This window comes from Falco biarmicus, chromosome 2 (assembly GCF_023638135.1).
Source record: "Falco biarmicus isolate bFalBia1 chromosome 2, bFalBia1.pri, whole genome shotgun sequence".
NCBI lineage: Eukaryota > Metazoa > Chordata > Aves > Falconiformes > Falconidae > Falco > Falco biarmicus.
Window position 1 is genome coordinate 63,830,169 of NC_079289.1, and position 288,358 is coordinate 64,118,526.

At 40.7% G+C, this 288,358-nt stretch overlaps 1 protein-coding gene across 6 annotated transcripts; it reads left to right on the forward strand.

The window, feature by feature from the left end:
- Nucleotides 1-26,782: 26,782 nt before the first annotated feature.
- Nucleotides 26,783-152,739, forward strand: ARHGEF7 (Rho guanine nucleotide exchange factor 7). Of its 6 annotated transcripts, none has more exons than XM_056327736.1 (22): nt 26,783-27,059; nt 41,619-41,705; nt 76,836-76,920; nt 81,246-81,376; nt 83,881-84,082; nt 93,111-93,199; nt 99,849-99,943; nt 100,227-100,322; nt 108,369-108,491; nt 118,690-118,828; nt 119,742-119,801; nt 121,005-121,151; nt 123,027-123,113; nt 126,513-126,591; nt 127,872-128,011; nt 128,668-128,892; nt 130,857-130,950; nt 133,829-133,918; nt 137,114-137,290; nt 146,258-146,357; nt 146,989-147,043; nt 148,889-149,603. In XM_056327736.1, exons 1-22 carry the CDS (start codon nt 26,895-26,897, stop codon nt 149,012-149,014), a joined length of 2,592 nt encoding a protein of 863 aa, XP_056183711.1. In that variant the 5' UTR covers nt 26,783-26,894; the 3' UTR covers nt 149,015-149,603. The 6 variants fall into 6 exon arrangements, with proteins under 6 accessions (XP_056183711.1, XP_056183712.1, XP_056183713.1 ...); XM_056327737.1 differs by lacking the exon at nt 148,889-149,603 and adding an exon at nt 149,610-152,739 and having other exon boundaries at nt 26,786-27,059; XM_056327740.1 differs by lacking the exon at nt 26,783-27,059 and adding an exon at nt 41,386-41,537.
- The last annotated feature ends 135,619 nt before the right edge of the window (nt 152,740-288,358 follow it).

A 288,358-nucleotide genomic window follows, 5' to 3' on the forward strand; every position in this document is an offset into this window, starting at 1 on the left:
CAGAATATAAAGACTAGGAGAGCTGCTGGGACTCCATCATTCCCCAGGCTTTGTGAGGCTAAGTATAATTTATGTGAAGTGCTCAGCTACTGCAAAAGCCAGAGGCGTAGAAATACACAAGCAAAAGCTTACAAGTTTCTCTAATATATCAACCATGAAAAGTCTTTGATACTGGTACTCTAATATATTCATATCATAAGGCATATTACCACAAAAAAAGAACAAAGTACAAGCGATAAATCTGTTGTATGTTTGGGAAATGTTTTGCTTTTTTTCTCAATGAAATGCTAGGAAAATAAAGACCCGTGTGTGGATAAGAGCCATTTGGCTCAAATAACCCCAAAATTTGGTGCTATAAACAAATTGGTATTGAAAGAATTACAGGCAGCTGTGATATATGCAGTTATACAAAACAATAGTTGTTTGATTTCCACAAGTGCAACATTACATGGAATTTATTAATGTGTTTTCGTAACTTAATATAATGTATGATTTGTATTCAAGTTTCATAAATCATAACCTAAACAATTATTTGTTCACCTGTATTTCAGAATAAAGCAGGAATATTTTTCAGTTTAAAAAATCATGTGTCTGGATAATTTTTTTTAAATGTGTGACCTGGAAGTAGTGGCTTCCTGCTCTCTCACCAGGTGATAGCTATTTTCCAAAGGAAAAACAGTATGCTGCATTTTCTCCTCTTCTAAAAGTATTTCTGCGGCCTTTTTAAAGGAACAATGTAGGTGACTAATTACTGGCACTCACCTCACAGGAGCTCAGATTAAGGCCCATCAATGTCAGACGTACGTATGGTGTAAAATGTATGTGACGCTTTTTCCCCCGGCATCACTACTGGCTAGTTCAGGCAGTCCAAATTCAGCTTACTGTCTGTTTTGAATTCCAATGTAAACAGATTTATACTGTGGCACTCTTCCAGTCTATATCCAGGTTGCTCTTGTCCAGCTGCCACTACCATGGATCAAGTGGATCCATATCCACTCTTGAGTGAGGGCAAGGAGAAAATCTGCTGTTTGAAACTGCTCGCTCTGACTTGGGTTTCCACTCCAAGCTGCAGTGTATAGGAGCCAAGGCACCTATTTGTTTTAAAAACATCCGAGCTTCTATGTTGTAGTCCTCCCTCTAATTCAGTTTGTAGAACTAGTGTCTAAGGTTTTTGATGGTACCAGACTGAGGAATCAAGTTCATCCCTTGTATAACAGAAATGGCAGAAAGCAGCTGGACCACAGTGTTGAGAATCACTGCCCTGCTAGTCTGTCTCAGCCTGGACCAAAGACTAAAATCTTCACAGTTCATTGCCAATGTCTGTTCAACCTTCAGCTTTCACTGAAAATGCTAGAAAGAAAAAAGGATGCATGCTGCTCTTGATGTTTTTAAAGATTCTTGACTAAATGTGTTAAGGTGTGTGACCTCAGAAGTTATGCACATACCATGTGTATCTGGAACCTTACCAGGGAATCTGCTTACTTTCCAAAGTGTATAGGGCTTGGGATGTGAAGAGAATATATTTAAACTTTTCAGTTTCGGGAAAAAGCTTAACTAAAATAGGAAAATGAATTAAAAAATTCACTGGAGAATTGTAAGGATAATTAGGGATCAGGCCTATAGTGAATGTAGGAGAAGAGCTTCTGAAGGGAGCTGCGGCTTGCAGACGGTTTGGGAATGGGCACAGTGCTAGAGTCTCAAATGAATGGGATGTCCCCTGGAAATGAGAATCAGGAAGGAAAATGCTAATGCTTATTTGAGCCTAGCTTTATGTTTCTCACCTCTAGCCACCTGTTTGGACTGTTCTGACCAAATACTAAAGAGCTCTGCCAGGGCAGGCCTTGTGTAGTAAGTTCGATTTTTTGAGTTTAATTTAACAGTCTAGATTTGGGACATACATAGCTGTTTCTGAGAAGTGTTTTTTAAAAGAAGTTTTAAAAGAAGTTTTATTCAGGATTTCCATGGTTTTACTGCCAGGCACTTTAACTGAGAGTAACTCAGTTTTCCCCTGTGTCTTATATTATGAGAAAGAACCCATAACTGCCAGGAGTTTGTAAAATGCTTTATGATTTTTATTTTTGTGCAATACTGATGTAATTCTTGCACAATATATGTGTTAGAGTGTTACCTAGACTTTAGAGTTGCTGTTCTACAGATGAGGTACTGCTGGAAATGTAAGTGGGAAACCCTATCACTCAGAACTATGTATTTATAAGAGCAGTATGTCAAGAATAGGAGCAGTGAGGGTGCTGACTCACAAGTGGTAATGCTCACCTAGTGATGGCTGTGACACTTTCTGCTCCCAGCTGTCCTTTCCATCCCATGACATGCAGTTTCCCACCCTCAGTGCAGAGGTAGTTCATCTGCTCATGTAACAGCTGCTGAACTTCTATGATTTGCTGCCAAGCATATTAAAGTAACCCCAAATAATTTTTGGCTTACCTTAAAACATTGTTCTTCCAGCTGTAGTACTTCAGCAGTGGTGCTCTGACCAAGACATGGTTGCAACAGGATCAAAAATCTCTGGGGGAGGAGAAACAGGACTTTTATCAATGACCCAAAAGAGTCACGGTGTTGGATGGGAAAAGTTATATTGTATTCTGGGCTGAGAAGCTCAGGAGCATTTCCAGGCTCTTTGGTGTGAGTACATGTCCTAGCCTTAACCCAGCTACAGATTCGGATGAAACATACATCCAGGACAAGTCACCTCTGATCATGAATCGGAACTCTTAGAGTGGGAGTCAGCTCCAGATTCAGAGCTAGGTTTTAGATGTCTATAGTGTAGATATTTCTACATGCAAGATATGTGCTTAATGTGCAAAAGATTGAGTAAATACAGTCAATGGTGCTTTGAGACCAATTTTGTACCTTGTTGGGTTATATTCTCTCCTTTCATTGACCGTTCTGGGAATAACAGTCAATGAATCATACTCATCTCTTTATTTCTGTAAGTACTAATGAGTACGCGGTGATCTCTGCCTCTTTTCTTCCTTTGTCGTTGTTTCTCTTTCCCATTTGTGGGTAATACTTCTCAGGTCTGTTTGGGACATAACTGTCAGAGACTTCATGTTCTCTTGCAGGAACCTCATGAATGTGAATGGATTGAATAGTTTTTGCTTTACATTATGGATTCAACTTCTAGATGTGCTGGTTTGGCTCAACGTGCTAAGGCTATGAGCAGAAGAAGACAGGCAGCCGGCATCACTTGGTATCCCTCCTCCCACACACAAACTATCAAGTGTCTCACTGAATCAGTAACATTTTTCTAAGAGTACATAATGGCTTGCTCTATTTTCTATCTTTCATCCACGTGAAAAGGCATTATTAATCATTCAGTTGTGCCTTTCCCTCCAGTGTTCTCTTTAAGAGCACAGCTGTTGTCTTGGGCTAAGTTATAGTGAGTCCTTTGTGGTTCGTTTTATCCCTCAGTGACTTCATCTGCCATGAAGTTGCCTGCATAGCCAGAGCACCTACAATTTTCTTCCAATATTCCCATCATTTTATTACTGAAAGGATTCTCCATAGGTCTGTGAAATGTACCCTTATGCTGACCATTGTAACATTTCCCTTCCCTTCCAATACTTCCCAGGGTTTTTCATTAGTTTGTCTTTCAAACACTTCTTAACAAGTGTGGCTGAGATTAAACAGAAACATTGTTCAGAGAGAAAAGGGCTTCTGGTGAAACAGATGTCACTTGCAGGACCATATATCCCCTTCCTTTGGCAACTGACACAGATTCTGGCTAACTTATCAGTGGGCATCCTGCCCTCCCAACAGATGTTCAGAAGTGTGGAGAGCCAAAAGCCCATCTATGGATGCGGAATATGTTGAAAAGTGTATGTCTAGACACAAATGTTGAATGAGCTTTTTAGGCTGAACTTCTGTGCCTGCAGTCAATCTAGAGGAAAGGACAGCTTTTTAATAAAGGAACATTCTGCATCAACATATGGCTGCTTTGGTGTTCAGATAGTTATGAGAGGTTTGAGGAGGGAGAGATCACAAAGTAATCAGCATATTAGAAGAATCACTCCATTTATTTTTTTTTTTTTTTCTATTGGGAATATCTAGTAAGAGACTAAAACACAGTTCTTCTGGTTCAGCTGGGTTTCACAAAATTAATTCAGGAAGTTGGAGAAATCTGCAATGCAGTTGCTCAGATAAACCTATATAATCTTAGACCAGAATTTCATATGTATTTTAGTAGAAAATTGAACTTGTTTTCTTAAGGCTTTGACATATTTGCCAACAACTGTAAGAATCATAGGTGTTTTTATTGTCACAAATGCATCTTACGGAATACAGAAGTCATCACATGGATGAGTGAGAACAGTTTGTATGGCTTCTTATAGTCATGTTTAGGAACCTGACTAGTTCTTACTAGCTTTTTAGGGGAAAGGCAGTGGCCTAGGCTACTATAGCTGGCAAGGAAATGTGTACTGCAACAAGGAGAGAGAAATATGTATAATTAGACCAAGACTTTTGTCCTGCATTTTTCTACAGCTAGAAATGCTTGCTAATATACAGTCTGTACTTTACACATCATCTGCCTTTGCATGTATCTGTTGAACTCTTATCCATCTGAACTTAAAAATCAAGCAGGTTTAAATCAGTTGCTTAGTGTGTTAGATAAGGGCATAGCAAACTGTGATAAACACAAGAAATCTACTGGATAATATTAAGAAATTGAGAAATGGAGATTTTTATGAGTTAAGGCAACTCATCTGCAGAATTTGTATGGTTCTTGCATGAGAGTAAAGGAGGAGTTTGGCTTTGAAGGAAAAGAGAGGCAGGAATTAATGAACTGAGAGAGGGATGGAGTATTTTTGTGTGAGATGAGAAACTGAAGGAACTGGCTTGTTAGTTGCCATGTCCTGAGAAGAATGTTACAGGTGCTTGCATGCCCTCAGCATGAGCCAGTACAAAACAGAGGCAACAGTCAGTCTTCACTCTGCATCATCAGCACATTCAGACAGCTTCTGAAGATTGCCTTTTCTGTGGCAAACGGGAAAGTTCATCTTTAGGTAGTTGATGCTCTGGCAGCAACGATACCAAATGTTACAAGAACGTGGTAGTGTATGCACCTTCCCGTGGAGGCTTGGCTAGACACTGCTGGGGTGGTTCGCTTACAAGTCGTAATAAACAGCTGTCAGGTAATCATTATTTTCACTCACTACCAAGACTGTTTTGGTGACTGATGACTGAAAAGTCATCTCTCTCATTGTCATTCACTTACACCTTTTGGATCCAGTTCCATCTTGCTTTCACATCAATTCCCCCTTAACCTTTTCACTATAATTCCTGAGTATTTAAAATTCTGTCATTTTTTAGAGTGGCCAAAATTGTATGCCCTGGGTTTTTTTTAAAATTTGATTCTTTATGGATGCGTTATTTGACTGCATACACGTGTTTCTACAGTTGATGATTATAAGGTCAATCACGAAGTGAGCTCACTAGCAGTGTGCGTTCAGTAGCACTCCTCATTAGCTGGTTCATAAAAGCATAGGTTTTTAGTTCTTTGTATATTGTACTGGTGTGAAGTGCCCTGTGAACTCGGTACCAGCTTTCTGGTATTTACCAGCCTGTTTTCTATTCTCTTTCAGCTCAGCTAAAAATTACCTTGACTAAATACTAGCTGGTGCATAGTCTCATGAGCAACGTGAGAATTGCTTATTAATAGTATTTTATTTAAATAATGAAATTCACAATGGTGTTGAATTATGGTGCTCGCTTCAGAAGTGTTTTCAAGCTCTTTGTCTTTTTAATATTTAAAGCACATGCCGTGGGTATAAGGAAGAGGAGGACATAGCCTAACTCGCTGGGTAGAAAAGTACGTCTTTGTGTTAGCACTGTGAAAAATGCCTAATCAGGGACATAATCAAGACACTGCAGAAGCTAAAGGCTCTCTGAGATCGACAGGCCTGGTATGGGGCTATTGTGTACTGTTTTAGAGCTGAGGCATTGTGTTTGCTATTCTGATGGAGCCCTGCACAGGGTATGAATGGGAAAATGGGAACCAATGCCAGTTCCTGTTAATTTTTTTCTGTGTGAGAGTCTGTTAGCCATTTGCCATGTACTCTGAAGTCCTACCGTCACGTGGGCTTGTTTCCTGACCACGTCTCTGCCATGATATTTTCATCATCCTTTGTTTGTCATTCTCTCCCAGCCCCTCTGCCACACCTGTGCTTTTGAACTGCTTCATGCATCTGGAACAGTTTGTCAGACTCTGGGCAATAGATTTTCTCCCTTGGGAAATCCATGTTTCCATATCGTATGAAGAAATCTGGCTGTGTTCCAGCCTGCTTGAAAGCATGGCTTTGCACGGTAAAGTGTATCTACACAAATACCAAACTGAGCACTTAAGTAAATCCCCAGAACAAATCTATGGGAGTGTTACCCAGGTGAGGGCTCAGTGACTTAAATCTTATGACCAGGGAGTTGTATTTCAGAATTCAACAATCACCTGCTAACAGATATGAATCTATCTAGTTTTTAAGGGGGTGTTGAATTTTTATTTTTTCATGTTATGCAAGAAAGGAGGAGTTTTCATCCTCATTTACTGACCTAAGTTAAATCCTACTTTCATTAATAGAGAAATCAGCAGGTTTAAGTTAGGGAAAAATCAATCTATTCAATTCTATTGATATATATATAATATTGTATAAAATACTATATCCAGGTCGTTAGAAGGAATCTCACTACATTGATTTTTGGTAGTAACAGCACACACATCACAAGGTGCAGGTGCACGTGCACAATGAGAAGTCAGATGTCCATCTACTGCCTATAGGAATGGGCTTTAGGCCAAATTCAGGGCAAAAGTATTCATCATTCTTGTTGAAGCTTAGCCACTGTGTGACATGGGAAGCTTGAGGAGAATCTGAAACACTATATCTTCAACTTGGGGACAGCAGGAAAAATGGGGACAGCAGGAAAAATGGCCATTTTTATAATGTGTGCATTCAGATTTGCATGAATTCTGCATAGGGAATAAAGTGACCATCTCTAAGTCTGAATATGTAAGAGCAGTGCTCACAGGACCCTGCCTGTTTTCCCCACTCAGAAGCTCCTAGCCTATTAAGTTATCATATAGTCATCCAGTTAGCAAATGTGTCATGTCAGTGAACAAATACTAAATTGAATATACTTACGCATGTTACCGTGGCTAATTCTACATACTTATCACAGAGCTACTGGGAAAATGAAAAGATTATTGGCATGGTTAATTTGTATTCCACATGTTATGCATAATAGAGAATTTTGCTTCCTTATTTGTAAACAGAACTGTTGGGATTCAGGGCAAACTTGAGAGCCAACAGGCACTGTCGTCTCATGTCAGTTTGGTCTCGAGTTAATGCTGAGGTCAGAAAATGCAGGGTTGCTAACTTCCATGATTCTATTGCAGCATTTGGGAATTTCCTTAAAACGTCAGCCTCTTGTTGGACTTCAGCAAAGCATTCAGCACAGTTTCCCTCAGCCTTCTCCTGCACAGAGTGGTGAGATACAGATTGAATGGGTGGTCTGCCAGATGGGTAGGAAATTGGCTAACAGATTGCACTCAGAGGGTGGTGATCAATGGTTTCTGCTCAAGCTGGAAGCCTGTCACAAGTGGGATCCCCCAGGGATTGATACTGGTCCCCGTGCTGTTCAACATCTTTATAAATGATCTGGATGATGGGATTGAAAGCACCCTTACCAAATTTGCTGATGATACCAAACTGAGTGGTGAGGTGGGCACGTGAGAAGGGAGAGCCATCCTACAGAGAGACCTGGACAGGCTGGGAGAGTGGGAAAGCAAGAACAGTTATGAAGTTTTACAAAGTGTGGCTGGGGAGCAGCTTTGCTGAAAGGGACCTGTGGGTGCTGGTGGACAACAAGCTGAACGTGAGTCAGCAGTGTGCCACTGCAGCAGCAAAGGCAAGTCAGATCCTGGGCTGCATCTGTGGGAGCATTACTAACAGAGGGAGAGAGAGACTCGATCATCTCGCTCTACTCAGCGCTTGTCTGACCACACCTGGATCACTGTGTCCAGTTCTGGTCCCCACAATTCAAGAAGGATATGGACAGACTCTGAAGGAGGGCCAGCAAGATGACCAAAGGGCTGGAGAACCTGCCCTATGAGGAAAGGCTGAAGGAGTTTGGTCTGTTCTCTCTGGAGAAGAGAAGGCTCAGGATACCCCATCACAGTATTCCAGCTGCCACTTACAGGGCAGCTACAAAGAGGACAGAGGCTGTCTCTTCGCAAGGAGCCATGTAAAGAGGACAAGGGGCAATGGGTACAAGTTGCACAAGTTGAATAGGAGAGGTTTCATCTTGATATAAGAAAGGATTTTTTCACAGTGAGAGCAACTATTCGCTGAAACAACCTCTCCAGATTTGGGGTAGAGTCCCCATCACCAGAGGTTTTCAAGATGTGACTGGGACAAGCTGCCGGATAATCTCATCAAGTCTCCCTTTCTCCATGAAAGGTTGGGCCAGGTGATTTTCAAGGTCATTTCCAATTTAGGCTGTTCTGTGATTATATGATTGTTTACAAACTTGTTTTCTTTTAAATAATAGTAAAGTTTTTAGCCCTAGGTGTTGGAGGCAAGTGCCTGGAAATATTAAAAATTATGTGAGAAGAGCTTTTGAGGGCAAATAAAAGGAGCTGAGAATGCATTATTGGAAAGTGAATCTGAAACTTTTTGCAAGCCAGCTCTCTTCATGTCTGAGGAATCAGCTCAGAACTTGTAAAGGTGTAGAGTGTTCAGTATTGTAAAAAGTCTCTTTTTGCTGCAGTTGGTTGTTATTAATATTTACTGAGAGGATAACTGAACTGGTACACCAAGTGGCCTGCTAAGTTACCTCTTAAAAATATAATAAAATTTATAAATAAAAATTTATTTGGAGTTTGTGTTCCTTGCAACCACAAGAAATTTTTCTTAATCTTTTCAGAAATGTTTATGTGTTTCTGGGCCCTTTGCTGTCAGTTTGGTTATTTTCTCCTCTATTACATTTCTAATATTTTACTGTATTGCTAATCATGTTGTTTTAGGAGTTTTAAAAAGCTTCACGTTTCTCTGATGGCCTCAACTTCTGAATCAATTACCTTTATGAGTGCATCTCAGCTTTCATTGGAAATAAAGTATCTACACATTTCATTTTCTACGGAAATAGTTGAAAATATGACTGGAGCACACTCTAGAGGCTCAAAATTTCAATGGCAGATAAAAGAACTGAATTTATTTATATTTCAAATCTCATGATTTTGAAGCAAATCTCATGTTTTTTTAAGCTTCTTTCATTTCTGGTGAGGATTTGAAGCAAGATTCGTGAATGCTATGGATTTCCTTATCTGCCATTCCTCCAGAGAACTATCTTTTATTCCTCTTAATCTGCTGACAGGGAGCTGGGTGTTTTATGTTGTGCAGAATCTCACATCTAAGTCAAAGATGGATGAAAATCTGCCAGTTCATAGATATGCTGATATTATTTCTGGAGTGTTTTGCGAACTAGCAAAATGTATCTTGGCAGGTTTTATAAAAGGGTTGTGTCCTGAAAAGGACCAATGCTGCACTGCACTTCATAAATTTATTTGGAGGGCCAAGACGTAAGTATACATAAATTTAAAAATTCTAAACAGGTTGGTGGATGTCATAAGATTCTATAAAATTTACTATGCCACTTTAAAAGCTTCACTACCCTATACAGGGGGCTATGTGTTCTCTGCTATTTTGCAACATGTCACATGAGTGGGAAACTTGCATGAAGAAGAGGAAGAGCAAGCCTGATAAAAATCCTGGTTTATCTGTTGCTTCAAATCACCTGGGTTTCACCACGTGTCTGTCCACCTCCACTTTGCAAATATTTTTTTATCTGTATATTTCCAATAAAATTTGAAGCTTTTAAAGTGTAGCAAAAGGATTAGTGCATTTTTTGGACTGCTGACACTTTAGGATCATGTTTAGCAATGGGTTCACATTACTCTCTTGAAGGATGGTGCAGATAGAGCTAAAAATGTCCAGTTGAGTGACCTGGACAGCTGAATGTTGTCACTGTATCTGAGCAGCAGTTTGTAAACTCATTCATTCTTCTCCTAAGCTGCCAAATAGGCAGCTATCAATACTGTCAAATTTTTGTTATTATTTTCAGCTAGTTATTAAACATGCACATTGCCCACTTGGACTCTGCTGATCATATATTATTTTATGCTGACACTCTAGAGCCTCAAAGATGAATCAAACTCGGGCGTCCCTGTCTGAGTGTTGAGCCCACATCCAGCAATCACAAGACCTTTCTTTTTTTAAACTGCAGTTGCTGTCTCTGATTCCACTTCTCTGGCTGGTCATCGCTTGATTACACAGAAAATCTGCCCTCCGGTCCTCCATCCTCCGTTGGCTGTGCTGCCTGTGTGAGGACTTCGGGGCAGAATTGGGCACAGCCGGTAGCAGCCCCCTGGGGGGGTAGCAGCCCCTGGGGGGGTAGCAGCCCCCTGGGGACAGGCTCCAGGGGTGTGCAGCCTGCCTGAACAGGGGCTGGCCTGGCACGAAGCTGCTTGGCACCCTCTCGTCACCAGGACCCTGGCAGGTGCTCAGGACCTGGAGATGTGGGTGAAGCAGCTGAGGGATGTGCTGATTCCATTTGTCCGTGCTGGGGCAGGGATTTCCAAACCATAACCTGTGAGTGAACGTTTACATTTGGAACAGGTGGGGCTTTTTTTCTTCTTTAGCTGGTAGAGAGCCTTTACATTTTGGAAATTGTTTGAATGACTGTTTAGGCCCACGACGGGATGTGATTGTAGTTACCAGTCCCAGGCAGAAACCACACAGCTGGCAGTCAGGGATAAAAGGATAGAAAAAAAAATCAAGGACAAAAAATACTGAACTGGAGCAAAACCAGAGGCATTTACTCCCCTTGCATGAGGTACAGCTGAGGACACGTCTGAGCCACTATATCAAAATAAAACCTCTGTTAATTACTAAGGGGAGGGAAGGCCATGGCAACACAAGGCAGTGGGAACAAAGAGCCTGAGTTTCTTTTTCAAAGAAATGTCCCACGTGTCTAAGGTAAACCGGACAACGCATCTGAGCAGATTTGTTTTCCCTAAAAGGTATGATCCGCTGCATAAAAGTAAACCTTTTGATTGAAAAGTGCCTTTGGAGTCTGGTTTAAAAGTCGAGAAAGCCAAAATAGTCTCATTTTAAAAGATCGAGGAAAATTTAAAAAACTTTTAGTATTTTTTGTAAAAAACAAAATTCACAAGAAATTTGTACTTGGCCAGTGTCACACTTTCCTATCAGAAGATAGCTTTACCAGTCTTACTAATTAGTTTTCAAAAGCAGATGAAATACCAAGTTTTTCTCCCAATCAAAACATCTAATTTCTAGCAAACATCTTCTAAAAAAGTGGCTGAGGTATTAATTGGCATTTGATCCTTGCTGGCATTCTCTACCGCTTAAAATCCTGAGCTCAGGCAAACTCTGGTTACAAAAACGGGTTTGGCAGTACTACCTACTGATTTCTGTGTGCATGTTGTGAAATCCCGCTGGGAAGAAAACTTAAATTTTAGCAGTAACTACCAGTAGCAATAAAAGAAAAAGAGCAAAAACCCCACAAGGGATAAGTAAAATAAATATGAAGGAGGAGTATCAAGCAAGAGAGAAGGAAATAATGTGCCATGTGACTGGAGTCAGAGAGGGCAAGATCATACTCTGTGTTTGATCCTGAACCTTGGGTTTTGATCCTGAGCCTTCTCTTCATTTACTGATTCTGGTGCCTAGCGCTGATGCTGGATAAGACACCTAAAGATAGTTTATATATACCACATTAACTTCCAACTACATAAAAGTAATAGCTATACATAAGACAGGATATTCTTAGCGAAGGCATCATTCATATTTGCTTCTTGCAGTGGGTTTGGTACAACTCTATGGCTTTTATATTTTCAAAAATTGTTCCTGATTGTGCAAATGCAAATAAAGGCATGGAGTAACTTCTGCTTGCCCTATAGCCTTTATGTGTGCAAACAGTACTGCCATATATATAGCTAAAGGCTAGGGAAAAGTTAACATGAAATGGGCTTGTTTCTTACCTGGAATTTTTTAAATAATATATGTTCAAATGCCACTGACTGTAAGTCTTGAGAAATATTATTCTTTTTATTAAACTCAATTTAATGATTACAGAATTAACAGATGCATTTATTTAACTGTTAGTTATGTTTGGATATTTTTAAGGCATTTTTGATTTCTTGCTATTTATTTACTCCAGGTTAGCCTTCAAATACACTTATTTTTAACTGCTTGCACAGATGCCATTGTCCGTTGCTAAAATTCAGAAGGACAATTACACTGCAACAGAATTAAGAAGATCATGCAGTGGCTATATCGCTTTGAGCTACTGTTACACACGTATATATGTAAATTCAGCCTATGTGGCCTGATAAAAATCACACTGCCTGAGTAAAAGTTGAATGTACACAGTGGTCTGAACTCTGCAGTTAAAGTTGGAGAGAACCTTTCACCACCAGGAACATGACAGGAAGGAGAAGCTGCTTCTGGCGAAGACACATAATGAAGTTAACTCCCATTCATCGAACTCGTCTTACTTATAAGGGGAGGCATTGTAAAAGTAATTATTAAGAGACAGAGCTAAGAACATCAGTGAGCTCAGCATACTATGCTTTTGAGCTTTTGTGATCTTATTAGATACATGGATGAGGTCACCTCCTGAAATAGCCCAGAGGAAGAGAAAGAAGAAAAGAAAAGATGCTGGTTGCCTAACATCGTGCTGCTGCTCAAGAAATCACAGAGCCTCTTGCCAACACTCGGAGGTTCATTTTGGGCTGCTGTTTTCTTTATCTTGAAGGACATGCCAACAAATTAGGATTGTTCTGTTTTGTTTTGTTTCCCTGAAAATTCTTGAAGAGTAAATCAGAGCTATTCTTGTGAATGCAACTTCTCATCCCAGAAAATCATAAGCAATCACTGATATTGTTTCAGTCTTTCTGGTCTTGGGTGACCAAAGAGAAATCCTGGTTTGTGTCTGCATTTTAAAACCAGAAGTGAGAGCGATGATTATTTAGTCTGACATTCTCCATAACACAGGTCACGTCTTAAGTCGTAGTCATGGAGGCTCCATTAGATAACTGGCTGCTGTCTCATCTGCTTATTCAGTACTGAGTGATAAAATGCCTTGAGCTTATTCCTATGTAGTTTTTTTTTAATGTCAAAGTGATTACTATGAATTTCCATTAGCAAATACCATCACAATAAAAGATTAGCTATTTTTCTTTAAAGCTCATTGATTACTGATTTTTAATTTATAGCTGTAATTCTAGTTCAGATTGTATTTTAGACTGTAATTTAGCCTTAGTGATATTTTTGTATTCCTATGCTTGATATATAGAAGCTTCTGCACAAATTCATTGGACTTGAAAGAACATCAAAGTTCATCTAGTGCATCTTCCTGTTGCCAGGCAGGAACACGTGTAGATATATCCCTTCTGACAGATATTTGTCTCATGTTTTCTTAGAGGTTGCTAACAATGCTAAAGTTACAACATGTCCCCAGAAAAGCTGTGAAGACTTTTCTGTCTTCACAGTGTCCAATCTGAATTTGCCTTGCTGCAGTTTAAAACTGTTCTTTCTCATTTCATGCACCACAGACATGGAAAAGACTATTTCCAGATGGTTTGCAATAGCCTTTCTACATATTTGAAGATTTGCTCCATCTTTTCACATAGGTCATGTATTTTGTGTACTGTGCTGTTGTTCTGCCTTGCATTTTCACTTTCCCCTTGCTATTGTTGGTAGCTTCATTAGCACATGTGTCTGTTGTTATTCTTATCATTCTTTGATTTTTGCCTCAAGTACTTAAAGTTAGAATCTTCACAGTGAGTAACTTCTTGATAGTGAATCATCAAAACTTGCTTTTATATTTTAGCTGGATTAGTTTATTCACACTGGAAAGACAAGTTTTCTAAAGTCAGTACATCAAGGATTTTTGCTAAGTCATTGGCATTTAAATACTTTATTTCACTATTTTTTTAAATACTGATTTCCATTTTCAGGTCTCCAGTATAAAAATGCTCTCCAGCTGAAAAGCAGGTAGGTGTCCCTTGCATTTACCTCTGGTTTTGGGATGTCAGACTGGACAATTCTTGGCAGGTGCCATTCCTTCCAGGGAAACAACTTTAGGTAGCAGGGCTATATATCTTGTCCCTCAGAAAGATTTAGCTTCAAATTAGCTAGATGGCTGGTGCTACTAGCTGGCCAAGAGTTTGACTAGTTTGCCCCTAGATGGTAGCTCGTGTCATGCAAGGGTGCTCTCCTCCCATGGCCAGCTTCCAACGGTGGAACGTCTGCGCTCCCTGCAAGGCGAACATCTATCATTTCACCTCACATAATCCCAGAGCAGAATGGTGGAATAATTTGTGTCAGAAGGGACCTCTGGAGGTTTCTAGCCCAGCCTCCAGCTCAAAGCAAGGCTTATGCAGTATTTTCTCTAGTTGGGTTTTGAATAACTACAAGCGCCTGGTCTGGTCTCCTCTACACGAGGTATGCAGAGCAAGCCCAGCATGCTCAGCCTCTCCTTTTGTGCGCCGTGCATCAGCCTCTGGACTATATTCGTGGCCCTCTGGCTCCAGATTGTCAGCAAGTCTCCAGTACCGGGGTGCCCAGGACAGGATGTACTCCTCCAGATGTAGCACCTCAAATGGGAATAACATCCTCACAACAGAGGAAAAATCCCTTCCCTTGGCTGGCTGGCTGGCTACACTCTTTAACACTGCGTGCTCGAGGCAACAGGGGGTTAACGTAGCTGAGAGGAAGTTTCTGTATGGATTTAAAACTTATTTTATTCCCTTTTGCTTCACGTTGGTTATATGAGCTTTCTTCAGAAGAAGTAATGATTTTGCTTAGTTCCCATGTGTGTAACTTTTATTTAGAGTTCAGCATCAATCTGAACGCCTCTCTCAAACAGGCTTTTCCACTCCTTTGTGCTACCAGTGCCACAAGCTTCCCAAGTCTTAAAACAGGTCATGGTAACTAATGACCATGATGGACACCAGTCCATTTCACAGAATCATAGAATCATGTAGGTTGAGATCATCAAGTCCAACTGTTAACCCAGGACTGCCAAGTCCATCACTAAACCATGTCGCTAAGCACTGCAACTATATGTTTTTTAAACACCTCCAGGGGTGGTGATTCCACCACATCCCTGGGCAGCTGGTTCCAATGCTTGACCACCCTTTCAGAGAAGAATTTTTTCCGGTGAAGAAAATTTGCAGGGTTGCATCATCTAAAGCCTTTAAAAGAATAGCTGTCTGCAGATCTCATTTTCTTCTTGAATATGTTTCAATACTTTTAACTGATTATTCAAACTGTGAGTGTATTATTCCTGCTGTGACCGTATTAATACCTCTTTGCCTCAGTAGAAAGCTGAGGCTTAGTTGTGCTGTGGTCAGCAAACTCATCTATATTTTGGGAGCTCAACTGGCTGTTACGGAGAGGCAGTTTCCGTTCCATCTGAGCACATCCTGTGCTAGTGAAATACCTCAATCATGAACATATGTTGCAGGAAATACAGTTGTAGCACTTAGGGTTTTTTTTTAATTTATTCTTAGACTTATGACTAAAGGACAGTGTCAAAGTTCACAATCTAAAATTGAGTATTTCTTGACAGTCATCTTATTTTTAGGTCCTTTAACTTGAAACAAAACTTTTCTTGGCTTGAAACAGTGATCAAAATATATACAGCTGTATTTTACCATAAACAATTAAATGCCTTTGTTGAAGCTAAATTTGCTTATGTGAGATTCTAGTGTTTACAAACCTAGTAAAAGAACAATATTTGACAATAATAAGTGGAATTCTTTCAAAGTTTGTTTGCTTAGTTTTTCTGAGTTTTTCTTTTCGTTTTGGAAGAGGAAGCTAAATTGTATCAGCTTTGCAGTCCTGCAGGCATGATGTGCCGTCATTTCTTTCTCATTAGGTTATTTTGCTGTAAATTATATATGTGTATATTTCAAATAGACCTATACCATTTAATAAATACAACCCTAAAATGTATTTTGAAATAAAGCCAATAATCTGTCTGGTGCATTGCAAATTCAAAGGTACAAACAGAGTCTTAAATAAATGTGTCTTGGGCTCAGATTTGGATCTCCTTATTGTATGGAATAGTAGCAGCTCCTCAAACAATCCTGCTGTGTCTTTTTGAGGAGAAAAGTCGTCTTCCATGTCAATAAGTCTATCCAACTTTGTCACCCAATATTTAATTATGTTTCATTACTACTGCAGAAGGTCTGCTCTTACAGTTATTTAGGCGAAGATCTCAGTGTATTTATCAGGGACTGAATAAAAATTGTGGGATCACTTTATAGCTGCTGTTTAAGTCAGATGCATTACAGACTGTTTTCATGTAATGCTTAAACAAGTATTATGGTGTTGAACTAGCTAATTCATACATTCAAGACTTAAGCCCTTGAAGCAACTTGGATACTAGCTGAAAGAGCATAGATAAAGACCTCAAGTAATTGCAGAATTAATTACTTAAATTTTTTTCACTTCTTATGTGTTATGTATGCAAAATTTTTAGCTCAGGTCCAAACACAGTATCGCATTTATTAAATTAATAATTTGTTGCAACTTCTGTGTAAAAACGAATCTTTATTTACATCTTTAGTCAAAATCTGTAGAAGTTCAGAACAATTTTCCCTGGACATGAATTATTTCTTCATGATTAAAATCAAGAGGAGAGAGTGAGGAAGGAAAATCCCTATGAAGTTCCCCTTGGAGTTCTCCCCATTGACTTTTAATTTGGGAAAAATGAAACTTGGTTTTCAACATAATGAGGTAAGGAGCCTGGAAAACGTACAGCCTTCCTGTACTAGTGTTTCTCTCATCATTTTGCACTTCCTTTGTACAGCAGGACAGTGCAATGGTGTATGGTGGTGTAAGATCAGTCCTCCACAGCAGCAGAAAAGCATCTTTCCTGGAAAGATGTTAAGCGCAGATTCAGAGAGGTGCTCCCTTATCAGAGCTGATAAATGGTCCAGTTCCACTTTTAAGGAAATGGCAGCAGTGGATGGTGTCTTTGACTTTTCATTTGCCATTTCAGAACCTTGTGAATGACAGGAAACAGGGATGCTTGCTTTTTCTCTTGAAATATTTCATATCTGTATGGAAGATGTGTACAAAAGACTTATTTTTATGTCGGTTTGCGCAAAAGGAGTGCAGTCGTACAGGCACGACAGTGGCTGATTACATTTTTCTCCTAGCTGGTTTAGAAAACAACCCAAGCTTGAAGTTAACTTCTGAACAGCTTTGATGTCAAGAACAAGAAGTTGAAACCAGCACGGGGGAGCACACTTGTGAAAGACTGGCTTTCTGGTGGCTCAACCTCATCTGTACCATGTCGATTGAGCTGTCTGAGCTTGTAATCAAAGATGGAGCAGTCCTTGTGAAAGTCTGTCCCCTGTTCTACACAGGTTTCTACGATCAAATCCTCAGCCTGGGAAACTGCACCCCTGAAAACAGAGTGTTACCTTTTAAATGTTATTCAGCTACAAGTTTGATAGATGGGTTTATTCTCATCCACAGAAGTTGCAGGCAGAAGTTGCCACAGATTAAATTTGTCTGCTGCAATGAGGTCTTTAGAATGAAAGATAATATGGGATTCCATACTTTATGTTCAAAACAGTACTTTTCCTTTGTTTTGTACTGAAATTTAGGATATAAAAAGAGCCAGAAGTGGGCTTTGAGTTTCTTCATCATCCCTTTCTCCTATAAAACTCCTAGTTACTTTGTGAGAATTTTCTTGAGCATGGACTTCGGTGTTTTGAACTTCTATATCAACTAATTAAATAATCCTATTTTCAAGAAGTACTTGACCAGTAGACACATATGGAGTGTAATGATGTTAAAGTAATCATTACTGGTCCAGACAGTCCTGTGAGTTTGGACGGGGCAAAATGATGAGAAAACAAGGTGGGTTTGAATCGCAAGAACTACACTGCATTTCAAGCTTCTTTTATTTTACCACCACACCACCTTCTTTTTCTTTCTTTTTTTTTTTTCCTTTTTGCAGGCTTTGTCTCATTTCCTAGTATATATTTGGAAAGTTAAATAACTGGATCAAGTTATTTTGGTGTTGCTGTTTCTTCCCAGTGGTATTAGGCTGTGATGTTCAGTCCACAGCAGCACAGCCAAGCAGCATTTGAGCTTCTCTGCGTACATTAGTTATGTCAGACATCAAAGTGGGTGGCTCACATTTAGATCTGACCCCACCCATATTATTAAATTTAAAGATTATGTCAATACTCTTGTGAGTTACACATCAAATATAAATAGGTTACAAAACATTTCTGAATGGTAAACTACCTCAGATTGCCTCAATTGGTGCAATTAGATGGCAAATGTAATTTACATGTTGAGCAGTGCAAAAATTCTTCCTTGTACTAACAAGGATACATTAAACGACATCTCCAGCCAATTTCCTTCCCTTAACGTCCTTTGCTTCTTAAGTTATTGTTTAAGACACTTCCTAATCCTAAATTAGCGCAGGTAGTACTGATTTAGTACTATTTGGCATTGATGTAGTGATAGCACATGTTTTCATCTGACTGATGTACACGATAAGAGGCTTTTCCTTTCTGAGCTGAACAATTATAGACTTGTTTTGCTGTTGAACTGAATATGCAAATAATTATGAGGAAAATAGGCAGTGCTCTGAGGAAAGCCTCTGGTTTCCAAGTCTAGTCCAATTAGTAAAGAAGGAAGCTTTCTTACACAGCTTTTATCATGGTCTGTTTCACTGATTAGAGATTATTAATAGAGATGGGACTGAACACTCTCTAGATTGAAAAGTAACTAGGTATAGAGTCAATCCGTCATCAATTACTGATTAATGTAAAAGAGATTTATAAATATCACGTCATGCCATCACTTCTAACATGCTAAAAACATACAGAGATCTGCAGTGCTTTGAATGTGCCCTAGAAAAGCCAAGGTAAACACTGAAAAACTTACTTTGCTTAATTTAAGAAAAGATTTTATCTTACCTATGTAACATCTTTCCTTTTTGTAGCCATATCCAGTAGGCATCTGGAACATGCCTTCTGGAAACTGGCTGAAAGATGTGGCAGCAACGGCTGCAGAGCTGTCTTCAAAATACACTTTACGTGAATTCAGAAACTCTTCATTGGGAACGTAGCAAACATGAACAAAGAAAAAGGAGACAAAAATTTCAGACAGTCTTCAGCCCATGGTTCAACCCAATGTTTTCTAGTCCAATTCCTGAGTTTAAAAGCAGGAATATCCCATTACCTTGTTGGAAACACGAGGTTTAACCCAAGGGCACTGAGTAATGAAAGCCTGATGCTCTCCTTACAAGGGACACTTTTATATGGAGTAATAACTTCAGTGGACTACACCTGAAATATGCCAGGAGAATATGGCATAGGAGAACATGGCATATGAGGGCAGACCTTATAGACGGTTTGTTCGCTAAATGATGATGTCACCTAAGCTTGAGAACTCTAGGAACTCCAGCGTGTCAGTGTCTTTGTTATTTCTCCTTTCTAATCAGCTCTGGTGTGACTCTGTGTGTGCACCCTGGCTTTTATAAAGTTGAAGATCTTTAGGATTGAGGGCCTCTGGAAGACCTTGTTTGGTAAGGTGCTTGTCAAGTGACTACTAATTTATCAGAGCATACTTTTCAGTTTTATTTGGCCAAAACTAAGAGCACTGAAATGGTTAATTGCTGCAAAAAGGACTATAGAAGCCAAGGAAAGCCACACAAGACTGGGATTCGTAAACACTGGGAACTTAAAGAGAAAAAGGCAGAGGGCGGAGCCACACAACCACCACCATAATCTGTCTCTGTTGGGTGGCTGCAGTTTTTCATCAATAAAAAAGAGAGCAGCCAGAGGTGCCCAGAGATGCTGGGGTGAAGTACAAGATTTCAGCGGCTGCCATCTCTGTGTGTCCTGTCTGATGGGGCAGGCAGTCGCTGCCCCAGCCGGCCCTCTGCCCTCCTCCTGTTACCCAGTAACAGCATCCATGCAAACCCTTTAGTCTGGGGAGGTATAGCTCCAACAAGCTGGGTGAGCCTTCAGCAGGGCTTGTGCTGGAAGAGTTTATTTAGTATTTGGTTTCGTTCAAAAGGAGCACTAGGAAAACATCTTACTGCTGACTGAGAGTGTCAGAAGTAAACCTGAATTGAACCAGTGATGATACAAAGGTATATAACCTAAATGGACATGCTATAAATAAGGGCTGGAAGGGTGCAGATGCTAACTGTAAGGCAGATGGTGACATATATTGACTGTAACATTTATTGATGGATCATTAGAAGGCTTCTAGCGCCTTGGCACTTCAGTACCTACTGCATAGGAAACAGGCATAGTCAACAAATCATACTGTAGGACTAAAAATAAAAGCTCCACCAGCTCACGTGGTCTGCTGCAAAAATAGTCCAGAGAGCACTTGAAAGCCTGATCGAGCTGATAGACGTTACGCTGAGCCCTGCTGCCTGCCAGGCTGGGGCTCTGGCCAGGTGCCAAAAGGAGCAAGTTTCTGAAACCCTCCCCTGACCATTCCCTGCTGTCAGTACCAGCGAGTGCAACCCCTGTGCCCAAAAACCAGCAAGGGTGACAGATGGCAACGCTTGCTGTGCCATGGGGAGACAGTGATTTCCCCTGTGAATGGGGACTGATCCAGGTTGATGGTTTTATCAAATGTACCCAGTGTGTTGACCACTCATACAACTGTGAATAAGAGTCCTCTTACAAACTTCACCAACTAACCGATCCCATCAAATTTAGTCCTCTTTCTCTTTACCTGACCAGAGTGTGGAAATGCTATCATAAATATGCTGACGGGAGAGTTGTACATTTTGTGCTCCTGCTCAATGCATTAACCAAGAGCCTCTAGCATCTCTGTGTTCTTTTCCCGTCTCTCATCCCATGTGCTGCCCTTCCATCCTCCCGTACTTCAGAAACATCTTGAAAACTATCTGTCTACTGCCAAGGACTTTGGAGTAAAGTGGAGGACAGGCTATTCACACTAGCAACAGGACGCTACTTCACTCTGGTAATGGCTGCATGTTTAAAAACAAGAGAGGCATAGATCTGTAGCAAACTTTTATAGGATTCAAAAATATGACTAGAAAAGGACTCTACAAAATACATCCAAGGGTTGTTATGTGTAGCATCCAACCCAATGGGCCTATATCTCAGAGAAGAGGATTTTCTTCCATTAACCTAGTTCACTAAGTGAATTTTCCATGCTGCAATGAACGGATGTCATTAGCATTCACTCTGAGTGAAAGAATGGCTTTGACTGTGGTTCTGCTTATTTGACTTCTCTCACTAAACCTTATCCGTCATGATGAATGCTTGGCCCACTTTGATTCTGGTAGGCATAACATGAAGTCTGCCGAGGAATGGAGCCTGGGCGAAGTCCAGCCCCTGCTACTGCAGTCAAGTCATACAATCACTTTAACCCACTCATTACACTCCCCTCTAAAAATGGTTGTGTTGTTTGCCCCACTATTTCTTATCAGCACTGAAGATTATTATGGAAGAACCAAGTGTCTTTCTGATTTTCAGCATAAATTTATTCAGAACCTGTTTATATCCATTTGTTCTTGTGCTAGCATTGTCCTTAAGCTTGAACAGCTTCTTGCCTGTCTATTGGTGATATTTACCTAGTGATGTATTTATAGACAGCCCTCCTGTACCCTTTTTCAGGCTTTGTTTCACCAGGGCAAACAAGCCAAGCTCCCATAAGATCGCTGTCAGTCTTCTAATGACTCTGTTTCAGTGTGGTTTAATTTTTCCGGAACATGAGTGTCCAAGTCCCTGTGCTATACTCCAAATGAGGTTTTACTAACAACTCTGTAACACCCTTTCTTACCTTTACTCTGCCCAAAATCCTTCGTTAGATACATCCTAGAATCCACTTTGCCCTTTTTATGGATGGTTATGTCAGTCCTCCGTGATCAGAGCTCTTTGCAAAAGTATTAGAGCTTGCTGTTTAAAAAATGTCACAGATTCATTAACTTCAAGGGAGCTGTGACAACTGCCACCAGCTGGGGATCTGCATCTGATATTTCAGCTTGCAGGACACAGCTTTCTCTGTGGCTAGCCTGAAACGGTGGAACTCACTGCCAACTCCCCTCCCCCAAGACCTTCCCCAGGGGAACCACAGATTTGCTTCCACCCGGCTGGCAATGTTAAAAAAGCATTTAACTTCATCTCATGCTAACAAAATACTGGGCAAAATTTGGCAAATACTATTCATTCAGTATGCATGTGTTAAAATCTGAAAATGTCAGCTTCTTTTTTTTTTTTTGTTTAAATGCAAAACATTTTCAATCATTTTAGCCATTTTGATTTCTAGCCATTCAATTCTTGTCGTTCATTTCTTACCCAGTCCTCATTAAGTGTGAATAAAACTTTCAAAATGGCAATAAAAATAGATTTCTTTCTGTGCAGAGAGCCTATGTGTGACTGCACTGCTGCCTATTGTCCTTCTTCATTTCTTTCCTTCTCAGGTCTATCCTTCATGTTCTATCATCTGTGATTTAGACTAAGCCCTTCATGGCAAGGACCTTCATTTTATATTTGCCCCTTCCTAAAGCAGAGACACTTATTGTTGGTTTCTGAAAGTATAAAGAATGTAGCAGATCAATGCCATTATCCTGAACTGCACTTAGAAGACAAAGGCAGCGTAGCTGTTGAATTGATGCTCTCAGGAGCACGGAAGCAGAGCTACATTTTGGGCTATTGCAGACTTGCCAGAGGACTCTGCGGATATTTCCAACTAAAGATCATAGCCAGGGTAAAAGCTACAAAAGCACCCATGACTGCAATAAAGCTTATAACACAGAGAATTGTCTTAGTTACCCCATCAAATGAAGCAGACATTAATGACAATTTCGACTGCTAAGACTAGGATAGCCAAGGATCTGGCAGCAGCCTGGGCTCTGAACTCAATCAGAGCGTGGTATCAGTAGGCTGCACTGATTTTAAATAAAGACATGGTGACAGTATTTCTGCTTTTGAATAGACCCTAAAGGCACTTGCCCAGGAAGCAGTAGAGCAAGTGGAATAGAGGCTTTAGACATTTGAAATCCATGTCCAGGGGAAATAAATTTGGGAACTGAGCTCTGGAGCATCTCTCTCAGCTAAATGCTTTAACCGTGTCCAGCATCCCTGTTTTCCCATAGACCGTGCACCAGGTGCCTGCAGCCCCCCTGAAAGAAAGAGGTTTAGAATCACCTTTCCCTTTGCTTTTCTCTTTTGGGGACTGGCTTGGATGTGTCTGCATTCAGCACACTGCATACTGTGAACCCTGTTTGAGAGGCCCAAGTCTGCCTGGCCACCCACCACGCTGCCCTGGAGCTGAGCACTAAAGCCCTGAGCATCACACTGCTGTTGCCCCTGCTCTAGGAGTCCCACATTTGTGTTCCTGCATCAGTACTTTACCTGCATCCTGTATGGCACTCATTTATTTATGCTTGATTGACAGGCTTCTCAGGACTAGAATTTTGCATCTGCCTATTAAACTACTTTGCAGCTTGGAAGATAATGAAATAATTGGTTCTCTGTTGTGTTTTTTTCCTCCATTGTCACCTGTGCCAATACCACAAAGCTCACGGATCTGCCTTCCCAAGTTCACCAACACCATCTTTGACATATAGATTTTAACTGACACCTTCAGCTGACAGGTGGTCAATCAACAGCAAAGAGGGCTGGTGGTACTGAACTCGTGATAGCTGGTTTCAGTAACTGCAAAAGACTAGCTCCCCTGTGAACCTTCGGATACTTTTGAAAATCAGGTTTAACTAGACATGGAACTATATCTCCGAGTTTAATACAGAAGTGTTGCTTTGCTGGGGTGAGGTTTTCACTCAGAGGGACGTAAACCTCCCTAGGCTAAAACTACAGAGATAATTACCTATAGCATGGGAATCCCAGCACTGCGATTGATTCGGTATGACCCCTATATAGCTAATTACAGATTGTCAGGGCAATTTCTGTTCAAGCTGGACTGATATTTAATTAGTCTCCTCCCCATTAAAATCCTGACCTCAGTTTGGCACCGGGAAAGCAGAGAGTCCTGTATCCGGCCAGAGCATCTCATTGCTGTGCTGGGGCATGCAGACAAGGTATTAACAGCTGGAAATGAAAATGAGAGTCCAAAATGAAGCAGCAGCTTTCTCTACTTGCTATTTTCTTCCTCTCCTGCTCTCTCTGCTCTAAAACCTCTTGCTCAGGCTAAAAGACTAAAGCCCACACAAGTACAATTGCCTTTTGGAGCCTTTTAGTTAATTCATAGCACAGAATAGAGGAGGTATCTCTACTGGTAACTTTCTGGCCAAATTGAAAACTGACAATTTACTCCTGCTGCTTTGTCTTTCAACCACTTGCTAATCCATGGCAGAAAGTTACCTTCTACCTCGTGCCTACCTGGTTTCCTTAGTAACTTCTCATAAGAATATGACAAAAGCTTGGAAAAGACCAAATAAATTGTCGACTGCTTAATCTTTATCTATAGAAAATTGCACTGTTAAATCTGCTAGATCTCTGCCAAAGCTGGCTGACATATTTCGTAGGATATTTCTTTCTCTCTTGTTCAAAAAAAGGGTCCAGATCTTAAACCCCAAAAAACCCCAACAGAACATAAAAATCTGTTTGCTTGTGTAAAGAGATTTAAGACCTAGAAGTTACCTGAACCTGCATGCGTGCTTCACATCTATTCTTTATTTACAAGAGTCAGTACCAAAATTACTTTCTCAGCTTTGAAGATACTTAAAAAGTTTTGCAGAAAAAGGTGCTTCAAATCACACCTTGATGCCTTCAGAAAGAGTTCAGATTGCTTAAACATTATCAAAATGGGTGGTTAAATAAAGATATGATTAGTTCATGATTCAGAAGCAAAAGTGGGACCAAAGTCAGGACAGAGGAGAATCAGAACAGCTTTAATTGTGAAACAAAGAAGAAGGAGTGCAGATCAGCAAAAATTATGTATTTCGTTCTTTGTGTTACTTCAAAATTCCCACGATGGCACAGGTTCCACTTGCTGGATGGTGCGGATGCAGGATACCTGTCTGTCCTACAAGCTTGTGGTGTAGACGGACAGTACTGGGACATGCAGGAGGGCAGGATAAAAGAAGGGCACAGTGCAGAGGTTTTGGGTGGTTTCCAGTAAATACCTTGTAGGGGAAGGTCTGACAAGGAACGAAGCCAGAAGGGATTGGCATGCTCCTAAATCTTTCGGGCACTTTCACTTTTCTCCTCTAAAGATTTGGAAATGGTTCCCCCACCTGAATCAAGCTTCTTTGAAAGATCTCCAGGCAGGCCATCCAACATGGCTTTCTGACGGCAAAAAATTGCCATGTTTGTGTTCTTCATAGCTAGCCAGATGTCAGGTAGGAAGCTGTTGCTCAAAATATATATCTGAAAGGGGCAAAAGGAAAGACAAGAGTTCCAAACAGTTAATGCTAACAAATTTTAAAAGAGGCATCACACCTCCAGCATCAGCGTTTAAGAAAACTAGCTTCTATTACAGCTTAGAAGGGAGACGGGATGTTGGAGCTGGGTTATGTTGCTGCAAATCCCAAAGCACCTCTGTCTTTTAGAGGAGCGGGTGGGCTGGCCCGCGGGTCGGGGGGGACTCTGGACCAGGAGGTGAAGCCACCAGACCTGCTGCTCAGGGGTGGCGGTGGTGGCGGGCGCGGGGAGCCGGGCTGGAAGGGGAACCACCGAGATGAGTTCAGGGTTGGCAACATCCCCTCCAATGCTGCCTTGAAGGCGGTTTTGCCCCCGGAGGGGGTCGGGTGGGGTGTGAGGGGAAGGGAGGCGAGTGGGGGCCGTGGCGGCGTGGCCTCTCCTGCAGGTGTGCGGCAGCAGGGAGGCTGACGGCAATGGGGGGCCCTGGGGAGCCCACGCCAGGTGTTAGGGAAGCAACGCTGACCGCACGCAGGGCCCGGCCGGAGCAAAGCCCTGAGGAATGGGTTGTGCCAGAAGCAGCAAAGGGATGCTGTCACGGCTCCCGCTCCACCTCAGGTCGGGGTCGGCTGTCACCGCTCCATCTCAGGTCGGCTGTCACAGCCCTTCTGAGCGCCTCACCAGGGCGAGCTGCGGGGCCGGTGGCGGGGGTGGCGCCTGCCGGGCCGAGGCTCCCAGACGGGCTTCCTAGCGCCCGGGGACGGCTAGCGGCTAGCGGCTGGCGAACGCGCGGGCCGCGCGGACGGGACCGGTGGGGCCGGGAACCCGCCGCCCGGGCTCCCGAGGTAGGTGGTACCAAATGAGCCGCCCTCAGCCAGGCGCTGCGCGCCCGTGGGGGCTCGTCCCCTGCGGGACGGCTCTGAGCGAGGAGGAAATGAGGGGCCGGGGAGTCCGGCAGCTGCCCCCCGCCCCCGCGGGAGGCCACGGCCGCCGGTCACCGCCTGCTCCTTCCCTGCGGCGGCCGCCTCCCGGCCGCGGGCGCCCCGCGCCCCGCTGCGCGCCCGCGGAGGCGCCGTCCGCCCGCTAGGGGGCAGCCGCCGCCCACCCCTCGGTGCGGGTGCGGGTGCGGGTGCGGGTGCGGGTGCGGGTGCGGGTGCGGGGCGGCGCGCGCCTCTCCGCGGGCGCGCTGCCCCCGCGCGGCGGGGCCGCCCGCCGCCGCTGCCAGTGATGTCATGGGGCGGCGGCGGCGGTGGCGGCGGCGGCGGCGGCGGGGGGGGGGCGGGGAGGAGGCGGCACTGCAGCTGCATGTGTCTGTGGCGGCGGCGGCGGCGGGGCCGGGGCGTCGTCATCTGCATTCACATGGGGGCGGCGCCGGGCTCCGTCTGAAGCCCCCGCCCGGGGAGACACAAAACCCACGCGAGGCGCGGGGTGCCGCGACCCCCGCCCCGCCGCCGCCATGAATTCGGCGGAGCAGACCGTTACGTGGCTGATCGCCCTGGGCGTCCTGGAGTCGCCCAAAAAGACCATCTCCGACCCCGAGGGCTTCCTCCAGTCCTCCCTGAAGGACGGGGTGGTGCTCTGCCGCCTGCTCGAACGCCTGCTCCCGGGCACCATAGACAAAGTAAGTGCCCGGCTCCCGCCGCCCCCCGCCGCCCTTTGTGCAGCCGGGCCCGCCGCCCCCGGACCCGGCCTCGCCCGCCGCCGGGCCCCCCGCTCCGGCCCGCCCGCGCGGGGGGAGGGGACCCCCGGGCCCGGGGGGTGAAGAGCGCGGGAGGGGGCAGCCCCGGGCCGGCGCCCGGGGGGTCCGGGGCTGAGCGGGGAGCGGCAGCGGGCAGCCGGGCCGAGGAGGGCTTCCCCGCCAGGGCCACGGCTTTGCAAGTGTTTTGCATAAAAAAATGCGCCGCTCTCCAAATCGAAGATCCTGGACATGCATGGGAGAAGCAGGGGGTTTTTTGGGGTGGGTGTGTGGGGGGGGGGGTGGGGGGGGTGGGGGGTTATGGACCTTTTCTGGCATGCCACCAGCCGGCTGCAAACTTGGCTACGCAACTGCTGGAATAGTCGGTGCCTCACCTCACTGGGGAGGTGATTCAGCTCATCCCCGCCAGCCTCTGAAGGACATTGTAACGTTTGATGGTTATTTTTCTTGGAGGCTGTTTTGGTGTTGTTTGGGTCTTTTACTGCTTGCTAGCCCGTGGAAAAAAAAAAAAAAGAGCTCATTTTTTTGGGGTTGAAAAAAATGCATCGCACCCTGTTCTGCCTTGCGTTTTAAGAAAATGTGCTCTGTCAGGTAACTTTTCTGTGCTATGTACGCGTACGTAATTCCCGTCGTGGCTCAGCCAGTCGGGAGGGTTCTGGTTGTTGGTGCTGCGCCTCGAGACTCGGGACAGTGCCCTTGTCTCACCTGGTGCCTGAAAACGCAGCGCGTAGGACCCACATCTTGGCAGAACTTTCCTTGTGAGCCAATACGAGGTGGTGGAGAAGAGATCGATGAAGGTTGTCTGCTCTGTTGGTGGGAAAACTCCCTGCTTGAAAATAACACCATATTTTTGACATTTTGCAGTTGGCAGACCACGCATTGGAGCCTGCTGGCAGTGGGCTTTTGTTACCTTTTGTGGCTTGCTTTCAAGTAGTCTGCTGACCCACAAGGTTGGAAACCAGTGCCTTCAGCTCAGTATTGGGCTGTCTCCCTTCAGTTCTTCAGTTTGCCGCCGACTTGGGGTTGTTACTGTTTGATGTTGTACCGTAGTATGGAGGTCCTGGCTCGGACTGGAGTCCTACTCTACTGGAATGTAGTAAGTGGGCTCCTGCCCCTACTAAATTCACAAGCAAATTAGGAGGTGGTGTGGGAATACGGAAAGCCCAGGGGAGCCCACAGTACTGTTGATGGGTGATGGAATTGATGAGAGTGGGGGCAGTGTGTTGGCATCAGTGTGAGTGTGGGTAACTCGAGGTCCTCTGCGGTGGCCGGTGGAGCTAGCTGGGACAGCTGAAGCCACTGCTGCTGCTGCCAGCTCTCCCCCCCACCATTTCCCCAGAAGTGGCTGTTTGGGCAACAGAGCTGAAAAGGATGCGCCTGCTCCTCAGGCGCTGCAGCTTTGCTGCTGCGGTACTTGAGGTGCAAGCTGCTGTCCAGGGCGCTGGGCTGTAAACTGTGGCTCCGGAGCAGGTAAATGTCCTGCTCCGCTGTCCAGGGTGACATGTGTGATGTGGGGATGAGGGCAGGGACCCCCTCAGCATAGGGATCCCCTGCCTGGCTACTCACCTGCTCAGGCAGGCTCTGCCCATCCCTCCTTGCTCCCCAGCTCTCTTGCCTCGTGGCATCAAGCCCAGGGAGGATCTTGGCAGCCCATCCCACTGCACCACACCAGGCATCCTCTCTGAGCACCTCTCCAAAATCTTGGGCTTTGGGTCCTGAGCTTTGGGGCAGAAAAGGTTTTCCCCCTTCTGCAGATGTCAAGGCTAGTAAAATGGGGTCCAGAACTGGGAAACTGACTCTACTGAACAATGAAGTAAATAAAAAAGCATGACAGAAAGAACTGTTAGAACTGCGTTTACCAACTTCACGTGCTGTTCTGTGTGTGGTATAACTAGGGACAGCTCAGTTAGCGTGAATGAGAGGCGCTCATTTCTTTTTATGTCAGAGGAGCGAAAATCTCTGATGTTGGGGCAGGGCACCCCTTCGCAGCACCTGCACCCAGAGGAAGGTTTGCAGAGGGGCACAGCTCCCCACAGCCTACCCTGCCACCAGCCTGGCGTGCCAGGAGCTGTCAGCGGGGCTTATCATGGACCTCGTGGTGCAGAGGTGTGGGGTTTGCAGGGGGTGGTGTGCAGGCTGGGCCGGCAGCCAAGGCGGGAGGAACGCTGGTGCTTCGCAGCCTCCCACCGCCCCGAGCCTGCCCCGTGTTGAGCAGGGTGCTGGGATGGGCGGCTGCTGGAGGACCCTGCTGACCTAGTGTGTCTCCGCTGGCTTTGGCTTAGCTAAAGTCTGGGGAGAAGTTTGTTGGTTTTTTGTTTTGTGTGGGGTTTTTTTGCTGTTTTTTTAGAGGCTCTTTAGATGCATCTGAGAGACTTATGAATTAATTTTCCTATCCAACTTATGAATTCTTTTTCTATAGACTTGGGAATATATACCACATACTTCTTTCATGCTCTCAGCTACCATTATAGTCTAAGCTATTTCCATGATACTTTATTTTTTTCTAATAAAAACTTAAAGAATTTACATCCATCCCTCTACTGTTATTTTTCAAACTCTTTTGCAACTACTGTTCTGTTATGTAATTTTTTAAAATATTTTAAAATATTGAGTGCATTTTAAATACGAGCCCTTTTGTTCCTTACTTATTCTGAAAGTCTGCACTTCAACTGGACATTTTTGAAATCTAAATCTAAAAGATAAAAAGTTTGTTGCACAGATGTAGATTAATTCAGTTCTTAAAATCATTTGAGTTCATAACTTTCTATAAATATCTGACAGCAGCAGACACTTTGAAGACTCACAGAGCTCATTTTTCTGTAAATACAAAGTAGTAACTAAAACCAAAGAGAACATTAAAAAAATTACAAATTATAAATAAGAGGGATTGTTTATCAGTTTGGGTTTTTTTCAGATGTTTTCTAGAAAATGCTATAAATACATTTATTTCTTTCAAAAACTGTGTAGAAAGAGGATTCAGTATCCGCAGGAATGCAATAATGTGTATTTTGGCATTTTGTGCTTTTTAAAGCCTCTGGGTAGCCCGAGACTGATTAGTAGAAGGTTTTTAATAAATAAAGGTTGTGTGACCATAAAAGGAATCAAGCACTTAAAGGTCAAAGAACAGATTTTTCTAAAGTCAGTACAGCAAATCAGAGGGTTTTAAGGCTGGTTAGCCTGTTTTTCCTTTAGATCGTTGCGTATTTGTATACCATCCTTGCACAGAATAACATACAGAGCTTCTTGTCAGGAAGTTTTGGCTGCATTGGTTTACATTACAGTCATCTTCTATCTTAAATGACAGCAAAGGACAAATACTAAATTCACCAGATTCCAAGAACTCTGAATGAAAATACTTTGGGAAGTAGTGTTATTACAGACTGTTTCTCTCATTTTTGGAGTCCCATTTAATGTCATTTCGCATTTTGAGAGAGACCACGACAGGGTAAAACAAAATAGTTGGGTTAGGCAGTGCAATGGTACGGCTCAATAACCTTACCCTGAACATAGGAAAGGGACAAAAGGGAGAGCAGTTAATTAAAAAAACAAATCCAGAAAACCCCAACAAAAACCCTAACAGCTTCCCTTGCCCTGATCAAACCCAGCCATGTCTTAGTTTTTTGAAGCACAAAGATCTGTGCTGAAACACACAGGTGGGTTGATCTGCTCTAAAAGATGGGGAGTTGCTGAATTCGAGCAGTTTGAATGAGAAGCCATGGTTTCAGGTTACAGGATTTCAGCCCCGCGCTGGAAAATTGAGTTACTTTGATGGCAGGGGAGAGGATCCCCGTGGAAGCATTGCAGTGCAGTTGTCTGCCGCTTAGATGCTTTTCCTCACAGAGATCATTTTCCAAACAGATTCCTCCATCGCAGACCAGTTTGACCCACTTTCGACGTTGTAAACAGAGATCAGAATTGGAGCGGGAATTTTCCTTGTCATATGAGGCTTCGCGCTCCATTAAGTTTTGTTTGTACTTTCATTTTTGGTCAGCTGTTCGACAGAAAGCATCATTTTGAAGACAGCTTTGTTCCGTTCAGGGAAAACAGGGAAGACGCATCAGGGGATGTGATGCAGCAGCCATTTGCCCCCCCCGTGGTTCCCCCCCTCCCGTTAGGGGCTTTTGGAGGGGGTGGGAGCAGCTGGTTCAGTGCTTTGAAGCCAGGGGATGGGGAAGCATGCTGGGTGCACGGCTGGGTCTCGCGTGCCCTGGCTCCCCTCCATCGAACAGACCGTCCCCAGCCGTCGCACCGAGCGCAGGACTGAACAACCCAGAAGCTGCTGGGCTGTGCGTGGGAGGCTGATCCGAACTGCAGCCGCTTCCTCTCGCCGCTCCCGCGTCGCTGAGGCGTGAGGGGAGCAGCGCGGGGCTGGCCCCGGGAAAACATACGGCGTGCCCTCGCTGGCGGAGGCTGGTGTGCGGCTGGAAGAAAACTTTGTTCGCCTTGTGGAGGCTTAGCACCAGCATCAACATCAATTTGATTGTTAGTTGGGGTAGTATCAGGACTGACGGCAGCACGGATTAGGGTCTTTTTATAAATACCTCGTGTATTAGTATGGTTCTTTTTTTTAATGATGGAGGTCTTTGGCTAAATGAGGCGTTCTGAATTGCAATTTTAGGAAGAGATTAACTCTACGCAACTTGCAAGACAAATGAGTTGCTGTGTATGACCAAAAGCACTGAAAGAGAATCAGAGTCCCCAAAAGGAGGGTTTGGGCTGCCACATGCGGCAGCCATTTCACCAGCCTTGTCCTCGCAGTGGGTGTGTGTACCTACAGCTCTGGAAAAAATGGGAGATTTTATGTTCACTGGTCTCTGATTTCACATGAATATGTCAGGGCTGAGTACTTCTGACCTGTTGTGACAAGGTGTGACCTGACTGTAGTATTTCAAGTGTTGCAAAGGGAGAAGAAAGGGAAGATGTTTGGGAGCCAGAGCTAATAACAAGTGTTGATTTTTATGCCCCAGTACCTTTTCAAAGGGTGCAACGCTGGCTGTGAGCTGGTTGTGGAGCCCAGGCAGAGCTCAGGAACTGTGGTGAGCACCCCACCAGCAATGCAGAGGTTACTCCTAAAGTAAGCGGTTGCCAGGTGCTCGTTGCCTCCAAGCAATCTGAATTTAGGAAATTCTTCTGGCAGGATGGGTCTGCCCCTGCAGCCCTGGTGAGGCTCTCGGGGTCTGCCTGGCTGAACAAAAGGACTGTCCTGCCTTGCTCACTGGAATGATGTTGCATGGTCCTGGTGTTACAGCAGCAGCAGGTCATCGTAGGACTAGACCTGGGAGGCAGGAAGCAAAATCTGCGTTTTAACGTGCATATGCTCTCTCCCCCTGGCAGGAGTCCTTACATAGAGCCTCCCGGGAGATTATTGTGCTTCTGGCAAGAATAATCCGTACTGGACAGCTGTGCCTGCCATGGCTGCATGCTTGGGGAGTGCTGGCGTACGTGCACATGCTGTTGCTCCAGGGTGGAAGCACTGCAGGGGCGAGCCAAGCACCAGGGGAAAGTTATCCCAAGCAAAGTCCTTACAGTGCCTTTTTCCTGAATACACACTGTTACACTGTTCTTGTAAGTGTTACAGTGAGCTTCTTACAGCGTCGTTTGGTCCTGTTATGGAGTTGTCGTTGGCTGTGTTGTCATTTACCACGTTACTTCTATTGCCTTGTGAGAGCGGTGGTGCAAGGATGCAGTGAAAGAGAACGCCCATGTATTTCTCACCTATGCACTGGCTCTGTAATTCTGGTGACTGGCATGTTATCCAGAGAAACACAGTCTGCGTGTACACGCTGAGGAAGCAGAGGACTTGCATCTGTGTTTGCTGTCTTTTTCCTTGAAAATCGGACCCTGTTAATGCATAAGGGTCTAGACTGAATTAAATGAGGGCATGCCAGGTCCCGAGAAGAGGGGGCAATTAAAGAAACTGTTGGTGATTAAATCATTTTTGTGAGAAAATACAGAAAGATAATGTAGTTCTGCAGGTCTTATTCTTATTAATATCCTTTCAACAGTTTCTAGATACGTTTGTGCAGAACATGGACAACAGAATAGACAATTTCTTAGCCCTCAGGTGCTCTACTGCTACCCAGACCATTGTCTGAACGTTGTGTCTGTGTGGGGAAAAGAAAGAGCTGTGGGGATGCCACCAGCACCCTTCCTCTGGTTACTGCTGCATGCTAGTGGCTGAGGGCACCACATCATTTGGCTGAAAATGTTTAAGATTGTAATTCAAGCTTTAAAAAAACCTGGAAGTCTGGCTTTAAAATTGAAGTTTACAAATGGTATATGTATGTAAGTGTATTTATTCATATATATATACCCATGTACTCGAATAAAATCTGGCTTTGAACCACTGAAGGGAATTCAATATACATCTTTGTTAAATAATTGTAATTAGTCATTACCTGGTGGCTGTGATTTGCAGAGCTGGAACCTTAACACATTTCAAGCATGACAGGGCTTACAAAAATACTGCGGGCTGGCAGCATGGAAGCAGCATCAGTCTTGCACCTTGGCTGGCTGAGCTTTACTCCCTGATCCTCAGCCAGTGTGACATTCCTGTGCTCTCCTTGACTTCGCTGCATGAGCAAAGCCACCTTCTCTCCATATCTCTTGGTACAACAAGGTTGCTGCCATCACCCACCACCAGCACCATGGAGTTGAGGAGGGGTGGCTGGCCTCGTCTGCAAGAAGTTGCCATCATGCAGCTCCTCACCGTGGACCTTTAGCACCCAGTGGGCAGTCACCCCGTTAGCCTGCAAAACACTGCTCAGGTCTAAAAGCATTTCATTCGGGTCTCCATTTTCCTGCTCTGCAGTGAGTGCTGTTGGATGATGTTGGCAGCTTGCCCAGGAGAGGGTCTCCACTGTAGGGCTTTGGTAGTCCTGTGGAATATTTTCACACAGAGAGGGGGGAAAAAGCAGTAAAAATCATACACTCCCCCTGGCCGGTGCAGCTTTGCTGACAGAGAAATGCTTTTGTTGGCTTCTTTAATGTCATTGGGAGAAGTGGTACTGTTAGACTGGCAGAGGAATTCCCTCTCTGGCATATGTTATATCCACACTGCGGAGCGATGCCAGCATATCTAGCAGCAGAACTCTCCCAGCGTAAACAAACCCTGAGTGATTGGACTCCTGAAGCCCAAGCTTGTGCTGCATCAAATCAGTGGCGCTGCACGGGAAACGCTGCAGGGTTTACATGAGAAAAGGTGCAGAATCCCTACCCACCAGCCTCCCTTTGCAGGGGAACCCCTTGAGGTAGGTTCTTGCTGAGCCTTGCCCGAATACCGCCCATGCCTGGAGCAGCACTTCGTTGGGCTTTTCCCTCTCACTGACTTCAGGGAAATACACGTTCTCCTGAGGGAACCTAATGCTGGCACCCCTGGAGCTCTGCGGCACGAGGCTGATGGTACTGCATGGGGTTGGTGACAGTTGCACGCTAGCTGGTCTCCTCTTTTCCTTCAAAACAGCAAGAAAATAAGCAAACCCACAGGAACTGGGAATATTAGTCCTCAGCATTTAGGAAGCAGTGGAAAGAAAATTACTCCTGCAGCTGCCACTAGACCCTGTCATGTGGACATACAAAAATCTTTAGAGACACTCCTGTGCGTGTGTTCTGGTAGGACTCATGCATAGTTCACAGGGTGGGCCTGCAAGTCGGTCATAATTGAAGTTGCAAAAGGCAGCTGTCACTTGTGTTTGCTAAGTTTTATGTGCTTGGCATTCTCAGTTTCTTAATGCTGTGTTAATGTAGGTTTTTGTGTGAAATACAAAAATATAACGGAAACTTGAGAAAACAGAAACACCATCTGGAATGTCCGGGTGCTCTTAACTTACTGTGTTTGTCTCTTAGGGTCTGGTCATATTCCCACCTCCTGGGAGTCAGTTTACAGACTTTGATGGGTATTTGGTCAGAATCCAAGGGAGGTGACAGAAGTACAGTACTTCCACTGCAAAGAACATACTGTTTACTTGAGCATTGTTTAATACAGGTGCAGATCCGAAAGGATGACCTCAAACAGCTGTATCAGTTTTACAGTATCAGTTTTGCAGAGCAAATTAAAGAAAAAAAGTGGCTCTAGTTGTTGTGTAAGACTCAAAGAATCGGTTTACCAAGGCTGCCACAGACCTGGCTGGCATTTTAACCGAACTGTAAATTTCCTTTGCAAACGTAGCTGACCTTAGGTTTTGACGGCTATTTCCAGGAAGGGACTGAAGCTGCTAAAGCAGAACATCAGTGTGTTTGAATGTAGGTCACTGTTAATGAAGGCTGGTCAAGCATTTCTGAACATGTGCAAGGGCAGAACTTGAAGAGCTGGAGGACAGTCAACCAGAGTGCTCCTGGTTCCAGGTGCCATAGCAGGGGAAGTTGAGGGCACATGAAGCTGTGGCTGATGAGTTGGTACGGCCCATAGGATGGTGGGATAAGGTTTTGTGGCAGTAGAATAGAGTTAAATGTGGGATTGGAGTCGCTGGTTTGGAAGGTGTGGTCTCAGGTGGGATAGATGGAAGGATGGAGTACAGGGACTGGTGTGGTGACGTAGGATGTGCGGCAGAGGAATGTCAGGTGTGGGGTTAACCGTGCTGATGGCTATGGAGCGAGGCAGTGGGACCTAAGAGCTGCTGCTGTCACTATTAGTGGTGTCCAAGGGCAAGAGGTTTGGGAACCTCCATGCTAAATTACATCATAAAAAGTGGGCACCTCTCACTCCTCAGAGAGGATGCACTGTTGAGTTCTTCCAAAGGGCACTTAAAGGACTCTTGTAAGTCCAGGAGATGACTGGAGTTTGCAATGCTAAGCAGATGAAGGCTCACTGTGTTAAAATCCCAGATGGGGTCAAGAACATAGGTGCACTCTTGCTTTTGCCTTCTGCTGTGCCTTGGCTCTTTGTTAACTTCAAGACCAGGTGTTCTTCTCAGCATGTAAGAATTTTAGGGTGTATTTTAAGGCACCCGCCTTCTGCTTTGTGCTGTGTGCAGAGCCTAAGTGAATTCTTGCATGAACCCTGGAAATTTGGGCACCTTAGTGCATGGCTTTGTAGGAACTTCAGCATTTTACTGGATCTAGTTCTTAGTAGGTATGCTGACTGCCTGATGCTGTGTTTTCAGAGCATGGGTTTCCTCATTGCTGAAAAGTTTGTGGGCAGCAGGTTTTATAGGTTGGGAAGAGCCAGTACTAAGGAGCTACAGTGCCACAGAAACAGTATCATGGTAAGATCTGGTGTTCCATCAAGACACCTAATTTTAAAATAGAACTGCGCCTTGCTGAGAATCCTGGTCCGTGTTTTTAGTTTAATTATAGCATCCTGCTAATGTCACCTAATGCCACCAGCAAGATGTGTGATCTCTGAAGTGGTTGGGCTCAAATGCAGAGTGCTTGTCACTTACAGACATGGAAGGTCCGACCCTTTCAAGTGCAGCTCTGACTCCTGCTGTCTTGGGAGAAGCGTGGGGCTCTGTCCGTCTGCAGTCCTCTGAGCCCAGCTGTGTTCACTGGCTACAGAGGGAGCACCGCATCTGCCATCAGTCCCTATCAGGTGGTGCTTCCGCGAGAAGCAGACAGTGTCTGCCTCTGTAGCTATGGAGGACATCACTGTGATGCCACTCTTTCTTTTCCATCCTTGCTGGGTGGTGCAATTTGTGAGGGTGGGTGCGATGGAGGACGGAGCAGGAAACTTGAACATCCCAGGAAACCTGAACATCCCAAGGGATGAGCTCTGCTGGGCACTGGTGTAGGAGCAGGCAGGAGGTAGCACTGCTGGGAGAGGTAGGGAGGGAAGGAACCTGCAGGAGCTGCTGGACAAGTGAATCACCTGTAGGTTCACAGCCCAGGTTAGTGTGAGAATGGCCTGGCTTCCTTCCTCATGATTTTTTTTAATCTCATCTTTATTCCTGAACACAAACCGTGGTGACAAACCTCAGCCTGCAGTGCTTGTATAGAAGGTGTTTGCCTCCGTGCCACCATGCTCCATCAGAAGATCAGTTACCCTTGATGTTGTGCCTTAGCCAGTCAAAGGCGCTGGAAGCAAAACACAGCTGCTGTGGGACCGAATGTGGTCAATGTGACCCTTTCATTAGCTTTGCTACATTGTTCATTTATAGTGTTTTTACTCTTTGGATTGCAGTAATGCTCTGTGTGTGCAAGGTGGTCTGAAACCTGGAAAGAAAACTGTTTCCTACTGTGGGGTGGATTTGGTGTAGAGGACTCCAGGCCAGATAAACTGGGTGTGGAAAAAATGGTCTGGCATGTTGTGGTGGAGGACAAGTACTCTTGTCCAGCCTGTCCCTACGCCACCTCCCTTTGCGACTGCATTCTTCTGCAATGCTCTCTAGAGTGCAGGGTTGCCTCTTTATGGGATTTAGCCCTAGTATCCCTACTGGAGGGACAAGTCTTTGAACTTTAGACTCAGGCAGCTGTACTCTGGAAAAGGGCATGTTTAAGTGTCTGCTTACTAGTTTGCAGCTACCTGTTATGTTGTCCGTTAGTTTCTGCTTCCTAGTAACTGAGATAGTCTTCTTGCATAGTAAACCATCTTGTATATATTACATCTTGTGCTAGATAAATGACCGATTTTTTAAACTTATATGTAGTAAGTTCATACTGAATCTCTTCCTCTTGTCTTGGTAGATTCCAAGATTTATATTTAAAGACCTCATACACCTCTCTGACTCATTTTGTCAACTTGTTCAGCAGATAAATGCAAGTAAACAGCTCATTTTCCATACGTATAGCTGAAGATATCTCCTACTTATTATTAATTGCTAATGTTTACTCATTGCACTCAAAGGACTGTATTTTTTTTTCTTTTAAACTCACTATTTACACGTTCCTTGCTTATTTTCTTCATATACTTTCCGTGTTCAAATGAACTAATGGTAGTCTTTTTTGTTTTTCCTAAGGCCACCCTGTCATACTGTTCTTGATACTGCCTGTCTGCGTTGCCCTTTTTAATGCATTTGTTGTTGTTGATTAAAATCATAGATTTAAACTGATCAAAAGGGACATAGCATTTAGCTAGGTATCATCTATTTGTACTCCCATCTTTTCTGGATAGTGGAAAATGTACTCCACTCCTTGATAGCTCCAGTGCATCATGTAAGTGTCCTCATTGAACTAGCCGTGATTCCCAGAACTACTCCCTGAGAGATTAAATCTTAATCAGAACCTGTCCCTTTACCACGAAGAAGTGGTTTAAACTGTTGCATTCCACTTGTCTCTCTGGATTCCACTGTGGAGTCCCAGTCCCTAATTAAGAATCTGTCGGGTCCCTCTGGAGTCCTTGTCTTTTCTAATTACTATTAACCTTTTTTATTTGTATTACTAGAGCACATAGAGGTTCCAGTTGGACACTGAAGCCTCTTTGTACTAGGCATCGTATAGACATACAAGAAGACAGCTCCTACTAATGAACTAGTGGGTGTTGGTCTGTGAGAGCAAGAGGATAAAGCAAATACTGGAGAGGAAAATATGTAACCTCTTTATTTCATTGGCTTTATGTACATGTAGCCTACTTTCTATTAAGCAAAGTAAATTTGGAGTGTTACCCTGCGGTAATTTTATTTTGCTTATCCTTTCTCTCTGAAAGAGAGAAGGAAAAATTTGCCATCTTTCAGGCAGACGAGGACTTACCTGCCTGTGGTCTGCTTGCGTTATGTTCTGTTACATTTTGAATGGTCTGTGAGGCCATAAATGTGATCTATGAGAGAGAGGTCAGTCTCCTGAGCTTCCTATAACTGTATGTAAAGGATGTCATATAAGTATGATTTTAGCATGGGCTTGGCCTGCGTAATTGCACTTTGAGATTCTCTCAGGGGGGCTGAGTTTGTTACTCGGGTCCCCCACTGTGTTTCTCAGCCATCTGTAGGAGAAGGTTGCCAGGATCACATTAAGATTTTCTAGATAAATAACTTCATGGGTTTGCTTCTTTTTATGGGATCGTTAATACTTTAAATTTCTAGCAGGATACAAATGCTAATATATTTTTAAATTCTTTACCCATATGCTTCTGTCTCCTGTTAGATAAAAATGCCATTGTAGCCACAGAGCTGAGAAAACATAGCCTGTTTCTTGCATTGCCCCTGAAGCCTTTTCCCTCGTTTTATGAGAGAAAAAAATTCTAAAGATTTACTGTAACTTATTCTTTTGAGGGAAGATGATTTTTAACTGGAATCATGCATTAGAGTGCTGGTCAGGCTGATCAGTGCTGGTCATGGACGTATATTTGGCACGCATTTTAAACTTCCAGACCTGACAGAGGACATTTTGCAGGGTTTGGGTTTTCTTTGCTTGTTGTTTCTTTAATCTTTAATTGGAAGTTTTTGCCCTCCTCTAATGAGATGTCCCTCTTACACCATCCCCCACCCCCATTTTTTTTTTTTTTTTTGGCCTAAGTCCAGGTGTGGTGCAGTCTTTTATGAATTATGTGCAGTCACTTATGAGGTAGTAATACATATATCTGGGTTTTTTACAATAAGTGGGTTCTGTGCTTAAGGTATTGGGGACTTTGGCCATGAAGAATGTTTATGTGGATTATGTTACAAGACAAGACATTTGTTTCTTTATAGAGAAATCTAGATTTACTGTGATTTCTTGTTAGAAATTATTCTGGTTTTGAATGTAGAAGTAATTTTAACGTGGCTCAGAATGAAGAGGCCTTGATGAATGATGCTGGCATGGTTGACAAAGCTTCAGATTTCTTACTAGAAATAAGAAGTAAATTAATAGAGTAACTAAAATGTATAACAAGCAAGAGGGATGAAGCTCATGTTTCCAGGAGGGTTCTCTCACCGACTGGGTATCCTTTCCAAACTTACTGAATTTCTCTTTTGGGCTGTTGTACTCACACAGGACTTCTTTGCCATTCCCTTTATATTTTAGTGTAGTAAAAGGGTTATTCTTAACCCACAATGGTTTATCATAGTACTGAATAATTTGAGGAGTTTAGGGTGTGTGTGTGTTTGGGCTTGCCTGAAGAAAGGAAAATTCCTCAACTCATATTGCTACCAAATTCCTTGCATTACAAAATAGTGGCTTTCATTTAAAACTCAACTGAATTTTGTGTTTAGAAAATGAGAGTGACTTGTGTTTTAAATTTCTTTGTACCAGGTTCACCCTGTCATGCTGTTGCATTTGTTAATTTTTGTGGTATCATGGGGTCAGAGGTACCTTTGATACTGCATAGAGGTGTGGGAAGGCACTACCATGGTTTCAGCTTGAAACAATGTTTGGAGTCAACCTGATGCGAAGTTCCCAGTGCTATGCAGGTAGATCATGCTTGTGAGTTTATCTAGCCTTGACATATGTGTGCGTTTAACAAAACTTCCTTCCGAGTGTAACGCATAATCGAAGGACATGATGCCGTGTGTTGCCACCGTAGCTTCCAGCGACTTGCAGTACATTTTTGTGCTAGGCTTTCCCTTCCTAGCGGGAGGTGTCCAGGGCTGCAGGTCTGCTCTACCTCTCAGTTTGGGCAATGCTTTGTTTGCTAAACTACTTCATAGAAATCAATGAATTTATTCTGAAAGGACGCTTACGTGCACACAGGATTTGAGTTAAGCTGTGCTAAGTTAAGCTACAGCCCTGGAACCCATGGGGCTGGGTGTTTTTCCGTGGAAGGTCTACAGTTTCAGGGTAGAGGTTGAAGGCAGTGTGAATGCCACTGCATTGCCAAAACCTGTTTTCTCTTTAAGTTGGGTCATGGTTCTCTCCTCTTTGTGAAGTTGATTTTCCTCTAGGGTAAGAAGAGACTGAAGCTGTTTAATAAACTACAGGTAAACAAATCTCGTTAACATCGGACCCTCCAATCGGTAGATGATTAACTCTGAGGACTGATGTTTTTCCACCGAGGCCTTTTGGGGCATTTCTGATGTACACCCTTGTTAGAAACCCCATACTTACGGGTGAACCGAAGTCAAAACGGGGGGGGCACCGGCAGCCCCACAAACGACAGGGCTCACCGGCGACGCGGGCCTTTCGCCCGTGCACCCTCAGTGCGTGCAGCGGGCCGGGTGGGCCCCGTGCCGAGGGAGGGGGGCCCGCACGGCCCCCCGGCCACCTCGCCCTGCTGCCCGGACCCTCAATGGCAATGGGGCGCGGCTGCGATTATTTAAAAATTACTTAAAAACACCAAGCGGCGAGGCCTGGGGGCACATCCACGGGGGCTCCCCGCCCTCCCCCCGCCGGCCGCGCCTGCCTCTGCAGCCGGGGCGGGGCCGGGGCGGGCCGGGCCGCGCCTCCCTCCTCCCCCGCCCGGGGCCCGCCCGGGGCCGCGCCTGGCCGGGGCACCCCTGCCCGCGCTCCTGCCCGCCGCCCCCTGCCCTCGCACGCCATTTCCTGTGCTCCGTGTTTACTTCCCGGTTCAACCCCTTCACTGGGAGCGATTGGTGCCGCCGCCTGCGGAGGGAGCGGGAGGTGAGGGGAGCGGCGGGGCGGGGGAGCGCCGTGCCGGTCTGCGCCGGTCTCCGCGCTCAGCCTCCGCCTCTTCTCTTGCAGGTGTACCCGGAGCCGCGGACGGAGGGCGAGTGCCTGAGCAACATCCGCGAGTTCCTGCGGGGCTGCGGTGCCTCCCTCCGCCTGGAGGTGAGTCGGGGCGGGGGCAGGCGGCGCCGGGAGGGGGGTGCCCGGCCCGGTCCCCGGGGGCGTCTGCGGGGGGTTCTCTGCCTCCCTCTGCCCGCCGGGCGCCGCGGGAGGCGGCGCTGCCCTCCCTTTGTGCCCGGGGACGTGGGGGCGGCCGGTGGCGGGCGCCTGACAAGATGGTGGCGGCCGCCCCTCCCCTGGCTGCGGGCCCGGGGGGCGGCGGGGGGCGCCGCCGCTGCCCGCCTGGGGCTGCCTCCGCGGCCTCTCCGCTGCCCACCGATGGGTTTCGGGGGCGGCTGCGCCCCGGCCGGGCCTCCGTCGCCGGGCGATGCCTCGGCTGGGCTGGGCTGGCTCGGCTTGGCTTGGCTTGCTGGCGGCGTGAGTGTAAAACGTGCTGCACGGCGTGGAAGGGGCACCCAGGGCCTCGCCTCTCCTCGCCGAGCGCTGGGGGAGGGCGCGCCCCGTCCCCGTCCCCCCGGTCGGTGTGCAGCGGGGCTCCCTGTGCCGGGGGCGGGGAGGCGCGCTCGCCTGGCTCCGCTGCGGGTAAAACCGTTGGGTTTCTGTGCCAGTGGATTCTTGATAATAACGTTTAAATTGTATAGGATTTATTCGTGCAACCGCTTCTGAAATGCTGGAGCTCGCTTACACAAATTAACTTGGTAACAGCCAAATGAAATACTAATTAAAGAAAATGGCAGGTGCTGTTTCTTCTATTTAAATTTACGTTACATAAAAGCCCAGCAAACTACCATCTTTTCCACACATGCGTTCACAGCGTTGCAGATTAGGAAGCCATATATTACCGGTATATTTAGCTATAACAAGTACATACTGCTGTCGAGTTTACTTGATGTTTGTGTGTGGGAAGGAACTGATGCGCTTAAGAACAGGTTCCAGTTTCTCTGCATTGGAAAGTGAGAGGTATTGTAATTTCGGTTCTCGGAGGTGTATTTTGGGTGCAAAAAATTGTTTCTAGTGTTTCTGAACTTAAATTAGTCAAGTGTTGCTTTAGTTCTCAGGTTCTTACAGTACCTTTGGTCTTGCCTGTGATTTTTGCCTGGCAGTAACAGAATATTATTAAAAAGACTGATGGCTTTCCTGAGGCCTCTAAACATTAATGAAATTAATGATACTTACAGGACTTGCATTTAATCTTGGGTTTTGTCATGGGGAAAGATGGAAATTAAGACAGCTTTCAGTGTTGTTCCTTGTGAAATAAGATCTCACATTTTTACCTGCCTTTCTCCCCGTGCCCGCCCTGCCCCCCCCCCCAAATAGAGAATCTTTTAGGGTTTGTTGGGAGAACAAGCAAATTAAGTTACCAAGTTCTGGGGTGAACTGTGTGTTATGTCAAGCATTCTTTTTTGCCTTAAAGCCACTGTCACTCCATTTGTCTTTTCTAAGGCTATGTTAAGTTTTTGATGCTTTGAACGTCCATGTGTGAGAGCTGATCTAAAATCTGGGTAGTAGACATGCATAAGCTAGAGAGAGCTGGGGAGGGAGGCACTTCAAATAAGTCATCAAGTACTGCAAATCTTAAACCAAACGGGGGAGGCGGAATACCATTAATAACCCCCTCCCCCCCCCCCCCCCCCCCCGGACTACTTACATCAGGTCAGTCACTAAGATTGAAGTTTTTGGAGTTGTGACAGGCTGGGAGTAGTTGCAGCATTGCAGTTTTATGTCTCTTTTGTAGTGGCAGAAAACTTTTGTCAGTTCTTTTCCTTGGAGTGACAAGAAAATGAAGAAAAATGATTAAAAGAAAAGACAATTCAGGTCTTATTTGCAGAGCCTGAATATTTTTGGGCATAGTCAAATTGTTAATCTGGCCTCAGGGGCTTCTCAGCAAGATTGCCGGAAACTCCTTTCTTACGTGGAGGTAACTGGCTGTAGTAGCTTCCAGCTCAGCATGTTGGGACAGGAATTACTCCTGAGGTACCAGAAGAGTTCAGAGGCTGCTGGTAGGAAGGAGCATAAATGCTTGAGCTTATGGAGCCTCTCGTGTGTGTATTTATGGCTTGTACCCTGGCCATTCCCTGTTGTTTTCTCATTAATTTTTCCAACCCCCTAGCTGTGGTCAAAGATGAGAGTCATAGCAACCCGGATTCAACCAGTGAGTAGCTGGCAGGGGCCTATCGGTCATCTGCTGATCCTGGGCTCTTTCTCCCGTCTCCTTTAACAAGGTGTGAGTCAGCCCTCCTGAATCTTTGCCTTCCTCACTGTGGGAACTGGGGAGATGCCATAGCTCCTCTGTGCAGTGTTTATGTAATGTTTCCTTAGTTATGATCAGGTTTAGCAATTGCATTGAGCAAAGAATGTGAAGAGCGTCTCTGGAATCAGTGAAGGGGAGATTTTCAGAGAGGGCAGATTATTAGGTAATAAAGGGTTAATGGTGAGTATAAATATTTGTCAAAGTGGTGGATGTGTATGTGATACCTTAAAAAGTAGAAACTTTTGGATAATACAGGTATTTTAGGAAGCTCTGGAGTGGTGTAGGGAGGTGTGACGCTGTGTGCACAACTGTGGTGTTTTTCCTGAGAAGTGTTCCACAATATGGAGTTTAGCGTGGCTCTACAAGGGGTGCATTTGAGCCTGACGTTGAATCTGAGTTTTATGTACCTGGGTTAGGTGATTTCTCTGTATGTAATTTTACGAGTGTGGTAAAAACATGGTGCTAGTTTGGTTAGCCTAAGTTCAGCATTGCACAAGCATTTTTTTGTTCCTAAACCTGAACTCATCTTGGAAGTAATAGAACTGTATTTTTACAAAACTATCAGAACTCCTTGCCTTGCTGGAGCTCTGTATGGTTCCAGCTGTGGAGACTTCATTACAGCATGTTTGAGAACTTGGTAAACTGCTGTGGCTAATGAAAAGTTACACAGCAGTAGATGGCTTCTTTGAGATGCTTTCATCTGTGGTGTCCTTTTTTTAGAGGACATAATGACTATTGTCTTCATACCCTAAAAATAAGGAATGGAGGTGAGAAACTTTGTTGATTTAGAAATGTTCTGGTGTCTGAAAGCTGTTCTTATCTTCCTCTTACTTTCAAGCAAGTTTGGGCTATCAGGCAGATAACAGGATAATCAGGAAGGATATTTTAAGTTCTAATAAGAATTGCAATTCCTCAAAGGAAACCAGTGGCTCCTATGCCACATGCCCTCAGTATTTTTTGATGTTTAAGTGTTACAGAACAAAGAGAGTACTTAATCTGGAATGTGCAGCAATCCTTTGTAGGATGAAGTCTGGGTTGGTAAAGCAGAACAAGCATCGAGAAATAACCAGAAGAACGTTCTGCAAGTATTGATTTTAATTATTTTTTAATACAGATTTTTGTATGCAGGTATAAAGAGCTGAGACCTCTTAATGAAAAAAAAAAAAAAAATGTTCCTAGGACCTCAACCAGGGACTGAATTTGCAACTTCAAGTTGTTTTTTCCTGTGTAGAATCTGTTAGTGTTTGCTTAGAAAAAACTACTCGACACAACTATTCTACTTTGAAGCTTCACTGTCTATGTTGAATGTCTATGTAGACAGAAGAGACTATAGACTAGCTGCCTATATTGTCAGTTCACAAATTAATGTGCACTTTTTTCTTAGACGTAGGCTATTTGCCATATACTGCTCTTGCCATTTCTGCTTTAAAGGTTGTTTTCCCCCACAGTTTTGTCTTTGGTTGGGAAAACATTTAACTGTACTCCCTTCTGAGAGGAATGACCTGGTTTTTCAAAGCAGGGTCCTAGACAGTTTCTTGATATAGAAGAATATAGGTGAATATGTATAATTGAGATGCAACTCACTGCAGGTGTAAAGTATCTTCCAAAGAAGTCTGGCAAAAGGGACAGTAATGAGAAGGTGATGGTCACAGTGCATTTGTTCTTGTCTTAGCCCCAGTAAGTTTTGCTGCAATGATTATCTTGTACCTGTGTCATGTTTCTTGAGTTTTGTTCTCTTTGAAAGGAGTTTCAGCTTCCTGAGTATAATGCAGTCTTTCGCCATTCTTTGACCAGAGCTGCTTGACATCTTGCAGGGCTAAAAAGAAACCCTGGAGAAATCACTGTGTAGTTCAACAGCAGAGAAGTTTGTTTGTGGAGCAGTTAAATGTAGAATAATAAGCAAGAATAATAAACAGGTTAAAAGAAAACCATGTTTGTGCCTTATTGTTTAAAGGGCAGAATGCTTAGTACATTCTGTGAAGAATACCAAGCTCTACATGATCAAAGTCCGTGAGTAGTGTCTTGCAGCATTTTTCTGCAGACTTTTGTCAAATGGACGATTAATGCCTGCTTATCTGCAAGTACCTAATGTTAACAGGTTTCTTGAGCTCAAAAATATTTTGTATTTCTGACTTATATATTGATAGGAAAGATGGTAACTGGCTAGTGGAAAAAGATAGACAAGCCATGCATCTGAGAACCTTTTCCCTACCTGCCAAGAGACCTGCGTGCCTCTGGGATTCAGGATGGTCATTTTGTTACAGAGGCAGCAATGCCAAAACCAGGGTTTTATTTCCACAGCAAGCTAACTGTAGAAGAAATCAAGTAAACCCGGCAGTCTTATGTTGTCTAGGAAGATCTTGTGTCTGTTTGTTATTAAATCTCTTGTACAAGGATTTGCTCTTAAGGTTCAGAACACTGTATGCAAATTTTGGAAATAACATTCATAGCTCTCGAGATTTAATCAAGATATACAAATGTCTATAAATGTGTATTGTACTGCTCTAGCCTTGGGGAAAAGTTTGTAAGGGGTCCCATTGTCATTCTGTTAGGCCGTATAATCCTTTGGGAGCAAGCTTGCATGTCTGTTTTCTTCCCTCACACCCACTCCTGCCGTAGCAGTGCATCTATTAGGTGATGCTCCTGTTTTTCTGTGCCTTGCATGCTGCTTCAGATAATTATGGCCACAATCCTACTACCATTGTGGCCTTAGAAAGGTATTCTGCAGGTTGGCTTTTGAAGACCTATTTGTACAAGGAAGGTGTAGAGCTAAGCTACTAGCATGGATGAACTTAGTTGATGTCTGTTAAGCCATGGTGGCTACAAACTTTGACTAGAAGGCACCCTACTGCATGGTACACCTTGCACAAAACCCTTCTGTTTGCACAGGAGTAGTACTCTGAATTACGTCTGTTAGTGAATCAGGAATGACTAAGGTTCTGGTACTGAAGAGCGTTAGGCCAATCTTATGATAATACAGGAATTCAATCATCCACCTACTGCTCTCAGCCCTTGTTTAGACTATTGTCTATGTATTGTCAAGAACAATATTTTCTTTAGATTTGCTCTTGGTTTTATTTCAACAGAAAGTCTTTCTAACCAGGAAGCTGAGCTGCCAAGTTCCGTGGCCGAACGCCTTCACGATTCTTTTTTGTAAATATTTTCCACAATTTTGATGTTTTAAAGTTACCATTCTTTGCTTACAGACCACACATTGGAAAGTTTTATTTGGAGGCTGAGATCTTACTGGCAGACTTTTTCCAAAAGGGAAAAATTGTCCAAGAAAGTTACTTGTTTTGTTAAAGATACGCCTACTGTATTCTTCCCTCTTGATTTCCACTTGTTTGCAAAACTACTCTGAACAGATCTGTACCAGAGAATACTTACAGCGAAGCGCAGTGCATCACTGCAACTAGTCTTGTACATACTGAACATATTTGCATGTAATAGAAAAGCACAACCTGACTTGCATGATTGGAAGGCCACATTAGCACATCTTGGAACCTTTCTAAGACAGGAAGGTGTTGTTAAACAATTATTTGTTACTTTTGTAGAATAGCTTCTCTTTACTATGAGTAGGATTCTTATGCACAAAATAGGACAGAGACCATGTTTCGTATGTTGAACCATTCTTTGTATTCCATTGAGGAGAAGCCGTTGAGTACTATTTTAACGGTGTCTTATGAATAGAATGGTGGAAAAGTAGTTGTCTTTTTTTTTTTTTTTAAGGTCAAACCAGTTCCTCATCTCATATACCATTCATGCATAGTGTCATGGTAGCTGAGGAAGTGACACAGAGAGGCAGGAACATACAGTGTTGGACAGGTAGGAATGGTAGTACCAGAAGCTATTACTGTTTTATTCAGTAAAACAGTCTAAAACACAAATGTGTGTGGCAGCATTTCAGCTCCTTACACTGAATAGATACACCTGTATCTATGAAAGGATACACCTTATCCCTGCTCAATTAAACCTTCCTTCTCTTCCCATGAGAATTTATTTCTTGTGGCTCTGCTAAGCTTACTGCATCACCACTAGTGTGGTATTGTGCTATCACTTCTTGACTAAACTGACTCCAGTGCCTTTCATTTAATAGGAAGAACGGATCTTCTTACTGGGGTACATGTTCAAAAGCACCTGATATTGAATAATTTGGGAAAAAAAAGGGCTAGCAAATAATAGAAGTGGATTACAAATGTGTGCTTTGTAAGGAGTACTGTAACAAACATGGTTGGGGAATGAGCTAGGGGTTTTTTAGGCTACTTGAGGGCTGTATTCAACATCTCCCAAGTGAAAAAATAACTTGGAAATGTTGAATTGGACCATAAACATTTTAATTCCTGCAGTCTTTTTTGTGTTGTATGCTAATGTGATAACTCTGCACACAAAAATACAAGAATCTGACTGGCATGGTGGATCTACCACAGGTGCAGATCCATTTGCTTTTGCTGCATGGACCATATGTGAAGGTGGGTCCAGCATGTCAAAATACATCCAAAATGTGTCAGTCATGTCTTGGAGGTCAGTATGTACAAGGCAAGTTGCAGTGACATGCTGTTCTGTGCTGTAAATATCTAGTTCTGATTTTGGCTGGGATAGAGTTAATCTTCTTTCTGGTAAGTAGCACAGTGCTGTTTTGGATTCAGGATGAGAATGATGTTGATAGCTTAAGAACTGCTCAGCAACAACTAAAACATCAGTGTGTTAAGTCAAGGATTTCTCAGCTTCTCATACTGCCAAGCCAGTGAGGAGGCTGGGGGGGGCACAAGAAGCTGGGAGGGGACACAGCCAGGACAGCTGACCAACTGACCAAAGGGATATCCCATACCATATGACATCATGCTGAACAATAAAACTGGGGGGTGGTGGCCTGCTGCTCGGGGGCTGCTGCTGGCTGGGGCATCGGCCAGTGAGTGGTGAGCAATTGCTCAAATATACTTATTTTGTATATTCTTTTATTATTATCATTTCCCCTTTCTTTTCTGTTCTATTAAACTGTCTTGACCCATGAGTTTTACCTTTTTTCTGATTCTCTCCCCCATCTCACTGGGGACAAGTGAGTGAACAGCTGTGTGGTGTTTAGCTGCCTGCTGGGTTAAACCATGGCACCAATATAGATCTGTTCAGAGTAGTTTTGCGAATGAGTTGCTCTGTGGTTTGGGAGAGGCTTCTATGTTACTGCTTCATTTGTGGTGTTCATTTGGATCTTAAGATTAAAATGAACCTTCATGTAACAATTAAAATGTATTGCACTATTAATCTAAAATGCACAGAAGATTTCAGCATTGTACTCTCATGCTCAAATACAGCTCTAACTTTTCACAAAAAGGTTTCAGTGCTGCTTTGATAAAGAGGAGTTACCATGTGAGGGGAAAGCATGGAAACTGGGAGAATTGGGAGGAAAGGATGGGTAGAGAGGGCTGAAGGGGAGGAGGGTTTTGGGCAGAGCTTCTGAGTCCCTGAGGGGGGAAAAAAGGACTAGAAGCTGCTTGCTGATTTAAGCTGTTCTTATGACTTGCCAAAGGAGTTCATGTTCTCCAATTTCTTTAGTCCTTTCCTGCCCTCCAGCACTTTGGTGTGAAGCACTGTGAGGAAGGGCTCAGCTGCTGGCTTTATGAAGGGTGAGAGCTGTGGGAGGGGCTTCTGATTAGCCCTGAGCTAGGAGCTAGCTGTGCAGGGGTGGTGGGGATGCCAGGGGTGAAGACAGCTCTTGAGAGGAGAGCAGGTGAGCTGCTCCATTCTTCCCAGCAAGAGAGTGACAGCAGGTACAGTAGGCTGGGTGGTGAGATGGGAGTGGAGATGGCATCTGGGCAGTGTTGCACCTGCTGTGAGGTGAGTGCTGAGCAGTGAAGTGTGTTTCAGAGAGACAGGTCTGAGTACATGTCAGGAACTGCCTGTCTTTTTCCTTTACAGAGGATGGCTATGGTCTTGCTAGTTGCTGTTGTGGTTTTTATGAATGACTTATGAAGTTGGACTTCAGAAGTCTTGGGACTCCCTCCCCCCCCCCCCCCACACTTCTCTTAAATAGTTTTGAAGACTTGTAAGAGACTTTTTTTTTTATCTGGCAAATGTACTGAAAATAGAAATTTAGATAAAGCTTGCACTCCACAACTATGCTTGTGTATACTGAACGCAGTTACCTTGTTAGTAGGTATCAGCTGAATTTCCCAAGCCTTTGTGTGGCAGGGGGAGAACAACAGATCTACACTTACACAGAATGTGTTATAGGTGGTGGTATTCTGTGTGAAGAAGACTTGAGTACCTGCAGATCTAATGACATAGCATTGCATGTTTTTAACATACAAGTTCCTCGTTGCTGAAGTGCATCCTGCAGTATAGGAAATGGTAAGAACTTGGAAAACCTTCTTCTCTTGTAACAGTGACTGCGTTGCACCTCTTTGGCAAGGGAGGAATTCTAGCAGAATGGTTGCTTTCTGAGATGGGAACTGTGCAAAAGAGAGTCCAGCTCTGCGAAACAGGCTGTGGGTTTTGTTTACTGTCACCTCTGCAGAATCTTCTTTTGATTTTACTTGGGACTTAAGAGTCAACGTAAATCACCTCAGTTATGTGAAAATGATGCAATATCAAATGTAGGTCTTCTGTGACTTACTCGGATTTCTTAAATGCTTCCAGCTTTGCAACTGTTCCTGATGTCTGCTTGCATGTAAATACCTTGGTATGTGTCAGAAAAGTGATAAGCACTCTGCTGGGGAGAGGAGGTTTCACCCAAGATAATGTCAATGAGAGGAGAAAAGTGTCTTGCCCCCTTCCTCTAATTGAAAGGAAATAAAATTTTAGAATATGGTAGTTTTTTCCTTTTCCTTTAGGGGAGTTAATCTTATTTTACTGTGTTTGCCTGAGTATGGCTGTTGCATGTTTCAGCTTGAACCTTCTATTTTGCTGTAGTTAACTGTGCTTAGAAGGTTCATCAGATGCTGCGCTGGTCCTGTCCTGAGAGCTGGAGTCTGCCTGTGTGGGAAGCATCATGTTTTTTTTCATGCAGCTAGCTTTTCCCAGGTCTTTACATAAAGAAAATTGTAGTGCTGAAAACCTCAGACTCTTGTTACTGAAAGTAAGTTATCTTCAGCTGTGTTGCTTCAGTCCATTGCCTTACCTGTCTGATGAAACTAGCAGGATCTAGCTGGTGGGCAGGTGGGGAGGGAAGCTCAGCTGTGTGGGAAAATGATGTGATGTTTCAGTAGGTGGCAGTCCTTCTCTGAATCGGTCCAGGGCCAGTGGTGAGCCTGATGTCAGGAGGCAGAGAGGAAAAAAAAAAGAGGGAGCAAAGTCTTTCTGTCAGTGCCATCTTGTGGGACAAGAGCAAATAAATATGCGAGCCCGAGCACTGGTGGCTTGGAAAGAAGAGGGGTGTCCCTTCTGGTGCGGAGTGGTTTGCCTGCCTGGTGTCCCGAGGTGGCTTTGTCCGGCTGGCAGCCTTTGCTGGGAGGAGTGGGGGGAGCCTGTCTGGGCAGCACAGCAGCAGCCCTTGTTGCTTATGGGGCCAGCAGGGAGGGGGCGAGGTGTGCTCGGAGCATCCTATGCTTCCGGAAGGGCTGGGGCTAGAGGCTCATGCTTAGCAGATGAAATCCTGATTGATCCTTGTACCCCTGCACTTCGACTGTTGTGTGGAGTGTTGCACTGTTTCATCATCCAGTTGGCTGTGCTTCTTTGAATGGAGTGTTAAAACCTAAAGTAGCAGTTGCTTTGTGTCTGATTTAGAAACAAAACATTAAAAACTGAGCCAAGCCCCTGTTTCAATGCAAATCCTCAATGCTGCTTGCTTTACCTGCTCTATGAAAGGTAGAGTGCAGTAGTGCAACTGCCTAAGATACTCCATTTAATATAGGGAATTAGATAATATAGAAATAATAAAGGAAAAATCAGAGGTGGGGGAACACAAGAAACAAATACGTGCCATTACGGGCTTGTGTACTTCCTGTTTCTGAAGGCCACCTTCACAGATCTCTCCTGACAGTGCTTAGTGATTTTTAATATATATGTATATATATGTCATTTTTATTCCCCTGCCTCCCATTGTATTTTCTACCCCCTACCCCCTGACTTGTTTTCCTTAAGGAAGAGGGAGCATGAGAGTGGTTATCAGAGAGAGGACTAGTGGTTAGTGAGAACGTGGTGATGACATGCTTAATAGTTTTTTCCAGATATATACTTGTCAAATATCTTGTGAAATTCCTACCTGATCAAGTCCTCTGCTTGATGTCCGTTCTTGCTTCACAAAAACGCCTAGGTTGTTTTGCATGACAATTTTAGGAAATTATTAGCTGGAAGTGGCAGCAAAAGCAGTGGATCTTGTTCTCTTAGGCTGGTACTGCTGAAAACCAAACTATTGCCCTAGCCTTAATTAAATTATCCCTCCCCCCCCTTTTTTTGCACCCTCTTCTCCCATCTCTCCAAAATGGGTTGTAACAGGTTTGATTCCTTCATGCAGGTCACTCAGCAGGTGAATGGAAGGGGGAGTGGAGTGTGAGTGGCATTCTTCTTTTAATGGCATCTGCGATGTTGGAGCAAACTACATAGTCCTGAATTTTTAGGGTGATTTAAGTGAGCTGAGATTTGTCTAAATAGGGCTCTGGTCTCTGTGCTGATGGCACTAACACTTTTTTTTTCTTCTTTTTTTCCATCAAGTTCCCCTCTGAGAAATTTTAAGAATGGGGACTCTGGATGTCCCGGGGCAGGGTTTGAGTGCAGGTTAAAATACTTTCCTCTTGCCCATCTGCCTGGCAGTGACTGAGCATGGTGGAGCAGGGCTTTCACAGGTGTTGAGCAGCTTTGCGCGTAGCTGTGTGCTGGGCAGCTTCCTCTGAAGCCAGGAAAATGAAGTTGAATTGAAACAACACAAAAATATTTGATGGTGAGATTATTGGTGGTGCAGTGTAACATTTACTGGTGGTGAATTTGAGTAACAAAGGGAGCCAATTTAACTGGTTGCTGCTGCCAGAAGAGGAGGTCTGCTCCCACTTCTGCTTTGCCATGGCATCCTTCCCTGCCATGGCCATTTAGTCTTGTGCTGGTTTTCACATTTGCCAGCTAGCTGAGTAAATACACAAAAATCCAACCTCTTCCTTCCCAGCCCTCTCAAAAGAAAAAGGCAAGAGGGAAAAAGAAGAAAACACTCCACCATCAACAACAGAAAATTGTGCTTCCCCCAGGCCTGCTGCTGATGGGATGGTGAGACAGTTTGCCTCAGTGCGGGTTCTGAGTGCCGGGACTGATGCAAGGGAGGAGTTAGGGACACCTGTTAGGAGCAGGACTGCTTATTTCAGAACATCTTAATGGAGTTTGAAATCCAGCTCCAATTTTTAAATAATATTTTTTGAGAATCACATTCATGGGCAATTGCTCAAGCATCTGTTTGTATGTGTGTGGGATGTGTACGGTTGGTGGGGGAGCCAGAGGAAGTGTTAGGCTGGGGCAGTGCACTGGTTTAGATTAGCATGGGCTGCAATGGAAATATCCGTAGCCAGGTGCCCGCCAATTCTGTGTTTGACTTTCCTTACGACTCTTGACAGCAAGCATTTTTTTTATTTTTTTTAAATTTTTATTATTTTTTTATTATTTTTACTTCATCAGTATGAGTTTATGCTGTGTTTCATGTTTATTTCTAATGAAGTTTGAGCAGAAACATCCCTTGCTTTATTTTTTAAATGAATGGCCAGACTCCCAGTTAAATGTTCATTGCTTTGCTGCCAGTCTCTGGTGGGTTAGATTTTTTTTCTTCCAGTGTAACTGATCCCCTGAACTGGGTCAGTGTGGATCAGTTGAGCGACTGTGGGACAAAGGACACAGTGGAGAAAGGAGGGGACTGGGACCTCCTCTTTTGGCAGCAACAACCCAACCTAAAAGAAATACACCTGTACTTACGTTTCAGCTGTAGCACTCTATTCTTCAAATGTTTTGAATTCAGTCAGTCAGTACAAAGCAAAGGGACTGGAAGAGGGGGTGGGATCTCTTTCTCTCCAATGCTGCTGCCCGCCTGCCCCCTGCCCCCCCCCCCCTTGTTCACTTAATGAATAAAAAGGAGGTTTAAGAAAAACATAGTTCCTAATTCTAAAATCTGTTAGCAGAAAGTGCCTAGAAGCAGTTTGTTTTAAATCAGCAGCCATAAATACTTTTTCCTCTTTGATAAATCAACTGGTTTTCCATGCAAAACATGTTGCAGTTTTGCGTTTTTTGGTCTTGAATGTTCTGTATGTTTTATTATAGAGTGCCTTCAAAAGGTATACTTTGATTACCACATTTTGTCTAAGAGCAGCCTCATTGAAATCATGACAGTTTATAATTTTTTGTCACTTGATCAAATTCTTTGTTCTCATGCGTGTTGAAAGATTTAAGTGTGTGGAGATAGGATAATCTCCCACTTTTTCTTTTGTTTAGGAAAGTGCTTGAACTACAAATGCGGAGTAGGATATTAATCTATACTAATCTAATCATTACTCGAATAGGCCATTTAAATCCATCCACCCCTCAGGCTTGCGAGCACCTTAAAGTAAATTACAAGAAAATGCATTTTCGTGCCCCTTGCCTTAAGCTAGTTTTTCACCCTGTTGTCACATGAACGTTTTGCAGAAGACTATTTCCATGGGTAAATACAGCTAAAGTACTTGTCAGTGAAACTGAAAGAGCAGTTCTTCATTGTTAAGATACAAAGTTGTAATTAGCTGACTTTGATATTGTAAACTGCTGATAGTTAAATTGACCACATCTAGGTATTATTTATGGCCTAAGTTAATTAGTTGGCATGGAGGGCTCTGCAGTTTTGAAAATGACTGTCAGCTTGTTGATTTCTTTCCTGCCTGTACTTGCTTACTAAGATGGCTTATCTCTTAATTTTTTGTTAATATTCCTTGCTAGAAGTATTTTCATTTTCAAGTGTCAGTGTATAATTCAGAATTAAGTGAAAAATTGTAATTTTATTTATAGCTGTTGTCAGCAAATGTAGTAAGAAAATGTAGATATACCTTTAGAGCAGTCAAAAAAAAAATCTCAGATCTCAGGAAAGTACTCTTGAGATAGAAGTGAAACAATATTGTAGCTTAAAATGCTGCAGTCTGTTTTTCCTAATTGACACACTCAAGAGTGTGTAATTTGGGATTGTTTTGCATAGATGTAAATAAATCAGTTTTTGTATTAGTTTAGCTTGAAAGTAGCCAAGTGGGGTACTTATCTTTGTATTGTAAAAGCATTTCAGGATCAAAACCACCATGGACTTAACCTCTGCTCACCATGATTTCCTCACATCCATTTTTGTTGTGGGTGCTACTAAGGCTTTGACCAAAGAAAATTGTTACACCAAGGCCAAAAAGCTTTATTGAGCCCACTTTGCATATGCACTGTGAAAACGGGTAATTGCTCGGTTTTCTGTAGGAACCTTGCCTGATTTCAACTGGAATTCAGTGCTCTTCTGTTGTTCACTGGATGGTCTTGGGCTTTTCTTGGATATTATTTCAGTCTTAGTTTAGAGGCAGAGTTTGTGGCTTGTGCGTGGATGTTCTGTGGTGCTTTCCACAATAGTGTCAGATATTTATGATTTTTTTTCGTTTGAAGACTATGTATGAAGGAGTGGTATTATCCCCATTTCACAGTGCTTGAGATGCAGGCTAAAGCATCTGTAGTTGGACACAGCTCCCGTGGACCTCAGTTGCAGCTGTGAGTGCTAAACATGCTGCAGAGCAGACTGAAGCCAGGCTGTGGTCCTAGGGTAGCTTAAACCTTTGTGGCAGCGCAGCAGCAGCAGCGAGTCATGCTATTACTTGCATGTTCCTTGCCCTTCCCCCTTCTAGCATGGGTGCTTGGCAGACTCTGAGGTGAGATTGTGTGGGGAGATGGGCTGGTAGAAGTAACTCTACTAACCTGCTCTCTTTCCTGCTGAGTTGGCTCACTGTGGAGTTTGGGAGGGAGCTGGGGCTGTCACAAAGTGAGGGGGATAGTTGTGGTGCTGCCTCAGATTCATTTAAACACTTTTGTTAAGCTCAGAGCCTTGGTTTTTGAGCAGCTGAGGACACAAGCAACAGATCAACTCGCATGAAATGAGATTACTTTTTGTAGCGACATAGCAATGTTGTGGCAGATGAGAGAACTGATTTCTTTGCTGTAGCTGTCAGATGGCTTCACTGTGAGACATGCAGCTTGCTGGCTGCTTACTGTGCCTTCCTGGTACCTGTAGTAAATGACACGGACATCTAAAGGAGTAGGTTTAGTGAGTTTCTGCCTCAGCACTGCCCACCACTGCACCAGCCACTCTGTTTTGCAAACTGAATTTAATTTTGGAACTAAATCACAAACTGGGACCGGTTTTTTTCTGAAGCTGCTTTCAATCCAGGCAAGTGAAATTATTTGCTTGAGTAACTTATAGAATGTGGGGAGTAGGAGGTTGTCTTTGATGGGAGAGATTTTGGGGCCTGGGAGAATGCTTATACAGGCAAGTTTTTCTTTTAAGGCTTTTGATTGATCCCTTGACCCAGCCTTGTCCCTTGTGCTGAATGGGGACAGAGATGTTGAGGGAAATGTTAATAGTTGATTGTTGTACAGTGAATATGCAGATCATTTTCAGGTGATCCTAAACTTAAAAAAAAGGGGGGTGGGGAGGGAAGCTCCCTGTGGCAGCATGCTGATGTGTGGGAGCAGAACTCCCTGCTTAGCTTCTGCACCTGAACTGTCAGTTTATCTGCTAGCCATGGTAAGCTCATGTTTCTTCTTTGTGCCAAGCTGGGAAGAAACGGGTACATTCAACTGCTGCATTTTTGAAGTGTTTGTTTATAGCAGAGGGATGGTGTGATTTGGCTTCTACACCAAGCTCTTGACAACTGTTTCTGTTTCTCCTTCTGCATTCTCCCTTTCTTGTGGGCTTTGTTTTCCCACTTGGGTTTTGAGTCCTGATCTTCCTTTCTGCATGTTCTTACCAGTGATTTGCCTTGCTGTTTCCTCTCTCCTGTTATTCCTAGCCTAACATCAGCTGTCTAGCCTTGATTTCTGAGGTCTCAGAGACAATGTGCTGTCTCTGCTCAAAGAGAAAGGTTTTTTTCTATCTGTTTGTGTTGCTCAGGTCCCTGAAACAGCAGAGAACTACTCTAGCAAAAAAAAAAAAGGCTTGTCTTAGTCTTTATCCAATTCAGTTTGTTACAGTGACAGGGGTGATGGGCTCAAAACCTGGTGGGAAAGGGAGGGTGCAACTTTGGAGTGGAGTGTGGTTAAGGAGGAGTGGGTTTTCATAAGGCTGCAGTTCCTGTAACACTATCCATCCCTTCCCTTCCCTTGCTTTCAGCTCTTGGCTCCTGGACCGCAGCTGAAGTTAGTTCTAGAGGCTTCCTTTTCTAGTCAACAACAGAAACATCTCCAGAGGATAACCTACAGTGGATGGGATGCATGTCTCTCTAGGGATACAAAAGGAGACAGCATGGACCCAGACATCTGAAAAAGTTTCCTAAAATTAAGTGAAACTTAGTCTTGGCAATGTCATTCTTCCACCTGCAGGTCCTCAGTTCTGGATTTAGCTTCTGTTTCATGGTGTTAGAGTTGGGCAGTTGCTTTCTCTTGGAGGCTCCCTCTTTTGGTGTTAGTGTCTGAACTGTGTTGAGACCTTCACAAAGTGTTCTGCTCTGTGCTTTGCAAATGGACTCCTCTGTGAATCTCTGACATGCTCAGTCTGTCCTAAGTGTGTGTATAGACTAGTTTAAAGAAGAAATGAACAAAACAAAGGGTCTTAAGCTGGTCAAAATTGGGTGAGTTTATTTTACTTTTTTTTTTTGTAGGGGGCGATTTCTGCTACGTCTTGGAAAGAAAGTTTGGTGGGGTAGAGCCTTCAAAAATTATGCTCCAAAGCACGGGGAGCTGAATTGTTTCAAGGTTTGGATTTCCCAAAGTTGAATTCTGGAAAACCTTTTCCCAGTGTCATTTTTGGTAATGACAAGATAGGGAAGTCTGTACGAAATACTGAAAATGATAGTGTGAAGCATGGGGCACATGCACTACATGAAAAAGTACCAGTCCAAATGCGTGAAGTTTAGGAAGGCTTAAGAGAAAATAAAAGATCTGGTAATGGAAAGTGTTAGCATTGACAGGGCTACCAGGACCTGGTCCTGCAGACTGCTGATGTGCAGTCAGACATCTACTAGTGTCTGTTGAAGAGACTTGGAACTGTTGGAGTGATGTTGTACTGCCGTGCTTAGCTCTTGAAACAGGGTCTTGGATTGCTTGCTACTGGAAGTCTTGAAGCTGGATTGAATTCCACCTAATTGCTGCCTGTAATTGCTCTGAAGTTTGAGTCTGTCCTTGGTAGTAGTTAAAGCAGGTCTCAGCAAGAAATGTCCTCACTGCATACTGAATACTAATTTACCTAGTTTCACTAGGTAAACTACCCAAGTGGAATAATTATATTTTCATGGCAGTCTCTATCCTCAGGTAACTGTGGCGATGCTTAAAGTGAGGTGCATTGAGTTTTGTTTGAAATAATCCTGATTTTAATATTAAGGCAACTTTTTCACCTTTGTACATTTCTTTTGCTTCTGTAGAATATGGAGGCTTTGTAGACCTAGAGAGGACACCTCAGGTGCCCTTCCTGTACGTTAATGAAGGGTATGAAATCATAACAGGAAACCTTCCTCCTTTGTTTTCCTGCCTTTTTAAAACAGTCTTTCCAAGGGAATTTATGCAAGCAGACGCAGCCAGCCTTTTGAGGCAGTGAACTATGGCTTGTTTGACAGTCGGAGAAGTTCTTGCTTGAGCAGCTTGGAGAGAGCACAGTTGCTCACCTGTTCTCTTGGCTTGAAAGAGATTTGGACAGAATGCCTTGGCCAATAGTTGGGGCAGCAGGGTGGCACTGGGAGGGAGACAGCCTTGTGTTGGAAGCCACAACAGCTTTACATAGGACTGTGTAGGCTAAATTGTTTGGAAAGCACTAGGATCATGGAGTTTAAGGTTGAGTTGCCATGAAGTAGAACATGCATTGCTTTGTTAAGATTTGGACGTTATGTTGTGGCTTTACTTGAGGAATGTTGAAGTAACTCCACTTTAACAAGATGGCTTGAAGTTAAAGGTTATGGTGTGGATGTCTGTCTGGAAGGAGCTGCTTTTGTAGCAGGTAAAAAAAGGTATTGTGGAAGCTACTGCTGCATGCTTTAAGAGCGATCTTCATAGCTGTATTTATTGTCTGAGTACCCTAAAACTAACTATGTTGCAGGGCACTAAATACAAGGAGCATGTACTATTCATGTATTGCTTTATCAGCTGTGTGATATTGTACAGACTGGCATGTTACCCAAAATAAGGCAGGCTATTCTAGAAGCCTTGCAAAGGCTTGGGTAATGCAAATTGGGCTTGACAGACTGATTGTACAAAGTGTTTTCAGTCTGCTATTAAAAACAGATTTTCCTATTGCTTTTTGTTAGCCTTGCATTATGTTTCTTGCAATGTATCTCAAAGAGTTTCTTATCTGTAGAAGAACTTACATTTTTTGGTGGGGAATACAAGTCACCTTTCTGTGTTATCTTTAGGGGAGACAACATTGCTTGCAACACCAACTTTCTGAGACAAGTTTGCTGGAGTTTTTTAAGTAATTCTGCTTTGTTCGAGTGTCTGTTTCCTAAATGCTTCTGGTGCATGCTGTTGAATTTCAACTTGCTTCTAGAACAGCACATCTTACTCCGTTATCCATATATGATGTGATGCCTGCTTTTGCCGTGTGCAGAGCACCTCAGTGGGTTTTCTGTGTGTACTGAACTCCTCTGAGGCAGGATCTTTATGATCACTGTCCTAGTTTCTGCTTTTAATGCACGACCTCTTATTTTTCTATTTCTTTTATTTAGTTGGGAACTTTATGCTGCATTGGCATTTTCTATGTTAATATAACGGTATATTTTGCAAACTTCATCTTTCATAGAAGTCAGGTTTCCAGTGCAGTATGAATCTGGTAATAACATGATATCTACTCTGATCTCGTAGCTAAAAAGCTGAGGTCTTAAGGCTGGTGCTAATCACATCCCTGACCTCAGCAGGAGTTTCACATGGTTTTTTGGGGGCTGTTATAATGGAGATCACAATCTGGAGGGGGGTTTATATGTGCTCTGACTCTGGCTTTTTCTGTGACTTGAGCTAAATGCTAGTATTATAGCCATTTATGCCTTTACAGTGACATCTATGGTGAATTGTGTTTCTGAGGATGCTGTAGCTCCACGTGGTTTGACTGGTATCTTTTCTTCTTAAAATGTTATGTAAGTGACAGTTTCTGTTTTAAGTGCTTCCCTGTAGGTGCTTCAGTTACATTTGAAGCCTCATCCTTAACTTGGCACACTGAACTTTGCCGTCTGTGAAAATCATGAGCCTCCCGTAGAAGTCCCATTAGTATCAGTTGTCTCAACACCACAGCATCAACTGTGAAGACTGGTCAGTGTAATAATACGTAGCTCATTCATCTAGTCTGAAGCTGATTTTTGTGGTATTTAAATAGCAAATACTATGCGTGTGTGTGTGTAAACTGCGCATGTTAATATACCATGTGAAATTTTGGTAACAAAATGTTTTTGCTGTCCTGTGGCATAACTATAACATTGGTGTAGTGATACATGGAGCTGTTTCTTCTTGCTCATCTCCTTGCTGTCCTTTAAACCCAGACATAATTACTAGCTGATTTTGAAGTGGTACAAAGTTCACTTTGGTGTTTTAAGTGGTGTATTTAGTGAGATTAGTGTTCGTGTTTGCATCCCTTAATGGTGAATATGGTTTGTTGCACATCTGCTGTAGCTGTGGGCTGCCTTTGTGAAGGGAAATCCCGATAGTCCAGACTTAGGCACAGTCTTACCACTTCCCTGGTATCTACAGACTGTGCAGTTGCAGTGAGTTGTTTCAGTGAGCTGATGGTATGCAAAGACTAAGGCTGAATAGCTTTCTGTAGCTGAACTGACTTGCCCCTTGATTGCCCTGTCGCCAGATCCCACACTGGGGAGGTGTGTGAGGTATATCTGGGAGGTGTTGAGTCAGCATTGCCCCTTTGGGTAACAGGGTGTAGATGCACTGACCTAGGTAAAATGTTTTCTCAAATTTCTGTAAGGTGATATGTATCATGATAATATTTCTGCATCTTCCAATATGACTATTCAATTGCTTAGTTTTAAAATCCTGTATTCATGGTAAAATGAAGTCTGATACGTGGTTTCGAGAATTTGGGGAATAAAGGCTATTGCTGCTCAGGCAGTATTTTACGGAGGGGTTTTCTCTAGTGACTGAGTTAACGCGATGACCTTTTTTTGCTTAACTTGGCTTTGGAGATTAAAAACATAGGAATGGTTTTGCTGTCTTTAATGACCTAAGGATGACTATGCAAGTTCGGATCAAAGGTCTGCTTTCTTTGTTATCCTGTGAGATAAAGATCTGTAATAGATGCCCAGTAAAAAGGTATATATAAAAAAAAAAAAGGTGAAAATACAGCATGATAGCTCTATTAAATCTTAGTAGCTTCTGACAGTCCATAGCTGAGGAGTTTCTTGAGGTGTCGGGGACAGTATCTCTATCACTGTGTATTTAACAGCTCAATGGACCTCCTTTTGTGGCGCCTTTTTAAAAAAATAGCTTTCCCAAGCTATTTTGAGCTTTTTTTACCTTCACAGCATCCTATGGCAGTAAGTTCTTTCATTAAATTATGCATTTTATAAAAACTTCCTTTTGTTTGTTCAGCTGCTGCATCTGGTGGCAGTGGCTGACTTTGTTCTTATGTTACAGATCTCCCTGCTGTACGTGACTTCATATGGCACTAGTATACTTTGCTACATCCCATCTCATTCAGAGATGAACACTTTTAGTTTATTTACTCTTCCCTTGTATGAAAACTGTTGCATTAATTTAGTTTGTTTAAACAGCTTTCTTGTTATACCTTGTATCCTTTCCTGTTTTATAGTATCATTATTGTGGTGGATCAGAGTCATATTTAAGTTACAGAGATGATATGGAAATAATAAAAGCTGTCTGCTTGTTGCCTCTGTCTTTTCTAATTTTCCAGTCCTGTTTCTGTTGGACTTCGTGACTTGACTGATCGTTGATCTGCAGTTGTTAGCTGACTTTAATTTAGACTGCTAATTTAGAACTCGTTCTTATACATGTATAATGATGAGGTTTGGGTTTTTCATTATTTTGCCTGGGGTTAGGTTTTGCATTTGATAGCACTAGATTTCACCTGCCACTTTAACATTTGGTCATCCACAAGATTTGTTAGCTGTTTGCTATGGGCTCAGTTTTGACTACCTTGAGTAGTTGTGTATCCTCAGCAATGTTCACTGTTCATGCCTCGTGTGAAATCGCATGGATACTCTGTTGAGTAGCGTGGGTCCTAAGTCCCTGTGGGATGCTTTTGATACTCCCATCATAGTGAAACCCAATTGTTTGTGTACAGCTGTTTTTGTTTCTTATTTCTTGAGCACTTCTGAATCTTCAAGAGGAGTTTTCTAGCTTATATTACCTTTGTTTAAAACAAAAGCAACCCTTTGTAAGGTGTCTTTTGAAAGGATATTCAGATACGATGTGTTAACTGGACTACCCTATATTTACGGCTGTTTCAAAGAGCATAGATGCTTTTTGGAATGGTTACTTCCCTCTAACAAAGCAATGTTAATTCTTTTCTATTTCCATATTTATGCAAACTCCACCAATTCTCTTCTTTATTATAGCTTTTATCAATTTACCAGGCTTAGGCATTTGCTTTACTGTCCGTAGTTCTCTGGATCTCTTTTCTTCCTTGATCTTTAAAGTCTTGGTTCTTGTTTTCAGCCTTCCATTCCTCTGCTACTGAGGCTGTGCCAAATACTGTTGCATTCTATAGTTGAAATTTCTATTTAGTATTAGAGTTCTTTGAACTGACAGGTATCATATAGTCCTGGCAAATCACAAAGATATTGTGCTTGGTCACTCCCTCTGACTGTTCTGTGAGTTGTAGCATGGAGACACATTATATTTATAGCAATGCCCAGGAGAAATGCTGTATTTAAAGGAAATGGAATAGTTAGCCATTTCAAGACTTAACAGAAGTTGTTACAAGAAAAGGAAGGAATGGAGTCCATGTGAGTTACAGATAAATGCATTGACTCTTCCGTTGACAGAGGAGATAGGTATCTGAAGTCAATAGGATCTCCTTAATGGGTGGCATGGAGAAGGGGGGAAGGTTATTTTCTGTTTCTCCTTGCACAGGAACTAAGGGCTACTCAGAAAAAGCAAGCAATTGGCATGGGCATAACAAATAAAAGAAAGTGAGTCTTCATCCTGTAATTGAGCTATACAAATAATTTCTGTGGGTTTTTGTAGAAGCTGAAATTACATGGGTTACATAAGGGACTAGAGAAGTCTAAAAAAAATCCATTTCAGACTTTGAAATGCAGATAGTCCCTGAGACAAACTATTGGAAGAACATCTTGGTTAAGTATTACTATGTAATACTTGCCTTTCTGTATCCTTATTGGCAACTCTTAGATGCAGGTTTTGGGGCTGGATAGGTTGTCATTGATTTTTCTTAAGTGCTTGTCCTGATTCCACAAATGGCATTCCTAGATGCTGCTTGGAGGAGTGTATGGCCCTCTACTGCTGCTCCTCTTGACAACAACAATTTCTAGAACTCCTGGGTTCTGCTGCATGAACAACAGTTGCATTAGCAAAAGAGCTCATGCTGAAACAATCTTTGCCAGTCACTGAACTATTATAACTTGTAAAAGCACATGATAACTATACCAGAGTCGTCTTCAGAAGTTCCCAAGCTCTGGTGCTTGCAGACAGACATGTTCCTGGGTGTACGGTGTATTGCCTATTGCAGGCATGGACTCCTTGGCATTGGCTGGCTGCATGGAGGTGATAGGAACAGGATTATCTCCGAATGGGTACCATTTATCAGACTGGGGCCGAAGCTTGTTCTTTTCAGTGCCTTCTGGATCAGGATGCCAAATCAGGGCCCAGGTAGTGCTGGTGAGGTAGCATGTGTTGCAAGTGAGAGGCTGGATTTAGGACTTTGTTTTGTGAAGGTTGGAGTGGGAGTGGTTGTGTCTTGGAGAGGTCATTTAAGTTAGGGCATATGCAGCTGGGAATGTGATGACATGAGGCTAGAAGAATCCTGGACCATGGTGATGAGAATATTTAGGAGAAAGGAGGAATTGAGGTAAACGGTTGGGCCTGGCTGCTCATAGTATCATCTCTAGCTGCCCTTCCTAGCTTGGCTATCCAAACCCATCATATAGCTCATGAACTGATGAATCGGAACTACAAAATTCTTGTAATAGCTAGTTTCTTGGAAAAACTAACGTATTTCTTTCAGGTTGTGTCCCAAGGCATTGCTATGAATAAGCAGAATTGGTGTGGATTTCATTTTTGTTCTTGCCTGTAACCTGCTAGAGGCCATCTATTATTAATATTTGGAATGTGGAAATTTTTATACATAGTCTCATAAACTGTAAGTTTGAATTTCTTACATAAATGTTTTATTGAACATCAGCATGATGTTGGATGATTGGGCTGGGAGTGGATTGTAGCTAAATTGCAGAGTTCCATGTCCGTATCTATCTATGCCACTGCCCCATCTTCCCCCCCCCCCCCCCCCCCCCCCCCCCCCCCCCGAAAATACTTGAACTGTGACATTTCCCAGCACTGCAAGTGAATCTTTTTCCCTTGACAAGACAAGATGTTTCTCTCCTACACATGGGCTCAGGTGCTGCTTTCATCAGATACTGAACTGGTTTAGCTTGTGAAACTTGCAGCAAACTTCCCACTTCTTGCTGGATTAATTTTCTGCCAGTTCAGGTTGTAGAACTGGGTTCCTGTGGGGATTTAATGACCCCCTAAGTGAAAAGTGTGAGGTGGTGTGGGAGAAGAGTTTTCCCTCCTGAAAGCTTGCCCTGATCTATGGGCTTGCAGATCCTGAGTAGGAATGGTTTACCTAGACCTGCAGCGTGTGTCATGCCCACAAGTGTCTGCGTCACCCTTTATAGGGATGACTAGCTGCTGGCCCGGCAGCTGCTGAATGCCCTTGAGTTACAGGCTGTTGCATTAAATTGGTTTCAGATTTCTGTCTTCCTCACCCTAAGGTGCTGGGCCCTCTGGCTGCCCCACTGCTGCTTAGGCAGCTCCACCAGCCTTGCAACAGGAGTGGTTGGTCACCAGAGCAGGTGGTGGTGAGGCTCATCCCTGCTTCCTGGATAAAGTCCTGTGCCTGCTCTTTCAATGGGTGTTACAAATGGTGGAGGATCTTGGATCGCGTTATTGCAGGTACCTGGGAGAGAGGGAGAAATGCAGCCCTGGGTTCCTTGTTAACAGTATTCGTACTGACTGAAATCAAAATGGTAAGCTGTGAATGAAAACGGGATTGCTTGGGAGGAGCTATAGCTCAGGGGATGTGCATGCAGTTTTGGGCTCTTCAGTGAACTTTTAGTATTGGAAACATTGAAATGAATTCCCTCTGATCTAATTGAAACCTGAAATCTTGGTTTTGGGAGCTTGTTCCTTTCTGCTAACTATTTTGGAATTACTTCTTCCAGTTGGTGATTCTAAAGGAAAGCTTCAAGAGACTATATGGAAAATCAGTAAGCATTTATTCTTAATTTTTGGCACTTCCCACAGTACAGGCAGGAAGCAGTTGAAATTTTGGATTAAATCCCTTTTTACCTGAAGGGTATAACAGTCCGTCCGTCCCTCCCTTCCTTCCTTCCTCTTTCTTAAATTGCTGTCTTTCCCTCATCTGCTTTTTTTCATGTGTCTACTCATGTGTAGTCAAATTCAGAGCAATGCCAGAAATCTCAAAATACCAGTTCCCCTTCAGTCTTTCTCCTCCAGCTACTGATACATATTTAATGCTACAAGCATTGTCCTTTTTTTTTTTTTCCTGTTAATATGCTTATTTTTAAAAGTGTGCGCACACAAACAGCGTTCCTAAGCATGCTGATAAGCAGTAGGTGAAACAGTGTGTTTGAGGTCAGTGGGGCTGTTTTTGTGGCTTGTACTTTGTCTGTAGCTGGTTCTCCATTGATGCTGAATCTGTGCATCATCTGATCACTTGGCTGTATGCATTTGTTCCAGATGAAATGTGAGCATGTGATAGCATTTAAGTTGTGGCTAGAGCACGTGGTAGTGTAGTAAACCAGCCAGCAGGCTATTTTAAGAGGGCAGATGATAACCTCATGTAGTACGGAATCCTTTGCAGTAAGATGACTCCTTCCCCTGCCTCTAGCTCTTGCTCTCTGACATGCTCTGGGTGTGTCTGTCTATAAAAACTGCTGTTTTAAAAACAGTCCCTCTCAGCAATCTTACTATGTGTCTGTGATACTTTGATGGTAGTGACTTAAACTGGTATTTAGCTACTATTTTCTGTTTTGCAAATGGAGAGTGGGATTGCAGGTAATGCTACCTATTTTGGACCCAGAGAAGTTGATTTTCCTAGTTGTGGGGGTTTTTTTCCACACTTTTCACTATAGGAATTAAGTTTTCTCTTCATTACATAGGCCTCTTCTCACTCCATACAGCATGGTTTTTGAAACTAAGCTGACACTTCAGAAATCAGAGAAATTTTGGCAGAACATGTATCTAGACAGAAGGCATTTTAAATCAGTTATGGCAAGCCATCCTTCCTGTGTTTTTAGGTAAGACTATGGAGATGTTCACAGTTTAGCTGATGTGTATTACTTTATTTTAGAAAATAAATCTAAAATTCAAGTATTCCAAAAGGAGGCATCTCCCTTCCTAATGTTTGAAACCTAGTTGCAATTTTCCTGAGTGCATTAACTCCCTCTTCCTTAGCAACTGGTTTATTCTGAGCTTTAAAAAATTCAGTGTGTCACTACTGATTTCAGCCATTGACAAACAGCAGTTTGTAAAACCTTGCACAGAGATGGTTCGGTTCTGAATGTTTATGTTCAGGATCTGCTTTCAGACCCTGGCCAGGCCAACTGGGCAGCCTGTTTCAGTAGTCTTACACAACTGTCATCGCTGCTGTCCTGTCATCTTGATTTCTGCTGTGACTGTGTGATCTGCTTGAGGTCAGTCTTCAAGTACAATGCACTTTCTACTTTGAGTTAGTGTGAAGTGTTGGTCTGGTGTTTGTGCAGAGCCATTTTTTGCGTAGTTCTTTTGTTAAGGCTTTTTCCTAGCTTGTTTAACTTACAGGGGGAGAAAAAGAAAAATAAGGAAGAAATTGTAGATGTACGAGAATAATGGAGCCATAATGTATGTTTGTACTTCAAGATGGAAAACAGTTTGCAGATTCCATTACAGTAACTTTTCTTGCAAGTACAACATTTATCTATAAATTATGCAGGAGAAGGTGGATATCTGCCTGTGAACTTTACCTAGTACTTCAAGACATGATAGACATCCTTTAAACTGGCATGTGTTCTCCATGCTGCTCTATTGGGACGGTGTTGTGTGGGGTTGGTGGAACGATGGGTGCCCAACAGGGTCTGAAGCAGCAGAAGCTGTGTGATGGAGTATCTTATCAAAACCACAGTCTACTACTACTGTGATTTAAAAAATAAATAAATAAAAAAGTAAAGTACAGGCACTGAAGTGACCAGCCACTCCCATGACTTGCAGTTGATCACATCTATAGTCTTGGGAAGGTGACCAGTTGATACTGTTACAGACATCACCTGCATTTGGAAGACCAGAATGTGCCACTTGTTTCTTTTCTTTTCTTTTTATTGTAATTGGCATGTTACTGACAAACTAATTCAAACTAATTATCAGCATCTGCCTCATAGAAAGGCCTAAAAACCAACTTGACAGGCTTTCTCCTGCTACATTGATCTTTAATGAACTATTAGTACAAGAAGAGACTTGTGCCTCTGATTCTGAGAGTAGACATTTAATGTTGAAGTAGATATTAGCATTGTTCTTGGGGGGGGGGGTGTGTGGGGCAGGACCTAGAAGCTGCTTTCCTACTCTGCCACCTGTTTCTTTTGGGAAAATCTCCTGTTCTGTGGGGTTTGCTGTTTGCTTTTGCTTGTAAAACTTGGGGCAGTTGTGGCACTGTATCCAATCCCCATGGCAGTTTTGGTTTCTAGCGCATTCACGTCCTTTAGTGCTGAATAAGTTTGTCACCTGTGGTGTCCAAAAGAAACTCTATGAAAGCAGGAACTTTCTTTTTAGTGAAAAGTTACTGACATATTGCAGTTCTTCTGTAATATCTATGCTGATAAGCACTGCAGAAGCATATGTGGTTTTTTCATTACAGGGTCAGGTAACACAGTCGCTTTTAGGAGGAAAAATACCTTGTGACACTCTTGAGAAACTTCTTGCTGGTTTCTTGTGAGGCAGTTCTATCAGCCAGAGACTTGAGCTTTTGGCCTCTGGAGCATTGCTAGGGTACACATCTGCCATAGTAGAGCACAGAAGATTAAGTAGAGCCCATCAGCAAATTTAGGAAATTAATGTAACTTGTAGTTAACAGAGCACCTAGGCTTGGTCATCCAAATGTGGCATTGTCATTCTGTACAGCAGGTGTTCATCTAAGCAGGTGGACATGGTACTTCAGGCAGTGAAGTGCTTGTGTCTAATTTTTACTTCTCATTCAAATGCCTTTGGTTCATTCATTTTTACAAGTTGGACCATTGGGAGAAGGCTAAGGTGGAGTTTCAGTTCTTATTTTTAGAAAGAAAAGCTAGTTATAGTTCAGTAGAATATCCTTCGCCTTTTTTGTGTGATTTTTGCCAGAATGTATGACTACTTAACAGTGTCCTTGTTTATCAGATGCAATGGCAATCTGAGGTGGCATGTGCACTTATTAGCCAAAAATTAATTTGACCATTTTTATCACTGAATGCTTACCTTGCTTCATAGCAGAACCGACTGTGTTTATTTCCAAGTGTGTACTGTACTTGGTCCTGTGTGTCTTCTTACTTACACACAGTATTCCCTATGCATTTTGGCCTGGATTTCCACAGCTGCGTTTCCTGATTTATTTTTGGAAAGTAATTCATATAGTTTGTGTGTGTATATCAGAAAGAGAGTTGACTTCTACTGAGCTGAATCTTCCTTGGGCTATATTTCTGGCCAAGTTTCCCTGTTGAGGTGCCTCTCTTCATTGGCACTAAAGGTGCTTATGCAATTGCTTTATTTCAGCTAAGCAAGTAGGCATAACCTGTCATGTTGGCAGGTTCCAAGGCATCTCAACTTCAGTGTCCCAGTCAGATTATATCTTTGGTAGTTTAATTCCAACAACTTTTATTTTTGCCTGTAGTTCCAGGAGTATGAGCTTCTTTAAGCCTTAGTACTCGGTCATGCATTAATAGTGTATGCCACTGATTGTCTTTTTTTTCAGTGGTAGCTGAGATTATCCGTGTGGTTTCATCTATAAGATTCAAAACCTAGAAAGCAATTGGAAAGTGATTTAGGATAAAGGTGTGACGTGGTTCTTGTTTTGCTGTGCAGGTAGAAATTTGAAACAGACTTACGTTTTCTGATGTGCTTGTACAAATGTAGGCAGTGCTGCCCTTTCTGTTTTTTAAATTACATCTTGGTTTGCTACTACTAGAAGCTAATGGTTAAAAATACCAAATTCTACAACTCTCTTACTAAAGAATACATGTGGGGACACTAGCTTGTTGTGTCACATTATAAAACCAGGCAGACATGGAAAGCTTTGGAAATTGTACGGTTCATCTCCAAAAAGGAATTTAGTATTTCTTTGTGTAGATTTTTTTTATGCCCTTTTTTGCTGTGGTTGGTGAAAAATAAGTTGTGTATGTTTAATTTTGGCAATGTTCAGATGTTGACTTCGAAGTAATGGCTTAGGTAAAATGTTATTTAGCATTTGAAATTAATGCTCTGCAGAATCATTCATGCTTTGATGCAGCTGGTTTGGGCAAAAAATTCTTGGAGCTGGAAAGCCTTAGTACATTTTCAGGGACTGAAGTTGTTTGTTTTAACCTTTGTCCTCTTCAGTTTTGTGCTGTAAATGTATATTTGGATACATGCAGACAGATGTGTGCACAGACACTACAAACTTCTATATACGTTTTTATTGCTGGTTGTGCCTGCTTTTGTAGATAACATGTTAAGTCTTAAAAATATTACTAGTTGTAGGAATTAAATAAAACTTTTTAGGTGACGTTTTTTTAGTATGACTAAGTTTTTACTTTTGAGGAACAGGTTTATATGAGCAGTAAAATTTATTCCAGCTCTCCTCTTAAGTTTTATATATTCTTTACTGCTGAGTTCTAATTTCTCTTGTAACTGTTACTGAATCACACAGAAAACCTGCACTGCAGGTCTGTTCTCCCAGTTATTTTCAAACTTTTTCTCTTGTCTTACTCTTAATTTTTGAAATGAAAAATTTTTTTAGCTCTCCGGTGTGCTGTGCATTACTACATTTGGGCAACAATATGCTTCATAGAGATTTCTGGAACGTTTGTAGTTCCTTCCTCCCTCAGTTGTCATAGTTCCCTGCTTTTCTTATCTCTCCTTTTACTGCCACAGCTTTCAGATGATAATACATAGCTCGAGAAACAGCTGCTGTGTAATAGCCGAGTAAGACTCGGCACCACTAATGTAGTGACCTAATAGATGAAGAAATTTCTGCTTTGCGTGTAGGCTTGCCCGTGGGATCTTTTTTCCACCTGGGGCATATTAGGTGTCATCACAGAAAGGTGGACCCCGGATGGCCTCTGTGGCTTCTCCTTGCCAGCTGCTCCAGGGGTAGAAATGCACTGGGGGTGGTGTCTCAATGAAGGGAGGTGCTGGAGATTCTTAGTGTTTTTCAAGAAGGTCATCTATTTCTAACCATGAGTTGCTTTTTTTCCTACCACTTGTTTATTCATGCTCCTGTGGCCAAAAATGCTGCAGCCAGTATGCTAAGGAACAGGTGGAGTAACATGTTGTCCATGGTCATGCTATGTTTTGCCAAGCTGCCCTGCTCATTTCCTTTCATTTCCTCCGGGTGACCGAGCCAATGTTCTTGTAATCTTTCGTGCTAGGGGCCCAAGGCCACCAAACTGAGCTGGGAAGTGTCCTGCCAGTTTAGTACACGCATTTTACAGCTTATTTTGGGGCTGGATGGTGAGGTTAGCAGTGGCAGCTCTGTCTGTGCTTGCACAGATATCTGGGCTGCTCATAAGTCAGCTCCTCAGCTGCAGCAGTTTATGGTGCAGTGCTGTAAAGAAAGCCGTCATCTACTTTTGTCAGGTGGATGCTTAAAATGTTAGTATCCGCTGGGAATTCTGTACCTGTGTATATTGAAGACACTAGTCTAGCAAGGAAATATTTAAGGGCTGTTTTACTCTTAACCAGTATATGAACTTTGGTTACTATGACTGTTGGGTACAGCTGTACTGATGCTCTGGTGGTTTAAGGATACAAACAAATTAAGATTGGTAGAAGACATATTTGAAGAAAAAGTATGTGTCTGGAAGCTTGGCTGCACCATCCCTGATTTTTTTTTTTTTTTTTTTTTCCCCCCCTGTCTCTAGTTGCAGAATTTGCCTTATCACATGAAGTACCTTAATTTAAAAGTATTTCCTCCAGAACTGGCTTCTGACTTCTAGTGGGCTAGAAGGGGGAATAAAATAGCATAAAGCATACCTGAGGCCTTGAAACTGAGTGATTTGAAGAAAAGAATGCTGCTGCAGGCTTACTGTATGCTTTTAGTCTGCTCTCGTCAGGTATATTCTCAACCTTATTTTCCAATTTCCTTTCACTAATTCCTCAGTTCATGTTTTTCCAATTTCAGTAGTTACTGGTTGTTGCAGGTATATGAGGGACAAGCATTGTTATGTTAATTTTCCTTATTGCTATTGGATCATAAATGCTGTTTGAACAGAAGTCTATCCACTGGGGGTTGGTGAAGGGTTTAGATGACTTAAAATGACCTGAATGTATTAACATGGCCATGTTGAATGTGATGAAGTTTAAATGGATGCATGCAGAGATCAGTCTTGTTTTAAAACATGAGGGGATGGATTTGGTAGTTTGACAACCAGCATGTGGTTGAACAACTGGTATGTAGATAAAGTGGATCTTCAAGGCATTTCATTTGGTATTTAAGAAATGTCAGTGATGGAAAAATCAACATGGCTCATGAAATGAATTAAAAAACTGGCTTATTAATAGGCTTTAATAAAATTACAAATGTGGAGTGGCCATCCATTGTACACCTTGCTGTAGGGAACTTGGTGCCATTGGTATTAAACTATGTATTTAACATGTCATTAATGACCTGGAAGAGGCCATAAAATAATTGTCAATAAAATTTGCAGCCAGTTGAAATCCTAGGGGCAAAAATTGCAGGCATAGTTATGGAAAGACAGGCTTATATATTTGGAATTGGTGGGGTTGTGGAAAGAGAAGCCAGAATCTGTGGGTCAGGGTAGGCAATCAGCAGGCTTTGGCAGTCAGTGTGCTGTAACTAACTGAAAGGGCCCGGTGCACTCTTGAAGCGTGTGTGGGATGTTATAGATTGCATAAGACCCCTTGTTATTGGGCAGTTTGGTCTGGTCTGCTTCTGGAACACAGTATCTGCCTGGGATGTTGTTGTGGTTTAACCCCAGCTGGCAGCTAAGCCCCACACAGCCGCTCACTCATTTCCCCCAGACCTGGTGGGATGGAGGAGAAGATCGTAAGGGTAAAAGTGAGAACTCGTGGGTTGAGATAAAGATGGTTTAATAGGTAAAGCAGAAGCCACACAGACATAGAAGCAGAGCTAAACAAGGAATTCATTCACCACTTTCCATCAGCGGTTGAGTGTTCAGCCATCCCCAGGAAAGCTGGGTTCCGTCATGCATTAACAGTTACTTGGGAAGACAGAAGCTATTGCTCCAAACATCCCCTCCTTCCTCCTTCTTTCTCCAGCTTTACATGCTGAGCGCTACACCATGTGGTATGGGATACCCCTTGGGTCAGTTGGGGCCAGCTGTCCTGGCTGTGTCCCCTCCCAGCTCCTTGTGCCCCCCCCCCCGCCTGCTCGCTGGTGGGGTTGGTGAGGAGCAGGAAAGGCCTTGATGCTTGTAAGCGCCGCTCAGCAATAGTGAAAACATCCCTGTGTTAACAGTGCTGTTTCCAGCACAAATCCAAAACATAACCCCATACAAGCTGTTACAAAGAAAATAAACTACCCCAGCCAAAACCAGCACAGGTATTGATGTGTGAAATGTTGAAATCCAGGAAAGAACAGAAGAATGTGAGAAGAATATTAGGAAACAGGCAGGTAAGAGGCATATGGGGTTGAGTCTGCTAAGCTTGAAGTTCATTGATTCCCAGCTACCTATTTATAAATTGCAAAGTGTTTCCAGTGTCCTGGTCTGTCTTTATTTAATAGGTGTGCTTCATTTTAATACTTAAAGCATATCTGCATGTGGTCAGTTGTATGGAATTTAAAAACAAAGGTATGTTACTTAAATAACTTGTTCAAAGGACTTGGCTTGACTGGGTCCTCATCTGATGTGATTTATAACTGTTTTATACTTGTACCCTGGCTAATGCTTTACCTCTCTGTCTTGGTGGAAGATGGGATTGGATGAATGAGAGTAAACTTCATCACAAGTAGAGTCTCTGAAGAGTGAAAAACATCGTTTGCCTGGGAAGCAAGGGTATATTGGAAATATTTTTTCATAAAGCCTTGTTTATTGTCTATATATGCCTATCACATAATGTTTAAAAGAGAAATCTCAGTATTTCCAAGGTAATGTCTTTCTGAGTGTTTGCATTTTTAGGTTTTATGAGCTGTAAGCATATGCAAGTTTGAATTCACGTTGTGCTTCTGATATGATTTCAAAAGCGGGTTACGCTAGTATCATAGAAGATAATTTAGCATACAGACCTTGTTATTTGATAAGTTTGCAATATAAAAATAACTTTGCTTGATACTTGATTCTCAAAATTCAGCTTTGATTCTTGCAATCACAGAATTGGGGGTATTGTATAGGGGGGATGTTTGTCAACCAGTGACATTGAATAGGGAAGTTACTGAACGATTCTTTCGTATCTCAAGATACGATGTTTTGAAGAGTCAATTCTCACAGCTGATCTGTCTGTAAATACCCGAGTGAAGACTGTAGTCCACAGGCAAGTTGGACTTCTCTTGAGAACTTGCAGTAGGCCATTTTTCTGTAGCAGTCCCGTAGAAGATCCAGAGCATCTTGATGCTTTTACACATGTCAGAGTTTTCAAATACGTTGGGGGAAATGAGCAAACCTCCATGAAGATAGAAGAAGGATATGTTTGGTGGGGTTTTTGTTGTTGGTGTGTGGGATGGGTTTTTTTGGTGTGCGTTTTTGTTTCTTTTGAAACAAGGTTTTATAATCAAGTAGTTCTGTTCATAACGAATTAGCCTCAGAACTTTAGATCACCTAAGCTTGTTTTCCCTTGCATTTTACCTCTCTAGGTTAGATTATTCTTAAGTATTTATTTAGGAGAAAATCTCTCTGGAGGGTGTCATGTCCCCCTCCCCCTTTATCAAATGCTACTGACGAACATACTGGCCATGAGCATGCTGAGGGTGGTTTCCTGTCAGAATTGCTTTATGTAGAATAGCAAGGAAGCAAATGGTTCTTGTATCCTCCTATTGTGTTGTTTCCTGTGAAGTAGCAGACTGGATGCGTGTCCTGGATACAGGCTTTTTTTATGGCAATATGCGTGTTGGGATGATCCAATCAAATCGTTCTTGGTATCCTTTATAGTCTCAGCATAGCAGGAAACAAGGCTTCCTCTTGTCCTGTTGTTTTCCCGTTAGCCTGACTTTTGGAGGCTCTCAGAATCCACAATGAAGGTGAGCAAAAAAAAAAATTACTTAGGATATTTTTAGAGAAGTTTTTGTGGGTTTAAGATGTAATTTGTAATCTTATTCTTAAACATTCCTTTTCTTGGTTCTCTCTCCCCTGTAGTACCTTTGGGATCTAGTTTCTGGTGTCTGCACAAGCACCTCTATTGCATGTAATTCCCTTTTTTTAGGATCAGGGCCGTTGTTTTGTGATTCTGTTCATACTTGTAGTTCGCTGCTTTAAAAATTACCACAATAAGCATGTAATTAATGAAAGTTTTACACTCCTGATGCCTTCTTGTTCCGTAACAGCTTAAATGTTCTTCGCCAATTTGAGCAGTGGTTAGGCTAATGTCCAGTCGGGTTTTGTGTTTAAACCAGGTTTCATGTGTTCTGCTGTCAATCTCTTCTGATCTCTACTTATTATAAAATATGCTATTAATAAAACTTTAATTTTTGTACAATCTGATTGTTCTTTATTTGCTTAATTTTTTTTTCTGTACATAGTCTTTAAATACTTCCTTGTGTTTCAGGAAGAACCCTACAGAGTTTACACCTAGGCCATTCCCTGGTTCTTTTTCTTACAGCTTCAAATAAATAAGAGTAGTCTTTAAATTATCTGTAGGCCAGTGAAATGATGAAATAACTATTTGACTTTATTTTGTGTGAATGATAACTGCTTGGAGTATATCAGTGTTTGCCCCTGACTGTTTGATTCTGCACCTGTCTTGTGGCATTGCTCTTTGAGCTGTATACGCACTGCCTGAGCTTGAGAGACTTCATTACCTCTACAGCCAAGGTAGAACTGCGGCTCGCAGGGACCAGAGAATGATCCGCAGTCTGAGGGGAAAAAAATGGGTGTGTTAGTATATGTGAGTACCTCAAGTGTTGTGAACGCTTTGGGAGATACTTTTTTTTTTTCCTTCTTATGAATAGTACTGTAATTGAAAGTTTCCTAAATCTGCCCTACCTTTGTCAGTATATCACATAAACAGTCACAACTGGTCTGGCAGCCCCTTCTGTCACTACTTTCCGTAGCTTTCATTAAAATTTTTGCTTCTCTTGGGTTCAACTAGCTGCTTTTTGTCCCTTTCTGTCATCTCCCCTGGGAACATGGGTTTTTCCACTCCTGCCTCTGAAGGCCATTTCCTGTGGTACAGACATTCTGATAGCGCCTCTGGGATGGGTCTGTTATCAGGAAAATAAACAGGTTTTTGTTGACTTTTTGTCTAAAACAGCTATGCTGTGGGAAACTAAATGTCTTTGTGTTTCTTAAATCAGTTGGAGCAACTGTAATAGCTGTCTCTTGTCCTCTTTCTAGTCTTGCACAAGGGAATACCGTGACTCCTTTAAACCTATGCAGAATCTGTTGAGAGCTATTTTCATGAGAGTTTGAAGGAGTGTTTCCATTACTTTGGGCAAATATTATGTGGGGGTTTAAGTCTCTTCTTTTCCCCCTGAAAATCCAGATGTTTAATGTCATCACCCAGTGCCTGAAAATTACTGCAGTGTTTTCTACAAGATAGTTTGAGGTTTGGATCTCTTCCCCACAGTTAAAAAAGAAAAATAAAATAACCCTCACCTCTCATCCCTCCCGCTTCCCAAACTTCATTCTCCATCTAACCTACCCAGCAACTTCATTAATTTTCAGGAGTTCTGCTTTCCTCTGTGTCTTACAGAATAAAGAGATAACATGTATGTTGTTACAGTACTTTAAGAAGTATTTGTAGTAATTTCAATAGTACTTTATGAATGATCAGGTACAGTGGTTGTGAGTTGCTACCGGAAAAGAAGTGTATGCCAAGAGTAATGGTACCCAGTAACTTTTTTGGCCAAAATGTCTGAGGAAAGTGTCTCTCTTCTGATAATTGTTTTATTTGACTTTCCTGTAACTTAAATGACATGATATTTTTAGCTTGTATCTTCTTCAGTTTCTCTCAAATGCAGCTGTTTCTATATTCTCTTTCTATGTAAAAATGAAGTGGTTTGTGGGTTTTTTGTGAGTTGGGTTTTTTTGCTTTTATTTGTGGGTTTTTTAAAAGGAGGAAACCCCCTATACTTTTACTGGTCCAGAAGAGCCACTGAAAGACTGATACCTTGATGAGGCAATAGCTTCTACAGTCCTGGTTTGCATGATAACATAAAAAAAAGCTTAGTTTTCAGGCTTGTTTATACGACTTATTGCATGTTCTTTTCTTTTCAGACTTTTGACGCAAATGACCTGTATCAGGGACAGAATTTCAGCAAAGTTCTCAGCTCTCTTGTGGCTTTAAATAAGGTGACTGCAGGTAAGTAGATTCTGCTTTGTCTTGGTGCTCACTTAACAATTACCTTCAACTCACATCAATGTATATTTATACCTGTTGCTGAACAAGCACAGCTTAGTTTTTGTTGCAGTTTCTGTTGTTTCTCTGGGTTCTCTAGTCCCCCCTTCTGCAGAAGGAAGCTTTGTGGTTGAGCTAAGGCTCAGACTTCTATGGTGGCAGGAATTCTTAAAAAAAGAGGCTGGATTTTCTTGGTGGTTTTGTTTTTTTCCTACTTTGAACTACTGAAGTGGACTTCTGCTCCAGTCTGTCATTCCCATGTTTGAACAATTTTGTCAAGGTTTTCATTATTCCCTCCCCACTCTCCATTCCCCAGCGTCCTCCTTCTTTGACAGCAACAAAAGGATAGCCAACTTTTTTGATCCCTTAAGCCATGCATGTTTCATGTAAGTAGCAGCTAGAACCACCTACTTCAAGTTCTTTGGTGGGAAGGAGAGAGCTGTAGAAATAGCATATGGTTGAGAGGTATCTGTGCTTCATTGTAGGGTGAGGTTGTGCTAAATAATGCCAATTGGACACAAGGGCAATTGAGATCTACTAACATTGGTGGCCCTTTTTGGCTTCTTGCTGCTCTGTGTTTGGGCTTCACACTCTCAGCAGCAAGTTCCAGTAATGGTTGTCAGGTTAGAGTCTGATGAGAGATTATTTAAAACAGACCATAGTTGATAACTTTTATGTGAGGAGGAAGAAGAAGCTGATAGAGAAGTCAGTGGTGGATCAGCATTATTTCATTGTAATGGTAATAAGTGTCTTGTCACTTCAGTAATACTTCTCTGGTCCATTACAACAGAGACTTTTTTTATGGCTTTCTTTCCCTTTCATCAGCGAACACCCTTTAAGAGTAAGTTTACAACCAAATTCTTTGTGCTAATGAATGACCATGGACTAATATCGTTGACTTCTTTGAAGTGACTTACACCAGTTGAAGATACTTGCATTTGCAGTTAAGGTGAAAGGTAGTATAGACCATTTCAGTACTGCACACTGACAGTAGCTGTCTTTAAAGGGAAGAAAAAGCGCAGTCATTTGGTCCAGACATTGACAGATTAATACCCACATCAGAAAGCCACAATTGTAGCTGGCTTAGAAGGGACCCAGGCTGATCCCTTTCATTGGGGGAGTGGGTGGTGGTCATGATATGGAAACCAGAAATCAAAACTGCATGCAAACTGTGGTGTTGCCTCATTCCTAGCAGCAAGCAGAGCTACATAAATCTTCTAACCAGTTGTTCTTCCAAACCATTTTCTTTTAATTTGGTGACCGTGTAGAAACATTTTAGACTATCTCCCTGTGATAGTATTGGAAGATGGCTTTCAGATCCCTGTCTGGGTCTGCAAGAATTTCAGATATACACAGGTTCTTCTGAGATGGACCTTTGTGCAGTGGAGGCAGTGTGAGTAATGAGCATGAGGACTGATGAAAGGCTGCTATGAATATATACTCCCATCAAAATTTTTAACTTCAGGAGGGGTGGGATCAAGGTACCAGTTGCTGTTTGTAGCCAGATGAGGGGAGAAGAACAGGTGTAGGGAAGTTGAGATACTGGTAGAGAGGAAGAAAGGGTGTTACAGACCCTGGCAATCTTTGGATGGGTAGAAAAGTGAACCTTCTGAGAAAATTACCAGATTAATGTTTTCAAACATGCATGTTGTGTTGCCATTCAAGTTTCTTGAGTTTTTAGCAGTAGAGCTGATTTTTTTTTCTGATAATAATGCCATTGAGAAATTAATTGAACATGTTTGTGGTATTTTAATGGAAACTTTTATGGATACGTGGGGTCTGCAAGCCTCTTAAGTCTACCAAAAGTTCAAATTGATTTGAAATTATTCAGATATTGGTAAAAATAATTGCAATTTGCATGTGGTTTGTTTGTAGTAATTTTCTTACTTTTCAGTTCAAACAGGCAGTTTCTAATTCAAGCCTCAAAAGGTGCTCTTGTGTTGGTGTATTAGCTCTGCTATTGCAAAATAGAAAATTTTGCACATCAGGCAACACTAAAAAAAATTCTAGGGTGGTATGTTTTAGGGTTGCCCAGAGGCTGGGATGCACTGCTGTCAGTCAGCCTAATCCTGTTTCCCTAGGTGAGCTGTGTTAAGGCATAATGCTGGATTTGGTGGCGTGTCTGTTCTTCTACTTGGCTGCAGTTAGGAAACATAGCAAACTGGACATGTAGATGTTACAGGTTGCTTTTAATCCTTAAGTTCCATTAGTCACAGATAGTTACAGCAACTTGAAAGTTTTTGGGAGCCTCAGAATTAGCCACAAAGTTAGGATTTACAAATGAAGCCTATGATTGTAGTATCATAGAATGGTTTGGGTTGGAAGGGACCTTAAAGATCGTCTAGTTCTAACCCCTCTGCCATGGGCTGGGACACTTTCCACTACACCAGGTTGGTTTAGTCTGATTTCTTGCCTGGCTGCAAAGATGTATGCCCTTTCTGTAATGGACTTTAATTGCTGGTGTTTATATTGATACAGTAGCCTTTAAATGCTTTTAGGAAAGCAGGTTCACAAAGTGTGGGGTCTTTTGTGACTTCAATGTGTGATGATGCTATTCATACAAAATACGCAACTCTAATATGAATAGTTCTAATATTGCACTATTTGACATGGGAATGTGTATTTATAGATTGGGTTTTTTTTGGAGGATAATGGTTTCAAAGGTAAACAGTGACTTTTTAAAAAAAGATGCACCTGAAGAAGGTCTTTCCCGCTCAGTCACTGTGGACTTGGAGCATCCTTTGTCAACGCTTCTGTGCTTGTTGTCAATCTCAAACCCTTTCCTTCCTCCTGCATGTCAGCCCCTGTTGGATGCCGTGCTGAATTTGAAAGGCTTTCCAGTTAAGTTGAATCCAGTTGTCCCTTCAGGTTTGAAGTGGAATGGCAGATATGCCTTGTTCACCAGTCTCCTCATGGAACTGAGCCTGTATGTGTTATTTCCCTTGGACCAAAATGAACTCGGACTTGCATAATATCATGGTCTGCTTTAGTCTGACAGTAACTAATATGAAACTGTAGTTGTGCGCATGTACCTCTGATATGGAAGTCAAGTGTTGGAAGCAAAGCAGGCTACTAGGAAAGAGAGTAACGGAGGCATAAAAACCAGGAGAGCAGTTGGCATGCTTGTGTAATCTTGTGAAAACATCTAGTTTTGGGACAGAAAATACTGCACTGCTTTCAGGGCTCTTTGAAGCTCAGATGCTTACTGAATGATTTCCTTGTATGTGGGGAAAATGAGGAAAAGGAGTGACTCGCCGTACTCATGGAAAGGAGCAGTGTTTGCTGTAACACGTCACCCATGCAAGGGCCCTGGGAGCATCCCTCTCCTGGGGCCTTGGCTGCGAGGACTGGGGAGCTGGTGCAGCCAGAAGCAACCCCTGTCCCACCGTAACGCTGGGGGAGGGGCTCAGCAGTGCTGCAGCCTGGCCTCGGTCTGGCTGTGGCCTGCTATTCTGGACAAGGACACCCCACCTGTGGGTGGGCTGACATTCCATCCCCAGGGAGGTGCCCGATGTCCAGGGCTTGGGGCTGCTGTGCCCCAGCTGCACTGCTCCTGGCTGGAGTGGTGGGATGAGCTCTGCCCTGCCACTCCCTTGATGCCTCCCAGCTCACAGGGACCCCAGCAGCACTCAGACAGCATGTTGGGTGAACATCTCAAATGGGTGTGCTTCTCAGAGGAGAGACCTTGAAGGAGGGGAGAGGTTTTGGGAGGGTGTTGTTTTTTTGAGCAAGCAGCTTTCCTCCTTTCTACTCCTCTTATCCCTCCCCCTCCCTCCAAAGAAGAAGAAACAGCTTAGTTGGCAAAAAGGGATGAGACAAAGGAACACAGGAAAAAAGACAGTGGAAGGAATGTTTTAATTGAGAAGGAGATGGGGTGGGAGGAGAGCTAAGAAACAGATGTGGCTGGCTTTACTTCAAGCAAGTTTTATGCATTCAAAATTCTTGGCCATTAGCTAAAATGATGCTGGTTAATTACCTTTAAATGGACTGGCAGTGAGTAAGAATGGAGAAATAAAACCCTAGCCCTCCTCTTCCTCAACAGCTCAAATGGTTTTCATGCCTGTGTGGGGAAGAAACTGCCAGTATCTCAGGATTTCAGATTATTTTTATTTTTTATTATATATTATCTGTAATATATTTATTAAATATTATATATATTTTTTTAATCTTGAATTATTCAGCAACTGCAGATACATCAAACCTCCTTTAAGCATGTCCGTTTTACAGAGGTAAGCAGAAGATACATGCAGATTTCTTAGTATCTAATTTTTTTTCCTTCCCTCTTGCAGACATAGGGCTGGGCAGTGACTCTGTATGCGCACGGCCCTCATCTCATCGAATAAAATCTTTTGATTCTCTGGGATCCCAGTCTGTACACAGTAGAACTTCAAAACTCTTTCAGGGACAGTATCGGAGTTTGGTAAGTTCAAGAAGAAATGAAACATACTGTGGTGATACTTTTTTTTTCTTTTGACAAGATTTATAAGTGAACGATAGTGTAGCAAAGTAACTGTTTTTTCTCTTTCACCTCTGTGTTTCAAGCCTGTGACATTCTATTTTTGCAGCTTTTCTTATGATGTTCCAAAATATATGCAGCTTCCTGTGAAATTCTAATTATTTTTTTTCCTCACTTACTGCTCCATGTTGTCTGCATACACAGTATCTTCTTTTCAGTATAAGGACTTGCTCTTCCAAAGGCAAAAATCTCATTTTCTCCATGTCTGAGTTTAGGGATGATGATTGAAGGAGAGTCAGATCTCAGCAAAGGTGGTACTTTAAATGTTGGCAGTATTGGTAGTTATTGCAGTTTTCTGTTATGTTTCAAGGTGAATCCTTCAACCAGCCTTCAGGTAGCTGAGTGGTGTGGGTAGTTGTTACACGGTATGGCTGAGGTCAGGATGGAGTACTGTATTGAAACTAACTGTGGTGAAAGGTGCTTTTACTGACTAAAAGGTTTGCAAGAAGGGTTCAGATCCCTATTGTAAACTGCTTTTTTCCATGCTTGAAGGAGGCCGTTTTGAACTATGTGATGATTACTACATGAAACTTGAAACACAGTACTCAAGCTTTCTTAGGTGTGGTTTGGTGTGTTTTCTTTGGTAGCAGAGCCCATGCAAGTTCTTGCCCTAGGCCACTAATTCCAGCTCTCACTCTGCTGTTCGCAACCCACTCAGTTTTGCTGATGCAACTTTGTGGGACTAGCTGTTAGCTGGATCATGGAAGTAATCAGAGTTTTAAAGTATTTTTATCACTTTGGTGATCTGAGTGGCTCTGCAGAAAGTTGCAAAGGGTCAGAGAAGTGCAAGAAGGAGGGAAAGAGAGCTAGTGGCCAAACTGGGAAATTACTAGGTTGGTTTTGCTGCTGTAGTTGGTCAGTTTGGAACTGTTCTCACCAAATTTGTACTTGGTTTCCTCTACTGGAGAGCCATCCTGGCAGAGGAGAGGGACTGTAATTGATGCCACTGTGCAGTGTTGGTGCTTATTTTGTAGCTTTTTACTGGTCACTACGGCAAAACTTTTTCTTTTGCTGAGTAGTCATAGTGGATGAGTGCACATGGTGTACAAGCAGAGCACTGAGGCACTTGTTTGAAAATGTGGCAGTCTAATTGCTGAACATTGTGACTTGCAGCATATCGGGGCTTTCTGCACGTTTTCAGAGGTGTTTGCCCTCGTTTTCCTACAGTTTCTCAGCCACTAAAAGTCTGATTGTTAAATTAAGTTGTGATACAGTAACGATTGCTGTAGATACAAATTAAGCTGACATGTTAAAAATACCAGTGACATTATGCAGTACATCTTTTTAATCATCTAAACTATATAGACAACATGTATTCTTCTATCTGGACAGGTGACTAGGATTGCTGACACAGTCATTTTCTCATTAAGTTACTGCTTTAGTTACACAGGTATTGATCCTTACTTATGATGGAGGCAGATATGATTTATAGTCTGTTCTCTCAGTTCCAGTGCAGTGGATTGTATTTGAATTATTTAAAGCTCTCCAAATATTTAGGGTATTTTAGCATGAAAGTTTGTCCTAACTGTCATGAGATGCTTGAATGATGCAAATATTCAAGATGGACATCTAAGAACAAAATGTTGAAATTGAACTTCACTAATTTGAAAGACTTCTTTAGAGTTGCTATTAACATTTGGTTGTTACAATAGCGCAATAATCTCTCTTCCCATCTGTCATGGGGATGAATTTATGTATTATCTGTGTGTGTGTATGTGTATATATATATATATGAACAGCTGCAAGTCTGACATGCTGCAGACTTGCAGCTATGCTAACCTTGAGGCAGATGATTTGTGAGTACTTATTCAAGGTAAATTGCCTAACTGTTTCTTATGTTTTGTGGAAGAACACTGTCCTCCATTGGCAGGTCATGGAGACTTGCATATTCAGGTGTGGAACCTTCCAACATTACCTTTTACAGGGAAAAAAAAATCCAACCCCAAATGTTTTTAAGCTGCAGACTCTATTTATATCCAGAATTAAATTAAACCAAACTGCATTCCATCCTCCTCCCAACCAGAAAGCTTTAGAAAAAATCCCCCTCTAATGTAAATCTGTTGTTTCTTTGTAGTTGCCAAAGGCAGTTTCAATTTATACTATATATAGAAAATAGAATTTGGTTTTCTGGAAGAGTAAGAATTATTCTCATTTTAACTCTGTTACTCTCTTCTGATTTGAAGGGGCTGTAATAAGACAGTATACTCCCTGGACTGATACAAATCTATAGTTTTAAAATGACAGAAATACTGGAAATGGCAAATCATCCCTTACAAATGCTTGGAGTAGAAATGTGTGGGACGTGTGGAAGAGAGGCTGTTGCCATTTTATGGATACTTCTGTTTTGTTCATGGAATAATTGTTCAAATCTCTAATGTGATCTTTTTGTTCTTTTTCTCACTTACTAGGACATGACAGATAACAGCAACCATCAGTTGGTGGTGAGAGCAAAATTTAATTTTCAACAGACAAATGAAGATGAACTTTCTTTTTCAAAAGGAGATATTATTCATGTTACAAGAGTGGAAGAAGGAGGCTGGTGGGAAGGAACTCTAAATGGCAAAACAGGGTGGTTTCCAAGTAACTATGTACGAGAAATAAAATCAAATGGTGAGTTTTCAAGGAGATCATATTTACATAAATTCTTTTGGTAGAGATTGATAGTTGCTTGATTGCTTAAAAATGGTAATGCTTTTTGTTTAAGCATGACTGTGTTTACTGAACTTCATTCACAGCAATCATTAATGCTCATGAACTCCTATTGCCTCACCCCTACTTGTTATATAGGGTGCTCTAGGACTGAGGAATCGACAGTAAGCATGCAGAAGACTCCTCCATTCTGTTTGCTTGTCTGTGCGTCTCTCACAGTTGGGCTGCTCTGACTTCCTCGGTCTGAATTCCTAGACTGTTGGATTTTGGCTCTGATGCTGACATAATTTGAATTGGTGATTTGGCTTTTGAATAGTGAGAGATTTCCTGCAAATCTCTTTAAAAAAAAAAAACAAAACCAAAACTCAATCTAAAACAAACCCTGCAAAACCAACCACAAACTCTATGCCAGAAAATCTCTGCACAAGTCCCATTACTTCAAAGCAAACAATTGCAGGAAAAATCCCCAATTCTACCAAAATCTACTAAAAGTTAGAGACAGGTTTTGAAAGGTAATGTATTTGTGATTTTTCTTTTTCTTTCTTGTTTATAGGCCTTCACCTTTCCTTTATACAGGCTTCACTCTTCCACTGAAGTTTTATTTTGAACTTCATACAGAGAAAGTGTTTTCTGTAAACGTCATCTTCACGACCGAATGTGTGAGCTAACATTGCTTTTTAATTTAGTAGGACCTTGTGATGGGTGACATCTTTTTTTTTTTTTAATTTTTTCTCTCCACACCATCCCCCTTTATCCCCCCCAGCCCAGTCTGTGCTTACTTTCAGAGATAGGGATAAACCTGGTAGGATAAAACTACCCAGGGACTCTCTGAGAGACTTTACAACTCTTCCCTTTTCACAGCTCCAATGAAAACACATGTTTTCTGGGCCATGCTAAAATCATTGGCATTAATTTTATTTTTTTTTTTAGGCAGCCATACCGATGTATGATTGCCAAGTGAAGTTGTAAGGGTAAAACTTCATTTTTAAAATTCTTTCTCTTCCGGTTGTATCCTCTTTACTCTCTTCCTTGATTTGCAATCTACAGTCTGTTTTTTGTAGAATGCTAGAGACTTAGGTCTGTAACTTCATTGTCATTTTCAACTAGATCCTCTTGGACAGTCATGATTTAAGTTCTTCAGAGATCTGAAAAACAATTCCTGAAGCCCGTTTTTTCTTGTCTGTGGTGTTGTAGCAGTCTGTCAGCCATGACTATTCTCTTGTCTCATCATTATTCATTTAAAACGTTGCTTCAGAGGTCAGCTTTGGATTTCATCAGTTTTGATCTCTTCTGACTCCTGAGACTGGATCTTGGGTCAGCAGTCAGGCTCCTGAATGAAACTGGCTTTTAACATAAAACAAATGAGAACTGAAAGTTGCCAGCAACTGAAATTAAGGTTGTTCTTGGGTTTTTTTAAGAATATTTCACCTAAGTGAAGTAACTCTCCTAAACAGAAATGCCAACAAGCTGTAGGGCTGAGGTTAATACCAGCTGCAGTTTGATTCCTACCAGTCCTCGCATCCTGGTCTGATTCCTGGGGGCTGACATGACCTGCTTCTACTCCATGGTTTAGTTTTTACTTCTCACCATCAGAAAAGTTTTCTATAAAGTTCTTCTTTTCCCTCTGCTGTATAGGCATGTTCCCTGTGCTGCAAGGGCTTGTGCTCCTGGATTCTGTCAGACTTCTTGTGTTCTTGGAGTGCGCTCATATGTTCAGTTGCTTCTGTGGAAGGAAATACAGGCCTATGTTTTTTCTCAGGAAGCTGAGTTACTGCTTGTTTTCCCTGCATTTACTGACTGTTACAAAGTGAAAATGACTGACCTGTAGCACTAGCTTTCTCTGTTCTCCTTTTTAAAGACTGTTACTATGTTTGGCCTTTTCCACTATGTTGTGGAACTTCACTTGTCTTCTGTGGTTTCAAACATGGATGTAGCTAGTTCTCTTACTGCCAAATCGGCACAGCAGGTACTCCTTTATCAAAATACTAGTTTTAACTTGCTTTAATGTCTTTCGTAGGTATGTTTGAATTGTCTGAAGTTGACCTTTTATAATGAGGATGGGGGGGTAGAGGGAAGCATGACATATTAAGAGCTTCTTGATGTCTGCTAATAACTCTTCTGAGTTGCAGATCAGCTTTCCCACTTGGTGAATGTATGTGATGGAATGTTTTGTTTGCTCTTACTCTTATGTCCATGTTGTATTTCAGCTGGTGACCTGACTTCTAGTTACTTTTGTTTCTTTTTCTGTGTTTTGAGGTCACCGTAGTGTCACCGTAGTATTTGTGATATTTGATCTTGTCAATTTGCATCTACTTTTCTTGGTCTTCCTTGAGATGCCCCTAATTCTTAAAAGGCTTGTCATTCTTGTGAGCCTTTTTACCCTTGCACCGTCACTGGTGCGAATCCTGTTTTTACACATATTTTGAAGTTTACTGAGTTCTTACTTAGTTTGTTGTTCTCATTTTGCAATGCTCTTTTTTTCTTGGTTGTTTCCAGTAATTTGTTATGAACATTTGTTCTCAAGTGATTTCTTCCTTGTGGGTATTGTAGAAGGTGCTAGAGAGAGAGGGACTTCTCTGTAACTCTCCTCCCTTCTGTATCAAAGTACATTGTCACTGTGTCCTGAGGTTAGACTTGTTGTTCTGTTGTCCTTGTTGAAACAAGAATGTAGTACTGTTTACCACAAAGCTCTGAAGTTACATGAATGGCTCTGGTAGAGGTTCATGAGAAGTTTTGTCTGTTATATGTATGTGTTGACAGTCTCTGTTGCACTCCTGTGCCCCTGCTCTTTTTTGCTGGTCTTCATTAGACTGGTTGACATTTCTTGAGTTGATAGTCTTTCACTGTCCTTTTTTCTTGACTTACTGGCAACTGTATGTACGTTACTGTAAGATTTTTTCCTAATTTAGAAGTACTGTAAGTGCCCTCATGCTTTAAGCATGAGGTTGAAACACAACAGTGCCTTTTTTTCCTGATTTATTTCAAAATGATTTAGTAGAACTTGCTGTCTTGCAAACTCAAATTCAAAATGTGTTTTCTATCAGCATTACAATGAATTTATTTTAAAAAAGATCAGGATAGGTTTGTTGAAATACTTGCTCTTGATTAAGGTCTTGGGAACAAATGTTCATCCTGGACATCTAATTGGTTTTCACAGTACTCTGTAAAGTGTTCTGGCATTGGCAGTATGATTCCACCCTTCTTTCTTCTCTCAAATGGGGCTGAAAGTACAGCAGTTAGTTACCTATACAGAATTCTTAACACTTAGCATTTTTGATGATGTTTTGGAGATTCTGGATGTTTTGATTATTTGGAGAGTTCCTGGGAAATGGTGAGTTTGATTAAATAAATCTCTTCAGTCTGGCATAACCAGACTTTGGCAAACTGGGTAAGAAGAAAGGGAAAGTTCTTCATGGATGTGTGTTTTTGTTTTAATTCTCACAAAATTCATAGCTATTAGATGTTTAGATAAATGGATTTTTGTTGTAAATTGGTATCCTTTAATGTCAGATAGCTTGTATGGTTGATCTGAAGTTAGATATTAAAGACAAGGAGGAAGGAGCTGCTTGGTAACGGGAACTGCCTTTACCCACACTGCTTTCTTAAAAATTTTAGAAGTAAACTACATTGTGTATAGTTGTACAAGCAGAGTATGTTACATGATAAGGTATCTCCATGTAGCTAATAAAACATTGCAATGCTGTGCCCATGCTGTAACTTGTTTGTGTAGCTATGCCAGAATGATTAGTGTTAGCACAGAATGCTAATACATGTATGAGGTGAGCTATGAATGGTTGTAGGACAGATACTGAGATTATTGAGCAAAGCACAGCATTTAGTTTTCTTAGGCTGGACAATAATTCTGTGGTTTGGGGGGAATAAATTTGGCTGAGATGCAAAATGATTTTTATTTTGCTTTTGCGTGTGTTTTCTTTCCTCCCCCTTCCTCCCAACCAAAGGGGAAAAAGAAGATCTGTTTGAAATTGTGGTACTTATGATCAAACTTACAAATAGGAAAAAAACCCCATAGTAATAGTTTCTTTTCAGGTATGTGCTCAGATACACTGTAAGGTCAAAAAGATGGTCCATTTTTCTCTCTCCCTCCTTCCCTGTGTGCATGTTTTCATTTTCCTTCTTAAACCTTTTAACATTTTACCTGTTTTTCTTTTTAAAAAGCTCTTTGATCACTAGTCAGGAAGTACTTTGAAATGAGAGGACTTTTATTTTTATTCTGCCATGCTCTTACATGTGACATAGGATAAAAGATTTATACTGTGTAAACTTGTTAGATATTTGACAGCGTGGCCTTTGCGAGTTTATTACTTACATAAAACAGAGCAGTGATGGTGAAGGTGTAGGTGGAGTCTTGTCTCTTATAGTGCTGCTTCTGTCTCGAACAGTAGAGAGATTTGGAGACATAGTTTTGAGAGTTCCCTTGCATTAAAAAGAATAGTGGTTAGCCAGAATGGGATGCAGTTGCTTAGCTACTGTCAGATGTTAATCACTTTTTTTTTTTAAAAAATCACATGGTCACTTGCTGGGTTTTATAAAAATGTAATCAATTTATATGACATGAGATTATGCAGAAGGAAATACAGCTTTGAAAAATTACATTTGCTATGTCACAAAGTTTTAATTCTAATTATTCACAGAAATTAATGTGTCATTACTGTTCTAGCCTATCTTTTCTTACACTTTTTTGACAGTTATGTTAGTATCAGGCCCAGAGCAAATTAGTGGCTCTTCTGGTTGGATGTTAATAAATAAATAAAAATCAGTGGGGGAAAAGGCTCAAGTGTAGTGGAAGAGCAGAGTATCTGCTGTTTCCATCCTGTGGTGTGTGAGGGAAGGACAAGATCCACTTGTAGCTTTGGAAAAAGAATGAAGAAAAGAAAAACCCACAAAGAATGCTAGTTTTGCTTTCCCCCTTCAGGTGTACGTGGTTGGGTAAAGCGTACCTGTTGTCAAGTGTTACTCTACAGACATAAATAGAGTAGAGGTTGGGACCAATGAATGCTACTAGGGAGGAAGTGTTGGTAGTGTCCCCATTGCAGAATAGAGCATGTTGCAGCGATGCCTGAGTCAACTGGGAACAAGTTTGGGTCTGCCCTCCTCATACTGGACTTGAACCAATTAGTGTAGAGAGACAGAGCTGGCTTGTCGCACTTCACTAATAGGGACCATCTAGCTTTCGGTGTCCCAGCTGGTACATCTTTCCTCCTGCACTGTAGGATGAAATAGTCTAAATCACATCTTTGCATCTAGGTTACACACCATAGCCTAGTAACGGCAGAAACACATGGTGATGTTCTTGCAGCAGTAGGGTTGCAATACTTTACTAAAGGATGTCTTGAAGCAGTGCGTTGTGAAGTAGACTGTTGCATGAAAATGAATGTGACAGAGGTAGAGAATGTGAGCATGACAAGTAATTTGAAGGCAAGTAAAATAAATACTTGCATGTAAATGAAAAAAGAATGAAACAAAATGTTGGGAAGGATTGGGTAAATTGTCCTTTTACAGTCACTTAGAAAGGTAGATGCTTGTAAAGGATAACACAACTTGCATTTTAGAAAGTTGATGGCATCTTATGTACTGCTTAGGGAAAGGTTACAGAAGCAGCTGCTCTAAGTTGTTTTGGTGCTACTGAGAATAATTATTTGCTGGAAGAATAACGTTAAGAAGCCTATGCCAAACTCGGTCTCCACCCAAAGATGATCTGTTAAGTGAGTTCTATCTGGTTTATCACTAGCCACTAGACACTTCAAAGCACTATCAAGTGTATCTGGGTGCAGCTGACCGTAATGCTTTGATCAGGAAAGAAACTGATAGTGGTAACTTTAACTCTTGGTATCAGTCATCAGCTGAATACAGTCTCTTCCAGTACTTGAGCAGATCGTGTTTGTTTTGGATATGATCATATGCTGTGCTTGTTGATGTGTTTTTAGTGTTAATGTAATGGATGGGTGACTGAAGGGGAGAATCTTCTGTACGGGAAAACCTGGTGTTTGGCTCAAGTCTCTCTCTTCCAGTGCTTTGAGAAACAGAGGAGTTGGTTAGGGGAGTGGGCAGGGTGCCAGAGTATTTTGCTAATGTTTTGGAAACCTATGGACTGCATAGACCTATGGAACTATAAGACCGGTATAAGTTACCAGTATGCTGAGTGGGCATGACACCTGCTTGAAATGTTTAATGAATTATGCCTGTATGTTTGCCAAAGTACTGTAATGTCCTGTCATGAAGGATGATAACATTTATCTTTGTTTATGCTAAGGAAGTGATTTCTTATGTGCAGGATCAGGATTTTCTTTTGTGTAATGCATTGTGCAATAAGTTGATTACAACAAGAATGTTTCTTATTCCTCCTCATGAGCAAGACAGTGCTTGGAGGCAGAATACCAGACATGATGGACAGCTGGACTGATTTGCTGTGTCTAATTCTGTGTTTCTGCAATAGAAAAGGCTTTTGCATTTTAAAAGCTGAATGTTGTTTGTGACTGTTCAGGCGAAATTGTTTGACTGTGTGATTCTTTTTTGTGTCTTGTTTTTAAATCTCAATTTGATCGTGTGTCTCTGATGTATAATTTAATCAGATGAACGGTTGGTAATATAAATGACTGAGGAAAAAATCTCCCACTTCAGCAGCTTAGGAAGAGAAAATGTTAGGGGCAGAGATGTGTTTTTAGACCCTTTAAAGATAACAAACTAGCTGGAAGAAGAGCCAGATTTCTATGACTGGCCAGCTTTCTCCAGATTAACAGGGGTCAGACATCTGTATTATGAGAAAACTTACTTTGACTTTTTGCTTTTTCTTAAATAACTCCTTTCTGGTGCATGACTGATAAGCCTTTACATATTTGGTGAACCTGAAAGTCACTATAAATTGAAATAGAAGTCAGAGCTTCTGTAGAGAATGAAAGCAAATTACCAAGTTTGTGTAAACGACAGGTTTATCATTCAGTACAAAAAACCAAATTGTAATTTCCCCATAAATGAGTACCACTATATGTGAATATATAAATGGGTAGCCATCCATACAGCATGACTTTAGGTGCTGTTTTCATGCTGAGTGTTTGATGACAAGTCTGCTTGGGTTTATGGTTTTGCTCTAAGGGGATGGGAGGAGTCCTGTCATTTGGAATTGCTTGACTGTATAGCAAGCATGTATGTACTGCAGGTGGCTGAGAGCGTCGGCGTTCCCAGCTAAGTGCTGGGGCTAATGGTTTTTGTGCTGTCTGTCAGCTTATAGCTGACTTGGGAGCTGGGGTGGGCAGGGGATATGAACCAAAAGGATTTTACTGTCATCTCTGAACATAGTAAGGAGAAATGTTTTTGCCCGTGTTTGACAGTCTTAAGACCATATTTTATTTTTAGAATAGCTTCTTTGAGGGGAGTTCCAGTGAAATACAGAGAAAATCCCCTTAAAGATAATACCACTTGCGTGCTTTTGGGGCCTGAGCTGCTCCTTGCAGACTGCTAGCTAAAGCCTCAGGACCCATTGGCCTGCTGGGCGCTCCTGGCACTGGAGGCAAAACTGTGGCCTGCATCTGTAGTCAGCTCCCCTGAGAGTGCAACACCCATGGGACTGCAGCTGGGCAGCCTGAAAGAAGCACTAGATTAGCCAGGGTACAGTCTAGCAGAGGCTGGTACCACACGAGCTGTTCTGCTTATGGTGGTGTTTCCCTGGTCAGCTTTACTGTCCGTGGGGATAGCAGGGCCCTTGGCCTGGCTGACTGGGCTTCCCCTGGAAAGGCGGGTCTGTGTTGGAAACTTGCATAATTTATTCTTAGTGGCCTGAGGTATCGGGTAAACTAGAGCTAAATTATTCATATATCTTTATTAAAATGTGTTTGAAACAGGAGCGTGCTTTTAAAATAAAGGTAAAACTTCCAGTAGGTATGTTTTGATGATGCTTTTTTCGGGATTTTTGTTGGTTTGTGGAGTTTTTTTGTTTGTTTACCATTTGCAATTTTACTGTTCAGATGCAAATTCAGTGCTTATTTGAAATTTGCATGTTAGACAAGCCTACTTATTTAAAAAACAAATCAAAACACCATAATGTCCTGATAAATACAGCCTCACAAGCATTCTCGTTTAAAGTGCTGAGAGGTCGAAAAGAGACGGTGTAAGTCTTACTTACTGTTTCTCCAGCAGCAGCATGGTGCTTTTGATTGTCTCTCCCATCATCTTTGCTCCTCTTCGATTGACTTAGAGCAATGGTGGAGGTAGGAGGGGAAGCTTTAGGAGTGTGCTTTCTGTACCTCTCCATTCTGGGAGTCAGCACTTGGGTAACTTAGGACTGTTGTTTTGATCTCACAGACTTAATTGTCCTTCCAGGAAAAGTGTGCATTACTGAGTAGATTCACTATGGGATACAGGAAGGATTGCATTTATTGTTCTGATGGACTCTCTTCTCAAGTACATAAGCTTTTTTTTTTTACTTAACATTGAAAGTAACTTTTTAAAAAAGCTAGTTTTCAGAGATAAGCATTGGGTAAGTCACTCTACTACTTGTGTAGTTTTTTGATTCTCTATTTCAACCAGACTGAGTATGAAGTCGTGCCTCTAGTATGTTCAGCTTTAGTCACTTGCTTTTACAGAGTTCATTAAACTGATATTAAAATTAATACAACTTTTGTTTGAAATTGTGTGTGGTGTTTGGAAACGCTTGGGTTCTTTGTTTAATTGCAATCTGTCATAGTTTCGTTTTTGTTTTTTAAAAATCTGGAAAAGCTAATTTTACTAACTGATTTTTGGGTTCCAGGAAAAAGAATGGGAGTTTTTGTGCCTGCCTTCATTGAGGCTAGAGTTTCATTTTCAACATATGAACCATATTGTTTCTTTACCAGTAGTGTCAAGCACAAGTATGTTTCTCAGTGAAGCACTATTTTCACTGTATCTTATTGAGAAATATTTTAAAGCAGTTTGTTTGACCTCTAGTGTTGAGCTATGAAATTGCACCCCTTTGACCTCAGAATATCTTACATTTCAGAAAAACCGGTCTCCCCCAAATCAGGTACACTGAAGAGTCCACCTAAAGGCTTTGATACGTCTGCAATTAACAAAAGCTATTACAATGTGGTGAGTGATCCTTTTTCCTCCGTGTGAGCTGTTGTATGTGGTAGAATATCATTTAACTAAATGCTCTTACCTGTGCAAAAAATTTGGCAGTGTTGTCAGAGCCTTACTGCTGAAACTAGATAGGAGTTTTATAAATTCTCATATGAACAGGATCCTAATTAGTTTAATAGACTCATACATACAGATTCTTAAGCATGATGCAAAATTATAGTCTAAAGTGAATAATAGGCATTTATGTAATATATTATGCTCATTTTATTTGCTTTACTAGTTGTGGATTTCCCTTTTCTCCCCCATCCCCCAAATATGCAATCTGTCTTCCCCAGTCTCTATGAATTCGTGAAATCTTGCTGTGTTAAAGTAATTAAGAATATTTTTGCCCTTTTTGTTAAACAAGGGATGGAATATTTTGAAAGAATTTGCATCTTTTGTATTCATGCTTATAAATCAACTTGATGATTAACTTCAGGAATCTCTCCCATACACTGATGGATGGATTTCACAGTAAAAGTGGTATAGCTAGTGTCAGCCATTAACACACCCTCAGGAATTCTTAACCTAGTACTCAGACCTCTTTGGTAGATGCATGTAAGAAACATACCAAACTGTTTTTTAACCTGTTGTAACCATTTTGAGAATCCTTTATTTACTAACAGTAGATATATTGGGAAACAAAAAGCATCTTACTGGTTTTGTTAACCACTGCACCCTGCTGGTGTAAAACCAAAACATAATTTCTTTCCCTTTTCTTTGAAGCAGCTTCATTGTTCTTAATTTTATCTGTCAATTTTTAGTAGGGATCATATAGCATAGTTCTATGCTTTCATCTTTTGTGGTTGTGGTATGAATAATATCAGCCACCTGGAAGAACAGTGCTGTTTTGTATATAGTCCCCTAATTGAAAACAATGAAACAATCTTCTGCTCCTCTCTCTGGCTTGTTCAGTGCCTCTGATGGTAGCTGTAATTCCATGGTAAAGGGAGGGCTGCAGTTTTTTGGCTGTTGTATCCCACACCTGCTAGTCATGATGGAAAGTACCTGTGCAGGTACACCTTCCTTCAAACTGCTAGAAATAATGATCTTACTGTGGTACATCCAGCAACAAAATATTGGATAGTTTTCCTTTTTATTTTTGTTTTTCACTGTATCTCTTTATAGTCTTTTTTTTCCAAAGTTGCTGTAGAGTGTAGTAGCAAATATGTCTTCTCTATTGTTGTTTTGACGTTAAAACCTATGTTTTTCAAGACAAGTAAACTGAGGTGAATGCAACAAAGGAGAGGATTTAGTCCCTCCACTAGGCAGAAGACTTCTTAATTAAGTTTATATCTGTGTTGAGTTTTTAATCAAAATAAATTGCAGCTGTCTTGAACAGTCCTTTAGATTTGGGTTGGTTTTGCTTTTTTTTGAGGGGGAGTGTGGTGGTTTTGGTTTGGTTTTTGGTGGGTTTTTTTGAAGTGCTTGGTAATTACGTGCCTCTCTATATAATCTTACATTGTTATTTCCCTGACAGATCTTAATATGATGAAAAATGAGTTGCAGCTGTTTAACAGAGGGCTTAACTAAAACTCTAGTTTGTGTCCAAAATGAATTGAATCTTGTTGTATATTTTACTTCGTAGGGGTGATAAAGGCCATTTGGGGGTGTGATATTGTGCTTCAGTGAAAACAGAAAGTAAATGTTTGGATTTGCCTGAAACTACAGTTAAGGTGGCTACGTTATAAAATGCCATACAACTTGGAAATACCACCTTTGGCTTGTGTGCCTTTTATAATTGTTCCCTGGATAACCTATTATCATAACCATGGAGACTCAAGCTACTATATACTTTGGGAAACAGATAGCCGTAGCTGGCTTTTAAAGTAGTTCAATGAAAAAAAACCCAAAAAACCAAAAAAACAAAACCAAACCAAACAAAAAAAACCCCTAGTAACCATCGTACCTACTCTTGGAATTAGGTTATTTTTTACCTTGCTTGGGTACAGCTGTCTTGGTGCACTAAGCTGATGTAATAAGATTCCTAGCTATTAACTGTTGATGACATCTTGTGGGGATGTGCAGGAGGTAGAAATTATCAGTTCATAATAATATATATATAGTAAATTAGAACACTGGCCCTAGAGTGCTGTTCTTCGATCTGTCTGCAGTGAACTGGACAATTGTCTCGTTTTCACATTTTTCCGCAGTGTGGAAGATACTCACTTTTTTTTTAAGCTTAACATTTTATTCTTTTTGTTTAAATAATAAGAGGCAGTGTTGTAGCATGCACATTTGTTTCAGAGGAATAAGACTTTACCTGAAACCTAAATTAGACATGCTGGCATTAGATTTTCTTGAAAAACGACGAGTGCTTCTGACGGCAATATAACTATAAAATAATTACTTTAGTTATCTACACATAAAAATAATTACATTTTTAATAAGACAAGCAGCAAAACCATTCACTGAAGTGGAAGCAGTTTAACCTGTGAGTTCAGTTTTTGTTCTGTCTTCATATGTAAGCTGCAGACATGGGACTTCCTTCTGCTAGAGTTTTATCAGACTGTACTGGTAACAAAATTGAGCCCGTACTAAGGTAAAAACAGAACAGCTCCAAATAAACCTTTGGCAACTGGTAGCTGAAAGGATGTAGCTTGAGTTAAAGAGTGAGCACTAAAATGTATGTTAAAGGCTGTCTTGACAACCAGGCATGATTTGAGGCTTTTACTCTGGGACTGCTTGCTATTTTTAAGTCGTGGCTATCTTCCACCATACAGGTATGTGCTGAGACCCTGTAAACCTTGTGATTATTTATTGCTGTTTTTTCCTAGGGCAGGATTTGTGCAGGTATGGGCAGCACCTGTGGGTACATTTTTCAGACTGCGGATAAAATCAAAGGGCAGTTCAGAGGAAGTTCAGAAAGTGGTAGGAGGGGCTCTGCAAATCGCCCTTTCTGGGAGAAGGGCTGAGATACGCTAAGGGAAATGTGCTTAATATAAAGAGGAGGTTGCTTTCACTGCTTTCTGCTGTTCTTCACTCCCTTGTAAAAGTGTTCTTTATTTTTATGGATTCACAGAGCTCCATCTGAAGTTCATAACACAAATCACATGCCTTGTAGTCTCAGTGCACTTTATGCACTAGGTGTTGCTGATAAGACAGAGCACATTTGGTTTATGCTTATATTCTCCATGGCTCAGGAATGGAGGTTAGTAGAGAATGACTAGTGCTACAAGGTCTTGTTCTCCATTAAAATGGTACAAGTCTGCAGCAGTGTGTAATGTGAACCAGACTTGTGATCAAGCACAAAGCATTTTTCACATAGAAGTAATTTAGTAACCTGTTACTGAAGAAGCGGGCATATTACTGCAGGTTGTTCCCTGAAGACAGAGAGCAGGTGTTAGTCTTGAGTTTTAATTTTATTTGAGATCCCTTGAGAATTTAAAACTTTTGAGTCCAAAATAGTCAGGTTATCTCCACTTACAGGATAATTGCCTTGAGATTAAGAAGCTCTTTTAAAAGCAGGTAAAGAAACGGACAAATTTCCCCATAGTATGAATGTTTGGGTGACCTCGCTTTTCATTTAAGGGTTTGAGAAGTGATGGAAAATAAGCACTCCTTTTGAGGCCACACTTTTGCATTTAGGTCAAGAGTGTGTTTACTGAAGTTCATCAAAGTTTTTGAGGACTCTTGAGATGTGCTATTACTTGCATGATGCTTTACGCTGTCCCTCTTGGGGGGCCTATTTTAAGGCATTCATCTCTCAGATTCTCGTGATCCAGGAAAATTAGACATTGATCACTGTTTTGCTGAAGTACGTGATATTTCAGTTGAGTGCCATACTACTCCCCTAAAATGGGAATGTGCTACAGGATCATGCCCAGGCATTGCTGTGAAATTGGCTTTTTCTCCCTGTGATTTGGAAGGCAATCAGCTTCATGTAGGTCATTTTAAATCCATTTTTGGGTGGTAGGTTATTGCCTTAGGGAGATGGCTGGGGTTTTGTATGACAGAATTGTTAACCACACTTGAATTTTCCATGCTGTGTGATTGAGAGAGCTTGTGCTGTACGAGCTCAGTTGTCTGTGCCTGCCATTCATCAGTGTTACGGACTGCAAAAGCTCCCACTTCAATGCTGCTTTTTTGGTACCCAGTCTTATCTGTGCAAATGTTGTGGTGGAGTTGTGGAAACAAGGTCTTCGAGGTCTCATGGGGTCTTGCAGCAGCCAGAACGTGCAGAAAGCAGGAAAGGGAAGAAAGGTGATTATTAGAGCGTGCGGGTGAGATGTGGATATGAGGAATGTAAGGGTACTCTGATGCCAAAATACTGAGTTGAAATACTGACTACTTACCACTTCAGAGCACAGTCTGGGCATTTAATCCTCATAGCTTCTCAGCGAGGTAGGTAAGTCAAGCTGGAAGGATGCGAGATTTCACAGAACTGATGGTTTAGAGCTATGTAAGCAAGAATATTCTTTTTTAAAGAGGTTCAAAGTAAAAGAATGTTGTATACTGTGGAAACTGTACTTGTAAAAAAAAAAGATTTAATGTGTTTTGGGAGGTGTTTGAAACTGTATCTAAAATATTGTGTAACACTGAACTACTAGAATAACATAAAGCAACAGAAATGTATCTAATACTCTGTATAGGTTTTGTAGCTGTTTTATGTACAGTTGCATTTATTTTCCTTTTTGCATTAATTTATCAGGTTGATAATTCTAGTTTTTAGGCTCTCTTATTCTTTCTTTTTTTTCTCCTTTAAATGTATTTTTCTCCAATCCTGTATTCTCCATATTGCAAAGAAAATGCTCAAATAGAAATCCCTGCCACCACAGGAAAATAGTGTGTCCAACATGGAACTAGTTTTTATTTCAAGCTTTTCAGACAGCTGTTCATAGCAAAGTATGGGAAGTGGAGCAGTGGTGCAGCCTTTCAAGCTCTCTAGCAAATTTGCTGAGTTTTATCTTTATATTGCTTTTAATGCTGTTCAGTGCTTCGTCAGTACACTCTTTTTTTTGTCTTTGGCTTTCAGTCTCCTTTTCCCTACTAATAGCTCTGTAGTGACTTTGGGATGGGAGATTTTTGTAGGGAAAGCCATATTGGGAAAGATAGGTTTTGCATTTAGTTGTGAACCTCATGGATGCTAAGTACTTTTATATTTCCATTTTAACAATTTACTTTGTTTTATGTATGTGTAAAAGAATATGGGGTTTAATTAGTGCTGCATTTTTTTTTTTCCTGGTCTAAGTGGTCAAAAAAACCTTAGCTTTTTTAAAATTTGTGTGCCCATATTGTACTTTACGCTGTAGTGTTCTAGTTAGTAGCCATAACTTTCCCTGTGACATTCTTCTGTCATAGTCTTTAGCAGAGAATGGAGACATTTTAATCTTCAGTTCAGGATTCAGATTTCCAAGAAAAGAACGAACTCAAAAATGGTCTCTCTCCCTCTCCAAATGAATAGAAGCATTCAAGGAATAAGCAGAATCAATGACACCAATGAAAGGAACAGTGAATTCTTCGTTGACATACTGAACTATTTAAAGTTATTTCATCAGGTTTGCATTTAGGAATGAATGGCTTTTTTTATTTCCTAAGAAAGAGTATTGACTACAACAGTGAATAATGCACTCAATTACAGTCATTAGTATAAATGCTGAAATGAGATATTACTGTAGGCTTGACAAATACGGCATGTAGCAAAAGGAGGAGGTTTGTGGCGTGGCTTTTGACCAGTGAATAGCAAAAAGTTCTCAAAGCTCAGCTGTGTTCATTGAATTACATCTAATTCTGATGATTCCTTTGCTGAATCATTAATTTTTTGGAGGCAAAATACATTTGCCTGCTAGCAGCACAGTAGAGCCTGATGTGATTATACTGGAGGATATCCTAAAGCAGGCTCCTGGGAGATGGCTCAGTAAAATGTTCTCTTGTACATGTTTGGGGGTATTCCAGTTGTTTGATTTATATTCAGCCAGAAAACAAGTGTGTGCTGTTTTATAAATTCTTGGCTTTACATCAGAATGTGTTATAATTTTCTCATGGTAATGTATGTTACTGCATTCCTACTGGAAGATTCGGCAGCCCCATTTAAAAAGAATGCGATAGTGGTAATCATATTGCTAAATAAAGTTGGCAGTTACTTGGTATTTGTAAATCTGTTAATATTCAGACCTTCTAGATAGAACAGGATATCTGAACAAGTAAACACTTTGCTAGCAAGATTAGTTGTGGTGTGTTGTAATTGAGACCGAGAAAACAGCACTAACTGTTCATTTCTGTTAGAACTTCTATTGTGCTTTACCAATTTCTGATGATTTTTCTGATGACTGTTCTGAAGTACATAGGAGGCATAATTACCCCTAGCTTTGGAAGAATGCTGTATAGCTTTCAAATTTTACAGTAAAAGTTTTAAGCCAACAGGAATTTCACTACATTTACCACTTATTTTATTTATGGTTAAAGGATGCCTCATTGTTTCTGTGGTGGGTTTTTGCCTGGGGAATTTCATAATGTAGACTATTCAGTTCTTACCTGCTGATTCTTAAGTTTGGTATAGGAATACTCATTTAAGTTTTCCTAGTACTAAGTAAATTTTAGTATGCCTTTAAAACTGGTAGTGATTTGAACATTTTGAAGTATCTCTTAAATACCTATTAGAAACTGTCATTTATTGTAGGTGCTACAAAATATATTAGAAACAGAAAATGAATATGCTAAGGAGCTACAAACAATGCTTACAAACTACCTGCGACCGTTACAAGCCAGTGAAAAGTATGTGAGTTTGTTTTGGTTTTCTATTTTAAATTAAGCTTGAGAACTGTTGTATATTGGAGAGGGTTTGCGTGGTTGAAATAACAATGTCAATGTGCATTTTCTTGGGTGGACTGTGAGATTCTTGAGGCAGGGCTTTTTTTTATTCAGTTCGCTTGCTGACTAAAACAGTCTGGTCCTCAGTCTAAGAACTGGTAAGCATTTTTTTAAGGTTATAGGTTTTATTAAAGCACAATTAGTCAATGATCACAAAGTAAACACCTTTTATTTGCTTTGGCTCCAGGTTAAACTCGGCAAATACTTCATACTTAATGGGAAATCTGGAAGAAATAAGTTCTTTCCAGCAAATGCTTGTACAGTCTTTAGAAGAATGCACCAAGTAAGTACTATGCATACCCAGATACTGTAGAATTCTAACAAGCACTTTTTTTTATTTGTTGTGTATATTGTTTGATATAAATTTTGTCTTCTCACTTTAAGGATAGATGCTACAGCAGTACAGTAATAAACGTTTGGATAATGCATTGGTTGCTTGTGTAGGTAGATATTGGCCCTAGGATGCAGTTGCAAAGGTAGGAATTTTGACATAGTTCAAAACAATTTATGAATTTCCATGATGCAGTGGCATCAGTGGGGAAGTGGCAGAGAAAGTGGTGTGTTTTATTTGGAGGCATGAATTTTAAGTCTTTTCTTAAAGAGAAAGAATGAACGGAGCTTACATTGTGATGGAACGGTGGAGGGTATAAATGACTTGGATGAAGGACGCTGTATAAGAATGTTCAGGACAGAAGGATACTTACTAAGCAACGGTGGCTGTTGAAATGTGCTGGGGGAGGAGTGGAGGACGGGCAGAAAGAGCAATCTAAACAACAAAAAACATAGCCTCAATGCCTGTACTGTACAACAGAGGAAGCACAAAGCACAGAAAGAAGGGGGATGAAGACACCTGTCCTTCTTCCATAGATTAGGCTGAAGTAGTAGATTTTTTTTTTTCAGCTTGTTCCTCAGCACTTGGTGGTGTAAGAAAGAATGTGACCATATCACACTTGAATTGTCCTGACAATATTCTAGTGTTGAAACTCCACTAAAAAGTGTAGTTCCTGTTCCTAACCTCAGTTGTGACCTTTTCTTTGCCTGTGTTCTGGTTTTGTCTGGTCACACTAAGTTGCTAAGGCAACTTGCTAATCCAGATTTTCTTGGTTTCTTCCAAGTTAGTAATTCGAATTGCTACTGGAGGCTTAGACAAGTTTCAGTCTGCTGGGGGTACTTGGCTGTGACCACAAATGAATGTCTTGGACAGAGGAGAAAATGCCTCTTTTGGCAGCAGTGATCTTTTAGATCTGCTTAGTGTGTCTTGTTTTGATCTTTCCTCCTCTCTCAGAGCTGCTCTGTGTGAAGGGGAAGCTTTGTCATGACAATGTACAAGCTGCATTTTTCACTAGGCAGTAACTTATGTCTGGATCTGTTGCTGACTTTGGATCCCACTTCTTCCTACGACCTGGCTTCTCTCCCTCTTTTCTGCCTCTAGATGACTTTTAAGAGAGAATGGAAATGGTGTAGTTCAGATGACTATTCAGCAGTGGAATGGAAACATTCTTGAAATGGCCTTTCTTCCATGCTGTGTTTGAGAAAGAAGGATATTCTTTCTGGCAAGTTAGACTTGATCAGTTAAGTGTCTAAATCCCGGAGAATGACTGTTTGTCCACATACTGAAATGTTTCCTGTCTTTTCTTGTCAGTGCGCTGCTTTGTCTCATTCTTTTGTTATCATGGTTTCGTTTCTGTGAATCAGGAAGTACCTTGCATGAACATCTTTTAAAACTTATGATTGAGGTGGTTAAAAACAAGAGTGGAAGAGGTTATGCCTTTAAACAAATATTAATGCAAGCTTTGTTTTAACTTGCTATGTAGGTTAATGGGATATAATGTAGTTTCAAGCTCAGAAAGCTTATTTAGAACTCCTTCCTTGATTTTAAACTCAAAGGACATTATGAGAAAGCTTTCCATTAATTTCTTCTTCCTGTGAAGTGAAATGTTGCTGCATAATAAATCAGGAACATAGTAGATGCTAGTAGGTGGGCAGAGGAAGTGATGCCTCAGGGTTACTGCACATATTCTATGTTATTTTCATTTCATAAATACGGTGGTCATTCCAAGTTGTATTTTCAGTTTAATTTTCATCCTAGTGTATTAACTCAAGCATCCAGCTTTCTCCTGTTCTGAATCTAGTCCATCATAATTCCCATCAGTAGAAGCCTGCTTGCCCTGCTGCCTTGTTTTTTGTCATTTTGCCATGTTTTTTTGGCTGGTGAACCTGTTCTGTAAACTCAGAGTAGCTCCCAGGCTGAAAATAGATTTATCATTTTATTTTATTTTTGGCAGAGAGCTTATAGTTCCATCATTCAGGCACTTCATGTTGCAGCATCCAATGTGGTGTTTTTTCTAACTTGACATGTCAGAACGACCAAATGCCGATGTCCTGCTAGTTGTAGTGCTTCCAGCCTACCTTGCTTGACAAATTCCTGTTCTTGGGTGTGAGAGTTGAATGTTTTTCCAATTCCACACCCCTCTTGAGCCAGTTTGTCATTTGAGTTTTCTCTTAACAAATCGTGGCATATACTTCAGTGACAGGAACTTTCTGGTGCTTTTCTTCTTCTTGCCTGCACCACTTTGGGTTATTTAATCCTCAGGTTGTTAAACATGGGGTTGTGATTTTTCTCAGAACACATAATGCTGTGGTAGTTGCTTTTTGTGTTTTGATGGAAGTAGTTGTTTGGATGTGTTTGCTTTAAGTTGTGTGCCACTCTGCCCACAGCCTTGAAGCTCTTCTGGTGCATTGCTGAAGGTTTGTCCTCTCTCAACTTGTCTGCGTTGGCCTCTGTTGCAGTATCAGTGTGGTGCTTCTGTGGGCTGTTCCATCTGTCACAGGCCTGGGAACACTTCTTGTCTGCCTGCCTGGATGCTGGGCACCATCAGACAGATTTGTTTGGGATTACTTCTACCTTTGTGATACTTCTTTTTCATTTACAAAAGTAGCCTATGAAACGTTATTAACTAGCATTGAGTGAGAATCTTCTGGTTGATCTGCTTCAAAAGTGCTTTCTTTTGACTGATCACCTTCAAGGGCATTCTCTTTTGTTGAATGGAAAAGAGCTGTCACTGACAAGGCAGAGAGGCACTGTCAGAGTCTTCGCTTGCAAAAGGATTTCTGACAGTAAAACAGGGCAAGAGCATTCCGTGCTCCGGTCTGTTGAATACCAAAAGTGGCCCAGTGCTCTAGGTTTCTTCCCAGATCTGTGATCCACTGCCCGAGATCAATTCTGTATTGGTTCACACAGCAGAGGAGTCTCTGAATGAACAAAGGCTGTGTCTGTAAGGTGACCTCTGGGCTGATACGTATGACCTCTATTGCAAGTATTGTGCTTTCTGTGTTTTTGTAGCAGGTGATTGAACAGATGTTTACTGCTCAAAAAACTTCCATTCACCTGGGGACAGAAGCTATCAGTCTGTGGCTGTACTTCTCACTAAGGGGAAGCATGTGACACGCAGGCTGGCTGGTGACGCCAACCTGCGTGGACTGCTTGGGTATAACCTTCTGTGTAGCAAACTGAAGGCACTGGCTGTCCCTTAAGTAGTATCACAGACTTACCTCCTTGCCCTGTAACAGCTATAGCTGGGTTTTACCCTGTTTCCCTCATGTCCCTGTTCTTGCAGTGGCAGTAATGTGTTGTTTTTCTTTATGTCGTTCTGTGTTTGAGTGCAAGCAGATACTGCATGTTCTGGGATGATCCTGAAGTGGAATGGGAATAAAGAAGAGGGGGAAGCCAGGGTGTGAAAGGGAGGGTGGGTAAATGTAATCCGAAACTAGTCAGTGTTTCAGGTTTGTGTTGGGAGTATAAATACAAATTAAGCTTGTTAAAGTTTTATCCCAGTTTGTCCCTTGCTTTTGGTTATTGTGAATATCAACAGAAATAAGGTTATCATTAAGTGAGTTTGAACACAGTGTCTCAGATTGCCTGAAACAAACGTGTGTATTAAGTGATGTCTGAGAGGTGAAGCAAATAGACAAATAGTGAAAGGCATAGTTGTGAAGAGAGCATTGAAAATTAGACTGATGGATTGTGGGTAAGTTGAATGATGCCTCCATTTGTGCAAACATCAGGTCAAAGTTGTGAAGTGTCCCCCTTATTTTAGTAACCTTGTTAACTGTGAAGCCTCATGAGATAACATCTAATCTTGTGTTTGTTCACAAGCTGCATCCCTTGGAGTTGCTGATCACAATTACCCCTTAATTTTTGCAGACCTTCACTTCTTGTGGGTCTTCTCTGCTATCAGCTTTTAAGTTCAAGGCATTCTCTGTACTGATCTCCTGCAAACTTAGCAAACTTACAATGATGCTCCAGCTCCTTCAAGAGACTGAGAGAGGGGCAGGAAATTCTGCAGTTATCTTTCTGTGGGAAAAGATGGGGAAGAGCGTAAAATGCCACCCAGATAACTGAAAGTTTCCAGTTTGTGGCAGGTTCTGCACATATGCAGGGACATACATTGCTGCATGATGCTCTTATGTTAACCACACAGTCAAGTGAAACTTAGGGACATCTGATCTCCTTGTAAAAAGAAAACATACAGTGCTGATTACATTTTGTTACCTACTTTTGTTTTAAAATTGCCTTTGTTAGTCTGTGTTTAAATTTGTCTGGATTCAGCACAGTTCCCACAGCCTTTCCCAGAACGTTGTAATGTCCGCTGATGCCAAAACTAAGACAGGTTTCTTCAGAACACACAAGACATAATTGGATGTTCTGTAATGTCATTCTTTCTCCATCGGCTGCTAGTCTAACTTTAGTCCAGTTTTGAATAGAATCTTAAAGTAAGTGTGATTGAGTAGCAAGGTATTTTCTTTCTTTTCTTGAAATACCTTGTAGTGGGAATCTGTTTTAAGTCTGGAGAAACAGAACTGATAGCTGTCAGATGTAACTCCACAAGCAGATGATGTTAGGTAGTTTAGATGTAGTTGTATGATGATGCCTGTAGCATGTGTACAACAGCAGAGGCTTTGTTATGGTTCTCTTGATGCTGTAAATGAAATTAAAACATACCTTTGGCCTTTTCATAACTGAAGCTATCACTTTTATGCATATATAATACTTATGTGATTCTTCTTTAAAGTATCAAATATGAGAATATTGGGATGAAAACTTTGGTATAAATTGTAAAATAGCTGTGCTCTTTATACAACACTAATTACTAAAAGTTTTATATCATGTAGTGATAGGCATTAAACTGTTAGTTTTTCAGCAGTTAAAGGAGATACAGATAATTTATTAATTGTTGCTCTAGAAATAGCAGAACACTTGTGACTAATGCATGGATTAGAAAAGTAAAAGGGGATGAGTTGCCAACCCCCTCATGAAGTCCACTAATTAACTTAGTTCAACAAAGAACGTGCAGTATGAAGTTGCAATGCATGTGCAACATGTAAAAGAAAATGTCAGTCTTTCATTCTGCTAAAAGAACAGCAGACTGAGAAGACACAGATGTCTGCATGGTATGAACAGCCTAATTCACTTTCCCTACCCCCCCACCCCTGCCCTGGCACTAAGTACAAAAAGGAATTTAATCATTTTCAGCAACTGTTTACTGGGGCCTCTGACTATTTTATACTGAGTTATATGCCTTGAGTACATCTTCACAGTTTGAGACTTTTGCTGCATCTGTTACTTGAAGAAAGTATTATTAGTTCATGTTTAGATTTATTAAAGGGGACCAGCTGCTAGGCAGGAAATGCTGCTTGGAAGGCTGTAAGAATAGCATTGCTCAGTATGCTGGGGAATGCCCCTGGTTTTCTCCTAAATCCCTGGAAACGTAGCCACTCTATTGATTTCAGAATTTGAACTTTTTTCTGGAAGAGAAATAAAGATGAAAGACAGTAAACCACGGACCCCAGCCTTTAATGTAAGGAGCACTGGTAATGTGATGGGAGAGTACCTGGCACGATGTGCTAGCTGGGGATTCAGCTGTCATTTCCTGGGTGTCTGTAGTGAGTGTTGCTTTCAAATAAGGAAAGGTTTCCCCACCTTGCATTTTGAACACTTGTACGGTTAATTTTTGACTTCATTGGGTAGGCCTTCCCATACTGTACAGAGGGACTGAACAGCTTAGTTGGAGACAGACTTACTGTATTGAAATTTGCGGGAATATTTCTGGGGATGAACTTTGAATTTTAACTACTATGGGCAAACCTAAGGAGTAGGAAAAGATGACAGTGTTTGAGCACCCCCTGCCCAGAGGAGCAGCTGTCATGGAAAGCTGAATGGTTGTTTTCCACTGAAGTTCACTGGAATGCCTCTCACTCTTTCAGAGGGAACATACTAAATATTCTTGGTTAGAAACTGTATGTACATGCTCAGGACAATTACAGAAAATCTTCACTTTTAAAAAAAATACATTTTTTTAAATTAGAAAAACGATATTCTTCCAGAGAGAATTGTTGGAACTAATATTAGTTAGTGTGAAGCCCTTTGACTGTGCTAACAGTATGTCAGTTGAGTACTTACTTGAGGACTTACTTATCTAGCTTTAGAACAGTGTGGAATATTGGTTTTAAGAGTAGTTAAATGGATAACAACAACAACAACAAAATCCACTGTTTGTCTCATCTCACAAAGAAGCAAAGACTTGTGTTAGGAGATGCAGTCTCTGCAAGGAGAGGAAATGTATGGAGAATTGAAACATTTTATCTTGCAGTGGGTTTGGACAAGGTGTCAGATAAGCTTGTGGTCTAGGGTTGATGAAAACCTGGTGTCCCATTTTCTGGTTGACTTCAGCATGAGTTACACGGTCAGCTACTGCCATACAACCTACTGCTGAAGAGGCTTAGTCCTTCAAGTGGGAGTTGCTCTGTAGAAAATCATAGGGTTTCATCCCTTCTGACACCCTTACAACATTGTTCACTTGTTTGTCCAATTTATTCTTTCTCACATAGGAAGCAATCTAGTATAGATATTTTTGAGTGGTTCTGAGAATGGTGATACAGTAGCAGGAAAGAAGCATGGCGAGTTAAGAGTGTATGCTTCTTCCCATCAGTTGTGTTCAATTTGAAAATAATTTTAGATTTTAAAAAAGAATGTGAGTGTGCCCTTATTTGCATCTGAAGTATGCAGCTTAAGGAGATGCTAAGAATAAGATTGGAAGAGTTGCAATTTTCTCTCTCCTCTTCCCCCCTGCTTGTACAGATGCAAACTCAGAAGTCAGACTTTTACTTTCTGCTGATCGTACCGGTTCTAAGTGGGTGTCAGATGGGCAATTTCAAATATTTATGCTCCAAATATTTTCTTACTGCAATTTTAGATGAGTTTCTGCTAAAAAAGTTTTGAACAATACACTGTGTATATCATATTATCTTTCTTCATATCCTGTCCTCCCTTATTTATATGAATAAATATGCACATATTTCTCTGACAAACCTAATCAAAGTTCATTAGGTTCACTGACTGTGTGCAAGTAAGCTTTTCTTCTAAATACTCTTTCGCTTCCCGAGTCATCTTTTTTTGCTAGTCACTGAGCCTTCTGTTATTTAAGCACCGTTCTATGCTAGGAAAAATAAGCTCTTCTGAACAGAATTGTGAAATTTTTCTTCACTGCTTAGCAAGTGTGGTGCATTTGAGCATGAAAGATGAAGTAAGTATGAGGTATAGAAAGTATTTCTGTACTGATGGTGGTAAAGCAGCACTCTTTCCCTAGTTAAAAGCCAACATAAAAGTCCTTTATGGTCCTTAAACACAGATTAATGACAGTTGTGTGAAAACAGCCTGTTACTGCACTGTGACTGGCTTCTATATGTGCTATCAGAGCTTAATATGATACTTAGGCTTAAAATATTTATTAAAAGATTTATCATCTCTGCTAGTGTAGGGTAGAGGGAGAGAGTCCTGTTACTGCTCCATTCAGTTTTTGTCTAAGTGCTGAAATACTGCTTTTAAGATTTGGCATGGCATATATAAGTGGATAGTAAACTGTTCTAACAGGTAGGTATATTGACTAAAAATCAAACTCCTAAGAAAGGTGCTAACTACTACTAGTTCTTGAAAAAGTTCTGCTGAATGACTGTCTTATAGGTATATACCATATTCTGCCTATACTGTGGTGGCATAATCGGGCCTGACAGTTATAGGTAAGCTGTGAAGCTGTAAAGAAGGAAGAAAAAGGTGTTGGTTGCTGGTCAGTGACAACAGAAACCTATCTGATTTTTATTTGGAAAAAAACAACAAACCAACAGCATAAAAAAAACCCCAAACAACAAACCCACAAACACACCACCCAACAACAAAACAAAACTCCAGTATACGCTGCTTTTCCAGGCTTTAATTTATTTCTGTGTCTGGTTGGTATTACAGTGATTTCTTCTTTACTACTCTGTTTTTTAGGTTACCTGAAGCTCAGCAGAGAGTTGGAGGATGTTTTCTAAATTTGATGCCACAAATGAAAGGCTTATACCTTGCATACTGTGCCAACCATCCATCAGCGGTAAATGTTCTCACAGAACACAGGTATGTTCACTTTGCCATTTTTTAAGTCTGATAAAAAAAAAGTGCATAGAATATACTCGTGTTGTAAAGCTGTGATGTCTGTCTTGACACAGATTTGGTATAGTAAAGCATGTTTAAGGGGAAAAAAAAATAAAGGAAAAAACCCACCACAACACAGAGCTGTTCCATATGATCAAGACCAGCTTGTTGCTTTTGGCAGTGCATTATCAATCGCTTGAGAGAGTTTTCTCATTTAAAAACACATGCTGGACTCTGACTACATAAGCAAACTGTACTGACAGTCATCTTCATTTTAAAAATGTCGAGAACAAAACAAGTTTGTGAAATTATGGCATAATTGACATGATTACTAGTAGGCTTTTTAGATGGTGAATTTTAACTTACCCCTCTAAAAGCCTGTACACTTGTATATACTTTATAATGGTATACCCTTAGCTTTACTTTTGAGTAATATTAAAGCAGTGTGAGCTTTTCAAGTCTACAAGATTGGTGTTTCCTCTGTGTGTAAGAAGCACGATGCTGAGTTAATACGATGTAGGTTGCTCAGCTTTGGGATAGACTTTGAATTTGCATAGAACATGCCCTGTGTCACCTTGAGGGAAGAGTGTTGAGGCCAGAATTTGATTAAAGAAGTCAGGTTTCACAAAATTTTCCTGTGTATTCTTCTGATGAGCATGTGCTAAAGCAGCTGTTACTTCAGGGCTTTCTATGCTTGCTTGTGGTGCAGGACAGAACCATGAACTTCCAGGACAAAACCATGAACTTCCAGGACAAATTCTAGCAGGATGTCTGTTCTTCTTGCTTCACAACCCCCCTCCCCCCTTTTTTTTTTTTTTTGTATTGATGTGATGGACCAAAGTAGAGATATTTTGTATATTCTTAACATTCCCTAAAAAAAGAAGCATAACTGATTTGTTTGCTATAGTGGTAGCGTCTTCCAAGAACTCACATTTTGTTTAAACAGCAACACTATGTGGTGTATTTGTAAGCTCAACTGAAAATATTATAAATAAACCTTCTAGCTACCAAATACTATGATGAACTATCACTTACATTAGTAAGACATGTAACTGTGTTCCAACACCAGTTTGAAAAATAAAGCTGAAAAATTGCATTGCAATATAGCCAGCAAGAAGGATTTTTGAGAAGCAATGACAAATTAAACTTAAAAAAAAAAAAATGTTTAAAACTCCCTGATGAAACCCTGTAGCGTTTGTTTTCTTTCAAATGGCCTACTTCCAGTATCACTTACTCTAAATGGTAAATATTTAGGTGATCCATACCTATGTGGGTTTTAATACTCTTAGGCTTAAAGTTTTTGTTTGTTCACATTTTTATGCTCTTTCTATACAGAAGTCTGGGATTTAATGTATAGATGGAAGATGGCAAGTGATAGCCAAGTGATCGTCTACATTTCTTAAGATTTGGAGATATTTGTAAAAGAATGTCCTAGCTCTCTGAACTTTTGGAAAACACAGGGAATAGCTATGTCTGAAGAAACCGTGATAGAAATGTGAGGAAGAAAGCCATTTTGTTTTGCAAATGGAGAAGTATTTCTCCTCCTCCTGTTGCTTTGTGCGTAAGTTGTCCCAAGAAAAACTCAGCTTCTGATCTGTGGAGTCAGCTCCCTATCAAATCCTGGTGGAGTCAATATAAGTATAATAGAACAGTTAAGTAATGTGCTGTTGAAGTAAGTTCAAAGCAATTGTCTTGTTCATAAGAGATAGCTCAAGGGGAGACAAGCTGTGATAAGCAGCTTTATTTAATGCTATCGTGTTGCCAGGCATGAGTCAACAGAAGTGAATCCCGTTGTTGTTGTTTTTTTCATTATGCCTATTTTATTATTCTAGCCCTTCATTTTTGAACATTGCTGTAGGTAGCAAGTGGCTTGGCTAAAAAACCTGCTTGAGCTGGCTGCCATGAAGAAATCTGAAGGTGGCTGTAAGCAGTTCTGAACCTTTTCTTCTCAGAAAGCTTTTAACTACATTGTTTTAAAGGTGTAGGGGGGGAAGAGAGGAGTAATAAACTGTTTCAGGCATGAAGAAAAGGAAAATACTCAGAACTGGCTCCTTGTCTATTTAGCTGAGATGTTTTTAGTGTGTGAAAGCATCCCTCATAAACATTAATGCAAAAATTACTGTAAGGTTTGAGGATAGTCCTGATTGTAGTAATAATAAAACCACTACACTAGGGTTAATACTAGATAATACTGAACTGCATTTTTTCAGACATCAAAAACCAAGGTTTAGACTCTTTTTAAGAAACTGGTGATTTGTTGACTGTCTTTGTGATACAGTTTTAGCAGAGTGTCCAAAAGCATTATGTGTGTTTTCAAACCGGCAAAAATATAGCAGAGAAATAGGTCTTGGATTTGAATATCGTGTTTGTAACAGCTGTGCTATTCAGTAGCAGTTTAGAGAGAGAAAAAAGGAACAGTCTGGAGCAGTTTGATTTGGAACTTAAATTAACTGTCTACAGCAGATTATTTTTTGCCATGAACTCTGTGCACTTCATAAACTGAACACATATGCATTAACTGCTTCTAAAAGCTTTGCTGCAAAAAAAACCAAACACCCTAGCAGATAATTTAAAATCAGATTCTTATACCACAAAGTTAGTATTTTCTGCAGTTTATTAAAGTTCACTTCCTTTTGGTGGGAGCTACACCAACAAAAAACCTACAGAATTGCTCTAGGTGAAACTTCAAAAACTAGTTCGGTTTTTTATTATATAAAATATACTAGTTATATTATTGTGTTTCTACTGTTGCTGACTGAAAACAACTTAAAGGAAATTTGCTGTTATTTAGAAGCATTAACTGTATTGTTTCTTTAACCAGTTGGATCACTGTAACATCAAAATTATAAGCATCTGGTTTGGAATTTTACACATGAGGTTTTTATATGTCATTTTCTAAGGCATGTCAAGCATGGTCTTAGAGCAGTGTTGTAATACTTTTTAAAATGTCATTGACACCTGGTAAAGACTCTGTTGTATGCATCTGTATAGATAAAACGTGATATTAACTTAGAATTTTTTGGACTTATTCAAAAAAAGGAGGTTTTGACTATAGCGTTTTTGTGAAGTCAGTTCTAAATAGCAGTACTTGGTATGGGGCTGAAGGGCATTCAATTGGAATGTGACTGTCATCTTTTTCTTTCTCCTTTTTTTTAAATACCCTTCAGTATGAATACCAACCCTGTTTCCTCTTTCTCTTCTTTATTTGCTTCTTGATCATATGTAGCAGCAATGTGGGGGCTTCTCTTCGGTTATTACAAAATAAGGGGATATATGCTCATATGTTTTCATTGATGCCTGTTTACATAAATACACAGTTGGGGATGAAGGGGGTTAATTATAGTACTTAATAAATAAAGAGATTTTACATGTTCAAATCGTCAAAGCTGCAAACATCTTTAATTTCCTGAAGTTGATAATTAATAGTTGAACTACTGAAATGAGTATCGTTAGAGACCTGAGTGTATGTGAATATGAAGAAATGAGAATAAAAGCTAATAATACATACAGGAGTTCAGGTTCCAGACTTGCATGCTTCTGAGGTTGTATTTGCCTGAGAATCACAACAAGAAAAAAATCTGTTAAGTTTCGGAACGGCTTCTCTTATTCCTTCCAGTTGTGGGACTGTTTTAGCCAAGGCGTTAGACTTGATACTCAACATATTTCTCCAGTTGTAGAGAATCTTGAAATTTGGTAGGTACTTTCTGCCTCAAATTGTTTCAGAGCTGTTGCGTGGATTCTTTTCCCAGAAATAAAATTCTTTGTGTAATCAATCAATAATTTTGAAGAAATAAGTCACTTTTCCTTAGGTCTGTCATCATTTCTTATAATTTGTGTCTTAAGCCACTGGCTAGAACTGAAGGGGTGGAGTTTGCCAGGTACAGCTGGGGGTGGCTCTGATGAAGCTCAGCATCTCGCATGTTTCCACCACTGCCTCTTGTTCCCTTCTGTCATAGCGGCTCTAGTGCCACTGTATGCGATCCCTATTTCATTTACTTATTCTGTAACACTCATACTTTCTTTGGCTCCATTGTATGAGGTTTGTTTCTAATATCCCATAGTTTTGCTCGGAGATCCCAGTTCCCTAGGTAATCCAATATAATAATACAGTATTATTTTAGGAGATAGTTTTGCTAGCTGGTGAGAGCAGTGCTGCCTTGAGGGCATAGTGTCTAGTCAAAGTAGCATTGGTTTCTGTGTGTGCTTCTGATCATAGACATGCTTGCCTTCTAGTAGGAGAAGAAACAGGCTGAGCAACCTAAGGTGTGAAAGAATGAATTTGTCTCAAATTAAAAAACCCAGCTGGATACAAGTATAGAAATGGGTAATTGCAGTGGAGAAAGATAGCTAACACCTCGTGTTGCCGAGACTACCTGGGGATGATCACAGTGCTTACTGCAAGGAGAAACTCCAGCCAAGAAAAAGAGGAGACAGAAGCTAGGACTGAGACTTTGTGGACTGTATCCACAATCACAAGAGGAAGGATACATGAGTGTAGAACTGACTGGAGAATGGATAATGTAATTAAAAAAAATAATAGTCTCAGGGCCCACTGATCAGTGGACATAAAACTCTTGTGAAGAAATATGGAGAGTACAGACTCGAGGTAATCAGCATTAAGTATATAATTATTGGGGGGTGAGGGGTGAGAGGTTTTTAAGCTTTTTTTACTTTGTTTAAACAACAGTATGTTTATTTTAAAAGAAAATGGAAGAAAAATGTTTCCAAAAGAATACAATTTGATGATAAGGCAGCCAGAAAATAGTAATATACGCCTGCTATTTTTATTTTGTTAAGTATCAAGCCAGTTCTCAGCTGCAAGAAAGCTATTCACAAATCTTTGCTTGTTCAGATGTTAATTTTGCAAGATTCTTCTCTTCTCTCAGATAACATGTCCCAAGCATATTCTACACTTGCATCACAGACCTAGCAGTCTGGATAAAATGTGTGGAGCTGAAACATCACAAATTACTCCAAGTAACTGGAGCGTTGAATACAAATCAGCTTGAGTCAGAAAACTCTGTGCCTCCCCCACTTTGGTGCATCCCTGAGCCTGCAAGTGTGCAGGCTGATGTCATACACCAAGCAACAGTCCCCGGGAGAGGAGCTTGACTGGGAAGTTTTAGCACTAGGAAATTAAAAGCTGCGGTTGAGGGGTTGTTGAGCCACGCTGTGCCACAGCGTTCTCAAAATGCGGTGCCTGTGTGCAGTCCTCAGACCCCTCAGCAGCGATAGCTCGTGCTCCATCTATTACAAACAAAGACCTACTTCAGAAGTGTAAGTTGTGACTTTAAATGTATATGTTCTAGTTCCTGGATCTGCTTTTCCTCAAGTTTAAATGGCTTGCTTTTTTTTTTGCCTTCCGTTACTGTAGGCACATCTGAACTTGTCTTCCCTTCGCGCAATTTGATTTGCAGCTTTTGAGGCAGTTGTACTAAGAAAGATTTGAATGTATTAATAGGGCTTAAAGACACTTTTCATGGTGACCTTGAAAGTGTCTCAAGCTGTGAACTAACTAGTCTGGAGTGGGGAGAACTCTTCAGTTCGAGATTTCGGGATAAATGAAACACAGCGCTTCTGTATGCTTCTCTGCATTTTATTCTGTAAAATGACGCACGTAGTGAATTCAAATCTCAGCTGCCTCTTTCTGAAAAGCTACTTATTTAGTCACAACTGCCTAAGTTGATGATTTCACCGTTCAAAAGTTTTTCCTGTTCAGCTAAATGATACCTTTTTAAAAAAATACACTGCCTAGCTGTGGGCTGGAGTTTTATTTAGCATAGACTACCTAGGAGAGTGTGGTAATTGCAGGCAGTGACTGAAACTGTGACATGAAATAGCCATTGTCTGTCTTGTCTTTCGCAAAGCAGCTGTGCTTTTAAGCTAATGACATGGACTTTTTAAGCTGCAGTTAATTAAAAAACAATTGTGAGCTGTTGTCATATTCAAACAGTATTTTAACTGACCCATATTTTATTGAAAGTAAACCTTTCCATTATGCCCTGTATTGTATTTGTCCTTTGTGAATAAATGAAGGATGCTTGCTTTAAGCCTTGAGTTAAAGGAACATCCATTTTGCCTGTGTCCACAAAGCTGCAGAAGTAGCAGGTCAGTTTAGCATGAGTAGACTACTAATGGGGTCTACGTGATGGAACTGCTCAGACAAAATTTTTGGGTACTATTGTATTAAAAATGTGTGTTCATACTAGCGTTTGAACAAGCTGGCATGTCCAAACTTGTCAGAGGGAAGCACAGAAGTGTATGAAAGGAAACATTGTCCTCTTGGGAATGTTGAGAGAAAAGCTACGTCATTCACTTTTAATTACACCTATTAACACTGCTCCCTTGAAAAGGTTTCCTGATGATGCCATTGCTAAGCCTGTTTTTCAGGACTTTGTGTACATTTCAAGTGAGCTGAGGTTTAAACTTGCTTTGTAGGTTCCTATACTGTGATTAAGTAAAAAGGAGGTAATATACAGCAAAGTATCTTGCGTCAAAGAGCAGTGAATGGCCTGGAAACTGCTGCAACATTGCGTAACCACAGTGTGTTTACTTAAACGCACTGCAGAGTAGACAGTGAAAACAAGATAATATCAGAATTTTGTTTCGGGTTTCCAAGTAGTCAGTGTTAATTCAGGCTACAGTGAGGTTTTTTTCCTGTTTTCTCACATCCATTTCATAATGCCGAAGTTGGGAAGAAATGGAACAGTGATAATGCAAATTAAAAATGTGAATGTGGGTGAAATGGTAACTGATGCTCCTCCTACTGTAGAGGCATTAAATTTAAAAAACAAAAACAAAAAACCAAAAAAACCAAACAAAAAAAGGGTGGGGGGGAAGAAGCACAAGCATTGTGTTAGTGGATAGCTCAGCAAATACTATGAATATAATGCACTTGTATGCATCCAGCAGCAAGGCAATGGCTGAAGTTATTAGGAAGGGGGGGGGGGGGGGGCTTGCCTCTTTGTACTCTAATGGCAAAAATTAACACTGTTAGAACAATATTAGATTGAATGGCCTTTGGCCAAATGGTATTTGCATTTGGCATGTCTTGTAGAACATACTGCTATGTCAGGAAGAAAAGGGAATCTGTGCAGATATGCGTATGGATTATGCTGCCTGAAATGGGAAAGAACAGCAGATAACATGAAGGGGAATAGTTGATAAAGTTAGGCAGCTGGGGCTGAAGCAAACAAAATGCAAAGAATGAGTTTAAACAGTTACTTGCTGTTGGTTCTTGTAGCAAATGTCTACCTTAAAATAGATGAAGATACTTATCAAGTGCCATATGTAATTCTACTTTATGATGCTGACGTGGATGAAGGAGGGTGTTTACAGGGGGAATTAATGGATAAGACCAAAAAAAGCAGTGGCATACACATGATCAGTGTCATGTACACAGTGAACTGAGACTTAAAACCACTGAGTACCTTCTGACAGAAGGGCTTTCACAGGTGAAACTTGGTATTGGAAATGATGTGCCATAGCATCATTTGTCTGCCTCATCACTGGCTGGAAACAGCTTCTTCCCTTTTAGCAGGGTCAGGAGGAGAGGATGTGTCACCATACCATAGCCATGCAGCTTAATGTTTCAGTGAATTAGCCTGAATGATGAATAAATAGTTGGTAACACTGTAAAACCAAAATGTGAGTCAGAATCCTTAGTCATATTTAGGGTGCCACCAGAATCAGTTAATTTCTGAAGTTGGTGTGACTTTATGCTGAGTGAGGTCTGTGACCAAGAAAGTCTAAGGCAAGGGAAGTCATCAGACTCTAGATGTTCAGAGTTGGCCAGATTTAGTTGATTTTAAATTCAAGCTAGAAGATTACTCAGGTTTATCTGTGTTGCATTATCATAATTCTTCGTGCAAGGTACTGTAGGAGGTTTTTCAGTGGGTTTTCATTTTGGTTAAAACCTGATCATGGCACAAACTCATTTTAGAAGGCCTGGTGTTGCTGATAAATGTTGCTTGAGAGGGATGTAGCAAGGTCTGCTTAGTGGAGCTATGGGCATTGTCAAACACGGGAAGCCTTTTGCATCTTTAAAATGCAAAGCAGGTGTTGGGAAATCCCCTCGCTGATTTCTCAGCTCTGCAGTTGAATACAGCAGAAATTGCACAAATGCAGGCACCTAGTCAAAATGGGGGTGGAGTGCTGCTCTAAAAGAGGTGGCATAAGGTTGTGCTGGAACTGACAATGCAGAAACGTTGCTGGATGTGTTTAAGCAAGGTACTGTAAATAAACACCAATTAACTAATATGAAGACAAGTAAACTTTGGAGTAACTGTAGGAAAAAGTACTTTCTCATCTGTGAACCTGGGGAAGCTTTAGGAGCTGGAAGGAGAGAGATCCGGGTGGGATGGTGGGTAAAGCACTTACATTGGGATGGAGGGGTCACAGTTCATGTTCTAATTCTGCTCTCTTCCTTTTGGACAAATGACATTAATAAGCAAAGTGTCACTTGTTCTGAAATGGAAAGGAGAGTGTGTGTGTGTGTCTGAAGAGGTCTGTTTTGTCTTACTCCTATGTAATGCTTTTGTATAGCATGACTCACTAGTAACTGAGCATGTGTATTACGGCAGTGTACTATCAGTGTTTTTTTCCTAGGGAAATTGAGCAGGTCAAGATTTTCTTTCACTTCTGCATGAAAACACTGTGTCATAGGTTTGGAGATCCTTGCCCTTCCCTTTTTGTTACTGAGGCCATAATGTACAAGTGTTTCCTCCCTTATTGCTTTTGGTGTTTGACACTGTTTTTACACTTCCTAAAAGTACTGAAGCTGATAGCTGGCTAAGGCTTCCTTTGAGAAATGAGACTATGCCGATCACCAGGGAGGGGAAAAAAGTTGTAGTAGTAATTCTGACTTACAGGGGTGTAATGCTGTTAAGCCGTAGAAAGTAAGGACTTTCAGGATATCTTAGAGTAGAATTTACTGTCACATGGTAGTAGTGGGTTTTGTTGTGGTTTTTTTTTGAGAACTAGTGAATGTAATGCAACAGGGCCTCAAAACATGAGCAACCTCATCTGCAGATGTCTAGAATGACACAGCTTGAATGAATGTTATATTTTTTTTTTAATAAGTGGCTCTCAGTTTCCTTTATTTAGATTTTTTTTTGTCTTTAGAATCCCATGTTCTTCTGCAACTTGTATTTTCTGAAGCCTGGAAAGCAGCCCAGATGTTACCATGGCTTCCTTTCCCCACAGAGAGGGCTCATTTTATTCCTGGTCATTTAAAGTCTTGAAAAACTTGTCCTCTACCATGGTCTTCTGAAATCTCTGCTTTATAAGGAAGCAGAAGATGCATCTATTTTAAGTTTCCTTGATAGCAGAGTAAGCTGAAATTTCCAGGATACGTTGCTGTTTTAACTGAGTTAATGAAAAAGTTGAGGACTTGGGCCAGTTCTTAGAAATTATTCAATTATGAAAAAACATCTGGATAGGGGAGGCAGTTCATGATACTTGGCGAGCATGAATTTCTTTCAGTGGCTTTGCTGTCAAAACAAGTGTTGCGTAATTACACCCTCAGTGAAACCCTAACTCATTTGAGAATAGATTGTGCAGTAATTATTCCTCTTATGGTCTACCATTTGTATGGCTGTTGGTTAGTTGGTCATTTTGCAGTAACACCTTGGACGTGTGAGGTGAGGCCATTAAACATGTAAATGTGGGATGAAAAAGGTTCTGAAATATTCTGTGTCTTCCTGCTAGTGCCTGACACCTTAAAAATATCAATGCTTGATTAAATGTGAAACCATTGACTCATTTATGCTTGTGTATTACCTGTGTAAACCACCTGTAAGGTCAGATGGCATTTTACTAGAATAAAGAGCAGAGTAATAAAATACAGTGCAAATGGCTTTATTCTGTAATTGTTGCTTGTATGGGGTAGCATTTAGGAGCTGGTTTTGAGCATCAGTTGCCTAGAATGGTGGTTTTGAACATATGTCTGTTGTTCCTTAGATGGACCCCAAATCCGCACACGTCTCTGTTCCTGTATTTTATTTAATGCAGATACTGATGGCAGTACTGGAGTTGTACTTCAATTACTTTTTTATTTATTTGGCCTCATGTTTTATTGGAAGAATTCTTTGCAGATGAAAGACTGAAGTGAAGAATTCCATGTAATTTTAATTGTCTTGGTAATTTGGTCTCAATTTGCTTAAATATTTTGTGTACGCAGTGAGGAGCTAGGAGAATTCATGGAGATGAAAGGTGCCAACAGCCCTGGGATCCTTGTACTGACCACGGGCCTCAGCAAACCTTTTATGCGTCTGGATAAATACCCCACGTTACTCAAAGAACTTGAAAGGCACATGGAGGTATATCTTATCAGCATTTATGTTCCAGCTTAATGATGATTTGACAACAATTATTTTAAAGGTACATGTCAAACATGATGGGACCCAAAATTACATTTGTTTGCTCTTCTGTCAGCCTTCTAAGATACGGGCTGCAATGGCTTGAAACTTACTGCAGTAAAACTTCCTGTAAAAGCTAAATGTTTAAAGTAAAACTAGCCAGAGAAGCTAATCCTCACTCCTAGAACAGTCTTGCCAGGGTCTTTGATTGCCGTTGACTTGGCATTGAATGTGTCTCCTGCATACTACTTGAGGCTACTTTATCTTGTAGAAGGAGTGCTGCTTCTCATCTTAGACCTCAGCATGTTGAACATGTCACCGAAATAGTCCCTTTTGACTTCTACTGAATACTGTCCAAAAATGCCCTTTCCCGTGTGGGAAGGAGTTTGAGGAGCTACTGTTTTCTGCCTTTGCGTTTCATAAGTTAGATTTTTGGAGTGTGAAGGAGGGACTTAAATAGAAAGCGCATGGGTCTTTGTCTTTTCACAGAGTTTGGTTTGTCAGTGACAACAGAACATACTAATCTGAGGGATCTAGTTTGTGAGAAATCTAGTCTGAGACAAAGCTAACATGCCAAATAAAACTCTAATATAAACACTTTCCTAATAGGATTTCAAAATCTCTTATCCACTAGGTCTTGTAAAACTTTCTTGGCTATATTTTAAGTATAAGATTGTTTTGTGACTCGTCATTTGTACTACAAGCAAGACCACCAGTGTTTGGTGTAAGAATAAGATTGCTGTGAAAAGCGAGCAGATTGGTCTACAACTTCTATTTTACAGAATTGTTTATTTGTTTTCAGTTATGCCTCTAAAACTTTTTAAATCAATTTTACTAGAACTAAAGTTATGTATGTTTTCTCCGTTGTTTTTAGGATTATCATCCGGATCGTCCAGATATTCAAAAATCCATGACTGCCTTCAAAAATCTTTCTGTAAGAGTGATAAAAAATAGATGGTATATTTTAAATAGAATGTTTTCTATTTTTATCGCCCTCTATTGCTTTAAAAAATGAAGCTTTTTAGTAAATATTTGTATAAGAAATTTCTGAAAGCCTGGAAGTTGCTGGTGTTTGAGCAGGGCTAAGGATGGTAATTTGCTGGGGAGTTATAGCAAATAGGTTATTGATGCAAGAGCCACACGAAGCATTCTGCACCTCTTGGTCTGCTCTCTTACTCATGCTTCTGCTTTTCTACTAGTTCTAGCGTAACTAGTGTCCTGAAGAAGGGCTTCTTTACAACAATTGAGTATATTTTCTGAGTTTTTTCTAAAGGGCATTCCTTCTAGGGGAATGATGTTGAAGCTGGGAGAGGATTAAGGGGAGAGTGCTAGTGAAGTTCAGAAGATACGAAACTTCTAGTTACAATTGGAGCACGAAGTCTAATTTCAACAGATGAGCTGTCTGTTACTGTCTTTAAAACAGGGGAAAAAACACACCTCAACTGCAACAAGCATATATTTAATGCAGTCTCAGTTACTATAAACTTAATGTTTTGTGCTTCCTGTTAGGAGTGTGTACTGGTAGTAACCTGGCATTTTCTATTTTTTACTTTTAAAGCAGAAGTTTAGCATTATCTGTGTTCAGAAGAGGTTTGAGGATCCTATTCTATTGGGTGCTTTACAAACAAAAGGAAACAATTTTTGTTGAGGAAAATGTGAATGAATGGGAGTACAGCTAGTAGGGCATGTTGGAGACATAAGAATGGGTGCACAAGGTTATATACACTCATAGCTTGCACAATTGGCTTAGCTCTTTTTACTGAAGGAGGATGATCTGATGTATAGTCATGTGTATTTGTGACAGCTTTGTTAATCTTTTCTGCTAGGGCTAGCCATTTTTGGTTGGAAGTACAGAAATTTAAAATGTAAAGAAAGGAGAAGTTTGAGCTATGACTGAATTTGGAACAATAACTGAAGTCAGTATTTTGAAAGGAAAAGTAATAATACTGAAGCTAGTGAAACTGGCTTTATAAGAAATAGCGGTAATAGTTATCTAATTGAAAACGCTGCAAGTTAGGTGCTGTCTTCTGTGTACTACAAGCACAACAGTAAATACAACTGTAGTGGCATTTCTACCCTTAACCTGCTCCAAATTGATAGAGTTGATAGAGATGGTATTTTTCCCTGTGTTTGTTAGGCACAATGTCAAGAAGTACGGAAACGGAAAGAACTTGAACTACAAATACTGACAGAAGCTATCCGTTGTTGGGAGGGAGAGGATATTAAAACACTTGGCAATGTGATTTACATGTCCCAGGTCATGATTCAGTGTGCTGGAAGTGAGGTAACGTCCTTCTCATGTTTACTACAGGTCTTTCCATTTTGAATAACATTAACTATAACCATTACTTAGCAGAAATAAACAGAATGCTTCGGAGACCCTAATCCAGACTAAAATCTTTCTCCGCTGTTTTAAGGCTTTTACTACAAAACCTGAAATAAATTTACTTGAAGGTGATGAGTGGTTTCATCTGTAAAATTTAGTGAAACATAACCAAATGTATCAGTTTAAACATTGTAGTAAGATGATTTTGCAGGACTGTTTCCAAAGTACCTAATTAAACAGGATTTTCCATGTGCAGTTATGTTAGCATGATCATTTTGCGTAGCAGTTAGTGGTGTGTTTTACTTAACAAAAACTTTCAAGTTTTGTTTTGTAAGGTGTCTGAGGCACGCTCTTTCCTTGCTGTTTTGGGCACTTTGCTCAAGTCATAGATTTTGAAATACAAGCTTGAGAACCAAGTGGTTTTGGAGAAATAGAATAAAGAGACATTATACAGTTGGAAGTGATGCTGCAAAGTCTGGGGTGATTTTTTTTTTAAAACAAAACAAACAGAACACACAAGAGGTGGTCCTACCAGAAATACTGTTAAAAGAATCTTAAAACCAAGTGCTAAAAGAAAGGAGATGTTTTACAGGTTACTGACATGTTTTTACTGTAAGTTGTTCCCCTGTAAAATCAATGAAGCTTTGAACTTGATCCGGGCTTTGAATTGCAACCTCATTCAGTCAGTTTCCACCCTTAGAACAAAGATGTCCATAAATATGAAGAAAGAGAAAAGTTTTTATGTAACTGAATATTTAAAAAACTGTCACCTGTTATTTCTCTCAGGTATTTTGTTAGGTGTTAAATAAGGTTCAGTAGAGCTGATAGTGCATCTTCTGCAGTTGTGTCTCCTCCTGGTCTTAAAAACAGAATGAAACCCAGCCTCCGCTGTCGTCATGAGCTAAAATGTCAAATGTATTGGACTTGTAGAAGTTTCTGCATAGCATTACAGCTTTTTGGCTGTATAATCTAGATAATAGAACAGCTTCATTTAATCAAAAGCACTTCATTTTGTCTTTTTAAAAATAAGACACTTGTAAATGTTTATTTAAAACCAGATAGAAACATTAAATCGTGGTAAGGACTTGCATTGTTTTGCAAAGATGCTTGAAACTGAGATGATGGCCTTGTCAAGGGATATATTTTTTGTGATTAAAATTAAAACATTATACCTTAATGCTTCTCTCTTTCCTTGCTTGTCTACAGCAGTAGATTAGTAGTAACCCCCCTTCTCCTTCCATGAAAATATTCCCAAAATAAAACCAGAAAGGACAACTTCATAAGTGAAACCAGCAAATTAAAACCAGAACAAAGTAATGAGTTGTTTTGTTGCAAATATAAGCATTATTGTTTCTTTCATATTCTTTTTCTACTTTGGGGCATAGTCCAACATAATTAAAAAATCTGATTTCTCCAGTTTGAGAGCCCATGGTCTTGACATTACAGTAACAGCATCCATCTAAATTATATTAAGAAATCTGTCCAATGTGTAATTTTGGTTTTCCTGAAATCAGCAAAACAGTTGTTCATTATTTAAGGTCACTATTTCACCCAGGCTCTAAAATTTCTGTCTTAAAATATTAGGCTGTACTCTACAGGAAGAAGTATAGGCATGTGTTACTAGCATTTTTCAAGTGGAAAAATAAAGTAATTCTGGCACTTTGGTTTTTTTTTTTTAATTTTGTGGAGAGTTTATTTTGGCAGGAGCAAGTATTTGTGGAGTAATTACGGAGCTGTAATATTGATGGTAGTTTTTAATAATATAAAACAGAAAAAACGGGGGAGGGGGCTTGTGATGTTGTATTTACTCTTTCATTTTCTTTTTTTGATAAGGAAAAGAATGAAAGGTATCTTCTTCTCTTCCCTAACATTTTGCTAATGTTGTCTGCCAGCCCGAGAATGAGTGGGTTTATCTATCAGGTAAAGTAATACGTGTACATATGTGTGTAAATGTGGTGGGGTGCAGGTTTTTTTCCAAATGGTATTTCATAGGAAACTTGGAAGGATTATTAAATGCCTGCATTTGTAAACATTAAAGGTAATTTCTGCAATAAGAACTGGTCATCTGTTTTATAAAATTCTGGGCTAGAAGCCCAGGGTTTCATTTTTGCAGCTGTGACTATCAGCAAGGGGTTTTTTAACCTTATTAGTAGTAGCTAATGAGAGGAAGTATCAGTGGCTTTTTGGACCTGCGTAGCAAAACAATGCTGTTGTACAGGTTTGTTAGTGCTCTTTGCTACTGGAGTATCACCAAAATTATACTGTACTCTCAAGCTTTCATTGGTGTGAGTTAGGCTGTTACCATCTGTTTCTTCAGGCACATCTACATTAGTGTGTTATTTTTGAATTGTCACTTTTGAAATGAATCTTCTAGGTTTCTCTGTTTAAGGATCTTTGAGTCACTGTGTAGAAGTCATTTCAGGGCTCACAGAGTGGATTCCCTCTGGATGAAGCTAGAAGGCATGCTCCAAAAGTGCATTTGATCTGCTCCAACTACTCTAGCAGATCAAGTGCATGAACTGACTTTCAGTCCCTGGCTGCAGCCTCGACCTAGCTGGATGTAACACCACCCAAAATGTGTACAGTGTGGCCTTCAGGACCTTGGCACCGGGTGTTGCACTTGACAGATCTCTGCTCGCAGCTGGTAGGCAGTGTCTTCGAGCTCTCTACCATGATTCCTAGCTGCATACTTGTGCCTGTTACGGCACTGCAGACATAGAGCGAGCCTGCTATAGTGCAGGAGGATCAGTGCCACTTGGCTTGGCTCCCCTGTACCACTGGAATACATTTTGCAGAAGTTCTTGCATTTTGGGTGTGTAGTTGCAAAGACCCCTGAGAGGTGAAGTTAAAGCAAATGCACAGTCCACGACTTCCTGAAATTTTTATGTATGTTCTTCCAGTATTGCCACGTGGTTTCCAGACATTACGGTAAAGCACCAAAAGCAAGGGAAAAACTGCAGCAAAGTTCTAAAAGGAACCAGAGTTCTCACCTGCTGTAACTACTTCTGTAAATCAGGCTCTGGAGCAGTTTGTTCCTGTCTCCTGAGCAGCGATTCACCTGCTGTGAGGGAATGCTGAAACACAGTCATTCGGGGTTCCTATGTGATCAGCCACAGCCAGTCACAAACTGTGTGACGTTTTTTGTTTTGTTCAGAGCAAATAAACTCAAAATGCCATGTCTTGATTTCCTATCTTACCTGCCACAGTAGTAGCTGGATTTGTCTGAGGCAGTGTTGTATTAGGTGGCTCAGGTAGGCAATCAAGTTTGTTAGCCTTGTGCTGCTCTTAAGAAATTTTGGCCAGTGCTTTGTCTCAACATGGATGGAAAAAGGTACTAGAAAAGGCAGGTGAGCTCTGTATTCAGTGGCACATCCAGAATTTCTGATGAAGGTGGATTCTTGTGTACTGGTTACAAAGGCAACTGACTGGAAATCTGGCATGTTAACAAGGAAACAGTATGAAATGAAAAAATCCTTCAGGCTTTATTTTGTTCTCCTATTGTACATCACTTAGAGTTCTTCCTCTTCCCTCCCACCTCGTCCTCCAGCTGCACAGCATTGTTCAGTAAATAAGCAATTTTCTGTGCATGTGTCTTCAACTTCTATTCAGTATGGCCACAGCCCTTTCTTAGTGTTCACCATCCAACCCTCTGAATGTAAAACTCTTAATTCCTTGTAACCCCTCCTGTGACTTTTCCCAACACTGAGAACTTCTCAAATTTTTATGATTACATATTCACAGCAAGGATAAACTTATTTTATCACTGTTCGTGTCTGAGACAGTGGCTCAGAAACACATCTGGGTTGCGTGGCATGGGCTGCCTAGACTTTTTTCCCTGAGATACTGCTCTCAGAACTGGGATGGATATGGACAGAAGATGATGCAGCTCCCTCAGTCATCCTACATTACGCCCTCCCTGTATTTCTGAATACTACAGTTATCACAGGCTTCAGATTTTCTGGTTGATAGTGCTGATATCTGCCACATGAACTAATGGGGAGAACTTTCAGTAGTGCTAAACTGAAGTCACAAGAGATGGAGACCATACTTCACAGGAGGGCTTCACAATTGTTTGTTCAAAGAAAGGGAATAAAAATAATTCACAAGTTCATTTCCATTTTCTCCATGTTTTTCTGACTTTATTCTTTTTCCCTCCCTGCTTAGTGTATCCCTATATTCCCTTTCCACTTATGTCAGCAGTTCTAGCACCTCTCTTTCATTGTGGGTGTGTGCTGTCTTATTCATGAACCAGTAAACACAATAAAACAAGAGAATTTTAGGCTGCATTGTAGTGCGCAATGCCACCATGTTTCTTCCAGTAGGGAAGCTGTTGCAAGAAAGCTCTTCCTTTCTCTTTGACATCTTGGGCTTGAGCATGCTCTGTGCATACAGAATACCAAGTGATTTTTAGATTCCAAGCTTCTAAGAAACCTTTGTCCATTCTACAGTCATTAGGAAAGAATTTTTTTTTTTCCTTTTCCCTCCATTGGAGCCAAAATTCCACAGGACATAATATTTGCGCTTTTGCCAGCATGTGCTGAATAGTGTTTCTGTGCAGGAGAATACAGGATCTGTCTTAACATTATAAAAGTTGCAATTTTGGTGAAGCCTTTCATCTTGACAATGTTCAGTCTTATTTATTCTTGTTTATAACAGGCCAGAAAGTTATCCTATACTGACTTTTTTTTTTCTAGCTTGACTAGGTTTAGAATGAGATGTTATCTTCTGCAGACTTAAGACGTTCTGCTGAAACTTTACAGATTTAAAAGTGTTTTTACCATTTTTCTTTTTTTTTCCTTAAATATTTCTGTGAACGAATTTAATAGTGGGGTTATTAAGAGACATACAACTTCAGTAAATGATTGATGTGTGCGTTAGGGAAATCTTTCTTTCTAAATCTACTTGTACGACAAACCTTATTTTGAGAGCTAATCAAATGGTTTGCAAACAAATATGCTTGAAGATGAGTCACAATTGTCTCTAATAATAATATAGTAATGTGGATAACCCTGTAAGTCTCGTTTTCAAGAAGCTGAGGCTGTGATGACTGACCACTATTACATTTGTATGGATCTCATAGCCTGCAGAGACTCACTGAAGTCACAGGTGTCACTTACAGCGGTTGGACATATTAAAAACTTCCAATATAAGGTGTTTGTGTGTATTTTTAAATGTCTTTAAACCTGTCAGTGTGTGTCCGTCAATTAACTGTGTATGTCTTTGTTCAGAGCTTGAAGTCTTATATAATCTTTATTTGGGAATGTTTTTGTGTATTTTGGATTCAACTTCAGTGTTACTACTTTTTTGTTCTGTTTTTAGGGAAAACTGCCAATGACAGGAATGACTATCACAAAACTAGAAGACAGTGAAAACCATAGAAATGCATTTGAAATATCAGGTATTGACCATAAATATTTTACTTACTACTTCAGGATATGCTATTTCAAATGTCAGATGTCTTGTGAAGGTGACCAAACAAAGGCACAGGTTGCCTGATGAGATACCCATCCTTGGAGATACTCAAAAGCCTTCTGGGCAACCAGCTCTAGTTGTCCAGAAAGTGCTTGAGCAAGGGGGTAGATGGACCTGCAGAGGTCCCTTTCAGCCTCAACTACCCTATGATTATACAAATTTCATAAGGCAGCTAGACAGAGCCTCACTTGAAAGTTGCTTTTTACTGCTTAAGCAGTTAAACTATCTCTGCATGGGATTCATCCCCAGATTTCTGTATTTTAATGAATGGAGGCAGTTCAAAGTATGCTACTCACTGGAAGAAAAGGAATTCCAGAGGCTCTGGAAGAACTTTAAGCAAGAGCTTTCTTCTAGAAATGGTCCACCTCTTTTTGAGAGATCTTTAGCATCTTTAATGCTAATGATGGTAAGCACTGTGCTTACTTGGGGTAACTTCTGTCTGTTAAGTCATTTGGTTCAGCATGCCTTACATCCCTGGACAATTTAGAAGACAGTGGGAGCAGAGTCCACATGGTGGAGCATCATTCATTTCCTGAATCAATTCTGCCTCCAAGCAGGTTGCATTTAAGTAAAGTAGTTTTGACCCTCTAAAGTGTCAGGCAGTATCACACATCAGTGCTGTGAGGCAGAGGTAGAGAGCTGTTGATGGTGTATGAGTTAGTAGTTACAAAGCTGACCTTAGATGAGGAATATGATGGGTTATAATTGAGTTAACTGCAGAAATTAAAGTAATCATTGGCTAAGATTGCTTTCCCAAATGACTTTTGTCTCAGCTTTAATATTAGATTCAGACAAACTTCATGACTTTGAGAAGATCAGCAAACTGTATTTTAAAACTTCTATATTGTAGCTTACAGACTCAAGAATGACTTCTTAAACTATGTGCTGGCTTTCCTAGGGAAGATGAAGAAGCGTAAGGCTACTAGATGAGCCTGTCTGTTTCTTGTCATTAAAGGTTGTGTTTAATTATTAGAGGTGGGGGAAAAAAGTAGAACTCCTATGCTTGGCACAAGAACAAATAGACGGAGGAAATGTCTGTTAAAACCTGGAAAAGTGAGATGCAGTTGTACTGAAAATACGGATTAAAATTTTTGCTTAGTACTTAAGGGATATAATGCTTTAGGAAATCAGTGTCTTTATAATCATATCAGATTGAATAAGTTGTTGTTCTGTGGCTTCCTACATCTTCTGTTTTCTGTCACCTAGGAAATATGATTGAAAGGATACTAGTGTCTTGTAACAACCAACAAGATTTGCATGAATGGGTGGATCACCTGCAGAAGCAAACCAAAGTCACAACTGCTGGGAATCCCACCATTAAACCTCACTCCGTGCCATCTCACACGGTAAGAAAATGCTACTGGGTTGAAATGAATGTGTAACTTATGCAGAATTAGGTTATCTGGCAAATATAGTACCTTGTAAATCAATTTTTAGCTGTTAGTAACAAGAACTGAATGCTATGACGGTAGTTTAATGGGTCAAAAGATGATTCTGCTTTCACTTGTGTGAACAAAGAATAAAATGCTTAGAACTTGGTGTAATAGTTTAACAGGGTAAAAGAAAATTCATTATCGTTACTTCTTCTATTTTGACCCAGTAATACATCCATGATCTTTTAAGTATCCTTAAAACAGTAGTTTTAATTGGTGGTGTGCTTGACAAGCTGTGGAGAAACAATTTCCTTCAGTACTTTCTTTGGGTTCTGCATTTGAGTTGTTGGATATGAATGGATCTAAATTTAGCTCCCTCCTTAGTGCTGAGAGAAGTAGGAGCAGGGCTGCTTGTAGCTGTTCTTTCTTTAGCACGCGCTCTGTAGTAGGCAATAAAAAAATTCTTTAAGCTCTATTTTCCCAAATAATAATTTGGTGTAAAAATTTTCGGAGGCCAGCTGTAACACACAGAAGCACTAGATAATGAGTGAGATTATTTCACCAATCCTTGATAATACTCTTTATTATGATAATACACTTTCTTCCCATCACCTTTGTGTCTTTGACAGCTTCCTTCCCATCCAGTAACACCCTCCAGCAAGCATTCAGACAGCAAGCCGATACCACTGACACCTGCGTACCACACTCTCCCTCATCCTTCACATCATGGGACTCCACATACCACAATAAACTGGGGACCTCTGGAACCTCCAAAAACCTCTAAGCCTTGGAGCCTGAGCTGCTTACGGCCTGCACCTCCATTACGGCCTTCAGCAGCTCTTTGTTATAAAGAGGTGAGGTACACAGCCAAGAAGCATGACTGTGTGGCAGGCCTACAATGGGAAGTTTAACTTTCTTTTACACGCCACCATTTTACAGTTTTGTGCATGTGTTTATATGAATATGATTTAACAGCCAGTGCTGAATCCATGGTAATGGACTAGTGAATGCTGTTTTTTTCAAACCGGAATTTAGTCATGCAGTTCAAAAAATCCTAAAGCTTGAGAGGCTTCCCCTGCCTCCCCCAAGTAGTTCCTCTTATTTCCACTCTTAATCCAGTTAATAAATAAGATATTTTTTAATGTTTTTTTCAAACTAGCAGTTCATTTGTTATGTTGATCATCCAGGCTTATTGTAAAGTAAGTTATTTGCTAAGCACACTGTGAAGTATCTAGGATAAGGGTTTTGTGGTGCTTCAGAGTGCTGTATCAAATCATTCTGAACACCTGTGGTAGTATAACTGACTCTTGGTTCCTCAGTATTTATCACTGTTATGAGGTAACAATAGCATATTTAAAAAACAATGGTGGATATCAAAATATATGTAATGTTTTTGTAATCAAAAGGACCTGATGGCTAATGTTAATATTAGCAAAAAAAAAAAAAAGTGTTTAGATTTTAAGATGCTGTTGGATTTTTGAACTAGTGTAAGGTACAAAACAGGAATCTGTTCCAAGAGAAATAAAATGTGGTGGTTTTAGCCATAAAATCATGGTGGTGGTAGGTTAATTTGGTCCTGCTGCTACATTTTGCATGATTTTATAAATACTAAGAAAAATGTTAGGTTTATTTCGGAAGTCTGTGTGTATGTGTAAGGAGGAGAGTATTGGATGCGCTGTGGCTTCGTGGTACTATCTTTGTCATGCGTCCTCATGATACTCATCTAGTGAGAAGCAACAGGACCCAGAAAGAATCATGCAGTTATGCCTAAAAACATTTTATTCTGCAAATATGTGATGGTGACAGAAACATTTTATTTTTCAGACCATGTAAATTAGTTTCTTAGAAACTGTAGCCTAAACACTGTGCCTCAGTGTGGGGTGGCTATATTTTTTTGTGGTGGCTGTGTATGTGTGACTTCGTTTTCTTCTGTAAATCCCCTAAGCAACAGGGAAAAAGTGGTAGGTGGTCTGCAATTGGGGGATTAGTATTTAGGCTTAGTTGCTACAAAAGGTTCTTCTGTTTGGTGGTACTATATGCTTGTTTTGTAACTTAAGTTAAATTTTTTCCATTCTTTCATGTGTAGGGCACTAAATTCTTGAATGTGGTAAAATTTCAGTCATCTTTAGTGTTTAGCATACAATGATGTTCAAAACCTGTCTTCATCTTCTTTAGTCTGTCCTGCTCATTCAACTTTTTACTTTCTTGTTCTGTATTTTTATAGAGGATGTCTTGTATCCTTAAGGTAAGGGGTAGACCAGTATATTCCTTTTCCTGTAACCTAGCGTTGTTCATGTAAATTAGCATGACCACGTTTTGAGCAGAAATGCTGTATTTGTTGCTGTATTTTTTTTGCCATAGAGCTTTGTAAGAACAGACCTAAACACGTACAAATTCTGGCTTTGAAGAATATACTACCTGCCAAGCTTCCTTGTTAGGTCCCTTTTTTACCTGCTTCTAAATAGACAAGTAAAATGGGTTGTTTCTTCAAAAGGCACGGGGGAAAAAACCTGTGTTAATGTCTGCCTGCCTCTTCCCTTCGCTCTAGCTCCCAAACAGCCTGCATGCTTTTGCAGCAGCTTTTCTGTATATTTCTGTTAATAGATAAAATACCTGCTTTTGTGTATAGTTGGAGGAAGGGTAGAGAGGAAATCAGCCAGTTTAGGCAAATGGGATATGCCAAAAAATATTAGTAAACTGAGTTTTGGTGCTGTTAGAAGATTTTTAGTTAGTAACTCCTGTATTTATCTTAGAAGTTAAACTTTTAAAGTATTGTAGAGAAGCTCTATTCCTTTTTATTTTTGTTTTCCCCACACAGGATCTCAGTAAAAGCCCTAAAACAATGAAAAAGCTGCTTCCCAAACGCAAGCCAGAACGGAAGCCATCAGATGAAGAGTTTGCACTGAGAAAAAGTAAGGAAGATTTGAACAAATGTCCACGTATTACAAAGGCTGGAAATAACATCAGTTTAAATTTTGTGCAAGGTAGATGTACGATGTAAGCAAGTCATGTGATTCCCTCTCCTGTCAGGGGAGAGGGGGTAGGTATCTCCAGAGGGTTTGTTTTATTTATCTTAGGTGCTTATGCCATGATGGTATTAGTTGCTTTCTGGGGCTTTGCTATTGACTACAGTGGATCTAGGCTTGTGAAGTGCCTGTTTCTGTGTTCCCTGCAGAGGGAAGTGAAATTGACCACAGAGCCATGTAAAGTTCAGTAAGGTAAACCTGTCTTTTAATACCTTAAACAACATTTTGAAGATACTAACCTACTTTTGCATAATACTTAGCAACTATGTTCTTAAACTGATCCTCATAGAATCTGAGCTGGGTGTTGGAAGGCTGGGCATTGCTGCTGGTTCAAAGACTAGTTGCTTCTGCCCTAATCTCCTAGAAGTAAGGTCATTTGCTAGCATCTGTGTCCAAATGAATTTTAGAGCTTTAGACTGCTGGAAGTGTGAAGAACAACACTGAACTGAGAGAGACTGATGAATGTATAGAAAGACAGAAGGGTCAAAATCTGGGTGTTGGGATAATTTGGGGTGGAGGGAGCATTAATGTTATAAAGCAAACACAATATTCACTTAGTTGTCACTGTCACTCTAATTCATTCTTAGAAGTCTGTATGAATGTGTAAACCAATGACTTGTATCAATAAAAGACAGGGTGTTTAGGCTGAAGGCCAGATTATTTTACTGTGACTTCAGCTTCTCTGTGTTTGTCCTTCGCTCATGGGCGAAGATAGAGACTGTGCCTTGAGTGTTCAATGTATGAAGTGTGTTATCATGGCCATTGTGTCTCACTGGTTTATGTAGGGTTGGAGAGAAAAAGCTTTTTCTCAAGGCACTGTTGGTTTGGGTAAGGTGGAGGTCCTTCTGCCTGTTTTGTGCGTTTCATATGGCAAAGGTGAAGATAGTGGACAGCATGATCCTGTGCTCATGGGTGTGCAAGTGGACATTTTATCATTTTATTTCAGGATGTTTTATCCTTACAGAAGGTATCTGTTTAGGAAAAAGGAAAGTACTGCAATACAGTATCATTTCATATGTTGGAGGATAGAGTTTCAGTACTTGTAATGACACTGGTAAAGCTGTCAACTTGCAGATGTTAAAGGTCACTTAGTGTGAGACAAGATAAGAGTTGTTTTTTGAGGGAAGGAGGAGGCCTATAACTTCCGAATACATTGTTCTACTCCTAATAAAATTAACACCTTTCAGTATTCTGTATGTAGGAGATAACTTGCAATAAAAGGGATTTTTTTTTTGGTGGCTTTAAGTCAGTGTTACGTACAGAAATACTGATTCTTGTTATTCACCACTCCCCCCCGCCCCCCCTTGTGTCAGTAATTAGAAGCTTCTGTTATATGTTAATGCTCCTTCAACCTTTTCCAGCTTGTGGAGCTGTAAAAGTTTTCCACTGAGGAGCTTCTATTGAACTTAAAGCTTGTTGATAGACAGGTTTCCGTTTTATTACTTACGATCTCTGGAATCCCAGGGATTTGTGGGCTATGATTTGAGAAATGCTATGTCAGATTAGCATAATACCTTTGGTTTGTCAGTTATTTTAACTGAGTCCCCTCACAAAATTTATTCCAGAAGTGAAATATTTGTCCTGCTACCGTAATAATATGGTGCTGCAGGCTAACCACAATAAAATCCAATTACTTTTGCTGCCTTGAAAGAGAAAGGACTTGTACTTCAGTGTACCTTTATCCCTTAAACTGTAGGGAAACTAGATCAGGTGAAGATAATTTCTTCAACGGTTAGTTGAACAGCTGATCCTGACATGTATGGACAGCTGGCTTTGTTCTGGTGATAATAAATCACAAAAACAAACCTGATGCATTGGCTGACAGAGAATACTACTACATGTTGATGTTGAAGGCAGTTCAGATTTGCGCAGCAGAAAATCTTCAAGCCTAGGTATTTCAAGCAGGAAAACAGGAAAAATGTTTTTAAAACAACAAATCTTGCCTTGCACACAGACTGCTAATTCCATGTAAACTAATGGTAGAGGTACCTCTGGATTCCAGTTTGATTGGAATTTCATTCTGTTGAAAGTAGACAATTTGACAGCATTTTTACTGAATTCCGCAAGAAGATTTGCTGTGGACCTTTACCTTTAGGAAAATTTTGCCATGTTAAACTTGAATAGTTAAATTTTTTTCAGTAGTGCTGTTTCTACTTTAAAGTCTGAAGTTTAGTTACTCCACTTTTCACAGATGTACTTATGTGATAATGACATCTTTCTTACTGCACAGCAGACTTAAATTGTACGGGCGTATTAATTATGCTGTTAATTCTGAGTTTGATTTCCATTAGTGTGCTGCAGAAAGGGGTAAACCTGATATATATACAAAACGCCAAAGTTTTCAAGATTTCTGTGAATTAATATTCTGTTCCTTGATGTCTTTGATTAAATAATGAAATAATGCATATATAACAACTGGAGTATACAGATTTTTCCCAGTTTAATGGCTGTTTGGTTTAGAACCAGAGTGATTACACTTCAAAACATGTTCTGTGCGACTTCAGATGCTCGGAAAATTTTTTGAATGTGTAATTGCTCCGACTCGGGATTTTTCCCCGCAACATTCCAAAATAGTATTTTTTTGCTGCTTAAACTGTTATTTTGCTCACTGAAGTTTGATTTTTAAAATGGGGTGATTAAGAGAATTCTAAAGGGTTAATTGGGCAGAACTTCAGACTCAACTGAAGTGTAGTGATTTACAAAGGCTTTCCTGTATTAAGAAACATAACCATGTTTAAAACTTTATTTTTCCTATTGATTCTAGGTACAGCTGCTTTAGAAGAAGATGCTCAAATTCTTAAAGTCATTGAAGCATATTGCACAAGTGCCAAAACACGTCAAACACTAAATTCAAGTAAGTTAGAAAGTACTGAAACGGCGAACTAAAACACAAATTAGATAGTTTATGAAAGAGAGGTGTATATTCTCTGGCCTTTGCAAGTAGCAAGCTGGACCTGGAAGAAATAATAACCTGTTTCTGGCTCATTACCAGTGCTGAGTGTTTAACTATTGAATGCCAGTCTTTCAGGATTTAAATAAAAGAAACCAACCAAAACCCCAATGGTTATTGCTTGTTATGGTTTAAAACTGCACAAAACCTTTACCAATGATGAGGTGTCTGAATTGAATATGACAGTCAGTATACTTTTTGATAAATTTCAAGAAGCTGTTAAGTAGAGAGGAGGAATGAAGAAGTCCTAATTTTGGAGGAGTGTATTTTTGTCTTGTTCTGTTCAACAAAGACTTCCACTATGGAAAAGTAACCTAGACCTGTAAACATTTCTTCTATTGCCACTAACTGTTTTAGTATTAACTTCAAATTTTAATCCCATTATCATAATTTCAAGATAAATTGTTCTCAGATCTGTGTGTTGCTTAAAGCCATTTTTAGTTTCTCAGATCAATACCTAGCTTATTGAAAACCTGTAACGTGCCTCTGGGGTCCTACTTCATTTAATCCAAATCAAGGTTGCCATGTGGAGTTCCTCTGTATTGTAAGTAAAACACTGCGCAAAGCAGGGGAGTCCACCAGCATGTGTCCCATTTACACAAGGAAGGAGAAAATGCTGTTGTGTTTGTTCCGATTTACAGTTTTTGCAATGTTGAATACCAATTTAGTTCGGGGATCCTTGGAACACAGTATAATGATCCTAAAGTACTTGGCTGGTTTTGCTGTTGTCTGGAATTAGAAGAGTGGACATTATAATTGACTCCTTGTCCACTAAACCTGTTTAAATTTGTGGTATTAATCATTGTTACCACTACTCACAGTAGCACCTGTTTTGCTTTGAAGCAAAAGCACTTTATGCTGACAGTTGAGAAGTCTCAAAATGAAATTGCGAAGTTAGTTCATGGATTTTCCTAATACATGTTCATTTTCTGTTATGACCTTGAAAAAAATCCAGCTACTTTGCATTCATATGCAATGAGACTGTGTAGTGAGAATATGGCCCTTGTATTAGACTGTGTAAACTTCTCAAGTAACAGCAAAAACCTTCATTTTATTTTTTTGTCTTGATGAACTATAGGTCTCCAAGGTGATAAAATTAGCTACCATTACATAGCTTTCAATGTTTATAGCCCTACAGTCATTACAGTAGGGTGTTTAATTGGATAAAAGGGAATGAATGTGTTCAAAATTCTGAAGATATACTGTTGTTCCAAACAAAATTAAATGAGATGAATGCTGTTTAAATGTCTTGAATGTGTTTATTGTTTCCAAGGATAATGTGACAAGAAATTGTTGGGGAAACATTTGCACTTGCACAGTAGTTTGTGTGTGCAGATATAAAATAGAGATTTTTTTTTTTGCTCTTTTGCCTATTTTTTCGTTTCTATGTATATTTAAGAAATATACATAGTGCTGTGGGTATCATTGCATACATCAGAAGTCAGCAGCTTTTATTTGCTCTTAATGCAGCAAGAAACTATTTTTTTTTATTAAGCACATGGCTGCTTTGGAAAGAATAGTGTTGTCATCCAAGACTTTAAGCTTTGGAAGATCCATTGGTAGACTGGAATTGGAAGCGGGGAAAAAACAATCATGCTGGAATTGCTTCTGTGGGAGCAGTAGTCAGTGTAGAACAACAGGATGAAAGAGTTCCCTTTCATTTGTGGAACATGCCCTTTTTTCACATGCTCCTTTCTTACCTTCATGTTAATATTCTGCCTGTCCCTCACAGCACTCGTTTGGCAATTCCACCTTAATCCAAAGCCCAAGGAGTGCTGCTTTTGGCAACATCAATTCAGCAGACCTATGGCACCAGTGCAAACTGGTAGGGAGCTGTAAGAGGTAGCAGAGCACCTTTTTTCAGTTGTTTGGGTGGGGAAGATGCAGAGTTTAATTTGAGGAGACAGATGCAAATAAAAAAGCACCGTTTCACTTTCTCCTGCTTGTTATATACTGAGTCTATTTTGCTCCAAACAAAGGCTTAAAATCTTTTGCAATATTGTATGTATGGTGGTTTCTTAACATGGTTTAAGCGTGGCCACTTAACATGGTTTCAGTTCTTGGATATTGCCAGGCCTTTAAAAAATAAAAAGTGGGGGGAAGGAGGAAGGGAAAAAGTGTCCTTAGCTATGTTTGATCAACTACCCTAGACATCTTAAAATATTTAATTGGGAGTTTAGATCCAGATAGAGGCATGTAGGAAGAAGTGTGTGAGGGGTTGAAATGGACCAAGCTGTGGTGTTAGCCTCTTGACCCTGTTTTTCTGTGAGTTAATTTACTACGTGGTTAAACGAATAACAGGGGGTACAGGCACAGAAAAACTGTACTTTGATGGTCTCCTTGAGTGGGTGCAAGATGTTGCTGCTGATTTAGAAAGTCAGCAGCCCTGCTCTGCATGAGAACCTTTGCTTTTTCCCCTGCATTTTCCTCTTTACAGTGGTGACACAAGCACTTCTGTGGCTGTGTTGTGAGCTGGTGGGAAAATGACCTGCTTGAAAAAGAATCTTTTGTAGGGTTAGTTTTCATCTGAAACTGTTCCCTGACCTGGCTCACCAAGCAGCTGTACAAATGACTGTGTCATTGCAAGGGAGGGAAAGGATGGAGGTACAGATGTGCTGATGGGGAATGGGCTGTTGCTTTTCACATCAGCGCTGGATCATGCTAGCTTACTGTGTTTATTGCTCTGTGCCCAGTCAAATCCCCTGCAGACCAGACCTGACTCCATACTTCAAAAGAATCTAACTCCCACTTAAAAAAAAATAAATACTACTTTCAAACAAGATTTGGGTTACTCAAAAATTCTCAACAAAAGCTGCTTAAAGTTTAAAAACCACTTCAAAAATTGTTCTGTAACAGTTCAAACATTGTTATGCTAAGTGTAATTTATACCTAAACCCCAGACAAATTAAAAAAACCAAACAAAAAGAAAAAAACAACAACTTTGGTGCCTTTTTAACAATATTTTCTCTTTTCCTTCTCTTCCCATCACCTTTTTGCTTTTATTTCATGTGTTTGGTTGTGGCTATTCCTTACGTTCTCCTCCTCATCCCACCTCTGCCTATCCACATCCACCATTTCATTTCACCTATACATCCTTAGCATGGCAAGGCACTGACCTGATGCATAATCACGTCTTGGCTGATGATGACCAATCAAGTCTAGACTCCTTGGGTCGTCGCAGTAGTCTTTCTCGTTTGGAGCCTTCAGACCTCTCAGAAGACTCTGACTATGACAGTATATGGACAGCCCATAGTTACAGAATGGGGTCTACATCTCGTAAGAGCTGTTGCTCATATATCTCTCACCAGAACTAATGCACTTCTGAGCTTTTTCTTAACAAATGCTTGTTGTATCACAGCCTGCTTTTCTTAGATGTTTTCTTGCTGTTCCTTGTCTCTTTAATGTGATATTTTAACAACTTCTGAGGGAGCTTCTGAAACTTCAGTTATACCTGGTGGAAGGCTCTATTGCCAGTTCAATACACGTACAAATACATCATTCCAAGAAGTGTATATCCTGTTAAGGATGATATTTCTTGAGGGTTTTTTTAACTGACAGATGTTAATTTGTAGCTCTGAATGGTTTTGTTTTTATCTTTCTTTTGACTTGGTCAGTGTAGCAACAGGTCCTTTCTCTTTTTCTTTTTTTTTTTTAATTATTTTGGATACAGCACGTTTTTGTATTTTGTACTGAAACCATACTGGTTTGTGAACTGAGTGCCAGCGATATGGAAATACCTTAGTGGTAGTGGTTGGATTTTCTACATGTTACTAACAAAATACAAAGGTGGTAGAGTAAGAAAAAAGCAGTTTAAAAATAAGCAGTACAAGAGCTGTAAAATCATTCAGATACTCACATATCTGGCCCATTTGTTTGGAAGAGCATTTGCTAATCCATAAAAAAATTCTGGTTTTATACTGCTGCCTTTTCCTCATTGCTTAAACGTTTATACAAAGGACCGCACTGCTCTCCCTCCACCCCAGTCTGGCAGTTGTCATGAAAACCCGGCAGTCCATGCTCATTACATGCAGTGTTTTGATAATCGCATGTTACCTATGGTCATACTGTCACTTAACTGTATGCAGTAGCGTGGCAGAAAGCAGGGTCTAGCTGTTTACTTGCCTGTTAAAATACACAGCTGTCAACTCTCAATTGACCATTCTTCTTGAAAAGACAAGATGCAAGTGGTTCCCCTGATGGAGGCTTGAGTGTTCAGCATCTGAAACTCTAGGTACAGCTGTGATCACGTTGGCTTGTTTGACGTTCTGAATATTAGAATGCTTGGCTTTTGGGTTGTACTGTTCGGAGCATGTCAGTGACAGATTTTACTGTGTTTTGTAACTTCTCTCATGAGCAGGTTTGTTTTCAGCAGCAGCTCTTCACTTACAGTCGTGTTGGCTTTTCAGAGAACTGTGACATGCTGTGCACAGCTGAAGGTCTTGAACCTGCACCTGGGGCACTGCTGGGGTGAAGCGTGTGTGTGTTCTGTCTTGTGGATAATGTAACTGGTATCAAAACAAAAGTGACAGTGTTTTCTAAATCTCTGTTCACATTAGGGAAAAGCATGTGATGAAGGGACAGAAACAGTTCTCATTTTCACCAGGGTCCCTAAATGCAATCCCCTTACCCCTTTTCAAGTAAGCATGTTATCCAGTGTTCGGGTATTACTCTATGAACAAGTTCAGAATAATCGTGATGCAATTAACTGCTGCCTGGGAACTTGATCACACTGATTGAAAGATAATCAATACCTTTCTAGAAGCAGGTTACATGATCAGAAAGTTAGTAATTGCCAGATGTGCATGATTCCAGAAGGTGGTCAGTGTGGAGAAGCTGTTTCAAAGCAGTATAGATCTGCAGATTTGCATTCAATCGTGTTTGATCACCTGCTTTATCCGCTCTCACTGTTGTTGGCATTCCAAAATGTGACTAACAGCAGCAGCAGTTCTTACTGAGGAGGGGTTTCAGGGCATGTTTCACTGCTAGTTAATATATTAACGTAATGACCAGAAACTTGCATATGTTGAACTTTTTTCAAGGTGGAGGAATATTGCTTAGGGAAATAAGTACATGTGCTCCATACCATTCCACAGTGCATTTGTAACCCACTTCACTCGCCTCTTCCTTTCAGTCAGTTTTTGTTTTTTTAACATATATGGAAAGTATGGATTTGTTTTTTTCCTGTTTCTTAAGCTGTGGTGTTCTAGTTAAAAATGTTTTCTGCATTGGATAAACAATAATTCCTTTATGTCTGTTTCATGTTATATAGTGTAAATATGAGTTTGTAATACAGTTGTTGCACTTGAACTTTCCTTATCACACAGAATGTTTTGTTATCCAGATCTGAAGATTTTATTGACTTTCTATGCACCAAAGCTTTGACAGTTTACCACCATTAATTATTGTAGCATTTCAGTCATTAACTATTATCATAATTAGGATCTCTCATATTCCGTATACTCGTATTAACATCACCACACATTTAAAATCATTCCATGTCTTCAGTGTTAGAGGCCATAAGCTATTGTGAACTGATCAGGAGTATTAATGCAAAATGCTTCAAAAAAAAAAAAAGTGGAAATGGTGGTATTCAGTCCAAAGGTTCAGTGTTTCTATTTTTGTGGAACTTCAGTCATGGTAATAATAGTACCTTATGTTTATGCAATTCTGTAAATTATATGTGTACAGTTACAAATACACTGGGAGGATGGAGAATCTGAATTGCAAGGTAGGTTCAAGCCATTGTCAGCTCCTCTTCACATGGCTTATGCAGTGTTTCCATAAATTAGTATTTGCCATAAATTGAAACCAACCAATATTAATTGGGTGTTTTGCATAATCTTGCTGAAACACAGTAATGTGTATATAGTGACGTAAAACATAGAAAAAATAATATATATTGTGCACTTCATTTGTGAATGGGAGAAGCCATCTTTAGTAGGTGACTGCCTTTTGAAAATACAAAATGGATGTATATCTGAATGTTGCATTGTACTGTACAGTATGCATATTGTTTGTGGCTGCCTATATCAATTAAGTGTTTTGTTTTATATAAAAAGGACATCTGTTATGTACAGTTGAAATAAATTTTGCATTTGCTAGACTGTGACTTTAATATTTAATTATTATGCAGGGGGAAAGGACAGCAAACTTGTAATTTAACTTCCTTTTCTCCCCATGCCTCCTTTCTCTCCCTACTTTCTTCCTGGAGGAATCAAATGCTGAAGTGAAAGACCTTTTTTGACATACGTGTGTACTCATTGTTTAATGTAGTTGACAACTACAGGAAATTCAATGTAATGTGGGAGTATGTATTCTTCTGTATCCTCTTTTTTAATAGCTATTCAGAGATGTTGCCTCCCTTTCCACTTAATTGATTCTGTTTTCTTCTTTTTCACTTTTTGGATTGGTGTATTCTCAGTGAAAGCACAGACTGAATTTTTGGAACAGTCTAAAACTTCTGCAGGTCCTGTTACCAGGGAGAAATTTTATGAATATGATACTGGTTTCTATAACCTTATATTTTCAAGATTTAATATTACCACATTTTTCTCTTTGAAACAGGAGTTATCTTTAGTGTTTCTACTTAAAAGATGCTCATATTTGAGTGAATTTAAATGAAATTATAACCTAATATACATACTAAAATGTTTACATTAAAATAAACAAAGTAATCACCTACTTCTATTAAAAAGTCATAACAATTTTTTGCTATGATTGTAGCAACTCTAGTTTTAGCCCTACAGCCCTCTGGTTGGAAGTTTTTGTATTGGTTAGTGAAATACGGCAAGTTCAGTGGGATAGCTCTTTCCAAATGTTGTCTTAGAAATATCCCACTTCTTCAGATGGTGTTTCTGTGTTTCAAACATTCTGTTCCTATATGGCTAGCACTTACATATGAAGTTGTGTGTGTTTCAGTCCACTTTAATTATTTTCATTTTACTTGTCAAAACGTTTTGCTGTAAACTGCATAGATCTGTCATCTGAGTTATGTGCGGTTTTTTCCTATTTGTGTATCACTATTAGTTAAAAACCAAAACAAACAAAAACTTCATGCCAAAACCTTTTTTGTTACTCCCAAGAATTTGCAAACAACAGTGCACTTTATACAGTGAACCGAAGTTTGGCCTGATGTTTGGATTCTGACTTGGTTTTATCTGTACAAAGATATTAAAGGGCTCCCTTTTGACTTTAGCAGATCCGTAGCAAGAGGATTCTTTTTCAGTGTTTTCATCCAACGGCTGCAGAGTCTGGGAGCACCATTTTTAGGATTCATCATGTTACGACCTCATCAAAGATTCATTGAGAAAGAAAATGTTAATTTGGCAGGTCTGCTCATCCACTTTAACATGTTTAATGTAACTAATGCAATGAAACATTGTATTAAGTGACAAGTAATTCTTATTTTTCAACTAACACTTGCTTCTCCAGGAAATTTACCCCTCTGTACATGCCAGTGGCTAATGGTAGATATAAACAGTTGTGTATGCAAATTCTTGTTTTTCAGTGGCAGTTAAGACTTCTGTCTTTGCTTGAGCTTCTTACCTTATGAAGAGAGCCTAGTAAAGTTGGTGAAAAACAGAATTGTATATTTACAAGTACTGTTTCTAATTTTTGACCTTTATTGTCCTTTGTTCCCCTCCTTAGCTCTCCTAATCACAATAAAGGTATGAAAAAGTGGAGAAAACAGCAGTACTTAAAAGCTGTGCAACAGAATCATTGCTGCCTCAGCTTATGCCGTGCATTTCTTAGAATTAACCACAGTCACCATATGTCTAACTTCAGTAGCTTAAATTAGGACCCTCATAGTTGCTGGAAGAAAGCAAACTCTTTGGAGTTTGTGAAAGTACCTAGGTTGAGCCTTCTCCAGACAGCCAGCTGGAGGAAGGAGCCCTGTTCTTGATTGATTGGGGAGAGCTGACCTTTAATTGAGGCCCTGAGGTGAGCTACTTCAAGCAGGTGATGTGAATACCCACCTCTGTTTTACTGTTGGCTTAAATGGTTCCTGAACAGACAAGGTCTTTGAACATAAGCAGAGACTTAATGTCTTCTTGAAGTGAAAATGTCATCCCCCTTCTTCTCTTCCTTCCCTCCTGCCTGATGTATTAAGATCTGTGCATAACTTCTGGACTCTCTTCACATGTGTCTGCTAAATGATTCAGAACAAAGGATCAGACTGATAACCAGTACTTCTGTCAGGAACCAGCATGGTACCACATCAACTTTTGTGTTTTTGGGGTTTTCGGTTTGTGGTTTTGTTTTTTTTTAAGATGTCCACTCCCTTTGGAGGAGAGTGAATAAAAGGTTGGGGTTGTGCAGTTATGCTTGCAAACAGACTTCACTGAGAACCTCTGTGGCATTTGATCTGTGCGCTAGTTTCTTCCTGTTTTGGTGTTAAGACCCTACTCCAGGGCTAGGAATGATGTTCTACTGGTTTCAGACAGATATAAAGTGAACTTCTGTCATGAAGTCTCAGCCACATAAACATCCAAACAGGTTTCAGCTTTCCTTTTTTTTTTTTTTTTTCCAAAACTGCTTGCTGGTTTGGCTGATTGATTAGGCTGGAAGCGGGGGTCAGACACTGAAAACTAAAAGCAGGGGGCTGTTGCCCAACACGCCTGTTCTGGTATCTCAGGTGTTGTACCATGTTTCATAGTGGGTATTGCTAAGGTCTCTAGCCATGATCTGAATGCCAGGTGGGCTGTGCTGTTGTTTGCCTTACTCTGGAGACTAAATTTGCTAAACCTATAATTTAGGGTATGGTATTGGCGAAAAGCATTGTAATTCTTCATTCTCCACTCTAGGGCTGGGAGGTACTAACGTTGAAGAGATACCTTTCTTAATGGAATTTAATTGATGGAAACTTGGTTGAATCTTGGTCGTATTGGTCAGTAGTTTTGCCTTAAATAACAGACTTCTAAATGGTGGGGTCATTCTTCCAAGACCCTGGATTTAGGAGTTCCTCGTTGAAAAGTTACAGCAATTTACTCAGCCTTAACATTTGTTTGCAAGTCTTGAAGTATATGGGTTTGCCAAAGATCCTTTATTCTCCCATCCACCTTAATTCCTGAATACCCCACAAAAAAAAGCAAAAGAAAAAATAATAAAACTCTGTTTTGTAAAGCTTTGGGGGGGGGGGTTTCACTTTTTTCTTTTTAACTAGTACTTTTGCTTGTGTTGGCTCAAGGTGGTTTAGGGTCAGAGTTGTTGGAGGTCAATTTAAACGTCTTTTGGCCTGTTTGACTTGGAATGAGACTGAGTAGTGTCTTGTAATAAAATTCAGTGTGAAATTTAGATGCTTAAGATTGAGGAATGGCAGATATGACAAACTGAAGTAACTTGACTCCTCTGCGCTACTTCATGAGCATGTGGAATACGTCTCAATGAGGTGCTTAGGCTTATCTAAGTTACAGGAACTTCCTAGAGCATCCTTCTAGTACAACTCTGTGTGAGATACCCACTGTGCTATAACACAATCTTCTCTTCATGTCCTAAAGCTGTAGTTTGTAAACTTTTCTGGGGAGAAATGGTCATATAGAGAACAGACTTGAAGAACCTGGTGGAGGCACAAAGGGCAATTTAGGGAGTATTGCCGAGTGCCAGTAATGAGGTGACTGCTTGAAGTTTGTTCTAGATGTATAATTGCCAGAAAATAAATCTTTTTTTTTTAAAAAAAAAAAAAAAGCTTCTGGCATAACTGTTGCAGGAAACAAGACAGGAAGCTTTGTTTTGCGTTTAGAACTTGACACAACAAGTCTGATATTACTGTGCACATACTCATTTGATGACTGAGTTCTTTGTTACAGGATAGATGTGCTATGTGATTGTACTTTTGATACTTAGCAAGTGTTTGTAGGGTTTAGGAAAAAAAATCCAAAACAAACATACAAAAAACCCTGCCAAAAACTCACAAAAAGCAAAACAATGTAGGTTTTTTTGCATAAGTACAAACCATAGGAGCACCGAGGGTTCTGAGATACAAATAAATCAATTGCATGACCCAAGGTGTTGGAGCAATGAAGATGAGTGATAAACTTGTGATGTCCTGCATTCCACGGTAGTTAGTTTTTTGTGGCACAGGAAGGGCAGTGGTCACAGCAACAGTTTTGCATTGTGTGTGTATATGTTCTGTGTGGTCTCCTTGTGTGTATAATGTTGGTGAACTTTTAGTTCTTAATGAAACTGCGTTCTGTGTCTCAATAGTATTAAGTGTTTACTGTGCTATGCTGTACATACATCAAGATATGCTGGTGTAGACATCTGTTTTACATGCATGTGTGTATATAACTGTACAGCTGGGACATTTTTTTTTAAAAGCTGTCTACTCCATGCTATTTCTGCTTTACAAGGACCCGTGTTAACTGACCAGGCAAAGGCAACTGGATGCAGCTTTATACAGAGATCAATACAATGAGCTGCTCCGTTTGGGTGAAGGGAGTCACGGGTGAGAACCGTGTGGCAGTTCTCTCCCTTTGGTCACTGTCTCCCTCAGCGTGTGCTGGGCTGAGGTGCTCCACATTGGTACAGAGACCCAAAATGTGGTGATCTGGTAGCAGCTTCTGCCAACTAATTCCTAAAACAACATTTAGCTTAGTGTTTTGTGTTACCTCCTGGGTTAATAAAGCAGAGTAGTAACCAATTTACTGAAAGAAATACAAGACAACTTCTTACAATTAGCGATTGACAGCGCAAACAGGGAAATGTCCTTGAGCACCATGCAGAGTTCGGATGTGCTTGTTTTATAGGTTGTTCCTTCCCTGGAAAATAAGTGGGAATGCTAGGGTATTTATTAACCTGAAAAAATGTCTTCACTCTGTAAGATGAAGAACTTACGGCTTTCAAGGACAAGATTCTGTTCTCAAATCTGCAGTTATCTTTATTCCATAAAATTTTGACCATCGTGTACTGATACATTAGATCTTTACTGTCAGCTTAAGGAAGCTCTTTTCTTCATTAAAGGATGTTTGCCATTGTTTGCTAAATAGTTTAAATAGTTTAACGCATACTGCTAAACTGTGGTCTCTACAAGCTCATTGTTCAAAACTCAAGACTGCAGCTGTTAGGGAAGTGTTTTTCAGTGAGCTTAGTTTCTTTCATGTTTTTTGCGTGATTAGATGATGTATTTTGTCATGAACCATAAAAGAAAAGCACTCCTGTCACAAAGCAGCAGTTCAGCAAAAGAAGATGTATTTCCCCTGACAGGCATGTATCCTGTAGTACCAAGTTATCAGTTGAAACTGTACTAGACTGAAGACATTCCTGGTTAATGAAAGTTCCATTACAATGAACTGGTAGGCAAGTGTACCTTGTTTGTTAAAACCGATGTCTTGGTTAAAAGGTGCAAGAACTTTAGTGCCTTACCTGTTCTGTTTGTATTCTGAACAAATGCTGAGACAGCAAGTTATTTACAGACCTTCTTTAAAAAAACAAAACCAAACCTTGTGATTTGTTGCAGCCTAATTAAATAACATTTCTAGAATGCATACTTTATGTATGTATAAATGGATGCACATGTCTGAGCTGTAGATTTTTCTGTTCAGAGCTACTGTTTTAGAATCTGTATGTGTTACCTTGATATAAATTGTAAAAATTGTGAAAAACGTTTTTAAGATATTGGAATGTTTTTTTATTGTCACACCATTAAGTGCTTTTAAAAACATAAAGACAAAGTATATATTTCATTTGATAGGAATTTCTTATAGGACTAAAAGGCTGTAAGTGTATGTATATGTATGTGCATACAAAATTGTGTTTATGGTGTTTCAGGGGAAAGGAGTTTTAACTACTTTTTCCTTCCATGGTTGTATCATTTGATACCACTGTTCTGCTCCTTACTGATAGAGTAATTGGTTTAGAGTGGAATTATTTCTTCAGTTTGTGTCTGTATGAGATCAGAATCTGTCCATGAGGCTTAAATCACTATTACATGAACACATGTATCTGTCAGCTGTGGTGAATTTGTATAGCTTTTACTGAGAGCTGAACGGTGCACTGTCGGTTAAACGGTATAGAATCCCTGTCGATGACGCAGAGTTGTCAGCAGCAGGATAGGAATGTCATAGTTGTAAGGCTGTAGTTGTCAATGTAGAAAATGTGTGAGTTGTGTGTGTGGAGGAAGGGGGGAGATGGAAAGTGATACATTTTGGTCAGACAGGTGTATCATGGAATGAATGAAACAGTAATCTTCAAAATGCTGCAGCAATATTTGTGAGTTGCTCATTTTGTAATTTATTTTTGCAACAGGTTCCCGTAAAGAATCAGCTCCTCAAGTCCTGCTTCCAGAAGAAGAAAAAATTATTGTAGAAGAAACTAAAAGTAATGGTCAGACTGTTATAGAAGAGAAGTAAGAGAACATTTAATGAATGATGGATTAAAGTAGTAAACTTTGCACTCTTCTTTCTCCTCCCATCTCCCATTATAGTAGTGTATGTATGGCATATTTGTCATAGGGAACAGAGCTGTCTGGAGCATGCTTGCAGTTCTCTTAAGTGCAGCCGGCCTCCGTTTAAATGCTTGTGGTCTGGTTTCTTTGTATATTCTATACAACATACCACTTCTTGGCATGGAAGGAGTAAGTCTCACTTGTCCATAATTTTTCCAAGTGCTGTAGGATTTCAGCACTAAATTGATTTCATCTTTCTAGCTAGTATGTGGTGTCATTTTGTTTTTTTGATAAGGTATATGTTGGAAATGAAATACAGTTTGGTTACAGAAAGCTGTAACGCAGAAACCAGCATAGATCCATAATGTGCTTAAGAGGTGTATCCTGTCACAGAAGCTGGTAACAGATCCTTGCCTTACTGAATATAAGTAAGGATAAGAGACAAATTTTTTTAACATAAGTTTGAAATTAGCTGTTAGCTGTGGGTTTTGGTGTTTTTTAAAAATGCATTTCATTTAACAGTGTGTCTAATAATAGATTTAGAGAAGTATTTCTGAAAACCGTTGTAACAGATCGTCTTTTTTCATTTTAGAAGCCTTGTGGACACAGTATATGCATTAAAGGATGAAGTACAGGAGTTAAGACAGGTAGGTAACTTGCTACATTTATAGCAACATGGAGAATGGAAGGGTGGAAGTCTTATAGAAATAAATACAGCTTGTGAATTGATTCAGTTTGACAGGAATTAAATTTTGGACTAGATTCACTTTTAAAAGTGAAACATCGATTTGACAAAAAAGCACCCTCTGCTGTGGTTATCAGTCCTTGGAGCACCAACCTTTGAGAATAGCATTAAGTATCCTCTTTCTGAGGTAACTTACGAAGCTCTTTTCATTTGGTTTTGGATGTTACAACTTGTGAAATGTTTGAAGTGTTAAGCAAATCCTGTTCTGCTGTATCACCAGCAAAATAAGCTTATAGAGACTGAAATACTATTTGCTCGAGAATGTATTATTTTAGTTGTATAAGTGTCTGGATTTATTTAGGCCTTGATTAATGGTCTTTTAGTGACTTGAACACCTGTTACGAATCAGTTCTTAAAACATCTCATTTCCAGAGATGAGAGTATTTTCAGTGTCTGTTGTGGCCTTTTTTTTAATGAGGGCTTAGGGTTAGCTGCTGCTTTGTCACATGGGGGAATTGTGCAAGATCTTACCTGAGTTGCTGGTATCGGAAGTTGCAGCTGCTGTTTTAAGTATCCAAAATGAGGTGTTTAAAAGTAGCTTTTCCTTGTTAGGACATGGCCTGTTTAAACCATGCTAAAGCTGCTGCGTGTAGTCATTGCTTATTGTGTAGGCAAAAAAGCACTGAATTATCCTCGCTTTCCAATGTGTGAATTGGCGAACTGACCGTAACAGTTCTGACTCAGGACATTGGATAAAATCTCCTGTGTTTAATGTAAAATAGATTTGTATTAAAATTACGTTTTAAGCTATGAATGTGAATCCAAATTCTTTGCCCATCTGTAAGCGTGCCCAGTATTTCTAAGGATGTCATGCATGTTCCTGGAAATAGGACAGCTGATGTCTTAAATTCTGCTGTTTTCAACATACAAAGCATGTGTGTCCCAGGACTGACACAAAATTGATGGTCTTACTAAAAATATAATTCACTTAATACAAGCATCAGTAATAACCTGCTAATACTCATGTGGCCTGGCTGCTTTTGTACAAAGGATAAATACGCTCCCCCACTGAGGCCCTGCAGATATCTGTGTGACCATAAACAAGAAGTTGCCTTCTCCTGAACTTCAAGCAACAGCTCTCTTTCCTGGTTCCTTTCCAAATAGATTGTTCTCTTCAGAATCTTGTACCTTCCAAAGCCAAAACTTATTAAAGCCTGAGCTAATTTCTTTTTTGTGTGTGTGTATCAGGAGTCTCGGCTTAGAAGCATTTATTGGTCTGCTGCTATGATGTTGCTGACTGGAAAGTGGCAGAAATAATCTCTTGAGCTGGGAAGGTCCCAAGTGACCAAGGGCTTTGTGAATAACGGCTCTCTGGGAGTACATAGCGTGCTGGTTGGTGTAGGCACCAGACTGCCTGTTGGTGAGAGTTACCACACGGAGTGGGGTGCCTGCCATCACAGCTTCCATAGGTTATTCATGGCTCTTTCTCCACAGGCACTATACTTAAATAGTACAGTCCTGAACTGGAAATAAATGAATGAATGAATGAATATAAACTAGGTCTGTACCTACAAGAAAATAATGAAATTTCTGAGTTTCTCAACAGACTTGAGGAGGGAATGGGGTCAGCAAGGCAGCAGCTGTTGATCCTGTCCTGTTTCTAGAAATGTCTGTAAATGACAGCTTATTGGGAGTGCAGTGGTAGCCTTGGATTGCAGATCTGTTTGTTAAACACCCGTAGACTTGTTGTCCTGGTGCTTTAATGTAATGTTGTCTTACCTTCTGGTTGCTTCCCTACTGTTGCCAGCGTCACCTGGGCCTGTACAGGATTAATCAATGTAAGCATTACTGTGGTTTGGTCAGTGACATCCTTGTGGTCCTGTTGTTCACGGTATTTCAATATTACCTGATGGTGCTAAGTATTGAGAACTGACTCAATATAATGTGCAGAGTGGTGGTGTTCCTTGAAATTCAGACTCTTCTTAGACTGTTGGTAGTCATCTGGTTTAAATTTTAGGTCACAAAACACTTTCCAGAGAACATAGTGTTTTTCAAGATAGTCTTTTCAACTATTTACTTCCCTAACGAAGCAAGCTAATTTGCATTAAGTTTTAAGAAGCATTTCTGAGATTGTGAAACTAGTTATAATCACAGGAGACTCTTAGGGGGGATTTTTATTCTACTTACTGCTCTATTTCCCTTCTCCATTAACAACAAATACATTCTACTCTTCGTTGATCAGATATGAGCAGAAGAACTCAAGATTATTGGCCATCTGTTACTAGCACTTGCATTATAAAAGACCCCTAAGTATAAATAGGAAATAGTTTAGCCTGATAGATTTTGTTGCATTGTGTGAAGTAACTGTGTGTAACTTGTGAAATTTTAATAGAAGGCTTTGCTTTTGAACAGCTAATAGCAGTCTTACTGAAAAGAGCCTTCAGAATTTGTAATTGACAATGTATCTGTAGTCAGAAAAGATCTGTTAAAAAAACCAAAACACTAATATTTCTGTCGCTATTAAACAGGATAACAAAAAGATGAAGAAATCATTAGAAGAAGAACAAAGAGCTCGCAAGGACTTGGAGAAGCTTGTTAGAAAAGTTCTAAAGAACATGAATGATCCATCTTGGGATGAAACCAACTTATAACTACTTTTTTTTCTTTTCCCCTTTTTCTTTCTATTGAAAGACCAGTTGTAAAACTGAGCTGGGAAGCCTTCTGACATTAGTCAGTGTTGCATCAAGAGCACTACAAAACAGGATTTAACTGGATCTAGTGATTTCTTGCTCTGAACATATAGAAACAGTCAAGCCATTTACTGAAGCAATCTGTAAAGTGTGGAGACCGTGGATCCTGAACTCTACTAAACTTAATTTGTTTGCATCTAAATTACCTCATTTTGCAGAAAGTGCAGCACCTGACTAAAAGTCCATGTTTTTCAGTGGCTTTTTAATTAAATATATATTTTTCTTGTAAATATCTGTAATTTTGAATGCATATGTGATTGATGTATCAGGGCTGATATGTTATTTTTTTCTCTTGTTATTATAATGGTCACAAGTGTTAGAAATGACGGCAGTACTGTCTTACCTAAAAAAGGTCAGAGTTCTTTGTGGATAATTATGGATTTGTTCCAAATTACCTACTCATCACACATGCAAATTTAAAAACCTATTAAAAACCTATTTTCCTATTGACCACTATTTAAATCCTTCACTGTTATTTATGTCTGTGCATACATTTTTAAACAGTTTACAAATCTTTAAGAACAGTATTAAAATACAGAAAATTGTTTATTGACAGTAGAAACAGTTTTTAACTAAACTAATGCCCATGATTTATGTTCATGTACACTTGTTTGGAAGACTAATCTGTTTTGGCCACCAAAAGACTGATGTACTTGCCTGCTTTTTATGACTGTGATTTTTAGGTGTTTATGTACTACATTTTCTATTGTTGTGCTTAAACATTCAGCTGGCTAATAATTTAATAGATAATACAGTTTGTTAAAGCAAAAAACCCAACAAAATTTTGTGAATAAATTGTTGCTATTTATGTTTTATGGTCATAACAATTAAATTTAGCTAACCTTTGTGCATAAGGCACATGGGCTAGGCCTAACTTCATTCAGAGCTTTGTTTTTATACCACTATGTAAGACACTCTGAAATTCCCAGACTGTGGAAGCAGTCATTCCTTTCCCACCCTGTTTTCTCAGCATATTGCTGGTTTCTGTCCTACTAGGATTTAAATGGAAACAAATCTGGAGATAGGAATTTTTTAAAAAAATCATACTGTAATTCATAATTTGAACTGTGACAGATTTTCAAATACATAAACGGACATTTATTCCTTAGTCTTACAGGTGCAATTACTGCAATCCTTTCTTGTATTTAAATTAGGAGATGCTACATCACTGCAAATGGTGAGCTTCAGTTGGAGCACTTAAAATACAAATCCCATTAGAGCTCATTGTGTTTCATTGATTTCAGCAAACTTTGGATTAAACTCCAGATGGTGCAATTTTCTGAGGGGTTTTTCTTCAGTTTATTTCAGTCAGAAGTGCAGGTATAGCACAGGTGTGAGTCACGTCTTTTTGTCATGCTGATTTTCTAGTGCCCTTTAACTCCTGTTAAATTTAATGCTCAGACTTGAGCAAATGTTTATATGAACTTTTAACGAGTAGGAGCCAGGATGGTTAGGGTGGTAAGAATTTTCATGCACATTTTGAATCTAATGAAAAAGCTATTTTTAAAGCTATCCACTTTTCTCATCCAAGAACAACTTGTTGTTTCAAATGGGAAAGAACATCAGTGATTACATGCTTGAGAAACAATTCCGTGGGAATGGAGTGAATAGGCAATTAGTTGTCTGTTTTAAAAAGCTGAATATGTTTGTAGGTATTCTAACTGGTGTTCCTACAGTTTTAAAATGTCTTCCTTTTAATTCTAGAGGAGGAGACTGGATAAGAAAACTAAAAATGTCTACAGTATCAGTTACGTATATTCACAAACTTTACATTTATGATAATTCTTGATACCAAAATCTTTTCCTGTTTGCAGTTGCACAAAAGATGTGGACTGACACTTGCGTTCATCTTCGTATTTATACTCCCACTAAAAGCTAAGTGATACTAAACCCTGCGTATTCATAATTCTGGCTAAATTTGGGAATTTTGCTAACATTTTTCCTTTCTGACAGGCTATTTTCAGAGTGAATTTTAATTTTCAATTGAGCGTATGTGAGAAAGGACGTTCTGGAGGAAGAAGTATAAAAGGAATACATTAATCTTACCAGTATTTAGCAGATTTTAACTCAGGAACAACTTCCATCATAACAATTTGTTTTGCATTATATTGCAACAAGTGGCATTGCTGTATAGATTTGCTGACTCTTAGTACCTGTGGTTATGATTTCTGACAGTACCCCTGTACTGACATCTAATGAACATGCCTTAAACAGTGGGATTAAGCAATTAAGCAGTTGTTAAATATGACCAGGACCTAGGGACTGATTTTATCTGATTTTATTCAAGGTGGATTGGGATGACTTAAGTTTTAAAAAAAAAAAAAAAAAAAAAGAAAAAAAAAAAAGAAAAAAGCCCCCCACCTAATATTGTAGGTAATTTTTGTCTCTAGTGCAGAGAGTGAGCTTCAGGCTTTCGGGAACCAAGGAATATCTGAACTTTTTTCTTTGACAATTTGTTATACTGTATATAGATTGTAAATTTCACCATGGACCTTCTGAATTGTTGGAACTTTATATAAAGCATGGATAAATGGGGCACTGTTTATTTAACCTATTAAAGGGTTATTTCTTTGCTCTCATCATTTAGGGATGAGGAGATGAAGCCATTTCTTATCCTGTAGATGTGAAGCACTTTCAGTTCTCGACTGTCCAAAATGTAGCATAACGTTTCTGTGTACTTACTGATGTATGCGTGTTTGTCTCACCATGTCATGACATCTTAAAGATTGAACAACTGCCCGCCTTTGTATAAACCTTCTTAACACCAATCATTTAGGGAATTTAGAGTGTCTGTTTACGGTATCTGTGGAGAATTCACATTTAGTTTAGACCTCACAATAATACCCTGATATCGACTACTAAAGTGTTTATGCTACATCGTTGTAATTAAACCATGATTTTTCCCCTATCCTGTGAAGTGTTACATTTCATCTCTAGTATGTGGGCTATGAGATTAAGAAGGAAAATTGCTTTACTTTTTCTGGTGTTTCATATAAATAACCTCTGATATTTAATAGTTGATACAATACCTTGAAAAGGCTTTCTTATGGTCTTTTTATAACAGAAATTTGATGCCTGAAAAACAAACCAAACTAAGGGTTGTTTAGAGGGGTGAGAAGGAGGGTCTTAACTGTCTTACGCTGAGGAATTGTAACTTTCTTTGGCAACCTGACCTGCTAGGGTAATGGAAGAGATGGAGGAGATCAGAGAGAAGACGGTGAAAAGGAAGAAAGAAAGCAAGAAACACTTGAAAAGCAAATTGTTGCATAAAGTAAAATTGTCTGCATGCACAATGTATCTGAATAGAACTTAACATTTATGACAAGTGTGTAGCAGAGGGAGATTATTTGGTTGGTGCTACCTGAAATAGGGGAGGGGGGTGATTTTTATGGTAGGAACATTGTCAATACTGCTTTATGCAGTGTGATGGGATGGGTAAAGCTAAGTGTAGGGAGTCCTTTCTTCATAAAGATGGCTTCAGTCTTTAGGCAAGACATTTGAAGGGGTTAATAACTGAGCTTAGATACGTGAAATACAGTAATTCCAGCTTAGTTTACCAAGGAGGTGTACTTAAAAAGAGTAGAGGACTTTAAGTGTAGCATTTTACAACTTTTGTCAGAAGAAATCTCGTATTTTACTACTATTTTCTTGGTTCATCACTGTAAAGACAGGTATTGCCTGCAATTTGAAATAATCATTTATTTTTCACCCTAAAAGTGTTTTGACAGTTTTTGAGTGTGATTTATTGTGGTGGGTTGACCATGGCTGGCTGCCAGACCCCCACCCAGCTGCTTTCTTACTCTCCTTCCTCAGCAGGAGACAGGAGAGGGAGTAAGATGGGAAAGCTTGTGGGTTGAGATAAACACTGATTTCTTGCCATTTAAAAATAATTTGGATGGTGATGAACAAAGGGGAAAAGCAAAGCTGCCCTACCCCACTCTTCCCTTCCCAGGCTGAACTTCACTCCTTCATTCATGACGCTCCTCTCTTCCCCTCTCCCCCCACCAAGCAGCATGGGGCATAGGGGTTGCGGTCTGTCCACAGTTGTTCCTCTTTCCTGTTCCTCCTCCGTGTTTTTCCCTGCCCTGGTGTGGGTCCTCTCCATGGCCTGCGGCCCTTCAAGGGTAAACCAGCTCCAGTCTGGGTTCCCCCTGGGCTGCCATCCCTGCCGGGAGCCTGGGCCAGTGTGGGCTCTGTGGACTGCAGCTTCCTTCAGGGCACCTACTCCAGCATGGGGTCCCTCACAGGCTGCACGGTGAGTATCTGCTCTGGCATGGACCTCTGGGCTGGGCAGGGACAACTTGCTTCACTGTAGTCTTCACAGCCTACAGGGGAGCCTCCTGCAGCACCTGGAGCACCTTGTTCCCCTTCCTGTCTGACCTGGGTGTTTTCAGGGCTGTTGCTCATGCTTTTTTCTCACTGCTTCGCTCTGCTTTCCTGGATGCACCACTATTCTGGCTGAGGGACTCAGTTGTGTCCTGAACCCCTGCTGCTTGTCCAAGAGGTATCTAATTTATACCCTGGTGAAGCAGCTACACATAGTAGGCTCAGAAGTTTAGGTGCAGGACCTGCTGTTACCCACTTACAGTGGACACCTTTGCTTGCTGTGACAGGGCAGGAGGTGGGAAAGGAACACATAACAACTGTTGGTTATGGGAACAAGACGCCTGAAATAGTTAAGCAAGGTGTGAGTGAAGGGGGTGTGTATGTACGTGTACACCACAAATCCCAGTGTGCTGATGTTGAAGGGTCCCAGGAATGTGTAGTTTGCACTTTGGAGAAATGCTGAGATGAAATTTGAGATGAATTTGCTGTACAAGGCGTGCTTTGTAATCTGGAAAAAGGATGTACGCTTGCTGTGTTTTACCTTGTGTGCTCTGCACTTGGGCTTTCTCTTTAATTCATGTGAAACAATTATCATCGTGGAAGAGGAGCTGAGCCTGCATTTGGAACTAAGTTAACCTCTGGAGCTTTCTGTTAATTTGAGCAGCTGCCCTCAGGACACTGTTCAGGTTTGTTCAGGCCCAAACCTAATTCTTGTGTTAGAAGGAAATGAGAGCTCCAGTTCAGTGAGGGAACAACTCCATCACTGTTTACATAGAGCAGATCTTCGCAGTCTGCAATTTGCTGAGATGCTCTCATTAGTTCCTGAACATTCTCACTTGATGTCCCTTCTGTTGAACGTGCATGGGCTCTCCTTTATGCACGGCAGAGCTTACTTCTGTGCTTTCACTGCAAGAAAAGTCCTGAGTGGGCGTGAAGCTGTTGTGGCCCCCATTGGCCTGGCTGTGCCATGTACACCTGCAGGCATACCTGCTGGCTTGCCAATTAATGTGGCAGTACTAACAAGCCTGGGCAGGTAAGGATCTGTACAAGTCTCACTGTGTCCTCAGTGTCCTCTGCCTAAGCAGTGAGTCTGATCATGAGGCTGGTTTTAGGGTGACATCTAAAAGGCAACAGACACTGATACAGTGAAAAAGCTTTCACCTACTGCTATATACCAGCCCCAGGAACGTGGGGTGCATTATGTGGCACCCAAATACCAGAATTGTATGATATCTCAAATTGGAAGGGAGCCATTAAGGATTGAGTCCAACTCCCTGCTCCTTGCCCGACTATTTAACTAAGAGCGTCATCCAGGTGTTCCTTGAACTCTGACAGGCGTGGTGCTGTGACTACTGCCTTGGTGAGCCTGTTCCAGTCACCCCCTTGGTGAAGAACCTTTTCCTAGTGTTCGATCTTATGCCCGTAGCTAGTGTATTTTTTCTTAGCTAGTGTATTGCTCAGGTTTTGTTAGACATCTCTTGCTTGTCGAGCAGCCTATGATAGATGAGCAATACAGAAATAGCATGTTTTTACAGTATTTTTCCAGCAGAGGACTGTGTTAGCTTCTGCTTTGTCTGAAACCACTCAGTTTCCCTGAATTTGTTATTATTTGTACTTTACTATGCTTTTATAACAAACTGGTGTTAGGCTTTCTGTATATTTTGCAGCTGCTTTTCAAGCTCCAGGAAATACAGTCTGTTGACCTTTTGTGCTGTAGAACAAAAGTGGACAGTCACGGTTGAAAGTGTTCACGCAGCATTTGACCTAGCCATGTGCATGGGATTTGTATGTTTTTTTTAGCACTTCCCAGTGGCCACCTGACTTACAGCATCTGTACATTCAGCATTCAGACAGAGGAAGATTTGTGCTCCTGATCCCTTAACCATTCATCTCAAGACCCTGAAGTCTCTTCTGATCACCCTTGGTCTTCTTACTGCAACTTCATTGCTGCCTACATGAAAAAGCAATAATGGATAATAATCCAAGGGCTGTACCAGAGTAGGAAGCTTTCTTGTACCATCTTTAATCCAGGCCCTAGGAAGGCAGTGGCCTTCCCTAAGCAGTGGGTCTGGTCAGCATGTTGGGCCTTCTATTCCCCTCAGAATAGAGTCTTCTATGACGGTAGCCCCTCGTTTTTCTTAATGCAGGTGATCTGGGTGGGAGGTATAGGCTGACCTAACCTTGGTGACACCTCCAACCTAGATGGACCATCATCATCATCATTGGTTCCACTTGCAGAGCCTTGTACTTATCGTACAAAGGCATGTGGAAAGGTGAGGTAGTCATGGAGGAGATGTGCCTGCTGTGCATTATCCCCCTGCTGCAGTGAATCCTGACACTTGGTTTATGAGATAGGATGTGCTCTTGCACATGTTTAATGTTAATGTAAAGGATTCCCCAGCTGCCGTCCAATAGTAGTCTTGGTGAGGGACCACTACCTGGAGTAGGTAGTTCACTTGAGAAAACAAAACAAAATGGGCATTATCCAAACATGGATGTGGGCAGCCATGTCTGAGTCTCCTTTGCTCCGTCAAACTGTATGCAGGAATCTTGCTTCTGAGATATGTCAGTTCACAGATAACCAGGGAGCAAACAACATGTCCCATCTTGCATACCAGCTGCTGAATCAGGGGGAGGGTTGGAGGTGAGCTTTATCTACAAATATTGGAAGGGCAGAACTTTTTTTTGACTTTGAGTGGTTGGGTGTGCATACATAGGCAACACATCTTGGGTTGCCAAGACTAATTTTTCCTACTCGTGGAAAAGAAGAAAAAGACTGGTGACCATAATGACCAGATTTACATGTTACTATTTTGGGAAAGTAATAAAGAAATGGGTTCAAGAACCTTGAATTATTCTCATTTATCAGACTTGGTTTCTGGTTGAATGGAGAACGTAAATCCCGAGGGCTTCGTGCATAGAAATATTCCCAGGCCTAGTTTTGGGGCTGTAAAACACATTTATAAATTATCAAATTTATGTCTACAACATACTTGAGTATCTGCTATGGATAGCTGCGCCTATCAGCACTGCATAATTTGCCTTCTGCAGGTTGTAAAATGGGAAAGTTGTTCTGAAAGGACATAGGAAACACACATAAAGACATAGGAAGTGCACAATTTGTAGGTGAAATTCAGCCTAGCCCCCTGAAATGGTTTATCTTTTTGGTGTTTGCCTGTTATTTTGAAGACAACGAAGACTCACAGCATAAAAATTTGTATTCCAGGTATTTTTGCTTCTGTCCATTTGTAATTTATTGGAGTACATTTAGAAGTGCCTTTAAACCAACTTAGATTAACTGGGTTTTATTAGGAAGCAAATTGAAATAACATTTCAATGCATTTCCCATTAGTAGGGAAGCCTTTGATTAAAAGAAAAAAACATTTTTTCTTTCTCTGGCTGTTCTGAATGGCTTTGTGATCATTAAGAGTGTCAGATTTTATCAGCATTTACCATGGAATACTTAACATGAAGAGTTATGCTTTCTGCAAGGTTGTGGATAAAGAGCTCAGATGCATCTGTGTAAGGTGAGAAGCTTTGGTGTAGAGCAGGAGAAAAAGTAATTTCTACCTAAATCATACATGTCTATAAGGCTGGATTCATCTGCAAAGCCCCGTGTGGTGTGTGCTGGGAGGATTCTTCTCGGCAGAGACTTTTAGAAGCCAGTTTGACCATCATGTAGCAAGTCATCCTTTGTGCTGCACTCCAAAAGGATGGCCATCGGCTGGTTTGCACTCAGATAAATTAGGCAGTCCCATGCAAAGGTGTGCTGAGGGGGGTGGGGAGGGGGAGGCATGACAAAGGAAGCAGGGGGCTATGACATGGGGCTGAGCTCTGAGGTGAGAAAAACAGTGAAAAAACCCTTTTCTCATTATCCTGATAGAGGAAGTACTGACACGATCCTTTAGCAAGATGGCACCATCCTGTGTGCTACGCACACTGTGAAGAACAGGAGTGTCAAAACTTGAGTGGGAAGTGACAGATGAGGAGGAGCTTGGCATTGCTCAAAACCTGGGCTCTTGGAAGAATTTGGAGTGACTGGCTTTATTTGAGGGAAAGGGGTAAACAAGACCAAACCCACTATGCAACCCACAGACATTGTCCCAGCTGAGGTGGAAAGTTTGGGGTGGCTTTTTGTCCACAGAGCATGAGCTCCTCGTTTTACTGTTTTCTACTCCATTTCTCCTCTACGTGACGCCTCCCACGTCCACCCACTGGTGACTGTGACACAAAATGGAACACTGTGTGACCTCACCAAGCATTGGCCTGCACTGTGGGGGTTGGAGGCTGGGAGGCAGGTACTGAGCAGCTGGAAAAGCCGCTACTCCTAAAATTGAAGCTACTGACCTGAGCTGCACTAAATGCTTTGGTCTTCTCAATTGCATTAGATTTCCCCCTTGCCTTTTTACCCTTCATTTCCAGCTGAACCTGTGGCTTCCCAGAAACTCTTCTTCATAGCATTGCCAATAGAAAGAGCAGATGTACTCCATGAAGAAGCATTTTCTTTTAGGGTGCTTCTTCACATCTTCCTTTCAGCCTTCTCCTCTAAGTCACATAGCATCATTGACCATAAACTCGCTGTCGGTGTTCAGGTGAGATCTCCAAGCTGTCCACAGGGAAGATTTCCCAGTAAGGTTAGAAAGAAGCAATGCAGTTTACTCTGTGTATTCATGCATTTTTCAGGCACTGACTGTGCACACCATAATATATTGAACTACTCGGTGAGCTATTACTTTGTTCCTAGGCAAAAACGTGCTGGTGTGAGGCTGCTCTGCCTCTTGCTTTGCCTGTCTTGCAGCTTTTGGAAATGCTCCATGATTGGCCTTAATGAAGTAGAATCTATTTTTATCTTGATTTAAGGAGAATCATTTACAGAGCTTTTTAAGTCTAGTGAGCATTGGTTTATAGGAAATTCAGGAACTCAGCCCCTTTGTCAAATGTGGTCAAAGTCTACCAGAAGGTTCAAAAATTGTGCAGATTGGGAGGGATTATGAGAAACGGAGGAGCTGGCCAAGTGATTTTGTCATGTTTGTAGGTACTTCAGGAAAGTGAAGTAAAAATGGTGTGTATAGACTTGTAACGAAACATGTCATTGCTTGTCACCCTTGAAAGAACTGCAAGTAACACGATGGAGCTGGGCTGCATCAGACTGCTATTTTATGGGGTGCTGGGATGTGGGTGCCTGTGTGGCCATGACTTCTGCCTGGCACAGCTGAAGCCTGGAGGTTGTGCCTATGGGCAGCCATAATGTCATGTGGACATTTGCAGTTTTGTGGGGGAAAAAACCACCAGAACAAACAACTTTTTAAAGCAAATAACACTTTGCTTGTTTAGTTGCCAAGCTCTGTTTTCAGAACAGCTACCCAGCACATTTGGAATGGTGTTGCTGGACTTTTGTCCCCCTATTCAGTGTGAAGTAGTACCATGGATATTTGAAGGAAAAAATAAAAAAATAAAAAGAGCTGAGGAATACTGATTAAGGGAACCCCACTGACTTGCAGGTATCCTCTGCAACTTGAGAAAAGGCGACTAGAGCAAACGCAAACTTCCACACCAAAACCCTATTCTGTGTACTTGTCACAGACGTACATCCTCTTGTCTCTGGTGCTTTCTCCCTCCTGCGCATGGCTCAGGGTCTGTTGCTGTTCTCAAACACTTTCTCCCTTTGATTACTAGCTCTCAGCTGCAGAGATCATGGGTTTTGTGCTGGCTTATGTGGTCCTGGGCAATGCTTTTTCTTCACCTCCTTGGCTCTGCAAGGGTCATTCCTCAGGCAGCCCTGATCAGATCTGATCTTCTTGAGCCCAGCTCTTTTTCAGCTGCCCACGAAAGCCCCTGGTCTGAACCAAGCACTCCCACTGGCTGCTTGGATGCCATCCTGGAGCCATAACTGCAGGGGTTTGATAGTGGATTGTTTAGATGTGCTGCTACAGTTGTGTAAAGAAAAATGTTTTAAATGTATTTGCCTAAATGAATATGAAACCAACATGATTGTCCATATTAAACTGAGATGGAAATGGAAAGATGGATGAAACAAACAAAAAAAAGCCCTCCTGGATGGCAGATTTCTTCTTCAGCCCTCTCATTTATATTTATCCCAAGATCACATTACGTCTGAAGTGGACAATGAAATGTGGGGTTTGTGCTGACACCTGAGAGCGCTGAGCCTGGATGACATCTCTAAACAGGGTGGAATTTGTTCTTGCATACCTGCATCCTCTAAAGTGCAATTCATCTATCGCCCTGCAAATGCCTGCGGTGAAGAGGTGAATCCACGGGTGAATGTTCACTACCAGTGTAGGAATTACTTCATCTCACTACAGAATGCATGGGAGCAGTGGCACGTAGGAGCAGTGGTGGAAGAGAAGCAGCCTCTGAAGAAGGTGTAAATTAAGGACAGCTTACAGAGTAGAAGTAAATTAAAGAAGTGTCTTAAGAACTTTAATGCGAGTCCCCAAGGAATGAAGAACGTGCTGCTGTTAGTCGGGTTTTCTGTACTTGATATGAGGGAAGTAGGTACTCACAGCAATCAAAACATCACTCAGGAGTGGCAGAGCAGCGCTGCTTGTGGGAAATCCATACTGGGGCCTTCAAATTAAATGCAGAAGGCATTAAGAAACTCTGGACTCCAGGGAGACCTCCTTCCCATCCATCTCCTTCCCCCAGATCTTGTAAAATCCCTCCTCCCGTGCTCTGAAGGAGTCTCTTTAACGTGCTTGGCCGAGGAAACTGCGCACTCTGCTTTTTACTGCGGTTTCCCGTGGGTTTTTATCCTTCCCTGAAAGGAGAGCAAAGCCTGCGGCTGCTGGGGGACTTTACAGGCGGTGGCTTTCGTTGCTTCTGGTGAAGGAGGCCGGCCGGCGGGCCGCGGGGCCGCCGCTGGCGGGGGAGGGGCTCCTCCTGCTGGCAGCGGGCGCGCAGGGCAGGGCGGGCCGGGCTGGCGGGCAGGGCAGGGCCGGCAGCCTCCTGGGCCTCTTGGCGTGTAGGATGGTGGTGTTTCCCCTAAGCTTTTATTCCACCATCGTCTTATGTATTTTTTTTTTTATTATTATTTCCCCCCCAGTATGTTACATGGGAGCACTCAGGGAGGGAGGGACTCCCTTACTGTTTGTCTGTACCAGACTGAGCCTCCAAGGTGTTGGTGCCCAGCCAGGTGTTTCAGCTCCTCAGTTCATGGTGGGATTCAGGGCAGCAATGTGAAGAGGGGGATATAGTTCAGGACAGATGTTTGTTTTGGTATATCTAGGTGAATCCTGGCTCCGGTGCAGACAGATGTGTGCATCTATCGGTACTTGAGTAGTTACCTTAGAGATGTGGGAACCTGTGCATTCTTTGGAGCCCATGCTAGTTACATACTCACGGCATGCAGCAGCAATCAAGGAAAATAACGTTTTAAACAGGACGTTGCCTAAAATCCTCCCAAATAATCCTTTCTCTTAGGAGCTCTTCCTGTTGCTTTGGCATTTTCTTCATTTCCTTTCTTGTCGGTTAACCCTGACAGGCAGTTCGGCGCCATGCAGCTGCTCACTCATCGTCCCCCCGGCCCCAGTGGGATGGGGGAGAGGATTGGAAGGGTAAAAGTGAGAAAACTCATGGGCTGAGATAAAGACAGTTTAATAGGTAAAGAAAAAGCCACACACGCAAGCAAAGCAAAACAAGGAATTCATTCACCACTTCCCACCAGCAGGCAGCTGTTCAGCCATCCCCAGGAAAGCTGGGCTCTATTACGTGTAATGGTGACTTGGGAAGACAAATGCCATAACTCTGAATGTCGTCCCCCCCCCCTCCTTCCATCTTCCCCCAGCTTTATATGCTGAGTATGACGCCATATGGTATGGGATATCCCCTGGGTCACCTGGGGCCAGCTATCCTGACTTGTCCCCTCCCAGCTCCTTGTGCCCCCCCAGCCTGCTCACTGGTGGGGTGGGGTGAGGAGCAAAAAAAGCCTTGGCTCTGTGTCGACATCGCTCAGCAGTAGCAGTGTGTTTTCATCACAAATCCAAGCATAGTGCCATATAAGCTACTATGAAGAAAATTAATTCCAGCCAAACCCAGCACAGCCTCCAGATACTTCACAGACTTGCAGACACCGTATCTCGCCAGATCCAGCCTCCTGCATATTCACAGTCTATTTCAGTGGCAAACTTTTTTTGTTGCTCCTCAGCACTTGGCAGGTCTGTGATTTCACGTGGTGGCTTCTGTTGCCATAGCTGTCATTTTTCCAAAAAGGGGACCCTAATCACTTCCTGCAGTTAGCATCAGTCAAGGATAGATGCAGTGTAACAACTGCTGCTGGAAACTACGGGGAAGTTTTATTCTGAGTTAGAACTGGGACTTGGAACAACCTTCCAGTGTTAGTGAGAGGCAAAAAAACTGAACTCATGTTGGAAAGAATAATGAGGCTATGGGTCCTGTTTCTACTCAAGGAGGTTTTGGTAGCTAAATCTTGTTGGACCTTCAGAAAATTTCCCCACTGGTCAAGTGAAAGAACAATATCAAGCAGGCTGGTCTTTTAATCACTTTTTTTTCTTTTATTTAGTTTTCTGGCTTAGATTTGCCTCTGGGAAGATTGACATTAAACCCACACCAAATATGTCCCACACTTAGGCTGGGTTGCCAGGTGCTTGCTTTTCTTTTTTTAAGAAGTGTCTTCAGGTTTGCTGCAGTTACTAAATTTCAGAGCTCATAAGCCTATATTGGAATTAGAGGTGTGACTGCAGCACAGAGGAACAAGCCTGAACTTGACTAGCTCATCATCTCCACCTGACCACTGATGGTAAAATTAGCTAAAGCAGCAGTGGCTTTGGTATGGGCTAGGTACGTGATTAAACCTATTCAGGCTGCCAGAGACCTTGGGAGGTCTCTAGTCCAGCCTCTGCTCAGAGCAGGATCAGCTCTGGTTCAGACCTGGTTACCTGGTTGCTCAGGGATTTGTCCAGTCAAGTTTTGAAAACCCTCAAGGATGGAAAACTAACCAGAGAAACTGGTGGGCTTGAGCTGCCGGTGCTGCTGAAGGAACTTTACTCAAAACAGCTGGATTAAAGGTAGGCTGGGCACGTCTCCAAGGCTGCAGCGTAGCTGGCATGGGCCCTAGCTCAAATCATGGGATGGTAGTGTCTTTTTGTGCTTCGTGCTGAGTATCAGGGTACGTGTTCCCATACCACAACTGCATTGCGTACTGCAGCATCCAGTACTCTGAGGTGGTAGTGTACTATAATGCCTACACTTCTGTTATATATATATATATATATAAACACTGTATGAAACAGGGCTAATGAAAACAGTTGATGCAGAGTTGGTCTGAAACACTCTTTGTCTTTGAGAACTGACTGCTGAAATGGGGAATGAGCTTTCCCTTTCTCCTCAGCGGTTAAGGTATGCGCAGGTATGCAGCTCACGCCTATGGTTCTGGACCATATACACCTCCAAAGATGCAGCTGCCAAAGGGCTTCTGTAGACACAAAATCTTTTTTTAATTCTAACTTACTAATGTTTGTGTTCCATTAATATTAGCTGTGCATCTGGGAGGTTTCCCCTACTGGGGGTTCAGTGTGCCCTTTCCTGTTGCGGTCAACATCTTGTGTGGGCCCCTCAAAGTGCCAGCATGTAGCTCTCTTCACAGTTTTAGGGCTGTTTTTCCTAGTTGTAATAATTTTGCAATTCCATTTACACTTTATATTACAAAAAAACTTTCTTGATGAAAATGTTGAACTACTTGTACATATATTGAAAATGGTCAGTCACAGAACTGGTACTTTTCTTTAATCTTCTTCTGTAGTACATATTAATTATCTTTCTTCCTTCCTGTCAAAATGGGAATAAAATTTTCTATTCTATTACACAGACTTGAAATCCTAAAATCCTCTGATGTGGATAATTTAAACTTATAATGCAGTAAAATATGGAATAATTACATGTTATGAATTGAATCTCAAAATTTCTATTGTATTCAGTCTGTCTTGTGTTCTGCCGGACTATTCAGAATGGCATCAGCAAGAGGCTTCCACTGAAGTGTATTATGACTTGAAGACTGAGTTGCTATGAATAGTCAATTCCACCTTTGTTTGCTTCAAACTTTAATTTATTCTAGATAAGCATTACAGATTTCACTTTCAGTGATGAAGATAATAAAACTACTTTCAGTGACATTAAATGAAAAGCTAATGTTAAATTGTCTTCCCCCCCCCCCCCCCCCCTTCCTTTTTTCTATCTTGTAGTTTGTGAACTTCATATTTATGAAACATATCACCAAAAAGTGCCAGGTCTGTGTAACCATAGACTGCTCCTTCTATGGGCAAGATAGTTATGTCAAACCTATGCCATATAAGTATTTTAAAAAGTCAGATAACATTGTTCAGATCTCAGACTGCTTCTAAGTTCGGATCTAATGTCTTTTTGTGGGCTGTGTTTGTAGTGCTTATGTCTCTGGCAGGAAGAGGTGGGCCCATGCCCGTGGAAGCCTTCCACAGTCTTTCTGTTCTCATTTTGAGTTGGTCAGTGCCCTTATGTATTGGGTCTGGCTGAGCCCCTCAGCAGCTCTCGTAGCGCTGTGCTTGGTACCGGTGGCTGGAAAGGTGCTGACAACACACCAGTGTTCTGGCTGCTGCCGAGCAGCGCTGCCACAGCACCCAGGCTGCCTCTCCAACATCCCCCCCCTCACCAGTAGGCTGGGGGTGGGGGCAAGATCTTGGGAGAGGACACAGCCAGGACAGCTGACCCAAAGTCACCGAAGGGACATTCCATATCATATGACACCTGCTCAGATATAAAAGTTAAGAGCAACGAGGAGGAAGCGGGGGGTATTTGTTATTTATGATATTTGTCTTCCAGAGCAACCGCTACTCATGCTGAAGCCCTGCTTCCTGGGAAGTGGCCGAACATCGCCTGCCCATAGGAAGTTGCACGTGAAACTTTTGCTGTTTTTTCATTAAACTGCCTTTACCTTGACCCAGAAGGTTCTTTTTCCATCTTATTTTCTCCCTCCCTGTTCTGCTGAGCAGGGGACTGATAGAGTGTCTTGGTGGGAACCTGGTATTCAGCCAAGGTCAACCCACCACACCTTATGCCCCTGCATCCTCTTCTGGTGGCAGGAATCACGTTGATACCCAATGAACCAAGACAACTTCCTTCAACCATGTGGTTAAGGTGGGATGAGAATTTGAAGGAATAAGAACCAGATTTCAATTAAAATTTATTTAAAGGTTCATTAAAAAAAAACATTCAGGACGGGCTATGTATGTTAATCTTTCAGAAATCAGCCTATTTGGAGGCAGATAAAGAGTGACTAGTGCTACAGTTCTGTCCAAAACTTATGCTCATAGTCAGAAGTTGACTTGTACTTGCATTTCAGAGGGTTGGTTTCAGCTTCCTCTCATGAAGCCAACGGATGAGAAAGTGATGTATTAGAGAAGAGGACAAGATCTGTATGAGTAAAGGAGCAGAAATGAATATACTTAGAAAAGTTATAGAAAAGATTTGTAAAAATGTAGAGCAAGTTTGGTTTTTTTTTCCAGAAGTGAGAGAGAAATCTGCAAAAGAGCACCTTTGTGAGCTGGACAATTTTCCAGCACCTTTTTCTTTATGGTCATGCATGTACAAGTTCGGTCTGTGTTTATGTGATTCTGTGATACTTGAAATACTGTTCTCTGAAAAATCTTATGGTTGACAACATCTGGTTGTCATATAAAAAGGTTTCCTGGATTAACTGAACAGGAGAAAGTCAAACCAGATCAGTGTGAAAAGCCTGGACAAATAATAAAGAACTAAAAAAAAAAAAAGGTGTAATGTCATTGATAGGGAAGGATTGTTAGAAAGTTATACTAAAATGAAGACAGGTTCTGTGTGGGTGTGGGTAATGGGCTAAAATTAAACTCAAAAAAGGGGAAAATTACTGACCTATAACTCTTTAGCCTAAAGAGCCGTGCAAGTGAGGAACTCATCTTTGCTCAACAGACTTCAATTCCAGAGAGGAGAAAAAGGTTTTTGAGGTACAGCGCAAGGTAGTCAAGAAACAGTAGACAAAGTGAACTGCATAGTCATGTTTTCATCTTCAGATTACAGCATATTTTTTTTTAAGCTTCCTGGCTGCAACCTGCCCCTTACGTGTTATTTTTTCTCCCCCTAATTAATTTTGTTTTGTGAAACAAGCACGAAACACACACACACACACACACACACACACATATATATATATGTATGCATGTGCTTCAGTATCCTTTTCTGAGAACTGGGTTATTTCATGTTGTGTAAAATGTACTTCTCTGTAATTCCTCATTTATTTTCATTTACTTGCTGGCCATGCAGCAGGTTCATGCTGAGTGTCGAGAAGACGGTGCATGGTATTGCTTCTTCTGGCATAGGGCACTTTTGACTCAGACTCAGTATGAGGCTTTGCTGAAAGGAATATTGTGCAGAGAAAAGGGTATTGTTTTTCATACAAATCTATCTGCCAAAAACTGCTGCTTCATTGAGGCTGCTCAGAGTTTCACATCCTGATTGAACTGTGTGAATTCTTTTGGCCAAAAAAGGGAAAATTACATGACATTTTGTGCTGCTTGATTCAAACACATCCATAATAAAACAGTGTTTCAGGTCGGGTTTGTAGAGAAGTACAGGTGCTGTCTGTGCAGGGAGGATGCAGCAGTCCTTCCTTACTGTGTGATAACCCAGCAGCTAGGGAATTTGCCAGCTGGTGGGGACACAGGGTTCAAACCTTCCTTGTCCTGATGCAAGTGAGTCTGTAAAGCAAGGATGGGAATCCCATGACCCTTTGCCTTGGCTGTATAAGTAGAGGTAGAACGTTGAAATGCTTCATATTTTATTTAAATGCCAGTACAAAAATATTCAGGCACTTTATTCCTTTGTGGTAAATGAAATGTGTTTTAAGGTGCCTTTGTGACCTTTGTGAGACAGTGTTCCAGCAGTCAACCTCCAGCCTTTTAAAAAATGTGTTTTAAAATGTCATGGCAGTTAGGATAACAATATTACTAGTATTTGTAATGACATGTTTCAGAACTCTTTTATTTGGCATCATACCTTTTAGCATAAGGTTTTCAAGTTTTATTTTCCTTAATGAGCAAGCCTAAAAAGTATGACTTTGTGGAGGGTTTGAAAGGTAGAATTATCTTTCAGATTGCAGGAAAAATAAAAAAAAAACAACCAACCCACAAACTTGTGAAGAGCTGAAAGCACGATTTCTCTGTGTGTTTGTTTCTGTGATTATCTCAAACAAACTGGTCACTTCTTCATTTTCTATTTAAGATAATTGCCCTGTTGCAAGTCAAGTGTGGAGACCAGACTCTTCACTTAAGGAAAACTAAAAGGAAGTCTCAGCTAAGGATCCAAACTATTCATATCTGTTCAAATAATACCCTATAAGCATCTCTAACTTTGAAAAGGCGGCATATGTTGCAAAAGAAAAGCTGTTCCTGTGAAAATTAATATTAAACATGTCACTAAATGCATACTGTCTGTGCCACTCCTGCATGTAATCTGCAAGTTGCTGCCATCATTATTTAAAGGAGGAGGAAGAAATAATGTTGAGGAGTTATAGGTGACAAAGTGTAATTGTTTTTCAGCCTATGTGAAGGGGTCTCGCCAGCTTGATAATGCTTGTCCTCGTTGTCTTCGCTGTATTTATGTACAGCAGGTGAGTGCTTTTACTTTGTAAAGAGAATGTCATTGGCAAAATTGAATTAATACCGTATATAACCTGATTTCAGGTTTATAGAGGCTTTCACAGATATTAAACTTTTTTTTTCTTTTTTTTTTTTCTTTTTTTTTTTAATCCCCAGAAATGTCTGTGCTGCCCGCCCAGGGCATACAGAATAAAGGTAAGGTATGAGAATTACATGTGTGGTAAGCCACAACAAAGTATTCTGAGTATCCTGCCTTACAAACTTGGATGGTGATTTGATGCAACTAACTCCTTTCAGCCATGGAAAAAGGATGACAGGCTGATTATAACTTTATCCTACTGAAGGGAGGCTTTGAGTAAAATTATTTGTGTCGTTTTGGATGGGCCTGAGTTGCTTAGGCAGCTGGATCCTGCCCTGACTGTGCGGTTCAGCTACAATTAAGACATCTAAATGTAGGCAGCTTTGTGCATGTGGTAGGTGTCCAAGCTCTCCTGATAGCAAGTCAATATAGTCTGTGGAGCCTAGAGAGCCATCCAGCCATTTGACGTCTGCTGGTGATTTTGAGGTGAGATGAACCTTGCTCTGGGGTCCCATTACTCTTCTGATTAGTGGAACTTGATCCATTTACCTAAATATAAGCATATCTTGCCAAATCTGGTGCCCCAGCATATTTCAGACTCGTGTAGATATCTTATAGGACCTACTGGAAATCTCTGCTCTGCTGGAGGCCAGTCAGAAAACCCATCTCATCTCACATGCTACTAGACACCCACATTTAAGCCACTGAACCCGGTCCTATCTCTCTGTCGGCTATAATGGGAGCTTAGGCACCCAGCTCATGTTAGCACCTAGATTCAGATGACTGAATCTCAAACCAAATCCTCCCTAGACTTGTTTTTCTTAGTGCCTGTCTCTTGCTCCCTGGTAATGTAGCAATGATGTGGCTTTCCTTGTTGCTCTTTGTGCAATTTATGATAGGCTAAACTTGTTCACGTTTATATAAACTATGAGCTAGATTTCAGTGTAGAGCAAAGGCAGTCCATTATGTCCTTGCAAGACCACAGGAGGTGGGCACAGTGTTCCCAGCTTTTGATGCCAGACAATTGTGGTAGAAGATATATCTTCTGCTCTACCATTTCCTCCTGTGTGGATGTGGAGACAATTTCTCTGTCTCGCTCTGGCCTTCATTTGTAGCTGGTTGTCTTGATTTCAGCTGGGATAGAGTTAGTTTTCTTCTTAGTAGCTAGTGACAGGTGACCAAACTAGCCAAAGAGGTATTCCATACCATAGGATGTTATGATGAGTATACAAACTGGGGGAAGAAGGAAGGAGGTGGGGGGGTTGGGGCTTCATTCATCGTTATGACATTTGTCTTCCTGAGTAGCTGTTACGTGTGATGTAGCCTGGCTTTCCTGGGGATGGCTGGACACCGGCCTGCCGGTGGGAGGTATGAATGAATTCGTTGCTTTGTTTTATTTGCATGCATGGCTTTTGCTTTACATATGAAAATTGTTCTTATCTGAACCCTCAAGTTTTACGTTCCTTTCTGATTCTCCTCCCCAACCCTCTGGGTGAGGGGGAGTGAGCGAGTGGCTGCGTGGTGCTTGGTTACTGGCCTGGGTTAAACCACGACACTGGTGGAGGGTTGGGTGCAACTAATCTTCAGCCCGTGTCTTGCCTGAAGACAGCCATTCTAGCCCACTTTGCTGTCCTTACACACTGAAGTGTTAGAAGAGAAGGTTAGTGAGGAGCTCTTACTCCTCTAACAATACTGTCCTTTTTTGCAGAAATCAAATATAAATCAAATAATCAAAACAGAGATTAAGAATTCCACTGATGATTAAATCCTGCATCTCCATATAGCACAAAACTATACACAAGCATTTTGAACCTTCTGACTGTCACACTGACTGCTGTCTACATAGCTCCTAAAATATTCCTAACACCAATAAAATCCACTAAAAATATTTTGAGTTTCCTTATTCATCCATTAAAGGCATTTGTCTAGAGGGTACTGGTCACTATTTTAATAGATTCACTTTAAATAGCATTCTCTGGGACATGTGAGGGAATTGTTAGTGATTTTGGACCTGTGATAATACAGATCTCTATAGACCTCTAGTACTCATAAATACAAAGAATCGTGGTGGTGGTGTGTTTTGTTGGGTTTTTTTTAATTATTATTTATGAGAGTACGAAGTGAGATGGACATTTATTTCAACAAAGACGTTGGAGAATTCCTGCATGGGGGAAAGTTATGAACTTGGTTATAACATCTTCTATTGGTGTTAGAAATGTTTGGGGGGGTGAGCTGTGGGGCTGTGGAAATGGAGCGTTCTGCTATTTACTTGTGACTGAATAGTGCCTGAAGTTATTCTTCCTGTTACACAACTTAAACCAAATATTGGCAACAATAATGGGTTTCTCCACACTGCAATTTTTGTTACACTGTACTGCTTTTACAGTCTCTGCCCTCCATATTTACCTCTTCTTTTATTGCTCTTTGCCTTAGGTTTCCGCTTTTGCTGACAGCCTCCCTCTGATCCATGGGTACGAACTGCTTTAATTAATTAACATACTTAATTTAAACTCGGAGGTGTTGTGCTCATTCTGTCTTTAGCCAGAAGTGAGCTGCCTCTTCAGACTTGAAGAAAGGTTATATGCCTAAAAGCTCCTCTCTTTATTTTCCAGATACATCAGATAGTGTTATAAAAGGTATTATCTTTCCCTACAAATCTTACCTGTATGGAATGTTAAGAGGGGACAACCCATGTTTGATGGTATCTCTAACGCCTTCAGGTCAGACACATGATTTTGATATGGTGTCTCTTCTTCTGGGAGAACAACTGCTTTTCAAGCCTACGTACCCTCTTTTATGTTGATCAAAATGGTGAACTTATGATATTGTATGTATTCCAGGTTTGTAAGGAGAAAAATACCACGGGAAGAGGGCTGGGTTGCACCTCAGTCCTCTTTCCTGCCCCCGAGTTAATTTTTAAATGCTGGCCAGGTGCACTGCTGTGGTTTAACCCCAGCTGGCAACTAAGCCCCACACAGCCGCTCGCTCACTCCCACCCCAGTGGGATGGGGGAGAGAATCAGAAGGGTAAAAGTGAGAAAGCTCATGGGTTGAGATAAAGACAGTTTAATAAGTAAAGCAAAAGCTGCACAGGCAAGCAAAGCAAAACAAAGAATTCACTCACTCCTGCTCACCAGCAGGCAGATGCTCAGCCGTCTCCAGGAAAGCAGGGCTCCATCACACATTAATGGTCTCTTGGGAAGACAAATGTCATAACTCTGAATGTTCCCCCTTCTTCCATCTTTCCCCGGCTTTACATGCTGAGCGCTACACCATGTGGTACGGGATACCCCTTGGGTCAGCTGGGGCCAGCTGTTCCGGCTGTGTCCCCTCCCAGCTCCTTCTGCCCCCCCCCCCGCCCCGGCCTGCTCGCTGGTGGGGTTGGTGAGGAGCAGGAAAGGCCTTGATGCTGTGTAAGCGCCGCTCAGCAATAGTGAAAACATCCCTGTATTATCAATGCTCTTTCCAGCACAAATCCAAAGCATAGCCCTATAGTAGCAACTATGAAGAAAATTAACTATTTATTTTCAAACCCAAACCAACCCATCCTCTTACTCTGAAGCAGGATTTTATGGTTCTTGCACACTCAGCTGTGGTTCTGGGGTATGGTGAATGGTTTTGGTGCCTTCTCCCATACTGCCTCCTCTGTTGGCACCCTTTCTTTCTTCTTGTCTCCTGAAAGTTCTTCCAGCCTTCTTGTTTTCCTTTTTCAAAACAAACAAACAAAAAAGCTCCACATTTCTTTCAGGAATTCTTTTGTTGTGTCTTTTCCCAATAAGCCTAAAGACATGCAGTAACCATTAATGACACCAACCTTAGTCAAAAAAATGAGAGGCTCTTAACCTGTCTGGGGTTTTTTTTGGTGGACTTTGGAGGCAAATAGAAAATTTTTTTCCTCTTTATTTGCCAGACACAGGCTAAATTAAAACCCTGTAAATGTATGTTGTAACAGGCCTGCTTTTATCTTCCTTTTTGTTCATACTCTCATTTTCAATATTCCTGCTTATTGTACACATTATACTCTTTAAATATTAGCAGTTCAAGTGTATCTTTCTCCCGTGTATTTCTTTTTTCATTTGATGAATGACTGCAGAAACTGACTTTTCACATTTCTGATTTGTAAATCACTTTCCATGTGAGATGCCTCTTCATCCCTGACAAGGCTGTTGAAGAGAGATTAGGTTTAAGAGCCTACTTCAAAGACCAAACTCCTAGAAAAGTAAATTTTGCTGATTCTGGGGCTCCAGTACTGTCCTTGCCTTGCACATCAGATTTATTGCCAACAGTGGTAACTTTTATCATCTGTGACCCCAGACTCCCCTCCTTAAACCGATCTCTTATCTGTAAATCTACTGATGCTATAAAGCTGGAATTGACCTCATTCTGTCTCCTTAATGTTCCTACTCTTCCTTTAGTGCTCTTGCAGTCTAGCCCAGGATGCTCTTTTTCTTCTGATCTTTATAAATATTTGTGCTGATGTTAAGGAGAAAAAGATGTCATAAGTGAGGTTCAGAAATCCCTGTCTGTGGTCCAGAGGGATCTACCCTCCCCTCATCTAGGGCCTCAGGTATTATTATGCTTTCAGAGACTGGCCATGCATGTGTTGAAATGACAACTCTGGAGGATAGCTTTAAGCTTTGCTTCCTAAAATTCTGGCTGTACCACATTTCAAACAATACAAAATCTGTATAATGACTCTTTTTTTCCCCCCTTGCTTTAGAAAGCTGGAATTTGTCTATCGTGTTGTCTTCCCCCTTAAATATTTGCCTGTCACCTGTCCCTTCCTTGCTCCTTTGGCATCCTGGGTCTCTGCAAGCTGCACATCCTGAGCTCAAAGGTAAGGTTTGCTCCTTGTTCAAACAGGTTTCTCCATGTAAGCTTATTATCTAAATTCCCAGTCTAGTCACTGAGGCATAACTCAAGGCTTAACTCAGTTGCCCCAACATTCGGAATCCGGCAGAAGGAAATGAGTCTCCTGCAGGTCATGTCCTATCTGCCTGCGCTGTGCAGATGCCTTGGACATCTCAAATGGTGCTAGGTTTCTGTGCGTGAACAACTTACTCAAACTCTTTATATCCCTTAACAAAGACCTCCCAGACACGTCCCTAAGTGTTGCTGTGAAGTCACAAAAGTTACAGATGTACCAATTTAGCCAGTCTTGCTGGGTCACAGTCCGCTGTGTTCGCAAGTGACTTGGGACCATTGCTTCCACTTTTCTGCCTCAAGTAGACACCCACATTTGCTCAGTTCAGTGCTGCCTCAGCTCCACTTTAGGCTTCAGTTACCCATACATTTGCAACTACTAGGGTAAATAGGACTGTATTGACTAGATCTCAGTTGGCTGCAATGGGATCTTAGAGACACAGCACACATGGACACCTGAATTTACCCATTTCAGTCTGGAATTGAATCTCTCTCAAACTGTTTCCTCTGAGGTGGCCGCGGTTAGAGCAGTGCTAAAAGAAGCTACTGTGTTCTAAAGGGCTGGCTGTGTGAGCCTGACCTCAGGATTGTGCTGTCTGATCCCAGCTGGCCTGTAGTAGTGCTGGAGAGACTGTGAAGGTGGAACAAGAGGTGGTGGTTTGTATTGACCTAAAAATAAACTTTTCTTGGATGTTGCAAGCTGCTAATGCTTGTACGATGACTGGGAGAGCTGAGGGTCAGATAGGCTTATTACAGGATTGGTGCATGGTAAAATGTAAATGTTGTAAGGTCAAGCACTTCTAGAAAAGGTTTCTTGGCCCTCCAGTAGGAGTCTAAATAACCCACTTCACCTGCATTGACTGATTTTATCTTTGTCCTACCTGGCAAAAGTTTTACTTTTGAAAGTCTTCCTCCTATTAATTTCTGCCCAAAGATGTCTATAAATTGTTGCTTGCTATGTCTATGTGTGAAGAGCTCCTGTGGAAAATTACAAACACGGTATTTTGGTTAAAAAAAATGCCTGGGAATTAAAAAAAAATACTGGGACTTGTTTTGTGGTTAATCATAAATCCTTAATATTAATTTCATAGAAGCAGACCTTAGCAATCATTCCAATTATATGCTTTCGCCAAACTTATTTTGACATCGAAATAATCAAATTATCCAGGCAGACTTAAAGCAGTATCAGATCAAACTAATATGGCAATGTTGGCAGCATGATATACTCTCAGAAACTGGTCATTAATGCCCGATTAAATAATATATAGAGATTCTGAACATTTACCTAATTAAATTGTTATTGTTAAAGTCAGTTAATTGATAGCTAGAAAAGAAAATAAAGTGATTTAACACAGTTAAAACACTGACTTGTATTGATGAGCTAACAGCCATGTTAATCATGCTGCTTGCCTGCCTGGGGAATTTCAGGGTTTCTTTGTTTTATTTATTTAGGAAACTCATGTTCCATAAAGATGTGATAACATATCAGCAGAGAGACTCTTGTTAATATGTCCAAAGTCACAAATATTTATTATCAGAAATCAGAAAGGGTTTTTCAATTTCTTCTTTTCCTAAGCTAAATGCTGCCCCATATCTGTTTGCCCAGAATACTTATCTGTACAGTCACATCACATCTGGATGATGTAATTTGTTATCTATCCAAATAAACCTTAGCAGACCACTTCAAGATGGTAAGGGTGGAATCAGCAGTTGTGTGGAAAGAAAGAGCATATATTTATTTTCCCTAATATAGAAAGAATCCACAAAAGGAGGAGCTTTTCTAGTAACAGATCTGAAAGAAATATTATGAGCTACTTGGTGGTCCTTGTTTCCTTAAAAGCAGGAACCAGCTCAGGTGTAGCCATTTCTGTCTTCCAGTTCTGCAGCTGGTACCTACAACAGAGATTTTTTTTTATGAGAATGGGATCTATCTGAGGGTGAAGAACTGCTAGGAAGAGAGGTCATGCACCTGACCAAGGAGTGCAAAAGCATTGTAGCCAACAGGCCAGCTAACCTGGTGTGAAGATCTTTAAACTAGGAATAACAGGAGGGGGAGGTGATGACCACATTCAAGTGAGGAAGTAGTGGACTGGGTTGGCAAGCAAAGGGTGCAGGGTGATATGGACAAGACAGACCTTGTAAACAACAAAACAGGACTGAAAAGGCCTCACACTAAGTGTATACACAAATAAGGAAGCTCCTACAGGACAGCACGCTGGGGAAAGCTCTTTTCTGGGCCATTAGCACACATTTGGTTACCTCTCTGAACTGCCTGTACACTTACATGTGCGGTACAGGAAAAACAAGGGTTTAGAGGTCTGCGTGCAATTCCAGGGCTATGATCATGTGGGGATCACAGAGATGTGGTGAAATAGCTTATGTGCTTGGAGTGCTGCAACAGATGAAACGGGCTCTTTGGAGGGAACGTGCTAGGAAGACAAGGAGAGGGAGTTCCCATTTATAAGAGAGAATAGTGGGACTGTATGGAGCTCTGCCTAGGAAAGGATGAGGAGCCAGCTTAGAATTTATAGGGTCAGGGTTAGAGGGCAGACCAGCATGGGTGTTACTGCAGTGGGTGTCTGCTATACACGGCCTGATCAGGAAGAAGCAGAAGATGAAGCTTTTTCAGAAAACTGGAAGAAGTGGAGCTTCAGGATCCTTAGAAGAGGAAGCAGGTCAAAAAGCTGGACAACAAGCCAGACTTCAGGAGAGCAGAATTCAGCCTCTTCAGGGATCTGCTTGGAATAATCCCATAGGAGATGGCCCTGGAGATAAAGGGGTTCAGGAGAGTTGGCTGATATTGAATGATTGCCTCCTCCTAGCTCAGGAGAGGTCTACCCCACTGGTAATGAATGCATACTTCACCTCAGTTTTTTAATAGTAAGATCATCCTTCAAAAATCTGAGGACCCAGAGACCAGTGGGCAAGTCTGGAGCAAGAAAGACTTACCTTTGGTAGAAGAAGATCAGGTTAGAGAATACTTAAACAGCACATACGTAAGTGCATGGGGTCTGATGAGGTGCACTCACGAGTGCTGAGGGAGCTAGCTTAGATATAATTTAAGCAGTTGAGGGCCAGCGTGATGCAGAGAGAGTGAAAGCTGGAATTGGTAGGTTTATATGACAGCTTGTAATGCTGTGCTGTGCAGACTTACTTGTACATGGAACCAGAAAAGTTGTGTTTGCATGGACTCTGTGTAGGTTAATAAGTTCTGATGATATAGAGATTATTTATTTTGGTGCAGCAAGAAGTTCACATAGCTGTGCTGCTTCCAAAGTGGGCTGGCTCACACCTAGCCATCAACCACATTTGCACGGAATTAACGAGCACTTCTAGTTCTGTGGAGTAGGGCTGAAATGGTTGAGATGTTCATGAATCCAAATTGATAGAGATGCTGCCAGAAGTTAACAGGTGATGTACTGCATGACCCAAATTTAGCTTGCAGGTGTGTAGTCCACAATATAAAAAGTAGAATTTCTCTTTTAGGAAACTAGTATGCGTTATGTCAGGAAAATAGGGACAGATCCGGCAGCCCAAGAGAGGTGATGCTGCAACAGCTATATGCTCCCAGGACCAACCAGTAGGAAGGCTCTACTGGGGGTGCATGCTGAAACATGCAAATAGAACACATGTACACACCACATATGTAAAAATACACAGCTGCCCACACAGGTCAACACAGACAGACATGCGGAGCACTCACATGAACACAGGCAGCACAGCAGCCTCACCCTAACTCCCCTCTCTGGCTGGTCAGGATGGGGGAGTCACTAGTGAGAGTATGTTGCTGGCACCTTGACACATGAGCCTACACACAGGCGTGCTCATGCACATGCACGCTCTCTCTCTCTGTTGCTCCTAGAGACCCCCAGACCCCACTGTCTCTCTGGCAGCTGGTAGAACTCCCCTGGTCCCACAGCACTCTCCAAACTATCAAGCTGCAACAAGGTCTTCTTTTACCATCTCATACCAACACACTCTTCATACCAGTCCCTCTGCTGTCTTGTCCTCACCTCATCCAGAGCCCACTGTCTCTTCTCCTGCTTCTTCCCCAGCTGCCCTCCCTTCATTGACTCTCAACCCCTTAACAGAACCAGCCACAGCTGCACCTTATCTACATTGGCCAACCCGCTGCCCCTGAAGCCAGCCCACAGTTGTATGTCATCAATGCTAATTAACCCAGCTTCATTCTTCTACACTCACCCTTGGACACAGACACACCTGGCTCCCAGATGGCTTTACGTACTCACAGGTATCCTTGCTAGTGATCGCTCACTCACCAGCACATCCACGCTCACTGCAGCTGCTGCCACCACAGACTCTCAGGCCCCTGTGACCTGAGGTCCCACCCTGGTTGCTGCACTCGGATCCCCTAACACACACATGCACAGAGAACAGAGAGCTCACCCCCAGGAAAGGAGAAAGGAATGTGATTAGGGAACAGGACAGAAGGCACTGATCAGGCAAAGGGCATGGCCAGGCAAGTGTACTGACCAGCTCCCTGTTCACACACATCCCTCCCTTTTTGTCTGCTTATCCCTCTTTTCCCACGTTGTTCCTCCCCAGATCCCCTAGATGCCTTCATTTTCCACTTTTGGTTCCTGTTCTAAGCATGCCATAGTAAGTCCTAGGAAAGCCTAAAACACTTTTCCCTTGCATCCCGTAATATGTCCCACCCTTAGGCATCTGTTACCCCTTAGTCTAAACCAGGGGTCCTCGCACTTTTTAACCAGGGGGCCGGCGCGGATGAAGCGGCAGGCAGTCATCTGCGGCTGCTTGGTTCCCTCCCCCCCAACCCCCGGGGGGGGGGGGGCGGCGGGGCAGGGGGTTCTGTAAATACCAGGGGCCGGATTGAGGACCCTGGGGGGCTGTATCCAGCCCGCGGGTCATAGTTTGAGGACCTCTGGTCTAAAGGGTGCTCGGGCAGTGACCTATCTTGCTAGGTTTCACTCCTGGCCACTAGGGCTGAGGGTCTCCTGGGACAGTCCTGAGACAGGGTTCCCCATGCTCACCATTGTGCCTCTGGGCTCCTCTGGGCTTGTGGATGTGGCTGATGTCCCCTGGGATGGACCTCTAAGTAGTCAGGCAAGGTACTACTTGGTTGTCCCCAACTGCTGTTGTCTCTCTGTGCTCTTTTGTGGGTGCACAGGGAACCTTTATAATGTAAGTGATTGTATCTGAGACTAATTTTGGCCAAGTAAATTTTTCTGTGTACATGCCTGTCTCCCTTGGTTATAAAGGAAGCTGGAGGTGGTCAACAGACATTTGGATGTGGCACTGCCAGGTGTTCTAGACCAAGCGAGAAGAACCTGCCTCTGGGCTGATGGTGTGTCAGGAGGAGACCCAGACCAAAGAGCAACCCAAGAAATGCTTACAACTGAACACAGGGAAGAGTTCAATTGACTTTCCAAGGTCAGCCTTGGCCCTACAGCCTTGCTCTGGGATGTCCCAGCTGAGAAGTAGCCCTATGCCTGTGCATGAAGGTGAGCTGCTATGATGTGTTTATTATTCTGTGCTGTATTGTTAACAATTAGAAAAGGGTCACTCTTTTGCTTTTATAATGTGATTCTAGATGCTTTAAAACAAAGCAAGAAATCACCTAGTATTGCCTCTGCTGTGCCGGGGTTTGTTAGACATGTCCCAAGCCTTGAAGGTTATGAAGGGAGGGATATCTGGTTCTTGGTGTTACATGGTTTCAGGCTGCAGCATCTCACCATGGCAAGACCTTCTTTGTATAAGGGCAGGCTTGTCACATTAGGCTTCCAGGGAACTTTAGCATGGAAAATGCCACATTCATGGTCTTTTCCCAGAGTCAAGTAACAATGAAGAGAATTGGGAAGGTAGTTGAAGTTTTAAAACTTTTAATTTTGGGTTTAAATGTCAAATTATATGTTCTGTAATGTTCTGTCCATTTATATTTTCTGTAATAGGTGATTTGAAATACCTGCCCTTAAATATCTTAAATACACCAACCTTACCTAGACAGGTAGACTAAAACATTTGCGGTGTTAGTTTATAAGTCTAGCTGCAGAAAAGTTTAAAACCATAGCACTTCTTTTAACTGCTTATTTTCTAGGTATGCTCTGAGAAAGGCAAGAGACAGTGACTGGGGGAGGCAGATGTTCCTATTTGTCATCCCCAGGTGCTTGCTGAGCTCTTTTTCTGAATGACTCAGTAAAGTACAGATGATAAAGTAGTTTCTAAGAAAAAAAAATTGATCTATTGTGCACTAATGTATTTTTCAAGGAAAATCCCTTCTGAGTCATCACAAATGTTCTGTAATAGTTACTAGAGGACCTATTTTCCACCCATAAATAGTTTCTTTTATACTTAACTTCAAAAGCCAGTATCTTTCCGGCTTGGAATTAAACTCAAAGTGTTGCTTTATCAGACCATTTGTTGTTGCAGTAGCTGGTTGATTACAGATGTACATCTTTTTTTTTTTTTTTTTTTTTTTTTTTCTCCCTGGTCTTTTTAGAGGGCCAATCACTATGGTAACCACATTACAGAAAATTGCTTGGTTTCCTTAAAATACCCTTCAGAAAAAAGGTCATTTGTTATTAACGTTTTCTGACTAAACTCAAAATGTTAACAACAGCAAGAATGTTGTCACTGTTTCTATACTTAGATGTTTTTTTTTCTTTACCATGCACCTTTCAGCTAACTATCAAAACAGGACAAAATATTCAGACTCCAAAACAATTGAAATGCTGCAGACTTTTGAGTATGTTTTCAAATATCAAGATTTGCTCACACTGCTGTGTTTCGGCTGCTGGCATGTGCAGCGTTGTCTCATCGTTTTCATTTCTCTGATTCTGAGAAAAATCCAGGCTGAAGTTACTCTTTCAACCTCTGCATGCTACGATTGAAAGGAAGGGGCAGGCATATGACTATTATAGACAGCCATCTGTTGTTGAATTATGAAATAGCTGTTCTGGATAGTAATTTAAAAGCCTGGAAATGGCTGGTTAAAGGTTTCCACTCTCAGGGTAAAATGCATCCAAGGGGTGTTAGATGGAAAAAATCAGGTCTGATTGTAATAATAGGGTCCTAGCCTATGAAGTGAGAACACACAAAGTTGTTCTCTTTCTGGCATACGCCACTTGTGTTCTGCTTGATTGGACATGTTGTTTCTTTGCCATTTTACATTATCTACATTGCCGGCAAAGGATTCTCACATTTGTATAGTTTTCTTGTTTTGCAGATAGCTATTTGCAGCTTTCATCCAAGCCCAGTAAACAATTTAAAAAAAAAATCCCCTTTCTTGGAGTTCCATCATTTTGGAATTGACAAACAAGTTTAAAAGGCTGCCAAAAGAAAGCAGGAGTTGGAGGAAGTTAATTCGCATTGATGTGTGCATGCCACTGATAGCAAGTTATGCCTATGACATTCTGACATCACCTCTCAAAAAAGAGAAAGAGTGGAGTGGAGTGAAAGACTAAGAGGATGTTCATTTAATTGGAAAGCCTACTGAGATCTGAGGCAGCTGAGGCAAAGGATGCACCCTTTTTCTGCACAATGGCATTGGCTGAAGGTTGTATATAAGGTGGCCTTATTAAAGTGACAAGGCAATTTAATTCTTTTGTGCACAATGATTCCACTTCATTGATTTACAATGGGAAGGATATAATTTTGCTAGTGTTGGCAAAAAGCTCAAATGTCAGGCTTTTCAAATTGCCATACTTGCCTTGTTCAGGATGAATAATGAATAAGTCACCTTTTGTCTACAGTTAAATATTCTTGAATAAATACAAAGAACATAAAAGACATAAATGATTGCCTGATTTATATTTAAAATAAAGATCAACATTGTGATAAATGGTTGAAAATGCTTAGTGTGAAGTAATATGACTATGCTGATAATTACATTATCAATTAAGGGGCAGCCCAGGTGTGGAGTATTATAAAATGGATGGCAGAGAGAAACCCCCAGTGTGGAGCATGCCAAACTTGGCTGTCTGGAAAGGGTGTTGAGGGGAGTGAAGAGACCCTTAGCTATGCAGGGCATCTCATGTTTAAAATTGGACCATTTAATGTACTGAAACCTCCTTTCTCTCAGGAATCTGTAGCTGTTGCTTCTTGCTTTGTCATTAGCAGGATGCATTGGTCTCAGGTCTGGGTCTGGAAACAGATTTTGCTCCATTTATTCCTGATGGTTTGGGTGGGCAGAGAAAGCTTCTTATTGTTTGTCAGGATCTGCCCTTGTTCAGAGAGGAACAGGTCTTAAAGATCTGCTATGTCCAATGTTATAACTGGCAATGTTCTCAAGGTCTCAGTAAAAGAGCTGGAAGAACTTCGAAGAAGACAAGATGCAAAAATGTACTGAATCCACCTCAACAACTGATTCCTAGGCCATGAGCTACAGGCCTTGTCTCTGCACCAGCATGCAACCTCCAGTTTAGCTAAAATAATTGTGTTAAAATCAAGCCTACTTCCTCTTTTAGAAAGCTTTGTTCGTCTTTAGTAAATTTCTCAATGTCTTAAACAAGATGATCAGAAAGATGGTGGATTAGCTGCTTAAACTCTTTGTTAGATTAAGTGTATGCTTTGAACTTGCAGCAGGGCAGCAGGCAGTCTCAGAAGTAGCTGGCTGGCATGGAAGTGGATATGGTGAAGACCTCAGGATGCTGTACATGGAAATACAAGTAGTACAATGGAGGAGGTACAACATATGTCTGGGTTCTGCAGTATTTAGATCATGATGGTGGAAGGAAGGATCATAGTGCTTACATGCGAGGAAGCCTTACAAAGGTGCTGCAGGCAACTTCAACGCCTCCATACTATAACATGGGCAACTTTAGAGCTAATCATACTTTAATTCTATATATGTATGTCTGAGAGAGGGGGATTTCTGGGACTCTTAAAAACCCCCAAAACCAACCACTCCAGAAAAGCCTTCAGAAATGCCCAGTGTTACACTAAGTTGCCATCAATAAGAGTTCATCAGCAGGAACAATTACATCTGCCATCCAAACACCTTCCATGGAATGAACCAAGTGTTACACAGTAGTAGCAGACTGTAGCTCTCCAAATGAACCAGGTTAGGGTGTGGGGATTGCGGGAGGGGTTTATGTGCATTGCTGACAGTAAAGAATATGGTGAGATTCCTCAGCTTTGGGCAGAGGGAGCATTTGCTCTTCTGTTTACTCTCTTTTGTAACATCTTTAATCTCCGCTTGTACCAGTTTTTTCTCTGTCCCTCCCTGGGCTCTCCTATTCGCATCTCATTCTCCCACACTTTTCCTTGCTCAGCGGGTCCAAATGTTCTCCTTTTTATCCCTTGTCCCTCATCCATAATCTCCAGAATTATCCTTGCTTATATGCTCCCATTTCTCCCTACATTTTTTTCTGGTCTTATTTCTCACTTCCATGGGGTGTGTTGCAATGCAAATTGAGAGGGAGCTATTTCACCCTCTTTCCTGCCCATTTGTTCCAAAAGCCCAACAAAGAACAGCAGAGCAAAGAAAAGGGCTCCTGCCTTATCTGCTAGCACTGTGCTCCTTGCTTATCTCCACACAGGATGACGGTAATGGCCAGTAATGTTGTCCAGGAGCAGAAACTAGCTCTTTCTAGTCTGTCCTGTAGTGTTAGGCCAGATGCTGTGACTAGTTTTTCCCTTACTGCTAAGAGTTCTTGTGGGTGTCCTCCAGCCTCTCTATCACATGTTTGTCACTACTTGACTGTTTGCTGGAGGAGTTTGTGTGTTAGCAGCTGGCATGTGAAAGCTTCAGGTACATCTAGTGTTTCCTGCTTTTTCTGAAGTATTGCTGGCCAATGATTCCTGTAGTATCTATTTCTGACATAGCTTTTAATTCCTGGAGCTGGGTCAGTTTAAAATTATGTTAAATGTGATGTTAAATGACTCTTGCAGTGGGTCACTGTTAGAAAATAAAATCTAATTTCTTATGATGTTACCGGAAAATCTACATGCGTTGATAGGGACTTACCATTCTGAAGCTGCCAGTTTTCTTTCTTTCTTTGTTTTTACTCACATATCATTGGATAGGATCAGGATAGGTCCTGATGTTGTATTATAAAAAAAGAACCAAATGTGAAGGACACGAACATTGCATGCTACTTTTAGAGATTCTGAATAATTTTAAGCTACACATGGCTTAAAAACTTCTATTATGCAAAAATGCATTCAGCACGTGCTTCCATTTACCCGTGTTGTATGGCATACCATAGCCTTGACTGTGCCTTTTTGTCTCAAGTTACTGCTACAGATCTAGATGACCAAGAAGCTGTTGTACTTCGGGGTCTGTGGAAACAAACTGGCTTATGATTTCTTTGAGTTCCATGATAATAGTACAGTCACTTCCCACAATAATAGTACAGTTACTGTAGGATTACTTACAAAAGAAGTCAGTTGTATGAGTAAGTGTGGTGAGCTACAAGGGACAATGAAGGTAGATAGGAAAATACAGTATGTAATAATGTTCTTTTTGGACCCTGTGCAGAGTCAATCAATGCTCTGTCTACAGCAGTTGCCACATCATTCTCCCAACAACACTGGATGGGCCAGCTTCTGCTCAAACTTCACTTTCTCTGGTTTTGTTTCAGGTCGATCCAAAATCTTATGTTCTTCCTGAATGAAGAGCAGAGATTATGATGAATCTTTTCCACTGGTATTTTTTGGGGCCTCAGCTTCATGATATGACCATGAGATACAGGAATGAGGTGTGTTACCAGCATAATTAAAGCATTAGACTTTTTACAGAAAACTTGCAAGAGACTGAAATAATGTGTTCTTGTTCACATACTTGCTAACTATGGTTAATAAGACACGCACACACATAGCATTTGGTCTTCATTATTTTTCTGTTTGTCAGGCCACTTGCTATCACAAAAAGAAAATATGAAGTATTATTATAGACTTAACTGATAGCATAATGAGAAGAATATACCTAGTTTGAACACTACTCCTTTGCAGGGGGAAAATGGGTAGCTGAGACACACAGCTGCTATTCCAGTGAGGACCAAATGGGCACCAAATTTTCATTTTCGCCTGAAAGGAGATTTACAGAGGGCAATGATTTCTTAATCAATATCTATTAAGCAGAAGAAATCAGTATACAATGACCATTTCATAGAAATACAGAATAGTCCAGGTTGGAAGGGACCTTGAAAGATCACCTGGTCCAGCCTTTCATTCTAGTGCAAAGGCTGACAGGAAAAAAGGCATAAAGGAAATTCTTTCTTAACTCCAAGTATTTCTCTTGCATCCACAAATTTTGAAAGAATGGACTATTTCAAAAATTTGCATAGCTGGCAATACATTTTAGGACTTCTTTGCTAGGTTCATTTTTACAAGAATATACACAAAAGAATCTCTTTTAGTACTGGGGTCTGTTAGTGTAAAAAGCCCAAACCTGAGCAATGGAGTTTGCCAATTGGATCTGTTTCTGCTACCCTTACCACTCCCAGCTCCATTCTTTTACCATGAGAAATATCCTGTAAGGTGGTGTTGGTTGTTGTTTTTTTTTTTAAATACAGGCGTTTGTTTTCTTAGTGACATGAATTAATGATGGTCTTGGCAGTCCTGGGTTAGTGGTTGGACTTGATGATCTCAAAGGTGTTTTCCAGCCTACATGATTCTGTAATTCTATGATTATAGTGATATACTTTTCAAAACTAAAAACTGAGAAAACTGGAAATACAGAGATGAATACTGCTTTTTACTCACTTATGTAATTCTGGCACCTCTTTTTGTTTTGACATTAAAACAAGTCTCCTGAGTAGCAACCGAATGTCATATTAATAAGATGCCATTTTTAGGAAGGATTTATAAAGCACTGTTCAGGTAAATGGCTCTCCAAACCTCCTTTGTGTGAGCATTGGGTAAGAAAGCACTGGAGTAGCAAGCAGGAGATAAAGTACATCTTCCCCATCATTCTTTAAGAAAACTTCTGAGAACAGTGCAAACTCCTGGAATTACGTGAACTGCATTTTGCAGATTATTCAGTTACTCTGATCTGTCAGCATAGTTTAGGTATAATTTGAGGACTGGGAAGAGATCAGTGCTTGCTGTTCAAAAACCGCCTTGTGTGTGTAAGAGGATTTCTTTATATCTGGAAACCTTAGGATAGAAATAAAAATTCATTCAGTTCAAAATAAAAATTCAATCTATTTTTGTTCTAGATGGGAGTAGGTTGTTTTCATTATGTTTTAAGGGCAGGTTGAACTAAAGCAGTGTGTGATGAATTCTACACCAAGTTGTGTCTCAGCAGTTAAGCTAGGTCTCTTCCTTGGTGCGTGGTGGAGCACTACATACTTGTGGCCCCAGTCTTGTATTTCCTCATGCTGAGCTTTTACCAGCATATACTTTACATTCAGCAAGCTGCTTTCTTTCTCTTATCTATCCCTGTGGCTGACTTCTGATAAATACTTTCAATTTTTTTTTTTTTAGGAGAAATCTAAAATGTGCATTTGTGTCACATGCATAGATTGCGTCAGGATAGCACGCCCCTAGGAAGAAACCCCTGAAACACCATTGCAGCGCATGGTTTTGGTTGGTGTGAAACAGTACTGCTTGTGTGTGTAAGAGAGAGGCCAGCACAGAGTGGCTGGGAAGGGAGTTATTTGCAAATTTTATGCCCTCATGGTCTTGTGCTTCAGTTCTGGGCCTCCCAGGGACATGGGCAGGAGGACAGGTGGAAGCAGAAGAGGGGTGATGGGTCTTTGTAGGGACTCGAATTTCAGCACCTGCGTTGCTGCTGAACTCATGGGAATGAAGCAATTGATGGGAAGGGTGAAGACAATGGCTGTTGGTTGCTTCTTGTGTGACCACCAGGTGATGTGAAGGTGTAGCCTGCATAAGAGACTTCACTTACCTCCCCACAGACTTTGTGAATCATCAGGATCAGCAATCAGCAATGGTGGTCTGAGACATTTTGAGGAGCAGAGCTCAAGTTCTGTATCCACCTGTTAAGTGAGCTGGAGAATTTTGCATGTGGAGAAAAGTACTTTTAAAGCTCTGTTTGAAGGTTGCCTTTGGCTTACATGATACAATACACTAACATGCATGTTGGCTACCTGACATGTAAGACCAACATTTGCTCTAGTTTTACTTGATTTTAGGAAGCCCATGCAAGATTTAATCAACAAAGACCTGTCTTTTCAGTACAATAAAGACCAATGGGAACATATATATGTGTGTATATATATATAACAGACAGAAAGGAAAACAACGAGCAGTTCCTCCTTCTTTGCCCAAGGGTCACTTGTAAATTCTGTCCCAGGTGCAGTTTCCCATGTACTGCTTTTTAAACCTTAAAATACAGATTAAAACCCCCAATACTTCTACCCTTTAATTCCTCAAGGACTGGTGTGGTATCTTATTATTGACTAGAAATTAATCGTAGCTCTTCCTCCTAGTTTGGACTGTAAAGTCAAGCTGTGATTCTGTTTTCTGAGTCTGGTTGCTTGAGTAGACCATCAATAGGCTAGCCTAAAAGATGATCACTTAGAAATGAATTCTCTTCCTTCTTTTTTACTACTTTCCTTGCCTTCTTCCTTTTGTTGGATTTAAATGTTTGTGATTTTCACCTCTTTATCCATCATAGCACACCACTGACTGAATAATACACTTTTATTTAGCTGCCCTCTTTCTGTGAAATAAATGCCAGTAATAATCAGTCAATCATTCAATCCATATGAATGTGGAATTTAGATGTGGCTGTTTGAATCAGGTTTATAATATACTATTTCTTGGTACAGCATGTTCTTTGATAATATTCTTTTAAATGACTGTTTCCAACTGCACTTGAAAGCACCTATGAAAGAAATTGTTTGTGATGCTATACTTAGTTTAAATCTCCTTCTCTTTTCTTCAGCATTTTTGTCTGTATTTCATTTCTATGCAAATTATGTCTTTGTGAGTTAGTAAAATTTTGCAAACCAGTTGAAATGCAGCTATGGAATGAATTATTGGAGGAAATTTGGAAAACATGGTCATGAAAGGAAAACTGAAGAAAACATTTAAACCTAATTGTGTATTATACAAAGAGAATTTCAGAGCAACTCTTAGGCAAATATTACATAAATGTATACCTATATTAAATGATTAATTTACCACAGGTAATATACTTGAAGGCTCAGAGACTGTTTTCCCATTTGCCTGTGCATGTAGCACTTCTCAGCTGAAATACAGCCTAGGTACACAAATACACTTAACTTGCTCATGGGGAATTGCAGAGGAGGAATTGTGAATGTAATGCTTGTAAACAGCTAGAGAGCAATCGCAGTCGCTACCAACGGTTCCAGTGCTTTGTTTCCATTAAAGTGACAGTGACTGAGTTTAACATCTCAGAGTCAGTCCTTGATGGCCAAGAATAATTTTATATCCTCCCAAGTATAAAGCATCCAATCCCCCCTAAATGCATTAGCAACAGCTGGTAGATCTACTGTAAATACTCTGAATAACTACCAGATTCTCAGCAATCGATCTCCAACATGGGAGACTTGATAGCTGCGTTGTCGGTCAAGAATCATGTCTCTGATTTATGCCCCCATGTGATATCTGCTTCCCTTCATGAGAAAGCTGGCTTTGTGAATAGTTTCATCCCTCATTTCAACATTTACCGAGGAAGGATGTGGGCACAGAGGCAAGAGGACTAAGGGACCTTCAGTACTTTCAGAGCCACCATGAGAGAGAGGACCTGAAATCCAACCCAGAGGTTGTGCTGGTGTCTTCAGAATTCAGGAGATACTGTAGCAAAGCTCAACATGTTCTTTTTTATATATATTAAAAAAAGCTAATTCTACTCATGCTTCCCTATTCACAAGTACTGAGCTGCATGTCCAGAAGGTCTGGCTAGGGTATAGATGAGGGATGCCAGTTATCTCCCCCTCCCTCTATCTCCTGGGTTCTTCAGCACATGGTCAACAAGTTGAAGTCACCAAGATGTGCCTTTTAGGAACTGACAGTGATTGTGGTCTGTTGAGACATCCTTGGACCACTTGTGCAAGTCGTTAGGCTTTATTCCCTTTTAGCTTCTTATCTCTGTGTCTTCACACTCCAGTCCTGTCCATCACCTTTCTGTTATCTTCTCATAACACAGACTGTCCTTTGTTTAGGTCTGCCTGCTTTCTCCATCTGGGTGTTCTGGGAAGCTGTGTGTCTGGGTGCTGGGAACTTGCAGATCTGGTAACCTGGGTGCTATCAACACTTGCCATTCTTAGAGTCCTGCTTCTGTTTTTCCTTCTGGTGCTTTCACACACAGACAGGCCCCTTCACTCTCCATTCATACCAATGTTAATATCTTTATTACGTATCTCTGTTTTCATGCATGGATTTAATCAGTTTGCGTTTCTGCACCCAGAAGAATGTGTCCCCACTCCTTACAGGTTGTCAGTCATAGCCTCTTCCTTCTGAGGAGCAAATACACTCAAACAATTTTTTCTGAGGTACCCATGTAACTAAGGGCAGGATACAGTAGAGACCATAGGAACACATAAACTGAAATGCAGGCATATTTAAGTCATTGAAGTCTAATGTTGCATCCCAAACTCCCTTTTCCTAGTCACCCACTCAACCTGGAGGTTTATATGGATTTATTTTTCAGGACAGTAAAAGATAGGATTCACCCTCTTTACTTCTAGTAAGATCAAATCAGATGTCAAAGTCCAACTAGTCTTCTAGGTTTCGTGTACAACATAGCTAGAGATAGGCATCTCCAACTGAACTGGGATGGAAGACTATAAAATGTAGTTATTGACCTGCCTGGGGAAATCCCTGTGCTCCTCAATGAGATGGGGACGATATAGTGGGGACAAATACTTCCAGCTACTGGATAACACCATAAACAGGATATTATTCTGAATGGACTTTTGCCCTGATTTGTTCTGGGGCTGTATCTTCCTTTTGTCTCCTTAGGACTAAAGGTCATCACTGGAGTAACACTGCAGTAATACTGGGTAATCTCAGCACGCTATACCTTTGTCAAGATATTTTGTAAGCATTATGTTGAAAGAACAATTTATCAGAATAGTTTTAAAGGGCATAGTAAGACAGTTCTGAGCTTGTTTTTCCAAGGGGGCTCATGATAGGAAGAGTAAAAGCTTATTTCTTCAGACACAATGGCACTCATACTCAGAAGGTAAAGGAAGTTTTGTGAGTTAACTTGGGAAAAAAATTTCTTGATTTTAAAAGCATGTGCATAAAAATCTAATTTTAGTATTAGGAATGCTTCAGATAATGGCTTTGGGCTTACTGGCATAATAAGAATGGCAGAGAAGGGGAAAATGCTGGGGGTTTGATTTGTGTTTCTTGAAGGAGAGAGATCTTTCCTGAACTTTTTAATGGGAACTTCTACTGGAGGGTGCTTCCAAGGGTAATGAACTCCTTCAAGGATGAGGAAAGCCTTTACCACACCTCTTATTTCTTGGTAAGAGCCATAAGTGTAGGGTTTCTATCCAGAATAAGGTAACTTCTTCCTCTTGCGTAGAGTTTAAGTAAATCCACTTGGAAGAATTTGGCAATTCAAAATCAGGTTGTGACTAGCTGGTGGTCTTACTGTGGTTATATGCTTGTTGACAGTGACTCTGTATTCATGTGTAGCCAAGACTGAAGCATCTCTTCCTATTATGTCTTATGCTTTCCATCCTTCATGTTCTCCCATGTTACTTTTCTTCCATTTGGTGCAGATCAAGACAGGACCTCCCAGATTTGTGGGTTGTATGCCATGACACAATTTGTATTTCACAGCTTGGTCTGTCCTGTCTCAGGCTCTGCATTCTTTGCCTGGAAACTTAATAAAGCAGAAGCACTTCTGGCTTGATGTTCTTCTGCAAGCAGAGACAAGGCAAGGCATGGAACTGGGCCAGGAGCTGTTTCAGCCATTGGTGTTGGTGTCAGCGAATATGTAGCCCAGAAAGGGTCATTTTACAGGCCCCTGTGGAACAGAAAAGGAAGGTTTGGGAGGTGTCAACCAGCACACAAAGCTCCAGTATGGTGATCACGCTAGGTGTTTTGGGAACTTTCATATTTGGACAAAACCACTCTTTGTTTCCCACTAGTAATATGCATGACAGACTGTCCGCTGTTAATTTGGAAGACCTAGCCTTTTTCTGGCTTACCTAATGAAGTGAGTGCATGTGGTGAGTTGACCCTGGCTGGATGCCAGGTGCCCACCAAGCTGCTCTATCACTCCCCTCCTCAGCTGGATAGGGCAGAGCAAGTGCAACAAAAGGCTCATGGGTCGAGGTAAGGACAGGGAGGGGTCACTCAGGAATTACCATCACGTGCAAAACAGATTTGACTTAGAAAAAATAGTTTAATTTATAACCATTCAAATCAGAGTAGGATAATGAAAAGTAAAACCAAATCTTAAAACACCTTCCTCCCAGCCCCCTCTTCTTCCCAGGCTCAACTTCACAATTTCTCTACCTCCTCCCCCGAGCGTTGCAGGGAGATGGGAATGGGGCTGCGGTCAGTCCATCACACACTGTCTGTGCTGCCCCTTCCTCCTCACACTCTGCCCCTGCCCCAGCCGGGCCCCCCATGGTGCTGCCCTTCAGGCCCAGCCGGCTCCAGCCCCGGCCCCCCTCCCCGGCCTGGGGTACCCCGCGGGCTGCGGGGGGGGATCTGCTCCCCCGTTCGCCGCCATGGGCCGGGGGCACGGCCTGCCCCAGCGGGGGCTTCACCAGGGGCTGCCAGGGCATCTCTGCTGGGTGCCTGGAGCCCCTCCTGCCCGGTCGGGGGGCTGCAGGGTGCTGCTCTCATATTTTCTCACTCTTCTCTCTCCACTGCAGTTTTTTCCCCTTCTTAAACATGTTACCCCAGAGGTGGTACCACTGTCACTGATGGGCTCAGCCTTGGCCAGCGGCAGGTCTGTCTTGATTGGTCATGTCCATAGACTCCAATGGACATGGGGGAAACTTCTCACAGAAGCCATCCCCGTAGTCCCCTTGCTACAAAGCCTGGCCACACAAACCCAATACAGAAAAAACATGCAATTGTACATTGGGCATCTGATTGTAACTTCAGTTTGGCTGACTGGATGAGAGATGAAGTAGGTTGAGACGTTTTGAAACCACTGTGATATTTCCATTCATAGTGTTGATTCTTCAACAAGATATGCCCTTGAGTCAGAAAAAGTCTCATGGAATTTATAAGAAGAGTCTTTGAGAGGGTTATCTTGTATGCACAGTCCTTGGATTCTTGCCTTGGAATGGGAAGTGCTGAAAGGGAGCACCTGCACCCACCCTGCACTTTCCAAGGTATGAACTGAAGAGTTTGCTTCTTTTTCTTTCTTGTTCCTAAATATCTACACAGAAATGGATGGGATAGCAGAATAACAGGCTATAAGTCTGCTGAACTTTGGCTATTACAGTCTAAGTCGTTCTCTCTTTACTTGCCACCCTCTGGTCTAACCTGCTGACAAACTCCTTATCTTCAATTTTCCCCTCCCTTCTGAGACATCTAACTTTGGGGGACAGCGCTACACTGTTACATTATGTTTGTACAAGGGGAAAACCCAGAATGGTTTGATGATATACACTGTTAGAGGAAAATATATCATGCCAGATCCAACAGCCCTAGAGAGGTAAGGGTACTGCAGCTATGCATCCCCAGATCCACCTGGTATTGAGGCTGGAAACGTACTCCCAGTAGGCGAGCATGCTCACACACACACACAGAGCACATCTACACACCACATATGTACAAATACACAGCTGATCACACAGGTCAACGCAGACAGACATGCGGAGGACTCACATGAACACAGGCAGCACAGCAGCCTCACCCTAACTCCCCTCTCTGGCTGGGCAGGATGGGGAATCACTAGTGAGAGTATATCTATATGCATGTATGAGGTAGATCCCTCCAGGAGCTGGGCTTAGATGCTTAGCCTGCCCCAAAGCTGGTCTCTAGACCCCAGTCTCACCAGTTGCTGGCACTTGGACATATGAACCTCCGAGGCCACAGCCCCTCTGTAGTTGCTAGCACAGACCATCTCACTCATCCTTCGCCCCAAGGACTTAACTTTTACACATTTACACATACACACACACACTCTTGCTCTCGCTTTCACTCCTAGAGACCCCACTGTCTCTCTGGCAGCTGGTGGGACTCCCCTGGTCCCACTGATAACCTGCTCCTCCCATGCTCTCACTGCTGAAAACAGACAGGCAGACACCTGGCTCCCAGATGGCTTTACGTACTCACAGGTATCCTTGCTAGTGATCGCTCACTCACCAGCACATCCACGCTCACTGCAGCTGCTGCCACCGCAGACTCTCAGGCCCCTGTGACCTGAGGTCCCACCCTGGTTGCTGCACTCGGATCCCCTAACACACACATGCACAGAGAACAGAGAGCTCGCCCCCAGGAAAGGAGAAAGGAATGTGATTAGGGAACAGGACAGAAGGCACTGATCAGGCAAAGGGCATGGCCAGGCAAGTGTACTGACCAGCTCCCTGTTCACACACATCCCTCCCTTTTTGTCTGCTTATCCCTCTTTTCCCACGTGCTTCCTTCCCAGATCCCCTAGATGCCTTCATTTTCCACCTTTGGTTCCTGTTCTAAGCATGCCATAGTAAGTCCTAGGAAAGCCTAAAACACTTTTCCCTTGCATCCCATAATACATCCCAGCCCTAGGCAACAGCTCCATTTAGGTGGAAAGGTGAAGTGTAGTGCTGATCCTGATGACTCATCATGGTGGGCTCCATGCCTGGACACTGGGGCTGGTGGCTCTGCTGGGCCAACCCTAGGAGCGGTCCAGACAGTGTCCATTCCTTGGGAGTCCTTAACTCAGGATCCCTGCCTGCTACTGTCTCTCTGGTTTCCTTTGTGGGAGCTTTTATCATGTAACCTAACATATAACAATTTTCTGTGCAGTTGAAAAAAAATTAACCTCCCCTTTTTTTAAAAAAAAAACTTTCTGCATTGCAGCAAGGGAATTGACAATTTCAGGTCTACAAATCTGTCTAGCCAGCCAGTTCTGTAGCTGCCGTGTTCCAGTTTCTCCTCATGCAACAATTGCACAGACTCCAGGTACTATATAGGTCATGTGTTGTGTGCACAGTGGGCAGGGGAAAGACATTTTGCTAGTAATATAATTACAAAGAGCGTTGACACAGGAGTAGGTGAAGGTGAACCTCTCAGAATGGAAATGAAAACTTCTGCTCCAGGCCCCCAGCAGAGCGCTGTTCATCCAAACAGCTTCTCTTTTCCTGAGAACAGTTACGGAGACTGACAAGTTGATTTCATATTCTTAGGAAAATATTCAAACTTTGTTCTTCTCAGTGGCATCACGGTCAGTTTAGTGTCCCTGGAATTTGGACATGTAGGATTTCTCGTATTGCTCCACAGAAGAGGATTAACAGGCTGGCCAAGGTTGCCTGGGAAATGCTTTCCTGTGCCGTTTTCTTGGAGGTAACTTTGCAAAAGTGAAAATTCCAGTTACCTCTTCTCAAAGTTGGGGCTTGGTGATATCACACCACGCTTCTACCAGACTAGTTGAGGGCTACATCTGGTCAGCTGGCAGCATGCTGGGCAGGCTAATGATTGATTTAAGTGTGCTGGGGATGTGTGTAGTGTGGAAGGAAAGAGTCAGGGCAGCACCACCTAGTTCGGATGAATTTGTCCCCAGAATGAGACCAAAATCAGAACGCATTCTTGCTGCAGAAGCTTGAATAGAGCCCCTCTCTTCACAATGGCGGAAAGACAAATTCAAACTAAAAGGGCATGATAAAGGAAACTGGAACAGTATAGAAAATTAACTATTGTTATAATTTATCAAGGGCAGCAATGTCCTTCATTGCACAAATTTCAACTCAAGACGAAGTCAAGCACATGTTCCAGTTCAAGAAAGGCTTTTGGGCTTCACATAACACATACAGGGAAAACCTTACAGTGCACAGGGTTGGAGCAGGTGATTATTTGTGCCCTTCAAGTCTGTGGGTTTCATGTAGTCCTTGTCTGTAAGAAAGAGGAGCCTTGTTAATATGTGCTAAAGGTGTAGCGTGTCTAAAATAAGCACATGTCCAAATGGGAACACTGTGATGGGAAATGGGAAGACTGTTTTCCATAATGGTTATGGGGTGGTAAAACAGCAGCTGGTCTTTTCTGTACTAGGATATTAAGACACATTAAAAACATAACTTTCCCAATTAGCAAAGATGAAACTACACAAGTTGCATAGAGAGGAAGCCAATGCAGTGTTGCAACAAACAAACAAACAAATGCTAAGTGAAAGGAGAGAGAGAAAAACAATGGAAAAGAGGTCTATTAGAGACCAGAAAGGAATTTAGGATATTGGAAAGGGGTAGAAAGGAAGAAGAGGTGATTGTGCTTGCAAAAAATGAAGCCTTTCTGATACAGTGTGGGACCTGTTTGTGCAGAGTCTCACTCACCAAGAAGAATTGGATCACCTTTCTTTCAAATGTCTTTTATTTTCTTTTTTCCTTTTTTTGGGTTTGGTTTTTTTTTTTTTTTTTTTTGTACTTCAGAACATCATTTAAGATTCACATGCCTGGTACATCACACATACCTACTCAAGTGCCTTTCTCCATGAGAAAAATTGTATCTTTCATCAAGGTAATGTATTTTTTTTAAACTGTCAGAATCATTCCGATGAAATGCATGAAGAAATCAATAGCAGAATTGTATTAAAGAAAAACCACAGCTTTGCTCACAGTTAAAGGTTTCAAGTTCAATAACGTTGGACTTTAAAGAGAAGGAAAGAAATTTCCTTCATTTTTACTATAATGCACTTAATGCACCATACAGAGAAGAATAGAAGCGCTGCCCAATAGACCCTTTGTGTTTTCCTCAACCTTTGCTATCAGCTTCCTTTTCAATTTCTTTTTAATTCTCCTTGTTAATTTTCAAAAAAAACCCTTTCACTGCAAACAAAGCTAATTCCTTCCAGTGACACTGCACCAGCTATCACTGCATACTGTCACAAACAATATCTGTGATGTTTAAAGAGCTATCTTTTATTTTGAAATATTGGTAGAAAAGGTTTCTCTGGTTCTGTTTTTTTCAAGATAATGCAAAGACAGACAAGAGAGTGGGCTAGTGCCATAACAAGTACCTGATTTTTCAAACATACCTGTCCTCAATATGTTAATACACAGTGAGGAGAAGAACCAGATAAGCAAGATGTAACTGTTATTGCAGAGTATTTTCTTTGGGGATTCTTTTCTGTCAGAAATGCAGGACTGGCCCAAAACAGCTGCTGTTGTTCCGAAATACCTACCTAGCTACTCTACATGGCTATAGCTCAGGTATAGCTGTGGGATTAGTCTCTATTGGTGTCTCATAAGTCATCTTCTTCCATTTAAATCTACTCCAGGCAGTCATTTATCAAAACCTTCCTTTGAACTGAGCTTGCTTTTTTCCCTTGCTGTCTTTGAATATTCCTCCCACCGACAGCTAGTCTTTCTTTACATTCTTTTTACATTACTTTGTGTGGGGTTTTCTGCCAGCTAACCCTCACAGAAAGTTTTGCTTTCTGATTTTAAATAGTATTTCTAATAAATAGTATTTACTTTTCTAAAGTAAATACTTTTCTGGTTAGGGAGAAAGGATTTCTGCCAAGGAGCAGACATTGCCTGTAACCTTATGAAGACTTAAACTGGGTTTTAGGTTTACATGATCTGACCATCTCTTTGTTAATAAAAATGCACAGTGGGTTATGTATACTTCTCTGTCTCTCTCTAATTGAAAAGCTGGTTACTTTCCACCAGTAACTAACTGTGATGCTGTTTGCACCTGAAAATCAGAGTCTTTGGGAATACTTACAAAAACATGAATGTGGTTAAGGACCTGATGTCCAGGGAGACCACAGCCAATAACACTGACTGACAGTACAGCCTTGTCTCGTTCTGCTCCCACAACCGTCAGTATCTGCTTTGGGTTGTTCACTCTCCATGCCAGAGAGCAGTTTCTATTTGACATAATGGACTCCAAGTCCATCACCAGTTTTCCCACATCTTGCAGTAATGCCAACAGCAATGACAAGGTACTTCTTAGCTGTTTTTTCAAAGATCCTATCAAAATGCCCTTCTCTCAGGGGAGAGAAAAAAAAAAAAAAAGAGGTGCTGGTGAACACTTATTTTCTTGCTTACATGCACAATAGTAGTGCTTTTAGCCAGTCTGTACCAGCTCCTTACTGCTTCTTCTCTCTTCTTCATGGGATTAGACTGGGTAGAGGAATGGTTTCTGCCTGAGATTCCAAAACTGGTGAGCAAGGGAGCAGCTGTACTGGCTGAAAGGCTGCTGGAAGGCTCGGCTGTGCGAGGAATACAAAAATTGAGAGGATGTTTATTTTAGGTTAAGGTTAAATTAAGTCTTCCTAGGGAGCAGACAAAAAACCCCCCAAAACTAACCAACAAAGGGCGGTAATAATAAAAAGTCAATACGCTAATTAATCTGAATTAAATTTGTCTGGTCTTAGCTGAAGTGGAGATAATATAAAAAGACTAACTGAATTTGTAGTTTGAAGTTCTGCAGTGCCTATTCCTCCCCCTTTACCTGTAGGAGGCCTCCATGGTCTCCTGTGTGTAACTTCTCTAAGGCTTTTCTTACCTCCTGAGTGTTGAGGCACAAGGTGTGCTGTGATCTGGGAGAGCAGAAGGATGACTGACAGTCCTTTGGCCTGCACTTGTAAGGCAATGATAAAACAGTGAGCCCATCTTTAAAATTATATGGATCACTTAGTACTGGCTGGTTGAAACAGTTGAAAATGGACTGTGTCACCTCCTTTTGCAAAAGGACAATTTTTCAGTATTGGCCAAGTAGTGAATTTACTAGTCAAGTTCTGACAGAACAGGTACTTTAGCTGCTTTTTTTTTTTTTTTTTTTTTTCCAAGATAAGGGCAGCTTCCCCCTCCCAGGTTTGCACCCAGAGATGCTTATTGCCCATCTCTCCTGTGTTAGGGCAGTCCACTCTCACCACGGTTACTTTAGTGAGAGGAGGTGAAGGGCAAAGGAGGGTCAGGACCTGTAGGGAAAGTCAAAGCACAGCCTTTACTTGCAGGGGAGGGTGTGACGGGAGAGGGTTTAAGGCTGCTGCTGAAGTTAGACCTGATAAGGAGGGAAGCACTAGAAGGGTCTGTGGCAAAGGCTTGTGGAAAGATGAAATGGGAGCAGGAAGACACCTAGGGCAGGGTCATGTCCGCTAGAAACCCGCTGTTAGTATTGCTCTTCTGTGTGCTTAAGGGCATCCCAATCATATTTTGTCAAAGGATGAAGGCATGGGAGGAATGACTATATCGATCTTGTGGAAAGATTAATGAAGAAGACTTAGTAGAGGCAAGTCCGTTTGCTTTAAGCATCTCTTGTACTTAACTGGTGGCTTGGCAGCTTCCCTTGCTTTCCCTATGCAACACTAAGAAAACAGCGTGGACAAATCCTGGGGCTATTTGCCTACTTACTATTATTCTGGCAGCGTTTAATGCACATCCATGACTCTTGCATTCAAAGACATCTCCCTGCTCCACAATGTCAGGCTCTTGTGTATGCTGAGGGAACAAAATCCATCACGGGTTTCCACCTCCAGTCTCTCTTTTATACAAGCAAGCTGTCCTCTGGATCAGCACCGCATCAAACATTGCCACGTCTCTGCAGTATGGGCTTTACAGCAGGCGGCAGCAGGCTGTTTGCTGCTGGTTTGCATGGTGCCTTGTGAGAAGTGACTTTTCTCACCTGTCCTGAATGCTGCCTGTCCCAAACAAGGATAGTAAATGTTAATAAGTGGGAGAAGGGGCAGGGTGAAGCCATTAATTATGAGGAGGGTCTGAACCCTCAGTCAGCTCAGCCTTTCAGGACATGGTGATATATTAAAATACTGTCTATTTGTAAGACTTCTCTAGTCCGTCAGATCCTCTATGTCTAAAAAATGTGGGATTAAAGACAAAAGATATTTTCAGAAAGCATCTGCTGCAAACAAAAATGTGCACGTGCGTGTGACTCCATGTAATAGATGCACGCAAATTATGAGTACTGCAAAACCAGCTAGATTTTGTGTGTGGATATATATGGAGACCACTTTCATAGTCTGCATGTGCACGCGTATACACATTTAAGTACGTTGTGCGATGGTATGAGATCTCTTCTGATGCTAGGCACTTTTCTGATCTTCAATAGCTTTTTCACACAGAAATGGTGCCAAGAATATAAGAATTTGTAGTTAAAAATTGTGTCACTGGGTAGTGGTATTGTGCAGGTGCTCTTAACACCTTGATGTGCCAACAGTCCTTGCAAACAGGAACTGAAATTGCTGTATCTGGACAAATATTTTTCACTAGTTACAGCATAATTCCCTAAATACAACTATTTTTCAGAATGTAAGTGGCTGTAGCCTTCCTCTCTCTACTCAGGCATACCTATGCAAGCATACAACATTTGCAGTGTTTTGTGGGTATTAAACCACTATGGAATTAGAAATTTTTTAATTTGAAAACTGAGTAATTGTTCATGGTCTATGCCCTTCTTCTTTTCTTTCTTTTTTTTTCTTGGTCTGGACACAAAATTTTCCTATCTTTCCTGCATCAGGTTGCCAGTCTTTGGCTGTGCAAATCCAGAGAATTTTCAAACGCCATAAAAAATAAAATGAAATAATGAAAACGTGAAGGTGTGAGTAGCTCAAGACTGCAGCAAGTATAGCTGCGTATTGGAATTGTAAAATACTTCTTTGTACTCGGCTTCTGTGAGTTGACAGTAGTCTGTGTGTACACGGAATTTTGTAAGGACTTACCTGGCTCTGAGAAATAGCTGTGACAAAACCAAACTGCAATATTTTACTCAAAATTAGTTCTTTTGATGTACATGTACTTTCTTTCTTGTAATGAAGCAGGGGTTTTCAGGTTTCTCTTGCTTTTATAAACTCTTTAGAAAATTTTCCGAGAAAGTACTTCATATCAAAATGTACAAGAACAGGTTCTTTTATTTTTCTCTTAGGTGAGTTTCACAAAGGGCTTTTGCAGTCTGATCATCCCAGTACAGAAATTCTGACTCACTGAAATGACCATCAAGAACCAAACGCCTTTAACCTTTAATGGATTTGGAGCTCGATATGAACTTGAGGAGTAACATCTGCCCTTAGCAAGAGCTGAACTTTTTCAGCTCTTCAGCGTGAACTGTGCCCGTTCTGCAAGAGAACCAGAAATGAAGTTCAGATTATTCTGCAATTCCAGGTTTGGGCTACACTATAGTTATGAGTGACCAACACCCAACGACAGCCTTTTTTCCCCCCAAATCTATACAAGATTGGGAAGAATGCCTTAAATATGAATCTCTGCTTAGGCCAGGCAATGTTAAAAATGCACAATGATTTAAAAGGCGAGAATATAGCATGAGCTGAGAATTGTTGCTTTACTTGTAAAACTCATTCAGGTTTCAAGGTTTCTGTGTTAGTCAGAGCCCCGAATGGGACTTCTGATAGCAACTACAGTTTATTTTCCGCTTTTGCTTTTCAAAAGTTGATGTCAAACCACTGAAAGATCAAAAGGATTTTTTTTTTTTTCCTGGGGCTGTGTAAAGAGGGGGGAATTGTCTCAGAATCAGGAGTCTTAAATGTGCTGCGTTTGAGTCATTCTGATCTGCTGTATGTGGATTTTTTGGGAGGCTTCTTAATTTAGTGACTGAGCCAATTCAGATCATAGTGGTATACAGAGGCTGCTTTCATAATGCAGCATCCAGGTGTCTTTGGCAAAGTCGATGTACTAACAGTCCAGTTCCACTCTTCTATCATATATGTTCTATAAACCATTTTTACAAAATCGATAATTTAAAAATCTTTTTCTCTGATACAGCAAAACCAGTTTATGCCCTTTATGGTCTGACAGCTTAATTTTTATTTCTTAAAGAAAAAAATATTTAAATCCTAAACCCAATTTTGAGTAATACAATTGTTAAAAAGCCTGAGAAATTAGCAAGCTGCTTTTAGAAATGTTTAACTTAAAAACAGTCAGGAAGGTTTTCTTTTACCTTTGTTTAAAAAAAATTATATTCCCTCAAAATGAGACCTTTGTGCCAAGTTTCATTCTGGAGCACAGCTTTACAGCTGAGCTAAAACCCCCTATAATAGGAGAAAAGTGACAGACCCTTAACTATAGTAGCATGAACAGCACTGCTATAATTCCTAGGTGAACTTTGTCCCTGGATGTGTGTTTTTGGAGTGTGCCGGGGTGACATTCAGCCTCTACATTCATTTTTATGATAATTCAGAGTAAATTGTGGTGCAATAAACTCTTCAAGCCTGTCTTTCTTGTGAAAGCCATGAATCAATCAGCTGCAGGCTTTTTTAGGTCTTTTCAATGTATAGTGATCATTTAGATTTGACATGCATTGTGAGACCTTGGCTTAGCTCCTCTCTATGGTCTGTCATTAATTCCAGCCTTTACTGTTCTGAAGTACAGTGAAGGATGACTGAGAAATCATTGCCCCTCTTCAGCTCTGTTATTGCACAAAATAGCAGCGCAATAATTTTTTGTCAATGTTTTACTCTAAAAGCTTTCTACATCAGTTTTGAAAAGGAAGCAATAAAGCCCATTCAATGGTATGAATAAAAATCCTTTGAGGTTTAGGCGCAGGGCTGCTTTTCTTCAGCTGGTAATCAAATTGGAGCTAAAATGAAATTGAGTTTTCTTATGAAAATAGCCTTTGTTGCTGGGAAGGCTGGTAATTCATAAACAATAACCTGCTCTTTTGTGTGGATAATAATATATTCATGTTCTTTCAATAGGGTAAAAGCCAGACCTAGTGCATTATGGTACAGTAAAAATAGCAGAAGGAGCTTGCTGGAATAATCTTGAAGAAGAAATGTAGCATTCGGTGACTTAAGCTTTCAGCTCCCATCTGAAATTGTACTTTGCTTTTATTTGTGAGCCGGGTTTTAGTTGTTGATTTGTTGCCGCTATACAATATTTGGTTAATTGTGGAAGATCTCAAGCTGTGCTCATCACTGCTCCTGCGAAGGCTGCTGCCAGCTGCTAGAAACAGAGCCTGCTGCTACAGGATGTACACTATTCACAGGAGCAGCCTCTCAGCGCTGATTATCACTGAAGAGTTCCCCGCTCTCCATCACTCTGCGCCCTGCACGCAACCGGACTGCCGAGCACAGGGAGGTAGGCTGCCTGCCCTCTCTCCAGGGCGAGGGGAAAGGCGTACAGTGGGGTTGCGGAGAGCATGGTGGGTGAACTTGCTTGGGGATTTTCCAAGCGCCGGTGGGGAAACAGGCTCCCAGCCCCCGGGAGGATGGTGCCGACTCAGTCACTTTGGAGCTGAGCAGGGGCTGGAGGAGGACGCGGGGGTCACAGAGTGAGGGTTTCCAGGCGCACTGTGAGGTGCTCTTGGAAATGTTGCCTCGGGGTTCGGTGTGTTTTTTTGAACTAGCCGGGTGATCCTCCAGAGGTTTGACCCGTCACTGGTGCTTCTTGGCATTTTGGGGCATACCTTGTTGTCGCATCTGTGTTTTGCAACTTGATGCTAAAGGTCTCGGTATGGGTGAAGGATGCTCCCCAGATAGGTTGTGTGGGCAAGAGGCTGGCAGAAAACTCTGGGAGCGGGTCCTGTCTGCAGTGACTCTTTTTCTTTGCCTCAGCTTGCAGGGAGTGGAGGGTAAACTTCAGTCTGAGCACCTGAAATTACCTCCCTCCCCCTCCTCTCCATCAGCATATGCTTTTAAATTGTTGATAGCTTTGATAGTCTTGAGCTCTGAGTGGTGATAAAAAAAATTGCATGCAGACACAGGCATGTAAAAATGCTGCTTTGGGGTCTGTTTACGTGTGAGATGCAGACTTGCTCAGTCTCACCAACGCTGAGGTGAGAGATTGTTTCAGGATTTCATTCTGTTTTGACTAGTCCCCCTGCCTGGGTGACAGGAGCAACACTAAAACCACTCATCAGAGTGCCCGGGCAGATGCAGTGTGAGACACGATAGCAGGTCAAAACTGTGCTGTTACTTGTGGATGTCAGTTGCAGGAGGACTAGAGGACAGACGGTGTCTTGGTGACAAGTCGGAAGCAGCTTTGCAAGGGGCTTTCTTCCAGTGAAAGGGCTTGTAACCCAGCCTCTGCAAACCCCACTCTTTTTAATCAAAATCAGGAATTGATTAAAACCAGGTGTATTGTTCTCCTGATAAACTTTCCCAAGGCTTCAGAAAAGTTTTGAAAAAAACAAACCAGAGCGTACCCTAGGCAGATATAAAGTAAATGAGAATGTAAAGTGCAAAGACTTACAATGGGGATTATTTTCTAAGTAACATTGAAGTTAGATCTCTACCATATGCAAGGCTGTCTTGAGGCAGTTGCAGAGGTTTTTATTCATTTTTAACAGTGAAATTACATGCTTAACAAAAGGAACTTTTAAAGGCACAGTGGTAACTGACAGTCAAAGCAATATATGTCATTATCCAATTAGTACACACAAGTGTGTTTTTATTATTCACTTAACATACCTCTGTGTTTGGCTCTCAGAAATACAATGTTTTATTTCTCAAAGTGTTTTAAGACTGATATGTGTTTTACTGCTGTAGTTGGAGTAATATTTTTGCACATTACATGTATTTACATCTTTGTTGCTCAATAGATTACCTCTGTTTAGAAGAAAATTTCTAAAATGAAAAATTGTTTTTGTAGGTAAATGCTGGCTAGACAAAATGTACCATACATTCAATTCCAGTTTTCTTCACAGCTGGAAAATCTGCTTTATATTGCATCCAAAGTTGAATTGAGATAAATAATATTGCTTGTCTTTAAAGGAATGATAGTACAACAAAATTTTCAAGTGATTTGAATGAAATGTATGTTAGCACATAATGGAGCACTTGTTGGTACTTGCTAGCATGAGAACAGAGTCTATTGAATAGAACCATGCTTTTTGTTTTGTTGAAAAATAAACTAGCAATGTGGTGTTGGCATTTGTTTCATTGGGAGACTACTTAATTGACAGATGCGGTGGTGATGTTAGCTTTTTAATTAGAGGCTTAGCAGAGTTACGATACATTGTATTATCAGAGTTCTTTAGGAGAAAACATTTTGGTTGTAGCTGCACAGTGCTGTCATACTAGCACCAAATAGGTCAAATAGGTATGACAAGTTTTCCAAAGCTTTAGAGAGAACAGTTTTCTTCTCCTGCTATATTTAAATAAGATTTGGTGAACGTGTTTGAAGAGGATTATGTTTCCTAATATTTCTGATGCTGTATTCACCTTTGTCATGGAAATGCATGCTTTGTTCTGGGATTCATGCAGAAAGGATGCTTCACTTAGGTGTATGGTGCTCGAATGAAGCTCTGGTATGTGCATAAACGCCCATGAAAACAAACTCAGTCTTTAAGTTTCCCTAATGTTAGATATTCCCCATATTGATAGCACCACAGAGGGACAGCTGCATACTAAAGAAAGCATAAGCTTTCCACAAGAGAACTGCTGGTGTATCTCATGCCCAAGTACTATTCTGTTATTTGGCAGCATTATGAATAATGACTAATTACCTAGCAGTGAATCACTTTAAGACCTCCAAACTCATTTCTTGGTGCCTATATTAGACCACGATATAAATAAGTATGATGTTTACCAATGTTAACTTTATGTACCACTGTAACTCACAAAAGTAGATATTTTCAATTGCTATTAGCATTTGTAAGTTCACCAAGGAGCACATTTCCAGACTATGCAGCCATAAATTACACCGTACTCATTACAATCCAAAGTTGTCCACTGTTGACAAAGTTGGTTGAGTGATGCACTGTACATTTGCCTGGAAATTTTCAGTATCTGCTGATGCTGGAACATACATTTTTTACTGAGCATGAATTTCCCTACAGATGTAAGACAAACAAGTTCACCATAATTATTTTGCAACAAAAAGCAAGTTCTAGCCATTGCAGACAGTAAGGTAATCAAAAGTCCTCAAACCCTGTAGTCAAAAAGATATTGATATATTCAGGTTTGGAGTATTTTACCTAATGAATACATCATGCCACTGGAAAAGAAAGCTGACCTTTAAGATAAGAAGGTAAATAAGGTGAATTAAGATCAAGATTAGTCTAAATGGGAGAACTTTTAAATATATTTTTACACACTCACTTTCTCTGTACTAAGTGTACTGAAATTTTTCAGCTTTGCTTTTCAAGTACTTTGTGGTCATCTCATCTGGGTTTGTATGTAGTTTTGGTTGGGTTTTTTTTTCTTTTAAAACAGTGTTCAGTAAAGGCATATTTGGGTAATTTATTCATATAAGAATGCTGTTGTTAGAATAGATCTGACACCAGGCTGATCTGACAGGTTTTTAAATGTGTAAAAATAATACTTAAGAAGGTAAATATTTTAAAGTATTCTTATCAATAATGATGATAATGAAGGTCACAAATTGCAACCCATATCATGTGGATGAACGTCTGTAAAGTGCTGTTTCATGGACCTTCCTGCTTTTACTCTTCTGATTCTTATGCTTGCTTAAACTTTGTAGGTTTTAGCTAAATGTACTTTTTTATGTAAAGTACAGAGAAAAAAGTTCAGAGCACAAAGCTTCAATAATTTCATGTCTGTTGCTACTTCAGTCTTTGAAAACTAAGAGCTTGTTTAAGGGTGACTTTTTATTTTCTACTAAAATACAAGGTTAGCAGATTTCAGTTTTTATTGCCTTCTCAGCTTTCAATGCACTCTGCCTTATCGGTGTACTTGAACCCACGTGGTGCATATAAAATGAAAAGCTTCAAGTGTTTTTATTAAGACATCCAGGAAGAGCTCTGTAAACAAGGCTTTGCTTTCCAGTGCTCAAGATTTGAATTGTCAGCTGTTATGAACACACTCTTACTTTCTCATTCTGAAATGTGGCCAGAAAGAAGAGCAGATCTCTAATGTGTGTGGTGCCTTCTAGTTGAATACCAATATTTTGCTTTGAGATAGGAATCTTCCACTTTATGAGGAGAGCTGGTCCCTCAGGTTTTCTCAGTGCATGTGATGCCCTGAAGGTAACGTTATTTTACGGTGTAATTCAGCTCATTTTACGAAGACTGTTCTTAAAGACAGTTGAAACAGCATCTTTCTGCTTTGAGGCTCTCAAGTACAAATAAGTCAATAAAAGTAAAATATGTTGCCGGTGGTTGAGTTACTTATGGGGCCTCAGGAATTGAAAGAAAGTAGAGATCCCACTTTTGTAGTCTTTAGGGGTTCCAAATGGGCTGGAAATAAGCAAAGGAAAATCAACTGAACAGTGAGCTGAAGAAAAATTCCTTCAATTTGCTGTTACAAATGGGAAACCAAGATCCTAACTCTCCACTGTCTAGTACTTTGCACTTTCTTTGGAGATTTCAGTAAGTAAAAAACAGAGGCTGACACGGCAGCCTTGTTACAGATCAAAGGCCAGAGCATCCTCTGGGTTAGATTATAAAAGTGGGGTGGAGGAAATGCTGGTTGGGCACAGCGGCTTTCCGGGGCCACGGGCACACTACTGGTGTAAATGTCAAAAAAGCACCCACTGCAACTGTAGGGAGTTTTGAGTCACTTTGTGCAGCTGTAAGGAATCAGAGTTTAAGGAATTAGATTCTTGATCAAGTGTTGTCTCAAAATATTTCCATCATCATTTTTGATGCCACTGGCCAGAGAGAATACATATTGCAAAGTCAGACCAATAGTTATTTGGTTTATTGGGTATGTACATACTGGAGGAAGTACAAATTGGTAGTGCTTTGGAATCTGGAGAAGACTCCCACACAGCACGGAACAGTCTTTTTTTTTTTTACTAAATTTACTTGTGCTTTTGTGATAGACAGAATTTTTTATTCTTTTTTTCCATCCATGGATCTTTTTCCTCACTGGTTTTCTTACCTTGCTGCAAAATAATTTAATCTTCTCTTAATTTTAGCTTATCATTGCTAAAAGCACTGGTCCTGATTTCCCCAGAGCATCCAACCACTTACAAATCGCTGTAACTAATTTGAAATCAGAGCTATGCCATTGTGAAAGTGATGGGAAACACTGGGAAATCAGGTCTGCTCTGTTAAATGCATTGAACAACTTTTCCGTTTTGCTCCCCTTAGTTGCCAGCTGGGGTTAAACCACGACAGCCACTCATGTTTGCTAGTGTTGAGGTAATCTATAAAAAAATTATGTTCCCACTACCACACTGAAGCCAATGGAATAGCAGCCAACTCAGAATAATTGGAGCAAGAAGTAACTGGTGCATCCACTACATAGTACCATAGGAAAAGGAAAACTTTTAAGGGTAATCATTATTCAAAATGTTATGGGTAATCATCTTCGTGGTCTAGGCTTGATAGCACATCTGAAGCATTAAACAGCCATCCTCAGACACTTATGTAGCCTTTTTCTATACACTGCTTACACTGAAGAAGGAGCACAGCTTATACTTCTACCAATCAGCAAAGATACAAAACTTACAGAGAGTTGCAAAAATGTAATTTCAGTCTCCCTGGGAAATGGAACATCCAGCTGCAAAGCATTTATAAAATACGTCAAATACTTCATATCACATAGCAGCTAGTAAAACATGTCTTGATTTATCTGTTTGAGAGCTCATCTCCAACGTCTCTTTGGAGCTGGTCTTAAACCTTTCATCAAGGCCTTTCACAGAAGTCTTTAACCACATCGGAAATGTGAAAATGTTGCTTTTGAACCATATTGGAAATGTGACATTATGTTGCTTTAATTGAGAATTTTTAACAAAATCCGTACAATCATGCCAATAAATGTTAAAGGATAAAATTACACTGGACTCTACGTGTGCTTTATTAGGCTGTGTTGCAAATATGTAAAATAGATAATGGACCACGGATCAAGAGTTGAATTCATAAGCTGACATAACTGTACGGAAACAATTGAAATAATTTGTAGGCTCATAAGAAGATTTACTGTCATGAGTTTTTAAAATTAATTGAATAGTTTTAACAGGACTTCAAACCAGAACAGTAATTTGAATGAGACTCTACTGCCTGTTAATGTATATAAAACATTGCAGCACCAAAAACCAGCTAGTACTCCAGTTAGTCTAATAGGATAAGAATGTGAGAGTTGAGTTGCTCAGAATTAGAGGTTTACATCAGGCACTTTGACATTGCTGGCCAGCACCCTTGCCAATCCTGAAGTCTGAGTACAAATGTCCTAGATTGACTGGATATAGAAAAAGGTCCAGTTGATACAGATCTCTAATCTGGTGAGGATACCAGCATTTAAGGTTCAATCCTGGGAGATTAATTTTTGTCTTCTATGGGCTATGAAAGTACATTTTGTTGAAGATGCTTCTTGTATATCTCAACACTAACCTAATCCAGAACAGACCGACACTTTTGTGGTACTAAGGAGAAAAAACATCCAACTTTCTAAGTGTCTGAATTTTTAACCACCTGAAAAGCTGTGCTTGAGAATCAACTTTTTGATGTAAACCCACTCCAGAGAAGCACCAGTACATCACCTTATAGAAATTCTGTCCAGTTTGGTATTTGTAATGAGACTTGCATGAGCAGGAGAAAGAGATCCTCTCTCAGTGTGCTTTTGCAGTTATTTTTAAAGCTAAAAATAAGGTATTTAATGTAGTAAGAGAGCTTACTATTTGGAACACTGTGTTCACGTTGTCCCTAGAGGTCAAGCTTTTGTGTGTGTAAAGGCTGCCTCAGATGGCAGCACAGCAAAGGGAGGAATATTGTTCAAAGAGGCAAGGAGTCTTTAAGCTGCAAGAGTCTGCAGTTTCAAAACTATGGCCTGTCTGAAAGTAGGGGTGTAACTGTGTACAGACAACCTGAACCAAAGGACGCATACGGTGATGAAAGGCTGCTGACAGTTCCATCCAGGAGCCGCTGTAGAGATGGGCAATGCTGTATGCTCTGTGAACTTTTACAAACTTCCTGTCATACCCTTGTAGAACATGTCTTTTCATGGGCATTACACATCTCTCTGTGGACGTGCTGTGTGTTTCTAAAGGCTGCCTCCTCTGCCTGGCAGGGTCAGACGTGCTCAAGCAGCATACTCTTTGTTTCGTTATTCATCATACCAAGAGTGTGCGGTAGGTAGTGCAGACTTGGGCAAGTAGTCAGCGAGAGCCACTGCAGAGTTTGTCACTTGGCACTAGAAGGGGTAAGGAAATTCCAAAATACCACTGAATAGAGCATGAAAGACTCTTTGGGCTCCATAACACAGGGAAGGGATGTGTCAGCTCTGTGATAGATTAGCTGTATTCATTTTCAGCATAACTGGGAGAGGCTGGCAGTTACTGCACAAAACTCACAGAGAATTAAATCCTTGCATTAGTGGATTTATCTCTGAAGAGAGCATTAGGCATGTTGCTTGGAAGGATGGATCTAATTGCATCTTTTGTGTTGTAAAAATATATGTGAATCTAAAGCCTATGAGCTCTTTTCATTTTTCAGGTTGAGTAAGTCACCAGTGACTATTTTCCTGGGTAATGTTGACAAACAGAAATGCTTTGAGACTAACTGTTCATGAGGGATAGCCCATGGAACAATCATACGTGGCAGTAATTTACAGCTGCTCTCATTCCAAACTGGATATGACTTAGAAACCGAAAGATAGAAAGATATTTGTGCAGTTACTGAGCTCTAGCACCAGTCACGTGCTGTAGTGATTCTGTTATCTGGAAAATACATTTCTGTTCTGAATGGCCAGGGGACATTACATTTCCCATGATTTTCATCCTGTGAAAGGGTGAAATATCTGCTAGCTTTATACAATAATGCTTCTGTCAGTAGATGAGGGGCTAATGTCCTACGCTCCATTGAAGCTGATTGTCAAAGGCGGCAATGAGGGCTTGCCAACTCTTTTTGGTCACATGGATGTGACCTTGGGTGGCAGTGACTGGCATTGTCTTTTGTGTTTGGACTGGGTGCAGGAGACTGGCTGGCTGCAGGGCAATTAGCATGGGCTGTGCAGAACACTATCGTGGGCTCCCCTCGTCAGTAGCACCCTCCCCACGCATGACATGCCTGGTGGCATATGGAGGGAAACCACTGCTCATTTAATGTGTGCTGAATCCTTAAATGAAGAGAAAAAAATGCTGTCATGGCCTACTTAATTTTAATATTGGGGAAGAAGCGAGGAGAGCAGAGTCCCCCTCCTTTCTTGCCTGGCTTTCACTCTGAGGAAAGAAAAAGCCAGCAACCATACAGAACTTGGCCAAAAAAGAAGCAATCACCTCTTTAATCAGGACAACCTCCTCCTTTTCCCTTGCTCTCTCTCCTGTTGCTGGCTTTACTCTATCTGCAGGCAAGGAAGTTTTGGGATTTTCTAAGATCCACAGGAATTATCTTCTTTTGATCTTCCACCTTCTCTCCTTTTAGCAAAGGAAGAGGACAAATCGCTGCATTGCTTTCCTCTCCTTTAAACCCTGCTAAGTCTTCAGGCCCTTAGGCTGTGTACAGTCTGTGATTTGGGGCTCTGCAGCCACACTGGCAGAGCATCTTTGATGTATATTTGGGCTTGAACTTTGAGAGTGTCTTCAGCTGTTCATTGATAGCAAGAAGAGAGCTTTTCCATGTTAATGACTCGTACAATCATGAAGGTTGGAGCTCCAAAAGCTGGTTCCCACCTTGTTCAGGGCCATGAATCTGTGAGGTACCAGGTTCAGGATGTTTAGCTTACTGACCTGGTACAAAGACCCTTGGTTCAATGCAGTTACGAGTTAAGGATGCCTAATTTGGGCTCATATTAAGATGATGTTAAGGCTGAAGGACTTCAAGTAAACACCAAGCACGTTTCAGCGAAAGCATTGGCTAGATCTGCTGGCAAACAGGACTTTGAAGTGAGTTCAAACAGGAAAGGTGATGTATTAAATCAGCTAATAGTCCTTTGAGTAAACAAAGCAACTAAACAGCTCCTCTGCAGAAAATTTAACAGAGAAATTGTTTGTGATGTGATGTCTATCAGAAATTGAGCAACTGGGGAAAATCTCTAAATCACTAGCTCTGCAACACCTTTTTGAAGCCTGCTTTTTGCAAAAGGTGTGTCTAAACACTGGAAGCAGCTCTGGGTTTCTGAGAAGCCGCCCAGCAGGCACGCCACATGGCCCATAGAAGCAATGGGAAAGTTATATTTCCCCATATGCCAGTTTTCACTTTGTAGTAAACAGACTACAGGTGAGGATGAACTTAGTGTCAAGGGGGCAACTTGCTGGTAATGCCAGGAAAAATGTGCTTATTTGAAGTTCAGGAGCATAGCAGGGATTATGAATGAGTATGTGGGTGTTACTGCGTTCCATCACCTGTACATGTCTGCGATACGTTCAAGGTGCAGGCATGCTCTCCGATATCTTGTTGCCTGTCAGAAAGCCTTCTTGCTCATTTCCGGTTGCTGGTAGTCACTTCCTCTCCTCACCTTGGGGTACCATGTTGCCACATGGTTTGTGAAGGATCTGTGGATTCTTTCTCTGTAACTAACATGAAGTATATGTTGGGAGCTGAGAAACTTACATAAGATACGTACCTAAGAAAGATAAGATTAAACCTTTAAAAATATTTTTCAGGTGGCAGTCTTGCCATTTGTCTTAACTGAAGTGTGCAAATGAAGCATCCTAACTGAAGTATCACACCTTTGGAGATGTTTCATGTTATGCCAGTAACTTCTTTCTGCTTCGTTGAGGAGTAAAACCTGCTCATCTCTCTTCATTGATTAGTGTGTGTTTGTCAATGAAAAATGTTTTCTGCAATGAACCTTGTAGATTTCTGTAAACAAAAATACATGATGCAAACCACTAAAGGACATAAAACCGTATATCCCCTTGCTTGCTCTTGATTGAGACTGGATGCTGTGGTGACCCTCTGCTCAGGAGGAAAATGGATTTGTGCAAATTACTTACATCAGCTTTGTTTTGAGGTTACTTTCACAACAGGTAGCTATCTATTGTTTTCCTCTGTACATTGAAGCTAAGTAGTATTGCCATGTTTTCACATATATTAGTTTGATGGGGATAACTTTTCAATCATTTCTCTATGAAACCCAGCAGCAGTTAGAAATAATTATCCATGGCTTGTGAATGGTAGGAATATTACTGAAATATTCTTATTTTCATCGTCAGTGTAAGATTAAACAAAATAAACTGCATTGTCCAACAAGGATAATTTAATATATGTTCTAATTGGTGATAGCCAATTTATTAAAATAATTAGTAACTGTAATACCTTAGTTACAAAGATACTACTTTGGGAAGTATAGGTATCCCCTACTCTTTTGTAATTATTAAAGAAAGATAATATCCACACAATCTGAAAGATGGCACTATAAAAAAAAATTGAGGCATATATGAAACTCTCTACTTGGGGTCTTACTTTCTTTTAGTCTATCTTAAAAAACTCCTCCATTTGATTACAGCAGGAGCTACAATTTTGAAGTAAAAACCAACATGGGATTTTGTTTTTATGCCTGAATGTTTGAGCAGATATTTTCAGAAACATTTGAAAATGCAACGTGAATATGTTCTGGAAATGGGTATCTAACAGTATTATCTCAACAATCTGAGTACTTGTGCAGTATGCTGTTGCTTTGCTGTTCTAGAATTGTTAGAAAACGAGCTTATGGTTGTAGGCAATTTTTAAAATAATTTCACACATACCGTAGACTTTCTGTACAGATTATTTTTGCTTATAAATAGGGTTTTACTCTGATTTTGATAAGAAAGGAAAATTACTGCTTGTAACATCTGCTCTCTACCTTTGCAGGGTAGCTCATTTATGTTTGGTTTTGACTTGTATGAAAAACAGTTGTTAAAATTTAGAAAATGACTTGTGAAAACCATCTACTTACATAGTCAGTATTAATTTTAAAATGGAAATGGCTTAATTGTTTGTCTTAATTATTTTTTCAGTAGCAAAGGGAATGAATTCATTAGGCACATTAGTCTTCAGTTCTGCAAACACTTTGCTTGGTTTTCAGCCCATGAAGAGTCGTGATGAGTGATGACTTCTCTTTGTTCAGCACAGGAGCCTGTTTGCAAGCCTGAGGCCTCATTGCCCGCTCTAATGTCTCAGCTGAAGGCAGCAGAAAGTTTGCTCACTGAGGGCTGCTGAAATGAAGATTTATTTTCCATCATAAGTTTTTAATTTTTCTGCAAATCCGGTGTGTTGTAAAGATTGATAAGCCATCCGTAGATTTCTCTGAGGCACCAGTCACTCTTTGGTCAGAAAGGCTTCCCTCAGCTGTTCTTGCAGGGGAGTCTCCTTGCTGTTACATGGTAGCACATGAGCCGTTTGAATGATGCACAGAGCAGAGCTCACCTAGAAGCAAAATCATTATTTTCAGATGCAAGAATTTTCAAAACTTAGCACTGTGGACAAAATTCCATGAGCCCATGAACCTTCATTCCTTGCTGGGGCTAATGCAAGGGGAAATTTTATGCAGCACCCCAAGACTCTTCAGTAACAAATCACAATTGCCAGGCCTTCACAATCAGGGTGCTGCAGGCTCCCGTCATGGTGACCATCTTGAAAACTGGGAATCAAACTGATGAATGTAAATTATCATAAATATTTCACAGAAATACTGTAGATGGTAACTGAAATACGTTAAAAAATATCATAAAAACTCATAATCATGATCAAGACTGCCCATTTTATGGATTATGACCATATTCAGGTGTTCTCCACTTTGTGTCTAATAAAGCAAGTTTGAAAACTGATGAATAGGGAGTTGTGCATCCATTACAGAATGTTTGTGCAACTCTACGAATTAAAGTCTTATTACATTTACATAAAAATTCGCTAAGACCATTACCACTGTGCTGCCAAGGATGTCCAGTCAGCTGCGGATGTGTGTGGGAAGAGAAAGCTCTGCAGGCCCCCTGTGGTCTCCAGCTGCTTGTACCAAGGCAGGTACTGCTTTTGTCTGTGGTTAGACAACTGGTTTTAGAGCTTGTGAAAGGTCATAGGGTGCTTTTAGTGAAAAAAGAAACTTGCAACCGTTGTGTAGTGATGAAGGAGGAGGTTTGATGGAGCATATTTTATTATAAAGCTGTTTCCCTGGTGTTCATCTCCATTAACTATTGCTTCTTTTAGCCTTCCACAGCTTTTTATGGTGTTTGGAGATTTTTCACTTGTTTTCAGGTTGAAGTAAGGCTCTACTGTGTTGTCTGCCCTGTTCTTTCATGAAGTCTGAAAAGTCCTCTCCCTCCTGAATTTTCAAGCTTAACTTTTTAAAGGCATCTAGGACCTCACTTTTTCTTTTCTGCTTTGCTCTCTGCTTCCCTGGTAGACTTGTCAGGGGTTGGGTGACTGACTAAGATTCAGTCTTGGAGGATATTGATTGCACAGGAGTGGACTGTATGGAAAAAGACAAAAAAATAACATGAAAACAGTGTTATTCTGTTTCCGAGTCATCAAAGATAAAATAAAAGATGGAGAGCTATGCTGAGATGCCATCCTCATTCCTAGAACTGGAAAAGCTTGAACAATATATTATTTAACGCAATAAATTCTATGTGCTTTGAAGTCTTGACACAGTGAGTCCCTCTTCGTGCATTTCAGTAACATTTGAGTTGAGTATTTGCTGTTGAGGACTGTCTGAAAGGCAGTTTGGTTAGCAAGTCACTGTGCAGGGTCCTCAGACAGATGGCAGGCAGGTGGCACAATAGGAATCCAAGGCCAGCACATGTAACTAAGTACATAGCGATGCAAAAAGTCCTCATGTGTTGGACGGATCTGTATGAGCAGGAGGCCAACAGATTTGTTGTCAAGATAGGCTAGGAGGGCCCAGCAAACTAGGAATAAAATGCAACCTGATGGAAGGTGAAAATCAGTAGAAAGGCAATTTGACACTGCAATGCTTAAACCTTTGTGTCTCACTTCTGTCCCATGCCTAACCTCACAGTGGAAAAGTGAAGTCTGTGAGATCCTTTATACCTTTAGAGATTAGGGGTCCTGTCTTCATTTCTGATGTTGTCTGTGTTTTTCTGAGAGGAGTTTCTTTAGCAATGGAATACTAAGGTTGGTCCAAGATAAGAAACTTTAAAAACCTTTCTATAGCTGAAATGCTGTGAGTTGTACCTGAGGAAATGCCTGGTGCAGTGCTGTGCTCAGCCTCTCCTCATATAACAGACGATCCAAGTCCTTCATCATCATTTTCATTCTCCTCTGTACTCACTCCAGTAAGTCCTTCTTGCACTGGGGAGCCCAGCATTGGACCCAACACTCCACATGTGTCTCACCAGCGTGAGGCAGAGGGGAAGGATCACCTCCCATTGCCTGCTGACAACACTTCCCCTGATGCAGCCCAGGATGTGAAGGTTTTCTAATTTCCAGAAGAAATAGTGATCATGAACCACACTGGCCCACTGTTTGCCAGTGGCTGAAATATTTTCATCACTCTTGTGCTCTGCTGCTGCTGCAGGTGCAGACAGCTATGCAAGCCTGTGTATGGATGCTTATTAGTGTTAGGTGGAAGTATTGTAATGAAGTGAATGTAGTGAGCTTGTACTGGAAAGTGTGCTAAAAGTAGAAAGCTTTTAGGAAGAAAGTATGAAGTTATCTTTCTCTGTACATACACAGTAAGGCATGAACGCAGGCCATGTCAATGTGTAGCAGCTGCATCTTGTGTGTTAACTCAGACTCCTCTGTGTGGTGGAGAAGCCAGTGATTTTGATTTTCACTTTCCTGCGCTGACCATACGCTAGTGAAACTTGCAGGAAGTCAGCGGTTACATGGGTGCGTATTGCAGTATAGCAAGTTGCTCAGCTGCCACTTAGTTCCCACTGAAAGCATTCTCCAAGACCTAGTACTTCCAGCATTGTAGGACTGAGGGGCTATAGTCAGCCTACCTTAATTTCTTAAATTGTGCCTAAGCAGTTGTAATTAAATGTAAGGCTATCTCAAACACAGGGACATCAAAGCCAGTTTTGGATTCATCCGCATGTAGATAGCAGTCCAGCTGCAATAACGAGGCCAGATGTCTGAAAGAATATGACTTCCAAGTAGATGTATTCTAAGACTACCTTGCTAGGAAACTGTGGAACAAGCCCAGTATTTACATGTGAAACAGGTTTTGACAATATTGGTAGTGTTTTGCCACTTTTGGTGTGAAACTGGAATATGCATCTAACATAATTTACAATCATATGATGAAAAGCAGTGTTTTGAAGGCAGGTCTACATTGCTTTGAACTCTGAAATCATACAGAACAAAGCAAGTTTTGAAAAAATATGGGCAGGACTCTTCTGTTGTTGCCATCATTAGGATGTGTTTGAATCAGTTTCAGCCTTGCTACTCAAACATTACAGGCTTTTACATGTTGTTATCGATCTGAAGGTTTTTGAAAGGCTTTGTCTTTTAGCAAATATACACAGCACCCGTGGGCACATAACAATATCCCAGCGACACTGAAGAGTATCCTGCTGATGCTCCTCAGTGTTGATAAAATATTGAACTCTCAGATCACAGGACAGTAGCATTTCCTGAAAGCATAGCACAGGTAGCTGCTGGCTTTCTGGGAGTGTCCAGCAAAGGATGCCTGCTTGGGGAGAACAGAGGGGATAAGCATGTGGTTTGGGCCCAACAAATTGTGGTTGACTTTTCACAGACCTTTAGAAAGGCTAATAACAGTTTAGAGATCCATTGTGGATGTTGCTGTAGTCATGAGCAACCAAGACGACAGATCTTACCCCACAAAACAAGTGAACTGCATGTAAGGGAAAGACATAAAGAAACAGGAAAATGAAGTTGGAGTGAATGAGAGCATAGAGTAACAATGAATTTTACAGAAAAGCAAAGCTTTCAGTTCATATTTTGCCTTGTCGATGTCAGAAAGGAGAGAATGTTTTTAAGGAAGGATTTGTCAGAGGTAGTGAGAGACTAACAAGCCAATAAACACACTGAAGACAGCTTGAAAAAGTGGGAAAATACTTCAGAAAGAAGCAAAAAACCTGTGTTCACATGGGCATTACTGGCAGGGGTAAGGCAAGGATCAGAGGTGAACTGGGGTGCCCTGTGTGGTGCAAGCCTTAAAGTAAGAGCCTGTTACTGATGTGATGGAAGCGAGGGAGCTGGAGGAGTGGATCACAGCAATCAGGGTGATGATTTTGAAGGACAGTCCTAGTAACAGGATTGCAAATATGTTTAAAGAGGCCTGAGGTGACTGACAGCAAGAGCAGGAAGGAGGAAATTCCTGGAACCGCAACAAAAGCTAGCACAAAGCAGGAGAGAGAGACTTGAAGGTGCAGACAGTCACCAGATGCAAAGCTGTAGGGACACAGCAAAGGCAGGCGTGATCCAGCTTTAAAATGGTGCTGTGTCTGCATAGACAGGCAACCCCCCAAATAAAAGCTCAGCAGGAGGACAGCAACCGTGTGTACAAAGCAGCAGAGGGACCGTAGCAGAGCTCAGGTGAGTTCACCGAAGACTGGTAGGGTGGGAGAGAGATTCGGTTGCTGCCTTGTAACAGTAACTGCGGTATGGCTAATGTGAAAGAGAGAGAGAGGTGCTCAGCCTTGCCTAAGATCAGGAGGCATTATGTTAGTGAAAGGGAATTTATGTTTAAAAAGTAAACATATTAAAGACCACAAAGTGTTCCTGTTTGATGGGTGGTAGGGCTGTATCGGTTCATCAGAGATACAGATGAGGAACCTCATGGCACCACTGTGACAGTTAAGTACTGTTCCCATTATAAGTGAAAAAAATGACAGAAAGGAGCTTAAGCACCTCAGCTGAGCAGAGCACTTGGAAAACGCCTGAGTGAAGTAGACTCATTGACTTTGACGACATTGCTTTCTCTTAAAGTTACATAGGGTCTAAGTGCCTTGCTGAATTGAGAGCCCGAGGGTAGGGATTAGAACTTGTGTTTTCTTGGCTGTCTGCCTGAGCAAAATTGGTTATGCCACACCGATCCTGAAACACAACTTCTGTTTATATTATTTGCAAAGTACTGTGGGGAAATGAAAGCCGGTAAGGCGTAATTTTATTTGTGTGCTTTGAAATTTTATATTATTATGTATTTCTTGTTGCACTGTAATGAAGTTCTGATTTCCATATTAAAATTAATAAAATGAAAATAACATGAATGCAATATTCCTGCTGAATACACACTGACTAGAGAATGTTTTCATATTATTCCACAGGCATATTTATGACAGCCTACTTCACTGCATCTTGAGAAGGCTGCAGGTCCAAAGGAACTTCAGTCATTCACATTTTGCTTACCCGGTTACAACAGAATTCACACACAATCCACATTTGAATATCACTTTTAAATTAAGCATTAATAGAATAAGTTCCATTGTAATGATGTATAAGCATTTTTAGGCTCTTGCCAGCCTGTAACAGTGTGTTTATGAAAGCAACAGCACTTACTAAAGAGAAATTATCTGCTGAAGTAGAGCTTATATTTCATTACTAACATTCCTTTGTTTTATCATGGATATTGGGCAAAAACCAAGAGCATCACACCTTTGGTCTGGGTTCAGGTAAGTAAATCAATTTCATTCAACTGTGACTGTATTACTTGGACCTCTTAGCAAAGACTAAATAGTATCAGTGCTCTGTAGGGCTTGGTAAATGTGTGTTGTGCATTGGGATAGGTGGTGGGCTTATAATCACTGGTTATTCCTAATGAATGCAGGGATCATGGGTTGTTCCTTGCATCCATGCAAAGGTATCATACCTTACAGCAGCAATGCAATATATTAGACAGCCTCTGCTCAGTGTCCAGTTACACAGGAAGCAAACCATCAGGAGGAACGTGAGCATCTGCACAGCACATGGACTGCACCTCCCCTATGCTCAGCCTTTGTATAGTCTCTACTTCTTCCTCATCTCCCTCCTCAAAATGACAAAAGAGTTTCTGGAGGGGACAGTACTTCACTGTAGGAGAGGGAGAGACAGGCTGGCTGAAATTTTTCTAGGGCTCCTGGCTTGCTGCCAGCCCGCTCTCTTAGGACATGCACTTTATGTCCCCACAGGTAACTGTTTTTTAGGATGGAGGATCTTTTTTAGATCCTTTTTAGATCTTTTGTTTTTTAGGATGTGATCTGACAGGCTCACAAATAAAATGCATTTTTCAAGTCATCATTACAACAATTCACCCTGCCATCTTGGTGAAACTTCCACCAATGGAATGGGGAAACAGGCATCAGATACGCAAAGGTGTTCTGTAAAAGCATTTTGCCTTGTCACTCCTGCCCAGCTACCTCCCATGGGATTTATGACTTTAGAAGCACTATAACAAAAGAATCATTGTTTCAGGAAATTTAATTTCAGAGTGCCAAAAGGCTGTCATTTACATCAATATTTGGTTTTGTTTGGTAGGTCTCTGCTACCAGACATGAAAAAAAGCAGGCATCAATGGCAACAATTTGAATATTTTATTAGACAATACAACAGTCTTCATTGAAAGCTGTTATCACTGACATTCACAGCATGGACAGTGTGTGATGGCATGTGGTGATGTTTCCTGCCCAAGCTGCTGTGAATACTCTCAATGAAGAAATGTAATTAGGAGATGTTATTCCCACTCTGGTTCTATGAATCCAGAAAACATTAAATGAACAAAGGAATTGTTTGTTCTCTGTGTGATCAAATAAAATTTCTTCACTTTTCTGCAACTTGTCTATAGTATTTAATCAGGTCTTCCATGACAAAGAAACAGCTTTTCCAACAGATTTTCTTGAGAGGAAACTATATTTTGGAGTATATAATATATATCTCTCTCTAAATATAAATGAACAAATATGTAAAAATAGAACACCATATACTCTTATAGAAGTGCATATATATTATTTACAATACAAAAAAAAGATATTATACTGTAATACTACAATATAATACCATTTCATTATTTTCAGTTTTTTAGTAGTAGGACAACTTTCTGATGAAGATACTTTTGTACCTGGTCCATAATCCTTCCAAAAGTATAAGACTGTGTGTGCCTCTGGACTCTCTTTCCCAGGCAACCTTACTCATCAGAAAACACAGTGCCTCTGTGTTCCTTCACCTTTCAGTTGACTGTGCTTTGTAATGATGTGTTTACAGGTCTGTTCCTTTTCTGAATCCCAAATAAACTTCAGTTATATGAACTCAAGGAGGACTCCGTTCTTGTTCAGAATAACTAAAGTACATCAAATAATTTTAGGTTTTAGTCTTAATTTCAGAAGAAGTGATTTAACGTTAACCAGGAAGAGAGCACCACAGAATACAATTTAACTAATTAGCTATACTAATCTGTACATTTCTCATGTAGCTTTGGTTTATGGCAGTAAAGAAAGTATGTGGGAGATCATGCCAAGCCATTGAAAACTTAAATGGACACCCTAGAAGTTTTTCTGGACTGCCTGCCTGTATGGAAAAATGCTATAACTTTCCAGTGTAACAGTGTGTAGTTTACTGCCGATTCATGGCAGAAAGAAAAAAAGATTAATCCTAAAGGCATTTCCCTATTTGCCTTTAGAGTCAAACTTTACCTTTCAGTGGACTACCAGAGAAAGGCAAGTATCTGACTGATTCCTTACCCATATCACAGAATTAAATTCTGATTTTGCTTGCATAAGTAACATGTATTTTGATATTGCAGCACTAGTAAGTATATGAAGGTACACGGAGGCATTTAATGCCACTTTCTGCAAAGACTGTTTTGGTACAGATGTTCTTTTTCTTTCTTGCTGCATGCAGAAAGTGAGGCAGGATGGGTTTCCTTTTTCTACTTGTTATTTGGGAGGGGAAATTAGTTCAAGTGGACTGCACTCTCTATTTGATAGTTACTTGAAAGGGAAAACACATTAACAGAGCACTGACACTGAGATGACACAGAACCAGAAATGTTCCTTTTGCTTCTCTGCACAGCTCTCAAAAGCAGTGTCAGTCGCTATGGGGAACTATAAAAGGCCATAGCAACACCACGAGAAAATTTTTATTGCGGCTTTGGTGGGAGCTTTTTGTTCCTCTTTCTTTGGCTTCTGAGTCTCATTGAAAGAGGGGTGAGGTCAGTGGTTTCTGATGGTGTTACGCGGCACAGATTAATGCTTTCCTCTTTATTGGACTGTGTTTTGGAGCAAATACAGCACTACGGAGATGCATGAACATCACAGTGCTGAATTAAATACCTGTTTGGGGGAAGACTTGCTGATTTAAATGCTGTCTAGCAGCCATTTGGGCATTAGAATAAATACATTGCATTTCTTTTTACATAAAATATGGAAAATAGTTATGGTTTGTAATGATAGATTATGGATAATTATGGTCAGGATTGTTTTTGTAGATAATTACAGGTGGAGTTCATCCCACCCTGCTTTAGAGGTCTATGTCTGAGGTAATTGCCCAGAACTTCTCACAACAGTTGTGGAGAAATGGGCATCTTAAGAAAGTAGTTCACTTCACCTATTAGTTTTGAGATGAAAGGAATAATTTTCTAGAGGTGCCTGCTTCTCTCCAGTGACTGTAGAAGGAGCTGAGGGGATTGCCTGCAGAGCGCTCATCTTCAGGTTGCCTGAATTAGGGCATAGCAGCTCCGTGCGGTAGCAGTACTCTCCAAATTGATCGTCTCAAGAACAGGGAATCACCCTTTGCATGGCTACCCGGATTTTTAGAGGTAGATGTCTTATGTCTGTCCAGTTTGGAGCATGGCAAGCAGTGCTGTACATCTCTCTCTACACCCTCATTTAGACCCTGTCTCTCTCAGGGAGCTGTGCGTCTTTCCCAGCAATGCTGGTGCATGCCTCAGCACCAGGATCCTGCCACTGGACTTTCCCAGATGAACTGGGGGGTCCCTTCCCTGTCCTGTCACATGGTGCCCTTGCCAGCTGGCTGCCAAATTGTGCTAGTTTTCAGTCTTCTCCACAGTTATGTATCACTAGTGCTTTTTTATCTCTGGAGCAGCTTCCAAGGGGAAAGTTAACGGTCCTGCCTGCCCCACTGCCAGCAGCCCACCTGCCATTACCATGGCACTTTCAGGAGGCTGAGGTGAGTGACAGTCAGGTACCCACCTCAGGGGTGAGTGCTTTGGACCAGAAGCACTTTTTTGTACAAGAAATGGGCAAGTTTGTCATGAGGGCTGGTGGTGTGCAAGTGCTGCCTTGCTCAGCCCCCTAACACAGGAGTTTTCTTCTGGAGGTAGAGTTTTAGACACCTGTGAAACATACTGATTGGGAAATGTGCCATCTCCAAAGATCAGGTGTTCCCAAAATAAGGAAGGTGGTCTCGGATGGATCTAGCTATATTTCTGTTTAGCTCCAGCTTTAAGCACTTGGGGTCCTTTTTGTATAAGCTTTGCACTGAATGCTTTTCTTCATTTGCAAATACAGTGAGATAAAATAGATGAACAACTATGGAGCAAGCCATATGACATTCAAAACTTTTTCTTCAAGTTCCCTAACTACAGAGGGTCTTTTAAACATTGCAGGAGCCAGCAGGCATGAATGAAACTGCGTAACTGCATGTAGATGCCCTACCTGCAAGAAATTCAAGTGCAAAACATCATGCACTGAATTTTGGGGAGAGTGTTTTACTGGTCATTAACTTTGTTTTCAGAATTATGTTTAGCTTCTCATTAGGACCCATAGGAACCATGGAAATCTTTGTATCCCTGAATGACAGGAGTGTTAAATCTTTCCCATTGCCATATAATGTTACAGGTCTAGCATTAAGGAATCAGAATGTAGTAAAGTTTAATTAGTATTGCATTCTGTAAATGCTCTGAAACAGGTCGTTAAACACGATTATGCTCAATGCACTCATATCCACTCAGCAGAAAGTGCCTCAACGTTATCCTGAAAAAAATGTCTTGAACCACATGCAACATTTACAAAGACTCTTAAGTCACTTTGTAATCAAAGTCTCATTTATGTTGCAGTGCTATTATTCTAAGTCTTGAGGTGCTTAACGTTTAGTGGTGCTGCTGTCTGCTTTTCCCTATGGACTGCATTTGAGAAAAAGCCCAGGATGCTCGTCTCTGCTCTGATTTCTACTTCTAGGTCACTGTGGAACCTCATGTCACTACTTTTTCCTGGTGTTCATTTTCTTTATTTCCATATTAAAATTACCCTGAGTTGGATTAATGTAAATAGGCTATATGACATGTACAAATTCTCGCTAAGGCAGATTTTTTTTCCTTTGAAAGTTCTGTAGTATGCAGTAATTCCTCACTGTTGTACCACAGCACCTTGTATGAATTTTGGTTTTTCTCAAAATGGAAAAATACCTCATTTAATGATACTCTGCTAGAAAAGCTTTCAGGCAATTTTCTTACAGACAGCTGGATAAAACCATGTGCTGCATTACATTTGAAGTATGTCTGCTTTAAAATGTATGTTTCTTCATAGCAAACTGCACAGGTACAAGTATGACAACTGTTTTAACAGCTGTTGAGGCTTAGGTTTGTCTCTTTCATTCCAAACTCCATTACAGTTTGTGGATGCTTATCTTATCTCACTGATCAAATAAAAAGCTGTAGGAAAAAAATATCATTTTGCTTTAAAGAGACCCATTCTCAGCTGGTTTTCCTGAAAAGGGACATAGATGTGGAGATAGTTGCAGCAGTGTTTAAAAATCTTTATTCTCTCATCCCTGGGATTTTTTCGATGATTTCTTTTAGTCTTTCATTGAAATTATGTTTTCTGACTCACAGGGTTATTTTTTTTGTTTGTTTTTTGTTAGTGTGTATTAAAATAACCTGGGGGGTTGCGGGGGGAACAACAGTACAAAGAAGCAGCTGGAAAATCTTGAGAGTATGAAACCACCAACTAAGCTTTTGTGACCTTAACTAATAATTATAATATCTGATTCCTAAATAGCACATACCTTCCTTTCCTCTCTGAAAATCCATCCCTTTCAAGATTACCCTTCAAAACATGAGCCGTATGGCTTTGATTTGTTATAAATTTTCTGCAGTTTCTGTAAAGAAAACTTCTACTGACTTTGTGTAAAAGTGTGACCCCTGGAAGAGGAAATTCCCATTTAAACTGTTCGCTGTACCATGCTATAACACCCCTCCATTTCCATGACTGTGCCCTGTAGTCACATTGGAATATTGTGAACTGGGAGCACCTGTTATGATGGCGACCAGGAATAAATCTCAAACAGCAGAGATGACTTGATACATCAATAAGTGTCACAAAACCAGAAAACTGTTAGAAAAAACCCAAGATTTCTTGTCTCTGTATGTAGGGGGTGTCAATTTTTTTTTTTTTTTTTAAGATTGAAGTAAGTTGCTTTCAGAGCTAAAACCTTGTAGGATTTCTTGAACGCAAAAGAAGCTGCCATGTAAGTGCCATCTTTGACGTGGGTCACTGGGCAGTTTATGCTATTGGCAGGATTTAAGAAATCACCTTCACCAGTCTGCATTAGAAAGAACTTGGGACTAAAGTGTCTGTTTCTGTGCTGGAGCAGATAAAAATGGTAATAAGAATGCTCGGTACAGGAATGGTTAGGAACCAAAAAGGGACTTCAGAATAAGCCCTAGTAGCAGTTGCATTATCTGCATACTTACAGCTTTTGTTGTTCCTGAGGACAAGGTCATTGCTAAGCAATGACAGAGCTGGACAGGCAGATTCAGAAGTTGTTAGCTTTGCTTGATGTGGGAAGTTCACAATCCAAGCAGCATGTCCACTCCGAGGAAAAGATAAGTGGATGAATGACTCCAGAAGTGAACCTCCCAGTGCTATATCTGGTAGAAATCTGAAGAAGCCTTTGAATGTCTGACTTCCCTGGGTGGCAAACCCTTTCCAGGTAATGACAATATGCTCCAGAAACTTCTAATTGCACTCGGTTGCTCAAGGTGCAGTACAGAGCAGGTCTCTGTGGAACCACATCAGCATTTCTCTGTCTGTCTGCTATAGGTCATCTGTTAGCTCTCAGTTTTTGTCCAGTAGACACAGGCTCCTCTGAAGATCACTTCTTCCAAATGGAAGACAGAAGCGTGTATGAGTTGTGTGATTCATAGACGTGCTGTATGGTGGACCCTCTGACCCTACACCTCATCAGGGTACACATTCACAACCCCTGCACAACAAACTTCCAGAAACAAGGTAAGCTCTTAAAGCACTGACAGTCTGTGTTGTATTTGTCCAGAAATTATGTGTTATACACATGGCATTTAGAAATATATAAGTAGCTATGGCTGGAAAAATAGCTTCTGAAGCATGGTTTGTCCCAGCAGTGTGAACTAAGATGCAAGATGGGGGGCAAAACCTACTTCCTACCAGTAAAGCAAATGAACAGTCCTGGTTTTCTTATGGGCTCAGTATAGGGAAAGAAAAATGTAAATCCTAGAAAACTAAATAAACTTAGATGACAAAGATGAGCTCAAAGAAGAAACAAGTTTACTCCCAGAAGTTTTGGAGTATACCAATGCAAAACAAGTAGGCACAAAAACCCCAGATGTTACATAGAGCAAGCTGGGGCAAAAATGAAGCAATTAGAACACAGTGGCAATCAGAATTTCTGGAAAACACAGATAAAACTTCATGGCTATACACAAAAGAATAAAAAAGTAATGGTCATGATGGGCAGAGATGGAGTGACAACAAGATGAAGATTCATTGAAAAACTCAGACAATGAAAACTCCAACCTGATGATATACAGAAGGGAACATGCATTTCAGGCTGAGTCTCATTTTAAAAGAGAGTGTAAAAGGATAGTGTAAAGAGGTGAAGATAACATCACAAATGCCAAAGGAACAAAATGAAATATAACTAGCAAAAGACATCAGAAATATACCGGTAGCCACAGAGAGACACCAAGAAAAGAATTTGTCTACTGAACAGCAGAAACAGAAAGCTGTTGATTGACAAAGCTGAAGTGTTAGAAGTGCTATATAGCTTTTTTGTTTATCCTTACTAGAGGTGTCAGCTCTGATCAGACAGAATCAAACAGTGCAAACCCAGAGCTCTTAGTCTGGTTACACTCAGCATGTAGTTGCAGGCACAGTGGTGACGTTTTGTGCCACCCATGGAAATCTAAATGATGTAATAACTTTCCAGTGCTATAGAAAGTTGGCCTCTAGCATACAACATGCACAGAGCAATGTTTACAGGAACTTGCATGTCCTGAATTTGTCAATATTTTATGTTAAGAAAGACTTTGTTTTGCTCAGGTTAAACTGGTTTCTTATTTCATGTATGGGAAAGATAATGAGTATCTCTGAAAACAAAGTTCACCTGTGCTTCACCTGTTTGTTCACTCTGGTCAGGCCATATAATTGCCATACAGCCTGTTGTGTGCTTAGCTGGATTGTGTAATGTTTTAGTGCTAGCAATTTGGTATCTATTTGATATGCAAAATATTGTACTAAGCCCAGGCACTCAGGGGTCTCTCTGTTGTAGAACAGGAAATAATCTCTACAGCAATTTAATTCCATTAGCTTTCCCAATCACTTCAAGCAATTAGTTCTGAAGACTTTTGCTGAAATTTACATAAAACACATCCTTTCCTCTGATCCATTTTACAAGTGGCAGATTATTTCTTGTGTTGCACTGCCAAAGGTGAGGAACAGAAGGGAAGAGTGTGCTAAGGCTGCAGCAGGCACTGAGACTGGCTCCAGGAAGAGTGAGCTCCCAGTTTCCCTCACTGCTCTCAGCAGAGTTGGTATAATGGGAACGAGAGATTAGCTGATCCCTGTTAATGTAAAGCGGTCATACATAGAGAGAATGCTCTGAAAGTGGATGGTGGTTATATTTTTTAGGTCTGAAATTGGTAGACAGGGAGAAAACAATGGTCAGAAAATGGAGGTAGACAGTCACTCTGGGAGTGTTTGGATGGGCAACGGTAGTTGAGAGAATGAGAATAGAGCTTGTTTGCACATGCTTAGCTTCTGTGACTGAATTTCACACGAATGTGGGGTAAACGGTAATGCTGCTCACAGCCTGCTTCTTGTTGCTTTCTACCACTGCTTGGAGTACCAGAGGCTACTCTGTATGGGCAAACCTCAGGATGCAAAACCAGGACTTTAAATAGGGTTTTTTTCATGTATGGACCAAAGACATCTTAGAGAGCACTTCTCAGAATTAACAGTCTGAGTAGTAGCTATTGCCGCTCCACGGATGGTCTTATCCTTGTATCATACATAGGAGTGTTTATGTCATTTGTCATACTGGGGTATGGAGTCAAAGGAATGCCACTGTAAGGTAGACTGGGTTGCCTCTCTGGTTTTAAAGCGTCTAAGAAAGTTAGTGGTGCAGTGAGAAAGACTGGTTAGGCTGGAAGTTCTCATATGTGTGTCTTTAATGAATAATTTGCTTTTGTTTTGAACTCTTCTACTGATTGTTTATGTTAGGAATGTACAAAATAATTGTTTGATGGTGTGTCAGTGCATTTAGAGTAGCTACAACTATTTTAAAACTAAATTAATAGTCTCTGATAGTCCCAAATCTATTAACCCACTTAAGCATCTTAATGTATAATAGCATAATTGTTTTCAGTTGCTTTTCTCCATACTCACCTAATTAGGACCAGAAAAAAATTGTTACAGTTTGGAAAACAGAGGGTAATTCTCAGCATCAGCTGACTTTAGGCTTGTTCTCCTTTTGGTCAGTGATTCATAGGTTTATTTTCTGGAATATTGCCTTGATGTTGCAGTGTCTCTGTACACCTGTATGTGGACTTAGGCAGAGTAGTAGCAAGGGAAGAGGAGAAAAGGGAACTGCAGTCATGATCTGAACGGGAGATGCAGGATCTGCCTGTGCTGCTCTGCATGGCACAGTTGTGCAACTCTGACTGTGATATGAGGTCCTGGAGTCTGTGCCAAGTCATCCCGCCCGGCAACGAGAGAGGGGATAAGATCTCCTTTACCCTTCCCAGGAATTTGATGCTAGACAGCTACTGATGCAAAAGCAGTCATCTGCTTCACACTGGAGTGGGTTCAGAATCGGGCCTTGTACTGTAGCACCTGCAGAAGGGAGATCCCACAGTTAGACCTAGAACCTGGGAGACCTGGGTTCACTTTTCTGTTCTTCCCCAGCATCCAATGTGATCTTAGAATTTTTAGTGCCAGATTCCCAGAGGCTATTTAGGCACAGTCCCCTGGTTTTCAGTTTTGTTGCAACTGGCTTTTGTGCTAGAGGTCTGCAAAAATGGGGATGACTTGCAGGCTTTCATGGGCACACGGATGAAAGTGGTGTAGTCCGGTACTACAGAAATTGTAAATAATAGGGATAGATAGGTTAAGAATATGCTTTCAAATATATATAGCTAAAACCTATTACCTTTCTGTTAGACTACTTGTGTTCTTTAGAAATGTTTTGGTGTGTCTGATTATATTTTAAGGAATTTTGAACATGTTTATGGAGAAAAATAACAGAGGTGCATTGTGGGAAGTTATTCTGACTCGTCTTCTGTTTCCCCACATCACCTAGCATCATCTGAAGGAACTCAGTCCCCTGTGCCATGCATGTGTTTGATTACTTGTTAGCCTGCATTTGCTTTTCTGATACTTCAGGGAGTGATGTGAACACATATGACAGTTAACAGTTTTGTAATTTTGTACTTGGAGAAGTTTTAAGTGTTCAAACATAGCACAATGCAGATTACATCTAAGGCAAATTTGCCTGGTTTTAATTTCTGGTACATTTGACCAGCACAATGTTTTAAAAGCAAGGAAACAGTATACAGCAAAATCTGTATGCATAAATGCAACTTTTAAAAGTCCAAGTTTAAAAAAGAAGATGGAATTAATTATAAAGTCTTTGAAATTCTTTGTTTTCTTTGTTTTAAGGTTGAATATTAAATGAGTAACTGGAGGGGGAATTGGAGGGGGGAATATAGTGCTACTTTTGCTGCTATGTTTCTGGAAGCTTTCTCCCTGTATATATGAAAAAGTAAGATTTTAAGAATTTTCAGACAAATGAAAAGTTGGAAGTGATGGAGACTTTTTTTTTAACCATGGATTTAGCCATGGATACTCCCACTTCCCTTTTTTTCTTCTTTATTTTTTTAATTATTATTATAATTATTTTTTAATTATTTTACCAAAGTAAAATTCAGTCTATATTACTTCCCAGAGCACTTTTCATCACAGGTCCCATTTCCTCTTAAAGTAATAGGATTTTCCCATTCATGTCATGAGCTACATCTCATCTCTTGAACTGCCTGAAAGTCTAACACCTATTAAAGTTTTGGAGTAAGTCATTGTCAGCTACGAAGTATGGGATGTCAGGGTCCATTTGGAGAAAACAAGTAACTAACTATCTATAGGAGTTTAAAGCTTCCAGACTGGCATTTGAGATAATAAGAACAAATTGTCTATTTTTATTTTAACTTCATCATACAGCCCAGCTTTTCTTGGTGTCTCCAAGTGTTATGAAGAGATCAGGTGAAAATAACAATCTTGAATTTGCAGTAGCACCAAAACAGTTTAGCCAAAGCAAATAACAGTTTGTGTCCAAGTGATTTCTGGGCAGCAGTGAAGGCAGGAGGAAGATGTTTTCTGTAAGAAAATTTACAATTAAAAGCTGAAATGTTTGGGTTGAAAAATCTTGTACTAAGCCTCACAGAATTGTAGCTCCAGTACATCCTGCTTTCATTATTTCCCATAGGCTGAGTTCTCAATTAGGAGATAATAATCTGATACATTACAGATTTTCTTTCTTGAGACCAGACCCATATATCATGAAAGGTTGTAATCTGCTATATAAGATGCAGTTACCAATGGGAGACTAAACCCACACAGCTACTTTCACTAGACAGTGAATAATCCATACAAAGACTAATATTTCAGTTTCCTACAAAAATGTGGACAGCAGATTCATCTAATAAAGCTTTTTGTTTTGCAATGTTTTGCTTTCCCATCAACTTAGTTTAGGTAGAATTTTTTTCCAACAGTTCCTAGGCTTCAGTCTTGAATGTACAGATATTCACCTGAAAAGCTATATTGCTGAGAGCAAATTCAAATTTCCTATGAAATAGAACTGACAAATAGATCGGTAATATTGCAACTTAAGCTCAGCAAAACTGAGTTTTAAGTATATTTAAGTAACTGTAATCTGAGATATTGGGACTTTCCCAGGGAAAATAAAGTCTGGTGAGAGCAACTCAAGAAAAAAGCTTTTACAAAAAGATTTTGGTTCTTACTAACAGTCTTACTTGCAAACCAAACATTTTGTTTGCTTTGTTTTTCCAGGAAATATTGTGGGACATTGTATGTGTGAAGAAAGAGGGGGAGGAGGGGTTGAACTGATTAAGACTGTTTTACCAGAGGATTTGGTGAATCTGAAAACTGGTTTGGAAAGCAATAGGAGTTAAGTCTTGCCGAAGAGTTTTTCATCTCCTGTGTTGCCATTTGATTCTGATTTGGCTGGACCGTTTGCTTTTCTTAAAAGTCTTAGAGTTACTGTGCATTTGACTCAATCATTTGAGTCATCATCTTTACCATTGTGGGCACAGCAACCTTTTATTATTTATGAAATGGCAGTAGCAACCCAACCATTGTCATCCTTGGCTGAGGCTGGTGTTATAATTGGACCTTGGCAAACCCAAGGGCTGTGTTATGCAATGCTTTCTGATGGAGTTGTGTCAGGATCTTCCTTGGGATGGTGCTTTTGGAGTTTAACTGTGTGAGGAAATTGGAGAAACTTTGAACCCTGTACTTCGAACCAATTGGACAGAATTTGAGAATGCCTTTTGCGAGTGTAACAATTTGAAACTTTAAGTTTTAACATACTGCTAGGATATCTATGAATACTTTTTCCTTTCTGCTTTCGGTAAATATTCGGCAAAAAGTGTATCCTTTTACAGCACATACATTAATTCAGCGTATGTGTTTGAAGGTGGAGGAGGGTTAACAAGGACCTTGAACCTCAGACAAGTGGTCATCCCTTGTGGGTATCTTATTGCAGTAATTCTTCCCACCCTGAGGCAATTCTTCATTCTCTCCTTGGACCCGAAATGGTTTAACCTTTCTTAATTCGCTACCCCATCTGTCTCCCACCCCTTCCCCAATCCCACATTTTGGTGTTGTAGGTCACTCATAGAGATCCTGTTGCTCTGTGCATGCTGCCACCATGCATCACCGCCCAACCAATTATAAACCTTTCAATTAGCAAATACATTAGGTCCAGAAAGGAGGATTTGTGGGACGCTCAACTTAGGTGATAGGTCTAATTTCTTCCTCCTTTTGCTGTCCTCCATAACTTCTGTACTGCTGGTCTGTCTCTCTGTTAGGTTTCAGTGGGATCTGCATTTTAAGTAAGAGCTTTGCTGGGGTGGGTGCAGGCCTTTGCTCACCCTCTGCTATCAGATCTATCAGTGACAAGGGGAAAAGAAGCCGATGCTCAGCTCAACAAACCCTGCAGACCAGCTGGTGCTGCTCATTGCTGTGGGTTGCTTCCTGCCTGAGTCAACCTGTGATTCGTTAGAAAGCATTAGCCAACAGAACAGAAAATGCAAAGACTGGCATGGAATTCAAGAACAATTGGGCATATATCCGTACCCTTCCTTAGGGCCAGAAAGTGAGGTGGAAAGCTTACTCACGATATTGATATGATAACTTATAGAATGGAAAGGCCAAGAAGATAACAAGACGGAACAGCTATGGGCTGTTCTTAAATCATAATTGTATAGAGTTGTTTAAGAGCATTAAGGAAAATGGTGAATTCAAGGTGGGATTGACACAGCAGGAGCTTGTGAAGTTGGATGAGAAACTGGGGAGCCCTTTTTTATGAAAGGAGATGAAAATAACACATACTGGGTGCCTGCAAAGTTAATTTTGAGAGAAGCAGCTGATTTTGATGTACCCATAAAAGAAGTAAACAATGGCAGAGGTGGATGGGAGAAAAATGATTCAACCTACACTGAGGCTTTAAAAATTGTCATCTATCCTTCCACTTGAGCTGGAGGTGAGAGAAATGCCACAAAGCTGCTTGAATACATTTTTCAATTTAATTTGCTCCACTTGCCTTCAAGATCATGTTTAGCATTTGTCTTAACCATCCAGGCAAAACCAGTTTTTACTTAAGGGGACAAGTAGCATAGTAGTTAAGTAGCAGGCCAACTTTGATCATAACAGTTATCTGAGGATTATATCACATTACAAAATAAAAAAATATAATTAGAAATATTTGGAGGTTATAAAATACACAAGCTGTCTTGGGTATTTCGGATACTTCTCAGGGAGAAAAAGAACACTTAGTTCTGGAGGCTATTTGCATCATGGCTACAGTAATAACATTGTACTTTGAAGACATACTATGTAACATAAATACTTTAAAGATTGTTGTGATACCAAAGTATTTTATTGTGCAAGGAATATTCATACCTAAGTTTCCTAATGGATATGATTTTCTCATTGGCATGTCTTCGTTTACAAGGATCTCACTGGCACATACAAAAGCAAAAGCTGAGACTTTAGCCTACAGTAAAAAAAAGGACCCCTGTGAATGTTCACACATCAAAAAAGGGGGAAATTCCTATCAGACTGCATCTTGCTAAACAAATTAGCAATGTTTTGTTTCTTCTTTATGTACAGCACTTTTTGTTACTGCTGGAAAGAAACCGCCTATGTTTGTCAGAAGAAACTGGAGGCTTTAGCATGGACCAGTGTAGTTCACGCTCCTCATTTGTTCCTGCACGCTTCTCTGTTCTCGGTGCTTTTTGCTTAGTTGTTGCCCTATCTCTCACTTACTCATTCTCAAGAATAAGAAAAACTGGTATATTAAATAGAGGTGTCCGAGTTGTGACAAGTTTTACCAACAGCTGTCAAATACAATCGCTAGTCAAATACTATTTGAAACATACATGATTTGATGGCTACCAGTGGCATACCAATGGATTACTATGTTCAAGAAACTTCTATTTTTAGTGATCATTCAACAGTAATTTTTTTTGAAAACTTTAAAACAAATGTCTGATTTTCTGTGCCTAGATTGCTAATCCTTAAACTTCTACTGAGCTGTGACAGGAGCTCACACTTCTGAAAGGAGGGTTCAAACACCCACAGGCTGAAGAGACTCTGGAACCCAAACTGCCTGTTTTCTGGAGGAGCAACCAGCACCTATTGCCCCTTTGTCCTGGTCAGATATTTTTAGATGGGGTTTTTTTGGAGCAGAAGGTGGTACTGTGCAGCCACCATCTCAACTGCCATGGGAGAGGACATGCCTTGTATTGCTGTGTATAAAATGGTGACACTAAATGCTACTGCTCTTCTGCAGTAAAGCTGTGCTTGGTGCTTGATAATATTATAATGTTAAATTTATGTTATTAATTTTAAATGTACTCAGGTTTTGCTTAGGTATGAGCTGTGTTTAAAAGCTTGTTCAGCATGGCTGTGCTTCTTTCTGGCCGTGTTTGGGAGCAGAACTTTACATGTCTAAGGATGCTGGGCTAGACAGAATTTCTGCAGATCTTGCTAGCATTTAGGTACCAAAGTGAAAGTGAGCCACTGAGATCCATCTCGGGTCTGAGTCTTGTCTTTTAAGTCAGTCCTTAATTCCTCATATTTTCAAAAGTATGTTGGTACACTGGAACTCTGATCTGATCTACACCTTACTGGATGATCCAACAGCTGTGTGGCAAAACCATGTCTCTTCTATAGCAGGTTAGGTAATTTCTCATCTCACCTTCCACTGTATGTGTCCAATATAGCACTCTCTATATATGTAGACTCCAGACTTGAGTCAAACTATTAATTCTGAAGAGTATAAAATACAGACATTGACATTTTAATTGAAACAAAGCAAAATACTGGCACAGCATGAGGTTGTGAGGATGGAAAATTTTCTTTACAAATTCAAATAATAATTAATAGGTTGTTTCAATTATAAAAGTGGTGGTGGGGGTGTGAAAACATTCTTCTGTCTTGAGTACTATACAGGTTAAAGCAAGCTGCAAGGGCAATTGCCTCACAATTTCTGACTATCACAAGCTGTAGCATTTTGGTTCTTTTGAGTAAAGGTGACTCTGCTATTGAGGTTGGTTCATAAGTGTGGGGACCAAAACCTTGGACTTCCATGGAACTGAAAATGTCTAATAGGATTTTGTCTTGATTTAGTGATAAGTTGAACAACTGAAATACTCATTTTCTGATAAACTCAAACCTATTCACTTTGGGCCATTCCTGATAAATATATCTTGTACATTGCTACAGTCCTGGAAGGAGTGATGTAATACCGTACAGAAGTTTCACAGGTAGCATTCACATCTTTTTTCCTGCTCAGCCTAAGCAAATATTTTCCTTTTAAATTCATTAGGGTTTGCTTTACAGTACAAGAAATTACGTAAATTATGCATGTTTATTTAAAGAGATTGAAGGCAAATTTCATTAACAGAAGGGGGTTATGCAAGCTCTTCTTATTTCAGGCTCCTCAGAGATGTCTCCATATGAAAAGTCATCCTAAGCAGTCTATAGTTGACTAAAAGAAGCAAAGGTGATCCTCAAAGGGAGATTTATTCCACCAACAAACAAGGTGATCGGGTTCCCAGGCTACGCAGTCTCTTAGATGCTTACAGTGAAGTGGGGAGAGAGGAAGGCCTCATCGATCGAGATATGAAATATCCTATCATTACATTGCATTGACTATGTCAGCTTCCAGAAACTGAAATGTTAGGAAGCCATTGGTAAGTTTTCCCTCTCATCCAGTGTGGGCTATGTTTATGGCCCATCAGTTGCACACATCTGTGTTACATCAGCTGATGGATGCTGGGGAAAGAAGGTTCGTTTCATACTTGCCTTGTTTTTTTGTGCTTCTCACACCATGCGTTCCTGGGCTACCCCAGCGTTAGCTCATCAGCCATCCATGGCTGGGCCTCTCCTCTGACTTGCAATGGTCATTCTTATGCACGTAAATGTTTAAAACTGATCTATGCAGATATTGGAGTTGGGGAGGATTCTTAGGTGACAAGCTTTGAGGAAAAGTCTCAGAACTCTCAGTCTTCAGATAACCAATGGATACTTTTGTTACAAACACCACTAACAGAAATCTATCCTTATGCTACATAATATGCCAGTAAGACGTTTTTATTGATAGTCATAAAGATCAACCTAATAGTGTCTTTGAATTAGGTACATTTTTTTGCTATAATTTTTTACTATCATTTTATTAAACATGGGGTAGTTGTGACATTAATGACTGTAAATACATAGTGAAAAGATTTACTTTTAAAAAGATTATTTAGTCATGTCATGTGTACTTTGCATAATATGCTAAAAAATTCTCAGAAATGCAACAGATAATTATTTTAAGAAACACCATGATTTCTTTCAGCTTCTTAGTCTTACATTTAGATCTTATTATGTACTTCCAATGTTTGCCTCATGCTCAGCACTGTGAGATCTGTTCTGAACTGACAAGCAGATTTAGGTGGAGTTTCTTCTAGACAGCCTAGGCTTTCTTCTGCTCTAAGCTTCAGAAGGACCAAAGTACCTTTGCGCCCTGGCTGATGTCATTGAGGCAGTACCCAGGACTGAACTTTGAACTGACTCCAAATGTGACACGATCTCAGTACCATGATCAAATCTGGTGGACTGCTTAGTCCCTTTGTCACTTGTGAAGAACTGTCCTCTGTCAGTGCCCCATCTTTAGCATGGCACAAAGATAAAATGTCCAGCAGTTGTTACCCAGTTCCTGAGGCTCATGACATTTTCCCTGTGAAGAGGATGTGCCTTTTTTAAGTTAGGTCAGGTGATCGATGGAGGAGTTGTAGTACAAGCCTGTGACTGGAATGTCTCCCATCAAGGCTCCTTAGACCATGTGTGCTAAGAGGCAGCAAATTTGGGGTTTCTGCAGTGCTGCAGCCTCTTCACAGCCCCAGGTTCCTATGTTTGATGTATCTCTGGCTGATAGATCAGCAAAATGCCAGTGGCAATGCAGGCTTTTGGTGCTGGAGAAAAGTGACACTACTGCATGCAGGGTGCAAGAGTTCCCAGGCCTGCAGAAAGAGGACGGGAAGGGATGTGAAGCTGGGCCAAGGGTGTGTGTTGGCACATCAGCTAGACAGGGCCAAAGGACCTCCTGAGGACGTGCAGGAGACCTGTTACACAGATATACTCTCTTGGTGTTTTGTGTACCTATTTTTCTACAAATTGAGTGAGGTGAGTTTTGCAAACATCTGGAGGAAGTAACAGGAACTTGAAAGGAAAGGGGTGACTTCAGAGAATTTTCCCTGATGGGATAGTACCGTGAAAATAACACAGGTGAAATGCATAAAGGGATCTGTATTAAGTCTACAAACACTCTGTCTATACAGACTTGAATATGAAAACATATGTATCTTAAAGAAATTGGGTATAAGCTCAGAACAGGTTGATTGTTCTCTGTTCAGCCAGATGGGGTTTATTTCAAGGGCATAATGCAGTTTTAACAAAACATGCCTTTATTTTCCAAAATATCTGTACTGAAAAATGGACTTACTCTGTTGTTGGCAAAGGCATTCTGCAGTAGAGAGGGTTTTAAAGAGAGAAAGCAAGGATTTGGCAGCACTTTTGAGAATAAAGCTTTGAAATTTGTGAAGGTCGCCGCCATCTAGTGATGAGATGTTGAAGATGTTGCTTAGAACTAAACTAACAAAACACGAAGTGTCTTTTCCAGCTGTGTCTGTATTCACCCAGCACACTATATGCATCCTGAACCAGTGTTTTTTCTTTGTGTGTCTTGTGGCTCATAAGTTAACTGGCAACAGAAGAGACTTATTGAGACCCAGTGTATTTGTTCCTGTGGACTGCTCTTGCATTACTATCCTAGAGCAGCGCACTCATGTAACTAACAGTATTTGAGTGCAGTTTTAAGGGAAAATGGCAATTTAGCAACTTAACTATTAATAAGACTCAAACTGTTAGGGCAACATACAAGATGGACAGTGCATGTCCTTTTTTATGAACTGCTCCCTCCCACCACCATGAAGCGCTTGGGCAATGTCATAATTTTAGTTTAAGAAATTTTAAATTATAACTAAATGCACTGACTTTTGTTTCTGGCTTAGCAAATTATTTGAGCACTCTGTATCACTAGGCATGTAAATAGCCCTCAAGAGTTTTAATCTATGCTAAAAATTTCTACAAAACTAACCGCATTCATCTGAACATAAGGGAAGTACATCATGCAATTGGTTTTGGAAACTTTCATCAGGATTTGCATGTTTTAGAAACTCTGAGAACCTGGTGTGTGCACACAGTCTATACCTGTTCACTGTCTACAAAGGTAACTTTTGCATGCTTGCTGTTATTTTTTTAGTAGACATGCTTTCCTGGGTCCCATTGTGTCTGTGTGGTTCCTTCTGAATGCCTTTGCTATGTAAAGAGCAAAAAGCACAGACAGTGAAGGACAGCAGCGGGTGAAGACAGGTTTTTGACTAATTGCTTATTGCCTTGGAATTCCTGTTCAGATAAGAGAGTCAAAGTATAGTAGTAGTTCAAAGTATGTGTAGTAGTTCAAAGAAACTTTGAGTACTGACAAGCTCAGCCAGTTGTGAATATGGGTGGAACTTTAAGGGCCAGCAAGCAAAAACCCAGTTGTCCGTCCATTTGAAACATTATGCCCACCTGAAGGATTAAATCCCCAAAACAGCCCTGGCTTCACTATCCCTTCCTGCTAGACCTCCATCTCAGGCATCCTCTTCGGAGAGCCACAGCTTCTCTCCCACCCTGAGGCATGCCCGAGGTGACAAACTGGTCTGACCAATGTTCCCACAGCTGTGACACCAATGGGTGAGTGCCTGGGAGCCTGAGAGAGGCTGCGGGGCTGTGCTGCTTCACCTGGCAGTGGCTCAGAGGAGCTGCAGTAAAAAGCAGCAGCACCTTTTCACCACGGCCCTCCCAAACCAAGTGGCTGTACTTCGGCCGCATAACCCAGCCTGCCATGTGCTCGTATCTCGGGTCCCACCGTGTGTGTTGGATCCTGGAGAAGTCACTGACTCCTTAACAAACGCTTAACAGAGGATTGTGTGGGGATAGGACCAGCTTTCTACGATAAGATTTTGCTTCCCAAGCTCTGCTCCAGTTCAGATAAAGAGGTCCACTGGTAAATGACTGTGGAGCAACTCCATTAATTGAGGTGAAGATACTGCCTTAGCAAAATTATAGTTCACATGAAGGTTGTGATGCTTACTCCAGTGTGCATACGTGCTTCTGAATCCTCTGCAATCTGCAGGCACTGGAAATGTCCTGCTAGGACAGAATTATAATAATCAAGCCTTCTGGTCCCAAATGTATACGTTACTGTTGCTAGGTCACTGTGTTATGAAAAAAGGGCAGCTTGTGCCTCTGAAATTTGCTTCCTTTCCAAAGCTGATTGCCACCTACCAGCCAAAATCTGATGACCTTTCTGGGGAAGGAGCATAATCAAAAGTGTCAGCAAGATACTTAATCTGATTCATTATCTCAGCATGCATCCCTTCAACAGCAGGGCCATGAAGGAAGAGAGCATCATCATTACAATGACCTTGACCAATCCGCTAGGCTTCTGATTTCCCTGAATGAAATTGTGCCAGCAGCACGCATTACAGCAATCAAACTCAATCTGTTTTGTACCACTAGTCTAAGTTTATTATAGCTGACTTGCAGTTCTAAAGGCCTGTTGCCCAATCATCTAGTTTAAATATTGCGCCAGGGACAAAGCTAAGTGGTACTAAGTCAATGAGAGGCTCGAGTATGATACAGAGAATAACTCTCTTGGAGCTGCTTTTATGGAAACAGACGTCTGTGTTTTCTACTGGAGGTCACCTAAAGAGATTTGTCTTTTTGCTAAAACTGAAAAACAGTAGTTTACTGTTTGGGTGGATCAGTGATAAAAGGGATTAATCCATCCAGCAAAAGGACTGATCCTGCAGTCTGTACAAGAATAACTGAAATCTGATAAGCTGAAAAAATATCAAATTCAGCTAGAGAAACTGTTGAAGCTTGTGGGTTGATGAATCGTGCTTGTGACCTTGGACGACCAAAGCAAAAGACCCTCAATTTCTTAATATCTGTGGGAAAGTATGAGGATATTTTAACCCTCCTGCACTGCCTAGCTGTTAACCTCTGTATTCACAATGTCTCCTGGTTCTGGCACTACTCAGTATTTTCAGCTGAAGAAAATGGTTCTGTAGTGTTTGTGGGCAGTATCAAGCTGGAAAGGGTGCTCAGCATAGAGCTTGGCATAGAGATGTAGTGGAAAGTGATGTGCCTTATTTGTAAGCTGTGATGTAGTGCGTTTGCTCTACTTGGCACCAGGAAGGCTCCTGCTGCAATACTTAGTACAGTACAAAGGAGGCATCACAGTATAAGAAGTTCATTGAAAAACTGAGATTGGTAATGACAGAATAAAGCTTTACACCTAAATATTGAAGAATTTGGAATTATTTAATCTACAGCAAACTGAAAGGTGATCTAGTCTTCAAATAAATGAAAAAGTTGCAAAAATAGGAGATAACTATTTTCCACATGCTGTACGGACAGAATAAAAGAACTGTGGAACTACATCAAACTTTAAGTTAGTCAAACACCAATATTTTCTTACAGTAAATACAGGCACATACTAGCACATAGGATTATTCTGGCAGAAGGTAATGGAGTCTAGAGTTCTGAAAACAGACCAGACAAAAATCTATCAGGAATGCTATGGGGATATCTGATCTTAAAGAAGGGGATGAGGGAAAATGGAAAAACCCTACCTCCTTTACATCTCACCCACCCTTATTTTCCATCATGAAAATGTGAGCCTCTCAGGTAACAGCTTATATTTTGCTTTCCCTGTAAACTCAGCAGCTCCTCTTTTCAAGATTTTAGACGCAAGGAGAATACAAAACCCAATAAATTCTTTACATATATATAGCCTCCAAAATTACTCATACTTGTCGAACTTATCAGCTTAACTGATGAACATGATCAGAAACCAGCATTTTGCTACATCAAGGTAGGCAAAAACGCCTTGTATACTTGTCGTTAAGAGCTGACTAGACCAGGAAGCAACTTTCAGCTGTGAAGCCCAGCCCCACACTGGGAGAAATGCACTTTTTGTTGTAGTGCTGCTAGCTGCTGCTGCTCAGCCTGCTGGCTGCTGGGACCTACACAGCTGGGCACAGCCTGCTGTGTGGAGACCAGGGGACATCAACCAGTTTTCCTTGGAGCTGTCTGCCTAAATTCACTCTTGCCATCAATCTCTGGTCTTTAAAAAAACCCTTGTTTGAAAAAAATAGGCATACACTTTAAGTGTCTGATGTAAACATGTCTGTTTTTATCTTGGGCTCTGTCTTTTTGCAGCTTTGCTTCAAAGATGCATATTTGCCACTGATTGGCTTTCTGTGTTCTGTGACTTCTGGTGGCCTTGGATCAGGTTCAGGGGTCCCTCTGGCTTCTTTTTTGGCACTGCATGTAACTCTGAAGTTCCCAAAGGAGTTAAAACAGCAACCAAGTTGCTTTCTGTAGAGCTGATGAGAGTAAGGGCTGTCCTCTGTGTCAAGCAATCCCCTTCCAGTTCTGCTACTGAAACACCAGAGGACTAATTATGGAAGCTAGGGGACCTGGAAGACAAACTGGGCCATTTAGCCGTCTTTCTTTGTCATTAAGCCCAGGCTTAAAGAACACCTCTTAATAATCCTCTGTGATGCAGACTGAATTGAGGTTCTGTGGAATTAAAAAGGGAGCTAACAGAGTTTTCTCAGCCTTAGCAATCTCTAGATGATGCCAATCCACCCTTAAAGAGCAAGATATATACCTATAGCATATTTTTTATGTTTTGTGTAGCAGGCTTAGTCAAACCACAAGCAGCAGTAATTTTATCAGTGAAAATACATGCCTTAAAGTGCACAGTAGAAAGGTTAGGTTGTAACCCAGCTCTGGCATGTATTTCTACAAGATATCTCAGGCACTGCACACGGGAGGTTTGGAAGGCACTTGCCACCTGGCTTACAAATGATTCATGGCTTTTTTCTATTTTTGTTTCCTCATTCCCTTCTGACAGAGATTGGAAGTGAAGTTCATGTTTTTGTGTGCTCACTGTCACTATCATTAAATTTTGGCACTTTTGGTTGGATTCATTTTCTGCAGCATAGAGCCAAATGTTTGTGCCCTCATCTCTTTCCTTGTCAGATGGCAAGAGCTTTTAATGTGTTTTCAGGGTGAGGCGTGCCAGTGCCTACCACTTAACAGATTGTCTTTCACATAAAAGCATTTAATCATTTAATTAAGCAATAGCGCATTAAGCCATTAATGTGTGCCTTGGGTGTGCTGGGAGACACGAGGCTCAAGGCAGACTGACTTCAGTCACCTCATCAGTGCTTTCATGCTTTGGTAATGTGCATCCTGGAGCGGCCAGTTGCTGTCATAATATGGACTTTCTGTATTTGAAAGGGCTTTTAAATTTTTTAAATGCTTTTCTTTTATGTTTTATTGACTACATTTCTCTTTTGGAAAAATGGGTTATTGATGTTGGTCTGTTGAGACGCCTGTGTGCTATAACTCTCTGCTGACCCTGTCTCTTTCTTCAGCTATTAAAATACATCCCAGCTACCTTTTTCTCAGCTTTTTCTAATTATAGATGATGAAAAAATGTGAGATTAAAAACTTTCTGATGAAAGCTAGGTCACCATTTGGAGGCCTCGTTTTTCTTATTTTGTGTCAGTTCTGATAATCATATATAAAAAGCACTATTAAACATATAAAATATGTGCTATTAATAAAGATATACCATATCATTATATGGTAGTAAAATAATGCTATTTGCACTCACACTTTTCAAATAGCACAGCAGGTATTTGAGTAGGTCTCACAACAACTTACAACAACTGTATGGAGTAGGTAGGGCTGCTGTAAACAGGTATAAAGAAATTAAAGATTTCATTTACACTGGCCAACATGTTTTAGGAAGTGATTCTGTTACCAGTATTTTGAATGTATATATTACTTTTCCAAAGCAATGGAGAAAAATGCATGCAGGAAAACTCAGAATAAAAGAGTTGAGAAGGCTTTTAAGTAATGCAATGATTCATGTCCAACTAAACCCAGAAATCCTAACTGTCCTGTACCCTAAGAATAATGTACATTATCCTTCGTGCAGTTTAAATTTATTACTGCTTTTCTTATCCCCCAGGATATATTCTCTTTCTCTTTGCAGTAACTGTGTACGTTTTCGAAGGCAGTTCATGGACTCTGTTTTCTGTTTTTTCTAGAAGATTTCCTTTAGTTGTTACCTCAGGTTATGTTTTCTACACTTCTCTTCACCTTTATTACCTCTCTGGACTCTCCATTTGTCTCACATCTTTCTCAGAGTGCTGTGACCAAAACTAGACATCACACTCTTACAGCTGCTTTACCAACCCTGAGCAGAGCTGAAGTCCCCATAAGGCAAGATGGAGCAGCTCACGAAGTACTTCAATCTATTATCAGCTGCCAGCAGTGTCAATAGGCCACTCCAGCAGTCAAGACTCACTGGGACGCAAGAGTCCTTGTCATGTTCTCTCCTTCCCCCCACTCTTAGAAATGCACCTACCACTATAGAGAAAAGTATGCTGTACTCCTTGATTTCTAACTATGGATTATTCACAACACACTGGTAAGTCGGAGTCAAGGCTGCAGTGATTATCTAAGGATGATTCATTGTTGCCCTCTTTGAAAAGTGGAAACACATCAACTCTGTGCTCCCGAATTTCCACCTGTACTTCCCTCTCTTTGTAGTGTCTAGGATTCCTGAGAAGCAATACACATTTGGTCCACTGATATATGTAGGAAACACAAACCAAATAATTACCTGGCAATACCTATTTTAAAGAAGTCCTAAACTATCCTGGACAAGAACCCCCTCTTTTATAGCTCACAGAAACAAGGGGCCTGAACCTGTTTTTTTCCAGCCTAGAAGATCTCTGTGATTCAGGCAAAAATTTGTTCTTGAGCTTAACCATGTTATAGTCCATTCCTTAGGTTGTTTCTCAAGCCAAATTCAAACTGATTATACAGTACTTGTATTTTTATTTCTCTATGTTCAGATGTGATGGTACTAGTTTTAAATAGAGGTGCTAAATGCACCGGGAAGGGTAACCTCAAAATGCCAGCGGTTTTCAGCTATTTTATGGACTATACATCAGGTTCAATTAGAGCACCCAAGTGGCTAGAGGTGTAGCTGAATATTCATGACGTTCAAAACTAAGAAATGTCTGAACGTGACTGATTATTAAGCAACTACAGCTCTTCCAAAAGTTCCTCTAAGGACTCTAAGGCAGAAAGGGTCATAGCAGTTATCTTGACAGTACCTCTAACAGGAGGCAAAACTAGAACTGAGAAAGCTGTGTGCCAAAAGTACCCATTTTCCTCAACATGACCGTGGGAGGTCAATTGGCCCACGTTAGGAATCAGGACAAGAAAGCATTCACTGGACCTAGTTCATGTTTGAAAGATGTGTGCACAGATGTTCTTAGGAACCTCCAACGGCTAACTGCTTCTGGGGAAAAGTTTCCAAAGCAGTCAGCGTATGGGCTTACTGATACCACAGACAAACCAGATGTAAAGGAATCCTATGAATTTCCTTGATTTGTACAGGTAAAACTCAGCAATTTTGGCTGGGGTTTCCTTTGCAGCATCAGAATCTGTCAGATGTAACATTTAAACTGCAAAAAATGTAGGCTGAAAAGTTGGATTGGAAAGCGGACTGATGGCTGTTCCTTCAGGTCTCCTCCAAATTGCTTGCTTTCTTGCTTCTTTTTGGAAGCTAGGTGAACCTTCCATAGAAGTCTTAAACTCCTAAAAGCTTGCTATGTTTTAAATCTACTTCAACATCTAGTTTGTGTGCGATTTATGTTTCCAGTAAAATCCTGAATATTTTTTGAAATCTGCTCTCTCTATATTGAATGATTTTTTCTTCCTTGACCTTCACCCTGAGGAGACACAGCCTGTTAGAGCGTTTGGAGCTCGTGTCTAGGTTCAGACCTCTCCTTGGCTGAGGCTGCATTACAAGGACAGTACAAATACGGGAAAGGGGTTGTTCTTACTTTTTCTTTGGAGTTCCCTACGATGCTGAACTTGGCTGGAGCCGCCTAGTATGGTTCAGGCTGAGGTTTGGTGGTTTTTGTTTTGTTTGGGGTTTTTGTTTGGGTTTTTTGCTTATTTGTTTGTTTGTTTTTTCTCATCATCTTACGTCCTTTCATAGTCAGGCTGCCGTCTCCTTGCTCCGGGCTGAAGACTGTTCCGCTGGGCGCCGCCAGCCGTCACCCCGGCCAGGCGTGCCGCGCCGGCCTTTTGGGAGGCGGGGGGGGGCGCGCAGGGGTGCGCTTCCCCACGCCGCCACCAGATGTCGCCCGCATCCCTACGGAACAGCGCCGCGCCGGCCGGGAAGGGCGCGCGGGGCACGTTGCCAGCCCAGTTTTGCAACTCGGCTCCGAACGGAAAGTAGCCGAGGAGGTTTCAGTGGGTTTTTGTTGTTTGTTTTATTTTTATTATCATTATTGTATTATTATTATTATTATTATTATTATTATTATTATTATTATTATTATTATTATTATTGTTGTTGTTGTTGTTGTTGTTGTTGTTGTTGTTGTTTGTTTTATTGTTTTGGTGGGTTTTTTTACGCCAGCTGCATGGAGGCAGCAGCTGGGGGTGCCCGCTGTCGCCCGCGGGTTTTCGTTCGTGCGAACCCAGGGTTTGTTTGCCTGTAAGGTTTTGCTGAGGAAACGAGTACAGAAATCGTGGGTTTGGAATAACACACAATAATAATTCTGTTTCACTTGTGCCTGAGCACTCTGTGCTCAGCCAGGGGCTGCGCTACTGCCGGTGTGGCACGGCGACAAAAGGTTAAGGGAAGAGCGAGCCACCAAGGGCTGGGGTCCAGGGCACCCGCACACCCCAGGCGCCCCCAAGCACAAGTCCTTTGTCGAGCTGCTCCGCGCTCCCCTGCCCTTCTGCCTGGCCCTCAGCATCCAGATGCATTTTTAAAGGAATGTTCTTTTGCTTTCCCCACTTTTGTTCTGAAAGGAGAAGGTCATAGACATATAAATACCTCAACTCCTGTGGCTAAATCAATGTTGTTCATCTCCTGAATTCCTATAATTGCTTATATCTTCTTCTGGAATCAAATTCAGTATCCTCAGCCTCCAGTTTATGGCTTTCTGTTTCTTCTTTAGTGCTTACTGCTCAGCCAATCCTTTCATCACACCTGATCCCTTCATCCTGCTTTTATCACCAATTCTTAACTTTTTTTTTACTTGGGTTTTTTTTTTTTTTCCTCCTTATCATGGTTAGTTCTGGGATTCTAGACAGGAAACTTGCCTTTACCTGCCTAATTTTTTCTTTCTTCTGATCTGAACTTAGACATAGACTTAGTGTTAGAGCAGACCAATTTAGCACAGCTTTTGTGTTAAGGGTTTGTATTTCATTCCAGTTCCTCTTGCCTGTTTTTTTCTGCCAACTTTTTCTCTTAAGAAAAATCAGGTTGAAGCAATGAGACATAGAATGCAAATCAGAAGCAGTATATTCTTTTAAATTGTGTAATAGCAAAGAGCAGCACTAAGCTCAACATTTTTAGTTGCTATAATATGCTTTTATTCTATGAATTCCTATCAAGAGCTAATATTTAAAAGTGTGAAAGAAAAATTAGATTGCTTGCTATGTGTCTTTTTAATATGCAAAACCAGATATGAACAGAGACAAATATATATAATTAGATAAATGATTCATTCTTGATGCATTAGGATATGACTTGTGCTTAAATAATTCCAGCTGGAATGATGGCCCTTTCAGTCACATAGAAAGCAGGAAAAAATGCAATGGATGAACTTCTTAGAGTTCTAATGTTCACCTGATATGAACCATCATCCCAAACTGCATGCCAGTTGCGCTTGCCCCTCCTTTCCCCTAAAAAACACATTTTCACTGGGGTTTTTTCGTAACAGTATTTCTTGATACAAAAAGTTAACTCAAGAAAAAGGTAAAAGGAACAACAAAAAAAATTCACTTGAGGCTTGATGACATGTTATGTCACGTAGAAAGACTGAAAGACTGTGGCCGATTGTATTTTAGGGTGCTCAGCTGTAACCTTTCACCACACCTGCATGCAGCACAACCATGTACTGCCCCTTCTGCAGCTGCCTCCGTCACAGCTTGCTGGCAGCAGGTCCGTGCCGGCATCGACATGTACAAAGGTGTTGGTGTGCTTGGACACACAGTGCGGGCTGTGCTAGAGGACATCTGAGGGTGCTCTTTCAGCACCCATGTGTCGTGGGAGCAGAGCTGGCTGGGGAAACCTATGGAGCTTCAGCTGGAACCAGTGAATTTCTGGACAGCACCATACAGGCAGTCTGGTGACTATATAAAGAGCCCTATATTAGGTATTTTCTGATCTCTGAATGCTGAATAAGATGTTAGAACATCACCTTAACATGGCTTTTGTTTTTCTTCTTAATGGAGTATTATACACTCCTGCAGCTATTGTGCCTTTGGTTCCACCGCACTCTGGTGTACAGTGGATGTTTACTTGTCTTTGTTTGAAATAAGATATAATTAAATTGGGCAACATGCACTGTCAAACAGCAGTGCTTGGTGGTTTGCTGTCCTTGTGAAATGTGCCAAAACCCATTATTGAGCTAGAAACTGGTCTGATAGCTGCTCCTTTTGTCTCCTTTCTGTTGCACAACCAGGAACCTGTTCAGTGATGCCTTCTGACCTTGGTGAGGTGAGGAGAGGCTTAGGGCTGGGGGGGCTGAGATGCAGAGCTTACATATTCATGCCTGAGCATTGCAGAGATAACAGAATAAAAATGATTTCTGTGGGGGAAAACCATCTTATTCATCAAGACCAGAGTGTTTGACAGGACAGGTTGATTTGAGCAAAATTTTTTAGAAGAAAAGCGGGTGTGAAAAAAGTGCCTTAGGGTTTCACCATGTGGTACATCCTGTGGTACAGAGCTCCCATAGACAAGGTTTACAAGATTTCTGGTCACTCCTCTGTGGTGCTGGAAGCCCCTTAGGCTCAGCTAAGCCCACTCTCAGGGGGCAGCAGGAAAACGATGAGGCTCCCACGATCAGCCCTTGAATATTCTCAGACCTTCTGGGCCTCCTGCTTCAGCCTGAGAGTATGCGCTCCCTTGCAAGATTTGCTTTGAAGAGACCTTGAAATGTCCACATTTTATTGTTTATTTATTTATTCGGGGCTCCTTGGCTCGCCATATCTGGCATTGAGCTGTATTTCCTTATGTAACTGGCAAATCCTTAGCACAGCAAGCTGTTGAAGGAAATATCTACTGTTACAGCTCGTTTCTTAACCCAGGGTGGCTAAGTTGGCTCAGATTGCTGTGTAGCTAGGCTAGATTTATTAGGTTTCAGCTCAGGTTGGTAAAGCAAGTTCAAGCCAGTAAGTAGGCCTGAGGCTAAAACTGAAATGTTGCTTTACAGTCCTGAACGGAAAACATGCTTATTGCAATGCAGAATTGAAGCACTGGTGGTCTCCGAAGCACCTCACCCTCTCTCCATGATAGCCTCACATCTCCAGCAATATCTCTGGAGCAGGAGGTGCCAATGCTCTGCAAGCAACACCACTGTCTAGCAGTCGTTCAGCCCTGCTGGGTCAAATTGGATTTATTCTGTGGTTAAGGAGTTTTCAGTCCCAGAAAGGGTGGCTGTATCTGTCACAGAAGGTCTCCTATTCAATGACATCGCTGTAAAAGATTTCTTCCTATGATAAATTGAAGTAAACCGTAATGAGCCAAGACCTACTTTCATGTTTATCTGTCTTTCTGAAGAGATCTCATAGAAAAATCTGTCACCAGCCACCTTCATAACAGGGCATCACATAGTCATTCTCTATAAATGTTTTAATATAACAAATCATCAGTGGAAAACAAACAACAGTGCACTGTTCATCTGCATTTTCTGCCTTCTGGAGCTCTAAGAGCATTAAATAAACATTTATTAAATCTAATAATTCTCCTATGAGAAAGTCATACTAAAAAGTTAGGTGGCTTGTGCCACAGAAACAGGATGGATGTAGTAGGGCATAAAATAGCTTCAAGTCCCCTGCACTGTGTGCTAAAACCAGAATTAATTGCACCAGCTGTTTCAAAACCTTGAAATGACTTAAACTCTGTTTAGAATATTTATATTCTCCATCCATCACATTCTCCAATGAGACAGCACAATCTCAAATGTATGTTCAGATTTTAAATAGCAACATCAGATAGTGAAGATGCAGGCTTTCCCCTTAAAGTACTCAATTAAAACTGCTCTATAGGACACTGACAAGTTGCTTGCAAAGTTACTGGGCTGTGTCTTGATCCGCAGCAGCTGCTATAGTTAGGCATGCTGTATCATGATTTCTGTAGATGTTAGCAGCAAGGATAAAGCCAGGCAAGGGATGATACAAGTATCTGTAAATAAAAACAGTCTAGTGGACGTAGGATCACTGCAAACAGAAATGATATGCACTATTCAGCTGAGCAAATATCTGTCACACAATGCAGCTGACACAAGAATAGCCTCAAGCAATGGGATTTGTAAGATAATCAAACTGTTAAAAGTAAAATGGTTAATTCCTGTGATATCTGAATTTGGTTTAACCTGTGAATAGCAGTTAATTTTAGAAAAAAAGTTCCATAACAGTGCAGAGTATTTAGGGTAACACTCACCAAAATAAGCATTTACTAGTATATAAAAATGAACAAAAGCAATATTAATTTTCTTGATGCTTTCCCAGTGTCAATATTTAACATGTTCTATTGTTCTGACATCTGGACCATTAAACAGATAAAGATAATAAGGCCTGGAAAAATGGCCAGCCAAGCTACCCACAAACTTGGGGTATTATGAAATACTGATTGCAACTGTGATGCCTGAATGTGAATATGTAATCAAGCTTTTGGAGGTAAAAAAAAAAGAAACAAAAAACCCAGCAGTGACAAAAAATCCTCAAAAGAAAATGAATTCCCTACAAACTCAGCCAGAAAACTGCATAACTGCATGAGCAAAGAAGAATTTGTATATGCAGTTCTTTACTCATTACTATCGGCTTTTGGAGCATGGTATGTGTATGTGTTTATTTAGTAAAACAAAAGAGACATTTGACTTGGTTGTCACATGAGGTCAGTTCACTTTTTCTGCCCTGTGGAAGGGTGTGGGATAAACAGGGCAGCAAGAAGCAATGGAGTGACAAGCTGTGCACGTGAATTTCCCATGCGGGACAAAATGGATGGCTCCAAGATGTAAATGGTCTTCTGGCGGTGTGGCTGCATTGCTCCTCTCTCTCTTCTTTTACTTCAGGGTGTCTGAAAGATGGACCAGTTTGTCCTTATGACTTGTTTTACGGCTTTACAGCATCTTACACCTGCTTTTTCTTTCATTTATACACATACATATATATGAAAATTTCCTTAGCACAGTGTTGCAAGTGCTTTTGACTCCTTTAATATGGAGTCCTCCAAAACTCACAACACTAAGGCTCAAGGGTGCAAACTTGATAATAGCAAAAATTTATATACCTTTTTACTTGACTTTTTTTGTGATTTATATCAGTTTCCCAACTAATTTATATTCTTAGGATGTACCTTACATTTTGGTGATTATACCTTTTTTAAAAATAAATCACTAAGAATAAACAGAATGTCTTTCAGGGCAGTATTTCTCAGGATGGAAAAACACTTTGAGGAGTTCAGAAGCCTTCCATCAGCTACAGAAGGGGTTACATTCCTTAATATAAGATTGCTCCAGTACAGAGTAAAGCTAATCCTTGAACTCTGGCTTCGTATTTGAAGGCTGTCTCTCCTAAATTATGTTGACTGCAGTATTTAATGATACTGTCTCTGATTCCCCACTTCTCACTTTTTTTTTTCTCATTAAATGACAGACATTAGTATCAGAATGCCATATCATGAAGTCGAAGTGATCATAAAGACTAATTTTATAAAACATACAAAGCCTTCTCACTTCCATACATAGGGGTTCCTAAAATGTGAAAGAGTGGAAGTGTTTCAAGTGGGCTTCCAAGTCATATGCCTGCTAATAGTATCTTGTGCAGATATTTAGACACATCAGTAAATGAACTCACACAGAATACTGACACAGTGAGTGAGTAAATGGACTCACATAGATCTGGATGGCTGTCATTTTCGCTTTGCATAGGTATAAAAGACTAACCAAGTCTCAGTGCACTGATTCCATGCTGTCAGTGTTGTGTCGACAGTAAACACCTTGGTGAAATAACACAGGTGATATTTAAAATACTCATTTACATAGGAAAGATTGTTTGTGGTATGCAAGAGCATGAGTTTACGGTGAATCTATTGCTCTGTACTAACTCCCATGGGTGCTGCTGGTGAGGGCTGTACATCCCTACTTCACTTTCAGTACTAGGGCCTTTGAGGGGAGAGCAATATAGACAAGCCCTAAGAAGGACCAGAAAAAAAATGCACCTTCACAGTCCAGTGGTCTTGTCAGGATGGCTTTTTTGTCTGTCAGAGCTGTCAACCTTGATGCTCCCTGACTGCATGGTACTTCCCGCTCATCCTCAGCTCTCCCCAGTCGGGCTGGGGCCGCTGCTGCTGTACAAAGGACAGCTGGTTCCCGTGGCCGGTGCTGCATGCAGGCACTGTGCAGCCTGCGTAGTGTCAAGAAAGGGTTTTGGTCTCTGGATGGGAGTGTTGTTGATTCAAGCCTGTTTTGCCAAAGTAAAATGTGTTTGTTGTGGAAAGCACTTACACCAAAAACTGTAATTATGGAGCAGTTAGGTTAATGGTGGAGCCCATGAAACAGACTCGCCCGGTTTGATTTGATCCAACAGCCCAACCTACCCAGTGAACAAACTAGACGAGAACACTCCCTTAACCTTTCCCTTTTATCTTTTTGGGACTTGGTACATTCTGCTGTCTTATCTTTTCTAAACCCAGTAAGTACCAGTTTAACTTGAAAGGGGTCTTTTTTCCCTACCTGTCTGCAATGGTCTTACCTATGGCAAAGTCTCATTTTCTAAGTTGAGGGAAACACATTGTTGCCTCGGTTTCCTGCATTTTCAATATGTACATTGGATTTAATGTGTAACTTAATTACTAAATTGGCTCTTAATCTTTCTTATTTTATATTTTGCTGGCTTCTCAGGGCTTTACTGCTGGTTTTCCATGAACATTTACTAATTCAGTTCTGGCTTTATAAGCTAGTCTTGCAATACCATCAAAAATATTTTCTCAGATGCCACAGTGATGCCACATTCCAGTTCTCCTCGCCACCCCTTCAGGCTGGGGGGGAGTGAGCAAGCGGCTGCATGGTGCTTAGTTGCTGGCTGGGGTTAAACCACGACACACAGGTATGGCTCATTTTACATAAAATTATTGTTGTGTGCCCTCGTCATACAACCTGACATGGTGCTGCCTTTGCTGGGGACTGTCCTCTCTCCTTGTTGGGACTCTTCAGGCTGGTGGTGGTGGGGATGGCTGACTATCACTGGAAAAGATGAGGTGCTCTCAAAGACAAGCAGTTAGCTACTGGTGAATGCATGGCACTGTTTGGGGCGGGGGGGTGTGTGGCATCAATTCACAACTAAATGACAGACTTTGAGTTAGCTGGAGCAGAGAGCTGAAGAAGATGCTTTTGTTTGAGACAGGGAGCCTTGACTGGTGGAATTTGTGAACTAGGTCTGAGAGCTTCAACTCAGGTATTTGGGTGCTGAAAGTGCTGTATGATTGTGTGTTGAGCAGTGGCCATACCCACCTGGCATTACGCTGATGTGAGCTGCCACTTGCCCCGCAGTATTGTAGGGCAAATGCTCGTACCCTCAGCTACCTCGTGCCCTCCACGAGGGAGGTTACTATTATTCAGGGTTAAGAGACATCCCAAACCTTAAACCTACTTTTGAGGATGTCCCCAGGTAAGCATTCAGGCTATGACAGATCATGTTTTAGAAAGTAGTAATGTGCCCTTACAGCTGAATATGCAAGTCATTGAAAAGTAGAGCTCAACCCTTTCAGAGATTGTTGGTATTACTAAGGAAGAGCCACAGTCCATTTATCTCTTGCAGTCGCCACCTCACTGATTGATGAACACGTGCATATTATCATCCTGTTTTGAAATGATCTCGACATGGCTGCATCTGTTTTAACTTCTTTTATTGTCTTGAATATCACAAAATTAAAAGTGGTTTACCTTTTGGATCAGCTGTTTAACAAATGTTTACTCCTTGAGTATTTGCTCCTTGAGGCACAGCATTTCATTTGCTTGCTTCTTTTGTTAGTGGGTCTGCTTTGTACATATGACAATATATGGCTATCTAATATATAGTGTAAAACAAACTGGAATACGGGCAGCTGGAAAAATTATCTTCCTCACCATGTACCTGGACTTTAAATGACTGCAAACTTAGATATGGTGAATATTCACCCTGCACATCAGCTTTTCAGAAGTGTCAGTGCAAGTTAACACTTCTGTCAATAGCACTCAGCTAGCCATTAGCGAGAAGATGATGGCCTTGTGGCATTCTTTTCTGGAAGAGAAGCAATGGTATTTTGGTGCACAAAACAGAAGACATAATTGTGAAGCAGTTAGATGGAATTATACCCCTCAATGTCATAGTGTTACAGATTCTTATCTGTAACAAACATGGATTTAGATGAACCTGATGGCTGAAAGCTATCAAAAGAAGATAAGGGCATTTTCGTATAATGCCTTGATAGGCTTGCTTGTGAGAGTTCTCTTGCCTGGAAATTTTCCTGAAGGAGAGGAAAAAATGGCAGGATAAAAAATGTGACTGATGTAGAAAGGATGTTCAAGAAATAGGTGGACCTCAGGTCTGTAAGCTTGCTCGCTACAGTCTGAAGAAGCAGGACTACCAGGTTAGAAAATGTGATGAAAAGGCTGGCCAAGGAAAGACTGGGCCAGGGTAGTTTGCATCTGGCTAGCACCACCCTAAAGACCTGCCTGAGCATATTCAGTTAAGGACTTTATGTAAAAAATTTGGTAGGTTTATTCAATTCTTTCTTGGCAATTGTTTTTTTAATTAAAAGTTTTAAAAAATACTTCAGGGGTGTTTTTTAGAATTGTCTTTGGAAAGCTTGTACTGATGAGTCTAATGTAAATCTCTATTAAATTAGGGGTGTTCATGTTTAAAAAAAAGGCAAATGAAGAAGTGGAGGGGAGAGAGTCAGACAGGTTGAAATATGCAGGGCAGGATGGTAAATTCAACCCTGTTTTACTTATCATTCTTAGTTTTTCATTCAAGTTTGGTATTCGCAAATGTACTTTCCCTACACTTTGCTCTTTCTTTTGATTAATCTGCTAGCATAATCCTGCTTCTCATTAGACACAAGCTTATATCAATGTTTAATTTGATAGAAAAGACCAATGTAGTTGCCCAGGGATCTTGAAGTGAGTCAAAAGAGGTCCACAGGAAAACTTTAACAAGAGTGGAAGCAACACTCCTGGAAGCAATGTCCGTGTGCCTTTCTGTAGTAACAAAGAACTTATTTCAGGTAGTGAATACATGGTCTGGAAAACAGATTTTTCTTCTGGATTTCTTCTGAAACATTACAAGGCTTTGCTGATTTTCTGAATTCCTGCTACACTGCTAAAGCGCTGCCTCTTTTCATCTGCATATGATGCTTCTCTGGTGGCGCGGTCAGTGTGCTTATTCAGTGATATATCAATGTGTGTATGTATGGAGAGAGATGTCTCACTGTGCCTGAAGGAGAAAGCATAGAGCTGGTGTTATTTATTCTGGGTTTGCTCCTGGTGTTTTCTTTTGCTTATTCTTCCATCAGCCACTGTTTTCCAGCCTTTTTTCAGCCTCCAAGAGCACTATCTGCCCTGAAACTGTAAACTAGTAACTCCATATTCCTTCCTCATTCCTTCATTCAGTTTACATCAGACGAGAAAATAAGGAAGTAGATTTTCTATAGCTTTGAACTTCTGCGGCTACCATTGGACATTTGGATATTTGAGCACTCAGCACCCTGGAAAATCTTTTATTGCTTTGTTGCTGAGCTGCTTCAAGCTGTGCGTAAGCAGACAAACTAGGTGCACGTTTTCCGGTGACACTAGGATTTAGTAGATTTATATCTATATTATAAATGCAGATCATTCCCACAGCCAAGAAAGTAAAATTCAAATGTTTTATATTTGCTACAATAAGTATATATGTGAGCTTTGAAAATCTGTAAATTTAAGACACAGATAAGTAAAACAGATCTGTCAGGAAAACAACCTGTGCTATATCTTACCATTCCATGAGACACACCAAACAGTTCCTTGCATAACATTGGGGCTTCAACGCTAGTAAATACTCTGGTTTACTGGAAATTTACTGGATTTAATCATTGTGTGGGTGACCTTCTACCTACAGTTTTGGTCTACCTAGAGCATTTCTTCTGGCACCAAGAAGCAGAGGGAGACAATCGCTTTCTAATCATCCTTACTGTGATATCTGTGTCAGACTACTTGGGGATCACAAACTGCCATGCAACTATTAAAGTGTCTCTGGAGTAGCCATTTAGTAAGTCATGTTATCTCCACTTCAGAGGTGAGGTGGGCAGAGGAGACTAAGATGGGTTAAACGACATGCTGAAGGCCACAGGGAAAGTTTTTGGTTCAGCCAACTGTTCCTTTGGCTCCAGCCCCAAATGAGACTCCACCATGGGACTGTCTGTGCTGGCTCCATGTGCCTGCTCCAGAAATGGGAAAGCTGGGGCTAGGCACAGGGAATCTCATGCTGGCATGCAACAAGGCAATTTTGTTCCTAAACACTTAACCTATTGTTTCATACTTGAAAGGGGTTTGGTATAGGAAAATAACTGATGTGCTTCAGTCATTTAGAACCTCTGCCTTCTTCCTTGGCACTTTCGCAGAGCTAGGGATGGGTGAACCTCAGCAGTGGTTACCCATACCCTGCTTCCCAGCTTCCAGTACCACCATGGGGTGAACTGGCAAAGATTACATTTCTGTCCCTCATTTTCTAAATTGGTTTCCTTAGGGCCTTGAAACAGCAGGAGGAAGAACACAGAGTGTGACTAAAAGGTAGTAGGTTCAACCTTTTGGCATGAAGAATATTTTATTATTTTTCAGTGAGATTCCACTCAGGTTGTTTGAACATTTTCTTCCCCTCTGCATTTCTTTATTGTGGTTATTTTTAAATATTCTTTGATCATGCTGCCTTAGTGTTGTTTATCTCACAGAGTGTAGTCTTTTGTCTCACAAGAGCAGGTTCACTCCCTCCCTGCCTTGACACATGCTGCCGAATGTGGCTGTGTTCTTGCTGTGCAGCAGATCTATTCATGGTTTTATGAGTGGAAAGGGCTGTTTGCCATGTGGAGCCCAGCAGGGCTAATAGCATATTTTTTCCCTGAGCTATTATCCCATTGGATTACCACCTGCCTTTTTACTATTTTGCAGGCTATTTACATGGTCAGCTGATAAGTGATAGGTAAGCTTACTACTAATTGAGTTCCTTTTTTAGGAGTACAATTTGGGATGGACAGACCACACATAAGGCACCAAGAATAATTCTCCAGGAGTATGTAGGCTCTGAGTCATGGCAGTTGTCAGGCTGAACTGCAAACTCTGTGTACTGGGTAACTTCATACAACGTATTCTCCTCCAGGAAGAAGCTCTGTACTTATGTCAGAAGGTTCAGGAAAGATGATAGAGCCTTGAATAGGGAAGGTACAGTTGACTGCTACTATAGCTGAGGTTGTATATTCACTTGGCTACTCCTCTGTGTCAGAGCACTCAGTTTCCAGGAGCAGGCAGCTGTAATTTTCAGTCCTGACATTTACAATCAAAACCGCTTTACAAATTTTTTTCAAGTTCACAATCAGCTACATTTGGTCCCCACTGCTTCCACAGAAAATTTGGAGTAGGAGAGGTATTGGTTATAGGCTTCCAAAGAAAGGTCATTATGTTAACCGTTATCCAGCCACCAACTTTAGAGGCAAACTTTAGGAGCTTCTGCCAAAGATCCATCTAGCCCCAGCCTCCCACTGCTAAGTAGAAAGTTTACTCCGCTTCTTCAGGCCATGATCATCAGTGCTTCAGTGGTTAATATTGCATAACAAATGGTCTGATTTTAGCTTAATCCAGTTACTCACCTGAGAGCTGGAAAGCGTCACATGTTTGTATGTCACATTTTTGTTTGTTTATACTGCATTTTCAGGATGTGCATTTAGAAGACAAGTTGTCCTAATCCTTGTATTGAAAGCTGAAGCTTGAAAACATCCAGGGTTACTCCCAACTCTCTCTCAGACCTTTCATTGATGAGGATAATAACACAGAAAAGTTCCTTAGAGCATACGATAACCATTGAGAATGTAGGACTTTTGCAGTTAGACTCTGATCAATGCTTTTTTGGCCCAAGTCCTGTCTACTGACCAATACAAGATCAATCTGTTTGCTCAATTAACCCTCTGCATAAAGCTGGTGGCTAGCAAACAAATAGAAGAAATGTTATCTAACAATTAAAGAAGATCATGGGAAGGAAAGAAAAGAAGCGGTTGAAATAAAAAGAAAAAGAAAAGGAGAAAGACAAAGAGGAAAGAGAAAAATTCTGATGGGAGAAGCTCATGACTGGGCACATTTAATTTAGTTTCCCTTTCCCATCAGAAATGTCTCTGACAACATAACTATCAAATTACAGAAGACAGGAAAGAAGTTCAACACCTTCTGTAGTTTGAAAGTTGTTATCATATGTCTAAGCAACATATCATTTCTAGATACTATTTTCATTGTGTTGACATCAGCAATGTTTTTAATCTAATTAACACAAAATAGATATGACAGGAAAATGAGAAAAAGAATAGTGAGCTGCCATGTACAAGTTCCTTTTTAAATGTAGACATATTCTTTCCAACTTATCCCATGTACAACTACTTTGGCCAACATCACAGAAGAGAATGTCATAAAACACTCATTCTGTTCACATTAATAGGGTTTTTGCCATGAGCTCTAATGGTAAATTTCCCTTCCCAGTCCCAGATTTACTGCCCCTCCCAATATATCTCACTTGCATCACATTCTAATATGAGATGTTCTCTGAGGTCATTCACCAGAATTCTCAGTGTTGTGGTTTCCAGTCCTTGGAAATAAAAATTTTGCACCACCCGTTCACACCACACACACCCTTCCCCCCTCACACACCTGCGCCCTTCCCCCCACCCACCCCCCACCCCCCATGTATCAACCATTAGCAAGTTTGTTATTCTGAATTTTAAATCTGTCTCTCCTTGGTTAGCCTTTTGTGTCATTGAGAACTGTGCACTAGTTCTGACAATGCTTCTCTTTCTATACCTTGATTAGTGGTGATGTAATTAACAACAGTGACAGATACAGCTCTGCAATTAGTCACGGAGTTATCAGCCCTTGCAGTGAATGGGGTAGCCTACACCTCAAAACCAGTGTTTTAGGCTCTCTGCAGATTCAGGCAGACATCTTCAGAAACGCTTTATTCAAGTAATATTTCAAAGATTGTTCTTGCAATGTAACCACTTGCTTAGAAAAACAAACAAAAAGGGTGCTAAAGGCCAATCCAGCCATCATAAATCTAAAAAGAAAAGAAGCAGTAGGATAAAGTGAGAGGTTTAGTGATCAAATCAGATTCTTGCTGGAAATGGACACTTTGTGAAAGTCTGATTTATGAGCTCTAAGTATGAATGAAACAAAGACAGAACATAACTACGTAACGACCTAATACAGTATCTCTGAAACAAAGAGAAAACAATTAAGTGTTGTTGCATTAATATGAGTTGAAAAAAATGTACTGTAAGTAGTAGAATTGAAATGGCTACCGTAAAACAGCTCCAATTAGCTGTTGCGATGAACATGCTGGACAATTTTCTGTCCTTATCTTTTAATTGTTCTTTCAACCTTTGCATCCTTTTCTTTTTGCTTTGAGAGAAACAATGCAAAACATTTGTTTTCAGGCTTTTGAAAAGAGCTATTATTCATCCATCCTAAAAAAAGGTGTCAGTACTTTGTGCAATGAGGGCTTGCTCACTTGCAGAAAAATTCTAGTCCTGCTGAACTGTGAAACTTATCACTGTGTTATATAAAAAATTAGAGCTTGTTTTAGTCCTCAAATATCCCTAACAAAACTCAAATAGCGCTGAAAGTTCTTGACATTTGGAGAGGTGATCCTCTTATTAATATTCAAATAAATCATCTAGCTTTTGGGGATTCCTGCACTCATAGTCTTTCTGAATTCTGTTTTGGCACTCTCTGTTGTAAATCACACTTTGGTTTTGGGTCTTGCTGAGGTTGAAAGTTGTGTTGTGGTCAACAGGAAATCCCTCTGCACTGTCACCTGGGGCCAAGATATGGCTGAGAATTACAGAAAAGCTTGTGTACAGGAGCTCAAAAAAAAAAAAATCAACAGGAGCTCAAAACCATGGTAAAATATTTTGTTACCAAGGCCTTGCTTCTTTGGCTTAGATTTCTTCTAGATGCTACCCCAGCTGCCTTGTGCCTTGCTGTCTCTCATTCCCCCTACAGAGCTTTTGTACAATGATGGCAAGAGGATTTAGAGCAAATTCATCCCGTCTGAGGTCTTCTGGCCTTACTGCTAATGCTCTGCATACTTGTTTCTCTTCAGATAGTGTTAACCTAAGACTGCAACATTGTCATGCTGAGTGAGAAAAGGAGAATTCAGATTGATGGTCAATTCTCTCCTGTATTTTTAAGAAAACTGAATTATTATTCTCTGCCCCTTGACACCTCGTTGCTTTTTCAGTGTGATGGCAGGTCTAGGGTTCAATTTCATCTTGATTGCTTCAATAACCACAATTGTCAGGATAGCTTTTTTGCCAGGGAGCTGCTGCATGTTGCTGCAAAACTTGTGCTCCTGAATGAGAAGGTTTTGACTGTGACAGACCATGAAGATGCCAGAGATATCAGGAGATGGGTAGTCTCCAGAGAAAGACCACATTGTCAACATTTGGTAATGGTTAGCTTTGATCTTGGTGCAAGTCCTCTGTTAGTGAAGTTCAGTAAAATTTTCTCATCTGTCCTGATCTTCTTGCTAGAGAAAAGAGGGATGAATATTTGTTAGACTTCTCTCATGAAGACTCTTAGAAAAGCATAACTCAAAGAGCTTTTCTCCAGTTAATGATGTATTTTAAAATGGAGATTCCCAGCCCTCCAGGCTAGCTTATCAGTTTTGAAATGAGCCATTATACAAGTTTCTAGAAAAACCTAGAACAAATACATTTTTGATTCCCCAATATTTTCCTCCTAGGTAAAACACAAGAGGTAACACATGCATGGAGAGTGCATAAAAGCAAGAACAGCGTGTTAGTCGTAATGTACATCTGTAACCATAGGCCACTGGTACTCTGTCTATTTTTTGCATGAGCATTTTGAGGAAGAATTTGAAGACCATTGGGGTTGCTTTGTGAGCATTCATGCAGTGGTCAGCCTAACCATAAGGATCACAAAAAGCACATAAAATCTTACATTTAGTGTAATGGCCTGGTAGAACAGATAGGTCTCCCCTCCTTGCTCTCAAAGTAATGGATGTAGTAGAGGGGCCTATACGCTTCCTGACAAACACTAGGTCAAGGTAAGAGAGAAGCAGAGCGCACCAGAGGGTTTCACTGTAAAAAATCCCCTGTACAAAGGGAAGGCTTGGGGGATGATGGCTCTTAAGAGCAGGGAAAGAGCAGTCACAGAGAGGGGACATAAAGCTGAGACTAAGGAAGACATTGCTGAATACTTGGCCATCAAGCAGTTGTTATTACTGGAATGCATTTGCTAGAAAGTACAAGCAGGAGGTACAAGCTGTTCTTGCACAGTTATTCACAAATGGGTTACAGGCAGTCACAGAACAGCTTCACATTTGCATAGGTGGCTGTATATGAGATGCATTTTTGGCTCCTCTGGAGTGCAGACCTGAAATGAGAAGACTCGTTGCCTTCTCCTTCTTAGAGAAACTTCTGGGGTTTGGTCACTAGACTATTACCACTCCCTTTCATTTCCCTGGGATGTGAACATGAGGGACCAAGTATACACGTCATGTGCCAGGGAACTCTTTTTTTTTTTTTTTGGGGGGGGGGGGGCGGGGAGAAGAGGTTGATCTATGATCTGTGAGCATTGGCTAGTTAAATGTTGCCCCCAATGTTTTATTTAAACTCATAGTCAATGTGTCTGAAGATACATAACAGATAGATAAAGCAACACAAAGGTTGCTCACATAGATGTTAGCAGCCATTCCCCTATCCTTTTAGTCTGGGTGCAGCCCGCTGACTCCGGGTCCTGCATTCCTTTTGTGGAAGAAGTGACTGCGCTGGCATCCTGTTCATGTCCTTTGGCCAGCAACTCTCCTGCAGTATCTATTGCCCACAAAAGGACTAAGAAAGGATTATATGCATGTAATGCCATGTGGTTAGACAGAAGCAGGTATATTAAGGTATGTATGACATGTCAGGCATCTCCTTTGTTCACCAATATTTATCATCCGATGTTTATCTAACACTGCTATGACCACAACTTTCAAGAATATTTTGAAAGACGGAGGTACCTTTATTTCACAATTACAGAATTAAGAAAGCCTCACTTCCCAGGATTTAGAAGTACTTCTAACTGATCTGCTCCCTTCTTGGCATCAGTGTGTGAATTGCAAACTCTTTTTTTCAGACTGCAAACTTCTGGAAAGACATTTTGTTCTGAGTGTGTTTACATGGTGCCCAGAAAGATAGTGTGCTCAGTTGTCATTGAAGCTCCTTGGTACTATGATGCTATCCCTAAAGAACAACATTGTGTATTTCTGATGCTAAAGTGAGTCATTTGTGAGTAAGGTACACCTATATACATCTGCAAAAAGAAGTCATGCTCTGCGTGATGTGAGCACTGGAGACATCTCTTAACCTGTGGCTCTGTGTGCTTGTAATTTTCTAATCCCTTCTTCAAACAGTACATTAGTTTAATATCAGCTAGTTACTGGGCCCAACACAAGATTTATTTTTTTCAAGAAAAAGGTGTAGGTTTGTTTGTTGGTTTTTTTTAAAATGGCAAAGAAAACTGAGCAGAACAAAAGGGCACACTCCATTGCATTAAAGCAGTCTCCATTTTTGCCACCAGTGTGGTGGCTCCAAGTATGCTGAAGCACTCACATGCCATAAGAAAAAGAAAAGGAAAATCTCATCAGTGACAGCTGTACAGGGATGATTTTTCACTCATTGGAGAGACTGTCATAACTCACAGTCCTAAGAGAGTGTCTGTTTCTCACTGTCACTGGTGAGATAAGCTATATTTAATGCTGCAGCATCAAAGCTGCCAATTTTACATTTGCATTTAGTGGTACAGTTACAAATTAAATACACTGCCTGCCTGGTTTTGGTTTGCAGAGGGTAAAGTGATGCAATTACATTAGAGGGGGAAAGGGGCTTACTTAAAAAAAGTTGCAAAGTGTAAGGTTTGACATTTCAGGGACATTGGACAGGTACAGATTTAAATGATGTGAATTTACGTATTATCAGCAATGCTATATTAAAAAACGTGCATAAGTGTATTGAAGTCATACTTCTTACTCTGCAAATTACTATAGACTATCCTTGGATAGCTCGGTGCTGAATAAAAAAGAAAATCAACGTCCAGTCTGCCATAACTAGTATCAAAGAAAGGAATTTTCATTATCAGCAATGGAGATGAAATATATGTATTTGTGACTGTAAGCAGTGATGGTGTACAATTAGAATGAGAATACCCTGGTTGATTATCTGTTTAAATGAGGAAAAATGCATCAAGTTCCTTTCAGGTGGTAGACTATATAACAACCTACCGATCAGGATTAAGCATCACTTCTTATTTTCTTTAAAAGGCTAGTAAAGTAATTGAAAAACACTTGATAGAGTCTGTTGTACTAAGACAGAATAAATCTAAAGTAAGGGAGACAAACATACAATGGTTACACTTCTTCACTATCCATGTGTCCTATGCCTGAACTATTTATTAACTGAAATGTGAATGGGCAATGAAGGGCCAATTTATATGTTACACCAAGAGATGTATTATAACTGCCTTAAACATTGATTTCCTTCCTTTGCCTATTCTTGATTGGGATATACCACATAGAACAGCAATAATGTGGGGTTTCCTTATCAGATCTTGGATATTTCCCCAGACTGTCTGCAACCATTAACCTTGCATATTATCTGACTTTAGTGATTAGTACAAGGCACATAAAACCGTATTGATGGCCAGCCTTGGCTTAGAATGGTGAGCTGAATTATTGGAGGTTAGATTTTGCTGACTTTGTGATACAAATGATAGTATTATGCTGGTCCTGTGAAATTGCTAATTTGTCATTTCTTTCACGGTGTAGTCAATGATGTGGTACTAATGAATGAGGCACATAATTGTGTGATACTGAACTGTAGCTTCTCGCTGATGCCTTCTGTGCCTGTATTAAGAGGAAGTGAATGTCAAGACTCTCTTTGTTCACTAGTTCCTCTCGCATTTCTGCGCCCTGCTGCTAGATGATCAGAAACAGCGTTTGTAATTAATGCTAAGGCTACTGCAGTTCGGTTTATAAACCTAACTTTGTTCTGTTGTGCTCATTACTTTTATGGGGTGCTTTTGGTAGGATTCTGTTGCTTCTTGCAGCTCTGCTGTGAGATGTGTGCTCTGCCTCTTCAGTGAACTTCAGCAAAGAAAGTCCTCCAGGTTCTTACAGTTGCTATCATTCTGACATCCCCTCAAGAAGTTTTTTTTCAATGTACATCTCAGAGACTATCATACAAAGCGGGTCTTCTTTGTAAGGATTTGGAAGATAAACTGGAGTGAGTGAACTAGGGTCAGTGTTTGAAGCATTTCTTTTTGTCTACTGTTCTATTTTTGCTTAAGTAGTTGTGCAAAGAGATCTAACTGGACCACATTAACACATTGCCGTGGTCAATCAAAATGCTTCTTATCCTTATGATTAATTTGTGGTTTTCTTTAATTTTTTTTTAATTGCCTTTTTTCGTATTTTTTATCAGTTTTGTTAAGAAGAAGAATGAGGATCAGGGGAGGAAAAGAAAAAAAGGAAAAAAAGGGACACGGACACACACACACACTAAGTCTTTCCTTTTACTTGATAAAACAGAGTTCACGGTTGTTCATAATGTCAGCTTGCATTATTACATACTCTTTAGTGCTTCTCCCAGAAGGCACTGAAGGAATAGACATACAGATATCTATCTACTTTCCACCTGGCATCAGGAAGTAGAGGGGCCAGACCCTTGGTTTACTGGTATAATGGTGGACCCCCAGCTACCTGCGGTGGGACAAGTTCTCCTGCAGTGAGGGCTGTGAGGGAGCCCCAGGTCAGGCACCACTGCTCTTAGGAGCATTACGGCAGTCCTGGGCCATCTGACATCGTACCTAAAACTCTAGCTTTGGAAAATAAAGTAACTATTGGAAAATCTCAGCCTGTATTAAAATAAGACAGGAAGACAAATACAGAATAAGAAACGGTTAGTTGAGAAATCAGAAAAACAAGCCCAAGTGGATTTTGAAGGCTTCAGAACCAAAAGGTATGTGCGATGGAAAGAAAACCTAAAGTTTACACTAATATAAAAATAAAAAAAATTTCTGGTTTATGCTAACTGGATAATTGTTGTAGGCTGTGTTGATTAATTTTATGGATGTGCAGTCCTAGAGTCTGATTTACTGTTGGATGGTTTGGGCTGATGTTAGTGTGATACTACTGAGCTCAAAATAATGGACCTCAGGCACAGGTCTTTGAAACTCCTCTGCTAACTGGTCTGGGCATTTTAATCTTGAGAAGATCACTTTGTAAATCAGCTTTTTAGCCTTCTTACATGTAAAATGGGAATAGCAACATTTGTTTACATGTGAAAGGTGTTTTCCTGTTTTATATAATGACTCTGTGTCTAGCTGCAAGTGAATAGTGCCCATGATACACAGCAGAGGCGTTTTGCTTCTCCCATAAAATTTAATGTGGCAGAAATAAGAAATATACGCTGCCCAAATGAAAGAGTCAAAGGCCCAATTAATTTGAGATGCTTAGATTTAACTAGAAGCTCCTTCAATCTTTTTAGGTTCATAATTGTGTTCTCTGGTTCTTTACCACGTGCAGCTCTAATGCTGTAATGAACTTTCACTGTTGCTGAAGTTGTTATATTTCTTAAAATGACATCAGTACAAATAGTCTTCTTTTGTAACAAACTGTGTATTTATTGCATTAGTTTTCAAGCTAGTAGTCATGCTATTCTAAAACGTATTATTAACACGTCTCTTGGAGTGATGTCCTCTTCCTGCTACTGAAGAACTCAAGCTCTGATAGTGACACAGTTGCAAATTGCTGTTCTGCTTGAAGTCTTTTAATGGAGGATAGGAAGGCAGCTGTTTTTTAGATCCAGGTTGTCTCAGTGTAAAGGCAATCTTGTGTTGGTTTTAGGAGAACAGTTCACTCAGGAGCTTGAGCCTTCATGGATTAACAGAGAAATTCTGCCATCAGAATAATTCAGGAACATGTCAGGTTTGGTTTTTTTTTTCCCCCAGATGTTTATTAATTCCACAAGCATTTGGAGTGCACTAATTTTTTTGTTAGATACAGTATTTCAACAAAATTAACCAGCAAATACGCTAAAAAAGGGAACATTAGGGTCTCACTAATGCAAACCTAGTGGCTTTTTCAAGCATAGGGATAGTAGGCTTTGGAGAGAGACAACAGGGAGAACATGCCACTTCTGCACTGTGAAGGACTTCTGCAGGACTATTTCCCATGGGCTTGGGCAGTGCAATTTAACAAATGAATCAGTGAACCAGTTGCTGTTCCTAGTTCTGCCCCCAAGTAAAGCTTTGATATTCTTCTTAAGAATTTAAGCTTTATGTATGATCTTTTATGATGTGTTTGCACAAAGCCAAGTATAAAAAGGTCTGAAATCAAGTAGATACACTTTTTTTTTTTTTTTTTTTTTCTGTTACTGTTGTTATAACTGTTGAAAGAAGCAGGTAAGAAGTCTGGTAGACAGAGACAGAATCTCTTAGTCAGGACAACGAGTATAACCACAAAATCTAGGCAAGCTCTTGGGCATACAAACCCATCTTTAGGTCTGGAACGGGTGATGCACACCTTGGATCTAAACAAAAACAGCATTTTACTGGAATTCACAGTTTCTGGTATCCAGGGACACTATGAATAATATTTTATAGTTGCCTTTTGAAGGCACTTTTGCACGTCTCCACGGAAGAGCAAGATTAGAGATCAGAGATGGAGTGACTGGTGAATATCTGGGTCTTTAGTTGTTTTGTATGGATGTGTGAGCTCAATCTAGGTCATAGCATTTGTTAACTTTTGCCTACTAAGATTCTGTGAAAGCCCTGTATGAAGTATTCTATGTGCTGAGAAGTATTGAGATCCAAGGATTTTCGTTGTTTTGTTTAGCTACTCTGATGTTGCACAGAAGTATTGGCAAGCTTCCTGCTTATTAGTTAGAGCACATATAGTTTAGATCTGTAGAGTACTTTTTGGACTACAGAAACTTTAATCTGTTTGTAATGTAATAGATCGAGGAGGTTACTTGAAGGCTAGGAAAATTTGTGTTTGCCATATACCTTTGAAGGTTGGACCTCCTTTCAGAACAGTTTGCAATTTCTTAATGACCTTTTCCATAGTTTCCAAAGACTGGTGGTATGCTATGTTGAGGACAGCGCGATCAGCGAGTTGTCTGTTGTTTTCTCATAAGGTGTTCTTATATTGTAGCTGGGTACTTTCTGTAGCTGTGTGTTACAGATCTATGAATCTTAAGTGTGTTTATTTTTTTTTCTAAATTAAACAGTATATTGCATCAAATAGAGATAAAGAAGTTATTTACTCCTCTAGTACACCTCACAACAACCGCAACACTTTAATGACATTTTCAGAGGAACTTCACTCAGTTTTGCTTAATTCAGATTCTATTGCGTTTGGGGGACTTTTGTGTTTGGTTTTGGGGTTTTGGTTTGTTGGTTGGTTTGGGGTGGTGGTGCTTTTTGGGGTTGTTTGGTGTGTTGTTTTTTTTTAATTCTTGGTAATTAGTAGATGTTTCCTGCTCTCTGTCTTGCTGTTGTGGTTAGAAAAGGGCACTGCAGAGGTTTAAACCAGTGCTGAATGTTTTCCCTGAACAGCATCTGAAACAGGTCAAAAGAGTATCTACTGGGGTCAGACAGTCCAACCATCCTTTCTGACTATTAGCAAGGCAGCACCCATTGATGCTAAAAGTGCTGGGAGCTCTGCCCTGCCTCTCCATGGATCAAGAGGAGCAGGAGGTGGATTCTTTGAAGACCTGTAGTCATCCTTTCAAGACTAATTGCCATGTTTCTGGACTCCAGCAAGTCAAAGCTGAGTCTTATATTTGACTGTCATCATCAACTGGCAAACATAATCTGTACACAATTTCCTTCCCCTTGGGCATCAGCTGCAAAGGTTCATCTTTGAAAGTAGCTGAGAAGGTAGCTGGGTGTCTCACCAAATCTGTTTATTCAGACTCTACACATATTGCTGATGAGGCTTGCTAGCGTAATAGTAGAGGATCAAAAGAAGCCTGACTTGTTAGCAGTTTATTCAAATCAAGAAAGGATATTTTTGACCTGCAATCCTGTTAGCTGCTTGTTCAACCAATAAAAGAACTGCCATTGTTGATACAAATTATCTGTTTTGTCCATGCTGAAATATAAAACATTTCTGTTGAAGGAAAATATGGCACCATAAATAATTAAAACTATTCCAATTGACTTTTTTTGGTCAATTTTAATCTGAGCTTAAATCACAATGGTCAGCCTTTTATTTATTTTTTTAATTACTGATCATTTGGAGAGATTAGCCTAAGCAATTACTAGTTAATATCCTTAATAACCAATTTTACATGTAGTCCACTGCTATGTTGCCACTGGCCCTGCTTGAGAAATATAATACACTGAATATCAGATCACACCCTGTATGTCCCCAGTATTAATCACATCCTGTATGTCCCCAGTATTAAAGAGAACAAAATGAAAGTAATATGAATTTCACTGATAAGGACCACTTTTGCTGTGATTATAGTTCTATCAAAATGTACCAGTCTAATACTAAGCACAGATTTACATATCTTTGAAATAATACAATTATATATAAGAAACCTTGCTTTAGCGATTAAGACAATGAGATCTACCCCATGGTGTTATAGGGGAGAAATCCATATTTTTTGATCTGGACAGGCGGGTTTTTTTCTGCTTGATATTATTGAAGCTGTATGAGGCAACGGCGCTTTTTTTATTATTATTCCTATTTTCTGGAGGGTTAAAATTGTTCTGTCAGTGATACTCACGTTACGTATTAAATGAACTTGTAGAGGTTGCTGTTTTATTGTAATCAACCATTCAGTAACAACTGGATAGTATATTTGTGCCTCAATTAGTTGTTTCACTGAGATTAAGGAACTATGGACCTTCTATATGTGCTATTTTTTTATTGGACCACGTTTGAAGAAATTTGTCTACTGCTTTTCATTGATGGGAGTTTCTGGCTAACAGCACTTTAAATAAGTGGAAAATGCTCAGTTATCACCCAATGTGAACAGGATCAATAATAGTTTAGTAGTGTCTGATAATTGCAGCGGCTGTTATACACAAGAGCTTGCATCTTCTTGAGTGACTCTTATCAATCTATTGTCCATCATCATCTGATAATCAGACCGAAAATATAGTGGGGAATTATCCTTTTTTGAATCAAGCTTGTGAAAAACATTTGAAATAATGGTAAAAAAAATTCTCATTGTTCCACTCAGCAGGGAGAAAAATTCAGTATCTGGATGGCTGTAGTAAGAAAGGGACAGAAAAAAAAATAATCCAATGTGCACTTGCTAAATAGAAACATATGTATAGCACAGTGATATAACGGCAAAATATTTCTGCAATATTTGGGAAGTGTCTTAAAATATTTGTGATTATATTCTGAAGGAGTCATGACCCTTTGTACCTCTCAGGACCGTGCTGGCGACTTGAAAGGAAACCATAGGACCCAGATGGCAAGAAAGGGCACAGCAGAGTGCAACTCTTGTTGCTTTGTTCTTGAGGGCAGTGGCATCTCCACTTCACAGCACAAGCATCCCAGTGCTCAGACAGTGCACAGCTTTCACTCTTGGAAGTAGCGTTGCTCTTAGACACACCGAATTCACTTACAAAGACAGAAGTATTTATCTCTGCCCTCCTCCCCCTTCCTTTGCCTCTTTCCATGCCCATAGGAGTGGCTCTGTAAACAATGGTCTCATCTTCCCACTTATGCTTCTTTCTCCATTTACTTTCCCTTTTTTAATTTATCTTTTACCTTGTTACTTTCACTAAAATGTATAGTCAGCCATGTTATGTTTCATGATCTTTCTCCTCGGCTGACAACAGAAAGAATTGGGGAAGGTCTGTCTGGGCGTAGGTTTTCATATTGCTCGGCTCAGTTACCTAGAGAATCCTTTGGCTTTTTTTACATATTTGTTCTAGGAATGAAGAAAGTATTTTTTTAAAAAGAAGCAGTTAGATAATATGTGTCTTTTTAGACCAGTGAATCTGTTAGTGCATTCTTTTATGAAAAGAACTTGACAGATTGTGGGTAGTCTACCAGTAGCAGCATCATGTTTTCTTTGTACGCTAAGTTTCTGGCTTTGGTGTCTACTGTATCAGGCCACCTGTTTGGCAGGCTTGTATGCTGGGGGAAGACAGAAGCACAGCTTTGCACTCTTTTCCCTTACTGTCGCACTTTTAACTGCTGAATCATAGAGTAATTCCGGTTGGAAGAGATCTGCTCAAAGCAGTTCAGTTACTTTAGGTTCATCAGGGACTGTTGCAGGCAAATCAAGTTTTGAATATCTGCAACAACCTCCACAACCCTTCTGGGTTCCTATTCCAGTGTTTGATCACCTTCATAATAAAAATAAAATTAAAAAAAAAAATCCCTTATTTATAGGAAGTCAGAAACTCCATATTCCAACTTGTGTCTGTTACCTCTTGACTTACCACTTTGAGAAGAGTTTGGCTCCATCTTCTCTGCACCCTCCCATTAGGCAGCTGTAGACAGCAACATGGCCTCCTCTTATCTTTGTCATCCTAAAGTTGAGCAAACCTGCTCCTTTGGTCTCTCCTTGTACGTCATGTGCTCCACCACCCTGACCATCTTGGTGGCTCTGTGCTGGAATCACCGCAGTTATGTCAATGTCATTCTTCTGCTGGAGAGCCCCAAACTGGACACAGTGCTGCAAATGTGGTCTCACCAGTGCTGAGTCAGAGCACCTCACTTGATCTATATACTGTGGTCTTGCACATGTAGTCCAGTATTTGGTTGTTCACCACTGCAAAGACTAATGACTCTTGTTCAGAATGAACATACTATGATGTCAGGGCATAAATTTTATCTAGTCTTTGGCACCAAAGTTGTGGTTTTGAAATTGTTTCAAAAACATTATATCAGGTCATATCCCAGGCTACTGTATTCAGAATATCTCAGTTGGGTCTTACTGAACAGTTTCGGCAATAGTCTTAAGTAATATTTAAGCCAAAGTCTTCAGTTACCCTGGCTATACTGTCTTTAATAAACTCTTTTGTCTGCTTTTGAATAAAAAAAATATTTCTGCCATATAGCTTGCAATGTAAAGAGCTGAGTTAAATACAGTATTTCTGCACCTGGGTATGCAAATACACTCTCTAACTTTACATTTATTTCAAAGGCAGTTTCAGTGGTCTTCTGCTATGTAGCATATATCTCCTGGACTATTCAGAATGGAACAAAATTACAACAGCTCAAATTCCCTGAGAAAACACTTTTGACTGAGCAAATAGGAAACAAACTGGTGGATACTTCTGTAGCCCTGTATCACAGCACTCTCCAAACTATCAAGCTACAACAAGGTCTTTTACCATCTCATACCAGCATACTCTTCATACCAGTCCCTCTGCTGTCTTCTCCTCACCTCATCCAGGGCATGTGTTCTCTCCCTTCTCTCTGCTTCTTCCTCCTCTCTCTTCCTTGGCTGCTGTCTCTTCATTGGTTGCCCAACCACTTAACCAGCCACACCTGCACCTTACCTACATCGGCCAACCCACCGCCCCTGAAGCTAACCCTGAAGCCAACCCACAGTTGTATATTATCAATGCTAATTAGCCCAGCTTTGTTCCATACACTTCCCCCCCCCTTTTTTTTTTATGTTTTTAACAATCTTTACAACCTTTTTACAAATATATTTTTCATACAGTCTTCTCTAACTCCTCTACAGCCCTGTAGCCCTTTGCTAGCTGATTAGAGCACAGTCAAACTACTCAATTGAAACAAAGAAAAATTTACTGGTAGTCAAAGTATAATTACTTGGAAATACTAATCTCCACCTGCAGGACTTCCTTTCTGTAAGGTTATTGTCTTTTTCTCCATATGTCACTGAGTAAGGATTTACAAATACTAACAGGAGTCCTTCAGATTTAAAAAATGTCCCTATTCTACATCAGGACAAATTCAACCCCCTTCTTTTTCTGGGTGAAAAGGGGCCAATAAGTGATTTCCCATCAAACCCAGAAAAGGAATATCACGGAAGACATTGGGGAATTGGTTTCAAGCTCCTGTTCTGCTACACTTCTCAGTTTCTTACATGCCATACTTCTTGATCCCCTTATGTGTAACACTGTGGTCTTGCTGCTGGTTGTCTTATGTCCTGGGCTAGAGAAGATGCTTTTCTCCTTCCTGCTCCTAGGCACAGGATTTGAAAAGGAACACAAGCACATTAAAGGCAGCAGCCTAACTACTAGGTCATGGTTTATGACATCTTCCAAAACAAACACCTTGGAACTGAAAGATTATCCTGATGTAAATTTCTGCTACGTTGGCATTATTCTTGCAGAAAAAAAGGCTGGGTTTTGGTTCAGCTGTTTTGTGTCCTTAGAGTTGTTTTGAATCATCTTCTCAGACCAAAAATTCAAAAAGTACAGCTGAAACATTCTTGACTACCTATATGCACAAAGTTTTTATCTTTGGCTTCGTAGAGAGCTTTTTGTTCTCTTAAGTTGAAATAAAGCCTCAGATGAAACAGAAATTAAATCAGTTTTATTTCCATAAAACCTATAAACTCTAACTCCATCAACTACAGCTTTGTGGACTATATAACAGTATTTTTATCAAAAGCCTGTTTAGCAGCTAAAGGCTGAAAGGCAATGTACAATAAATTTTTAGACCTAGCCTTGAAAGCTGACCTGCTTGAGCTTGGCTTATGCCTTTGGAAGGCTAAGTCCACAAGGACTTGTGTTACTTCTGTATTTACAGCATTCATCCTTTCTTTCTGAGCTCTGGTTGGCTATGCTCTCAGAAACTAATAGATGATGCTTTGTCTTCTCAAATTGATAAACAGAGTTCTGGCTTCCAAAAGATGGAGGATTTCTATATAACTGCAAGAAAAGCAAAGGAATGGGCTTGTTAATGAAATAGCAACCATACGATCTTTTTCCTGTACCATCCTGGAGTTTTCAGCTTCTTTTCTGGTTCCCTTTTCTGTGCACTCAAAGCTGTTTAAGAAAGCAACTCCCTTCACTCTTTGGAACGAAACAGGTTAAATATTGCAACGTGAAGTTTGTGGTGCACACTGAAAATAACTTGCAGATGCTGCTGCTAAGAGCCATGAAACCCTTATACTTCAACCCAAACCTATGCATTTTGGTTTACTCAGAAAATTCAGCCCTGAAAAGTCAAAATGCCATGGAAGACTATTCTTACCTGATCTCAGATAATCTCCATAATGTTGTAAGCTTAATAATGAAAGAACATGTGACATGTCTGTGAGAAGCTTTGTCACTTCTCTCCATGGAGTAAAAAGTGAAGGCTGCCTCAAGTAAGTGCCCAAAGTTAAGGCATGATGACTGGATTCCACTTCTTACCAAAACAGAGTAAAGAAAAAATTCAACTGACTGGGAAACAGGAAAGTATTTGGTTGAGGAAAGCAGAATTTAATTTCCGTTCCCAGTTACTCAGTTTAATTTGTACTTCCCCTAAAAATAATGAAAGTTGCCACGCTTTATATTAAGATTTAATGATATTTTGCAAATGGTTAATAAAATGCAATAGGCTTAAGGCAGAGGTGCTTGCTACAGATGAATTCCGAAGTGATAAGCATTTTGGCTGGAAATACAGGTGATTGGAATTCAGAGCAGTCAATTATTAAGTCACCCTCTAATCTTCAACTTTCTGTAAACCAGCTCTGAAAAGAAAACAAGTGAGATGCTTGTCTACAGCACTCGATCTTCCATTACATTACATAAAAGCAGTGTCAACCTCTCCCATTTGACTGAGAAATGTTCCGAACAGGTGAGTGTGGGTCTCCATTAAGGTAGATGAGTTGGTTGCAGACAGACCAGTTAAATACCTGTTTTACTCAGCCTTTTTCTCTTGAAATTAATTTTCCTGTAGTGCCTACTGATTACAATAAACTTTTGGTTTTACTCTGTAGTTGTTTACTTTGCCATGGAAGGTAGGAAGAAGCTCCTTTTGGAGCCAGCCTCTGCTCTTCCTAGAGCTGCAGAGCAGTACCAGGCTTATCTTCTCCCACTTCCCAAGCTGGGGCTGCCAGTCCGACCAATGAAAGTTGGACAGCCTAAGCATCAGTAGGGGGTTTTAGCAGATCCATGCAATGAGTTGTGTTCAAGCTCTCAGACCAGCCCTTTTTACCCTCTTTTTCTCCAAAGTGGCGACAGCCTGATATTCAACATCCAGCAAGTCAGTGGGAGTCCTGTTTTTCTATTTTAAATCTAGATAAGTGGGTGTCAATGTATAATCTTACAGCCTACCAGTCTTCTGGGATAAACAAAATCTAAGAACATTGAAATGTTTTCCACAGCCCCTGTCTTTAGGGAAGAATAGGCCATGCAAGTGAACCCCAGACCCCTCTGAGTTAGCAGCTCCCCTTTTAAGACAAGGAGGAATTCACAGAGGATAGAGAACAATATAAAAATGAATCTAAAACCAGAACTGGGTAATGGCTTTGATGCTAAAGGGCTAAAGAGAAACATCAAACGCTCTCAAGGATTGCAGCTCAATTCCTGGTTTTAACAGTTCAGTCAAGAGTCATGAAAACAGCAAACAGCAATTTTACAGTTATTACTTTAAGAAAAGGGATTTATCCCCACCCCACTTTTTGTTTAGCCATGGGAAGCTCCTTTAACATAGGTGGTGCACAACAGGATGGCAGGCAACATCCCAGTACGTTATAAGTATATCCTCAGCCTATAACAAAACTTACTTTCAAAAGTCATGATACCAAGTAAATGTTTTGATGGAAAGCTCTTTAGGTAAGTTTATAGATGTTTATCAGTGAGAAAAAAATTCATATGCCTAATTGACTTATCCTTTCAGCAACTCCAATGCCAATTTTTAGCATCTAAGCCCTTGAGACATGAGATCTCACTCATTTATTTCACCTGGTCTGAGGTTTTCTGTTTTGGTTTGCTTTGCTTTGCTTTTTTTTTAGCATTTGGGAAGATATGAAACTGCTCCTTACATTCTTTATATGACTATTATATACTACTCATTTTAAAGAGTAATGGTAATGCTGCCACATCAGCCCCTACCTTCTAGAGATGTATGGAGTGCACTGGAGCACTGCTCCCTTAGGTGATTCATTTTTGACGGAAGGTATAGATGAAGTATCTCTATCCAACCATACCCCAAGACGGTACTGAAGACTGCCATTTCTTAGGCACCGTTCATCATCCAGCTTGATATCTGCTGAGGCAGTTTCCTGCAGCTGCCTTTGATATTCTAGTGTATTTATTTATTTATTTATAATCCTGGCTGCTCAACAAACGGCAAGATCAGACAGATTTGATATGCAGCCTCCCCATCAAACACTCATATTATAAAGTTAAACGTGTCCTTACCTGAGGTTCCACTACACCTAAAGCACTGTGTAGCATTTAGGGCTCATGAAATGCATCAAAGACATTTAATTTTTTTGCAATCAGATGTGTTCAGAACAAAACTGGGTCTGGGTATAGCTTTTATTTCTCTTGGAATTCAACTGATTTGTGGCAGGGAGATGACCCATTCAGGTGTGTAAATATCTCAAACTTCCATAGGATAAAAAATTCAAGAAAAACATATTCTGCTTTTTCACCCATATTCCATTGATATATAAGATAACATACCTTTGTGAAGTAGGTGCATACATTAATGGAAGATTTAACTGTTGATTTCTCTGTTTCTGTCACCGTTATCTTATTATTTAATCACAGCTTTTTGTGTTGAATTTACCCAAGAGTATTTTTAAGAGAAGCATCAATGAAGTTCAATGCTGGGTATGAAAAGAAAAGAAACTGGGGTCCAGTCTCTGGCAGATACTCCATAACAAGGTAATTCTTTAAAGGTACATCACATAGCTCTGAGAGAATAAAACAAATGCTTCGGAGTAATTATGGTCTTTCAGATAAATACACAATTAGATTATGTGGTTTACATTAGATGATGTTAATTTACATAGGAACATATGTGACGTATTCCTAAGGAGTAAGGACAGATCTATACAACCAGAGAGACCTTTAACAAGCCCATGCTCCCCCCTGCTAAATAATAAGCCAGAAATAACGTGTAAGTTTTAGAGCCTTTGTGGTATGTTTGAGAGCCTTTCTGACAAATTATGAATAAAATTAACTGCTGCTCATTCTCATGCATGGTATCAAGTTTTTACACACCAGTATATCAAGGTTTTTCACATGTCAGCATAGTAATACATGTGTATCTTTAACATTCATGAGACATAAATGAACACATCTAAGAACAAATAGGTAACTGATTTCTAGAAAAGTAATAAAAGTAAATAGGATCATTATGAACATGTCTATTTTTGGTTTTGTGAAATAAAAATCATGAATATCTCGTTAATGAAACGTGGGAAGAGTTTGCTTGCTACATAATTTTATTAAGATAAAGTTTTTATTTTCACATAGAATAGACAAATTATGTAAGGCAAAGTGGTGGGAACTGAGATGAATTTGTCTTCTTTTTCCTGGAAGACACTGCAGCAGGCAAGTGAATGGACTGTGGTGGGTCTTCCCAACTCAGTCCAAAAGCCCTTGCTCAATTGTTCCTTCCTTTAATATAAGTAAAGACTGTAGGACTGCCTCCCCTCTAACAGCATCATCTGGTAGAGAGCTCTCGGTTTGGCTGCTTGTTCCTCTAATGCTCTCATAATGAATATATGGTTTATTTCCAGCACATCTAATTATCTGTTTATACTTTACAAACCAGTATGAGAGCACTTAGATTTTTCTTTACCCTGGCACCCACCAATACTTTTTAACATTTTGGGGACGTTTTCCTAAAAATGTTTAAAATAATATGTGGCTGATACAGAGTATGGATATCATTGGGGTACAACCAAAACTTATGCCCTAAAACATGACACACATAAGTACATCATAACTTGTGTTTACAGTACAATCAACCAGTCTACCTAGCCTTCACAGTTAAGGTTGCCACTTCCATTTCAAATGAGAGGCACACCTAGCAGACAGGTTACGAGCAAGCCACATAGCTGCTTGCTTCCTGAACTTTACATTTGCAGAATAATAATAGTTTTACCTCTGTTTTGAAATAAAAGATGCAGGGATGTTAGAATTAATGAGATGTCCAGTTTAAATGCAATCACTAAAAATAGCAGAAGCAAAAGGTATCACGCAGGACATAAAGGTCTTTCATTTTTTTCCCACTTGTTCTCATATACTGACCTGAATGGTTTGTGTAATGAATAATACTACACTTGTTAATGAGCACAGGCCTGTTTAAAGAGAGAAATTGTATTCTCTGCTTATTCATGTACATTGTTTACAGAGCAGTGAAACATCCAAGGTTAAGTGTGAGGACTATGTCTTCAAGGTTTCTTGACGAGACATGCATGTGCATATATATGCATCGCCATAGGTCAGGGTCCTCATTTTTTTAAGACACAAAAATCACCTGATGAGAAGACCAGCAAACCCCCAAATGGATACAAGGTACCATGAAGGTCTCATATTCTAAGAGAAGTGTAGCTTTGGATATTTTTTTTTCTTCTTTTGTTGTAACCACATATACCTGACATAGGTACAGTATCGATCTACCTACTGGTGGTGAAGCTGGCTTTTTGTTCATCTGGTGGTTGTGTTACCCTAAAGCTGCATGTCAGTTCATCAAAATCAATTCTCTTTTGATTTTTGCAACAGCAGAGATGGGTCAGCTAACAAATGACAAAGAGCCCTATTCATGACAAAGTGATTGTTGCATTACAAGTACAATTTTGTAGGAATTTAACAAAAAAAAAAAAAAAAGAAGTGCAAGAACACAATTTTACTGCATCATTTGCTGTCTCACATGATTCCTCAGACCTCTTGAATGTCACATAATACAGTGTCTAGACTGTCTTCAGAGTAGACTAGTCACCTTCTTAAAGAGAAATACACTAGATTCAGCAGTGCATATTTTTTCAGCAGAAAAAAATGTTCTTTATTTAAACGTATTTCCTAACACTTTGCAATAAATTCAGGAGAACCCCCTCCATATTACTCACAGTATTATCTTCCATTTATTTTAGTTACTTAGCACAGATTACACAGGTGAGGCAAGAGCTCACCGATCCAGGATGTGAGCTGGTCATTTCTCCTGCTAAATGGTTACAAATGCCTCCTGCAAGGCTGGCTTGACTGCAAAGCTCAGACAGAATCTGGAAAAAGATCCACTTGACAATTTTGCAGAGATTTTTACCAGCTCAGTGCCAACAACTGACGTAAATGTATGAATTAACAGAGGGAGGGTATGAATTAACATTTTCAGGAAACAAAATTTTAAAGCTGACATTTTTGTTTGAATGAGAGTTTGTATTTGAGCAACATTGAGCTCATGCAGACTGTAGATGTCTTTCTTTGTAGACATTTATGAGATGAATTGCAAATCTGTACATAAAAATCCAGTTTAAACACTTTAACTTAGACACAAACATGACTGTGAAAGTTTTCCATGGGGCTGGGAGTGTCCTTACTTGCACCTATGCGTGGCACATCCTGGGCATGTGTTCTAGCTCTGTTGTGTTGCAGTAACAACACCAAAGTTTGGAAAACTGCTGACTTGCTGGAGGCTCTTGTTTTGGAGGAGCTCTTGGATGCCACAGGGTTGAAAATGGTACACTTGTGATCTCTTCATTTTCAACAGCCCTGGTGTAGTGCTTTAGGAAAGCAAAGATTTAGCAAGCTGGTTGATCTAGTTCCCATCTCTGATGGTTGTTAACTTTTGTCTTAGACCGAGATACTGTCACCTACTTGATACCTAACTGGCTGCACAGTTGTCCCTAAGATTGGTGTGCTGGAAGAGTTTTGTGCCTAGGAAGTCTGTAACTCCTTTTCAAATTTGTCCTTTACCAAAGTTTTTTGAGCTTTTTTCTCTAGGAATTCTTAGGAACCATAGATATTAATTTAGCTGTAACAGGGGACAGAAAGGACTTTCTCATTATTAACACATCTAAGACTGGTTTGTAGTCATTGCCAAGTTGGTGAAGAATATGTTCTGGAAGTATTGCAGAGGAATGGCATATAGCCTCCAGCCTCTAGCTTTGTGGGCTATTTTGCAAAGTCTTTACCTTCTCAACTCAGTCAGAGGTTTCCAAGTGCAGATTTAGCTCTCCCCGTCAGTACTGACAGCCAAGACTTGTCCTTCTTGGACACACATAATGTGACTGGCTGTAGGGCACACTGATACCCTCATTGAAACTGGGACTGCATCAACCCCAAACGTTCTGTATCTCCACAAGTCCGTGGAAAAGACAACCATTAGGCCACTCTGGGCTTGTTTCTGTTGCTGTTGTTGGGGTTTTTTATTGCTAAGAAACTCAAAAGAGAAGCAGGAGCTGTTTGTCAGTCAAAGGGAATAAAAATGCAAACAATGACAGATTTATGCCTGTATGGATGTATTTACATTTAGATTTATGTAAATAGCTATGGAAATTCAGTTGGCACTTGGCTTTCAGTAGGTTACTGGTACAGCCTGTGGAGCTGCAAAATTTGAACATCATTTTAGTTCCTTTGGTCACGGAAGTAACTCTTCTCTGCTTAAACAGTAGATGGGTCACTATTCCTTTTTATTTTTCGCAAGATGCTAGACATTTTCCGCCAGTTATAAACTTGAAACTATTCAAACTGGTTTTAGCCCCAGAAGTTTTAAGCATGCAGATGCTTTTCGGCGTGTGCATATCCTAGCGTGTTTTAATTTATAGGCACAGTAACATCAATTTATGATCTCTTCTATAGAGGGATTAGATGCCAGTAGGCAGGATCATGTTGGGACAGCCTTTTCACAGCTCTTTAAGCACAGAATAAAACCTCTTATTGATCCTACTAAAATACCTAAGACATGGCTATTATTATTATTATATATCCATTTATCCTCTGGTGTTACATTTGTTTTATAGGCAACACTCTTTTAACTAAGATGTTGTGCAGACTGCTAGGAAAATACACTGCTCTGGGGGATGTGGTACTATTTGTGCGTTTTACAGCAATCTTATTGCTGATACGAAGGACAATATCACATTAACTTCTTTGGAAACAGACTCAGTCTGACAGGCTTGAATAAATATATGTTTCAACGTTCCTTTTATGAAATGCCTTTTCCTTAGGACTACTTTAAGATCATAATACTCCTTTAATCATGGTCAATACATTCCCTTTGCCTATTTCATATTTTCTGAAATGCTCAGTAACATTTGCCTCTAATAAAAAAAAAAAAACCCAGGTGCCATTCCTTTCCTCTGGCACACTCATGTGATTTAGCTTGGGGTCTACCTGGTGCAGAGATGCTGGGAGTTTATCAGGGCATTTTTTTCCCCAGTAGTCTCCTTCTGGGGAGTTTTTCAGTTTGCAAGCTATAATGAAAAGTAGGTTAAAAGCAAAAGGGCATTTTAGTGAAGGAGGGAATTAAAATTCAGCAGCCTAATATCAGCAGTAGTTTATAACAGGGCCTTATAAAAGGCAGCTCTGTGTCTTTTTTTGTGTGCACTTTTATTTCCTTTGATATCAGCAGGGGAATTTTCTCTGCAAGACCCATTCCCATCTCACTTTTCTGCTCTCAGATCCCTGCTGCTCTGGGTTTTCTCCTTTCATTTTGATATATGTTATATTCTTCAACCTTCCCACTTGAAGGTTGTAGGAAGCTCGATATTGCCCTTAAAATAGAGAACACAATTGACGTGAAAATTCTTCAAGGGGTGGGCCTGCTTTTCATATATGTTGAAAAGAATCCTTCCACTCACTGGGAAGCCTTGGCAGTGGTGGAGGTGAAATCTTCAGGACACCATCCTGTGCCTAATGAAATTGTACTAGAAATGGTAACTTGCTACTGGCAGTTTCAGTTGTACCCTAACCTTAGTAAGAATGCATTTGGGTATTCTATAATTACACAGTAATAAGCTGTAATTATGAGTTTATGTATATACACCTTTCTCTAATGCCACTACTGACTTAAAAATGCATTGTAACAAACTGCTGCTCTGATGCTTGCCCCCCTCAAAACGTGGCAAGCTCCCTAGCTTAGTTTGAAGTCATTTCTTTTCTCTGCTTCCCAGGGCAGAGGCTAAAAAGCCCATTCAGTGCTTCTGTGGGAGTGAGGGATTTCTTTCCAGACACCGATTGTAGTGTGGTTGACATGTTCCGAAGGAAATTGTGTTCAAACTTCTCACGACAGTTCCCCCAAGCTCTTCGCTGGCGATGTGGTGCCCCCCCCCGGCTAGGCTGGTCAGGCGGGGGGCAGGGGGTGCCTGTGCGCATCTCACACGCTCCGCTCCAGCAGTGGCCGCCGGTGCATTTCTAGCTGTTACAAATAGATGGCACTTTTGACTTGTACTAGAGCAATTCAGTTGGTAGGATGCAATACCTGAAAAAAAAAAAAAACAAAACCCAACATAAAAACCACTTGCTAGGGTTTTCGTAAGTCAGGCACATATTTGTTATTACTTATATAGGGGCAAAAGAAATGAGGCAGATTCAAATAGTCTGCCATGTATATCTCAGGCGGTGAAAGCTTAAAAATATAAAAATTCAACGGTAGAATGGGCAAATCAAGTACATTTGTAACGTATTTTCCAACGCATGCACTGGATTCTCAGGGCAAGCTGGAAGAGAATTCTCTTTTAATACTGAATTGCTTTAAAAGCTAACGAGGCAATTGCCACAAAAGTCTCTTCTTTGCTGCTTTTCTGGTCTACACGTGTGCACACAGAGACACACATACACACAGGGGGGAAAATTCAGCCTGTTGTCTTGCAAGTGTTACTTATCATATTAATTAAAATCTGGTGACACGATAACACTAGCAGCTGTGTGGGAAAGCGAGGGAAATTAACAAACGTTTGATTTGTTGTGTTGCTAATGTGACACTTATTATACAGGTCACAGTAAAACAATACCTCAGCCAAAATATGCTAATACTGGTGGAGAACTGTTGCAGTTGTAAAAACATTGATGTTTATTATAATGAGGCAAAATAGCACATTACCTTTAGCAGAGTGAATTGCTGTTTCTCAGGGCAAGAATGAAGTATATCTGAAGGTTTAATAAATTATTTAAAAAAAAAAAAAAAGATGTAGAGGAAGAATAAAGTGACATTGTTATAGTTATAAAGCCAATAAAAGAAAACAACCTCAGGTACAAAAAGGATGTACAGCTTTTAGAAAGCAAAATATGTAATTTCTAATGGACATAGATTAAATGGAGGATGCCTACAGCTTCTTCATTTAACATTCCAAGGAACTTTGTTACAAGAACAAAAGAAAATGATTTACTAAGATACAAGTTATGCTATAAAATACACGTAGCACTAGAAATGTAATTACATTTAGAAATGGATGTATTAACTGCCCATTTCCCCTGAGGAAAACTAATATGTAAGTTTATTTTTAATGGTGGCTTATATCCAATCAACTGGTTTGATGACATTTTTAAACAAAGACCTTTGGACTTTAAATAATTATTCCCATGCAATTGTTGGATCACATATAATTGCTTGCTCTTTAGTACCTCTTCCCAAACTTAATTGCACTATACTCTGAGTCTGAGAGCTTTTATATATATATAAAAAAAAAATAAATTTACAGAACTCAAACCTGAAATAGGAAAAATTCTTCCCACAACTGAAGTAAAAATTAAGAGTATGCATTCAGCATTTTGTAAGTATTCATATCCTCCCAGGAATAATTTTGGTTTTAGCTTTTCAAAGGTTTCTTTCATTTCAAAGGTATTTTATCAATCTTTGTACCATATTTTTGAGCCCAAGGAAGGATTTTTTTTTTCTTTCTGATGTTTTGATCATTGTACTGAAATGGGGTGTATGAAGTCAACCATTTGTTTGACAGTCTTTGACAGCAGATTATGTAGATTTTGCCTGACAGAACACTAGTCATTCGGAACTGAATTCCGAGTGAGCAATCTAGATCAGAGGTCAGGCTGTGGGGTACAAATTGGGACAGATATTTCACCTTGCCGTGTGAAAGGACACAAAAAAGCACACAAATCAGGAATTGGCGAGAACTAACAGGTTAAAGCAGAGGTGATGCAATTACACAATATTTACAACCTAAGATTGTGCTAAAGTCCTTTTGAACCTCCTGCCTCTCCAGTCCACAGAGGAAGTGGGGTTTGATTTGGAAGTCTTCCCTGAAGAAATGTAAATGTACTCTTTAAAGGTCTGTTCTATGCCAGAATGCTAAAATATACCTGTTGTGACTCATGTTTCCCATCATTCACCTTGGTTTCAGTTTCAAATGGGTATCAGAGTACATAGGTGCACATGCCAGAAAATAGTTCCTTATTCCTCCCCCTTTTTCAAAATAATACTAGTAAGAAAAGATAATATGTGAGGAAGAGAAAAGATAGTTATCTAAGGCAAAGCTGAGGTATAGAGCCCAGGAACTAGATATTTTGATTTTTCAGATGAAAATTGACAGATGCAAAAATGTAATACTGAGATGCTGAATTCAATTATTGGTAAATTAGAGGTAAAAAAAAACCCAAACCCAAACCCAAACCAAAAAAGTGTCTTATATTTTAGTGGTAACTGGAACAGATAGAAATGAAATCAATTTGCAAATATCTTAAGCTCTCAACAGAAACTAATTTTTTTCCTTTTACTGGTCAGTACTACAAGTTACACATACAAAACAGAACTCACAAGAACATTTGAGTTGGAGATTTTGAAAAATAAGGACTAGATTGGAAAGGTGGTTTGTTTTAATTTTTTTACCTCTGAATTACTTGTAACTGAGGATCGTTTTCAGAGGAACATTAATGTAACATTCATTATTTATCGTTATCTATTACATTCATTCTTTTATTAATATCTGCCAAGCCATAGCAGAAGTCAAAGCAGAAGAAATTAAAGAAATTCCAGGAAGTGATTAAGTTTTGTTTTTGTTTTTGGAGAACCTGTATAAATTAGATGGAACTTTTGTACAAACTTCCACCTTATGTAAGTATGAAAGGATGCCTCTACATGTTCAAGGAGGTTAAGGATAGCTGAATCAATAATAAAGATGCCAAGAGTACAATTTAAATCTACTAAGTAACTAAAATACTAAAACCATTATGTGGGGGGAAAAAAAGAGAGAGAAAAAAAAACACTTAAGGCTGATGAAATATCAAGGTTTATTATTCTATTAGACTTTGACAATGAAATGAAATACACAGACCTCTAACAATGTTATTAAAATAAAATTTCAAAGCTTGATTTTTCAATCATGCAGTCAAAGAAAGGAAGACATTTTACAGTCATATCCTGTAGAGTATAGGAAAGTTCTCTGTCAAAGCTGTGTAACATTTTGATTAAGTGCTTGATAGATTATAAATATAAGTCAGAGCTAGCAAGACACTGTAATAAATGGATCTTCTCAGAATGATTTGTGATCAATTTCAAATTACAGAAGTTTGTAATATACTCATTTCTTCCCTACATAAGCATACTCTCTTTAATAATGCCTTCAACTACACGTGTGGTTTTGTCAGTATGTAGGTACTCAATGTAGAAATCAAACTCGTGTATGTATAAACATGTGTATATATACATGTATATATACACATATGTTTGCACATCCGTATCTCCTTATATACGGCTTCAAATCTTCTAGTTTGCGAGGTTTTTTTTTCCTTTAATATTATTTTGCGTGTCATTAAACTATTTAAATCGAGGGAAGACCTGCGACAAATGGGGTTTGGACAAGCAGACCAGACCCCAAACCCACAGATGATTACATGGGAAGTCAGTGGCAAATGCAATGCCACAAAAAGGGAAGAGCGGAGCCATTACTGGAGGATTACAGTCAGCAACAAAACATTCTGCTTCTTGCTGCTGTGCCTCATTTCCACTGCAGCATAACTTTGTAAGATTTTTTTCTAAGGGAAAAATATTTTGGTATGAACTGAGCAGTAGCTGATTCAGTTCTCTGCTCTCAAATTTTGTTACCAGTACTGTTCATTGAAATAATATAATTTATTGATATAATTTAACATCTCTCACATGAATTGTTTGAAAGCAACCAGTCTCATAAGTACTATTGATCTATGCTCTACCCTGATTTTAATAGGCACTCTTACAATATTGTCTCTGGAACCTACTCTATTTGTCCGTAAGTACATTAATCTCAATAATTACAATTATATTAATTATAAAAATACTCCATGTAGTGCCTAAAAAATTTGACTCTTAGCTGGAATTAATTTGTCATTATCTTGTTCTGAACTGGAACAAGCCTACCAAAAAGGCAGGAAATAACTAGAGAAAGAAGAGAAATTTTCAAAAGGTTTATCTAACAAAGGAGAGAGTATTTCCAGTGAAAGTTGTACCACACATGTTTTAAATGCATACATTCAATACCATAAGAAGTTTACAGTCAATTGTTGGTTCATAGGTCATTGGTCATGAATTATAATTGAAATTACCTTCTCCTGAACTAGCTCAAAAACTACGCAGGTTTTTCATATAACAGAATCTTTACAGTTCACTTGGAAAGATTCATTATCAATGCAAGCCTGATAAATTTGGCATGATGTGAACTTTTATTACTAACATTTGTTTGTTTAGATTACTGTATCATGCTGTACAGTGTATTTATAATAAGCATTAGACCAGCAATAATAAGAACTTTCCTTTTGAAATGTCACAGATGTGCCATTCCCTTTAATTCTCCAGAAATATGGGAAGTGATGATAGAAAAGGGGGGGGGGGGGGGGGGGTGCCATGCAAAATATGCAATTTGGGTTTTAGGAACAATTTTTTAAAAGACCAATTTCCATATATCAACACTTCTCAGTGAGTTCCATGAAACATTTTGATATGATTTACCAAAAACAGTTTTTGCATCAGGAACATTACAGTAGCTAATCTGCATCTGTAAAGAGCAGGAAATGGAATCACATTAGATATAAATGTAATGCAAAAAAGAAAAAAGTTAATGCAACATATGCAACATTATGGCAGAGAATTTAAATGTACAGTAGTGAGGATATTCAAAGTTATGGTTCCCACAGCAACAGTAACTCAGCTTTATTTACGTTGTAGCATTATATATGTTTTATTCCTTAAAGGAAAACTGATCTATTTTTTCTCAACTGTATAGAATAACATTTGCACATTAGGAAGTATTTGTCTCTGAAATGAAACTGTGAACACCAAAGATTTACATTTGTAAAATGTAAATATATGAAACTGGGTACTTCTGAGTGCAGCCATGGAAATACCTTTTGCACTAAAAGGTGAGAGAAAATTAGCTTGGGAGAAGGGTATTTAAATTACTAATGCACTAAATTACTGCAGTTAACTCTTTAACTGATGACCTTTCATGAGATTTGCTAGAAATGCTTGAATATTTCAGCTACAACTACTTATATTTTAAACATTAAACTTTTGCTTAATATTAGATGCTTTTAGTTATTGTGCATTTAACCTGGCTGGAAAGTTTTTAACATGTTTCCATTGAGCTTTTACACTGGTTGGATCATCCATGCTATAACCTTTCAGCAAAAAGTCAAACTGTATTGCAAGCTTCAGAAGAGCCTACTAAACTAATTTCATCTGTCTGTTTTAAAACTAACTGATGATGAACATGAAAAATTAAATACGATGAGGAAAAACCAAAAGGTTAACTATTTGTATTTGGCTGTGTGCTTTGCCATAATATGGGGTTTGTAGTGATGAAGCAGAATTTTTTTTCATTTTAATTTTCAGGGTTGCTTTCTCTTTCTTTGAGTAGAATGAACTCATTACATTAAAAAAGGAAAATAGACCACTATAATCCATCACGTCCCACCATTAGGCTCCTCCCATATGGGTTATTAATGTAATATGGATCCTGAACCTTCAGATTGATCCACTGTAGACATCTACCACTGGAGTGACAAAGCAACTGTTAACCTCCCTTTGGGTACCAATCCCTACAGCGATACTTGAAGTATTCTTGGCTAGTAGGTTACATTCCGAAATCCCAAGTTCACCCCGTAGCTATGGTACAAGGTTACGGTGCAGCAGTTATTAATAGGATAACCGAAGCTTGTACATTGTATGCACCCAGGTTTGAATTACAGCACATTTGGATGCAGTTCCTCCCCCTGTCTCCCAGTGGAATTTTGCCTTTAATACAAAATCCATCATGCTACAGATGCCACAATATTTATTAGGGCGAGAGTGGTGAGGGCTTCTATGGTGTGAAAGAAATATCTAGAGGACAGTGCTTTGTTCAGAAATAGAACAAAGCCAAGGCACAGGTTCTGTCACTGTCCCACCATCAGTCTTAATATACTGGCTTTGCATAGACCAGGGGATAGTATATTCCAAGAACTATTTTTAAGACAGACTCTGACATAGGGGAGGAAGGGTCAATGCTATGAAGGTGAACTTTGTCATGGCATGTGGTCCATTTTAATTGTCAACAGAGACATCTCCTGCTCACCTAGCACATTTAGGTTACCAGAGAAGTTTATGTTTGTGTCTGTGCTATTGTTTGCATGCACTTCTGGGGACAATTCCTGGCCCTTGGGCCAACTAAAACACAGCACTTTGTGTCCATGGAAACCCTGCCCAGCTTTTTTTCTGGGAGGCTAATAGTTGGAGCACCTAAAAAAAAAAAAAAAGAAAGGCAGGAGATAAATTAAGGATTTTGCACTATTAACTATCAAGGAGTCCACAGTTTGAACCTGGTCCTCACAGTGTTTTAATTGGCAGTGGTTTTGTACACTAGTAAGGCTAGGGATGGTAAAAAATGTGGTATCATGAAGTTAGTTATTTGGTGCAAAAGGCATTGGTCTTAGGTCCTGTGGCCTGTGAATACTGGTGACTACCACCTGGTATGTGGGCTGTAGGGAAAAGTGTTGTTCATAGGGCATCCATCACACCCACATTTGCTGCCCAGACTTCTAGTCTGATATTACCAACACTTTAACAAGCTGTGCTAAATTAAGCCCGAGGCTTTCTGTGACCTACCTAGAACTGTGTTCGTCATCACAGTTGTGCCTGTAAATCTTGACATGCTCATAAACTGCTTTTGTGACAAATAATGTATTGAAAGTTCTTTGACTGTCCTATACACACAATGCAACTGAAATTCCTGGATTGTTTGTTTATATTCTCAGTCCTAAAAGTCTTTCTTTTCCCCCCTTGGTAATGAGACTGTTTTCTTTTTCTTTTCTTTTTTGAACAAAGTAAAAAGAAATTCATGTTTCATTAGTCAGCATCCTCCTTAGCAATTTTGTTAGAGAAAACAGTCATTTCACATAGGGGTTAAAAAACATTTTCACTTAAGTTTCAGTCCTGCAGAATGCAGAGGGAACACTTGGAGGGAGCAATACAGAAAAAATTTCACTGGTAAATCAACTCTTTAAAAACAGAAGACAAGTCTGCTGAGAACCCTTCAATACGGTCATTTTGGAGAAAACAGAATGACATTATGAGTGAAAGCCTATGCTTTTCTGAGTGTGATAAATTAGAATCAGACACAACTACATGGTTCTGATTGTTTTCACAGAATGTTTCCAAATAATTAAATATCACACACATGATGCCAGGATACCATAGGAATAATGCTTGAAAATCTACTGAGGGGTAGTGTAATTGAACACATACCTAATTCTCTAACTTGGTAAGTCATTCTAAATATAGCAAAAGATCATGAAAAATGTAATTTTGAGAAGGATATAATCTCTAAGTTAATGTACCCAGATATTCCTCTTCAGAGTAGACTAAATCCTTTGAAAAACTGAAATTGTAAACGTGCTGTATTTTAGTCTTTGTATCCAAGATTAAAAAGGCCATTTTTAACTGGTTGGAAAGCAAATTCTCCACAACACTTTATGTACACCAACTCTGCAGCTTAGGTGCCAGCACAGACCTGGAATCCACAGCCTCTCTGCTGTGATCACTTAAAATCTGTTGAAAGAGAAGTACTCAAACTTTGCAAAAATGCTCCTTGGGCCGAACATAGGATGTAAAGGAATAAACACCCTCTGTTTCTCCCAGATCAAAACACTGAATTGTTCAGGAAGTTATGCACCCTTGAGAAAGAGAGGTATGTAATGAAATCACTTATTTTAATTCTACATTACAGAAAAACATTGAAAACTTTATTATGAGCATTTAAAACATTATCATATGTATGGCAATATAAAAGCATTGAAAATATTATGAAACCCACACAGCTCGTTTCAGAGAAATAAACACACACATTCTCTGTTTCCTAATAATGCAATTTATTATCTGTTAAGCGTGAGCTGTGTGTTGCTTGCAGCAAAAGATCATTTTTAGATTGGGAAAATCAGTTGTGATGGAAAACTATGGTTAATCAGTTTTAAAAATTATTATTTTGAGAAAGCAAGCTATATCTGGGATAGCTGGAAGTTTCAGACACATTTACACGGACAACATTTCTGTGTCTTTGAACTTACTGATCAGAAAACCCTGGATAAAAATCCAAAATTGTTGGAATATGTTGTGATTATGTTTTAGATTTCCACAGTGCCCTACAAAGGGGAGGTCCTCAGTGAAAAACTGGCATGGCTGAATCATCTGGCGGCAGTCACACTGCAGACTCCATATGGAGAGTGAGTGAGCGCTTCCTCTGGAGTGTTAATGCAGAGGAGCTGGTTCAGGTCCCTTCTGGTCAGGGACAGTTTGGAGCACCAGCCTTTCACCAAGGGGTACAGAGGGAGCCCACAGAGACCAGGACCCAGACTTACCAGAGGCAAATGGGGACCCTGGGAGCTGCCGATATGTTTAAGGCAGCAGCACTGCCCCTATGGCAAGGGCTAGGGAGCAAAGGCCAGAAGACTTTTGCTTGGTTTCCACCACAGCCTGCAGCAAAAAGACTGCCTGCTGGAGATGATAGGGAGAATGTGTGGCAAAGAAAATTAGAGACTATTGAGAAAATTCTGAAAAAGGAAGTCATGGGAGGAAGAGAGACAGGGAGTGAATAAAAACAAGCAGAATGAGGACAGAGAACTGCACGAGGTTAAAAGAAAAATACCAAAAAAGCAAAAGAAAGACTGTATGCATGTAAAAGGATCAATTTTAGAATACCAGCTACAGCTCAAACTCAGGAAGTTTAAGGGGGAAACTTCGCAGCCTGATACAGGGGTTAGCTGAGAGTACTGTGAGTCTCCATCCTAGAGTTCACATTTCTAGAGGCTGGAAGGAATAAGCAGCACAGCTTTGATCTGCTTTACTTTGAGGTGTTCCTTCCCTTGGCCCTCATCTAATTATCAACTCTGGGCATCTGTTTTCCCAGGGGTTCCTCAGGACAAGTTCACACCAGGAAAGATCTGATTGTTTTGTGAATGTCTTCTTTATTTCAAAACGTAAAGATTTAATCATAGTCAACTGCTACATTAACTCACACTAAGTGCAGCTCACACCAAGGCTCTGCTTTGACTCGGGGAAGACCTTAGGTAGTTCATGATCATTCGAAGCCAAATCAAGCCTGGAAGGTCAGTAATGTCCTCAGTATTGTGAATTTTTAGTACTACAGTGCATTTGTTAGTGTGTAATCATCAGAATTGGAGAGAGAGGTCTCAACATGTATAAATTGGTGTAAATTTGAAATTGGTTAACAAAATGTACAGAAGTTTCATGGTTGGGCTGGCTATTAGACTGTTCTTGGTGAATTTAATTATTGCTATAAAACTCTCCACACAACCAATAGCCAAAGAAAGGGTGGCTGCTTTTACAGGCCTTTGTGAATGTCAGGATGAAACTTTTTGCATACTACTTTTGATATTGCTGGTCTGCCCTGAGATACTTATCTCTGTGGCTGGACAGAGATGTTTCTTTGTCCTGTCTTTAAACTCTTTAAACATATTTCTGCTGAAGTGAGAACATGAGCAAAGTGGCCACCGGTATTTCCCCATCTGTATGGTCTGTTCAAAAGCCAAATTTTCCTCAATTTTTTTTTTTTTAATGGCAAAAGCTTAACATATATTATATTAATTAATTAATTAAATAATATAACATATTAATAATTTAAAAAGAAATCCTAACTATTAGATGAACTAAGAACTCAATAGTTTTGGACCACACAGATAGTACTAACAGGCAAATCACATATTTGAACTTTGGAGGTCAGGATAGACAACCCAAATACCTTTTGTAGATGGGAAGGTGTGTTGGTCTTACAAGATATATTATCAAATACTTTTATCTCTAGGTAGCTTTTAGAATGTATTGTTTCATGTTTTCCAGATGGCAAATACACACTTCAGATTCACTTACTGTAATTCCTCCAAATATTTTGTTTTCTTTGTCTTTCTGTACTTTTCTCTCTTGCCACAGCTGGCGGTAAGCCCCTGCCTGTGAAAATTTA

Coding starts and splice junctions, on each gene's coding strand:
- ARHGEF7 (XM_056327736.1), top strand. CDS start 26,895: ATGAATTCGGCGGAGCAGACCGTTACGTGGCTGATCGCCCTGGGCGTC. Junction 118,829..119,741: donor AACTTGAAAGGCACATGGAG/GTATATCTTATC, acceptor CGTTGTTTTTAG/GATTATCATCCGGATCGTCC. Junction 128,893..130,856: donor CAGCTCTTTGTTATAAAGAG/GTGAGGTACACA, acceptor TTCCCCACACAG/GATCTCAGTAAAAGCCCTAA.